Consider the following 232,275-nt stretch of genomic DNA (forward strand, 5'->3'; position numbering starts at 1 on the left):
TCATCCTAAGACCTACTTCTTTGGAGAAATACCTACAAATGACTCTACCCCCTTGAAAATATATGGGAGGAGCAACAACAACAACAACAACAACAACAACAACAACAACAACAACAACAACAACAGGGTATTTAGTTTCCAATGCCTTTGTGACATAACATCACCAGCCAATATGCCAGTGCATATGGGAAGACTGAGTGAGACCATACTGACAATACTAGCTCAGTATTGTTTCTCCTGATTGACAGAGGCGTTCCTGAGTTCTGGACAGGGGATTTTCTGAGCCTTATTCTGGATATGCTAGAGACTGATGCTGGAATCCTCTGTATGCAAAGCAAGTGCTCTGCAACTGAATTTTGGCCGTTCCTTATTCCTCTTTTAATCGTATTATTTCACCGTAACACTGAACAGTGACAAATATTCAACTCCTGCTGGTTCAAAAGATTGCCAAGCAACCAACAAGTTCTCTAAAGTGGCATTAGATGAGGCTAATTTTACATTTATCTTTCCTGTTCATGGTTTCCTGCCCATTTTGTCCTCACAACAATCCTGTGAAGGAGGTCAGGATTGGCCCAATGTCACCTGGCAAACTTCATGGCTAAGACGGTTGTTTTTTAATCCTGGTCTCCTAAAGTCCTAGTCCAATGCTAACCAGTGCATCAAGCTGGCTCTGAGGCAAAAGCTCACAGGGGAACAAAGCCAGGTTGTTAGCCTCCCTCCTCTGTGACTCTCATTATTCAAGCTTTCCTGAGGAATTCACTTGCCTGGTTGGTCTTTGGCCACTTTTGCATGAGTATGGGTCAACAGTGAGTTAGAAATAGGTGCTAATAAATAAATATGCTGGTAGGTGAGGAAGAACCAAACAAGGATACAAACATATGTGACTGAAGGGCTGTGGAGAGAAGACACAGAGTGCCATGTTTTGCTTGCTGGACCTGGAAAATTAGAGTCAGGACTTGTGGAAAGACAGTGGGGCAAATAAGCAGGAACCAGGACAACTGCTGCTTGGTCATGGACCAAAAGAAATAGTCCCAAGCAAACACCTCATTTAGTCAGGACAGGGCTAAAACAGTAATAATTTAAATAGCCTTCATGATTTCTAACTGCTTGATTTAGCAGGTTAATTGACTTTATCTTGTAAACAGAATCCACTAGGAATGCTTATGCTAAGTAATATCTAAAAGTACCTTTGATAACCCTGGTTTATGTAGCTAACTCATTGGTTGCTGCTTTTACCAGACTAACTGCACAATCCTAAACATGCTTATTACACAGAAGTAAGTCCCTTGGAGTTCAGTGGGACTTATCTCTGTCATTTGCAGTAACCTCGGCTTAACTGTGAAGTGAATGTGCCTTAGGTTTTCCCTTCATATTGAAGTTAGTTAAAGGGAAAACACATCAAACAATAGTATTTTTCCAGAAACTATTGGCCAGCTCTGTATTATGGATAACGTTGTGTGTACACAGATTCAAACGCCAGCATGCACCAGAGCCAGAGTAAATGGTAATATGTGCACAGTCTGAATGCATTTAAGATTGCAGTGAAGACTGAGTTTTTCCCTATATGATGCGGTGTGGTAGTTGCATCACTCCAAGCACTACCAGTGTGGCTAAGATCCACTTTCCTTTTATAACTTAGACATGTATAGATCATATAGATAACTAAGACCACTTGCGTATTAATATGCCAACACATGTGGAAAGGGCACAATTCGTTGCTGGATTGTGTGATACAGTATTTGCACCAAAATGTCTTGATTTTCCTTCCCCCCCAACTCCTCCTCCCACAAAACCTTTTTATCTTTTGACATTTTTAAAAAATCATAATCAATCATGATTCTGGAACCCAGCTGCTTTACAAAATTCTGTTTCAAATTCCTTATTTTTAAAAAATCAAATTAGGATTTGTGTATTGTGTTGTTGAATGTTGTGCAGGCTGAAATGAAAGAAAACGTGACAGGAGTGCTTGTCGGTACAAAAGAAGGCCATTTCCCACACAGACACAAAAGATCACAGAGAAATCCTGTGGGTGGGAAGTCAGTTCCCCGCTGTTTTATTTTGGAGGGGAGGCAGCCTAACCCGATACTGTATTATTGTCAGGCAAGGGGTTAAAAGTGTAGTGCCGATGATGTCAGTTCCTGTGCTTCTTTGGAGGGCTGGCTGTGCTATTTGAGCTAGGCTCTCCCGCTTGAAGGAAAAGAGGGAGAAAAAGAGGCAGAGAGCGGGGAAAGGCTGAATGGGACTCGAGTTGCGTGCATGACTTTCGTGAGATCCTCTCCCCCTCAGGGCAGCAGCCCTCGTTTGCCTCGCAGGCTGGAGGTGAGCGGCAGGAGGATGGCAACACTCTGTTCCTGAGAGCACAATATAACCTTGTTCTGACCAAGAACAATACAAGGTCACTCGCAACTTGGGGCGAGGTGGGGGGGGGAGGCTTCTGCTATCTTGGCTCTTTGCTTCCAGTGCCCGGCTTGCCTCAGCCCTCCCTGCCTGTGCAGCTGCTGCTGCTGCTGCTGCTAGAGCAGCCTGCCCAAGGTGAGAGACTGTGTGGGGGCTGGGGGTGTGCGAGGCGATCTTTGCTTTTTCTTGTTATTTCCAAAACTGATTTAAGCAGGGTTTAAAACTGTAGGGCAGAAAGGGATGATTGCTATAACATGTTTGTACTGTGTACTGGAAATCACTGCCTGTGGTGTTGTATTACTTCGATTCCTTCTTTCATTTAAAATTACTAGGAGAGAAGGGAGTAGGCAAATGTCCTCTTTTATGGAATGCGTTATCATGTTATTACAGATGACTTGGTGTGAACTGGTTATAACCGATGTAATGAATGGGTGGTGTAAACTAGCAGCCTTAACCATTGCCATCCCTGGCAAATAGTAAACAGTTGCTTCAGTTCTAAACACGTTCAGGTTAGAGAAACAAGCCCCATTCAGCTCTGGGGACTTACTTCTGCATAAACATGTTTAGGATTGTGCTGTGGGTCTTTTAAAAACAGCTGGCACAGAGAATTGGTACATTAACCAAGACTATCAAGGGTACTTTCATTTTACTGCCTAAGATGGGTATTGCCTAGTGGAAGGATGGAGTTTACAAGAGAAACGTAACTCTATGGTCGCTTTACCTGCTAAATTAAGCCGTTAAGATTCTCTGAGGACTATTTGTTTAAACTTTAAATGATTACCATGTTAGCCTTATCTTCAATAGCTGAAGTGTTGGCTTATGATTATTTATGTTCATATATTGAACAAAATTAGTTCTTCCAAAGCTCCAGGTGGCTTACAAAACTGATAAAATCAACATCAGAACATAAAATCGATTAAAGTAGAATAAAACATACACAAGTAGCATTAAAGCAGCAGAAAGATAAAACTACAGTAAAAAGAATCCCAGTTTTAAAAAGTACTTTGTGCTTTTACCTGAAATTTAAAATGAGGCGCTTTGATGATTCATCTCCATGGGAACCTCATTCCGTAACTGTGAGGCTACAACTGAAAAGGCCTTGTTCCTTCCCACAATTGATTTAGGTGCTTTTATAAATGGGATGCGAAGCACGGTGCATTTTACAAATCTTAAAAAGCAAAAGAACAACAAATGGGATGTATGATTAATTTAGTGAGTGGCTCTCTCTGAGATATGCAGATGCAAACCACAAGATGCAGCGCTTATACAATACTATTACAATGGAATGGTGATTGTGCCACCATCTTGCCTGCTTAGGCACACATGCACAATTGTTAAAGTGTTTCACCAACAAAACCTTTAGAGAAGCAGTTATCATATTAAATACCATGTCCATACTACTGTAGCTCCCATGGGGTGCATGGGGTGTCAGGATAGTACCTCTGGTGCGGAACACATCGTCTTCCATCTGGGGTAGTTTGTCCACCTTTGGTTCCCATGGATGCCGACAATAACTAGCTCCCAAAAGAGCCTGTACTGTACTAAACTCATTGGGTTATACCCAACTTTAGTCGTACACAGACTAAACCCATTGAAATCAATGGACAATTAGCTTCTGTCCATTAATTTTAATTGGTATGCTTTGAGTATGATGGATTAGTTGGATATCACCCCCTGAGACTAGGCAAGATTTAAAATTGGCAAAGCTCTCATTGAGCAGAACAATCTTAACAGGAGCTTGAAAGTGATCTCCTTGTGAATTTCCCACCTTTGCTTTCCTTCATAATTACAAATATATAATGCTATTTGCAATGGACTAACCCACGCAAAAGTGAGTAACAGTATGGTAGTGCTTTCCACCAGCTGCATACAGTTTGAGATGAAACCAGATAATATAAATATGAAACTTCTGAAGTGGTAAAGTGAAGCGCAGTCCTAAAATGTCTCTTATCTCAGGTAAATGTGTATAGCAATACAGCCTTAATTTGAGATAGCAAATGAGCACAAGTGGCAGGAACCGTCTTTAGTATTGTACCTTGGTGCAAGTACAGTGGTACCTCTGGCTGCGAACGGGATCCGTTCCGGAGGCCCATTCGCAACATGAAAAGAGCGCAACCTGAAGTGCCGGATCTGTGCATGTGCACGGCGTGATGTAGTGCTTCTGCGCATGCGCAAAGTGCCAAACCCGGAAGTAACCCGTTTCGGTACTTCCGGGTTCGGCACTTTCGTATCCTGTGACGAACGCAGCCCACAGTGAACACAACCAGAGGTATGACTGTATATATGAAACACCAGGATTGCAATATCTAATGAATTAGAAACATTTTAATTGACAAAAAGATACAGCAGTCCTGGTCAGGTCAGACTAAGACAGAATAATAATAATAATAATAATAAGGTAAAGGACCCCTGACAGTTAAGTCCAGTCTCAGACGACTCTGGGGTTGCAGCGCTCATCTCGCTTCACAGGCCGAGGGAGCTGGCGTTTGTCCGCAGACAGTTTTTCCGGGTCATGTGGCCAGCATGACTAGGCCGCTTCTGGTGAAACCAGAGCAGCGCACCGAAACACCGTTTACTTTCCCGCCTGAGCGATACCTATTTATCTACTTGCACTGGCGTGCTTTTGAATTGCTATGTTGGCAGGAGCTGGGACAGAGCAACGGGAGCTCACCCCGTCGCGGGGATTCAAACCGCCAACTTTCTGATCGGCAAGCCCAAGAGGCTCAGTAGTTTAGACCACAGCACCACTCGCATCCAGAATAGTGTGGTCTTGTGTACTTCTCTTGATCTGGACACTATATATCTGTTGTTGCAGCCTAGAATTGAAATTGGCTACCCCTAAAACTCATATGATTATTTGATTAAGATTTCTGTACTTGGATGGCAGCCCTATGTAGTGCATGTGTTTGTAAAGAAATGTAATTGCATTAATATGTATTTCACGTGACACATGTATATTAAAAATGCTATGTTGATTAGTTTGTATACCTTTGACATAATGAGAAGTGAAAAAAGAAAGGATAAATAGTTGGGTTCTGCTATGTAATGGTTATGTTAGATGCAAAATCAACATTTTTAGGTACCGGTAAATAAACTGTGTTTTTAAAAAGGCATATGCAAAATAGTATGGACATGTTTTCTCCAGAAAACTGCATGTACTATACTACCATTATGACCTCTAAGATCAAGCCTTAATGCTGAATCCTTGATTACATTTTTTGCATTCCTCTCTGGATAGATGCATTCATAGTGGATATCATAAGATTGTCTGCAAATGGCACAATACACCTACTAATCTAGTACTGCAAAGTGATTTATTATTGCAAAATAGGTGGTAGGCTTTTGATTATGATGAATACAATTTGTTCTGAGCTCTTGTAACTTTTTTAAAAAAACACAAGCAGATAAAAGAAAGAGGACAAATCCAATGGTTTTTTCCCCTAATCATTACAAGGATTTCTGTACAATTTTATCTCTTGATACAAGCAAGGACTCAGTTGGTTTTATGCTGTGTCTTTCACCTCAAGCCTGTTCTCCCACCAGGAAAGAAGGCTGTCCATGACTTCATTATAAATAATAGAGCCAATGTTGCTTTTCTGCAATAAGGCACCATGTTCTGCTTAACAAAAGGCCTTGGTAGCTGGGTAACTAGGGGCCAACTCTTTAGCTTTTTGGCCTTGATATGGAATTTTACTGCAACTATGCCTGTTAGGCTTTCCCCTATTGATATATATGTTATGACGCTTATTTTCGAGGACTGCATCTTTTATCATAGCATTTGATAAATAAAGCTCCTACTCACTCTGCCGAGGCTTGGTAGAGACTTGTCCTCATGCCATCTTTTCCTCTCCTATCGACTGCATAATCATAACAGAATCTTGCTCAGTAGTGGGTGGTGGGGTGGGCACTGGTGGAGGTGCAGAGGGAGCAGACCACACCGTCACCACTATTCCGGTAGGGTGCCATCGCGGCGCGCCCCCAGAACACGCGCCATGCCCCTGTGGGCGGCTTGCCATGCCCCCGCCTGCTCCCTGCCCCTGGTAGCAGAGCATGCCGCTTCACCACTGGGTGTGAGGTGCCACTGCTCACCTGACTGCTGGTTAGTTCTGTTGCTACGGCTTTTTAAGAAGTAGATGGGAAGGGAGGAGGCTGCAGCAAAGTTTGTGCGGTACAGATGCAGCTGCAGAACCAATTGAGTGCCTCCTGCCAGTTTGTTTCCACCCTGCCATCTTCTCTGCCACCTTGCCCTTCACCCTCTGCCACTCAGTGAACAGCAGTGATGTGACTGACCAGAGGCCATGTGAGCAGGGGTGCCCCTCCATACTGTCCAATACTAATCTTTCCATATTGCAGTGAAAGAAGTGATACCATTGTTGTTTTAACTTATTTTTGTCTTGGATGCCTGGACAGTACATTTTTCATTATGCTTTAGTGTTTAGTATGTGTGTTCCATTTCAATTGAAAGGTAATGGAGTGGCAGACCTGAAAATTAATTGGAGGTGGGGAGGGGCTCTCCCTTGCTGGAGTGTTTGCTGGACAGCAATCCATTGGCGATGTTTCTCTAGCTCTGGATGTCCTTCATTGAGCAGGGTTTGTACTAGGTAGCCTACAAGGCCCCCTTCAACTCTACAAATCTGTGATGATGCATATTATATAGGCAAGTTTCTTCCTCGCCATCTCCTATCCTTGGCATGTCAGGTTTGACAAGATGCGAGTGTAGAGAACCAAACTGGAAATGCATCATCAAGCCATTCTTCAAAATAGGCTACTCCATTCTGTGGCAAGTGGTCCATAGGATGCAGTATAAAAAAGCCTGCAACTCAATCCTAGACATGTTCTCTTGAAAGTAAGTCCCACTGAGATCACTTTCTGGTACACATGCTTAGGCAGCCCAGGTAATTAATGTAATAGGGACATGTGCTCAGTAAAACCTTTAAAGGAGTATTTCCTGTCTCTATATGTTCATTTTATATGGATGTTCTATCATTCTGGATTCATGTGATGCTATGGGCAGTTAATTCAGTGCCCCCACATCAGTTCAGTGCTCTGAAGATCACAACAGCTTGATGCAATTATGAATCAGCCACACCTGGTAGCGAAAGTGATCAGGAATGGATAGATTGGATAGACAGAGGGCAGCAGATGCATGTACTATGTGCATCAGTACAGCCCTCATTCCCACATCCAACAGGGTGGAATGGATTAACCCTCAATGGCAGATTTCCAATGAAAAACACATAAAACTGTGCCCACAAGCTTTTCTGCTCGTTAATTCATTCAGTTTTGTTTTTCAGCACTCTAGTAGTCATAGGTGACAAAAAATTATATGCAGGATGTGCCAATGAGAGATGGAGCATTCCATCACTTCTCTGTGGCCAACACAGAAACCAAGTGGGCTGCTGGAGGAGTGAAGTCCCCCTTCCCACACACAGCTTAGAAATGCTGCAGGAGGCTCTTGCTCTCTCCACTGGCAGCCCTCGGCAGGCTGGTAAAAAGTATATATTGGAGGCTGTCGCCTTTTGTGGGCTTATTCACAAGGCTGAATTACGGTAAATCATCAGAATAGTTCCAACGTTTTTAATTTCTGTGCTCACCCCTCCAGCTTTTCAGCATATCTTTCCATTTCCATTCATTAAATTTGGGGACAAGCAAAAGGGACTTCCAGAGGTGATTAAAATGGACAAAGGGCCTTAGCTAAATATTTTTCAGACTGCGGCAATGAAATATAATGAATGAGGCTTTATCTTTGTTCTCTCTTATTATCTGTTTCACTTGGATAATTCATAGCCAAAGCTTTGTCGTGGAAGGGCTTCTGTCATCCATGAGGACACTTGGTGCATTGTGTCTCCTGCTGCCCACTTCCAATTAGCTCATGGGCTTCTAATGAAAGGGGCATATTGGCTATGTGAATTTTAAGTGTTAGCTAAGCAACAGGCCTATCGTTCCTGCTCTTGTAGCTGAACCTACATACCAGGAGATTAAATACGCACTGACAGGCTACCAGAATGACCCTGGGAAACGTTAAGAGTTAGTGCAGCTTGGTGGTCCAAAAGATAGCTAAGCTGGGGGGGGGGGAGAGACCATATGGAAACCAAAGAAACTTTGATAATGTGATCTTTAGGAGCTGATAAGAAGATTCTGTTAACTCTTTCACTGCACAGTCTGGAACAACAGTGAGTTTATACCATCTAAGGACTTAGGCTGTTTGCGTTTGCCTAATCTTCTAATCAGGCTTGATTGAAGCTCTTGTCCCGGAAGTCTTAGTTGTTAAAAGTTTGTTTGCAGTTGGAATCTTCATTTTGGATTCTCCTAAACTTCCCCGAGTGTTTAAAATTTGAATGCAGAGTTGGTTTTGTGTAAACTGACATAGAATCATAGAATTCTAGAGTTGAAAGTGTCCCCGTGGGTCATCGAGCACAACCCCCTGCAATGCATAGTATAATGTTGCCATAGCTAGATTGGAGGAGGCGGCAATGATTTGCCATACATACAGGGGAAATTCTCCTGTTAGGGAACATCTACCCCATATGTTTAAGACATATCCAATGCATGTTTTAAACTCATTACTTGCCCCCAAAGAATCTCCAGATCTGTAGTTTGTTTAGGGTACTGAGAATTGTAACTGTGAGGGGGGAACTTCCATTCCCAGGGTTCTTTGAGGGAAGTCAAAGGAATGTGTTTTAAATGTGTATTGGATGTGCTTAAAAAAAATCTATAAAGACAATTCATGTAGCATTTTGGACATTCCTGTCTTTTTTTTCTTTCTCTTGCTCACTTAGGACATCTTGAGGTTGGTCTAGGGAGAAGAAGGCATTCAAAATGGCGGAGCTGGCTGTTGAGAATGGCAGCTGCATGGACTGGCAGAAACGATGTCTTGCGTTGGAGACACAGCTCTTCAAATTCCGCCTGCAAGCTAGCAGGATCCGGGAGCTTTTGGCTGAGAAGGTGAGGCAAAAGCTACATTTTGTAACCAGTCTTTGTTGCTGATTCTTAAACCTTTGGATGAGGTTAGCCAGTAAGAGAGATTGTGATCCCCCATGATGAGGCCAGGGACATATGTTTCAAAATCAAGTGTTTATCATGAAAAACCAAACAGTTTCAACTTAAATTTGATACAATACCCTATTAAGAAGGTCTAGAGAAATTGCCTGCCATGTTTTAATTTGCTTATTAATGGACTGATTTTTTTTTTAAATAATTCCTCAAAGTTAACAACATTCTGAAATATACACTATAATTAATTACAGTAACACCAACTGCAGTAGAATATCACAATAAAAACTGCCATTAAAACATACACGATCAATTTAATTTTAAATGTTAGCTTATACAAAAATGTATTTGGCTTAAGTTTCAGTTTGAGCAGCCTGAGGATGTGGACAAGAAATCGGATGGCTTTGAAATCATGATTTCAGAACCTGATTCCCACCCTATCCATGTGCTTGTTATTTAAACCACAAGCCCTCTTTCGTTCATTAGAAACCCTAAATTTAAATCTTCACCCAGTCAATGTTTTCGGAAAGAATTCCAACAGAATGGTGACAGCACAATAAACTTGTCTGATTACTCCTGCACTTTGCCGAGCACCTGACTGCTGGACACCCCTGTGGAAAGGGAAATGAAGACTCTGGAGTTAATCCAGCCCCAGGGGTGTGGGTGTGTCAAGCTACCCTTTGTTGAGATTAGGGAGCAGTTTGGTTCAGTGATCAGGTTACTCTGTAACTGGCTGTATGGTTTTGTGATGTGGTTTTTCCTCTGAAGGCCGAAGAGTAAGCAGTTAAAGGCTGTAATTCAACAAAGCCTTGTCAGAAGTGCAAGGGGAGGTTTTGTTCATCATTTTCAGGCTAACAGGATGGTTGAAAGGTATATATTTGCCCTAGTGCTGAAAATGAAAACTTACTAATTTATTTATTAGTAATTTAGTAAGTGATTCAGTAAGTCAGTCGGAACAATTTAAGAATTTAATCACACAATTCTAATACACAACTTAAGTTCCAGAATTTCAGTCTTAAGGGCTAGTTCACACATTTGTTTGCTAATTTCCCGCCCCTCAACAAATTCCTAGGGCAGTTTATAGTAACCTGTTTGATAACTGCAGCATCAAGTGGTGACTTGTATGTATGAATGAACAAACCACAGGATGCCCATGCATATCCCTGCATAGCTCTTCAAATTCAATGGTTTTTTTTGGAAGGATTTAGTTCACACTTTCAGCTTTGAACATTCACCTTTTGAATTGTCTAGGGATAACTTATCAAGTGACTGCACACACACACACATACAGGTGAACCTCCCCCAAGTCATTAATAAACATGTGAAGGGTTGTTAGAATGCTATCTTAATAAAAGTTCTTTGCACTGTGTTCTGCCATGCCTCTCTTGAGAAACTCAAAACAAATGCAATGCTAGCAATGATACTGTTCAAATGTTTTTTGGAAGCTTTCCATGGAAATTAAAGTATGCTGGAGTTTAGAACTGTATGGATTGTATGCCTTTGCTAACTGGCATTTACTTGCACTCAGGGTTTCTTTTTTTTCATGCAGTTGCACACACTGAGGAAAAAAGGGGTAATATTCTCTTGATGAGTGACATGGCAGGCTGTTGCCATGGCAGCATGATGACCCTGTTACAAATGAGCTGTGGGGCCTCTCAGAAGAGAGAGAAAAGGACTGGGGGGGGGAATGGAGAGAGAAAATGGAGCTGAATCTAATTAATGCAAAAGAGAGTAAAAATCCAAAGAAAAATACTTTGATTCTGGCAGGAATGCCTGACTGAGCTTAGAAGTGGAGATGTGTACACAGGATTTCCTGGGTACTTTTCTCATGGGCTCATTTGACATGTGTTCATACTGACTGTTAATGCATCTTCACCCAGTTAATCTAGAAATGCGTTCAAGAATCTCATGTCTTCAGTAACCGGCATTTACTTACACAGTTGTGCACACAACGGGAAAGAGGGGTAATATTCAGTTGATGAGTGACATAGCAAACTGTTGCCATGGCGGCATAATTGACCCTGTTAACAAATGAACTGTGGGCCATGAATCTTTGGCCGCTCTCCTCACCTTTGAGACATCAGTCTGTTCGATAATAGGGCTTTATCTTTCTGCAGCATGTGGGAGAGGACAGCTTGGTGGGCTAGTGATCAGAAGTGTAGGAACCAAATTTTGAACATCTCATTTCAATGTTTGTTTCACAGTTAATTAGCCGTGCAGTGCAGTTTTCTCATCAGTATTACAAAACATGATACATGGAAAGTGCAATCTGAATGCTCAGCTTATTGTTAGTTTGACCCTGGGGAACCTTGAATAACACATGAAACTCAAAAAGCACCATGAAATTAACACTCTTGTCTGATGTTAAACAGAGCAGCAGTTTTAACATCCCACAGCAAGACAATGAAGTGGTGAGAAGGAAGAGGAATACTAATTATTTTTAAACTGAGTCAGGCTACATGGATTTTTATTAGCTTATCTGAAGGTTTGGCAGGCTGTCAGGGGTTGCCATGAGATCTTTAATGAATGCAGACGGTTTCGGTATCCATTCAGCTGGGAGGTAAGTAGACTTCTTCTGTTCTCAAAGAACCCAGGTTTCTTGGGGAGATCACTCTCTAAAATGCTGGTCTCGTTCAGTTTACTCATGAGAGACAGTGAACCATGCCAAAAAGTGGTCAAGTGTCAGAGTGGTACAGTTGCCATTGTTCACAAGAGCAGAAATATCACCAATAATGTGCAAATGTTAATGTCTGTGCAGTGACCCATGGTATTGCAATGAAGTTGTTGAACTTTCAGTTTGGGACAAAAAGGATGTTATTTTCCAGGTATTATTCCAAATAGGGGTGTATGTGGTGTTGGAGGAGGGGCAGTCCCCCTCTGGTGGGGGACATGACGTGATCCTTCTGGGATAGCTTGTCCACCTTTGGTCCTCACCCTGCACTCAGCTCTCATCTGTGGCTCCTAGAAGCTGTCAGCATGTGACAGCAGCCACACCCCAGGAAAGTGCTTTGACCGGCCAGCTAAACCAGGTGAGGGTAGTCGATGAGTCTCAGACCCTTGGTGAGTTAGGGAGTTCTCCTGCAAGCGAAGACAGGATGCAGTGGATTGAGTGGACAAGAAAAATAGTGAGTCTAATGATCAAGAAGGCATCTGAAGAAGTGTGCATGCACACGAAAGCTCATACGAAGAACAAACTTAGTTGGTCTCTAAGGTGCTACTGGAAGGAATTTTTTTATTTTTTATTTTGGTCAAGAAGGTGGTTTCTGTGCGTGCTGTTGTACAGGGAAGTGAGGGGCAGATGGGGCTTGTTAACCTGGGAAGGTTGCCCATCTAGGAAAAGGAAAACTCTGGCCCTCAACCCCCTGAAACTCTGACTCTAAACCTTACAGGATATATTCTGGAGAATAAAAAGCTAAGGAATAAACCCTACACAAAACTGGAGTGGGGTCCATAAGACAGTTGGATGGTGCCTTGTACGCTTCCTTCTAGCAACTCCTGCAGCCAACTTATTGCTCTGCTTTCCTTTGGAGTATATCAGTGTGGCCAAGAGGGGGGGGGGTCTTGTCATCTGGGCAGCGCAGGGCTTCCATACACACAGCCCAGGCTTGTGCCCTGGGGAGCTCACTTTGGTGCTGCTAATGCAGTGGTTTGACTTCATCCCCAGAAGCGCACTCCATTCTCTTTCTCGAGACAATGGAGAAATCACATTGATCCCTCTTCCCTTCTGGGAATACTTACTCTACAAGGGGAGTTATTGCACTATTACCCAAATGGGATTGCTGCTCCCCATCCAAAAGCATTGGTTTTCCTCAAACAATCCTCCAAGGAAAAAGTTATGACAATTATTAAAATTAATGAGCTCTTGTACATAAGCTTGTGAGAACAAAGAACCTATGGGACACTGACCCATAGCCCTATTTTCCTCTCCAGCAGGGAAAGTCTGTGTGCAGATATTGTTTTCCCAAGAAGAATGTGAAAGGAGGGGAGGTAATTTAGAGGTCTTCATTAAGGCATGGGAGAAGCCAGTCCAAGCCAGGGCAGGAGGAAGGAGCGGCAGACACAGCTCTGAATTGACACAGAGAAAGCCAGACTCTTGGAGATCAGGTTTTGAGAAGAAGTGCAGGGGAAGTGACTTACATAAGATCAGGATGTTTTTAATTTAATTCCAGCTGATTTAATATCCATATACTGCAATGGTAGTAGATCATCAGCAAAACAAGGATCAAACAGAAGCTTGGGTATCAAATTTGAATGAAAAAAACAACAGCTTTCTAAAATCCTTTCATTTACTCTGTCGAAATTAATGCTGAGTCAGTGCTTCAGCATGGTATTACCGCAGCATGGCGCTGAGTATCTCTGCCAACCTGGAACACTATAATTAAGGGCGCTTCTGGAAAAAATGGAGCCATTCCTGGCAGTGCAGTTGAACCATTATTCAAGGGCATGTTCTGTAAAAGTGAATGTGGAGTGAGAGAATATAGGAGGACAATCAATCACTCAAGCCCATGAGGTGCGCACATGGGAGGTTGAAGTCTCCTGTGTAAATTGGGCCCCAAATGCCATTGAATTTTGCATAATATTTATGTCAATCTCGTACCTGTAAATAACATGACATGGGAAAGTGTGAGCATTGTTACTGATTTCCCAAAGGTTTGATAAAGTAAATAGCACTCTTTGAAACAGTTTCTAGATATTAAAAGATTGTGTGCATCATAGTGATTATATAGTGATGCAGAATCTATCGTAAGTCTTATCAAAGAGATATGGTGAGTTGAATGCTAATGGTGAGCTGGTGGCTTCTAAGTAAGCTGCTTATAGGAGTAGTGAACAGCATGTAAAATGTACCAGAAGGTATCCTTTTCAACCATATAATGAATGTCAAAATTCATTGTTCTGCCTCAAAGAGAAAATGGCGGGTAAGAAGAAGAAGAAGTATTACTAGCATTACTAGTACTACTAGTAGCACAGCATTTCCATGTGCTCTGGCACTCATCACAGTCCTCCATGCGCCAGTAGCGGTTTAGTCCTGCTGGCCACATGACCCGGAAAGCTGTGTGTGGACAAACGCCTGCTCCCATGGCCTGAAAGTGAGATGAGCTCCGCACCCCATAGTTGCTTTTGACTGGACTTAACCTGTCCAGGGGTCCTTTACCTTACCTTTACCTTTTACCTTAGTAGTAGTGGTAGTAAACCTTTTTTCCTGTCTTATTTTCTTCTGAAGATGCAAGAACTGGAGCAAAGAGTGGTTGAGGCAGAACAGAGAGCCCAAAATGCAGAGAAACAGGTAAGAGCTTCTCTGATATCACTAGTTCCATAACTTGTGAAAACTTTTACAGCTGGACTGGCACCCCGAGATTTCTAATTGTACAAAGGTTTTCAGTTTCAAGTTATACATTTACACCTTACAGTGCTTATAAGCTTTTAACCATGTTTCTAAACCTTGCTGTAGCAGCGAGAGAACTTTGTTCCGTGGGCAAAGCCTAAAAAGTATAGCCTTTGAGTCCTTCTCCAACTCATATCCATACCATACATTTAGAACCCATCTCTCTCCCCCCCCCCAAAAAAAATCATGTGAACTGTAGTTTGTTAAGAGTGCTGGGAATTTTAGCTCTGTGGGGAGTACAGTCCCCAGAATTCTTTGGGAGAGGTCATGACTATTAAAGTGGTATACATGTGCCTTAAAAGCATCGTGTGGATGTGATCACAGGGATTCTGTGGCCGATTATTCCTAGCATTTTTAGTTGTTAAGCAATTTTTGGGAACCACACAGAATCCAGTTAAGCTACCAAGGATACTATTCTTCAACATCCCTTTTTAAAGGGGGAGGGGAAACAGTGAGTGGAAAATTACAGTCCAGGTTGGACCGCCATATCCTGGCCAAACTTGGCGGAGTGAATCAGGCCCGGAGGCTTGGAGTTTGCTGCTGCCTGTTACCAATGGCACCACCCAGCTTGTTATCTAAGGGAAATGGAAAGGGCTTTCGAAATGCCTTAATTAAATCTGACAGGCTTAGGAAGTGGTTTAATACATCATGTGGAGCTGCCACCCCACAAACAGGTATATTGTGCAGGGAAGCAAAAGCCATCTAGGAAATGAAATGACTTGTGTGCTGAGTCCTACCTACAGCTGGGTGTTTTTTTCAGCCCTCGAGTTCAGGGTTTTGGATGGTGTCTTCAATGTGCTCTTATCTTCAGATAAGGAAAGCAAAATGGTTACTGTCCCAGCTTGGAGGTTTCAGTGTAGACTCACCACTCAGGCATCAGACAGCTGGGAGGGGCTCTTTCCTTAGACGGTAATTATTCCCAAGCTCTGATCCAAACACAGGCAGCTTGGCAGGCTAAGCTTTCTGGCTAGGGGTGCCACACGCCTGCCTTTCAGATTCAGCGTAGGGGAGAGACTGTTTGCCTCTCTCTGTCTAATGTAGACAGACAGGAGGACAAAACACAGCTTTCTGAAACTCGGGGGCCAGGAATGTCCGCTGGAGCATAACCAGCTTTCATGAAGAAATTGGTGCCAATCTCAATTTGGCATTGCCAATCTCAATTTGAGGCCTTTGAGGAGGAGGTCAGTAGGCTATGGCTCTGGCGCCGTCAGTATTTTTTTTTTTTTTTTTTTTTTTTTTATAAGATTTTATTATTTTCCAATAAAAAAAAGGAGAACAAAATACAACAACAACACATAACATAAACATCAATAAAAACACAATAAACATTAAACATAATCAACAATAAACATAATCAACATTCAGAACAATAACAACAATAAAAACATAAAAATAAACATATACAGACCTTAACCATTATCTTTCTTTATATATTTCTTGTTTCTAACTTCTCTGTTTGGGGACTTCCCCCGTTCCCTCCACTGTCTTCAAAAAACATATACTTCTTCAAGGTAGCTTTATATATTGTTCAATTCACTTTTACCCAAATTTTAATATACTTAGCTTTCTTTTGGTCAAATATCTCAATAGCTATGTATCTTATCTTAACGACCTATCTTAGCATATTTTGACACATACATCTTTCACATAACAACAATTCCTCTTACCATTCATATCTAATACATATCAACCAAAGCCGACATTCTGTTTAATTCTGCTCAAATATTCAGTTTAACTGATTTAACCAAATAGTCTTTGAATTTTTTCCACTCCTGCGACGCCTTCCCCTCCCTCTGGTCTCGGATTCTGACGGTCAGTTCAGCGAGTTCCATATATTCCATCATCTTCATCTGCCATTCCTCCACCGTTGGTATCTCTTCACCTTTCCATGTTCTTGCCAATAAAATTCTAGCTGCTGTTGTGGCATACATAAAAAACACTCTATCCTGACTGGGTATCTCTTCATTGGTTATGCTCAGGAGAAATGCCTCTGGTTTCTTACAAAAGGTAACTTTCATTACCTTCTTAAGCTCATTATAAATCTTGTCCCAGAAGGCACTTACCACTGGGCACAACCACCACATATGAAAAAAGGTACCTTTCGCATGTTTACATTTCCAACATACATCTGACATTTTGGTATTCATCTTAGCGATCTTAACTGGTGTCAAGTACCATCTATAAACCATTTTCATTATGTTTTCTCTTAAACCATGACAAGCAGTAAATTTAATACCTTTTTGCCACAATCTCTCCCAGTCATCCATCATGATATTATGTCCGACATCTTTTGCCCAATCTATCATTGAAGATTTAACCAATTCATCTTTTGTATGCCACTCTAGCAAAAGATTATACATTTTGGAAAGGTTTTTAAAGTTCGATTCTATCAGTTCTGTTTCCAGTTTTGATTTTTCTACTTGAAAACCGATTTTTTTATCCATTTTAAATGTTTCATAAACCTGATAATAGTGCAGCCAGTCGGGGACCTGACTTTTTACTTGATCATAGCTTTTTAGCTTTAAAGAGTCCCCTTCCTGCTGCAGTATGTCCATATATCTTAACCAGTTTGCAGACATATTCGGTCTCTTATATGCCTTGGCCTCCACTGGGGAGATCCATCTAGGGGTCTTTCTCTCAAACAAGTCTTTGTATCTAGTCCATACCTGATATAGGGATTTTCTCACAATATGAGACTTAAAAGTTCTGTGGATTTTAGCCTTGTCATACCAAAGGTATGCATGCCATCCGAACATATTATCGTGTCCCTCCAAGTCCAACACATCCACATTGTCTAGTTTAAACCAATCCTTTAACCAGCAAAAGGCCGCAGCTTCAAAGTAAAGCCTTAAGTCCGGCAGGGCAAAGCCTCCTCTGTCTTTAGAGTCTGTTAAAATCTTAAATTTTATTCTAGGCTTTTTGCCCTGCCATATAAATTTCGATAGGTCCTTTTGCCATTTTTTGAAACAATCTAATTTATCCAAAATTGGTATGGCTTGGAATAAAAACAGCATCCTTGGTAGGACATTCATTTTAACCACTGCTATTCTTCCCATTAACGACAGTTTGAGTCTTGTCCAAATCTCCATGTCTTTTTTTATCTCCATCCACAGTTTTTCATAATTGTCCTTATACAGGTTCAAGTTCTTACTTGTGAGATTGATACCTAGATATTTTACGGATTTAACAAAATTGAGGCCGGTGGCTTCTTGAATTCTTTGGATCTGTTCTGCACTCATATTTTTACCTAAAACTTTGGTTTTCTGCTTATTTAATTTGAAGCCAGCTACAAGTCCGAATTGTTCAATTAATTCCAAGGCTCTGGGGACACTGCCTTCTGGTTCTTGCAGGGATAGCATCAAATCATCCGCGAAGGCACGTAATTTGTATTCCTTCTCTCCCACTTTAATTCCTTTTGTCTGTTTATCTTTCCGAATCATATTCAGAAGGACTTCCAGGACCGTGATAAAAAGTAAAGGGGAGATAGGGCACCCTTGTCTTGTTCCTTTCTCTACTTCAATCTCCTCCGATATCACACTGTTTACAATAACTTTAGCTCTTTGTTCTGTATAAATGGCCTTTATGCCATTTAAAAATTTTTCTCCAACTCCCATCTTTTCCAAATTCTTTTTCATGAATGTCCAAGATACTTTATCAAAAGCTTTCTCTGCATCAACAAACAATAGTGCTGCATCTGTGTTTATGTCTCTCTCCAGTTTTTCTAGAATGTCCACAATAATCCTCGTATTATTACTTATTTGCCTTCCTGGCAAGAAACCTGCTTGGTCTCTATGTATATAATCTTTCAACACTCTTTTCAACCTTGTAGCCAAAACATTTGCAAAGATTTTATAATCCACATTCAAAAGGGATATTGGACGATAGTTTTTCATTAAAGTCTTATCAGTATCTGGTTTTAAGATCAGTGTGATAAAGGCTTCTTTCCACGTCTCTGGTGCCCTATCTCCTTCTAGTATTCTATTGCAAGTTTCTCTTAACGGCTGTGATAGCCAGTCTTTCAATGTCTTGTAATATTTTGCTGTTAATCCGTCCGGTCCTGGAGCCTTCCCCAGTTGCATGTTGTTTATTGCATCTTCTATTTCTTGTGTCGTTATTGGGTGGTTGAGAGTTGTTAGTTTTTCCTCTGGGACCTTTTGCAATCCATTCTTCTCCAGGAATCGGTCTATCTCTGCGTCATCTGTCTTCTCCTCCTTGTACAGTTGTTTATAGAATCTCTGAAAACACCATCTGATTTCCTCCGGTTTCTCTACATTTTTTCCATTTACTACCAATTTGCTGATGACATTTGCCTTTTGTCTTTTCTTTAATTGCCAAGCTAGTAGTTTTCCGCATTTGTTTGCAGATTCAAATGTTCTTTGTTTCATCATTTTCACTTTCCATTCGATATCTTGATTCATAATATTGGCATATTGGGATTGCAGATATTTGATTTCTTTTTGAATTTTAACACATCTAGGATGTCCTCTTAGTTCTTTTTCCTTTTCTTTGATTAATTTCAACAGTCTCTCCATCTCTGCACTTTGTTGTTTCTTCTTTTTTGCCTTTTCACTAATGAGGAATCCTCTCATTACCGCCTTACTTGCATCCCAGGCAGTCCTTTTCTCCACATCTGAGTTCCAATTGATTTGAAAATATTCTTTCATCTTTTTCGCCGCTCTTTCTACTAGCTTGGTATCTCTCATCAATGCATCATCCATTCTCCACCTAAAAGAGTCCTTGGAAATCATTTTTAGGTTTACCTGTACCGGATTGTGATCTGAAAGCGTTTTAGGACCGATTTCTGCTTTTTGTAATTTTGGAGCCAATTCATTCGAGATCCAGACGTAGTCTATCCTCGACCATGACTGCTGAGATTCACTAAAGTACGTTGCCTCTGTTTCTGTGGGATTTTTTAATCTCCAAGCATCTACCAGGTTCAAATTGTCCACCATTTCAAAAAAAGTCTTTGGGAGTTTCCCATCATTTGTTAATTTTGTTCTTTGAGATCTGTCCATTAATGTGGAAACTGCCCCATTAAAGTCTCCAAGGCAAACTACCTTATAGTCCAAATAATCCAACAGCAAGTCATGGATTTTTTTGTAAAAAATCGACTTTCCATCATTTGGTGCGTAGAGTCCCAGAATTAAAAATTTTTCGCCTTGTACGTTAATTTCAATTGCGATATATCTCCCTTCTTCATCTTTAAATAGCTGTCTTGGGCTATATTTCTCCTTTGCATAAATCACTACTCCTCTCTTCTTGACCTTGTCCGATGATATGAATTCTTGGCCTAATTTTTTGTTCTGTAACAATCTTCTGTGACGCCGAACTATGTGGGTTTCCTGTAGACATATTATATCCAAATTCTTCTTTTCTATGCTGTAAAACACTCTGCGTCTCTTTGGTCTCTGGTTCAATCCCCGGACATTCCATGTCATCAACTTGAGCGCCATTTTCCTTTCTCTAACCTTCTCCTCCAGTTGCTTCTCCTTTCTTGCCTTCCTCTGGATCCTTGCCTGGACTTGGTAGACTTGGTGGTGGTCCCGGCGGTGGTGGGAGTACCTCTGGGAACCTGTAGAATTGTGCTGGGTCGAGTGGTGTGCCTTTAAATTGTTCCAGGTGCTTGTCCAAAAACTTCTGTTTCTCCGCCAGGGACCTTATTCTTATCTTTTTTCCTTCAAACGTGAATGCCAGGCCTTCTGGGAATTCCCAACTGAAGGGGATTTTCCTTTTTCTAAGCTCAGTTGTCAAATCGTTGTAAGGAATTCTTTTATCGAGGAAAAATCTGGGGATGTCCTTATAAAAAATTACTTTATTCTGTTCTACCACCAGGTTATTTCTGTAATGGCAATCCAGAAAGAAATCTCTATCGTGTCGATCGTGACACACAATCAAACAGTCACTGACTGTTTTGTTACTTTTCTTTCCTCTGGAACCTCTTGGACCAAATCTGAAGGCCTTCACTATGCGCGCTGAGACGTTAATTTCTTCTATCTCCCAAAATCCTGAGAATAGCTTCACTATGTAGTCTTTTAAGTCTTCCCCTTCCACTTCTGGAAGATTTCTTAGGCGGATGTTGCCCTCTCTTTGATGTAGTTGCAGAAACGCAAGGGACTCTTCCACAGACCTCTGTCGTGTTCCAATATTCTCTATCTGTTCCAAATCTAAGTTATCTAGTTTTTCCTCCACCTTTTTTATTTTTTCCTTGACCACTTTAATTTCCTCTGAGTCCTTTTTCAGGGTGGCCACCTCTTGCCCAATCCTATTAATCTCTTCTCTGTTCTTCCTTACGTTCTCCTCAATTTGTCCAATAGATTTTTCTAGGGTCTGCGTAGAATTTTTAATATCAGCTTTTATATCAGCTTGTAATTTTTCAATTGCTGAATTCACTGCTGTATTTCCTGAAGAAACTTGGTCTTGTGTTTGCTTCAATCCATCAGTCACGCTTTTCAATCCTGCTGCAATTTCTGCAACGCTGGCAACTAGTTTCTCCATTTGTTCCTGTAGAGTAAGGGAAACAGAGCCTTTTCTTTTTTCAGAGCCAGTTCCTTTAGATCTAAGTTCCATTCCTTGTGGGCTCTGCAGCTGTAATCTCAAGGTCACTCCAGTTTCTGTAGTAACAACCTCAGACATTCACAGCAGAAGGCCAACAGTCCCAAAAATAAACACCAGGTGGCCAGCAGCTCAGTCCTGAGAACAAAGAGGCTGCTGAGCCAGGAGCCCACACCAGTCCTGAAAGTCCAACTTTTAGGCAAAGGGTTTTGATTTTCCAAAATATAAATTCCTTAAAGCCAAGAAGAGTCTATTTTCAAATAGCCCAAGCCAGTCACCGTTCCTAGCTTGCAGTGTTACCACCAAAGTCCACAAAGTAGCTTGTAACTGGTTACAAAAAAATCAAAATGTCTCCACTGGTAAACAGTCACTGAAACACCCACAAAGAAAAAATGGCAACAATGTATTACAGCCCGCTACTGACCCGGAATCCTAATCCAGAGGGTGAGGGGCATCTTCTTTTGCCATATCAACTGTTTTTAAGTCTTTAAGCATCCTTTAAATAACTTTTAATCAACTTTTAAAAAGTTCGCAAAACTTTTCCGTTAGTCGCGGCTTTGATCTTTTAGCGCTACCAGGCTCGCGCAAACAGTTCAAAGGGAACAGGCTTCCTTTTACAATTCCTCTGCAAGCAGTGCTCTTAAATCTTGTAAAAATGATCCAATTTTTAACTTACAGAGTTTCTTTGGAAGTCTCTATGCAGGAAGTGCCGGGTGCTCGTGTCTGGCGGGATCGCTGCTTTGATCCTCCGCAGGCAGACGCTTCTTCAGTCCCGTGCCGGCGCTCCGCTCGCCCGATTCTCCCCCTTACGAGGGTCAATCGGGAACGGAGACGGCACGTCTGGGACCCACGAAGCTCAGGTCCACGGGACGCTCTTCCCGTGGCTTTAAGGGACCCGTGGCGCAGGCACGGAAGTCCCTAAAGCCTGTCGGAGGACGGAGCCGTCGGACTCCCGTCCGCCATTGACCGGCACCTAACCGGAAGTCGCCGTCAGTATTTTAAAAGAGAAGAGCAAGGACTACATTTGAGAAGGTACTCTCAGGCACAACCAAAGTATTTATGACATCCCCATAAAGCTCCTGTGCAAAACCCTGGAAGGGGATGGATAAAATAGCTGCTGGGATGGAGAGAGGAAGAGACATGTTCATAAAAAAAGAAGGGGCAGGTGCAGAATGTACCTGCAAGACATGTTTGATGTCTTATTTCATCTTGTGTACTTGGGACCATCGTGCTGTCTGAAGATGGTAGGCTTTCCAGGCATTTCTTTTAATTTTTTTCAGAAAAAGATATTTTCCCTGAGCCTTTTGAATATTTATGTCCTCCCCCAAATAAGGGTCCATTAGTGAATAAGCAGTTTATTCCCACAAAGAGTCCAACGTGTTTCCTTCCCTTTCCCCACCCATTGTCATTACAATGAAAGTGTGAGGGAATCTTTCAGGTGGAAGTTATGGAAGAGAAGCTGAAACTTGCCCACATGAAAACAAGCGGTTCAAGTGTACACAAGAAATACCAGGAGCTGTTGGGCAGAGTGCAAGAAAAGGATGAACTGATCGAGAACCTGGAGACACAGCTGGAAAAACAGGTAATTAAGCTATTTTTAGCTGGGACACACATATTGCCTCCGCAGCCAGTAGGAAAGGTACCATCTGATATTATGGCTTCTCTTCCTGCTTCTAAAGTGCATTCATGTCTGTCTCCCCCTTCTCAGGTCAATATTTATTCAAAACAGTTATTGCTGCCCTTGAGTAGAGTTTGCAGAAACTATAACATACGTAGATAAAACAGGTGACACCCCAAATAAAATGGGCAAACTCATGCAATGGGACTTCATCTTGCTCCCCTTGCAGTGCCCCCATACGGCCCCCAAATCTGTTCTGGAGTGTTGTGGGTCCCTCTGAAGCCGATTCGAGAGAACACTGGCAGGGAATGGGAAGGAAGGAAAAGTCTCATCATGTCTGCTTACACAACACTGGATAACCCCCATAATAGTAATTAAAACGTTAGAAGAAGAACATTATTATTAATTCTTTAAGGCTGGAAGGGGGGGAATTATGCCTCGCACCTAAAGGATAATGCAGTTGGTGCCAGGCACACTTCTCAATGGCAGAGGGAATTCCACAAACACAATGCCAGCACTGAGAAGGCTTTCTTTTTTTCATTATAAATAAATAAATTTCACGAAGAGTCAGACACAACTAAACAACAGCAAAATAAATCTAATAACTACAAACAGGTTGCAGAAAGAGAAGAAAAGAAAAGAAAGATAAATTAGTTTAAAAAGAAAAAGTATGGGGCAGAAGAGTTAAGTTGTCACAACTGGCAATAAATAACCATAGGAAACAGCTATGTGATTTAAGACAATAATAAAATATATCAAGAGGGAAAAGATGCACTGAGAAGGCTCTCTCTGTTTGCCACCAGCTTTACTTTAGATGGTTGGAGCTCCAAATATGACCTCAGCACATAGGCAAGTTACTATGGGGAAAGGCGTTCCTTCTGGCACCTGAGTTCAATTGTCCAGTTCTGATTTGCAGGGCAAGTTTCCACAAAGTCTCCAGAATATTCCTTACTGCTATGCAAGATTTGTGTAAGAATCGTGAGCTGTTGCCCATGGCTACACCTGGAATTTCTTCAAGTCAAATGGATCTGCTGCTGTCTTACAACATTTGTCTTTTTCTCTTCTTCACAGAAGCAACTGAGAGCGGATGATGCTAAAATTGTCCAAGAAAAGGCTGCCAAAATTAAAGACTGGGTGACAGCTAAACTAAGAGAGGTGATGGCCAGTTTGTTTCTTCCACAGTCTATAGAATTGTACAACTGCATTGGCATGAAAAGGGTGCTTGCGGTGGGACCTCTGTAAGGACATTTTGCTCTGCAGTGACATGTAAACTTCTGCATTGCACTGTCGGAGAAGACACCGTGCACAGCTATGTGCCTTCTTTTGTGTGCCGATGGAGTGTAGAACTGGGCCAGCAGTGACGCTTCCAGTACAACCTATGTGCTTGTTCAGTAAATTAGTTACAGTAGTGAAGTCCAAGTTTATTGGTTAAGCAGATTGTCGTACTGTTTGGCTGTAAATATACAGGACAAAGAGAAATCTTCCTAGAGATAGGCCTTCCTTTCGAAGAAGGTAGGAATTTTCAATTAAATTTATCTTAATTTTCTTGAAATTTTATTAAAGCCAAAGTCTGGACAGAACTGTTTGTAAAAGAAATATACTTCAATTGATTTTTTTTTTTAAATAAAGTGTTTTCTTCTACTGTTTCACAGCTTGAGATGGAAAACCATTACCTCAAGGGTTATAACCTGAAGCTGACTGAGCAGATCAAAGTCCTTCAAACAGCGCTGCAAGGTAAATATGTAATTTTTAAAATAAATGTCTGGGAACCAGCAGGGAAAGTGAAAAGAAGTACCCTCAGATCTGCTGCTGGCTTTACTGTAATATTGTTCAGTGGCTTCGAAGAAATTCTCTGTGCAAGTTTCATTTTAGCCATTTGTGGTTTCCTTCTAGTGCACAGAGGCAGAATGAGCAGAATATATTTCCATTTTCCATCATATATCCGCTTTTAAATATATATATACTTTGAGGCAGGCTGTCTGTGAGATCTCTGTTTCTGTCTCCATACTAATGGCTGGTCTATTAATTCAGCTGTAAAGGCTATAACTAATGTCAGTGGCAGAAAATCCATTACCTTTATAGGTAGTGGGGCAATATCAAGCTTTAGATATTATCCTAGGGGTGAAGCTACTTTCTGAAAATCATAAGGAGATTTTTCTTTTTTTCTTTTTTTACTATACTACACACTCGGTCATTTCCTGACATGTTTTGATGCTCACTGGCAAAGTTCATGGGTCCACCTGGGTTGTAGATTTCCCATGGATGTTGCTTTGACACTGACGTTGTTCTTGTACATGCTAAGTACAAGAACTGCAAAATCTCATTAACTTCTCTGTCCCAAGTACGTTCTTGTACAACTAAGAATAGCTCCATCCTGGAGAGCCAGTGTGGTGTAGTGGTTAAGAGCGGTAGACTCGTAATCTGGGGAACCGGGTTCGTGTCTCCGCTCCTCCACTTGCAGCTGCTGGGTGACCTTGGGCTAGTCACACTTCTCTGAAGTCTCTCAGCCTCACTCACCTCACAGAGTGTTTGTTGTGGGGGAGGAAGGGAAAGGAGAATGTTAGCCACTTTAAGACTCCTTCGGGTAGTGCTACATCATTATTTCCTGCAGCTAGTACATAAATCCCAGATGGGGATCCTGTGGCCACCCTCCAGTTGTTGTTAAACTCCAAATTCCCATTGGCCTTAGCCAGCAAGCAGGGGCGTAGCAAGCCTCTGCACTGCCTGGGGTGGCGGCGGCGCAGAGGCACCCCCCTGGGGGAGGGGCACGACGCGTGCGTCGTGATGTCGTCGTGACGTCACGGTGCACGTGGATGCCGCTGAAAGGGGGGAAAGTGGAAGCTTCCCCTTTTCCCCCTTTCCGCGGCTTTTTTTCTGTGCGAGGGGTGGGCCAGCGAGGAGGGGGTGTCACGCTTGTCCCTGGCATGATGCCCCCTCCTCGCTGGCCCACCCCCAGCCAAAAAAAACCGCTGGGAGGGGGGGAAAGGGAAGCAGAGCAGGCGCATTCAAGCACCTGCTTTGCCTCCCCCTTTCCCCCTTCCAGTGGCTTTTTTTCTGTGCGAGGGGCGAGCCAGCGAGGAGGGGGTGTCATGCCAGCGACAAGTGTGACGCCCCCTCCTCGCTGGCCCGCCCCTTACACCGAAAAATAGCCGCTGGAAGGGGGTAAAGGCGACATGCCACCGTTCAGGGCCCACCTGGCAGGGCGGGGTGGGGGGGCTGGCCAAAGTGTCACCCCCCTCCCCTGGAACCCAGGGCGGACCGCCCCCCCGCCCCCCTTGCTACGCCCCTGCCAGCAAGGCCTATGGTTGGGGATTGTGGGAACTGTAGCCCAGTAAGATCTGATGGGCCACAGGTTCCCCATCCCTAACATAAAAGCATGGGTAATATTGCTGTGCCTTTTTAAACGTGTGACATGTATAATATGTCACCCAGCCCAATCATGCATTACATTTTCTATGGGCCTGTTCACATAGTGTACAATTCATACTGGGGCATGATGGTGAATATTGGGCTCCCATGCCTTTCTAGTGCACATAGATACATTGAGAGTTACTGGGGGAAGCCTACTTTGCATTTATAGTGTTTGTTCACCCTGTGTGCAACTAAAGATATGGGTTCTTTGTACTGGGTCCTGAAAACTTCATTCCTCACTACAATATAATTAACATTTCAAATTAAAGGGAATTGTCTTTTCCAAACTGCGCTCTCTCTCTCTCTCTCTCTCTCTGCAAATTAGGCATAGCCATGCTGCATAGGCAAGCAACCTGGAGCACAGGAGAATTGTATGTATGTGCATGGAGGTGTCAATCCTGTGCCAATATTACCTGACTGGCCTCAGTTCTCTCTGCAAGCACAAGCACCTTTCCAGTTGAAAGCTTTGCAAACAACTTCTCATCCATTTTGATTGCCTGCAGAATGTGATGGTTGCTATAATAACCTGGTATTAAGTGTTCCCAAAATGCCACCAATCAGACAGCTGTGAATGATACATTGACTCCTGCACATAATCGTACTGTCTCATTGTGTCTGATTCGATTCAGATTCTCCAACATAGGGGCTAATTTGAACCAGAGTTTAATCCCTTATCTTCCATGCTCAGCATGGCAATGTGACAAGTCATAATGCGTAAAACATTGCCTTTGAACATATGCAGAGTGGATTTTCTTCACTTTTAAATAGCCACAGTCTCTCCACTACACACCCAAGTGTGTTTGGGATTAACAGGCAGAACTTCCAAATAAGAGGTCCAGCCTCATGAGTCTCTCTAGCTCCATTTTTGTTTTGTTTTTTGGTAAATTTAACCACTGCTCTGGAAATAAAACCAGTCTCTTGCAGACATCTCTACTGATTAACAGATTTATCTACTGTTTTGTTTACCTGGAAAACTGCAGGTAAATTTACCATGTTTAATACAGATCATTTTTGACAGCATTATGCTGATTATTGATTTTGCTGGTTATAAAGGAATCTTTCTCCTTTAGTGTACAAATGAAGAATGCCATTTCATTAGTTGCTCAGAATAGACCTGTAAGAGCTGTTGGGGGTGTTTTGAGGGGTGTTATAATCTGAACTGTATTACCTGGCCATATTTGTCCTCTAATTACAGATCACCAGAACCATCAGCATGGATGGGTTGGAGGGGTTTCAAATGATTTGGGCTTAAAGATTATAAATTCCTGTTTTTAGAAGAGTGGTCTAATGGAACAAGTTTTCTACATATGATTATATAAGGATCTTGGCTACAAAGTGTAATAATATAATATTAATAAAATTATTATTTTTTTAAAAAAAGTTTACAGCATACATTGGATATTTTGATCCAGTATCCTGAGGGTATTTAATTAATGAAACTAAACTCTTCAGCTGAAATAGTGGCTTACAGATCAAATTTTGCAAAAGAGAGTCACTGCGCAGACTAGCCATCTAAAAGACATAACACCAAAGACAAAAGGAATGGAGATGGAGGAAGAAAACAAACAAACCGAGACAGACACTCCTAATTGTTTAGATATATACAGGGCACAATTATTGCTAAGATAAAGAAGTTTGTACAAAGTTTATTTATTTATAAAAAATATCTATATACCACTATATCACAAAAAATATCAAAGCAGTTTACAACAGTAAATACAAAGCAAAACTTTGTAATAAAAACATAAAAGTTAAAAACAGGTTACAGCACTTGGGTTTTTTAAGCTTGGAGAAAAGGCGGGTAAGGGGGGCATGATAAGAGGTGCATAAAATTATGGAGAAAGAGGAGAGGGAAAAGTTGTTCTCCTTCTGTCATAATGCTTGAACTTGGAGTCATTGAAAGTTGAATGTTGGAAGATTCCAAGACGGACAAAAGAAAGTACTTCTTCACATAGAACATGCTTAAAGTACAAAATTTCCTCCCAGAAGATGTAGTGACGGCCCCTATCTTGGCTGGCTTTAAAAGAGAAACAGCCAAATGCATACAGGATAAGGCGATTCAGGTCTATGAAACATCAGTTGTTGGGAATCGCAAGTGGAGAGAGTGGTGTTGCACTCAGGTCCTGCTTGAATCTGGTTGGTTGTGAGAACAGAATGCTGGACTAGACGGGCCTTCTTATGTTCTGACGTCTTTTCTCAATTGCAGATTTGATGACTGTGCCTTCTGAAGAATCTGTTTCCAACTGCAACATCCAGCTGTTTCGAGACCGATTGTCATGCCTCCTTGAGAACTCAGACCAGGATTCCAGGATTCTTGCAATGGACATCAAACAGGCATATCAGAGTGTATCCATGAAAGGGGTTCCTTATATAGCAAGTGTGGTATTTATGAATGATGCCTGTGTAGCGGGTGAGGTTAACAAATCGGTGCCTTCTCGGAGCTCACTGAGGCTTATCTCTGACTTCCCAGACTACCAGAACTCTTCGGTAAATGACCTGGTCCCCATGGCACACACCCAAATCTGCCCATCATCAAACCACCAAGATGAGACTGTGAAATTTCATGGAGCTTTAACTTTTCAGTCTCCCCTGGAGGAACTGCAGAATTCCATTGGGGATTCAGACAAGACATTATCTGACTTGTGCAAGCCAGCAGATGGGCTGAGTACTGACTTCAGAACTCATAGGTTGCACTCATCCTCATCTGGGGAAGTGAAAAATGTTCTTAATGGTTCTCTTTCAACGTCAACTCCAGCCCTGAAGTTGCCAAAATCCATTACTTCAACCTCCCACAATTTCCCAGGAAGGGAAGCTGGACTAGGTAACAGCATGACCCTCCCCAAAGTTCGGACTCCTAGCAATCCAAGGGACAGCATCCTGCTAGCCAAGCGGCATTATAGCCAACCACAGTCAGGTACAGATTCCTTCCATCATGTGGCGAACAATGATATCGGCACTTTTAAGCCTATAAGAGCTGCTTCACATTGCCGGGGACAAGTGGAAGAGACGGATATAGATGAAGAAGTAGCTGAGAACATGGAGATGGAAGACTGTCTGGGGGAGGAGGCAGGGATGAATGAAGAGATTCATCAGCAATCTTGCTGTAATAAGGAGACATGGACTTCTGAAACCAGAGTGATGGACCCAGGAGGCAAGCCACCCACTCCTCCACTGCACAGATTTCCATCTTGGGTAAGATATTCTGAATTCAGTACATGCCCAAGACTTTAATTCTTTGCATTTTTTATATAAAAAAAACACAACAACAACAACAAAATCATTGCAGCTTGGAAATAACTGTGCATATTGCAAAGGTGTTATTTTAATCTAATGTTATATATCCACATGTTATATATTAGGCACAAATTCTATTTGCCATCAGAGGAACTGGAACAAATAATAAGAACTAAAATAAATATACAAAAACTCCTAAACAATACTCCAACCCAAGTTGTAGCAACAGGAAGCCGAGATGCTTTTGTAAATAATTTTTTTCAATACCTCTGCAAGAATATTCATATCTCTGTTCTTCTTTCCTTTTTTTTAGATGTATGTAGGTATTGAGAATGAACATATATAATTTTGATATGAACTTATTTTCTCCTTCCTTTTCTAATTTCTTGTGTGTTTCACAGTTGCTTCAGGGTATATTTCAGAGACTGAAACTACACATTATCAAGCCAGTGCAACTATGACCACTGCTTCCCTCTTTCAAACAGAATTGGAGGTGCATTATTTGTAGGGGAGAAGCAGCTGTTCTTGCAGCTTCTCTTCCGCCATGCACCCCATCCTCTTCCCTCCCGGCGTATGTTTCCAAGAAGAGTCTATTTACAATTAAACTGTAGGTGGACCTTTTGTGTCTCCCTTTCTGTCCAAAAGACAGCTTATGAGTTTGTGCACCCGAGAGATCTGCTTGTAGCTCAGTTGCTAGTAACTCTCAGGTAAAGATGACAGGACCTGAAGAAGGGACAAAGCAGCCCAAGTTGCCTTAAGTTCACCAAAAGTTACATTTTTGCTTTGTCTTTCCCCCTTGATCTTTCCCCCTTGTTTTAGGAGAGTCGGATCTATGCAGTAGCCAAGTCTGGCATGAGGCTTTCAGAAGTTGCTCTTGGGAGTGACTCTTCTAGCCGCAGTAAGTACTTGCTAAAATTGTCCCAAAGACACTATACGTGACCAGATACCACTAGTGTTATCTGGTGGTATATTTTCAGAACATTTGTTCATGTAAACTCTTCTGGGATAAATGTACTACTGACTGAATTTATACCGCATTTGCTGGTATATATTTGGTGATGAAGAGCATTTAGTCACAGAAACAACAAGCAAACTTAGTGCTCCACTAAAGGACGCCTCCATCAATTATGCTTTCTTTGTGATGGAGATATGGGAGATGAAAGATGGGTAGTCTTTACCAACGCATAGTCTTTCAATGTGGTTTCTGATATCATGGTCATTTGTTAATCTTGGTCAGAGCCCCTGTTACCACATAAATGTTGATTATCCACATAGCCCCATCTAGCTAATTAAAACTCATCCATTAAACATGCTGTGGAGATGCTAATTGCAGCTTGTCATTTTTCTTTCTTTCCTTTACGTATCAAAATCTCAGCTTCAAATTCTTCAAGCTATTCACCCGCTGGAACGTTCACCTGCCTCATTTACAGAAATGTCACTGTGCCTGTGTACACCATGCTAAAAGGGGTAAGAATGATGACACTTGTGTTAGGAGCAATATGGGAAGGTGGACAACTCCATGAGAACAGATGTGGAAAGCAATAAATTGGCAGGAGAGCTCATAGCAGGGACGGAGGAGAATTTTTTTCAGTCAACATTTTAAAGAGAACTGATCTAACTCTCCAGTCCTGACCCATATGCAAATCTGAATGCAGGTATCAACTGAATTATGCACTTCTCTGAGTTTTGTGATGCAGTTTCAGTACAAAAAAATGCACACAGTAAGGTATATTTTATGTTAAGCATACATATAAGTGCATATTTTATGGGGAAATGCTATGAAAAGCATAAAAATGTATATTTTAGGGAAAGAATGTGTACAAAATGCATATAACAAGTATACCAATGTGTGCTCCAGTGTTAAGTGTGAACAATTTACACACAATTTTTGTTTGTGTTTTTCTTAAACCTGCCAAGAAACTAGATGGAACAGAGCATGTGCAAAGCAGACATGTGATGGAAATAGGTCCTTGGAAATCTAATTTCTTATTACTGGCAGAAAACCATAAGCAAAAGTAATTACATTTGTAATAAAGCTATTCAGTTTACTGAGGAAGGGTGTGTGGAATCAAGCGAACAATCAAACCAGGTAGATGACCATCATACATACATACATGTAATCTAACCCCCATGTAAATTTTGTGCAAGCAAATCAAGATGAAGGCTCAATCAATAGGTTGTCTGCAGGTCTATCATTCAGTCTTGGTCAGGCTCCTTGTATGCATGAAGATGTCTCATTCTATGGCTATACCTTAAATTGTCTAGATAGCCGTTAAGTGAATCTTGCCTGTGCTGTGCACACACACCACACACATGCTGCCTAGTCTCATCCTCTTCCCAGAAGTCAGAAAGACCTCAAGCTAGGCTCATATTTGCACCTGAAATTACAGGCAATGACCAAGTTAGATGCATCCGAATAATGCACAACCCAGAAGTAGGCCCAAAATTGCATAAAGACATCATGGGAAAAGGCAGAGCGGGCTTTTTGTTCCCCATGAGATACTTTTTCTGCCACAATCTGTTAAATACTAACTAAAATAAGACGATGTTGTTGCACGCCAACCAAGCAGTGCAGGATTCCAGGGGTTCTAGGTGCTTACAGTTTCCTGAGTTGGAGGGACAGCAGAGATTGTAGTGTCTTAAAAGATACACAGTTTATTTACAGACTGGAGGAGGGCAAATGTTGTCCCTATTTTCAAAAAGGGGGAAAGAGAGGACTCAAACAATTACCGCCCAGTCAGCCTGACATCAATACCAGGAAAGATTCTAGAGCAGATCATTAAGCAAACGGTCTGTGAGCACCTAGAAAGGAACGCTGTGATCACTAAAAGTCAGCATGGGTTTCTGAAAAATAAGTCATGTCAGACCAATCTGATCTCATTTTTTGACAGAATTACAAGCCTGGTAGATGAAGGGAATGCTGTGGATGTAGCCTATCTTGATTTCAGCAAGGCCTTTGACAAGGTGCCCCATGATATTCTCGTAAAGAAGCTGGTAAAATGCGGACTAGACAATGCTACCATTCAGTGGATTTGTAACTGGCTGACTGACCGAACCCAAAGGGTACTCATTAATGGCTCCTCTTCATCCTGGAGAGAAGTGACTAGTGGGGTGCCACAGGGTTCTGTCTTGGGCCCAGTCTTATTCAACATCTTCATCAATGACTTGGATGATAGGCTTGAGGGTATCCTGATCAAGTTTGCAGATGACACCAAATTAGGAGGGGTGGCTAATACCCCAGAGGACAGGATCACACTTCAAAATGACCTTAACAGACTAGAGAACTGGGCCAAAGCAAACAAGATGAATTTTAACAGGGAGAAATGTAAAGTACTACACTTGGGCAAAAAAAATGAAAGACACAAATACAGGATGGGTGACACCTGGCTTGAGAGCAGTACATGTGAAAAGGATCTAGGAGTCTTGGTAGACCATAAACTTGACATGAGTCAACAGTGTGATGCAGCAGCTAAAAAAGCCAATGCAATTCTGGGCTGCATCAATAGGAGTATAGCATCTAGATCAAGGGAAGTAATAGTACCACTATATTCTGCTCTGGTCAGACCTCACCTGGAATACTGTGTACAGTTCTGGGCACCACAGTTCAAGAAGGATACTGACAAGCTGGAACGTGTCCAGAGGAGGGCAACCAAAATGGTCAAAGGCCTGGAAACGATGCCTTATGAGGAACGGCTTAGGGAGCTGGGTATGTTTAGCCTGGAGAAGAGAAGGTTAAGGGGTGATATGATAGCCATGTTCAAATATATAAAAGGATGTCATATAGAGGAGGGCGAAAGGTTGTTTTCTGCTGCTCCAGAGAAGCGGACACGGGGCAATGGATTCAAACTACAAGAAAGAAGATTCCACCTAAACATTAGGAAGAACTTCCTGACAGTAAGAGCTGTTCGACAGTGGAATTTGCTGCCAAGGAGTGTGGTGGAGTCTCCTTCTTTGGAGGTCTTTAAGCAGAGGCTTGACAGCCATCTGTCAGGCATGCTTTGATGATGTTTCCTGCTTGGCAGGGGGTTGGACTGGATGGCCCTTGTGGTCTCTTCCAACTCTATGATTCTATGATTCTATATACAACCTGAGCCTACGATGGAGGGGCTCACGGCATTAACACTACAAGAAGGTCTTGCTTCTCCCATAGCCACAGCCTTGGATTCAAGCAGAAATCATGTGTATCTCTCCTTCCTAAGCTTCTGTCTTTTTTCCTAACCCTAATTGCCATTGGTAGTGGTGATGTGTTTCTCTAGGGCAGGCATAGGCAAACTCTGCCCTCCAGATGTTTTGGGACTACAACCAGTGGTCAGGGATGATGGGAATTGTAGTCTCAAAACGTCTGGAGGGCTGAGTTTGCCTATGCCTGCTCTAGGGCATGGAGAATGAAATGCACAACTATAGGGGCTTGCTTGTTTTGATCTGGGGCAGAGTGTAGAGACAATGTAACTGGTTTTCTTGTGCTAGCTCTCTTTTTATTATTATTTTGTAAATGTATATGCTGCTTGACTGTAAAAACAAAACAAAAAACCTCAAGGCAGTTTGCAAAAGGTTCTTGTGAACTGTGATGCCTACGTTCCCTTTCATCCTGACTTTGGAGGCTTGTTTTCCAGAAAGCTACCCAAATCAGCAACGTTCCTTTCTTAGACGAGTCCTCCGGCTCTGATGATGACTGCAGCTCTCATGTAAGCTTCAGAACCTCCAATGCAGGATCTGAATGCAGAAAAACAAGCATACCAGGCAGTCCTCGTGCAGTGAAGCGAGGTAAGAGGAAGGAAGTGCAGTATCGCTTTCTTAATTGCTGGGAAAAGAAGCTTTGAAATTATTTAAAAGCATCTACAGGTAGCAGACCAGAATCATCAGGGATTTTTGGTCTTCAACTGTAGTAGAACTATCAGCACACTTCTAGGCATGTCTGCTTCAGTGGAGCTTAATGCCAGGTAAATGTGTTTTTAAAAACCAGTCTAGAAATTATCTTTTATCTGCTATAAACTATAAGTCAGCTCCCCAGCATATGGTGAAAAGTTCATAAACTTCACTGAGATCCTTCTGTTAGTCCAGCTGAAATCTTACTGCTTCAGCTCTAAAAAATTGAACATCTCAAACAGGTTATACACTAGGGAAAAGACGTGTCAGTTTTGCCTTTGCAGTCAAGGCATTTTGCTAGTAATGTTAATTTTGGGTTACTAGATGACTGGTAATTAGGCTAGTAGATTATTGGTAATTTTGTGAGCCTGTTTCAATAGTTTTGGTTCTGCATGCGAGCTTGGTCTTACTGAACCAGGCAAGCATGCATGTTCTTGGGTTCTTTTATTTCTAGCAGGTGTCTCTATGTCTTCGCTAAGCTCGGAGAGTGACTACGCCATCCCCCCTGATGCCTACTCCCTGGATGAAGATTATTCTGAACCGGAGCTCAAATTGCAGAGGACATCATCCTATTCCACGGATGGTGGAGTGTGCAGTGTAAGCTATTCCTCCCATCACCAGCACCATCTGCACTTCGGGCAGTCTTAGCACTAACCTTTTCAAATAGAACAAATCCAGTGCCTGCCAGCTGGTGAGGGGTGTGGCCTAGGGAGAGAGATGTGACTGGGGAGGGGTTCTGAGCTTGGGGGAATCCCAAAGGAATCCAGCTAAAGAGGGCTGAGGGCCTGAGGTTCCCCAGCCCTGGTTTGCACCTTGAAGAGAATATATTTGTTTTCTTTCATCTAGGAGCCACTGGAGAAATCTGGCTATTTGCTGAAAATGGGCAACCAGGTGAAGGCATGGAAGAGGCGATGGTTTGTGTTGAGAAATGGACAGATCATGTATTATAAGTCCCCGGTGAGTTAGTAGCAAATCCTCATAGTCAATAGTTTTTAATAAACTACTCATCCTTTGGCCATATTTGATATGTTATTTTTTTATCCCCAATATCAGTAACAGAAACGAGATATTATTCCCTCCAAAGAACTCACACAGAAACCACCATCACTCACAGTCCTACCTACTAAATCTGGGGCTGTTCATTAATTTATTGATCAATGCGTGCTTTCAGTCCTAATTTTTAAAATATTTATTAGCAACATTATCATGTCATGGGTGCTTTCTCTGCTGTGAATATAGTAAACCAGCCACGTATGCAAAATGTTACTTGGAGGTTGTGCCCCACCTTTTCTCCATCCCTTATATCTTATTGTTCATTGTCTCTTGCATTTCCTTCCTCTCTCCAGAGTGATGTCATCTGCAAGCCCCAGGGGCAGGTGGAACTGAATTCTTCTTGCCAGATCATACGGGGTGAAGGATCTCAAACATTCCAAGTGAGCATTGCTTTTGACCTTTGTTTCTTATTTCTGAAGTCTGAAGGGCACTAACAGAGATTGGCAGGGAAATAAAATGTTTTAATTGAGACAACTTTCCCTGTCATGACAAACCTGAATTGAAGTTCTTGGTTTTCATATGGTTTTGCCCTGCAGAAAAGATCAGGCAGATTAAGTTCATATACTAGAAGACCTGAAACCTAATACTCAACGTAAACTTAACCTTTAATGTTTGAAGAAAGCTGTAAAAAGGTTTTGACACAGCCCACTTTCCTGTAAAGTCTCCCAAGTATTATTGCACTTCTGTCAATAATGCGGAAACGTCTAAATTACAGCACTTTGTTCTGTTTAGATTCATTACACATACTTTAAAAAAAACAATTGAATGTCTTTTATTCCATCATACATAAAATATAAACACAAATAAAAATAGAAAATGCAAAAATATCAGAAATGTCAACAGGGGCCACATATCCATTCTCTTAATTTGTCATCAAAATCAGAAAGATGTGAAGCTACAGATACATTCTCACATCACACGAAATTTCGTAACTATCAGCTATATTTGACAAAGGTTAAATCCTGCTTAGATCACTTATACTCATGATGACTATTTTCTACCTCCAGTATCTGAGGCAGTATGCCACTGAATACTGGATGTTGAAAATCCCAAGTGGGGAGAGAGTGCTGCTACACTTGGGTCCTTCCTATGGGCTTCAGCCACTGTGAGAACAGGATGTTAGACTTTGAGGAACCTTTGGCCTAACCCAGCAGGGATCTTGTTATGTTGTTATGTCCCCTTTATACAAAACTTGCAATAGTGCTCCTGCAATATTTGCAGAGCAGTGCTGCCACTGGAATTCTTCTGCTGCCACTTCTTCTCTGGATATTACCTAGCCTGATTTTTATATCTTCGAATGGCATTGAGGAGCAACTAAATTTTGAGGTGTGTGTCATAATAAACAACACACTGGCAATACATCTCACTGAGTGCATCACGGTTCTGCTTTTTCCCCCCTTTGGCAGCTCATCAGTGCCAATGGAAGAAATAGCTGAACAGCTTCCTAGCTTTGTGTATGTGTGTGCGCGTGAGTAACAAAATGGATGAAGAGTCACAGTGCCTCTACTATGTTCCTAAGGCACTTTTATCTTGCCTTGAAAGGTTCTAGTGAATGTGGCCAGAACATTAGAAAGCAACTCATTTACTGCAATAACAACATTAATATGGCAAAAGCCTTCATGTAACATTTCCTTCACCTTTAGCTCATCACTGAAAAACGAACCTATTTCCTGTCAGCTGACTCTCCTAACATTCTGGAAGAATGGATTTGTGTCCTTCAAAACATCCTGAAGGTGCAAGCGACCAGTCCTACGGAAGTCCCTCTCAGTGATGCCAAACCCACTGTGAAAGGCTGGCTCACCAAGGTACTGCATATCTGCACTAGAAACAGTGGCCTTTGCCAACCTGCTGCTCCTTAGGTGCTGTGGACTATAATTTCCATTGAGCTAATGGGAATTGTAGCCCAGAATACGGGGAGGGCACCAGGTTGGCAAAGGCTGAGATGCAACACAGCTGTGGGGACAGCACAGGTAGATGGATATGCACTACAATAAATACGCAAAAGAATTAAACCCAACATTGATAGACTGTAACAAACCTACTGTTGCAATACTTAATTGATAGGTTAGTTCACATAGACTTTGAACTCGGATTCACCATCTCGTCTTCTCAGGTGTGGGCTGAGCAGAAGAGCTTTGGCTGAAGCCGGGTCTGGCCCTTTCAAGAGCTACTTTTTCATTGCTTTGCTGAGTATACTGTAGCAGCCTGAAGAAAGTCAAAATAAAAAGCTCCTCAGAGCAAGGTTCTACTGTCTTGAGCGGACCAGGGCTTCTCCATGTAGCTGGTTGGGGACATTTTGACATATGATCCTCTTTCCTACATTACATGATGGCTGGACATTCCCTGCCCCCCCCCCCGACAAAGTTTGAAGCAGTGTTTTAGTTCTACGGGTTGGAATTTAAATCTTGACAGCCAAACCAAGTTGGTCTAAGTAGGAATATGATCAAACTCAACAGTGTCTTATACTAAACAAGGATTTAAATTGAAGAATGTTTAATAGAAAGCAGAATATCCTTTCCTTTGTAGATCTTCAGAACTATATTTCAAAACACAATAATCATTATGGTTTTTTTTATCAAAAAGGGAGAAAGATAGAAAAGTGTGTGTGTGTGTGTGTGTGTGTGCAATTCTAACTTTTCCAGAAAAATTAATGAACCCATGCAAACAAATTGAAAGAAAATCTTTTTATTCCCGGGCTGTTTCTGCAGGTGAAACATGGACACTCCAAGCTGGTTTGGTGTGCGCTGATTGGAAAAACATTTTACTATTATCGCAGTCAGGAAGATAAGGTATTTTTTTAATCCGCTTTTATATTCAGCATTTTTCTCATCAGTCCTAGCCAACAGCTCCTTACACAGCCTGTATCCTCCTGTTTTTATTACTATTTATTGATTTAATGCACACATGTATTTTCTACCATGCAGCTTAACCTGTTTGGCCTTCTTTTCTCAGTGCCCCCTTGGCCATTTGCACTTGCGGGAATCAAAGGTGGAAGAAGTGGATCGCTCCTGTGATTCTGATGAAGATTATGAGGCTAATGGAGGGCGGCTGCTTTCTTCACATTGCACCCTGGTTATTCACCCTCCAGAGCAGAGTCCCACCTACCTACTCATTCGTACCAAACAGGAGAAGGTATTTAGGAAAATAATAATTAACCGCCTTACAGAATAGATGCATTTTAAATAATAAACTCCGTTATTTTGAATTTATTATTTAAAATGTACCTATTCTATTACGTACTCATGGGAGGGCTCCAGGTTATCAGCAATGGAACTTTAAGTATGATGTGCTTTGCTGGGGAAATGTGACAATTGTATTTTCCCAGGTACAAAATCTTTGCAATTTTAGTATAACTTCCCTTCAGCTGTGAGGGAAGGAGTGTGTCCCTGTTATAGACTGAGAAACAAGCTGCACATGCTGGAGACTGAAGAAATTAGCCCTGTCTATCACTGGTGCCAGATGATACACCCAGACGGTATGCTATATGTTTAAAGTTCTTAGGTTGATCCTATGAGATTTTCAGCTCAGTCTTCTTTGCCCTTTTATTCCAAGGATACCTGGTTGTACCATCTGACAGTAGCAGCAGGAAGTAGCAGTGCAAAGGCCGGCACTGCCTATGAGCAGCTGATTGGGAAGCTACTAGATGCAGAAGGAGACCCAAGTAAGTAGAAAGGAAAATATTTTCCCCCAAGAGCTTGTTGAGTTGTTGCAGTTTGTCAACATGGTGGCTTCCCCTCCTCCTGATCCAATGTTGTAACAGACAATTTTGAAGCACAGGAATTGGAAATGTTCTGGCAGATAAGACACTGGCAGAGGAAGAAGAGTGCGGGGGGAGCTCACCACCCCTGGCAGCACTGTGCACCCCACCCCACAGGCGTCATGCCACGCCCCCAGGATGCGCGCCAGCCCAACCCCCACCCCCACCTGCTCTCCGCCCCCCGGTGCCAGAGCATGAAGCTCTACCACTGCAGATAGATACTCTTTTCCTCTTATGACATCTCCACAGTGGTGAGCAGGCACAATGAATGTGCAAAATCCAACTAAGTAGACTGTAAAGACAGTTCTGCTTCCATCCTTGCCCTGGCCAGACGTGGAGTAACAAACCCTTAATTAAACACAGTATATTTGGACTATAGAAGATAAAAAGACTAAATGGTGTTCGCCTCACAACTGAAACGAAACCTTTCTACAAGTGGCCTGTTTGTTGTTGTGTTGTGTTAATCTGAAAAGTTATGTTTGATCTACATGCTCAGAGTACATTGCTTGAGAATGCAGGTGAGTACCTAATGTTTAAAAGATAAAAGGGACCCCTGACTGTTAGGTCCACTCGCGGACGACTCTGGGGTTGCAACGCTCATCTCGCTCTAATAGGCCGAGGGACCCGGCGTTTGTCTGCAGACAGCTTCTAGGTCATGTGGCCAGCATGACTAAGCTGCTTTGAACCAGAGCAGCGCATGGAAACACCATTTACCTTCCCACTGGAGCAGTACCTATTTATCTACTTGCACTTTGACATGCTTTCAAACTGCTAGGTGGGCAGAAGCAGGGACCGAGCAACGGGAGCTCACCCTGCCACCTAGGCTCTGTGCTTTAGACCACAGCGCCACCCGCTGTGATGTTCTGTAACAAAACTCCCTGCATGTTGAAACCTAGCAAGTCTGGGAGAAGGATTGTACCCTGGCCTTCTCCCCAATGTCCTGCATTTCCATTAGTGCAGAGTTTTTTTAACATGGCAGAAAATTCAAGCACATAGTTCCTCACCTGCATTTTGAAATGGGATGGCCCCAGGAGGGCTGTACTTTGTGCTATTTTCTAACTGTGCTGAATGGCTCTAAGTCCAAATATGCTGATGAAGTAGTGTGGTGCTGTCAACTTCTCATTCATTCGCCAGAGTTTTAATATTCCTTTGCAATATCCCTTGCCCTGTGCAGTATCTAACTAGCTTTGTCCTTCCCACTAATTCAGATTCTCCCTTGTGGAAACATCCTATGCTGTGTTACAGCAAAGAGGGACTGCAGGCTTCCCTCACCACTCTGCCTTCAGAAGCACTGCAGACAGAGGCCCTCAAACTCTTCAAGGTATTTACAGAGATGGCTCTCCAAATATACTATTCAAGCATTTTATTTTATTTTTGAAGAAAGATGAAAGGGAGAGTCAAGTTTGCACAAGGCCCAAAAGCAACTTAAAACTGTTCCCTTTCTCTCTTGCTGCCCCGTAATCTTGGAACTGCCTTTTGGAACACCTACAATGCCCATTATCTTGCTTAATTAAAATCCGTCAATACCCTTTTCATGAGGCCTTTGACAAAGTCCCCTAGTTCCTACGCCCTACAATAACGCAGACTGTAACTTAGCATGTGCAACTGAAACAACCACATGCTGTTTCCCTGTTAAGCCCCGCCACTACTTCACTCCCTGTGCCATATACTGAATTGTAAGTTCCTTGCGGCAGGGACCTGTCATCTTGTAATCTCTTCTGTAAAATGCAGCGCATGCTGATGGCCCTATCTAAATGCAGTCAAACCTTGGTTATTGAATGTCTCGGCTGCCGAACGTTTCGGAAGCCGAACACCAAAAACCCGGAAGTGAATGCTTCTGTTTTCGAATGCGCCTCGGAAGTTAAACGGCTTCCAAGGTGCATTTTTCATTTTATCCCCCCATTGACTTTGCAACCAGCCCTTTGATCCTCGGTTTTCAAACATTTCGGAAGTCGAACGGGCTTCCGGAACGGATCACGTTCTGAAACCGAGGTTCCACTGTAGTCATCGTTGGCGTAGTACAGTGGTACCCCGCAAGACGAATGCCTCGCACAACGAAAAACTCGCAAAACGAAAGGGTTTTGCGAGTTTTTAGTTGACTCGCGAGACAAATTCGTCTATGGCTCTTTTTCGCAAGACAAAATTCATCTGGCGAGGTATCACTGTAAGCACCGGAGCCTCGCCGCGCCGCGTTTTAAAGCTGCAGGGAGCGATCCTTGCAGCTTTAAAACGCGGCGCGACGTGGCTCCGGTGGGGAGAGGCAGCGTGGGATCGCGCACGGCCATCCAAAATGGCGGCGCGATCCCACTCGCCCCCCCGCGCACCGGAGCCTCGCCCCGCCGTGTTTTAAAGCTGCAGTGAGCGATACATCTTGGATCGACTGTGCATGTCTGGAGATCGCAGACATGCACAGTCGATCCAAGATGGACACAATGGACAACACCCCTCCCGACCGGAGAAAAAGGTAAGCCTTTACAGCTCCCTGTATGGCGCGGCGCCATGTTTTAAAGCTCCCTGCAGCTTTAAAACACGGCGGGGCAAGGCTCCAGTGCGCGGGGGGGGGCCGAGTGGGATCGCGCCGCCATTTTGGATGGCCATGCGCGATCCGACGCCGCCTCTCCCCACCGGAGCCGCGCCGCGCCACGTTTTAAAGCTGCAAGGAGCGAACAGCAGTGCTGCTGTTCGCTCCCTGCAGCTTTAAAACGCGGCGCGGCGAGGCTCCGGTGCGCGGGGGGGCCGAGTGGGATCACGCCGCTATTTTGGATGGCCATGCGCGATCCCACGCTGCCTCTCCCCACCGGAGCCGCGTCGCGCTCCGTTTTAAAGCTGCAAGGAGCGAACAGCAGTGCTGCTGTTCGCTCCCTGCAGCTTTAAAACGCGGCGCGGCGAGGCTCCGGTGCCGGTCAGAAGGGGCCCCCGGACTTTTTCCCCATAGGAACGCATTAATTAAATTTTAATGCGTTCCTATAGGAAACTGTGCCTCGCAAGACGAAAATTCCGCAAGACGAAAAGTCTTGCGGAATGAATTAATTTCGTCTTGCGAGGCACCACTATAGTTGTAATAGAAATGATGATAAACTTCTTAATGGTTGTGAGGAAAATTTAATGATACTATCGCTTCCATCTCAGTTAATGTACTTCTGTTCTCCACCCCCCTTTATCAGTCTTGCCAGCTGTTTATCAACATTCCTGTGGAAGCTCCATCTATTGATTACCATGTGACCCTGGCTCAGACAGCACTCCAGGTCTGCCTGACTCACAGCGAGCTACAAAATGAAATCTATTGTCAGTTAGTCAAACAGACCAGCAGGGAAGCTCAGAATCACTCCGTCATCCAGGTGAGTGTTCCCTTGTTCAAGGTTTCAATTGCCACGTCTGAATTTAAATCACTTATTAACAGAGAACTTCTTAACATGTTTACATTTGCACTGGAGGCAATTGTATTTATTTCCACAGAAACCTTTTTCCTTTTTTCCTTTTTTGGTCATGCGCGATAAGCAGCTTGATTCCCTGCAGAAAGGTAACATGCAGACAAAGCCTGAGAAATTATAACTGGAAAGGTAAAGTCAGGACATACTCATTCAGCTCCACTGGGTATAGAATGGAAGCCTTCACAGTGACATTGAAAAGTGGTTGATCACTGCCTCAGAAAACCTGGCTACAGATCTACTCACCTAATGCCTAGCTTAGACCTTATACTGGTCTGATAGTGGCGGAATGAAGTCCTTGTAGTAAGGCTTCTTCATGTTTGATGGGAGCTGAAGCATATTTTTAAAGGTAAAGACACCCAGGCAAGCAACCTCAGTAAATTGCTGCTCCCCTGGTAGAGTTGTATCTATTTACACTAGTATAAACTGGCTCCCTCCCTCAAAACTATTGCTTCGGTAGCATTTGTGATGTGATGTGTGCATCAACCATCCATGAGAATTGGGTAGATGATATTTTTGTCTTGAGAATAAATGGCAAGGACAACAGAAATGGTGGCTTTATTCACTGTAACCCTGTTTTTCTTCACAGTGCTGGCAATTACTAGCTCTCTGCGCTCCTCTCTTCCTGCCTCAGCAACATTTCCTTTGGTATCTCAAGCATCACCTACAGCAGCATGCAGACCCCAGGTGAAGAGCTTGTCTTGTCTGGGTTAAACTGGAGTCAATTTTTATGAATGGCTCTAATAGGATGGGATTCAGCTTATTCTTGCTAGCGGAAGAAATGTTTAATTTTGAAACCATGGCTGCAGCTATGGGATAAACAATACCATTTGGGGGTGTTAATGCTGTGAGCCCCTCCATTGCAGGCTCAGGTTGCATATACAGTGGACGCTCGGGTTGCGAATGCAATCCGTGCGGGAGGTGCGTTCGCAACCCGCAGTGTCCGTAACCTGCAACGCCGTGCCTGCGCACGCACGGGTTGTGATTCGGTGCTTCTGCGCATGCGCAAAGCGCCGAAACCCGGAAGTAACCCATTCTAGTACTTTCGGGTTTGGCGCAGTGCGCAACTGGAAAACATGCAACCTGAAGCGGCCGTAACCCGAGGTATGACTGTATGTGTAAATAAATCATATATCATAAAAACAGCACAGTCTCTGCTGTGCCTCATTTCCAAAAGGAAACACTGACCCTGGGTGAGCACCTGGAACCCCTGGTGATGTGCAACAGCATGATAGTTATTGAAAAAGCAAGAATTGCAATAGTGCAATGGGTGTTTCTGAAACATATTTTACTCCCCCCCCCTCCTTCTGTGATTTAGAACCGAAATAGGCAAGTATGCCATCTACTGTCGAAGATCAATGGAGCGCACTTTGAAAGCTAGAGAGCGAGAAGCTAGACCTTCCCGAATGGAGGTCGTGTCCATTTTGCTGAGGAATCCCTACCACCACTCACTCCCCTTCAGCATCCCAGTACACTTCATGAATGGAACCTACCAGGTGAGACAAGAGGGCTGGGTGACTTTACACTGAGAAGATTTCAAGGCTGCGTGAAATGACTCATTATGTCCTCTTCCGCCGCAGTGCAGAATTTGCCATGGGTTATGCTTTCCGATGGATCTGTACAGCTAAACTATGTCCATGTGCTCACCCATCAGCAATGATTTTGTCTTCATGATTTGTTTCTCAACACTTTCATTTCAGGTGGTAGGCTTTGATGGCTCATCTACCGTGGATGAGTTCTTGCAGCGGCTGAACCAGGAGACAGGAATGAGGCTGTCGTCCAACTCGGGGTTTTACCTATTTACAGACGATCCTTCTGGTAGGGATCTAGAACACTGCCTACAAGGCCCTATGAAGGTGATTATGCATGATTACTCATCATCACCATCATCATCATTATTATTAATTACATTTCTATACCACCCTTCATCTGAGGTTCGCAGGGCGGTTTACAAATATAAAAACACAAAAATACATAGTACAGTAACAAACAAAAACAATAACCCTCCCACACACAGTTTAAAAGTCAATAGATTGTTTAATTAGCCAAAGGCCTTTGAGAAGGTGGATGTTTTTGCCTGGCACGCTAGGTGAGCCTCCCTGGGGAGAGCATTCCACAAGCGGGGAGTCACTGCAGAAAAGGCCTGTTCTTGTGTTGTGACCCTCTGGACATCTTGTGGAGGAGGCTCATGAAGAAGGGCCTCAGATGATGAGAACACAAAATACATAACCCCAAAAAACCAAAAATAAGCCAATAACCGCCCCTCCCACAAACACATTAACTGAGAATAAACTGAGTAAGTACATTATCATGTATTTAATTTAGTATTGTGTAAGGATTATTATATAACTAGAATAATGATATGGAATTATTTTTGATGGAAAGAAAGGTGAATATTTTGTACAGCATAAAAAGGTAAAGGACCCCTGACAGTTAAGTCCAGTTGCGAACGACTCTGGGGTTGCGGTGCTCATCTCGCTTTACTGGCCGAGGGAGCTGATGTTTGTCCGGGTCATGTGGCCAGCATGACTAAGCCGCTTCTGGTGAAACCAGAGCAGCGCACAGAAACACTGTTTATCTTCCCGCCGGAGTGGTACCTATTTATCTACTTGCACTTTGACGTGCTTTTGAACTGCTAGGTTAGCAGGAGCAGGGACCGAGCAACAGGAGCTCACTCCGTTGCAGGGATTTGAACCACCGACCTTCTGGACAGCAAGCCCAAGAGGCTCAGTGGTTTAGACGACAGCATACACATCTGTAAATATTTAATTGGAAATACGTTGGCACTGAATCTCTTGTTAATTTTTTTGTTTTGTTGTCCAAAGAAATAGTTTAAAGTTTTTCATGGCTTCTAAATAGTTCCTGTTCAAATATTATCACAGTGGGTGTGCTTATTTCTAAATCCTTTGCAAAGTTTGAATATTTTATATAAAGATTCATGTCTCACTGAAATGAGCCCAGGTTCGCAGTGCTGTCCTATGACCTGTGCAGTTTTTACACTTGTCTAGTGTGAAGGTACTATCTGTCTTCAGCTTCATTCAGTCTCCTTTATTGTTATCTTTTAAAGATCTGTGATGTCATTTCAAAGTGGGAACAAGCTTTGAAAGAGTTGAATCCTGGAAAATATGAAGGTGGCACGAGAATAGTGAAACTAACGTATAAAAACAGGTACTGCCCACTGCTGGCTTGTATTGGTATTGCATCCCTATGTCTTGTGGAGCTTAAGTTTTGATTTAGCTTTATATCTACTTCTGTTATTTAACTAGAACTGAAATTAATGTGGGGGAGGGTGGAATTCTTGAGGAAATTCTCCTAACTGAAGTTTGGATGCAGAAGTTCCAATTCAGGTTGCTTAACTGGGACTTTATCAACATGTTATATTAGAAATGCTTTTGGATGTGTTATATTGGGGTGGAGAAACAGATGTAAAAGGGCTGTTGTTTTTATTCAGCTCTTAAGTACCAGATGTGGCTTACTGGGTGGGGCGGAGCTGCCACTTTTTACTACCGGTAGGAGGAAGCTGGTGAGGTAGCTGGGAGGTTGGTGTGGTGCAAAAGCACTGACATTGTCTGGATTGGTTCTGCTGGTGCATTTGCACCACCCTTCCCCTTCTCCTTTCTAGTAAGCAACAGTGACCCACCACTTCTGTTAAGAGTGCTTCCTTATAGCCATAAAACAGAGAAGTCCCTGCCAAAATAATTCCCCTCCACATATTCCCTTGAAATTGACTGGAGATGTGCAGGTCTATGCAGGAGAACTTCCCTGGGGATTGCGTCCTGAGTAATCTCCCCAATATGACATTAGCTTTAAAAGTGTAAGTAAAGACTCATTGTACTTAGATTGAGCAAGGTCTAGATGCTGTGCTAAGGTGTGCCTGGCGTGTTTCTTTTTCCTCTGGCATTTTTCACCCATTTAGGTTGTATTTCCGAAGCCAAGCAAAAGGCGAGACTGACCGAGAACGGTTGCTGCTGGCTTTCCAGATTAGTGGGGAAATAGCCAGTGGGAGATTCCCTGTCAATAAGGAGCTGGCTCTGGAAATGGCAGCTTTGATGGCTCAGGTGAGTGGCCAAACCCTCGCGCTTGTGGGTGTCAAGGAGCAATAAGGTCACTGGTGGTTCCAAGGCAGTAAAAGCCACATGCCCTCCCTCAAGCTATAAGAGGAACCACAGATAGAGCTTGAATATTTTTATGTGACTGCTATAAAGTAGTGGTTCTAAGGCTTCTTGATGAAGTCAGTACGGCATAGGTTACAAGCTGGTAAAGCACAGCAGGGTACACTACAGGCACACGTGTGACCACTGGCACGTGTGCTGTTTTTGGCGCTGCAAGGGGACATAGGTGGGATGGGATAGGGCAAACTTCTGCACATCCCGTTGACGCATGTTGCAGCCAGGAACACAATGCCCACACAAGTGGGGAGTTGCCTGTAGTACGATACATGACTAGGCTTAGCTAAGATGTTGATCCAACACTTGTCACAAACTGAGTTTTTGAGGGAGTAGGAACAGAAAACCAGGGAGGGAGAATGGAATGAATTTTCCCAGAAGAAAGCATGACGGTAATGGAACCCCGAAAAAGAGCAGACCCCAGTTGTTAGTCTAAATTCTAGTCTACTGTTTAGAACAGGGGTCAGCAACCTTTTTCAGCTGTGGGCCAGTCCACCGCCACTCAGACCATATGGTGGGCCAGACTATATATATATATTTTTTTTTGGGGGGATGAACGAATTCCTATGCCCCACAAATAACCCAGAGATGTATTTTAAATAAAAGGACACATTCTACTCATGTAAAAACACGCTGATTCCTGGACCATCCGTGGGCTGGATTGAGAAGGCGATTGGGCTGCATCCAGCCCACGGGCCTTAGGTTGCCTACCCCTGGTTTAGAACCTTTATGTTACCTTCTTTATTTGTTATCCTTCTGATAGTTGCTTGCCTTCCACATTCACACACACACACACACACACACACACACACACACACAAGCACTCACACACTAATTGCTTGCACAAAACAATTGTTTGTTTTGATGTATCCCCCCCCCCAGGTGGAATATGGAGACTTAGATCGGCCAGTACCATCAAGTCCTGGAAGGTCATCCCACTCCAAAATGCAACATCTTCTCCAGCAGGTCCTGGACAAATTCTATCCCAAGCGCTACAAGCATAGCACTACTGCAGAGCAGCTAAGGTAAGAAGAGTAAGCATGCCTGCCTGCTTTTTGCCATATGGAGTTTTGAGCTAAAAATAAAATATTATCTAGTGCTCATCTTGCATTGTTATACACTGTTTTTCTTTTTAGTCTTTTGTTTTAAACTTTTTTAAAAAATAAAATTCTATATTTAAAAACAAGACACAAATACAAGGGTTGAGTTTAGCTAATTGTCATTAATCTGGGACGCGGATGGCGCTGTGGTCTAAACCACAGAGCTTAGGGCTTGCCAATCAGAAGGACGGCGGTTCGAATCCCCGCGACGGGGTGAGCTCCCATTGCTCAGTCCCAGCTCCTGCCAACCTAGCAGTTCGAAAGCACATCAAAGTGCAAGTAGATAAATAGGTACTGCACCGGTGGGAAGGTAAATGGCGTTTCCATGCGCTGCTCTGGTTCGCCAGAAGCAGCTTAGTCATGCTGGCCACATGACCCAGAAGTTGTCTGCGGACAAACGCCGGCTCCCTCAGCCTATAGAGCGAGATGAGCGCGCAACCCCAGAGTCGTCCGCGACTGCACCTGATGGTCAGGGGTACCTTTACCTTTAATTGTCATTGAATGCACACACACCTATCACTAAGCAATTCTGATTAGTAAGACAAAGCACACACTTGCATCCTATAAAGGAAGACAGACTCACAGCTTCAAATCATACCAACTTGACTATCTCAAACTGAGGGTGAGGATGAGGATTTTATTTATATCCCGCCAACCTGGCTGGGTTTTCGCAGCCACTCTGGGCAGCTTCCAGTACATATAAAAGCGTAATAAAATGTCAAACATTAAAAACTTCCCAATACTGTACAGGGCTGCCTTCAGATGTCTTCTAAAAGTTGTGTAGTTCTTTATCTCCTTGACATCTGACGGGAGGGCGTTCCACAGGGAGGGTGCCACTGCCGAGAAGGCCCTTTGCCTGGTTCCCTGTAGCTTCACTTCTCGCAGTGAGAGAACCGCCAGAAGGCCCTTGGCGCTGGACCTCAGTGTCTGGGCTGAATTATGGGGTGGAGACGCTCCTTCAGGTATGTATACATGTCTGAGACCACTTAGGGCTTTAAAGGTCAGTACCAACACTTTGAATTGTGCTCGAAAACCTACTGGGAGCCAGTGAAGATCCTTTAGGACCAGTGTTATATGGTCCCGGCGGCCACTCCCAGTCACCAGTCTAGCTGCCTCATTGTGTATTAATTGTAGTTTCCATGTCACCTTCAAAGGTAGCTCCACGTAGAAAGCATTGCATTAGTCCAAGCGGGAAATAACCAGGGCATGCACCATTCTGGCAAGACAGTCTGCAGGCGGGTAGGGTCTCAGCCTGTGTACCAGATGGAGCTGGTAGACAGCTGCCCTGGACACAGAACTGACTTCCATGGACAGCTTGAGTCCAAAATGACTCCCACCTTCAGGGGCACAGTTACCCCATTCAGGACCAGGTAGTCTCCCACCCTCACTCCTCTCCCTGTGGCAATACTCCTGTCTTGTCAGGATTCAGCCACCATCCATCCTCCAACCGCATCCAGACACCCACACAGGACATTCACTACCTTCACTGGTTCTGATTTAAACAAGAGGTAGATTCAAAGTTAAGTTCCTTTTGTTAAACCTCTTATACAGTGTTTTATATTCTGGGGGTACTCAAGGGCACGTAGTACTGGCACCTTTTTTTCCTAGAAGAAAAGCACTGCTTTTAGAATTTGACACTTATTTCTGTGTAGAAAAAAGCAGGCTCTTTGTTACAGTGTGCCCTTTGTTAAGGGTGCTTCCAGATGATCTGTTTAATGATCATTCATCCTGATTTGCTTGCTGAGAGATTGGATAACCTTGACTATTTGATGGGCATTTACTCTGAATTGTTTGCAGGGGAGGGTGGCTAGGCAATGTTGCATCAAAGCAAGTCCTCTCCCAAACTTCCTACTGCATTTCCCCCCTCACTTTTCTTACCTATTTTTTTTTTTTTTAATTATCCGATCTTTCTGGGAAGTGAGTTTGTTGTGCAAGAGCTCCAAATCAGCTTTCATTGTATTTGCTGCTATGTGACTGAATCCCACCTGAAAACAGTGACTGTGTGTGAGTGCCCCTGGTCAGCAGCACAGCATTCTGAAATGGGAACAGTTGCTGTCTCCAAAAGCAGATGAAGTGGAGCCTTGGGGCTCCTACACTCTTGTTGATTTGCAAACTTTGCATCCAAGCATATCCAAGTCTGACTCACTTTGAAAACTTCCAGAATCAGGTGTCAACTTGTGAAATCTTGCAATGTAAACAAGGTAATGTAGTTAAGGTAAAGGTTAAGGGACCCACAGAAGCGTACCGAGCCGCTTGGCTGCCGGGGGCGGCAAGCCAAGCTGCACCCCCTAGGGGCGGGACCTTGCTCCATAGCGTATGTGTCATGACGTCATAACGCATACGCTACGGAGTGCAGCCTGGGTGGACTCTGCATGTCTGCACATGCGCAGTCCTGCAGGCTGCTGTGGACATGCGCAGTCCGCCCGGACTCCCAAGCTGCCACCCGGCACCTCTTCTGTGCGGTGGCTGCTCATGCGGAAGGGCTGCCGGGTGGCGGCTTGGGAGTCACATTCGTGGGGGGGGTGGCGCAGAGTGTCACCCTCCCCAGGCTGGAACACGGGGTGCACCACCCCCAACGCCCTGCCCTCGCTATGCCACTGGGTACCACTGACCATTAGGTCCATTCGCAGACAACTCTGGGGTTGCGGCTCTCATCTCGCTCTATAGGCCAACGGAGCCGGCGTTTGGCCGCAGACAAGTTCTGGGTCATGTGGCTAGCATGACTAAGCCGCTTCTGGCGAACCAGAGCAGTGCACGGAAACGGCGTTTGCCTTCCCACCGGAGCGGTCCCTATTTATCTACTTGCACTTTGACGTGCTTTTGAACTGCTAGGTGGGCAGGAGCTGGGACCGAGCAACGGGAGCTCACACCGTTGTGGGAATTCGAACCACCAACCTTCTGATCGGAAAGCCCATCTAATGTTTTGAAAAGCATTACTTTGTGTCCTTTAGGTGACAGATACTATATTAATATATCTATTTTTATAAGCCCGTTGCTGAAAAAGATGACAAATGGATCTTATTCCTATAGGCGGCTGGCTGACCGACTGGCTACAAAGTGGATGGTGCTGCAGGGATGCTCCCCGCAAGAATGCATTCGGATCCATTTGACTGTGGCTCGGAAATGGCCTCTTTTTGGAGCCAAACTTTTTCCTGCTAAGGTAATGCTGTGTTTCTATGCACAAACACATTGTATCAAACTATATTCCACAGAAGATCATTTTGGGATAACATACTGGATTTTGTTTCATAGCTTGAGAAGACACTGGGTTTGTTTATTTATTTTAAATAGGGATATAGATAAGGGACAATGTTTTCAAGCTGTTAGTCTTCCTACCACTAGGGGTCGCTACATCATCACATAGCCTTTGGAAATTGCAATGAAAACTAGCTTTAGCAGACAAACGGAATAAATGATCCACATCTTACTTGTCAAGAGTTTTGCCTCTTTGAAACTTTCACACTTACATAATAAATGCAGTAAGATTTTCTGCCACTGACCCTTGCATTATTAATTACAACTTGAGCAAGTGGAGGGTGCCATTAATCATTCTGTCAGCACAAACATTTCTGCTTCCTGGTCTCCCCTCTCCTCCCCACAGCCTCTGTTCTGGGGGTTCTCATGACCCTCCAGAGTAGATATGGTGGACACAGAGGGCAAGGAAGCTTCATTGTGCTAGCAGGTGTCCTTCTGCTCATTTCCACTAGCTCATGGAGTTACTTCCATCCAGCCCTACGATGTATCTAAGGCAAGCCTGTGAAAATCCTTATTGAGCTAAAATGGAAACTTAGAAGTTTTCCAGACAATATGACATACCATTTTCTTCTCGCCTTGGTCTGAAATTCTGGAGAACTGCTGCCTTTCAGTGTACACAATACTGAGCTAGATAGACCAATGGTCTGTCCTGATATAAGACACCTGTTTTTCTCTCCTAATAATATTCCTGCAGCAGCTTGAAATAATTACAACATTTCATCACCATTCAGTGTTGGACCGGGAGATTTATTTGTATGGAGATACTGAATAGGTGTTTGATTAACAGAGTGCTACTAAAACTACAAAAAAAACCAAATCAGGGCAACAACATGCATTCCATTCACTTTCCGCAGTCAATGTAACTTCCCTTGAATTAGCAAAATGCTAGTTTACCACCAGTAATAAATCTAGGCCTCTCTTGTCCTAAAGATTCTTTAAAAAACTGAAACCAGCATACATCTTCTTAAAAACAGTAATGCGCACTGTGATATGGGCTTTCAACAGATATGATATAGTTAATAATGTGCACGAGATAATATGAACCCACAGACTTATCAGTTGTTATTATCCCTCCATGGTAGCATGGCATTATAACAGTATTACTGTGTCTTATTATTATCTTATTTCCCCAGCCCATCCTACCTTCTCCCTTGGAAGACTCTCCACTTTGGATAGCTGTGAATGAAGATGGAATCAGTATACTGGAATATAATACTTTGGTATGTTGAGAGACAGTGGCAGAGGAATTTGAGCTCTTTTCTCCAGAACCACATTTCAATAATCATGCAGGACAGAAACTGGGCATACATTCTGTCATTGACTCTGATTACAGAATAGGACAAAACAATTTATTTGGCTGAATCGGGTGTATTTATTAAATCAGGGAAAATAAACTGTTTCTTTAGGAAAGTTAGTGGCAAATAAAACCAGAGGCAATAAGAGAGAAATCAACTGATTTCAAGAAAAAGCTGCTTTCGATTTATGGACTTCCAGTTCATTAAAGTCACACTACTAACTGCTGCTTCAATGTGGCATGCAATTTTAAAAAAAACTGGATTATACACATTTTATGATTTAACCATTCGTGTGGCATTCTGTTATGCTTTACTGTCATTATTTCATTTGGAAAATTCAGACTGAGAGACTTTCTCAAAGCTGTTCATGAATGAGGCTTAGACAATTCCTAAAACTGTTTAGAGGAGGGTGTAGAAGACCAATGGTCTTACGCAGCAGTTTATTGTCCCTAATTATCTATCCTTTGCTTACATGAAGCACTTAAAGCTGGCTTACTCGTACTCTTCTGTACTGACCTTTGGAGGCTGTCACGATGACTTTATGGTTGTGGTCAGTCAAGTGAAGGACAGGTGCTCTGGCAAAACCACTCCTGAAAAACTACTTTTTACAATGGCAGCTGTAAAGGTGAGTACAAAGCAAAGTATGGGGAATTTCTTTTTTTATTGAGCATACATTGAATATAAAACCCCTGAAGGCAGCTGATTTTCCTTTCTCTGGATAGGGCCAGAAGAAAAAGGCATATATGTTTGTGTGCTTAGTGTATGAAGCATGCAGTGGTAGCCCTGAAGTGGTGGTTTTTCCAAGTATCTTCCAAGCCTGAACACGTTCCGTGTGGTGAAGACAGACCTTTTTAATTTGGAAATGTATATTTAGGAAGTTTCTTATTTATATATTATATTACTATTATTTTCTTCCTAGTGCATAAATTGCTTTCCCTGAGCTCTTGTGTGCAGTTTGACATCTAAATTACATTATTAAATGCATAATTAACACTGCAGTAACTTTGTCCTGGGTTTTAAGCCCTGTAAAATCTCAGAAGTGTGGCCCGAGTATACTCAGTCTGGGCATTAAATCAGAAACCTGATAGTTGCTTTTTTGCGTTTTCTTCTACAGAAAGGTGTAACTCGCCAAAGCATACATCCTTGCTAACTGGCCTACAGTTATAATAAGCACCTATTCTCTGTGGGAAATAAAATTTCTCTCAAAATGTTCAAATTATAAATCATACATGCATCATGTACGCACAGTGAGTTGAACAAAGAACGTTGGCAGATGCATGCCATCTCTGGTTAAAGAATTTTAGGTAGCTGAGTTTGAAAAGATCTTTGCCCAAGGCTGTGAAGTGCAGCTGCCAATCAGAAATGACAAAACTGAGCTTGATGGACCTGTTTATATAATAGCGCTATGTCCCCTTTTATAGCATGGGATGATTGTATCGAAAGGTCCGCTTACTAGTTGGTCCAAGAAAATGAATTTTATTAGAATACATTTTCTTCTTCCTTTCACCTTCCCAACAGATTGCTGAAGTAACTCTCCTTATGGCCAGCTATATTAACTACAGTGCATCGACGCCACACCTGTCTCCTACGCCTCCTCCTCAGAGCATCAGTTCACCATGGAGAACGTCATCTACTAAGAAGCTCATGGAACTTGAAAGCAGGTCTTTCTTTCCTTCTCTGCCCCGGACCACAAAGGGGCCTACACTGCTGTAAGCCCTGTTTCAAGTGCCTTTCGGAGTTGTCTTGCCACACTGTGAATTGAAAACTGCTGTGATTTCATTGCTTATGTGCCCTGCTAATCAGGCAGACTCCAGGTCTACCTCCTTGGTGAAGTGCAACTTTCCTAGAGGCTTGTTTAGAGCTATACACCTTTTTTCCCTTTAAGAACTAGAGCTGGGGGTAGGGTTACTTACCGGTATTTTGAATAGAAGGGGTATCCTTCACACTTTGTCCCTGCTAGAGTTCTAGCGTAACACGGCATTGCCTCAAACCACTTTTAAACCACACCCTTGATTTCACCTTTTTGGGTGGCTTCGCTGATTCCACGCACACGCAACTGTATCAAAGCTTTTTCTTTTGCAACTAGGATTTCTCTCAGACCTCACTCCCGACTGCAAGAGTTTTGACAGCATTCATCTTCTTACTAAACATGTGTTATGATTAGAAACTAATCATCAGTTTCTCAGCTGTTAATTAATTTCTTCCTGAATATGCATTCATCAGCTATTGACCTGCAAACTTCCCAGGACAGAAAGCTTGGTTTGGGGTCTTCACCTGATTGCCAACTTTTACTCTCTTGCCTTTCTCACTTTCCTCTGCAAAAATAGCACTATTTGTCTAAGACAGTGTTTTTCAACCACTGTTCCGCGGCACACTAGTGTGCCGCGAGATGTTGCCTGGTGTGCCGTGGGAAAAATTGTGTTTATTTGATTCCTATTCAAGAGAATTACTTTATATATAGTCAATATAGGCACAGAGTTAATTTTTTTAACATTTTCTAATGGTGGTGTGCCTCGTGATTTTTTTCATAAAACAAGTGTGCCCTTGCCCAAAAAAGGTTGAAAAACACTGGTCTAAGATCCTATTTCCCCCAAAACCTTTTGTTTCCCTACCTCATCTTCTGAAGTATTCTGGGTAAATGAATATGTACCATATTCCTTAAGACATTATTTCAAGTGCAAACATCCTGAGATGATAGACTGATGACAATGACATTGTCAAACACACTGGATCAGAGAATTCACATATGTAGGCAACTAGAATAATATATTGTTGCTTTGAAAAAGAGCCTGATGAGGGGAAATATGTGCTTTTCCCCAACTGCAAGGACTTTTGTACTGCATAAATGGTGTGTGTGTGTGTGTGTGTGTGTGTGTGTGTGGAGAGATGCCTGACTGGGGAGAACTATTGCTTGTAAAGAAAGGGCTTAGAAGAGGAAATAGCTACGTTGAAGGTTGTACCCTGGAGTCAATTACTTTTGTACCTATTTTTCACAAGCATACTATTTAGTACTCTAAAGATGGGAGGAACTGGCTGGGAGGGCTTGATATAGATTAACATAGGGACACCCAGGACCAAAAAGTAATACTGTCTGAACCCCAATAGTCCTACCAACTTTTGTGCAAGGTATGATAAACATTTGGTCCATACATTCACTCATGAGGAAAACGTATTTCCCCCCCCCCAAAAGTTGTGAGATACAGGGGTGTTCCACATTTTTTATGTTTACTCCTATTTGGTCTTGTACAATAATGCCTCAGTTATACACAAATGTGTATTAACTCTACAAATGTGGAATCCTTGCAGTTAGATGGTGCTGACCTTATCATTGACCCTGAGTGCCTGCAAGGATGTTGGGATGGTCTGAACCACAGTCTGGAGTGACCTAAAGAATACAGAGGTTGCCCATTCCTGCTTTAATGGATTAGCTAAATATGGGAAATGGTTTCATGCTGAAGTGTGAGGCAGTAAGTAAAAAAGAGAAAGTATGTGAACAAGTGCCTATGTTGCAAAGGGGAAAACACAAAATATAAGAAGGATAGGTGTATCTTAACTGGGCAGTTGGAGTATGTCCAAGATAAATCTAAAAGTTTCCAAGGGTACCAGTATAAACATAAGTCAACATTGTGGTATTGTGGCAGAAATGGCCAATGCCATTTGAAGGTGCCCACACTAGTGGCAGCCAATAATGTGGAGCAGTGGGGAAATTCACCATGTGGTGATTCACATGATGAATAGTATTACACATTACAGGAGACAATTTAATATGGGGATCCGCATTTGCAGGTACAGCTGCAGTTCCATTTCCCCTATAATATATAATTGAATTCTTAGCAAAAGACTTGTTTTTTGGCACTGGAAAGAACTTGGGTGGCATGCTGTGTTCAACACAGTGAATGCAAATCATGCTGACATACCAGAAACAAGAGTTACAAGGTCACAAGGATGATCACAGGGTCTGGGAAACAAATCCTGTAGAGGGAGGCTGAAGGTACTGGACATGTTTAACCAAAACAAAAGGCTAAGGCTGCAATTCAGTGCATACTTAATTGGGAATAAGCTCCATTAAACTGTGAAACTTACTTGCAAGTAAACATGCATAGGATCAGAACGCATGAGTATATTGAGAATTCTAAAATTATTTAAAGGATATCAAAAAAATATTTGTGAAATCAATTGAACATCCTGTGCATCAAGGATAGGAAATGATACCATGGGTCTGGTATAGGAAGATGGTATTGGATTAAATATTTGGAAACAGATTATAAGAGTATTAATGGTAAAATCAGTTCAGCAATAGAAAAAGTTGCTTGGACAATTTGCGGAATGACTTCTTTGTATATGCAGGGGGATACTTAAGGAATGGCTGTTTAGTATTAGAAGTTTCCTTTGATGATCCAAAGGATTTCCTTGTAACTGAACAATTGCACACATGGTAACTAGACTTTCTGAATATGGGGGGGGGGGAGAGAAACTACTTTGACTAAAACATTTTCAATCTATGGTTGATGAGTTTTCATACATGGTACAGCATTAGGGTGGAATAATTTAACATGTTTACTTTTGAACTATAGTAAAATGCAGGTAGTGTGCTTTTGGGGGAACTGGCAAAAACATGAATGATTGCAAGAAAATATCCCTCATATATTCTACTAGATAGATACTGTACCGTAGCATTACACAAGGACAATCCCTTGGTTCTTGCCATAGAGGTGCATTTTATGATGCATAATCTCAGGTGTATGCTTTGAAACGTTGGAACCACTATATTGTATTTATTTTTGGATGTGCTCACTACTGACATTTTTACTAGGACCACTTTGAAATGGGAAGGCATCTGATGTTGTTTTGCCTCCCTTATGGCTTTGTTTAACACAAAAAACCCTTATTTTTTTTAAGCAATACTTATCTTTGGAACTCCTGCTTCCTTCAAAGGGGAGTGGTTAGCAAACAAATACATTTCTAAATGCTGTCCATCTTGCCTTTAAAAATAAGTGTTCTCCTTCCAATAATCACTTGTGACAAAGCTGATAGATTGATTATAGGTATTGCTGTTCAGATTATTTTTCCTGTAAAAATGTATTACCTATGATTTGTACTGCATTCTTGAATAATCTACATTTCTATAACAAAAATAAGGATCTGCAGATCATTGTTATTTTATTTGATCTGTATGGCCATTCTCCAGCATCCATGGATAAGCCATATGGCACTTCTTGTGCGTAGCAAAACCTTACAAAGGAAACACTTAAGAACAAGAGCCCCACCCATGCAGATCCCCTTGCTGGATTATCTGCATATAAAGCTCAAATAATCTGTGCATCTGAGCCTGCAACATCAGCAAAGTGCACATCTAGAAGCAAAGCAGCAGCCTAAAACCATACATCAGGTTCCATCTGCATGGCTTGTCAACTGGCAGGAAAGTGTGTTCGCATCCTGTTACCTTTTTTAAAAAGACCATGCATATATTTGAACAGGATCCTTTTAAGCTTCCTCTTAAAAATAGGTGAGGGCTGGTGAAATTTTTTTTTTTAATTTTTTTTTTTAAAAAAAGCTCTCTTAGCTCCCAACAATCCTTTTAATGTTGGTTGGGGCCATTTTCCCCGATTGCTGTTACAGCTGTTGGTTGTCTGTCCTCAACAACTGTATTTTGGCTGGTTTTTTATATATTTGTGAAAAAAGTTGAGGCCACCCGAGGATATGAATTTTTCCTACTGTACTTGAAACTTACAGTGAGAGAAAGAACAGTAGTAGTCCACCACACTTGGACACTGTTTACTTCCAAACTATGTGGCAAAGGTTGGAATGTATGTTCCTTCTATTTCAACAGAACTTACTTGCTTCAAAGTAATGTGTTTAGGGTTAGGAGGTTGAGAACACTGTACAATCAAATCCAAACTGTCCACTGAAAATATACTTATCTTTGGCTTGTTTCCATGGATATCGTTAGGTATGCTCCTCCAATACTCTCGTTAATGCTTCTGGTTTTCATTTTACAGTAACAGCCCAACAGTACTCCCATGTTAGATGAGAGGCTGGAGCTGAAATTTAGCAGCTTATTAGTTGATCCCAGGGAGACCTGAATCCAGCTCTCTCTACTGATGCAGAGACTATGATGCTACTATATATTTATAGTTTATTGGCATTCAGAAAACTGTCTATTGAAACCATGACAGATGTGTAGGATTCCACTCTAGCAAAGTTTATAAAACTCAGTTGTGAACAGCCCTGTGCCCCTAGCTGGAAATCTGCTAAAGCACAACAGTGAAAAAGAAGACTTTGTTTTCACAGCTACTCTTTTGTACATAAAAAACTATGATGTACTGTAATACAATGATGGTGAAGCTAATAAACTTATGATTATCAATAAAGCAGGAGATTTTTCTTTCTTTCATTGTTCTATTTGTTACCTACCGTATTTTTCGCTCCATAGGACGCACCGGACCATAGGGCGCACCTCATTTTTAGAGGAGGAAACAAGGGAAAAAAAATTTTTTTCTGGTTTTCCTCCTCTAAAAGCCCTGGGTTTTTTTGTTGTTTTTTGAGGATCAGCTAAAAGTTTTGCAGCTGTTTTTGCAAAGGCAAAAGGCCTTTTTTAAGGATCAGCTAAAGGTTTTGCAGCTTTTTTGCAAAGGGAAAAGCCCTGGGTGGTTTTTTTTTTGGTTTTTTTTAGGATCAGCTAAAGGTTTTGCAGCTTTTTTGCAAAGAGGGAAAAGCAAAGCTCCTTTTGCAAAGGGGGAAAAGCAAAGAGGAAAAGCCCCATTTTTATGGGGTTTAACTTACATTTCTGAAAAAATCTTAAGGAAAGGGAGCCATTTCTACTGTTTGCAGACAGATAATCTAATCAGCCAGTCACATGTCCTGGGGAAACAAACAACCTCCCTCTGCAGCACATTCAACAAAGGAGGGCGGGGCTGAAAGGGAGCCGGGACTCTTATCTCTCTCCCGATCTCTTGCTGATCAGCTGCTGAGCGGGGTCCTTTCAACACTCCCTTTTCTCTTTGTAAAATAAAAAGCACACTCTGCTTTTGGCCCCTGGGCAATTCAGCTCCAGGGACCACCATTCGCTCCATAAGACGCACAGGTATTTCCCCTTACTTTTCAGGAGGAAAAAAGTGCGTCTTATGGAGCGAAAAATACGGTAGCTTTTGGGATGGTGTAAGCAGATACAGCAAACATTCTATGCCAAACACAGGGACCTATTTCCTCTCAGTTGAACACAAAAGATCCTACTGAAATAATGGGGGTTTCTGCTGGTGGAGCAGCTTAACAGTTGCAGCTGGATATCAAACCAGTCCTTCCACATTTTAACAAGAGAGCTGTAGTCTACAACACATTCCTTCAGTAAGAATGTACTTGTGTCTTCCTTGCCTAGAAATCAACAGGGGAAACTGAGCATGAGTTCCATCAGCGGCCTCTTCACGTGATGGCACTTCTTTGAAATCTGGCAGGCATTTGTGGAACTATTCAAGTAGCTCTTTTGACCCCATGCAGTCTGTGCACCAAACTTGTACCATGAAATTGTGATGAGGGATTATCTTGGAGGCTATTCCACAAACGTGCAACTCCCTTGATTGGAAGACTTGCCAAAGCCCATGCCTGAATATTATGTGGTATTTGGGGGGGGGGGGCAGATCTTCTTTAGCCTGGACAAAGCAGATTCGGGATAGTTTTAACTCAGGATTGTCTTATATGGTGGGTCTCTTAATTATCAGTGTTGTTACCTGCCTGAAGCACATGCAGTAGGACAAACTAAATAAGGGAATGGCATTTACTATTTGACAAATTTCCAACCACCAATTCAGGCAGCTAAGCTTAGGGATTGTGGGAGATCAGCATGACTTCTGACACTTTCCTTGGGAGGAAGCAGTTCTGTACCCTCTCCATGTCCTATGACCAAGTGCTTAGAAATTTCCCTAAATTTCAAAAGCAGTTGTCTGGCTGGATGATGAGAAGTCTGTTTTTATTTGAAGTTCGATGTGAGGTTCTCTAGACTGTGGCCAGATCTTCCATGTGTACTGGAAAATGTCCTGACAACATATGAACTTGGTAAACACAGGTTATCTTGTTACAACACAGGATACAGCAAAATGCTTCTAAAACAACTAGTGAAAGGATTTGTTTAGCAGACATTTGTATCAAATAATATCAATTGCTAATGACAAACCTGAGTGCATAAGTAAGAATATCATACAGACACTGAAGATATCACAATTGATTTTAGAAAATAATGTAATGGTGTTATCAGTTTCTCGTCTTCCATATACTTGTACTAAGGTGACAGTTTCCCTGTCCATCCCATTTCTGCTGAACCTTCCCTGTAGATTTCCATTCACATGGTGGAGTTAATTATTTACAGAAAGTTTATAATCATTCTTACGTCATGTTGAAAAAAGGAGGTGTGGGGCGCAGTTTAGCCATTTCTCCACCATAACATTTATTCAAGATTACATACTCAGTCCTTGCCCATGAAAGCACTAGCAGTTTTCAGTTCTCTGGTGCATTAGAATCCACTGCCATCTAGTTATCCACACGGTCAAGTCCATTAACATGCTTGCAACAAGTGCCTTCCCAACTACTGTGGTTGTGTTTTTTTTAAAGAAAAGCTTGGTATTTTAGCAAGTTTTCTACCCAGATAAAGACTTCACTTTAAAAAACTGGTGTCAATATGTCTTCCTCTGCTCCAGGATTTCTTGGCAGCTTTTGTACACTTGGACAAGGCAGTCTAGACGTGGCTTGGAGCTCTATATATAAAGGAGACAAGAGAGACTCAAATGGCTGAAGAACTGAAATTGCAGCTGAAAGATTAGGGAGGCTTCACCCAAAGCCAGCATGGCTACAGGAGGAGAAAAATAAAAAAAGAAGGGCTCATCTAGGGATGGGGGAGAAATTTGATTTTGTTTGCATTTAATCTGAACCTACTGAATTCCCACTTACTGAACAAAATACACAAACCAAAACAGCTATATTTTGAAATACACACTACTCTGAATTTTGCTATGCAATTCTTCAACCAATGTGTACAAAAATGCACATACTGGAAGAAAGTGTGCATAAAATGCACATATTAGTGAAAATGACATACAAAATTTATTAGGGGAGATTGCTCGCATAAATGTATACATCAACATTTAACCCAGGCACACACACCTGGTGCACACAAACACTCACCTGGCACTGGCACATAAACCTGACACACCCTCGCCTTTTTCTCTCATACATGCACCTAGACACACTGAACCCAGGCAAACACACCTGACACACACTCTAGATCTCTCTTACCTGACTTTGGCAGCACATGCTCATAGTCCCACCCTATAATTCTACAAGTTACTCTATGTAAATCCAAGTTCCCTGATTGGCTATACTGACAAAAGGAGAGAGCGAGGAAGGCACAACAGCCAGTTTGGAGGGACCAGCCACCCCACCAAAATGCTATGTCATATGTAAGGTTTATGTGCTTGTTTTGTTTCTTTGCTGGAGACAGTGCATATGTCCCTGGTTTGCTGCTGGCTAGGCGTTCAAAAGAGCAGATCGGCTGATTTGAGATGATGGACAAAAGCAAGCTGGAAAATGAATTCTCCATTCTCTGTAAGTAAAAATGTAAGGATATAAGCAGTATGGAGGGGGTGTGTGTGTGGAGAAACAGGATTGCCCTTTCTGAAGAACATCCACTGCTGCAGAGACTAGTCTGAATGATCAGAGCAGTGATGTTTCAAAAGGCCTAACTTCTTAAGTTTTATCCAAACTCTGTCTTCACTGATCTGGTCAGCCACAAAATAAATAGTAGCCTAACCCATGCTAACACAATAGAAAGGGCATAAAATTCTAACTTTCTACTACTACTGAGCTGGGCCAAAAACTAAGAAATATTTCTGTATTTTAACTTCTAACCTCTGCGGTAATTTCTCACTCCATCCCACCCACCCTTTGCTCTCTGAGTCCTAATGCCTTTTGAGCTGCTGAAAACAACTCTTAGTGTAAAGTCCATTTGGAAGCTCTCTTATTGAAGGTTGCCACTGAGAGTTTCATAGAAAAACAGGTTAATTTAGTACGTGATTATAGAAGTGTTAATTGGCTCAGTGAGATGGTAAATTGTATTCTTTAGAGCTGACATAACTGAGAAAAGCAAGGGCTTAAATGCACCAAAGGGTGACAAGGGTTACTGCCCCACCTACCTAGGCAAGATCAACTATCCAGAAAGTTCAGCAGTTAATCCATGCTCAATTGAGCATGTCACTGCTGCGTCTAAGGTGCACTGAATTACAAACTAAACAGCTGCTCTATGTTCTTGGACCCAGGATTGCTAGGAAGATCACGTAAAAAAGTGTTGTGTAGCACTGCAGAGTTCTCAAAATAGGAGGCCACAGTCAGAATCTACATGGCCTAACAAATATTTTCTACCATTTCTAACACTCCTGTGCACTTTGATGGACTCACCTGGAACAATGGTACTACCTCTGAAACAACATGAGGTTCCACGGGGTCTTGGAGAAGGATGCACAGGTAATAGATAACCTTTTGCTACAAAAACAAACAACACACAAATATAACAATGAGAAAGTTGTTCTGTGCTACCAATTATAAGATTACATCCCTGGTACAAGAAATCGCTACCCACATCATTATCAGGATGATCATTTCTTCACGAAAGGATAACGATATCCTAGAGTGGCCAGGTTTCCTTAGGTTAGAGCCACCTTAGAAATTCTATTTTAACTAACAGAGAAGAGAATCAAAGAAGTTTGCTGGCCCCACTACTCGTCTGCCCACTGAATTAAGAACTTAACCCCAACACACAGTTGGGCCAGGTCTGCAGCCATCCTTCTCCCACTAAGATCTGTTGGTGAAATTCCATTTAGAGTTCTCTCATTTCAAGGGGAAAGTTACAGTTTCAAAGGGAAAGATTAGCTGGTCCTGAAGAACAGAACAGAGCCCTTTCTGTTGTTGCTCCAACACCATAGAACACCTTGGCATCTGACATGGGAAAATCCTTTCCAGACAAAAAAAAAAAAAGGCCCTCTGGTTACTGAAGAAACGAGATAATCAGTAGCATAGTAAAAGAAGTGGCATATTAGGCTTACCATATAGATGGCTTCATTGATGACCACATCTTTTACCTGGCTTATCTCTATAAAGGTTGTACTTTCTTTGCCAGATGCATAAGATGAAGTCATCTGTATTCCAAGTGAGCCAACAATAAGCAGAGACTCCTGGTCAATTTTCACGAAGTGCAGGTACACAAGCAAGCCTATCAGTGTGACAAATATAGCAGCAGAGAGCACCCCACTGTTCTGTAATAGAAACCAAGTCAAGAGCATTAGGCCAAATCCTTTAACTGACCTGTTCTCTCAACTACTGATTTGAAGACATGATCATGACAAACTTCCAAAGGACTTGAAGCAGCCTAACATTCCAGCTATTGAACAATATGGAATGAGATCATAAATACACAGCAATTGAATTGTGCGTTATGCATGTGCCCTTCATGTCAAAAGGTTAAGTATAATCATCCTTATGCTTAAAGACAAAGAGGGAGAAACAAAATCAATCATAGATTAATCTTATGAAGTAGCATAATGAACAGAAAAGAGGCCTGGACATCTAATAGACTTTCCATAGATAAATATAAAAATAAAGAGAATGGACTTTCACCTCTCTCACCTGCACGGTTTATCTAATTGTATTTTAATGGTTCCTGTTCGTATATGTATTATTGGTAAATGAAGATAAATCAATTATGATTTAAAAAGCACATGTAAACTCTATTAGTATAATGTAAGAATATGGGGTACCAAAAATATAAAAAGGCACCAACTTTAACAACTATAGGGAGGAATGAGATATTTTAGAGAATATGCTGGCACAGAAGACCATTCATTGAACATATCATGCCACAGGACACTTTTTTCACTTTTTTATCTTTCCAAAAAGAACATATGGGTTTTTTATGTACTTCTTTGTTTCTGGAATACTCTTGTGTAATTTAATATCTTCCTGACATGTCCCTTTTTGTAAGCTACAGCACAGCCTTAGGATTGTTGACATTCCCAAAAATTTGTCCATCGGATTGCAGTCCTAGTTAATAATTCTGAACCGATCAATCCAGAGACATGGTGGGTAAACATAACTTACACAGCAAGTGCTATACTTCCCCCTGAATATGAATACTTGGGTAAAGCTCTACACAACCCAGAATTTATTTCCAGCATTTAAAAATATAATTTCGTTCAAAAAGTTACTGTCTCTGAGTAATTGACCTTCTTTTATAGAAGAGGTTGTTGAAGCTCAATACAACTTACTCCCAAGTAAATGTATACAGAATTGCAGTCTACCTTACCTGTTGTCTACTATTTTAAAACACACACATTCTTATACTGAGGATGTGCAGTAAATTTACAAGCTGCTACAATCAAACCATGCTAGATTTTCAAAAATCTTCTTTCTAAATCCAGGAATGAGAGAGCAGAGAAGGCAGGGCAAGACTGGATCCCACACTGAAACATACTTAACTTGGCCCAGAAAAGGCAATCAGATAAGGAATTATCAGGTATCCTGGCAGACAGGAGAGAAGCAACACACTCAAATTTCTGCTGGGGACCAACTCTGTGATGTATGTACGATGTTTTGGGGGGTGGTCTTGAGCTACAGGGTAGGCAATTTCAAAAGTCTATATAAGAGCTTGCACACCAATGTTCTGGGCCCCTCCTCCCTCCTGCGTTGGGGGGGGGGGTGAGCACCCTGTTGCAACAGTTTAATAAAGATCAGGCTTACTAGCTGCTTTGCTTCTCAATATTCTCTAGTTGGCCTCTGTTACAGTGGTACCTCTGGTTACGAACTTAATTCGTTCCGGAGGTCCGTTCTTAACCTGAAACCGTTCTTAACCTGAGGTACCACTTTAGCTAATGCGGCCTCCTGCTGCCGCTGCGCTGCCGCCATGCAATTTCTGTTCTCAGCCTGAGGTAAAGTTCTTAACCTGAGGTACTACTTCCGGGTCTGTAACCCGAAGTGTTTGTAACCCAAGGTACTACTGTATTTTTCTCCTACCAATAGAGAACCTACATAAGGACTCTATATGGGCTCTTGGATGCCCCATAAGGGAAAAGGAGTTTTTTCTTATAAACTTAACTTTGGAAAGATAGGGTCTCTCCTGTTGTTTTGCTGTGGTACTCTATTCTCTGCATGATTATCATAGGCGGCATGCTTCTAGGTACTTGGACTAATTTAGGAAATAAGTGTTACAAAGGTTGCACGCCACCCCCAATCTCTGCCGTAGCAGTGCATGAGATTCCAGTGGTTCCAGGTGCTCACCCAAGGTTGTGTTTCCGATGAGAATCAAAATACGGTGAAGCAGAAGCAGAGCAAGGGTACAGGGGGGCGGGCTGTTCGTGCGCTGCAGCCTTAAAACTTGCCGCGCCATCGCACGGTCGGGAGGGGTGCTGGCCGCTCGCGCCTGCCATCTTGGGTGGACATGCGCTATCCACTCAAGATGGCAGGCGTGAGCAGCCGGCACCCCTCCCGACCGTGCGACGGCGCAGCAAGTTTTAAGGCTGCAGTGCATGGTGCTGTTTGCACACTGCAGCCTCAAAACTTGCTGTGCCGCCGCACGGTCGGGAGGGGTGCTGGCCGCTTGTGTCTGCCACCCAAGATGGCGGGCGCGAGCGGCTGGCACCCCTCCCAACCGTGCAACAGCACGGCAAGGGTGCCGGCCACTCGCTCCCGCCATCTTGGGTAGCAACGGCACGGTAAGTTTTAAGGCTGCAGCGCGCGAACAGCAGCGCGCGCTGCGGCCTTAAAACTTGCCGTGCTGTCACATAGTCGGGAGGGGTGCCGGTTGTTCGCATCTGCCATCTTGGGTGGACTGTGCATGTCCGCACATGCGCAGTCCACCTGGGATGCTGGGTGTGCCGTGATGTCAGGGCGTGCGCGCTAGGGAGCGGCGCCCCAACCCCAGGGAGGTGCCCCCGCGTTTGCTGCCGCGGGCGGCAAAGTGGCTCCCTATGCCCCTGCGGTGAAGACTATAGTGTCTTTTAAGAAATATGGTTTAATTACACATATTTACAACTGCCAACAAAGGTCCATATAGTTAAAGCTTTGGTTTTCCCAGTAGTGATGTATGGAAGTGAGAGCTGGACCATAAAGGCTGATTGCCGAAGAATTGATGCTTTTGAATTATGGTGCTAGAGGAGACTCTTGAGAGTCCCATGGACTGCAAGAAGATCAAACCTATCCATTCTGAAGGAAATCAGCCCTGAGTGCTCACTGGAAGGACAGATCCTGAAGCTGAGGCTCCAGTACTTTGGCCACCTCATGAGAAGAGAAGACTCCCTGGAAAAGACCCTGATGCTGGGAAAGATTGAGGGCACAAGGAGAAGGGGACGACAGAGGATGAGATGGTTGGACAGTGTTCTCGAAGCTATCAACATGAGTCTGACCAAACTGCGGGAGGCAGTGAAAGACAGGCGTGCCTGGCGTGGTCTGGTCCATGGGGTCACGAAGAGTCGGACACGACTGAACAACACAACTGAGTTTATATGAAAGGGGTGTAGATCTTACAGCATTTTCATTTCAAGACATTTCAAGAGCAGCTTGTTCTTAATAGCAGCCCAGTATTGCAGCCAGAGCCATCCTAAGCACCATCCCTTTGTTCTTGCTTCCCAGTCAGCTCTCATAGCTGCCGTCCTTCAGCCCCCACGTGGTGTTCTCTCTACTTCCTTGTTTGATCCCAGGTGCCCCCTGCTCCAAGCAACACCTCTCCATCTGTCTGCTATTCCAAGCCTAGTTTTTAAAAGGCACATCTTTCCTGTGAGCACAGCCTGCCCCCTCCCCCGTTTTTTAATCCTAAACCTTTCTCTGCCCACAGTAAGCATCACAACTGTTTTGCACAGACAAGGATTTCTCTGGGATGGGCCATCAACACACCTTTCGTCATATTAACAGCCTCTATCTGAGGTGAGGCTTTAGCTTGGAAAGGGAGCTTAGCCTGTATTTTTCCATTGGCCTGGAATCCTCCCTTCAGTACACCAAATATTATCTGTTCATCTCTACCTTTTACTAACAGACTCCGGTTCCCTAGAGCTATGATATTTATGTGTCAGAGATAAATACTATTCTAGGAACAGGACTAGATCTTCCATAGACTCCCACAAAGTCAGAGGTTTCTAGTGCAATTTTCTAAGCCTATTGAGACTTTTTCCGAGTAAGCATCATGCACAGGTCTGCACTGTTAGGGATGGGGTTGCTGGCGAGCAGAAGGAACTTATTCATAGTTACTGTGGAGATTAATGTGCAAAAAGGGCCACACATCCCTTTTGAAATCTCCATGGGTTAACCGCATCTCAAAACTGGATAAACATAAAAGAACAGCGCTACTGGATCTAGTCAAGCATGCTGTTCTCTCGCCGCCTAACCAGATGCTCGTGGGAAGTCGACAGAGACTAAGAAGGACGTCTCCGCCTGGCGCCTTCTGAGCAATTGTGCACAAAGAGTTGCGCTGCATGGCTGCAACCCTTATGCACCGTGAATCGGAAGTGAGTCCCATTGGATAAAATGGAACTCACTGCCATACACAGGGGAAAGAGGGGGGGCGGAAGAGGCGCGGGGTTAAGTGGCTGCTCTAATACATGGGGGCGCCCCTCAAGAGGGACGTTTAGGAGTCCCCGTCCCTGAGCCACCGGCACGTGGCGGAGCCCGTAGGAAAAAGGCGGCCGAGGCCTCTTCCGTACCTGGCTGAGGACGAAGAGCCCGTAGGCCACCAGCCACACGGAGCACGTGACGGCGCTGAGCGAACGCAGCTGCAGCCTCGGGCAGCGCACCTGAAACTCCCGGCAGGAGGCGCTGTGGTGGAGGCGCTGCAGCGTGATGCGCTCCCCGGACAGGGCCAGGTACCCCTCTTCCTCCGCCATCCCCCACTCCAGGGAGCGACGAGAACGCCCCAGCAGGCGCGCAGAGCGACTACCACCGTCCTCCGGCCTGCCTTCCCCTCTAGTTTCCGACCAACTCGATGGTGGCGAAGCTCCTCCTCCTCCTCGGCGAGGAGCTGTCTCTTGTGCTGGCCGCCCGGCGAGCGCGGAGGGGATGTTTCTCTGCGAGCCTCGCCCATGATATCCGTCCGTGCCCGCGCTTTCCTTTTCATTCCCAGGCTACACCTAAGTCGGCCATTTGTCTGGTCCCGCTTCGGCAGGGCCCAGACCATGGCTGGGACGCAAAAAGACGCGCAAAATGTACATTCTAGTCCAATTCTTCTAGCTGATTCTCGGGCGAATACGGTGGCAAAGAATATCAAGTAGACTCTCGGAAGAAAAAGCAAATTCCCCGCGATTTTTTTTTTCCCGTATAAGCTAAACAAGCTATAGCTTAGGGCCCCACTCTCTTGCCCCCCCCCCAAATATACTTTTTAAAAATTGTATTTCACTATAATATTCTACATCTTAATTGTATTTCAGTTCAGCAATTACTTTTTATAAAATACATATTTTGTTATGTGCAAATGGCTTTAAGATACCTATTAGGTCCATAAATTACCATATAGCATATTAAAAAATAAAAAAAATGCTTCCAGTAGCACCTTAGAGACCAACTGAGTTTGTTCTTGGTATGAGCTTTCCTGTGCATGCACACTTCTTCAGATACACATCTGAAGTGTGCATGCACACCAAAGCTCATACCAAGAACAAACTCAGTTGGTCTCTAAGGTGCTACTGGAAGGAATTTTTTTATTATTATTTTGTTTTAACTATGGCAGACCAACACGGCTACCCACCTGTAACATATAGCATATATTCAACACACACAAAAAAGCCACAATTTGTTGTTGACAGAGGACAGCTGGACATATAAAGGGCCCCATTACCTTCAGTAAATTAGGGCCTCATCAAACCTAAATCCTGCCCTGAGCGGGGTAATAAAACACTGAAAGAGTAGGCTAGTGTCTCACAAAAAAAGTTAGAAGAATAATGCCTGGACACTTCCTCATGCCTCAGTTTCTGCAAAACTTGCTCTCCTTTTAAAACAAACAGGGAATCTAGGGGCTATGGTTCCTTTGGGGTGGGGTGGGGTAACTACCCCTTTCCTCCTGCACCCTGTGTGTCAGCCCCAGCTTAACTAAATCAGGAGCTCATTGGAGACGAAACATAAGTATTTTCTTGTGGGACAACTAGCGTGCAGATGTTCCTGGAAAGCTAGAGTTATGTGCAGAAATACTATATGTAAGAGTAAGACCTGCTGAATGCAGTTGGACTTACTTCCAGGTAAACATGGATTTCACTATTATTCATTGTAATCTTCTCCCGTGGACAAAACAAATAGAAGGGCTACCTTCATTGTTTAGAGTAGAATCAAACTTGCTATTTACACCAAACAGCAACCTCAGAGTTGCATTAGTACATCTATCAGTTTCTATATTAAGTGCATATAGACTTACGGAATTCATTATATTGCTCTGTTGTTTCAGGTTTTCTATTAATTGTGATTTTTTAAATGTGTGATATGATGTGATAGATGTTTTGCACTTATTATGCAATTTCTATCTTGTCTGTTTTATATACTTAACAAGTCTAGGTTGTTTCTTCACCAGAAAAAGAACATAAAATACATTCATGTTCTTGGAAATTTACATGAACAAAATAAAATAAAATATCCAATGTACAATTTAAACAAAATTCCTAGCACCCTTAACTAACTACAATTCTCAGGATTCTTTGGGGAAGATGTGCTCTAAATAAGCTTTAAATCTACACAGTGTACACAGCTAACATCTGGAGGGTGACAGCTTCCCAGACCCTGAGCTATAGCCTACACAGGGTAGGTTTGTTTAAATTATTCTGAATTATCCACTAGCAAATCATGATAATTATAGGATTGACTGGTGTTTTTCCATGTCCTGAATGGTAGGTTTCCATGAAGTGAGGAATCTAGTGCTGATTTGGAGAGTGCATTGTTCTGACTCAATATAAGGCAGTTTCATATATTCTTATCTAACTCAGAGGAACCTATGAATTACGAGTATGATATCATCTAGAGAAAACTAAGTTTGTGGAACTATACCAAGGCTGCAATGCTACACTATTTTTCTGGGAGTAAACCTGGTTGAGTAAACCAGTAGGACTTCCTTTTGAGTGACACATAGATAGATAGATAGATAGATAGATAGATGGGGTTTTTTCCTTGGGGGACGCAGGGGTATGCATACCCCTAAACATTTTGTGAATCTAAGTTTGGCCTCGTTGAGGGACAGTATTTCAATATGAGTAGGACAATGAGAGTACCCCTAAACATTTTTAAAGAAAAAAAGCACTGGATATATGATTGATAGATAGATAGCTCAGTTGGCAGAGCATAAGATTCTTAATCTCAGGGCCATGGGTTCTGGTCCAGCAGGTTAGACTAGATTACCCTTGTGATCCCTTCCAACTCCACAATTCTATGATATCCTGTTTATATGCCAACATGGCTAAGCTCTTTGGAGACGATCCAGAACGATCTCTTGTAGAACATAGGCTAATACACAGGAAAGCTCCGCTTTGTTATTAGTGATCGGTACTCCTTTAAGCCAGGAGAGCTGGGAGGGTGCTTCGAGTGCGCAAGGGAGAGTTCACAACTGGGGCAATGGCAGGGCCGGAATGCTGCGCGCTGCCGGTTCCAGGCCCTTTTGTGTGACTCAGGAGTGGCGCGCGCGTGTCAGAATGGGCGCGTGGCAGCCGGCAAGACCAAGTTGTTGCGGGGGGGGGGCGCTGCAGAATAGCGGCTTCTGCGCTTTTCACAGCAGAGTCTGTCTTAAGATGATCCACGTCAGTCGAGCCCTTTCATCGTTAGTTTCCCTAGGAGAAAAATTGTGAGGCGGTACTTTCTCTCTCTCTTGTGAACTAGGCAGTATGCTTTGATTAGACCGCGAAACTTTGAAAAGAGAAGGAGCCGGGTAGGAACTGGCTCGAGGACGTTTCAAGAGATGGCAATCGAGAGACAGGAAGTGGTCCCGGGCTCTTTATTGGAAGGCGGCCAATTTTGGTAATCGGAGAGCTGGCTGGCTCCGGCTGCCCTGTTCCCTATCTCGGGGACCTAGAGCTGGGGGGCGGGGGCGATAGAGGCGGGACTGCCAGGGCGGACCAGCGAGTGGCGACGCTTCGCACGTACGACGAGGTGCTGGGTTCATGCCCCGCGCCTGCAGTTCAAGCAGCAGATTGCAGGGCGGGAAGACTTCGACACCCTGCACGGCAATGGTGTCACTCCAGAAGGCAAAGGAAATCTCTTTAGAAACAGGAATAGCCCCTGTTCCTCAAACAAGGCGATAGATTTCCCTCCCACTGCAATCCTACGTCCTTAAACTGGAATTAAAGTATCCCATTGCTTTAATTCTTACCTTTATTTTGATGACTGATTTCAAACACTTGTACTGTATAACATCCTTCAATAGATTTCAGGACTGGGAACAACGGAAACCCCTAAAACATCCAAGCCATAGCATTGGCAATAATTAATAATGGAGCCAGCGTGGTGTAACAGTTGCAGTGTGGGTGTAGCGTTTCTTCCCTCTGTCTATGCTATATTTTTCAATCCTGAAACCTGTGTGGATTATGGTTTTGTGAGGGTCAGTGGTTAAGAGTGTTGGACTCGGGCCTGGTTAGAAACCTCAGCCATGAAGCTCACTGGGTGATCTTAGGCCAGCCACAGTCTCTCAGCTTAGCCTACCTCACAGGGGTGTTGTGAGGGTAAAATGGTGGTGGTGGAGAACCCTGTACAATACCTTGAGCTCCTGGAGGAAAAGGTGGTATATAAATGGTGTGTGTGTGTGTGTGTGTGTGTGTGTGTCCGAACGCACCTCTTCACTTGGAGATTGAGAGGTGATGCAATTCAGTGCGAACCGTCCAGGCTTCACAAATGGTCCTTGAAATGTCTTGCTTGACCCTTTGGACGGGCGTGGGGGGGGGAGTACAAATATATTTTTAAAAGAAACGTAGATGAGCATGGCGTGCATGGAATAACTCTGAAAGGGCAAGCGACCCGCAGCAGGAGAAGAGAGGGGTGTGTGCGGGAGGGGTGCGTGGGGAGAGGGGGACGTACGTCCCAAAGGAGAAGGCCAGCCAAGGCAGGTTGATCACGATTCTGCCCCGGGGTCTCGGCATCCCATGGGACGCTCGGAGGCACACCTCCGCGGAGCTGCGCGGCGATTGGCGGGATGGCGAGAGCAGCCCGGGGAGGCAGCCAGGGGGCGGGCGAAGAAGCATCGGGGCGGGGAAAGGGCCGGGCGTGTGCGCCGCTGCGTCGTCTGCTCAGCTAGCGGAGCCGGCTGCTTATAAGAAGCGAGCGATCCGGTTCCTCTTCCTCGGTGCTTTGCACATCATCACCTCCGTCATGTCCCTTCGCAGCAGCTTCGCGCGGCTCCTCAAGCAGCAGGCAGGCTCCACAATAAACGTCCAGAAGAGACCGGCGCACTCGGTGGCCCTCATCGGAGCCCCTTTCTCCAGGGGGCAGGTGAGTGAGCACCGCGGGGGAGACGAGACGAGACGAGACGAGGCGGTGTTTGGGGTGTTGGAGACAAAGGGATGGGGGGTTGGCTTCTCTCAAGGTAAAAGGCTGTAACCCTACTGCAGCTGGTAGGAGGAATAGAGCTGGGGGGGAGGGGAGGGGAGACAGAAAATGAAAGGTGCATTGTTAGAGTGCTGGACTAAGACTTGGGAGGCAGCGGGTCTGTTTCCCCCACCCCACCCCGAGAAGCTCCCTGGCCCTGGGTGGTCTTGGGCCAGACACTGCCTCTCAGACTCACCAGGGTTATTGTGGGATAAAATGGGGAGAAAAAGAACAATGGAAGAGCTCTTTGGGGAAAAGATAAATGTTGTTGTTGTTCAGTCGTTCAGTCGTGTCCGACTCTTCGTGACCCCATGGTAAATAAATAGTAAATAAATAAAAGAAAGCCATGTTAAGCCGCTGTTCTAAAAGGACAGCATCCTCCCTCCCGCCTGGGGGTGATCCATGAGGCCCAAGCTCTCCTTGGGGAGAGTACTGCTTCGCCATAATGCTGGAGGAGTACCGCACGTGCTTCCCCCTGTGTTCATTGGGGCAGGGATGGAATCCTTAAGATCCCCAGAGTGATATTTTTTTGGCTGTGGGTGGGGGTGGGGGGTGTTTTAAGATGCATAGATCTCTGAAGGGAAGGACGGTCGGAGCAATGTTAGCTGCGGGCGGGGGAGTGTTCCTGCGCGCACCGGGCAACCGGCTTCTCGAGCGTGGAAATTTCCACGCGCTTCCCTTTCAGCGCTGTGACTCAACGGCGTCCTCTTTTCCGCTTTCGCGGCGGCGCGCATAGCATCACCGCTCCTCTCCTGCTTTGTCTTCCTCCAGAAAAGAAGAGGAGTGGATCACGGTCCCGCAGCCATAAGAAATGCAGGGCTGGTGGGGAAGCTGACTGGCATGGGTAAGTATGAAGCTTTGTTTTGAAAGAAACCGCCTCTCCTATAGGAACATAGCAGGCTGCCTTAGACCCAGTCAGACCATTGATAGCTCCAGCTCAGTATTTGTCCACATAGTGACTCTCCAGGGTTTCAGGCAAGTCACACTTGGAGATGCTGGGGATTGAACCTTCAGTGTGTACCACAAAGCTACATCCCCAACAATTGTTTTTCATAGAGAAAGTGAGCCCCCCCCCCCATGATTAATTGCAAGAGTTAGCTGTTTGGAGAGATTTGGCACTCTTTGCAGAAATACAAACTTTATTTCTTTGAGAGGAAAGCCCTCTCAATTTGGAGCCTGATATACATATGAAAGGTAAAGGTAAAGGGACCCCTGACCATTAGGTCCAGTTGCTGACAACACTGGGGTTGCAGGCTTAATTGACTTATTGGACGAGGAAGCCGGCGTACAGCTTCTGGGTCATGTGGCAAACCAGAGCAGTGCAGGGAAATGCCGTTTACCTTCCCGCCAGAGTGGTACCTATTTATCTACTTGCACTTTGATGTGCTTTCGAACTGCTAGGTAGGCAGGAGCAGGGACCGAACAATGGGAGCTCACCCTGTCACAGCGCCAACCTTCTGATCGGCAAGTCCTAGGCTCTGTGGTTTAGACCACAGCATCACCCGCATCCCTATATGAAAGGTACCTTTACCTTTATACCTTTGAAAGAGGTGGCATGTGTCCTCTGGTGGGCTTCTCAATAAGGAGGCAAAGGAACTCGGAGGCTCCTAGAGTGATCTTTCGTTTCCTCCTCAGGAATTTTCTTCTTTGACTATGCAGAGAATGAAATGCTTGTGTAGCCAGAGGCAATGCCCTTATTTCACCTTAGATAAATTGTTTCTTTTGGCATTTGGGGTTCAAATAAAAGCAGAAGCTGTCCCAAGGCACAGCTGGCTTAAGCCATTTTGATGGGAGGCAAACAATAAAAGTTGCACCCCCTCCCATCAAGATACATACCGGTAATACCCTATTTTGGCAATTGAGGGGGGGGGAAATCCTACAAGTGCCTCTTCCTGGTAGTAAAAATATAATAACATAATAAATTAAATGATTTAACAAATTGCTGTCTTGTCATGATCCCCCCCCCCCCAAAAAAAAGCTGTCTGGCACAGCTACCTCATTCAACTCAGTGGTATGACTAGCCAAGGAATCAATATTTAATATTACTTTTATATTAAATTTGTGGTGTTGGAGAATCAACAATTTCCCCATGTTTGTTTCATCAGAAGTAATCTAACAGGGTGACTGAAGCAGTTTATTTACCAAAATCAGGCCTAAAAGCTCATAGTTTTGTGCATCCAGTAACTTGAATTCACTGGGTTGAGTTGGACTTCTTTCAATGCTAAGTCTTAGCATATTCCTTTTGTGGTTTTGGTGAATGAATGAATGAGAGAGGTATGTGCTAATGTCCCTTCTGAGTCTGCTACTGGCAGTGCCTGATTTCCAGAAAGTTATGTAATTGGCAGCATAGCTGTCATTTTAGCCAAACCCTTTTAAATCAGTGTGGTTATTTTTCTGTGACTCAGCATTAGTCACTATCTTACAGGTACCCTACCTGCAATTCACACAAAACTTGGATTTGTGCTATTATATCAGGAATGAAAAAAGTTGAATGATCGATCAGGCATCTCGATTTCCTGAAACATTGAACATCTTGAAACATTTGCCATCTGAACTGATCTTAATGTTAATTGTATGATCTGGATATGTTTGTTACAGCCATTTGACACATCCTCAAAAACAGTGTACAGTTTTTTCATATTGTGAGTTAAAAAAAATACAGTGTGAATTGTGAGAATACTTCAAATGATTGTCAAAGCATATACAGTGGTACCTTGGTTTAAGAACAGCTTAGTTTATGAACAACTTGGATTAAGAATGCTGCAAACCCAGAAGTAGGTGTTTTGGTTTGTGAACTTTGCCTTGGAAGCAGAACATGTTTCGCTTCCTGTTGAGTGTGTTCCATTTGTAAATTGAGTTCCCCGCTGCTATGGGAAAGAACACTTTGGTTTAAGAACGGACTTATGGAACGAATTAAGTTTGTAAACCAAGGTACCACTGTATAGATTAGGCCCTAACTATGCAGATCCATCAGATGTTCAAAAGCTGCTACAAAACTCCATGGGTGGTATTCAACTAAACAATTTCACTGTGCAGCTAAAAGCTGTTGCACTAGAGTCACTTCCCTGCCCTCTTCTCTCCCCACATACACCCTAAATCTGCTGCAGAGGGTTGGAGGATTCCCCAGAGCAGATTTAGCAGGGGGGCGGGGAGCATACAAGGAAAGGAGAGGGCATTGAAGTAACATTGCACAGCTAAAATCCATTGTGGTACAGTACCCTTTTAGTTGTGTACCAGCCCATTTATTTGGATAGCATTTAAAATCTAGCATGTGAAGAAAATGTGCTCATGGTACTTCAAACCAGTGGAAAATACCTGGTATAAAGTGAGGGACAGCAAACTTCCCCCAAAGGTGCCAAACCCCCCAAAACAGCATGTGAAAACTGACTAAAAATTGGCTGTTAAACATCTTGTAACTATTTGAGTAAAAGAAAGCGAGAGAGGCTAATTTAGTAGATGCTTATACAGTAGCATCTACAGGTGGAAGGGGGAATAAATGTGTTGTTCCTTAATTAAGAAACTGACACATTGCAATTGATTAGTACTGTTTCATTGGCATTGCTTTCAAATGCAGAAATGTGCCAGCCCTCTACACGACCAGTGAAATTGATTGTTGAATTGCCCCATCCATATGCTACTGCTTCTTAAATGTTTATAGCGATATCCACCAGTAGTTTACAATGTTTGCTTTAAAGCACCCTTGAAACAATCTCCTCTACACTGAATGAATGTACAGAGGTGAGTCACATATGATGGGGGCAGCTCACTGTCACTTTGGGGTTTAAATTATGATTTAATCTTCAAACTAGGACAGAAATCTGGCCATCATTCAATATTTTGCCTTCTTAGTATTGCACAAGGATCCGTATTTCACATTATATTGCCCGTTCCACGTATCCTTTCTTCCATTTCCTACTTCCACATGTGCCCATATGGTATAAAGCAGGAGTGGAGTATCCTCAGTCTGGAGCCAAATTTAATTTGCCCTCGGAGTCCTTTCCAGCTGTAATATGGTGAGGGAAAAGGGTTTTGATGTTGTACGAATGGTGCAACTACAGCTCCTTTCCAAGCAAGAAGATCAAAGCACAAGGGGAAATGTTTAGACCAACTCATGTTCCTTGCAAATACAGTTCTACCTTGGTTTTCGAAGAGCTTAGTTCTCAAATGTTTTGGCTCCCGAACGCCACATACCCAGAAGTGACTGTTCCAGTTTGAGAACTATTTTTGGAAGCCGAACATCTGACGGGGCTTCTGTGACTTCTGATTGGCTGCAGGTTTTCTAATGTTTTGGAAGTCGAACGGACTTCCAGAATTGATTCTGTTCAGCTTCCAAGGCATGGCTGTCTGCAAAAAATAGTCTATGCATTTGGCAACTGCCTGCCACTGCTTTAGATAGCTATATTAGGACTGGCATTTCAGCTGTACATTGGCCCTATTTGCATTCTACTGTTGGTATTTGGGGTGGATTTGGAACATCCAAAAGTGCATTGGAAAACACATCTAATTGCTTCAAAATTTACCAAATTCTGCTCTTTGTCATGTGTATTCTTCCACTCCTTTCAGAAGAGATGGATGCTGTTTATCTGTTCCCTGCTCTTTGAAAATAAAAAATGAACAAAAATAAGCTTTGTTATAAAGCAGCTGAAAAGTGAAGGGCAGTGGCTTCAAGTGCGTTTGGTAACTAAAAAATAAAAATTCCTGTAGCACCTTTGGATACGTTGCCTTTGCTGTAGATTGGTGCAGCTTTCTTCCTTCTGGTATAGAAGTACAGACAAGATTTAACAGCAGTAGTTTCATAACTGAAAGCTCTCAGTAGTTTAGAGAAGTAGAACTTGAAAAAGTGGCTATGACTTGTGAAGTAAGGTAAACGTGATGTCATCAACTGATGAAAGTATGCTTCTCTTGAGCAATCCTTGCAACCCAGACAAGTGCAGATTTAACCCCCGCTTCTTGTTAGGAAACAAGATTAATTCTGTCACATGATTCACTGACTAATCTTTTCAGCATGGTTATATTAGAGCAAACCTTGTAGTTACAAATTCCAGAGCCACAAGGTATTGTTACGTATCTCACAAATGAAAATTAGATCCATTCAAAAGAATGGAAGAGCAATTGTGACTCACTCCCAACTTATGATGAAGTGGCAAAGCAAGATGAATAGTGTATGTACACAAAAACGTAGAAGAAGAGACAATTGCTTTCTATAGTGTCATCTCAACTTCCTGTTCCTATTGAGCCTCCATCACATTGTTGTTATGTTTGCCAATGAATCAACTTATCAGTGCCACACTGGAGTTTTCTTTTGTAACATTTCTGTTGACATACATAAACGTTGGAGTCTGTTACATAATGTGCAATACACCCATTGGTGTCTCTGCATAGCTAGGAATTTTTGCCTTTGCTTAAATTGGCTTTAAAACCTAATTTACGTAGCTGTCAAGCACAGGCCATTTCAGTTTTGCTTTAACCAGACTTGATAATTTGGAAGCAAATGGAGCTATAAGGTTTACATACAATTGAGATCACCTACACACCAGGCGCGCAGAGCTGGGCCCAATATTGGGGTGAGTGGGCATTGCGCATGCATGACGTCACATGTGCAGCGCTCCCCCCCGGCCAGGACACACAGGTGCCCCATTGAGGATTGCCAGAGCGCCTTCCTGGAAGGTGCTCTGGCATTTGCGACAGGGAGTGTGAAGATTGCCCTCCACGCCTCCTGCACTCGCCGGAGGTGGGGGGGGGGGAATGGCAGCCCCCTAGAAATATTGAGGGGGCAGAAGGGGCTGGAGCCCCTGCTATACACCCTGCAGTATTGATTAAATCAAATATTAAAGCAAGTGCCAATTCCCCCCTTTTTGAACAATTGGCATATTGACACATCAGTATAATTTCTGCTCAGGAGAGAGCTCAGATTTCATAGGATAGATAAATGCTGATCATGGGAACATGGGCATTTCCCTGGTTTTCCATTTATTTGGTCTTGTTTAGGGGAGAGCTGCAAACAAAAGGCAGAAGGGAGGGAAAAAAACCATTAAAGGGATCAAGTAAGTGAAACTAGCTGAATATAAATGGCTTCATAATTACACTTTCTCTTTCTCCTGGCTTCATGCCAGAAGCTCCTTGTGCAGCCAACCTATAGAAGAGGCAGTCCTGGTGTCAGGTGACTGTGTCTCAAGGCTTCAGCACAGTAATACTATCTGCACATGATGACCTAGGACACTGCAATTGCATCAGGTTGTGATGCAACTTGGCAGGTTTGAAGTTTGTAGAAAGACTGATTTTGAATGCATAGTAATGCCAAATGATGTGGGTTTTAGCTGGCTGATCCTCCTTTTGAGATAAAGGGAGCACAGTGCCAAAAATATATGGTAGGTTGGTGACCAGTCTTCATTTTGTTAATCTTTAACTGTGTTTTGTGTTTCTGTGCTGTTATTCCCTTTGCACTTACGTAATAACCACACTAAATGTACTACATGGATTACCCCATCATTTTGGGGAGGTGGGTCTTGTTAACTGAAAATACTTATTTTATGGCTAACCCGAGAACACCGGAAGCTATAGCTTTACTGAAGCTAATGAGGTGCGGATCTGGTCAGCACTCTGGATGCGAGATCATGGAGAGCTCAATGTAAAAGAACGATGTGTATATAAGGAATGTTTTAAATACTGATCCTATTTTCCAGTATAAAGTAACAAGCTAAAGCAGGAAATATAAAGTTAGTTTAGGAGGATTAAGTTAACATTTAAATTTCACTTTAATATGTCTTTAATCTGTTTTTCTACTATAGCGAAGCTTTCATAGAATCATAGAATTGTAGCGTTGGAAGGGACCACGGGGGTCATCTAGTCCAACCCCCTGCAATGCAATAATCTTTCACCCAACGTGGGGCTTGAACCCATGACCCTGAGATTAAGAGTCTCGTGCTCTCCTAACTGAGCTATCCCAGGTTTCCTATAAATGACTATACTCCCATCTGATCAAATCTTTTTAAGTTTGTAGGTGGGCAGGAGTACCAAATAGTATGGGAAACAGCCTTACTAGAAAAATTAACCAATAAGCTGAAACTGACACGGGAACAAATAGAAGAAGACACCTTCACCCCGGTATGGCTCCCCTTTATCACACACACAGCCCAACAAGAAAATGGCAAAAATCTACCAACAGCATACAAATCAGTATGGCTAAGCTGATCCAAAACAACCAGCCACCCCACTCACACATGAAAACAAAGATGACCACCACAGCCAATCACAAATGAACAACCACACCGTAGGCCAACCCCAACCTCTCTCACCACCAAAGGAACACAAGCAAACAAAAGAGAATCTGCACAAGCAACGCTGACATCAATCCCTACATATATTAAGTAAAATACAAACATCGTCATCCGATCCCACCCCCACCCATCCTCCCACCCCTGTCCACCTTCCCCCCTTTTTCTTCCCAATGTCTCAACAAATAAAACTGATTTGTAAAAATGATACATGTAAAAAATACGAGAGACACTGCACATACTTTTGTAAATCAAGAAATCTTTAATAAAAATACTTCAAAAAAAGAAGATAGAAACAGTGGTAGTATTATCACTGGCGGAGGAAGAGGGGGCGGGGAAGCGTACCGCCCCTGGCAGCACGATCCCGGTGGGGTGCCATCGTGGCTGCCCCCCCCGGACGCATGCTAGCCACGCCCCTGCCTGCTCTCCGCCCCCTGGTGCCAGAGCATGAAGCTCCACCACTGGGTATTATGTCCTTGTTTTGGAAATCATTACTTAATCTTCAAACGTGTAGGCAGCCATAGAATGGGAGCAGGGGCTTGCAAACACTTCACACCATATAGATATTAGGCCTATAAATAGCAAAGGCTTAGGGTTTCCCAAAGTCTGAGGGAAGATGACATTCATCAGGGAATGATGAAAGAGAGGAGTGGTATTGCAAGTCCTGGACTGCTGAGGTCCAATTACCTTAACCTAAGGACAGGGTGTGTGTAGGAGCTGAAGCAGAGACTGGTTCAGGGGAATGCATGGACTGACTGTATTTCCAAAGCAGCAGCCATGGGTGTGACTTATGGAATGGAGGCAAAGCTGCTGTTCAGTGGCAGGCCCTATTGTTGAAAACAGTGACACATCTGCCCACAAAGTCTGGGCACCAGCAGCAAATTACATTAGCACAAACTTGCTCTACCCCTGCTTCTGAATAAAGTGTTTGGGTGCAGTGAAAATCCAGACATCGGTCTACATGTCTACTCTTCTCTTACAAATATGAAGGTGGAATTATTATGAAAGTCCTATGGGATCCTTAAATAATGAGCGACGTGGTTGCAAAGCAGCTGTTTACCTACCTCCATTAACCAAGTTAATACTAACCACCAGTATTTCCTGTCACCGGACTGGGCAGGTGCAATTATGTGCTTTCTTCTTTTTCTGCTTTTTCCCAGGTTGCCAGGTGTATGATCTAGGAGATTTAAATTTCACCCAGGTGCCCAACGATGATCTCTACAACAACCTAGTCATAAACCCACGCTCTGTGGGATCTGCTAGCCAAGTACTGGCGGACACAGTGAATGGAGCTGTTGCCGCTGGTCATAGCTGTGTAACCATTGGAGGAGATCACAGGTGGGTCGGGAGGGATCCGTGAGGAAGATGGTCTCTTGAACGAAATAAGCCTCAAAAAGCTTTGGGTAAAGTTCACTCCTCAACTGGATTCGTTAGTTCAAATTCCTGTTGACTGATTGAAAGTGACAGGCCAGAGTCAAGTGTTAAATTATTGTCCCCCAGTTGCAAATACGAACCAGTTTCGCCTGGTATAAAATAATGGTCAATAATAAGCATGCACAGTAGGCTTTCGTTAGGCTTGGAGAGCTGCCACATCTCAGGGATTTATCCCAGAATAATGGCACTATCTTCGGTCCCCTGTGAGAGCATCTCTGGGGCTACAGGAGATTGCAGAGCTCTCCTGAGGAAGCCCATCGCTGGATGTCTCTTATTTGCAGCCTTGTGATCCTCTCAAGCAGGGTTTCCCAAAACTTGAGAGTTTTCAGCTGTTTTTGGACTATAACTCCCATTATCTCATCTAGCATGCCCAGTGGTCAGGGATGATGGGAATAGTAGTCCAAGAACAGCTGGAAACCCAAGTTTGGGAAACTCTGCTCTAGAGCTATCGCTCTACCGTACCAGTTGCTGGAGAACAATAGTGGGAGGGGTCTATTGTCTTCATTTCCTGGTTGCGAGTTTTCCCAAAGGCATCTGATCTGATCCAGCAAAGCTGTCCTTATATTCTTATGAAGTGATGGGTACTGTTTATAAAAGGATGTGATTGCACACACACACAAACACAAATACACACAGTTCATTTAGTAAATGAACTTGTTTTATTTATAGTTCTCAGAGGAGGCACAGCAAGGTATCTATCAGTGCCTGCAAGGGCAAGATATGAGGCACAGGTAAACTGCTTTATCTTTGCCAGAAAGGCAACCTCCAACAGCTGCAAAAAGAACCTGAGCAACCCTTAGGTAGAATTTATTGTGCAGATCACATTTTTTAGTGTATCAGGAACCAGGTTATACTGTACAGTTATCACACATACAGCTGCCAAATTCCTTTGCAAAACTCACAACTTTCTCAGTGTATTAACCCAAACGTAAATTAATACAAGAAACTTTTGAAGTAAACTGGACTGACAAAAATCTGATTTTTTTTATTGCAGTTTAGCGCTTGGGTCAATCAGTGGTCACTCAAGGCAGTACCCACACTTATGTGTGATCTGGGTTGATGCACACGCAGACATTAACACTCCACTCACAACCCAATCAGGAAATCTCCATGGACAGCCAGTCTCATTCCTTTTAAGAGAACTTCAAGATAAAGTAAGTGGAGATTATGCTGGGCAGCTATAAAATATATTTTATGCAATCTGTTTTGTACCATGTTTGTAAGGCAGGCATTAAAGTCAAATCTTAACTTACCCTACAATCTTGAGCAATTTAATTTTAAATCCAGACCATTACAGTGATAACCCCCAGAAGGAGACAGGTAGTTCAGTTACTATTGGTGTCTGCATAGAACATAGCTGGGAACACCAGACCCTGCCCTTTGCTGGACATGATTTTAGCATGAAAGATGTGCTACTATTTCCTCACATGCAGCTCCCCATTTAGAAAACAGCATATTGCAGTCACAATAACTCCCTTTCAACTGCTAGATACTTTTTGTTCTTCTGGACTAAGATATAGGCAATCAGGGTTCAAATCTCAGCTCAGCCATGAAACTCACTGAGTAGCTGTAGGTTAGGAGAGAAGGTGACTTGCCCACCTCATGGAGTTGTGAGATCAGAATGAAGAGAGAAACACATATGCCAACTTGTGGCTAAAGACAGGTAGTTAACGCCACTCACCTGTCAAACACAGTCACAATCAGAGTCAGGCGACCCATTTTTGCCTGTGCTGTTTGAAATTGACTTGTGCAAGCAAAGCAATGTGCTGTGAGGTCAGGTGTAGGGCAGCTGGGCCCGTATTGGCCAAAACAGCTTCAAGGGCCAAATGTGTATGTATTGACACAGCTGAGTATGGTGTTCCTTATCCATAACCACCACACCATCATGTAAACAAGCCTGGTGTAAAATATCCAGGCCAATCCTTCCAGGACTATGTTAATTCTTCTATTCCTCTGTAGGTGCCGCTGCTTCCTGGATTTTCCTGGCTAAAGCCCTGCCTTTCACGATCAGATATTGTATATATTGGCCTCAGAGATGTTGACCCTGCTGAACAGTAAGTAAAGGATATCTGAATTGGGAGAACTTTCTTCTTATTTTTTAAAAAAATACGTACTCGGCCTACTGCCATCAGTAAGAGGTATGCTGCATAACATTATAGCTTTAAACAGTTATATGTTTTCTTTAAACAGCTATATTTTGAAGAACTATGGCATCCAGTATTTTTCAACAAGAGATATTGATCGTTTGGGAATCCACAAAGTGATGGAAAGAACATTTGACCACCTTCTGGGCAGGTAACACTTTTTTGAGAATGGACATTTTGGAAAGCGGCGTTAGGCAAAAAATACTTAACCTATTCACAGGTCAGCAAATGATCAGCTTGTCATATCCTACTGATCAGTCCCCAGTTACCATGATGTGATTTATTTCACATGGGTTATACCTGTATTATAAAGTGATTCTCCTTCACAGAGGACAAAGACCAATCCACCTGAGCTTTGACATTGATGCCTTTGACCCAACTCTGGCTCCAGCAACAGGGACTCCTGTCTTGGGTGGATTAACATATCGTGAAGGCATGTACATTTCAGAGGAAATACATAACACAGGTAAGAACCAGACAAGCACATTTTACTTTCAGCTTTAAATAACATAATACAAGTAAACAGTTGCATGGCAGCTGTGTTACCAAAGTATTAAGTGTTTGATTAAAATGTCGGAGTGTAAATGAGAAAGCAGCTCAGGTTCTCTTCCTTAATTGACCCCATGCTAAGGAAATTAACGAGGATAAATTGGAATGGACAGTAGTAAGGATAAGGAGAGTTCTCAGGCGTTCAGACATCAAAATTGCACTTCCTTGTTAGTACAAGACAAAAACCAACTTTACTCAAATGTTGTTAAAATTATTACAGCTAAAAGCTATGCCTAACAAACTCCCCATATGAAACGAGGCTTGCTTACAGGAGCAATAGTTTTAGCTTCTCTATCATCACGTTGCCTTCACTGAGGCTCCCTTGTAGCCTTCCATTATCAGGACCATGGCAGCTTCCATAGCAAGGGGAGGTGGGAACCTAATATCTCTCACTTGACTCTTTATCCAGTTTAATTATAGCTGTTAGGGAGTCTTAAAACACTAAGGATCCATGTAGCAGCATCATTTAAAACATTTAACTACTTATTTGCAGTATCTCTATAACAATGTTGCATGCTACTGGCAACAACATAACCTAGAAACAGGGCCAAACTGGCTAGTAGTTATCATTGCTTTTGGCCCGCAGTTTGAAAAGGCAATTCAAGACAAGATTATGCTAAATACTGCAGTACTTTTAAAACAGCAATAATTTATTTCAGTCCATGCATGGCCAGAGCCTTGGATTCATTCATACAAAACCCATATGCCGTTGCATATAGTGCAGACCACACCTGCCCTTTGGCTGAAGTGATGCTTCAAGAAAGTTCTGTGTCTTCCATGTAACTCAGTGTTTTTAATTTCCCAGGCCTGCTTTCAGCCATGGACCTTGTAGAAGTAAATCCACTGCTTGGAGATTCACAGGAGAAAGTGAATGCAACTGTTAACCTTGCAGTAGATGTGATTGCTACATGCTTTGGGCAGACAAGAGAAGGAGCACACATCATGTTTGATAATCTCCCAACACCCAGTTCACCAGATGAGTCTGACAGTGAAGAGCAAGTACGGATGTAGGACCCTCAAGGATCAACAGATGCTTCGAATGGGCATTATATACAGATCTGCTTATCTATTCAAACGGACTGGCTAAAAACCAACTATACCACACTCTGAAGTGTTCACCAGTTTTGGAGAGACAAGTTACTTTTTCCACTGCGTGACCAAACCGCTGTATTACAAGCTAGAAGACACAGCGGCTTAGGTGAATGTTTATTACTTTTCAATTATACAAAAACTTACCATCCCTTCGCTGCCCTCTCTTTCTTTACAGATACATTTCCTCTCAGTAGCCTTGCAGCATTCTCAAACGAACATGCTGTTAAGACTTAACAACACACCAGTATTGTCCTTCAACTGTAGTTAATATAATCCATTCCTTTCCATTGTTGCTGAAGAGCTGTTCCTTGGCAATGATTGTAATACAGCCCTTAAGATAGACCGAAGGACTGAAAACAGCTGTGTGCGCGTCAAGAAGATTCAGCTGAAGAATTTGTAGTATACGACACCTCCCAGAATGGCTAACTCCAAAATGATGATAAAGGAGAGCAACAATTTGTTTGTCATAACCCTAGAAGGAAAGATAAGACATGAGATTTATTTGGGTTTACAAAATATATTGTTTGCATTTAATGTTGCCCAATGAAGTCATTCTCACTTAGATGAGACAGATGCATCGTTTCATATTTAGACAGTGAAAACTATTGTGTATTTATGCATAAGAAAGTATGGGACTTAGTCCCAGGTGAGTGCATATAGGATTGTATCCCATGTTGAAGAAATAATAAAAGGGAAGACTAGCAAGAACTTGTATCTGACTTCACCAAAACCGGCATTGTTCCTGGGATTCCTTATAAAAAGCTAACTTAAAATCACATAAATGTATTAGTATCTGACTTAATATGTAAATATTCAGGAAAGCAGCAATTAAAATAAGTTAACACCTTGAAAAGCTGGAGACAATCCAGCTAGGTGACAGTTTCAAGAAAATATTGTCACAAAAGAAAGATACAGAAACAAATTTGTAGCAAGATAAAAGCTCAATTCTGATATCACAGCAAAACGTGATTCATTACAACTGTAGTTGAGTCTATACTGCATTTTTGTTTGCTTACACCATCTGAAAGTTCTGAGATACTACCCCAAACAGCTCTTCCCTGCTGTACTGCTGGGAAAGTAGCACCACATACTGCTTTGTTATCACCTGATGGCAATTCCAAGGCAGCAGTGTATCCAATGCCCACTCAGAAACTTTCAGGCTGCTTCTGTGCAATATGTTCTCTCCTCATTCAGCATTCTGCCAAAAAAGTTTGTCCTGAAATGAGCATAAAACATCCTTTGATTTTCAGGAACATTTCCCCATAACCTTCACCCTCTCTCCCTTTCTTATAAGCATGAAGTACTTATATGCAGTTATGTAGTTAGCCAAATAATGGGTCAGAAACTTCTGAAAATATCTGGAATATGCACCATAGAAAGGAATACGCATGCTTCACACCTAATTGTGGCTGTTAACAGACGTATCTTGTAGTTCAGCAAGAGAACACAACTGAGAGTCACTATCTTTTGGAATACTGTCTTGGATCTGTTTCCCTTTGTACAGTTAGCTCAATAAAAAAAGTTTTCTGAGTGCATTCATTCCCTTGCTTTCTTTTGCTTTCACACTGAGAATCAATTTAGCAACTGGGATATATAAGGGCTAGGATGTACTGGGTGGTTGGGGAGATTAAGGCTATAAACTGAAGAAGTCTAGAGAAAGGCACATTTAAAGGAACCACAGTAAGGGCTGCTTGAGTGCTTTCATTTTGATTGCTCAGAAATCTCTCTATAGCACAGAGATGGAGGAATCTTTTTGGTTCAGTGGACCAGATCTTTACTTCACCCCCACGGACCACCTTTGATAGGTTGGTGCCCCTGCTCACCTGTCAATCATATGACATGATGACTTCAGGTGACCAATCTGCCCACCTGTCAAAGTGGGCAAGGCAGCATCCAGAAGGACTGGATTCTGCTCACCAGCTGAAGAGTGGGTGTTTAGATCTGATGGCTGCAAGGGTCTGCTTCACAAGCATGTTTCCTACAGGGAACACCCTGGCAAAGCAGATAATTGTTTATGTTTTCACTTCAAGGCAGCATTCTTTTTGGGGAAATGCTACACAGGTTTTAGAAAATGCTGTTTGATCAACACTCAGGATCCATGCAAAGATGAGAAGGCAGTGTGTAGGAACTGGGGAACATTTTGGGACTGGCCAAATCCGTATAGACTTGATGGGCTGCATTTGAACCACAGTGGAATCAGACTGCTGGCACTTAGTACATTAAAAAAAAAATTCTATCCAAATCTCAAAATAACTGATTATTTTAAGTAGCATCTTACTTTCTTGACATCGCACGCAGTATCTTTCGACTTTTGCTTAAATTTTCACTCGTGTTCACCAGCTAAAAAGGAAAAAAAAATATTACTATTAGGTTGCAACTTGAATTTGTGCTCATGGATACCTGCACCTGAAGGTCAGCATCACAAATTAAGTACACAGAATGAGGCTCAAGCACATGCAAATTGAAGCATGTTTGCTTAAATGCTTATTCTTAAGGTGTAGTCAATAAGTGTGGCATCATAAGAATAGACTTACGATGCAAAGGCATGGTTAACCCTTGTTATAAATATCTGTACTGCTACCATGTTTGCACAGGCTAGTATGTCTCAAGAAGTCATTTTTAACCATGGCTATGTGTACTCTGTACTAAGAATGGTAAAATGCTGTGCCCAGGCAATTCAGATGGAATATCCCCAATGGGGCTTAAAGGTAAAGGTAAAGGACCCCTGACAGTTAAGTCCAGTTGCAGACGACTCTGGTGTTGAGGCGCTCATCTCGCTTTACAGGCCGAGGGAGCCGGCGTTTGTCCGTAGACAGTTTTTCTTAAGCACATGCAAATAGGTATGATGCAAGAGACATCTTACATCTTCAACCCATAACAGTTATGCTAACTGGGCAAATTTGCGTAATTCTTATTTTGTATAATTTGCCAATGTTTTTCCTCTCACGGGGGAGGGACAATGAGCTCTGAAGACCCCAAAGCCCCACCAGCAACCACTTGAAATTATTTACCAAATCTGCAGGCTTCTCAGATTTCAGCAGGCCTCAGCCACGCAATTTCAAACATCTATTCACAACCATAAGAGCTAAAACTTGTTTTTAGAAAAATGTAACCAGAGATTCAGTGTCACAAATATTTCTTGGGTTCCTGCAGAATCTCAGCATGTACATGCAACCCTGTTCTTCAGCCAGCATAGAAACAAAATTACGGAGTTTGTACTTGTTTTAGATATACTGGCCTACATCCGATACAACAGAAGGTTGTTTGCAGAAGCAGTCTTTTCCCTTCCCCTGCATCTCCTGCAAAGTCTCTCTGAAGGATCAGAGGCTCTCCTGAAACACTGGGGTTGTACTGCTGAAAGTGGACTGCTGAGCTGGGAAATCACCCAAAATAGGGAAGAGAGAAACCTTGCATGAAGGGAGCAAGGAGGCTTGAGGGAAATCAAGATGCATGGGCAGATCTAAAAAGGAAACCTGAGGTTTATCTTATTTTGGGGTGGATGTGAAGTTACGTGCTCATAACAAAAGTTTTCCCCAATATGTGTTTTAAGAAAGAATTCCCTAGCTCTTGCTTTTGAATTGGCATGTGTTTATTTTGAACATGTGAAACAACGAAGAAAGCTTTCCACTCACTCTGCCCTTGGTGCGGTCCAACTGCTCCCGCTGCTCCCCAAGTACTTCAATGATCTCTGTACCAACTTGATCTGTCTCTGCAGCAATCTGGTGCGAACGCTCTATGCTCTGAGTGGCTCGGTTCAAGCTTTCTGTTCCTTGAAGCAGCAGCACCCTCTGAGACTGGAGCTGGGTCTTAACAGAGACAATGAAAACACATTTTTAAAAGGTAGAGAAGATATTTTACCTTCTGATAAAGGTCTGTAAGAGATGACAGAGCCGAAATGGGTGACTAGCAATCTCTGCTTTATAAGAACATTTGACCATTTCCTTGCTTGTATAAGCTTTTGCCATCGTCAACCACATGTGCATTATGCCTGAGGGGAAAATAAATAAATGGACAAAGAGACGTATTTCCCAGATTAAAAAAAAACAAAAAACAGTGGCTCTTCCTGTCTCAATCATTTTTCTTTGATGAAAATGCAGGCAACTCATGAACAAATAAAACATAATGTTACTTTTATCACAATTACACCAAACCAAGCCCTACTATTGTGGCAGTTTCATCACCTAATGTAGAAGTAAGGAGAACATATCCCTTCCATACCTGAGCATCTCTCCCTGTTCCTTCACCTCAACAACTCAGGCCCTGGTTAGAGAGCTGGATGACCAGGGTTCAAATACTCACTTGGCCATGAAACACACTGGATAATCTTGGGCCAGTCACTATCTCTCAGCCTAAACTACCTCACAGGATTGTTGTGAGGATAAAATACAGGGGCAAAGAGCCGTGTGTGCTACTTTGAACTTCTCGGGGGGGATGGGATGGGATATAATGTAGTAAATAAATACAATAATCTGCCCTTCCTGCTTATAATTGTGCATTTAACAAAAAGAGTGACTATGGAAATCTATACGTATACATAACAGTAAAAGCAGACCCCCAAGTTGGCAGGAGGCAGGGATTGGAACATGTAAGAGGAGATCTCTACCATGGAGAAACCCCCTACTCCTGAAGGAAAATATGGGGGGCAGAGGAGATAATCCTATGATCTCTTGGCAAACCACCTCTCATTTGTATTCACACTGCTCTGCCATCAAAAAATGAATTGTTTTAACTGATTTTAATATTGCATTTTATATAGTTGTAATCCACCCTGCGCAGACAATTGCTGAGAGACAGGGATCTGATTTCAGTAGAGATGCTCTGGGAATGAAGGGACAGCTATTAGTGGAAGGGGTGTGGGCACTGTGGGGGGGCTCTTTAAGAAAGAGAAATGAGAGCAAAGGAATTCCTACCTCTGTTCCTTCCTTCCAGCTCTCTCAATGGTCCACATGTAATATTATTCAAGAATAAAATTAAATAAGCAGCAGATGGGCTGAACCATTCTTTCACACATAAACTAGTCCTAACCAATAAAAGATATACCATAAGAACAAGGAGAACAGAGAACTTTGAGAACTTTCCCCCAGGTAAGCTTTAAGAACCCCAGATCCTCAGTGTTGCCTCTGGCATCGCAAAAGAGGTTGATAGATAAAAGCTTTATTGGCATAGCCAACAGCCATAGCAACAACAGACACGCAATATACAAATAAAAACAACAATGGCTAAAAAGAACAAACGTATCTATGATATCAATCAGATATTGGCCCTTAATCTCATTACACCCTCGACGAATCTGGCAACTTTTGTTGTTATCAGTTCATTTTGATCTGATAAAAGAAAGAACAGCGTGGCCGCAGGTGGGTGGCCTGGGATAGTAAGTAAGAGTGGTGTAATAAATTCGGATCTCAAATCCTTATGGAAGGAGCATGACAAGAGGACATGAGCCACTGTTTCCAAGTTGCCATTTCCACAGGGGCAGAGTCGCTTTTCGATTGGGATCTTTTGAAATCTGCCCTCAAGTACGGCAGAGGGCAACACGTCCAATCTAGCTAGAGTGAAGGCACATCTAAATTTTGAGATGGTTAATTTGTACAAGTAAGGTGCCAAAGAGTCAAAGTGGGAAGAGGGAAAGAAGGCATACCAGGGGCAGCGTTTCTTTATAATGGCCAGATTGTTCTGTTGCTCTAAGTCCTTTAGGCAATGTCCAATTAGCCTTTTTGCTTTAATAGGGCCCATCATGAGTAGCTGATGTGGATGGAGACCGCAGAAGAGGAGTTTTTGGTGCACCAGTTTAGACCACGTGCTTTTGTGAGGATCTTGCATCACTAGAGGCAATAGGCCAGCAGGGTTTAAGTTTATACGGAGCCAATAATTAAAAGTTCTTTGCCAAGCTCGAGTTTCAACGGAGGGAAGACTTGCCTCCAGTCGTAGTGCAGCATTTGGGACACACAGTGGTACTGAGAAAATCTGTCTTAGAAATTTGGATTGGACAGTTTCAAGGATGCTACAATAATTGCCCGTCCAGATTTGGGCCCCGCAGAGTATCTGTGCAAGCGGCTTGGCTTGAAAAACTTCTAGGGCTGCTGGGATGAATTTGCGGCCCTTCGTGACGCAAAAGAGGTTGTCAAATGAAGTATGTTCCTTTCCTGACAGACATTAAAGAAAGAGGATCAATCCTCTTTCAGCTTTAACTGTTAAATCTGACCTGAGCAACACAGAAGTCTAAAATAACATATGGCACAACTCCAATCAGGTCACAATCACAAGCCTCCTACATAAGCAAGGGATATTTATGGCCAAGTTGATATGTGATATCTTAAATATATTTAATCCGTATACCCCTTTTTTATTTAATCTGTGAATATTTTATTGCAGATACCAAAGATGGATGTGCTCCACTAGAACTGGACAACGAAGCACAACACAAATTGCATTCTTTGCTATACCAGAGGTGCATGCAATATGGCAAATCTTATCTTTCTTTAAAACTAAAATTAAATCCATATGTTAAATCAGGAGCCATATGTATAAGTATAAATCACACATGCACCATTTTAAGTATCCCCTTCCTTACAAATATGATAAGTGCTGAATTTGTTTGTTTGCTTATGCATTTTTTAAAGTGTCTTTAAGTGGGTGCTGGTGGAAACCTGCCTTGCTCTTTTTAGCTGCCTCTTTCTGTTATTAATTGTACTTATTTTGCTGAATTTGAATTAGTATTTAATTGTTGTTTATGCATTAATTGAATATCATTTTATGTTGCATCCAGTTGTGGTACCAGTATTGATGAGCAAGCTACAAATGTTTTCAATAGTATTTGTGTTCTGTCCCATATTTATGTGAAACTAAAAATCATAAGAGGTCAAAACTGTAACTCTACCAAATCAGTGCAGCTGACAACAACTAGACTGTTCAGTTTTAACAGCTTAATGCTTTTTCTTTACAATAATAACCACAGAAAACTTGTTGACAGTACTTGAGTGAAATCAATATGCCTCAAATATGCACCTTCAACAATACTGATATGCATACAGAGATTTTGGAAGCCATAGTTCAGAGGTGCTTTTGAATATAGAATATTCTATATTCTCTCTAATCCAGAATTTGTTGAGAAAGAAAAATAACATTTTAAATATACAATTTCCTTCTAACAAGAAGCAGTGGTTTATTTTCTTCCACTTAAGAAAAACTGTGCCTTCCTATGAGGACTCTTAAAAAACATTTTTATTTATGTTTGTCAATATAAAAAATGTATTTAAATCAGAAGAAGAAAATAGTTAGCTCTACTAATTTTGCACTACTGAAATTACACTTTCTGAAGAACTTATGTATTTTTCCATATACTTGTATTCTTGCAATAACAACTCCTATATACATATTGGAAAGAATTTAAATCAGCAAGAACCATAAGATCTTTGTCACCAATACAAATAAACAAATCAATATAGTTAATTTATACCTAGTACTCACACTCTGCTCATTTTCTGTGGAGTAGATACCAAACTTTGGATCTCCATGTCCTCCTGGAACCACTCCCAAATCTGTACTTTTCATCTTCCTCTGAAACATGGCAAGTTCTCTTCTGTAAGTCCGAATTTTGGCCATCATTTGATTGTGGAAGGACATTGGAGCATATTTCAGTTCTTCTTCCATTTCCCGTAGCTTTAGTAAGTTTTAAAAAGCAGATACCAAAATCTTTGTTAAAAATGTCCTTGAAGTAAGTCAGCAAAGTCTGAGGATAGCTAATAAGCCAGGACCCTGTGTTATATTTTGTAAAAACATTATCCCCACCCAAATTTCTTAATAGGATATATAATTCTCTGTTTTTAAATCATGGTGTACAGAATATTCAGCAAGCTTCTTTATTTCTGCCCTCCTAAAAAACTGAAAACTCCAAAGACAAAAACAGAACTAAAAGTAAATAGAAGAAATTTGAAAAATATTATTGAAAAAACATAAAAGCAATAATCAGAAAATGGATGGCACACAAAAAGTTCTAAAAATATAGCAGAATCTGAAAAGATACTAAAAATTTTCATTTCGTACAATTTTAAAAGTATTATCTAATATTTGTTTCAGCACTCACTATTATGCTTAGATGAGTCAGTTAATGATTTTTAAGCATGCAACCTTACCTCTATTTTTTTATTAATTTCATAACATTTATACAGCACTTGATTGTAAAAAATCTCAAAGCTGATTACAAAAGATAAAACAGTAAAATGTATATTAAAACATACAAAAGTTAAAATACTAAAACATTAAAATTACCTCAGCTTTTTAAGCATCTGGGTAGGCTTGTCTAAACAAGAATGCTTTCAGCTTGATCTCAATAGGCAGGGTGTTCCAATTGTAGGCACTACCACACTAAACAATAGAGTTCTTACAAATGCAGAATAAGTATTATGTGGCACCTGTAGTAGTGCCAGTTCTACTGAATGAAGAGGTGATTGAGTGGGCATATGTGGGGTAAGGAGATCTTGTAGGTAAATTTGTCCCAAGTTAAGGGTTTTATATACCAATAGTAACACCTTGAACCTGCCCCAGTAGCAAATCGGCATCCCGTGTAGATCTCTGAGCACAGGTGTTATATGCTGGCAAGGCCTCACTCCTTTCAGCAATCGCGCTGCAGCATTCTGCACTAACTACTGTGACAAGGCTTTCCAGGTCCAGGAATGGCCATAGCTGTTCTAAAAGCCCTCTTCCTCCAATTACAATTCATATCCTTACCGTTTCATTTGCTTCCTTTTGTTTTTCATCAAATTCTCGAATCAACTTCTTCTTCTCTTCTAGAAGGCATAACAGAAAGCATGGAAAAAAATTAGCACAACAATCAGCAGTGCCAAAAGGAATTCTCAGTGCAAATCCACATAAGAGTATATACATTCTTTTGTGACGGCCTTTAACTATCTTATTGTTTCAGTGAAAATTGTTTTCATAGTCAAACTGTATTAACTGATCATGTAAAATCACTTTAGAAATAACTTCCAAAAGTTATGTTATCCTCCTAGTCCTCAACCAAGCCAGGGATCCTATCAGTTTGGTGACTAGATCTCACTCTTTCAAACAAGGTAGCATGGGAGATTCAGGGGAAGCCAACAAGGTGTCCTTCAGATGGTGGATTACAATTACCAACATCCCCAACAACTGGCAATGCTGACCAAAGCTGGTGAGAGCTGTAATACAACATGATATAGAGGGCACATTTGTAATGCGTAGGCCTCGTCCACACAATATTTCTGTCTCTTTTTAAAAAGGATTACACATCCAGATCTGCAAACAAAAGAGACACATGTCTGCTATTACTTATGAATGTTTCCAGAATATCTTATATTAACTATTTTGGATTTCATTACAGTAACGAAATGCATATAATCAGGCACTCCAAAACCTTGTACAAAACTACTGTCAAACATCAGTTCATTGGGAATAAACAACTATCTGACTTTTAGATGACATCTGAAGGCAGCCCTGTTTAGGATGTTTGACATTTTATTCCGTTTTTAGTATTCTGTTGGGAGCCGCCCAGAGTGGCTGGGGAAACCCAGTCAGATGGGTGGGGTATAAATAATAAAATTACTACTATTACTGGTTTTGCTAGAGCAAAATGTGACGTTTATAAGCATCCTGATTAAAATAGCCATTTGAACTCCACTGTGAAATGTCTAGGACCGGGCCGGTAGGAGGCAACCTTCTGGGGTTGTGATCTCTCTGGGTCGTTCTGAGCACCAGGTTTCTTTTTTAAACTGCATTAAATTCCACGCTGAACTTCGCCTTCCTTCCGCATTCCAACCACGCCTAGAATCGCTTCGAAGCGAGGGCGGAGTCACCCATTATTATTTTGAGTATTATGATTATTATGGGACCTCCTCCTTTGACAGCAACCTGACACGCAGAAATCAGCGAGGAAGTTTTCCCCGGGTCACTTCCGACTCCTTGCGAAGCAAAGCGGCCGGGTTTCTGCGTCTCGGTCAGGATGCTGCTCAGAGGCGGGTTCAGCAAAAATAAACCCAACGGCAACCCCTCTTGCAGCAACCGACGCCTAGCAGGACGGCAGCCCTGCGGCATCCGGGCTGGTGGCGATGGCGGAAGGGTCCGCGCACGGCTCGTCACGTATCCCCACCTCCTGGATCGCTCGGGCCCCGCTGCTACGTACCAACGGCCGAGCTTCCGCGCAGCCTCTCGGGGGCTCCTCGCAGCTCCCCGTGCAAGCCGCGGAAGATCTCGTGCAGCCGCTCCAAGTGCTCCGAAGAGCCGGCGCCGCGCTCCGCCATGACGCGAAGAGGGAGCGGGAGCAAAGCGGCGCCTTCCCGAATCTGAGGCCACCCCGGTCACCGCGGCCTGGCCGGTGCCACCGCCACCTCCTCGCAGGCGCTTCCGGGAGGAGGAGAGGCGGACGGGGGCCTTCCCTCTCTCTCTCTCTCTCCCTGAAACGAGCCCTGCTCCGCCATCCGGGGGCCTAAAGCCGCGTCGCCGCCAGGAAGTGTCGTTTGTACAGCGCCGCCCAGGCTCTGGGGGGGAAATCATTTCCATGGAGATAGAAAGAGGCCTTTAAATAAATATATATATATATATATATTTAAATAATCTATGGCAACTTTTTATAATGCAAGCCTTTTTTGTGTCCTCCTGTTCAGAGGAGAGAGGATTAAAGCAGCAGTCTTCACACTGCTGGAAGTTAGGCTCATTTGCTTGTACCACTCCCCCAAAATAATTTTTATTTGAGTTTACAAATGTATAATTATAACAATACAAAATACATACTGCATCCATATTGAGATTTCTCTGAATCTCTAGAGTTCCCACCCTCCTCTCCATGGGTCCAACTGTCAACCTTTTCAAATGCATAATATTTCATAATCCATATTTTATATATCTCTTTATTGTCCATGATATTTGCTAAATTACAAGTGTTATTAGAATTCTGCTACTGATTTCATCTGCATACAGTGGTCTCCTAGATAACATTTGCTTGTACTTTTTATTCTGTATTCATGCTGATTTGTGCTCGTAACAGCTTTCAACACAATTTGCACCTTTCAGAAGTTTCCTTTCCAGTCATTACACATCCCATAACTTTTTATACCACAAATGTTTTTGGAGGTTAGTTAGTTTGGTGTGCTGCAGCCCCTCTAGAAAGTGATAATGTAACACCAGAGAAGTACTGCAGAACAGCTAACCTAGCGGAACGTGTGGATGGTCTAGTACAGGGGTGTCCAACTCCCAAGAGACTGCGATCTATTCACAGAGCTAAAAACTGGCAGTGATCTCCCTTTTTTGGGGTTCGGGTCAAAGTTGTTGAGTTTTTTCAGGGAGGAGGTAAAATGTTGAGCTGTTTTTTAGGGGAGCCACAGTTGTTCAGCTTCTTTGGGGGGAGCCAATGATGTACCAGTGATCTACCGCAGACGTCCAGTGATCTACCAGTAGATCATGATCTACCTGTTGGACATGCCTGCCATATATCAATAAACTCACAGGATCTTTTTTTTAAAGGAGTGTGGTGTGCATTGAAAGGGGAGGGAGCAAATGAACTGAAATGTGTGCTACAGAGGACAAGCCCCTCGCGTGAATTCAGTTGGCAAGTGTCTGTGCTCATGGATGCATAGACACTTGCAAAGTGACTTCTACAAAAGTGCTTTTAGAAAACCTTGAATTGCAGCACTTCAGAGGGAGATGTGCATACACAGCCTGTATAGGTACATGAGAATTTCCTTGCTGGATCAGATGAAAAGCCCAGCTTCCCACTTCTGACAGCAGCCAGTCGGATACTTCTGGAGGTTTACAAGCAGAACATGAAAGAAACAACTCTCTCTCTCTCCACCCCTCCCCTCTATATGCTTCTCTCCTCTGTTGGTGGTGGCGTAGGAAGGGGTGTGTGGTGGGTGTGGTCCGCCCCGGGTGTCATCACTGAAGGGGGTGACCACGGGGCCTGGCCTGCAGCGCGCCCAAGCCACACATCTCTCCTGAGGAGCGACGCGGTGGCTCTGGCACCTGCAGGCTTCGAGCTGCCCGAAATGGCAACCTGGGGCTTGCAGACTCCGTGGAGGTTCCGCACAGCGTGCTCTGCCCCGGCTTGCCCTGCCTTGTGGGCAGCTTGCAAGGCATTTGTGCCAACCCAGGCACCCGAGCAGCTAGCTACGCCGCTGGCTGTTGGTTGTTCCTAGCAGCAGGTACTCTGTGGTAGATGGTGTCCACACACAGGGACCATTACTACAGCTACTGCAAGCAAACCTATTCCATGCAGGTCACCAAACAGTTACTCAGCAGCGACCATTTCAGCTGCTATGAACCCGTCTTTGAGCTGGTGAAATCAGCGTCTGGGAAGTTCAAGGGCCACTTCACACCTGACATTTTGCCACATTAGGTAGAGTCATTTCTCTGTGCCCATCTCTATGGCTGCTGTGTCTCAGAATCATGCCAGAATCTGGTTCACTGCCGTTACAAATTACAGGGAGCTGCTCCTTGCTGCTGTAATCCATGTAATCATGGCAAAAGAAATGCTTGTGTGATTTTCATGCATGACAGTGTGAAATTAATTTGGACAGGAAAGTTGTCATGTGTGAAGTGGCTGAAACTTTCCTTAATCAGTCCTTCACACCAAGCAGTCCTTCACACCCTTAATCAGTCCTTCACACCCTGTCCCTAGAAAATGAGCATTATCAGGGAGAATACTAAACTAGAAAACTCAGTGCTTGTGAAAAATGTGCAGGATTTAAAAAGGAAAATGCAATAGCATTCCATTACACAAACCACCACTTGTACTCTAAATTGGTGTAGCCTGGATGCAGGTTGACTAGCTCAGTAAGAACGAGAGGCTAAGAAATAGAAGCTTTTCCTACTACATGCTATCAGGCAACATTCTAGATCTGCCTTGGGGGGGTGGCCAACTCCCAAGAGACTGCGATCTAAAAGGTAAAGGTAAAGGGATCCCTGACCATCAGGTCCAGTTGTGTCCGACTCTGGGGTTGTGGCTCTCATCTCACGTTACTGGCCGAGGGAGCCGGTGTTTGTCCGCAGACAGTTTCCGGGTCATGTGGCCAGCATGACAAAGCCGCTTCTGGTGAACCAGAGCAGCGCACGGAAACGCTGCTGGAGCGGTCCCTATTTATCTACTTGCACTTTGACGTGCTTTTGAACTGCTAGGTGGGAAGGAGCTGGGACCGAGCAACGGGAGCTCACCCCGTGGCAGGGATTCGAACCACCGACCTTCTGATCAGCAAGCCCTAGACTCTGTGGTTTAACCCACAGCGCCACCTGGTACCTCTACTCACAGTTAAAAACTGGCAGTGATCTACCCCCTTTTGGAGGGTTCAGGTCAAAGTTATTGAGCTTTTTTTTTTTTAGGGAGGAGGAAGGAAGGCTCCGTTTTGGGGGGTGCAGGGCAAAAATGTTGAACTTTTTTAGGGGATCCAAACTTGTTGAGCTTTGTTGGGGGAGCCAGTGATCTACCACGGACGTCCAGTGATCTACCGGTAGATCACGATCTACCTGTTGGACATGCCTGGTCTAGTATAAATCTGCCGCTAATGCATTCTTGGTACATCAATGGCTTGTTGTTGAGTATACCCACAGAAAAAATCCTGGTCTGAAGGGGCCTTCCTCCTCCCCCCCAGGTTTATTCTGCACTGGTGCTGCCTTCAGGTACACCCTCCTGGCCTCTTCCCAAAGCTTAAAAAGGTAAAGGACCCTTGACAGTCAAGTCCAGTCGCGAACGACTCTGGGGTTGCGGCGTTCATCTTGCTTTACTGGCCGAGGGAGCCGATGTTTGTCCACAGACAGTTTTTCCTGGTCATGTGGCCAGCATGACTAAGCCGCTTCTGGCGAAACCAGAGCAGCGTATGGAAAAGCCGTTTACCTTCCCACCGGAGTGGTACCTATTTATCTACTTCCACTTTGACATGCTTTCGAACTGCTAGGTTGGCAGGATTCCCAAAGCTTACTAGTTGTCAAAATCTTGCTCTACAAATCAGTTCAACTCCTTATCCAAAGTAACATAAAAACACTGTTATGCCAAGTATTTCTATGCTTTCCCTAGTCTTTACAACTGCTTCCTGGTTTAAGGGTGCTTCTCCAAATCAGCACCAATCACTCAAACATTTTACAAGACGTGAATAAAATATTGTGGGGGCCCAGGTAAGCTCCACACCGCATAATCACATGACACAGCACACAAACACCATTTGAATGGGAATGCCCATCAGCTTTGTGGCGGCCAGGCCCCTTCAAATATTTTTTGTGGGGGCCAAAGCCCCCATGGCCCCTAGGAGTTGGCTCCTATGCCACAATATGGGAGCAACATTACAGATCCCAAATAAGAGTAGAGTTTGAAACAGTTCCAGACATGGAACGAGATGCTTAATTCATCTGATAATCCATCTCTAACTGAAACACAAAGGGAGCATAGCACCAAACAATGGTATAGAAATAGGAAATGACAATACACAGAGGAAAGCATACAAGAAGATCCCATAGCCACCACCTATTGAAACCAATTGAAACATATATCAACTGCCTTGCAGAAGGCAGCGTATTCTCTCTCTCTCTCTTTTGTTCTTAATAATCTCTTTTATTCCCAAATACCCCCTTCCTCCTAGCAAAGGCTACAGGGGCAATTCAGTGGAGTGTTAGCAGCGCTAAAACATCCATTACATACTGTGCTTTCACAAAAAGTTGAGCTTTACTTACTCAAGGGAGGCTAGTGGGGCTGAAAACCACCCCCTGGCTGTTATCTGGCTCTGCTGCTCATCATCCCTGGAGCCAGGGGGCCCTGAGTTAGGATTACTCCTTCTCTGCCCATCTTGCTTGGTCTTGTGCTGACTGGCAGCAGCAAGAGAAAAGGGGGCAGAGTGAATTTAGGACACTTATGATAAGGTATATTTAATTGTAAAGCACTTTTATTTATTTCTGAAAGTACAATGTTGGGACTTTATAACTAATACTCAAGATGCTTGTTGAGTACACAGGGGTTGCTGATACAACAGTAAAGTAAAAAAGGTAAAGGATCCCTGGACGGTTAAGTCCAGTCAAAGGCAACTATGGGGTTGCGGTGCTCATCTCGCTTTCAGGCTGAGGGAGCCAGTGTTTGTCCGCACACAGCTTTCCGGGTCATGTGGCCAGCATGACTAAACTGCTTCTGGCGCAACGGAACACCGTGATGGAAGCCAGAGCGCACAGAAACACCATTTACCTTCCCGCCACAGCGGTACCTGTTTATCTACTGGTACTGGTGTGCTTTCGAATGGCTAGGTTGGCAGGAGTTGGGACAGAGCAATGGGAGCTCACCCCATCGCAAGGGATTTGAACTGCCGACCTTCTGATTGGCAAGCCCAAGAGTCTCAGTGGTTTAGACCACAGCACCACCCGTGTATACATACATGTATCCATAAATGTACATACATGTATGTATGTATGTACATAAATACTCCATAGCAGTCCAGATCAGCCCCAACGAGCTTGCAGTCATAATAGCAGAGGTGCCAATTGCTATGCAACTTCAGGCAACATGACTGAGCCCAAGTGGACCAGACAGTGTGGTGCCATCACCATGACAACGGTGCAGTGCCAGGCTCCCAAATATATTTCATGGAACTGCCCTGAGCCCAGAAAAAGGAGCATGTGTGGCCTCTATTAGCCTATTCAAAGCCAGTGAGACCAGGAGCCAAGGAAGAGATGTCCAGGAGCACAGAGCTTGGCTCTAGGAGGGGAGAAGAGCAAAAGTTAATTATGGGTATCTTGTCACATAATTCCAAATAAATATGGGGTTACAAGATGGGCCATTACTACCTGCTGGTCATTATAGCTCCTTATTAGCTTTCATTGCTGGGTCACTTTTCAGAGTCCTTATGACAAAGACTGACATTTTGATTTATATCTCCACAGAGCAGTTCAGCTCCTGCAAGTCATTTCTTTTGGACGCATACTGGTACTTGACTTTTCAAGCACATGACAAGTTTGAAATGGGCAATAGAATTGCTTTCATGTTGGCTCAAACACCCTACTTTGACTCCCTAATGGGTGTTCTCCTTTTAGCCAGTGCATGAAAATATGACATTTCTGTTCAATTTATGAACAGGTGGCAATCTCTGAGCAGAGCTCATATTGAGTTTAAAGGGCTCTTTTAGAGGAATATGTCTTGCTTGCCCAACGTGTGATTTTTCTGAAGGTGCTGTTGTGTTCTAGGAAGTGGGTTGCAGGAGGAGTATGCAACTCAAACCCTATGCTGGGAATGGAAAGTGCCCCCATATCTGGAGGTGAGACAGATCATTGGCCACTGAGAAGCCTTTTCAGTTACAGTGCCCCGTTCACCTCTAGAATGGAGCACGTGGAAGATGGAGCAAGCTTCTTTCCCCCTGCTATTCAGGTTACAAGAAAGGAGATTCCGACTAAACATAGGGAAGAAATTTCTGACAATAAGAGCTGTTGGACAGTAGAACGGTCTCCCTTGGGAGGTTGTGGGCTTTTACGCAGAGATTGGATGGCCATCTATCATGGATGCTTTAGTTAAGATTCCTGCATTGCGGAGGATTAGACTTAATGACCCTATGAATACTCTTCCCAGTCAGGCTCACCTGGCATCTATTCTCATGGTTTTGTTGTTTTTTTAGTGCAAGGTGAAGCCCTTTTAATTTTCCCCAGATATCTAAAAGCTGTTTTAAATTGGCTTGATTCAGCTGGTATGCTTTTACTGCTTTGCTAATTATACTTCTTGGTGATTTTATTATTTTAATCTGTTTCAAATGATTTGCTAGCCATTCTGGAAATAGTAATATTGAAGTGCAAGGTAAGTAGAAGTGGAGGAGGAGTGATAGTCAAGTACCGGTACATTGCACAACTAGGCTTAAGCGGGGGAGTACAGTTTACAATACAATGGGATTTACACTGACACCTGAGATTAGATTGGAATCATTTTGTGGGTGATCTCAAAAGAGTCTGCAAGCTATGGTTTGGGTGGTATCTCATAATAGAAGTGGTGTGACACTTACCGGTACCTTGGTGAATCTAGGACTGAGGTGTTTTCTGTTGTTTCATATTTTATTTTCTGCATAAAAATAAATAAAACAATAATAAAAGAGTCTATTTGGGAAGAGTTTAAATAAGGAGGTTGTTGTGAGCAATCTTATGACTGATTTTGACGTGCTAAGGATAATCATAATAAAGTTTGTGTGCTAATCAGGGCCTGCCAGCTATGAGGCAAGGTGAGGCAACTGCTTCAGGTGGCAGGATCCACAGGGACAGTAGATTCTGAGAAGGATCTTTATTCCCCCCCTTGTTGCTGATGTAGATCTTCACTCACCCCTTCTTTCCTGGTGTGTGTGTGGCATTTTGTGGCATTCTTCTGGTGCCAAAAGTGTCTCAGGCCAGCCCTGGTGCTTAACAGCACTACATTGGTGTGGGTATTCTCAAGGCCAAACCAACAGCTGCTATGGACATCCTCCAGCAGAAGAGACACTATAAACATCTGCTGGCACGTAAGAAAAGGGAAGCCCTTAAGAACACCTGGACACGACTTATTCAAGCAGTTAACTCCAATGATTCAGCCACATTCTGGCATATCACATCTAGCCCACAAGGCAATGGCCCCACCATGGTGGACTGTCACATCCCCCCAAGGGACCTGGGAGGCACACTTTCAGGAACATTAGCCTACTCATACAGCTCTGCTGAAAATGGAAGATTATAGGGAATCTGTCTATGTGGGCTCCAGTGATGGTGACAAAGATTAAGAACTTTGTAGGTCAGCTAAGACTGGGGAAGGCCCCAGGGGAAGACCTAATCCCACCAGCAGCCATTAAAAACAATTTGGACTTCTGGGCCCCCACTCTGACTTCACTCTTCACCTGCATCAACACCCATGGTCGAGTCCCCAAGGACCGGGGGCTTGCAATCATTGCCCCCTATATATAAAAAGCTGTTAAGATAAAACAAGATATAGTCAATACCTATTTCTATGTGGAATGGTTGCATTTCAGTGAGAATACATACATTATACATTACCTGTAATCCAGAAACCCAGCTGGATGGACAGAACACTGTTTCTCCTCCAGCCGCAGATTGCATTGTCAGGCTGCACAGAGAGGAAGAGAAGCCTTTAAGTTACACTATTCATACTCTTTAAAAAGTGTGTTTAAGATAGCACCTTTTATTTTTAAAGAAAAGCAGAAACGTGGGGCTCCAATTTGCAATGCACATCTGGTTCAGAAAGCAGGACCAGGCCACTTTCCTGCTAAAAATCACCCTCTAGTTGCTGTTTGTGTCATAAACCCAATTGCTTTACTCTGATAGTGAGGCAGAAGTACATTAGCAAGTAGAGGCTATAGATCAAATCTATATAGTACACTTTATTTAGAACTTTTATGAAATAAAATAAATATACAGTAAATATCCATTCCCCCCCCCCCACAAAAAGCCTATTCAGTCTAGGGCAGGGGTCAGCAAACTTTTTCAACAGGGGGCCGGTCCACTGTCCCTCAGACCTTGTGGAGGGCCAGACTATTTTTTTTTGGGGGGGGGGGGAATGAACGAATTCCTATGCCCCACAAATAACCCAGAGATGCATTTTAAATAAAAGGACACATTCTACTCATGTTAAAACATGCTGATTCCTGGACCATCAGCGGGCCGCATTTAGAAGGCGATTGGGCTGCATCCGGCCCCCGGGCCTTAGTTTGGGGACCCCTGGTCTAGGGTCTAAAGTGACCTAGCTGCATCATTGTGTTTACCTCTGCAAGTATATGAAGTGATTCCAGGCTTTTTGGACTGGGATTCAGTCATGTACTGGCAACTTCAGGTTGTGCAATGAAAGGAGATTTGGATATCTTGTGTAACAAACCCACCTTCCCCCAAAGACTGTTTTTTTTTTTTTTGCAATAAGTATAGTGTTGGGGAATGCACTGGAAAGTGTGGGATAAAAATTGCTTGATGCAGCATTCAACAACCTCCCTACAGATAAATCAGGATGAGTGCTCAGTAAACAACCTGTCACTCTCTTGGTTTCTCCCAGCTATTAGCATGTGTTAACAGGTGGTGTCATAACTTTCAGTTCTTGTAATTCGTTATTTCTAATCATGTGGAACTCCTCCCACACCTCTCACTCTTTTATTTCTCTCCGTCAGTTGAGAAATTTCATTTGCAGAGGAGAAGTTTTCTACAATGCCATCTCTCAGGTTTGGGTTCCTTTATTTCACTAGCTATCCTGTAGGCTTTATTAACTTTTTCTCAGAACCGCAAGTAACATTTTGCATTGGCCACATGCATTTTTGCATGCAATACTGAAATACAAGAAGTGGACAAAACCAAGCAGCCCACTTACCTGGGTATAGGCTTACTTCTGAGTAGATAGGACTGTATTATGCGTAGATAATTTCTAACCTAATTTAATATTTGACTTTTTGCTGCACTTTTATTATGCTGGAAGCTGCCCAGAGTGGGTGAAGTATAAGTAAAAATTATTATTATTATTTAATATTAATTGAGGTTATGTTTATTAATATCTCCTTAGCACATAAATATCTGCAATTATTGCATGTATTGTGTGGCCCCCCCTCCCTTTCCCCCTCTCTCATTAATATGCTCAAGTGGGCTCTAGCACTTGCGGAGATTTGTTTCAGCCCCTCCCTAGTGACATTCTGAAGGCTAAACCAACAAAAGTTGCTAGGATCCTTTTGGTGAAGCCATGTATGGTGCAGATGTGACCTTAGGCTGCAATTGTGAGAGAAAGCCTTACTGAACTTAATGGGTATTACTTCTGTAATTGTGCTACTGAATTTTTTTCCTGGCTCCCTGTTGTTATGTATTATCTGCTATCTCTTTTGTCTGTATTGTCGCACACACCCCAATTTTGAGCAGCAATGCATTCCAGGGAGCCTGGTGCTTACCCAGGGTTTGGCTTTCTAGGAAGAAATGTTATGAATTGCCGTGGGGGGGGGAGCAGTCCCCTTCTGCAATCCTGTATCCAGGGCTGGTCATTAAGTGGCCGCCTAGGGCACAGACTTCAGAGGGGCAGTTTTATTATACATGTGAGTTTTTGTTATATCTTATAAATTTCTGATAATCTCCCCCTACACACACACACACAAGACACCTGCTTTTGAAAAGTGAAATTAGTGGTGTTATGTCGCAAGTGCAGTGTCTATACAATTTCAGCTCTTTGTGTAATCAGCTCTGGGCAGTGATTCAGCATGCTAGCAAGGATATGCTAGGAGTCAAGTCTAACAAGAACAATTTCCTTTATTGCAGTAGGAACTTGACTGACTGGAGGGAAAGGGTGAGCTCCTTTTATGTTCTCAGGAACAGGAGTTGGGGAAAGGATACATTTAGATTTTGGTGGGACCCAATCAGAGTAAGGATCCAAATTGTGCCAGCAAGTTAAGCAATAGCAACTGTCACCGCACCCGTTTGAACCACCCTGGAGCAGGAAAGGTAGTTACAGAAGGTACCACTGTATCCTAACAGCACCAACAGTCTCCATTGGCCTTCACTCCAAGGAAGTAAGCCCCTGGGAAGCACAGGTACCTCTGGAGTCTCTCACTGCTCAGAGTTTGGGGTGGTACATAACAGAAGGTTAATGGCTATTGAGCTGTAGGATATACTGTTTTCTTTATGCATATATACAACCTGAGCATAGGATGGAATGGCTCAAGGCATCAACACTCAAACAGATCTTGCCTTTCCATTAGGTTCTTAGCCCCCACCGCTCTGCTGCATATCTTTGGATTCAGCACAGCCTATGGAGTCAAGCCCAGATAAACCTCAGATACCAAAACTAACATCCCTGGCCTATTTGTTTTCCTTCCTAGCATAGCATGGCATCCAGCCCAATGAGGAGGATGTGGAAATACCTACCTGCTCTTTGAAGCATCTTCAGTGGTCATTATAGCAACACATCTATTTCTTAGCTAACTTTTTAACGTGTCAAAGCCATTCTTATTCTGATTGATTATTGTTGTTATCACTGTTGGAAGATTCATTCCCCTGTGTGCAGTCATGGGTTTATTGTATTCCACATGACTGGGTATGTGTTTTGTTTCCACAGAGTGGGAAGTGGGAAGTGACGCAAGACAGGATGTTGTGTCTTACTGTGTTCCTAAAGTGAGACTATTGTCCTTTGTTCTTTCTCTTTGCTGTCTGATGCTAGAGAGAGAGGGAGCCATGTTGAAGTGCTCTGACTGTATATATGTAATAAAGTAGGTTAGCCAACATGCCGAGTTGCTGTGGTCTGTTACGCAACTGTGCAAAACTCTGCGGATGTCTAAAAGTGTGTTGATGTACTCCCACATCAATCACTATGGTGTCCGGGGGCTGAAGAAGCCGAGAAGCTCCCGAACGGTCGTCCGGAAGAAGGTAACATGCCAGTTGGGCATATGTCTCTGCCAGGGTCCTACTCATGAGTAGGCCGTTTCCTGACAATCACTACTTATTATCTGCCCTACACCCTAAGGTCCCGGGGGTGGGGGTGGCTTCCGACATTTAAAATGCAATTGTTGCAAAATATAAAAAACAGACCAATAAACCAAGGAACCAGTTTGATTGGTTCAACAAGTTTCCTCACAGACAAAAAAAAATCACAGGCCTGCAAGCGATCCATAGATATCATCCAGACTCATCTCCCAAACCAGTAGCAATATTCTTTCTTCAGATTTTTGCTTAATCGGTGTTACATTTTTTTTATTTAAAGGGTTTTTAAATAATAATAATAATAATAATAATAATAATTAATATTATTATTTGTACCCCGCCCATCTGGCTGGATTTCCCCAGCCACTCTGGGTGGCTTCCAACAGAAATCAAATACAAAAATATCACACATTAAAAACTTCCCTAAAAAGGGCTGCCTTCAGGTATTTTCTGAATGTCAGGTAGTTGTTTATTTCCTTGACCTGTGATGGGAGGGCGTTCCACAGGGCGGGCGCCACTACCGGGAAGGCCTTCTGCCTGGTTCCCTGTAGCTTTGCTTCTTGCAGTGAGGGAACCGCCAGAAGGCCCTCGGTGCTGGATCTCAGTGTCCGGGCTGAATGATGGGGGTGGATGTCGGAATACGTTTCTCGGATCCGCCATGGATTCATATTTATTTGGTTATTTTATGAGTTTTTCGAGGTCTACTTTTGGTATAACTGCGCGTAAAAGCGAAAGTGAAAGCATGAATGAATAGTGTGGTTCACTTACAAGATTAATCCGCCTTTATTTTATAGATCCGGTCATGTTCAAAGTTGTTAATGAGCGTTAAACTTGCTTCCCGCCCTTTTGGAGGGCAGCAACAGTGATTTTATTGGTTAAGGCATTATTGATGATGTCACGTTTGTTCCCTAATAAAAGGCAGAGGCACCCCGCTTAGGCACGAGACCGCACGTTCTTCTTATGTTCTTTTAGTTGGGTTTTAGTTGAAGTCAAGTTTAGTTTAAGGGACTAGGAGCGGGCTGGATGGGTTGGATGGGTTTTTCTTTAGTTAGAGTTAGATCGCGGAAGATCATTCGGTTTTAGTTTAGATAGGTTCTTTTAGGTTAGCCTAGGGTTAGGCCCGCGGAAGATATTTCGGTTTTAGTTTATTTAGTTAGCCTCGCGGAAGATTGGGCGCGCAGGGACTTTAAGCTTAGGAGAACTTAGCTTAGGGGACGAGCCTATGCGGGTTCTGCCGAAGCCACTAAAGATACAACCGGTGTCTGTCTTCCTTTGGGGTTAAAGGGGGGAGTAAAGTAAAAATTTTAATTTCTTTAAACTGGTCCGTCTATTCAGAGTCAGGGTATATATTTTATTTCACGAGGCAACCGTTCATTAAAGAAGGCAATTAGGAACTCACACATCATCGGAGTCGTCAATTGGCTTACTCAACATCCTTCAGACTGTGAGGCTTGGCCGGCGACCGTGCTCAAAAGCACGCGGAACGCTGGCCGCTTTCCCCGCAACTGGTACCTCGTGCATAACCAGTCTAAGGCCGTGCACGAGGAGCTCCAGCACCCAAACCCCGACAGGTGGAGACGCTCCTTCAGGTATACAGGACCGAGGCCGTTTAGGGCTTTAAAGGTCAGCACCAACACTTTGAATTGTGCTCGGAAACGCACTGGGAGCCAATGTAGATCTCTCAGGACCGGTGTTATGTGGTCCCGGCGGCCACTCCCAGTCACCAGTCTAGCTGCCGCATTCTGGATTAATTGCAGTTTCTGGGTCACCTTCAAAGGTAGCCCCACATAGAGCGCATTGCAGTAGTCCATGCTCTTCAGTCAAAAAGGCTCACTGGATGTCTTAGAAAGGAAAGTCTCTGTTCTCTGGCATAGAGTCTGAGGGTGCCCCCAGATTATTTTGTGGGAAAGGAGTCAAGCGCACTCTGGAACTTTAGATTTATACAATTAAATCCAGCTGGCTCGTTGTTGTTATATTTTTAAACAGACTTTTTGTGGTTTGGAAAGTGATGTGGGAATGCATGAGCCAGAGGAGCAGGTTAAAGGATAGAATAATAGAATTGTAGAGTTGAGAGGGATCACGAGGGTCCTCTAGTCCAATCCCTCCAATGCAGGAATCTTTTGCCCAATGTGGGGTTCAAATCCACGACCCTGGCATTAATAGTCTCATGCTCCAGCATCTGAGCTACCCAGAGGAACAGTCCAAGAGAAAACCTCTTACACATACCAAAGTAACATTTACAGTTGCGCTCTCTTGTGTTTTAGGAAGTGGTTTGCAGGCGGAGTATGCACATCAACAGCTCGGCTGGATGGAAAGGTGGCCGTGATAACAGGGGCTAACACTGGTATAGGGAAGGAAACTGCCAAGGAACTCGCACGAAGAGGCAAGTTGTCTGTCCCATTCATCACCCACCACATGCCACTCAACCATACCAAATTGAGCGGGACATCTCTGAATTACAGAAGCCATCCTGTTTTTTTGGTCCGATACTCTGATGTGAGTCAGCTGGTTTGCACCAGACCAAAAGTCACTCTCTTTTTTGGTTTCATGCTCTCCTGCAAATCGGCTCTCTCACACCAGAGCGCTGGACCAAAAGACACTGGCTCCCATGAGAGCACCCCAATTTTCATCAGAGGGATGTTGCAGAGTATGCCACCAGCAGGATTTAAATGAATAAAGGCTCCCTTAACAATTTTTAAGTAAACAAGCAAATTTATAAGTGCCTTAACTCTTCCCTTAAACAGAGGGTTTCTGGTTTCTAGGATTTATTTTCATTTTTAAAAAGGAAATTCACTGAATTACATAAGCCCCCTGAAGGGGAGGAGGCATGTTTTTAAAAACAAAACAAAACAGAACAAAAAAACTCCACAAGGGCTCTGCAATAGCAGCTACCCTTTAATATGTAAGCTGCCATATCTGTTTTAACTACTGTATATATTTCCCCTTTGGCTCTAAAAGCATACTTGGCATACAATGTAGTTCTTAGCCACACTTCTCTGTATTCACTTTTTCTATACCATAAATAATTTTAGAAACCTCTATCATGCCACTTTCCTTAGGCTGCAACCTTACACACTTACCTGGAAGTAAGTCCAATTGAAGCAAATGGCCATTACTGCTGAGTAGACATGTCTAGGAGTACACAATTGTTGTTTTAAAAAGCCAAACAATGTGATCCACATGTAACTCTTTACCACAGGGATGAGGAGCCAGTAGCTGTCCAGATGTTGCTGGACTTCCACTACTCACCAACATGGCCAGTGGTCAGGGATGATGAGAGCTGTAGTCCAGCCCTTCTGAATGTGCCCTCATTGGTGGGATGAACATTTGACTGCGTCCCATTGGAACTGAAGTCTCTATTTATTTAATTAACCATGGTTTAGCGTTATATCTGAATATAGCCATTACATTTGGGGTAAGGGGGTGTACTTATTACTATGAATCTATGTATTATTTAATTCTGTCCCCTAAAATAACTTTAACCAAAAGGTCATTTCCATTTTTAGAAATACATTGAAGTGTATTTTTGTTGAACATAGAAATGGTTAATTAGACCAGGGCAACTACTTCAAATGCTTGAGCTGAGCTTAGAAAAGTTGAGTATTACTCCCCTCCCACAATGATTCACAATTTATTGCTGCCCATAAGATCTGCCGGCAAAAGGGCTTTTATATATATTTATATTTACATATTCATATTGTAGAGTTTTTATATTATTTTATATTTTGTTCCACAACAACAAAAGAAATTAGTCTAGAAAGACAGGACCAGGACCAAGTTTAGAAACTGCTTGTTTGCCTTATTCCTCTTTTCTATTAATTTCCCTTTTGAAGGTGGTCGTGTCATCCTTGCTTGCAGAGATACAGCAAAAGGGGAAGCAGCAGCCCATGAAATTATAACCGAAACAGGGAATCAGCAAGTTATTGTGAAAAAACTGGACCTGGCTGATAGCAAATCTATACGGGCATTTGCAGAAGATTTCCTAAGAGGTATGACTGACTAAAAGTTGGCACCTGTGTAGTCACTACATAGTTTAATTACTAGGTGGTCCCGGTCCTAGAGATATCTATGTGGAGTCAAGAGTTTCATAGGTTTTGTTTAAAATAGAGAGGTATTTTCTGGCTTCCCTATGTGTTCTTTAAACCAGGGATCAAAAACTATTTTAGATCAGGGGGCACATTTTGAATTTTGAGAGAGTGCTGACTGTTCCAGTCACAAAATTGCTGTAATGGGGGCCATGGCTTAACACAACATGGCTGCCATGGCATAACACAAAAGAAAAGAGAACAGTCATTGCTGATTTTCCACCCTTACCGCACCCTTGGACATCCTCATGCTTAGCACAGGAAATCATCTATGTCCTGCTGGTCCTGATTGTAGTGATACAGCGGTTAAAGGCAAAAGATTCCTGTTTTCTCCATTTCTAAACAAAGTGAAGGCTGACATTCTGTAGCTATTTACCTGGGAATAACGCCCATTGAACACAGAGACATCTGAAGTAGACATGTATCCCATTATACTGGAAATCAACAATGCAGTGAATTCTTAATAAGTGCTTGGACATTAGCTTCTGCACAGCAGGAGATATGCCTGAGCCTTTTTGCAAATTTCACATTTTGTATTTGCCATTTGGGGAGGGAATTATTTAACACCGACCTGCATTTATTGTGTAGTATTTACTGAAAATAACTTTTAGCAAGTACCTAATCTTGGATGAGCCCACTACAGAAATGACGCATCCTGGTTGCTAGGAAAAAAGAAGTGCGGCCTATGGAGATTCCAAGAACTACTAGAAAATAAGACAGAAGCAGGAAAAGTACAGTAAAGGGGAGGGGTAAACAGAAACTTTTAATGACCTTGGGGATTTCTATTGCCTGGTGCCCAAACAACTTACCGGTACTTTACAGTCACCACATTGACTTTACTAATTGGTGCAAAACACTGACAGGTGGGAGCAGCTAGCTGATTCATTTCACAGAAATCACTTAGAAGGGAGTCTGCACATTTTGCTTCATAGCTGTCTTTCTGAAAGGGCTAGAGACTTAATTTTTTTAATAGAAGTTTAGAGTTTAGGGAACCCGACTGAGGGCACCAAATGCGGCCTTGTGCCTGGTTGGCGATCTCCACTTTAAACCTTCCATGACACTGTTCTTGCATTTAAGAGGAGCTAACCTTTTGCTTGGAAGCTTTCCCTTGAACCTTTCTGGCATTTTGAAGCAGAGGATGGATCATTCCACAGCTTCCATTTGAATTTTGAGATGTCTTATATAAAACACATGGCAATGTTAACTGTCAGGGACAAGGTAGATAGACCTTAGGTATGACCCAGAATAGCTATTCTTATAATCTATTTCATTGCACTCTTACTCGTAAGTCTGATTAAAAGGATGATGTGCTTTTGAGTAAACATGTTTAATATGTATGCTACATTTTGCCTGAAAGGGTAATAATATATGTGTGTGTCTAGGAATGACTGTTCAGCTCCTTAGATATAATAAACTCTGCTAATGATACTGGTAGTAGTGCTCTATCCAAAACATGTGTCACTCAGAATGGACACAGGGTATATTATATATTTAGCTAATAATTAAGGTTTAGAGATAATTTTTAAATAAATAATAGTCCATGAAAGTGGACTATTACAATTGCTAAAACCCATTCAAAATGGATATATATATATATACACTCAGATAATTGCGTACTTGAGCAATGAGGATACATATAATATTCACTGGAAATTACTCTGAGGTAATAGGCAGTTCATATAATCCATTTCTTTCCCACTAGTGCTTCCACTTATTTATTTATCCTGTCACATGGTCCAACAGATGGTGGTATCTCACTATTTACCTAAACTAGTAGGAGATCTTGGCAAGAACCATCAACCTACTGTCTGATAGAAGTTTAAATTTCCTCCACCTGTCAGTCCCGTTGTAAAGTTTTTCTGTAGACTGAGTGACACAGTCTAATATTTCCTCACTTAGTATTTGCTAATTATTTTAATCAATTTACTATAATGTACTTCCTTGTTCCCAACATATATATTCACAATAACCTTAAATCATAGAATTGTAGAGTTCAAAGGGATCCTGGGAGTCATCTAGTCCAACCCCCTAGAAAGCATGAATGTCAAATAAAGCATCCATGATAGATAGATAGATGGCCATGTAACCAAATGCTAGTTATGATGACAGTTTAGTAAAAGCCTTGCTCCTTAAAACATCTCTTGGTTTTGTAGACCATGAGAGAATACAGTTGGTCACTGAAAATAACAAACACACAATCTTCTTATGTTTGGTATTTTCTGCTTAATACCCCAATCTTGACCATTATTTCCTGCAGAGGAGAAGAAACTCCATATCCTCATTAACAATGCAGGAGTGATGATGGTCCCCTATTCCAAGACTGCTGATGGTTTTGAGATGCATATTGGAGTCAATCACCTTGGTAAGATCATGAGACATTGCTGTGATAAATGGATATATTACCTGGCTCCTCTTTGCCTTTGCCTTTGCTTATCTTCTCTGTTCTTTCCCCCAAATTTCACAGATTATTCCTGTATTTGTAAACCCGAGTTTATACAGGAAAAGCATAGAGACAGGCGTTGTTGAGGGTAACACTGTGAGGACTACACAAATTAAATTTGAACGCAAAAAGTTATAGACACACTGTAAACTCCAGTATGGACAGGCGCCAAGTCACAGTCCCCTGGAGATTTAATTAAATCATTTATACTGCGCCCATCTTGGTTGAATTTCATATACACATTTGAACTAACCAGCCAGTTTTTTGGTTATCTATTTCTAGTTGATTTATAGTAAAATTAATGTCATTTTGTTTGATTTTTTTAAAAAATTCATAATGTGTTTACATTATTGTGAGTACTATTTTCATTCTAAAGGTTAGTTTTACATTATACATATGTGTGCCCATAAACTCTAGTAAAAGGTAAAGCTAAAGGACCCCTGACAGTTAAGTCCAGTCACAGACGACTCTGGGGTTGGGGTGCTCATCTCACTTTACAGGCTGAGGGAGCCGGCGTTTGTCTGCTCTGCAGACAGTTTTTCCGGGTCACGTGGCCAGTATGACTAAGCCACTTCTGGTGAAACCAGAGCAGCGCACGGAAATGCCATTTACCTTCCCGCTGGAGTGGTATCTATTTATCTACTTGCACTTTGACATGCTTTTGAACTGCTAGGTTGGCAGAAGCTGGGACCGAGCAACGGGAGCTCACCCCATTGCAGGGATTCAAAGTGCTGACCTTTCAATCAACAAGCCCAAGGCTCAGTGGTTTACACCATAGCACCACCTGCGTCCCTAAGCTCTAGTAAATAATCATAAATCTCCTCTCCCTTTAGGGCATTTTCTCTTAACATTCCTGCTGCTGGACCGTTTGAAAGAGTCAGCCCCAGCTCGGATAGTGAATGTAGCTTCGCACCTCCATGCTTTTTGGAGGATAAACTTCAAGAACCTGCATGGACAGAAATACTACAATGGGTTCCTGGCATACTGTCAAAGCAAACTGGCTAATGTTCTGTTTACCAAGGAGCTGGCTCGTAAATTGCAAGGTGAGCTTTAAGAATGAAATGCTAATGGTGCACAACCACTCATACGTACATATATAATAGGGTTGCCCATAGCCAAAGCCTGGATGTGAGAAGGGGGAAGTCACAGATTACTGAAAGGTTGCACGCATGAGAGACACCCCAATCTCCCAGCAGTGAGAAACTAGGGGTACCAGCACTTACCCAATGTTCACCTTTCTTGGAATGAGGTCAGTGGAGACTGTGGTGTCTTTAAGATATATGGTTTTATTTACACATACATACAATCTCAGCATATGATGGAGGGGCTCATTGTATTAGCACACCATAGATCTTGCTTCTGCATTTATTTGCCGGGAGCCCCAAAGTCCAGCACAGAGCTAAACATGTCTGTCTCCCAGGCGTTGCAGCATCTCCCCACTTCTCCTCTCACTCGCAAGCAACTTTCCAGCTCTCAGCTCCTTGTTGTCCTTTGGCTGCATCTAGGTGACAAAGAAGCAAATTTCAACCTAGCTCATTCCTTTGAAGTGAAGCAAACCACTTTGAATTCAAAGAGCTCGCCTGACTGGCTCCCAACCTCCCCCAATCTCAAAACCATAGCTGGGATGAAATTTAATGGAAGCATCAAAATGAAATGACTCTGCATTTAAAATTCATTGGGGAAAAGCTATTAAAAGTATGATTTGGAGCCGTGGGTAGGGAAAAGGTTAGGCATCCCAGCGGCGGAGGAAGCCTCTTCGCTGCCCGGGGACGGGGCATCACGGTGCGTGCGTCGTGACGCCGCATCGTGTCGGATGCACTGCACATGCCCAGAATTTACGGGCATGCATAGTGGATTCGGCTGGTGCTGCTGCAAGCCAGCCAGCGAGCGGCGAGTCGGGCAGCCCTGTCCGTAAAGAAGCACAGATGGGGTGCCGGGCGGCGAGGGAGGGGCTGGGGAGTGTCACCCCCCTCCCCTGGAACCGGGGGCAGAGCGCCCCCTACACCCTGCCCTTCCTACTCCACTGGGCATCACCACATCACTTCTATGTGCCCCCAATGAGGAATTTTAAATATTGCACATTGAAAGGAGTCATTGGGCTAACCTGACGTGCATTTTGTAGGCGTTGGATGTCTAAATTGTCCTAATATTGTTTCTTACCCATGCCATTGCAAGTGGCTTCTAATGTTATCTAAATCAAGGGTTTTCATTGATTTATGAATCCACTTTCCACTGGCCCAAATGCTTCTTTATTCCCAAGGATGCTTCATCCAAGCCAGCTCACAGCTGTCTTTCCTCTCAGTTCAAACTCAAACTGGTTCAAAAGTGCTTACTGTATTTGCTCCCTATGGATAAGTGTTGCTAGTTCCCAAACGATGCTGGGCATTACACTTCAAGACTGCAGGGAGAGAGGGAGATTCCCAACCATCAAGACAAATTAGCACCCTGTTCAATTTACTTTTTTCAAAATGTGTAAACCATTTGTTTAGTATGCTATAACAGATTTCAGTTTAAGCGATGTTAACATTTTGCTGTTTTATGTTTTGTTTTTAAATTTTATGTGTGTGTGGTTTTTTTAAATGGCTTTGTTAAACCCGATACTAATTGAGTGCTGCACAAGGTTGTGTGCATTGCAATGATATTGTGTGTATTGTAGTGAAAAAGGTGGTCAAATACTAGCTGCCTCATAGGGTACATGGGGACAATATTACTCCTTTCCTTTTGAACCGTTGGATTCTTGACCATTATTTCCTGTAGAGGAGAAGAAACTCCATATCTGCTTTGTTTCTGCTTTGTTTTTCTAGGCACTGGAGTTACTGTCAATGCCTTACATCCTGGTGTGGTTAATTCTGAATTGGGACGTTATTCATATATGTCAGGCATTTTAAAAGTGATGTTTGGCTTCACGTTTAAGACACCACAAGAAGGAGCCCAGACCAGTGTGCACTGTGCAGTGGCAAAGGAACTGGAGTCAGTGAGTGGGGAGTATTTCAGGTGGGTCTTGTGATTTGCAATTGGAATACAGACATCTGGATTCCGCACATCTGGATAAAGATTTCTGTGGTAATGCTCAGAGATGCCCGCATCAGACCCAGAAGGCAATATTAAAATGGCACATTGCACATTAAAAGAAAGAGATCATGTGTAACAGCTCTAACTTAAAAATAGCAATGTGGGCATGGGTTGTGAGAAGTCTTTGCCTCTGGTACAGCAGACACAGATCAATTGCTCATTCGAACTATTAAACTATACCTGAAAAAGCTATACAGAAATAACAAAGCTATTATCAGGAACACCCAGACAGAGCAAAAGCCCTTTTCATACATAGAGTCAATTGGGGGTGGTGGTCATATACCAAAATTTGCCCCTTACCTTTTGCAATGGTGGGCAGGACAGCTTCTTTATCTTGTGAACTGCCTTGAGTTCTTCGGATGAAGGGCAGTATATAAATTTAATAATAAACACCAAAAATAGCTCATTATTATTTTTTGTAACTTGAGAAATGACAAGCAGCTTTGCTGTCAGTGGGCTGGCCGCTATTTCCTTCACCCCCAAATGATTCGGATGCAGCTTCATTTTGGAGTGTGGGGGTGGGGGGGCAAGCTGCAACAAAGCCATAGTGTCTCCTTATTGGCAACCACCATGTTTTGTGGCAACTGTCTCAGCCACCAATGACTGCAAAAATTAGGCAAAGTGCAGTGGACAGTGCCCCATACAAAAACAATGAAAACACCCCCTTTGTTCAGGAGTTTGAATTTGCTCTGCTATGATCACTCAGTTAATAGGTTTGGCTATTCCTCGTCTTGTTTGTCAACCCTATTGAATTTTCTGAGACTTACTTCTCAGTAAACGCTTATAGGATTGGGTTGCATGGGGTAACCTTAGCCCTCTGTTGTCCATAAACCCAATTTGCTATCAAATTGATTTGGGAAAATACGTTCAATGTTTATTCAAAATTCTGATTCTTTGATGGTTTTGAATGGCTTTTTATACGATTAACAAAGTGCCTAATGAATATTTATTTTTTCTTTCTACAGTGACTGTAAACCAGCCTGGGTTGTTCCTCAGGCTTGTAACAAAGAGACTGCAAAAAGGCTCTGGCAGGTCAGCTGTGAGCTGATGGGTATCCAGTGGGAGTGAACTGGGGTGGGTCTGTGGCTGACATTTGTAGACAGAATGTGAAGGCAACCAGATGTGTAGATGTCAGTGTCTAGCAGGCACTTTATAAACAGACTGTATATTAATAAAATATGTTCTAATCAACACTGAGTTCTACTCTTTGGGTGACTTGAAGACAGTGATACTTAGCTGCAAACACACAACTGCTTCCCTGGGGGGGGGGGGGAGTGAATCTGCCCTAATTGGTTTGTCATATAACTTTCACGTATAAACCTGTTAGACTGGTTGGATTTTGAGAAATTCTCCCTACGTAGAGGAGGGCAAAAGTTTTTTTTTTTTCATGTGCTGAGTCAGAATCTTCTTCCTTCACATTGAAAACTCTTTTTTAAAAAACACCACAAAACACTGCACACTTTATCTGAAAATGAAAGTCTGTAATCACATCCACACCAAACATTTAAAGCACATTTGTACCATTTTGACCGTCATGTCTCTCCCCCCCCCAGCTACAATTCCCAACACCCTTAAAATTTCAGTTCCCAAGATTCTTTGAGGAAAGCCATGTTTAGGGTTGTCATGTATTATCTTTTTTCTAGGACACATTCTCTTTTTTGGGAGTAAATTTTCCGTCCCGGTGGATTTTTTAAATTTGCCAAAATGTCTCTGGCTATACTTTCTGAATGAGATACAGATATAACCGGTAGTTAAATACTTGCTTTCCTCCTCTCTTCTCCTGCCCTCCCCCTCCCCCTCCCCAGCAATATATCACAGCTTCTATAGCATACATATAGTAGAGGTATTTAAAATGAGAGTCATAGCGTCCTCTTTTTTTGCTCTTCAAAACATGGCAACCCTAACATGATGTGGATGCGATTACAATAAATAAGATGCAGGAAATGAATGAGGAAACACAAATAATCCACAATCCCAGTATATTTCATGACTATTTCATGTCTAGGAATAAAGTTGGGAAGCTGAGAAATTCCACAGTCTGGGAAGGACAATGACACAAACTGCATTTATGAGAGCAAAAAAAATAATAACCTCTTTCACCCAGTGTTCAGAAATTTAGTAAATGTAACCTTGAGATGAGCGCTGCAACCCCAGAGTCAGACACGACTGGACCTAATGGTCAGGGGTCCCTTTTAACCTCTCACACACTGCTCAGTTTATGGGTTTGTCTTTGCTCGCCCAATGCTTTTCTAAGAGTAAAAGCACAACACGCAGCTGCAAGGGAAGCCAATGGAATGCAATGCCGTCGAAAGCAACAAAGATGCCTCATCAGACAAGGAAAAGGACAGTCTTCACTTTTCTTCTGTCTATGGCTGCCCTGTTTTTTGTGTTGAATATATGCTGCTTGGTAATATTAGGTCCATAGACCTAATAGGTATCTAAAGCCATTTGCACATGTTGCCATGCAACCAGTGCATGCAGAATGTTGGCACTCTATATATAGAAATGGTAAACCAGTGATATTTTGGGAGCAAGCCTACACAACACAAAACACTGTTGCTGTATTTATTTATTTTTTTTATCTTATATTTTGGAAATGTATATCCAGGTTTTTTTCCTTTACATTTTTTGGGAGGCCCCTGGCCCTAAACCATAGCTTGTTTAAAGGTAAAGGGACCCCTGACCGTTAGGTCCAGTCACGAACGACTCTGGGGTTGTGTGCTCATCTCGCTTTACTAGCCGAGGGAGCCGGCGTTTGTCCGCAGACAGCTTCCGGGTCATGTGGCCAGCATGACTAAGCAGCTTCTGGCGAACCAGAGCAGCGCACGGAAGTGCCGTTTACCTTCCCGCCAGAGCGGTACCTATTTATCTACTTGCACTTGGACATGCAACGGGAGCTCACCCCGTTGTGGGGATTCGAACCACCAACCTTCTGATCGGCAACCCCTAGGCTCAGTGGTTTAGACCACCCGCGTCCCTATAGCTTGTTTATTTTTTTTAATAGATTTTATTAAGTTTTCAACAACATATCACAACAAAACAATAACAAAATAACAAAATTTATATAAAATACAAAAATACATTAAAAAACACAATACAAAAATACAAAAAAATCAACAACAAACACAACTACTGTATAACACTATAATCATTCTCTTCCTTAACATTGTTAATTGACTTCCCCTATAGCTTGTTTAGCTTATACGTAAATCTGGGACTGAGTGGGCACCAGCACTGAGAAGAAATGCTTGCAAATAAATAAAGACTACCAAAATAAAAAAAAATTCCTTCCAGTAGTACCTTAAAAAGGTAAAGGTAAAGGACCCCTGACAGTTAAGTCCAGTCACGAACGACTCTGGAGTTGCGGTGCTCATCCTTAGAGACCAACTAAGTTTGTTATTGCTACCAAAACTACCAAGTCGGCTTCCAATGCAAAACACACGGAGTTTTCACTGCTCAAGCGCCTTTAAAACGTGGCTTCAGCGACACGACGGGGAGAAAAATGGCCAACGGCGTGTTTGGACGCCTAGCGGAAGCTTGCGTGTCGTTCTATTCCTTTGCTATCTCTACGGCACACTAATGAATAGGTTCTCGCCCCGCCCTCTCTCTGCCCCGCCCCGCCCCGCCCCGTTCGCTCTCTCTGCCCCCCCGCCAATCTCCTCATTCTGCGCTCACGCTTATCCTTTCGGGCTGCTCCTGGGCGGCTTCGCGCGTCGCTGGGAGGTTCTTGCTACGAGAGCCGGCGGAGAGGCGATGATGCTCGGCTTCGTGGGGTCCGTGCTGGCGCTGTTCGCATCTGTCCCCCTCCTGGTATTTGTGGTTGCTCCTTTCTTCAGGTCTGTGATTGGTGGGCTTAGACTTGCAGCCTTTTCAGCTCCTGCCTCTGCAACTTCTTCCTTGTACTAAACGGGCTTCGACGTGATGAGGTTATATGGCAGGCAGATTTCAAAACTAAAAATCTCCTTTTGACACCGGTTTAGCTGTTAAATATTTCTGTTAACACCCGTTTCTTCCTTCACTTACTGTTTTGGCTGTTTTTTCCCTACTTTTTTCTAAATTCGTCTGTTTTTCACCTAATCCATTCATTTATTAAATGCTTTTGTCATAAACCCCTGTCTTTTCATTCCCCTGTTGACACTATTCAGTTTATTTTCTTATTTTTGTATTTCTCTGGTTTTCCTTTATCTTAGCCTTTAAATATGCTTTTTCCGGGATGGGATGGGACACAACTGCAAATCAAATAACTTGATTTTATGAAATTCAAGAAGCAGGGTGGGAAGGTGGGAACATGGCTACCATATTCTAACTAAAATTAAAGTTTAGCAGATGAGGGACAGGTGGAAATTAAGTGAATGCAGATCTTCCCATCTCTGAGGTTTACTGACAGGAAAAAGTGCTGCAATTTTAAAATGTATTGTGGAGAGGATTCTTAGTCACATCCTAAAGTACAAATGAAAGAGACAGGGTATCTTTGGGCACTACTTTATATAATTCCCTGAACCAGTTAACTGATTAGGAGGCTGTCAAAGCCCTTGGAAGAAAATGATCCTGTCTTTGTATTTTCCTTGGGTAACTGTTCCTAGTGTAAGATTCCCACAATCTTCTGTTAGAGAAAGTTTTTACAATCAATTTTAAAGGTTTAAAGATCCGTTTGGGGGGGGGTCTAAGAACTCGAGGGATAAAAACTGAATAAAACTGGAAAAACACTGCTAATACTAATTCTACCTTATAATAGTAATAATAATTTTATTGTTTCTATGTCGCCCATCTGACTGGGTTGCCCCAGCAACTCTGGGTGGCTCCCAACAAAATATTAAAAGCAATAAAACATCAAACATTACCCAAGAATGTTCTAAAACCAACTTAATTTACCTTTCACTTAGTTGTCTGTTATGTTTGCATAGTGTGTGTGTGTGAATCTTCTAACACTGTAAAAAACAAGGACATAGCCTTCTGGTAGCTGATAATAAGATTTTCTTTGATCAGGGGAGCCAATGGGGGGGGGGCTGTGAGGGCCTTCCAAATTTTCAAGGGTGGGGCCGAGCCCCCTCAAAATTTCATATGAAGGGCAGTGTAGTAGTTTAATTGACAACAACCTTATAAGGCAGTATTTTTTATTTTGTTTTATCTATTGTATATACTTTATTTTATTTATATTTATTTTTAAATTTCATATCCTGCCCTTCACCACAAGTGAATACAGTAAAATCAGTCAATAGAACTATCTCATTCCTAAATTCTGTAATCAAAACACAGGTGGTGCAATATCTTAATCCCTATGTTCATACCCACCAAAGACTAGAGGAAAAAAATGGATTTTCAGTTCATGCTGAAAGGTGAACTGTGTTGCACCAGGGAAGATCATTCCACAGCTGTGTGATATTTTATGTTGTGGTGATATAGAAATGCTTTTTAGAAATATAAAATCTGAATTTCCACTGTGAAAGCCAAAACACCTTGGACATTACTCAGTGACTGAACAGCTAGAAGGACTCCCCCAGCAGATCTTAAATGCTGGGCAGAAGAATACCAAAAGAGGGGCTCCTTCAGATAACTGAGTCATAATTTCAGGGCTCTGTACATAAGTACAGTGTAAGGACGTTCAGTGGTTGCTCATGAGAAATCAGCCGAACGCAGAACTTCTAAAACTAAGTTCTTTATTGTGCAAATATTTACAGTGCAGCAAAAGTTAAAACGTCCATCTCATCCCTCTGCAGTGTCCAGGAATGAACCCTTCCGGTTCTTTGTCCAGCAAAAGAGGTGTGGGATTCTGAACCCCGCCTCCCCCTTCCACGTCCTTCCTGTCTGCGAACTTGGGGTGTGGGAACCTGACCCCGTTCCCTGCTTTCTCCTTGGTGTTCTGGCTCTGCTATCCCTTCAGAGCCCCTGCGCTGACTTCCTGCCTCCAACTCCCCCTCCCCACTGGAGGAATGGTCGCTTCCTGCAGAGGAGGGGGAACTCGAACTGGTGAACAGCGGAGGCGGATCCCTATACTGCAAACGCTCCTGGGACGCTCCCATCCGTGGGGAGGGGGGTTTCCTGACATACAGTACTAAAACATTGAATTTGCACAGTAGCATATAGGCAGCCAGAACATACTCTTCAGAACTAGTGTTACATGATTCCAAGCAGCTATATCCAAACACTCTGTTCTCTGGCAGTTGCAACTGATGTAAAATACAATCTAAGCTGGAGGCAGGGTGGATAAAAATCAATGATTTAAAATATATATATAAAAAAATCAGATTTTTTTTATTTAAATCAGATTTTTTAAAATAAAATGCTTTTTGGGGAAAATATATTACCATCCAAAGGTTATTCAATCATGAAATAAAGATTATTTTTTTAATTATGTAGAATAAGGCTGTATATGTTTTGTTTTGTTTTTGGTAAATAAATTCCATTAATCCTTTCACAATGTCATTTATACTCTTCCATAGGTTTTTGTATGATTATTGGGCAGTTTCTCTGCCTACAAGATATTATCACAGATGCTTGGTTTACTTTTGCAGTTCTCAAAACTGAATTTGACTCAGCAGAGATCACATGCCTCTTCTTCACAGCAAAAATGTTATAACATGAACAGAGTTGAGAAAAAGACCTTAATCCTATTGTTCTACAAACCTATGAATACAGAATCAACCCCTTTAGTGTTAAGTTTCAAGAAGTTCAGTGAATAGAATAGAAACAATATTTTTCTGATTGTTTGGAGTGGAATGGATCTAATAAATCTATTTAAATTGTTATTATTAAGGTAATGATTATTTTTCTCCTTCCTAAGTACAACAGAAAAGTTGTCCAAATATGAATGATTAACCTATTAAACTGGGGATAAAAAAACTAATATGAAAAGTTGTTATTCTAAAAATCTTCATCTACTTGCATATTAAAGTGATACCAGCAAGAATTAGTCTTTATGTAGAAAACTGTGATTTAAATCAAGCCTTACTGACTATTGATTTAAATCGTGATTTAAATCAGTTTGATTGAAATCAAATCCACCCTGGCTGAAGGCTACCCAAGCATGGATTTCTGTGACCAGGCTGTCACTGTCCAGGCACAGCCATAGCTGGCAAACCACCTGAAGTTGGAAATGGGTGCTCTGTGCCGTTGATGCTACTTGGGCCTCCAGTGGTAACATCTGGATCAAAGAGTACCCCTAAGCTCATGGGGAGTATGACCCAGTCCAGAACAGGTCTCTTACAAGGCACTAGAACCAACCCATAGCATCTCTGTCTTGTTAGGATTCAGCTTCAGTCAAGAATCGTGAGGCAAGAATTGGTATAAACTTGTTGAATTGTTGGGCCGTTTCGCTGAGACACTGCTTTTCTGCAGTCAGAGGAAAGTGGAATCAAAATGGTGGTTCTATGTAACACTGAATATGATGCTATATTAGTTCCCATCCCATTGGCTGAGTTATTCTGAGTAGATGTTATAAAAAGAAGCCTTATTCACCAGATGCTCCCCAGCAGCTTTAGTTAAGTAAATTTCTCCTTAATGACTTCTTCCTTGAATAACTCCAGTTCAGTATAGGCTGGCATGGGAGCCATTTTCATATGATGTGATCTCACATCTCTAAGTGGAATATCACAACTATCTAAGCGAGGCTGATAAGGTGGGTCTTTCCACCCAACTGATACCTCCTCAAGGTGGCTATGATATGCCTTACATGGCTCCTGATGGTGTGGGATTGTGTCCCAAAGAAGTGACTTCCATGTGGCTGTGTATGTGTGTGTGTTTAGAATTGCTAATGTATATTGGTAACACACAAGTTAGAAAAATAAGTGACAGTCCGTCTACCCCATCATCAACAGTTAAAGTGTGGCCTGTAGGTGCAATCAGAGAAGTCTGATTAGAAAACGGGCCACTCAAAGCAAATCTGGAGAGAAATTGCGAAAAGTGTTTTCCTTACATTTGCATATGAGGGAAGGGTCTGTCATTCCAATAGGCACCTGCAAAGCTGTATAGTAAGCAATTAACTTCTCCTTTCTACTTCTGGGCCTTTCTACTTGAGATATAAAGGTTGTGGTCTTGCTTTACCGTTGTTGTTGTTGTTGTTGTTGTTGTTGTTTGTTTGTTTGTTTGTTTGTTTGTTTGTTAGAATTATGGAGGTGAACTTTCCCCTGAGTCATTTTCATATCATAGACCTGACTGTGCATATTTAACACGTAAATAAAGTAACAGTTTGACACATTCATTGAATCTGTGATTGACTGATGTGTCCTTATTTTTGTAGGAAGTTTGTTGCAGGAGGAGTGTGCAAGTCTGCCGCAAAGCTCAATGGGAAGGTTGTTGTGATCACAGGGGCCAACACCGGCATTGGGAAGGAAACTGCCCGAGACCTTGCAGGAAGAGGCAAGTTGCTTATCCCTACCCACCAGCAGTTTTCTCCTGTGACAAGTCTTTCAACAAGGCATGCAGGAGGGATCATAAAAAGGGCAATCCTAACCATGTGTGTTTTGAAGTATTAAATTCAATGGGTGAGTGCGATTAGGCTTGCAGCCTTGAGCACTATCTGTGCTGAAGATTTAACTTGGCCAGAACGCCTTGTTACCATGTTTGCTTGTGTGATGTGGGAAGCCTTGGGAGATAAACACAGCCTTCCAAATAAATGTATTTTAATGTTTGGTGGAAGCCTCCCAGAGTGGCTGGGGGGATCCAGCCAGATGGGCGGGGTACAAATAATAAATTATTATTATTATTCTCTAACTGGCCCTTGGGACTCTTTCCTATGCCCTTCCCCAGCCCTGTTGCACACACTCCTCAAGTGTGTTTGCCTGGGTGAAATGTGCCCTTCAACTTTGATAATGTCACTGTCTTGCCTAGTTGGAGGGTAGAGTGAAATTAGCCTACTGAAAGGTAGAACTTGCATTGTTACCATGCCCACTCAGCCCAGTCCACCACCGGAATGTGGCCCCCAAAATGTTGTCCGGAAGGGAGTTCGGCCCTCAGTCTCAGAACGGTTCCCGACTTCTGTTGTAAGCAGAGCATCGTGAGTAGATTGCAATTAGATTTAGGATGGCATTTATTTATTTTTTTGAAATAGAGAAATAGAGGAAAACAATAGAATGGGGAAAACCAGAGATCTGTTCAAGAAAATTGGAGATATGAAAGGAATATTTCGTGCAAAGATTACCCATAATAAAGGACAAAAGTGGTAAGGACCTAACACAGGGGTCCCCAGACTAAGGCCCACGGGCCGGATGCGGGCCGAGGGGCTCATTTATCCGGCCCCCGGTGACCCCTGCCACCCGCTGCCGCCACCCGCTCTTACCAGCATGGCGCAGCTGCCCACTTTCGGGTCAGCGGAGCGACGGAAATAGCTTGTGCGCATGCGTCATTTCTGGCACACTTACGGGTCTGCGGAGGCCTGTGCGCACACGCACAAGCTATTTCTGGCATTGCGCCGACCCGAAAGTGCGCTGAAAATGACACTTGTGCATCGCCCAAGCTATTTCTGCCGCTCCGTCGACCCAAAAGTGCGCCGGAAATAGTATGTGGGTGCACGCTCCCCCGCACTCTGGCCAGCCGCGCTGTCGGCGCTGGAGGAAGCGGCCCGAGGTCCAGTAAGTCTGGGGACACCTGATCTAACAGAAGCAGAAGACATCAAGAAGAGGTGTCAAAAATACACAGAGGAATTATAACAGAAAGATGTGGATGTCTCGTACACCCCAGGCAGTGTGGTTGCTGACCTTGAGCCAGACATCCTGGGGAATGAAGTCAAATGGGCCTTAGAAAGCATTGCTAATAGCAAGACCAGTGGAAGTGATGACATTCCAGCTGAACTATGTAAAATTTTAAAAGATGATGTTGTTAAGGTGCTACACTCACTATGCCAGCAAGTTTGGAAAACTCAGCAGTGGCCAGAGGATTGGAGAAGATCAGTCTACATCCCAATCCCAAAGAAGGGCAGTGCCAAAGAATGCTCCAACTACCGCACAATTGCACTCATTTCACACGCTAGCAAGGTTATGCTTAAAAATCTACAAGGCAGGCTTAAGCAGTATGTGGACCGAGAACTCCCAGAAGTGCAAGCTGGATTTCAAAGGGGCAGAGGAACCAGAGACCAAATTGCAAACATGCGCTGGATTATGGGGAAAGCTAGAGAGTTCCAGAAAAACATCTACTTCTGCTTCATTGACTGTGCAAAAGCCTTTCACTGTTTCAACCACAGCAAACTATGGCATGCTCTTAAAGAAATGGGAGTGCCACTCACACAGGAAACCAAAGATAACCACAGCCAACCACAAATGAACAATCACACCCTACGCCAACCCCGACCTCTCTCACCGCCAATTGAGCACAAGCGAACAACAGAGAACCCACACAAACAACGCTGACACCAAACGCTACTCATATTAAGTAAAATAGAAACATCGTCACCCCACCCCACCTATCTCCCCACCCACCTCTCTCCCCCTTTTCTTCCTAATGTCTCAACAACAAAAACTGATTTGTAAAAATGTTATACGGAAAAATATGAGAGAGACATTGCAATGCCTTTGTAAATCAAGAAATTCTTCAATAAAAATATTTTTAAAAAGAAAAGAAATGGGAGTGCCTGATCACCTCATCTGTCTCCTGAGAAATCTCTATGTTGGACAAGAATGTACAGTTAGAGCTGGATATGGAACAACTGATTGGTTCAAAATTGGGAAAGGAGTACGACAAGGCTGTATATTGTCTCCCTGCTTATTTAACTTATATGCAGAATTCATCATGCGAAAGGCTGGACTGGATGAATCCCAAGCTGCAATTAAGATTGCCAGAAGAAATACCAACAACCTCAGATATGCAAATGACACAACTTTGATGGCATCTCTGGATCACCAGCTCTTAAAATTCATTAAACAACGGTCTTTTGTAAGATGCAATCCTTGAGACACAGCACTTGAGACTCTGTGTATATTTTAGCTGTCCTTGATAGAAAATATTTTTACCCCTTCTCCATGAAGCACAACCAGTATTTAGATGAGATCCAGTGTGGGAAGAAATGGGACTTAACAGCGATTTTGTGCTTAGTTTAGTTTTGTAAAATGGTTGCTGTTTGGTTTTAGAGGCTGTTCTGCACAGGAGTGCCAAAGGTTTGGCCTTCAGATTTGGCAGTAAAGGAGAAATAGAAACATAACCAGGAATTAGCTCTTCCTCTGATTGACTAGATGTTAAAAAGTTAAGGGGGATAACCCAGAAACTGAACTGAGGTTACAAATGGCAAAGTATTGGCTTTGTGAGTGGGGGCACTAGAATAGGTATGGCTGTTCATTTTTATTTGCTCTTATAGGTAGGGCCCCCCCCCATTGTAGAACAAGGCTCCCCTCCTTATAATAGTTTCCACAAAAACTGTTTTCTTTGCCTTATTAAAGCTGTAAATTAATAGTTTGTTTTGGAACAAGTTGGTCTGAAGCCTTCTTACTCCCTTATAGTCTGCCTTTCTTAAGGCGACTCACAGCATAGATTTGAATAGATATAACAAAGAACATACAAGAAATATAACCATTAAAAAGCAAGTAAACAACCCTGTAAAACAACACTGAAAGCCATTAAACACACACAAAGTACAACACCCACCCTCAGAGGTGTGACTGGCTGGCTAGAGCCGTGAACAAATGGCATCATTTTATTGCTGGTCCTGTTCAACATAATATTCAAAATCTGTTGCAATTCTAAGGATGGGACCTGAGTCATTTACCTGGAACCTCTTTGTGAGCCACATAGTTTCTACCTTCTGTACCCCTTTGTGTTGTTCATTAATTCTCTGCTTTTCCTTTTTGCAGGTGCCAAAGTCATCCTTGCTTGCAGAGATATGGCAAAGGCAGAATCAGCAGCCTGTGATATCCGGACCAAGACAGGGAATCAGCAGGTTACGGCAAAGAAACTGGACTTGGCAGACACCAAGTCGATTCGAGAATTTGCTGAGAATTTCCTCAAAGGTATGTTTGAGACACCTTGGTCGTGTTTGCCTGTAATGCTAAGCCAAAGTATCGCTTGGCAAGAATGAACAAGCATGGAATAAAAAATGTGACCACTTTGCTCCTTCCTTGGTCCTCCTGTTGCTGTGCTAACTAGAGCTAAGCCATAATTTGGCTTTGTGTTATGTCCAAACCTGGTTTTGTGGTTTGTTGGCAGCTCTGACTTGTCAAAGCGGCTTTTTTTTTTTTTTGCTCAACATGGGGCTTGAATCCATGACCCTGAGATTAAGATTCTCACACTCTACTAACTGTTTCAACCCTTATTTGAAATCAGTTGCTTTTCTTCAAATATTTTGCTTCAATGTGTACAGTCGTACCTTGGGTTATGTCCGCTTCGGCTTACGTATTTTCGGGTTACGCACTCCGGTAACCCAGAAGTGTTTTTCGGTGTGTGCGCGATCTGCACATGCGCAGAAGCGCTCTGCACAGTTTGCACATTGCGCAAAGCGCAATTTTCAGGTTGTGTACTTTTTGGGTTACGAATGGCAACCTGGAACCAATTAAGTACATAACCTGAGGTACCACTGTATAATACATGAGCCCAGCATAGAAACATTTCTCTGGTTGGTTGTTCAGAGACTTCGATTCCAACAGCACAATCCTATGCATGTCTACCAAGAAGCAAGTTATGTTGAGTTCAGTGGGACTTAACACCCAGGTAAAAATGTACAGGATTTCAGTCTTACCATGACATCTGACACTGTAAAACAAGACTGTTCATAGAATCATAGAGTTGGAAGAGACCACAAGGGCCATCCAGTCCAACCCCCTGCCAAGCAGGAAACACCTAACACTGTTAGGTTTGAGGTAATCAGAAAATCAGTTTGCCTGTGGCTGGAAATAAAACTTACTATATTGCATCAGGCCACCATTCAAAGTTATTGCACAACCTGTCCTGGTACATGTAGTCATGTGCTCTGAGGCAGTCTGCAAGACTAATGAATCATGGGGGGAACTGCAAAACAGGAGTTGAGCTGACAGTCATGAGGCAGAACCTGTTATGCTAACACTAGGGTTTTATCTTGGGTTTCCTATTTCATAGTGTGGCCTGCATGTGCTTTCTTGCAGAGGAGGAAGAACTCCATATCCTCATTAACAATGCAGGGGTTATGATGTGCCCCTACTCCAAGACAGCCGATGGCTTTGAGATGCATCTAGGAGTCAACCACCTTGGTAAGGTCCTGAGTGTGGGTTGGGTGAATGGGTTTACCCTTTTTACATTAATAATGTTTTGGAATGTTTCTAGTTGGCTAACAGTACTGTCAAATTTCTCCAGGTCCCGGGCACTTGTTGTTGTTGTTCAGTCGTTCAGTCGTGTCCGACTCTTCGTGACCCCATGGACCAGAGCACGCCAGGCACGCCTATCCTTCACTGCCTCCCGCAGTTTGGCCAAACTCATGTTAGTAGCTTCGAGAACACTGTCCAACCATCTCATCCTCTGTCGTCCCCTTCTCCTTGTGCCCTCCATCTTTCCCAACATCAGGGTCTTTTCTAGGGAGTCTTCTCTTCTCATGAGGTGGCCAAAGTACTGGAGCCTCAACTTCAGGATCTGTCCTTCTAGTGAGCACTCAGGGCTGATTTCTTTGAGAATGGATAGGTTTGATCTTCTTGCAGTCCATGGGACTCTCAAGAGTCTCCTTCAGCACCATAATTCAAAAGCATCAATTCTTTGGCGATCAGCCTTCTTTATGGTCCAGCTCTCACTTCCGTACATTACTACTGGGAAAACCATAGCTTTAACTATACGGACCTTTGTCGGCAAGGTGATGTCTTTGCTTTTTAAGATGTTTTCTAGGTTTGTCATTGCTTTTCTCCCAAGAAGCAGGCGTCTTCTAATTTCGTGACTGCTGTCACCATCTGCAGTGATCATGGAACCCAAGAAAGTGAAATCTCTCACTGCCTCCATTTCTTCCCCTTCTATTTGCCAGGAGGTGATGGGACCAGTGGCCATGATCTTAGTTTTTTTGATGTTGAGCTTCAGACCATATTTAGCGCTCTCCTCTTTCACCCTCATTAAAAGGTTCTTTAATTCCTCCTCACTTTCTGCCATCAGGGTAGTATCATCAGCATATCTGAGGTTGTTGATATTTTTTCCGGCAATCTTAATTCCGGTTTGGGATTCATCCAGTCCAGCCTTTCGCATGATGAATTCTGCATATAAGTTAAATAAGCAGGGAGACAATATACAGCCTTGTCGTACTCCTTTCCCAATTTTGAACCAATCAGTTGTTCCATATCCAGTTCTAACTGTAGCTTCTTGTCCCACATAGAGATTTCTCAGGAGACAAATGAGGTGATCCGGCACTCCCATTTCTTTAAGAACTTGCCATAGTTTGCTGTGGTCGACACAGTCAAATGCTTTTGCGTAGTCAATGAAGCAGAAGTAGATGTTTTTCTGGAACTCTCTAGCTTTCTCCATAATCCAGCGCATGTTTGCAATTTGGTCTCTGGTTCCTCTGCCCCTTCGAAATCCAGCTTGCACTTCTGGGAGTTCTCGGTCCCAGAAGTGCAAGCTGGATTTCGAAGGGGCAGAGGAACCAGAGACCAAATTGCAAACATGCGCTGGATTATGGAGAAAGCTAGAGAGTCCATGGGGTCACGAAGAGTCGGACACGACTGAACGACTGAACAACAACAACAAGTGCCCGGGACCTGGGCACTATTAAAGATTAATTTAGGGTTTTATTTCCCTCCGGTTGGTTCCATCACCAACTGTTCCAGGACACACACACATTTAGGGTATCTAGAAATTTTACCTCTTTGTCTTGACTGGAACATGCATTTACCCATTGTGTGTGTGATGGGAGCTGAAATTGCCTGTTATAATTACTAAAATTCTTCGTCCCTGATTTCATACTCCCATCACCTTGAGCATTTTGGTTACACTGTTACATCCCCAGTCCTAAATAACTTTTGGCGCCTGGTACTGCCACCCACAGAACTTATCTGGAGGAATCTCCCTCTTTGGGGATTTTTACTTCATTTAGCTTTGTGACCTTGTCATACCGAGCGACAGTCCTGTAACATTAAAAAGAGTTTTTGCTGCATCCTGGGTAGAATTGCATCCAAAGCTTCATTCACCGTCTCTCTTCCAGGGCACTTCCTTTTAACATTCCTCTTGATAGACCGCCTGAAGCAGTCTGCACCAGCACGCATAGTCAATGTATCCTCACTGGCCCATCATGGTGGGAGGATTCGCTTCCATGACCTCCAGGGCGAGAAGTGCTACAATCGGGGCCTGGCATACTGTCATAGCAAACTGGCCAATATTCTCTTTACCCGGGAGTTGGCCAGACGACTGCAAGGTGAGCTGGAAGCATGTAGCGGCCTCTTGTTCATAATCTCATCTTAAAAAGAGCTTAGTGTGACTTTGTATGGTGAGAAACTGGTATTGTTTTTTGGAGGAGGGAGGTTTGAAAGAGCGCCCTTTGCAGACGATGTCTCAGTTTTCTTAAATATTTGTTCAAGGATCTGGACAGACAGTGCAGATTGTGAGCTGAAAAGCAAAGGGAAGACGTACTGCGGCAATCTATAGGTGCTCTATAGTTGCAGCCCTAAGTACACTTGAGTTTTATTTATGCACTTGTTTCTTTGTGCAAGTTGCACGGTGCCTTTCTGCTAAGGTGGTTTACAACTTTGAAACACTACAACAAATGCACCGTATAAAATTTAAGGTGACAGAGCCCTCCAAGGCCAACTGGGAGCTGATGTTACGTCTACTCCCTAGCCTGAGTCCTCTCACTTCTGCCTGCCTTCAGAGCACACAGGTATTCAACAGCCCCAGGGAAGGTGGGGGAGAAGCTGCCCAACATCTCTGTCTGGCTGTTGATGGTTGTGTCAGAAGCTGCTGCTGCGTGCTTCCTAGCCTGGCCACCCAGGGCTCTCATAGTTGGGATGGCAGTAGTATGGAGCACATTGGACTTAATCCCATTCAATGATTGGGATTGAACTGAACCTTCAAAAAGACTGCAGCACATTTTGCCCCCAGGGACTTTTTTGGCAAAGGCTCTACCTACCAAATAGTTCCAAGGAAGTATACCTTAGGGTTGTACCACAAGGTTTATGGCATCAGGTGTTTGTTTTACCTGGTGTGTGTTTTCCTGTGTGTGTGTGTGTGTTTTCAGGAGCAAGCGACAGCCAGCGGCAATAGATTTACAGGTGCAAACTAATCTTATTTGTTCTGTGGCAATTCAGACAAACAGGGACATCCATTTTGCTTTTTATGTTGGTTTATGTGCCTGCTTCCAAAATGCTTTTCTAAAGCATGTAGCATTCCTCCCTTGTAGGCACTGGCGTCACTGTAAATGCCCTGCATCCAGGAACAGTCGCTTCTGATTTATCCCGCCATTTAACTATATTAGATATTTTATGGAAATGGTTGCCTTTCTTCTTGAAGACACCGATGGAAGGAGCCCAAACCAGTGTGTATTGTGCAGTGGCAGAGGAGCTGGAATCAGTGAGTGGGAAGTATTTCAGGTGAGTTGAGGCTGTGGAAGAACTGGCATTGGGTTTCAGAGCAGGGAAACAATGGTTTAATCCAGATCTCAAGGATGTCTTCAATGCTAAGCAACCACACAAGGCTTGGGAGAACAATGTCAATAGAATGAGTCAGATTGCAACCAGAACAAGCTGGACTCCTCTTGAGCCACAGAAATAATGCAAAAAATTACCTATCAGGGACGGATTTTTCTAACGCCTACATCTCTTGTAGAGAAGGGAGGGCCCCAATCTAGCTGTGTGCATGATAGTAGACTGCTAGTAGTTAGCAGTATCATATGGGCAGCACCAACTTTCTCTTGGGAAGGGCTGGACGTCCAAAACTGGCACCCTTACCTAAATGAATGGTGATCTCAAAGCCATTGTTGACCATGTGTTCTGTACTACATCTGTGCTTAACCCAGCTTTGCCCAACCTGGTGCTCTTGAGTTGGTGTTAAGACTCCCAGTTTCCATCAGCCCCAGTCAGCATAGCGAATGGTCAGGGATGCAGGGAGTTGTAGTCTACTATCATTTGGAAGGCTGCAGGTTGGGAAAGACTGCTCTAACCAGTGATGCCGGTAGCAATCCATATTTGGGAGCTCCCTGCCCTGGGTTCTTAATGTAGCTGGGGATATGTAGCCCAAAGGCATTTGCTTCATGCTTGTTAAATCAGGCTGGCTGAGGAATTCCATCATAATATTGGCTATTAAGGTATGTGATGTCTTAGCCCTTCAAAAGGTAGAGGTAGGTTCTAATGCACCATGGAGATGCTAAGACACCACTGAGCTGAATACATAGCAGCTACACCAGCTGTTATGTTTTCAGGAAGTAGAGGCTGCATTTAGGGAAAGTGCAGACTGCTATAAACTTGTGCCAGCAGATAAGACTCAAGGGATGGAGACCTGAGCATGTATTTTCACATACCTGCTTCCCTAAACTGCTCCAATTCAGACTGTAGGTGAGAGCTGACTGTTTTGTTTCCACTCCTTATAAAATCACTCCGCACATAGGGAGATGAGAAGGGTTCTAACCTGATGGGTGTTTTTTTCATATTTGCTAACCCCAGCTTTCATTTATGCCATCCTGAATTCCTAATAGAAACTTTCCTTTATGTGACAGTGACTGCAAACCAGCATATGTATCTGCTCAAGGGCGCAATGAAGAAACAGCAAAGAAGCTCTGGGACGTCAGCTGCGAACTATTAGGCATCCATTGGGACTAAATGAGGCGTGATCTTTCCCTAGAGTTGTACATGCCTAGTGAGTTATTTCTTGGAAAAGGCAAACACTGTCAGAGCTGAAGGGTGCAGCTCCTTCATGGTCATTTGATACCCATGTTTTGAATTTTGTTTATTATAAAGAGAGCCATTCAAGGCGTTGATATACACAACACAGCTATCAGCATGCTCTGGTTTCCAACATGAGAACAGCCATCCTCTTCTTGGCTTAATGCATAAATATGGAAGGAGCAGTTGCCAAAATTCAAGCATGCATTATACCTAGTCTCTCACTCCTCAGTGATTTGTTTGATAAATTAATCACTATTACATTTATGTTCCTGATGGAGGTTAACCGAGATACTTGCCTGTACTGCTACTTTCTTTATCTTTTACAAGAAGCCAGCTTTTTGCTGGCCTCTGGAACACAAAATGTGATCAGAATGGTGCATTGAGAGGTTTAGACCTGCAAATGAAATATTGTTTCTGGAAGCATTGTATGATAGCTAGTTGGGGCCAGTTCAGTTCACTCATCATTCAGGGCAAGTTAAACACATAGGGTTTCGGGTCCAATTACACTTTTGTTGTGATGGTATCACAAAATGGCTGCTGTGGTGGATGCTAGCCATAAAACACACCACATAAGGCAAACTGCTGAGATGGAGATAGGAGTTGCTTGCTCCAATCAGTAACTCTTGCTTTAAGCCTCCCATTTTCTAGTCAACCAGCCAATTCCCACCAATGCAGAGAAGGCCAGCCTCTCTTTCTAAACCAGTTCTTGAAAATCTGTTTTGATTTCCTGCCCCATGGCCAAATTTCCTCTTGTACTGGGGTACATCATTTCTTGCTCCCTCTCTCTCCTTGGTGTCAACACAACTTCAGGCTGCTAGTGTATAATTATAACTATTTAATTGAATGTTGTCTGTTGGGAGAATAGTTCATTCTTCTTTTCAGGGTCCACTAGCCAATCAAAGTGGTAGGGGGGCCTAAACAGACAGCATGGGGGAAAGCATGAAGTAACTTTAATTCTATCTGGGTTAAAGAGCTTGGTGGGTGCCCTGGTAGATATCTTGGTATTACAGTAGGGAGCTTAGCTGTAAATTGATCATATCATTATTTTGTATAACGTAAGTACTTTGTTAGTAGTATCTAACAGCCCTTTGTCAGAACAATAGAGCCTTGGGGTGGGCATGGTATTCTTAATTATCTGAGGGAAAATGAGAAATAAGTCCAGCAGCATGCCTTTTGAGTATTTAGTTGTTGGACAGATAACTTTTACAAGGAGACAGATTCTGTATAAATGTTTGGTGCTGTGATCTTAAGTTGGCTTACAGAAAAAAAGTTCTGCTTGCCTCGAGGGGGCTTTCCTTAAACTATGTAAAGGAATGCAAAGTCTTTTATTTGGCTGGAAGTTTCAGTTTGGCATTCAGCACTGGACATTTCTCAGTACACTGACTAAATTAAACATTCAAACTTGCACTGTTCTTTTGTCTTTGCTTTTAAACATTGATCTCTATGATTTAATTTAATGTAATTTAATACAAAATCCCAACGTACGTCAAAGTTAAACTAAATGAAATAAATTGACAAAATATGCTTTATTCCTGTTCATTAAGGACAGAGGTTCATCTCTCATCAAGGGTCAACATTTGTTCATCAGAAGGTTTCATCTCATCAACACCAGTATTTATGAGGCAGGGCAATTTATAGGACAGGTTTTGCTGGTGGGGAAAAAAAATCCTTAGAGTGAGCCACTAAGGAATTTTGAGTTGCAAACAATGTAAAGTGCATAGAGTACAGTGCAAAAGGGAACACAGAATTAGTCTAGAATCTTCACCATAGCAGGGTCTATTGTTTCTCCTGTGAAGATGTATGTGAGAGACATGCAGAGGAATGAAAGATGTCTAGCAACTTAAAATACTGTATACAGAGTTAGTGCTCTACTCCCCCCACAAATGGTTTCCCATGAGAAAACTGATCAATACCGCATCCAGTCACATCACGTTCTTCTGAAGCCCAGTAAAAATTCAGCTCTGACAGATAGAAAAGCAGCTTTTGTAAGCCTTAAATTCCTAATAGGATAAGCTTCAAGACTGAGGAGGTGGAAGAACTTGAAAGCTAAATGTAGCCGTCCCTATAACTTAAGCTGCAAACTATTTCTGGACACCAAATCCCATGAGCTTATTGTTCCCAACGTTTGTGGCTATAATGTAAAGCCAAGACCCATAAAGAAAGGTCAACCATGCTCAGTTAAAGTTAGCAGGAAAGGACAATATTAACCTTAAAAACCCAGGTGTTTTAAGGTGTAAACAATTAAGTATGCTTATTTCCAAGGAAAGTGAAAAATATGGATTGATTGTGCATCATGGCACAGCAGTTACCTTGCCATCACTTTAGTGCAGCGACATCACCTACAATTCAATTCCCCCCCCTTGTAATCATTTAGGTTCCCTTTTCACAGAAACTGATGGGCCCCTTCAACTGAGTTGAAGGGTTTTAGCTGGATGCCCTGCCTTAATTAGATTTAAAGGGAATTTTAAAGCCCACTGCGAATTACACTTCCAATTGTAGTAACTGTAAAGACAGCAGGATAGACAGATAATTAGCGAATGGGATGACAAAAACCAGGTACTGGGCATTACATTTAGAATCAGTCCAGACTCCCGAAGCGTCTAGGCCATGCTCTAAGTGGCTGTAGGGGCAGCTTCCTCTCTGGATTCTATTTAACTTTATATGTTTAATGCATCACATGGCAATGTGCAGAATTATGCACAGCTCCATAACTACTCATACTTACAGCAAGACATTGTGGCTTTCATTGAGTGCTTTTTGGCTAAAGGCAGCTGCTTAAAGTTGCTGCTACAGAGGCAACTTTATTGAAAGATTTGTGGCAAACAGATTCCAAGTTTGCATGACTATCTCACCCCTATAATTGCTTGGCCTAGGCTGCAACTCTGCACTCTGCTCCAGTTAGTTCACATAAACACACAATAGTTATTTCACTCCATCTAAATACCACCCGCTGGAGGTATGTTTGCTACAACAGAGAGGACACTCTTTTACAATAATTTTCACGCTATGCACATGTCGTAAAAAGCTTTGCTAAGTCCACAGGTGGCAGTTTTAACAATTGGAACTTGTTTCCAAATTTCACATATCAAACCAGTTTACTTGTACCACTGGTCAGTTGTAAGATCCTTAAAGTTTGGCTCCAGGAATTAGGCTATCCTAGTTTATGTCAATTAGCAGCAGGACAAAGTGCATCTCAGCCAACTGGTGCATTTCTCAAAACAGGAAAGGAAGCTTCCTCAAAAGAATTTCCCATTGCTTTCCAATACCTACAGGAGAAACAGCACATACCTGTACAAAAGGAAATCCTAGAGATGTATCTGCTACATATTCCAAAATTCAAAACCCACATTACTAGCTCTTTATACAGATTTGCCTGTGATACAGTTTTGCGGTAGCAGACTCACAAGATAAGTTCCAAACTAGATTTAACCGATGTGGGTTTTAAATTAATATAACAATTATACATGTACTGATAGCAGCACAGGAGAATATGGTTGATGAAAGACTGAAACATTAACATTTTTAAGTTGTGCCGGGCGATTGGGGTGGGGGGGGGAGTGAGAAAGAGAGAGAGAGAGAACACCCTGAGGTAGAGATAGTTGGTTGTCATCAGGACATGATTGGCTTTTAGTCAGTAGTCCTTTCCTTTTCGGAAGAGGCATCTGAGCAGCTCCTTTCCAACCCGCTGCCATACATAGACTAAGCTGCTCTGAGCAACACAATGCAGAGCTTTCCCTTCTTTATAAGAAAAGCAAACCACCAACAATGATACACTTGCTGGAAGTCACTTCTTGGAGCCTTGAGTGAGCCAGCTTCTTGGTTTGGTGTGGTGCACTGAAAGCCACTGGCTGCAGATGGCTTGCACCACATCTTCCCCACTATCCTCAGCCAACTGCCGTACATGCAGGACCAACTGCACAGCTCGAGCGTTTTCTTGCCTCACTGAGACCAGGTAAGCGGAACGTAGCTTGTGGCATCTCAGATATGCTTGGATCTGAAATGGAGAGAGAAAAGGGTCCGGTTTTTCCGTCTGCAAGTGGATTTCTACTTAACAGGATGGGGCTCTCACCACCTTCCTGGTATAGCCCAGTACACTTCCACCCTCTCCCTTGCCAATCTGCTTGAGGGCTGGGGGAATCCTCCAGAAAAGCATGGGATGTGATGGAAAGGATTGCAGCTGGACGTGGGAATTGGTAAAAACAGGGAATATAGAGAAGAGTCAGACCACTGATCCACCTAATTCAGTGTCCTCAACACTGCCTAGCAGCAGCTCTTCAAGGTTTCAGACAGGAGAGCCCTACTTGAAGATGGTGAGGATTGGATCTTTTGAATGCAAAGCCTATGCTCTGCCACTGAGCCACAACCTTTCTCCAAGGGCGACAAACCTTATGTCAGTGGAAATGTGGGAACTTTTGAATCGGAGCCAAAAAGCATTTACTGGGTCCCTAGAACGACAGTATACACACAAGGTTGGGACGATTCCAAGTATTGGAACAGCTGGCATGGCTGCTCTGTTGATCAGGAACTGGAATGCATCAATTACCAAATTGATAAATCTCAATGCTGATCAGCCTGGGAAGTTTGCTAGGACAAATTCAATTTCTGCCTGGAGCTTTTAGAATTGACAAACCAGTGATCAGAATGGATATTGCTTTAGTCTCAAGTATACTACACATCTTCCCTGTTGTTTATTTAACAAAGGGTGGGGAATCTGAGGCCCTCCTGGTTGACTATACTGCCTTTGGCTGATGGAATTACAGCCCTATATCACCTGGAGGGTCCAAATTCCCCATCAGCCATTCAACCTACCATTTTTTCCATTGCATAAAAAGAATGAAGCTCATTTAAGAGAATTTTGGGTTTCAATATCCACTACTGGAGAAGCCCTATTTGAAAAAATAGCACAAGGCTATGCTGTTTCATTCATGAAAAGCACGTATTTTAGTTATGGCTTTCTCTGAGAGCAGCAGCCTTTTACAAAGAGAATTTACCAGAATTAGAAACACTACAATGGATGTGTTCACTAACAGGAGATAAAGAATAAAATTCTGGAATAACGAGCAGCTCAGGGTACACAAAGGATTCATTGATGGGTCACAGCTGTCTGCAGCCCCTGCAAAAGTTTGCTATGAAAAACAAAAGTGCAGGCTAAATAATTACCGTATTATTCCATGTACTGTATTAACACTATTTTTTCCTAAATTTTTGAAGTTTAAAATAAGGGGTTGTCTTATACATGGATAGTGCATTTTCTTAATTTTGGGTTTAAAAAATAGGGGTCATCTTATACATTGGGGCGTCTTATACATGGAAAAATATGGTATGCTCCAGATTCTGCAGGAGACTCTCCTGGTCTTTTGGCAAGGTTTTTTTCATTGACGGGACAGCTAGATGAGGAGCCTCATCTTCAATAGCTCATGAGCAAGGGCCAGAATTACTATAATAACCCATTCAAAGCAGCTTTCTTTTATTCTTTTGTGGCCACATCCTTGCAAGTATCACTGAATCTTTTGATACTTGCTGCTAAATCTAGAGAGCACAAGATAATGGAAGAAGCAGGAAAGACCACAAAAGTTGTGGGGTCTTCTCCAGGATCAATATATCCTATTCTTCACTTACCTTGTTTTCATCGCTGTCCATATCCTGGATCAGATCGTCCAGATCCTGTAACCCACAAAGAAAAAAACCAGTTGTAATATCGCCATGACGTGTGCAAAACACTTCATTGTTAAACATCCCTTGTATCTATTCCAAATTTGATGACACATTAAGAAGTACATGGATTTACAGGATGATGCCAAAGAGACAGCTAGTCACTTTTGCATGGATGGATTTCAGTTTGTTGCAATCTGTGGATATGGACATGGTGCTTTGAGAGGTGGGGCCCATCATGTGTTTGCTCCACATTTGTCCTCCTTAAGTGATAACAACTAGAAGGAGAAAGGCGATTGGTTGGGCCAGGAGGTGATAAACATCCTGGATTATGAGAGGAAAGGGTCTCAGCCAGCTTGAAAGAGGCCTCTCATACGAAGCTCCCCATGAAAGCATGACTAGCAAAATGAGAATAATTCAGTCTTGGAGATTACCAAAAGTTGTTATCTGCATTCCAAGCACACAATACTTATTTGCAGAATGTAAACAAAACAGGATTGTGGCTTTTCTTTCCAGAAAAAGAACAAGATTACCTCAGCAGGAATAGAATCAGAATCATCCAGACAGTTTAAGAGGACATTGTCCCCATCAATTTTATCTTCAGCACCAGATTCCTTGATGCACTTAAGGAGCTGCCTGATCTCACTGTACTTCTGCTGCTTCACCAGTTGTCTGGCCACTTTAATGTATACATCAGCAGCCTCCAGCTGGAAATCCTAAAGTGGAAGAACCAATATGATTTAAAAATACACAAATACTTCCCTACAACCAGAATTGAGCTTTACTGATAAAGGAGCAATAAGATCTGGGGAAACTGCCTTGTCATGCAGAAGTCCTGTGGTACTGTGTACTATCAAACCTTTCCATGCCTTTATAAACATTTGGCCACTGTGATGCCACAGAATCCTCCTTCAGTGGCCCCTACTCTGTATCTACCTTGCTCTGTCCCCATTTAAGATTAGTCCTCATTAGGGCTATAGCATCACTTAAACAAGTTCATGCAATTCAATCAGCTAAGATATATTTTAACTCGAGTGACAGCCATTCTCTCATATGCATCCCACTAAAATCAACACAGGCCAAGCTATCAAACAACTCTGCAATGACAAGAAGTCCCACTGAGCTCTGTGTGACTTAGTCCAACACTATTTACAGTATGCAAGCTTACTTAGGTAAAAAATTCTTTGGCCAAAGGTTATCTGTTCCTAGTTTAATCACATAAAATTCACCATCCCAGACCACTGGTCATTATGGCTAGGACTGATGGGAGTTCAGAGTCCAGCAACACCTGAGAGGACCACAGGTTAGCCTCCTCAGATTATAGCAGCAGCTTTCCAGAGGATCAGACAGGGGTCCTTTCCAGAAACAAGGACATAAAACCTTCTGTATGTGAAGCAGGTGCTCTAGCACTCAGCTACGCCTCTTCCACCTTATTTTTAAAAGACTGGAAAAATGCTTGAGCCATCTGAATATCAACAAATATCAGCTATGGTGGCATGACATCCCTCACAGTGTTATCTCAGCAAAGACCTGGCAATAATGCGGGAAGGGTGTGTGGAACTCACCATTCATGTCTACATACCTCTACAAGAGATACTGAATATTTGGTGAAGGGAACCTCTATAATGTTGGAATCGACTAAAGCTGCAACTCTTAAGTGCAGCATTTAGGTTCGTGAGACTCTTGGCAAGAATATGTTTGCTATGAGTATTGTGAACCCGATCAGGAGAGCTTTAAACTAAATCCAGAGGGGTAGGGAGACAAAATTACAGGCAGGGAAATACTTGCTACTGGGGAAAATAATGTAATAGATGCTCAGGAAGCAGAGGTGGTGCTACAGAAACGTGCTAAAGGGCAAGAAACTACAAGAAGGAAGCAGCTGGAGGGAATGACTCATGGTTTCAGTTGTCTCTATACTAATGCTATACTAAAAACATAACGCAATTATGAAAACAGAAGCTTCTAACTCAAGTTTTTATAGACACCTAAAAGATACATCATTGTAACTGCCAAAAATGCTGTGGTTTTCCTTATCTGCTTCAGTAAGAATTGCAAGGAATCAACAATATGTACATCATCATCTTAGGTTCACCATACCTGTAGAACTCTAAACGCAATCCCAAAGCCTTCTTCAATGTTTTTACCTTCCAGCATGACCTGAGAAGAAATAGCAGCAGCAGCAAAAAGGTTGAGTATAGTGCAAACAACCCACAATTAGTACCATCAGCTCCATAACACAAACAGGATTCTTATTCTCTCTTTCCAAGTTTAAGGACAGCATCCAGTTTCGGAAAAGTGATATTTATTATTTTCAGTTTATTTATTTAATATACTTATATCCTGCCTTTCTTCCAAGTTGGGATTCAAGGCAGCTTACAATTATAAAACACAGCATGATAGAAACAAACAAGTTGAAAACAATTAAATTGCAACATATCTAAAACCAGGAATTAAAAGATAATTTGCCCTGGGTCAGGGATCAGTATCTTCTGCACCTTAGTTTCCAAAGACCTATCCGAAGATGAAGGTCATAGCCCAGCAGTGAAAGAAAAAAGAAAAAGGAGGGAGCCCATCCAGCCTCTCTTCAGAATGAATTCTACAATATGAGAGCAGCCACGGGAAAAAAAATCTCTCTTGTATCCAGTCCTGCTGCTGCTGTGTGAGAAGCCGAAGTTTAGCTTAGCATTAGGTCCAAATCAGAGTTTATGCATTGTCTTGCTCCAGACAAACCACAAGTTGTAACTAAGGTTGGTTCTTGGGTTTACTCCTTTTGGTTTGTATGCAATGAGACAAACCTTGAGTCCAGGTTTGGACAACATGCTACACCAAACCATGGTTTAGTTAACAGAAGTGCAGAAGACATGATCTCTTCTCTGGGAACCTGTGCGTTTGCCCTAGTGTTAGATGCAAACCAGCTCTCTGTAGGCTACACTCAGTGCTGTTTATAGTATTCAGTTTTGATACCTATATGCCATGATTTTAAGAGGCACTCAGTACCTTGCAAGCTACTTCCATCTTCATTTGATTGTTTCCAAAGAGTGTAGGTACAGACGAGACAGTCAGAGATGAGGCTCCCAATTTTTCGCACCGATGAAGGAATCTTGTCACTTCCAGTTGAAGCTCAACTGTATTGATATGCCTGATTTAGGAGGAAATGCTTCATTACACAATACAGTCATACCTTGGATCTCACCACCTTGGTACTCGTCCGTTTTGGCTCCCGAATACCACAAACTCGTAAGTGAATGTTCTGGCTTACGAACATTTTTTTAGAAGCCAAACATCTGATGCTGCTTCCAATTGAGTGCAAGAAGCTCCTGCAGTCAATCAGAAGCCGCGCCTTGATTTTTGAATGTTTTCAGAAGTCGAACGGACTTCTGGAATGGATTCCATTCAAGAACCAAGGTATGACTGTACAGAAAAGTTTTTTTTTAAAGCATTGCCTTCACACATCACTGAGTCTAGTAATAATATTAAAAAATATTTACTTATTTTTCCTTTCCCAGAATAAACATCTTTAAACACTTTGTGGGCAAAAGGAAACAAAAAGCATGTCCTCATTAAATAAAAACACACAAGCATAACTCAAGTATATCATGGAAAACATTGCATGCTAGATTTACTCTGTAAGATAAGAGAGGGTGGACGTGTCAACACATAAGGCAGTATTCAACAAATGCCTGTCACCTTAAGAATTTCCACTTGTGCAATCGGGATTTCCTCCCTTTCTACTCCTCACCCCCACCCAAAATCTGCTCTGGAGATTTGGAGGAAACCCAAGAAAAGATATATGGGGGGAGGAGAGGTGGGAATGTTTTGTTGTTCAAGCAGAAATCATTATGCTGATAGGACACATTACTTAATGCTACTTAGACAAAACCCATACTCCAAAATATCCAGAGAGATATGCCTCGTTAAAATGGAGTTGAGCATGAGAAATTTAAGAGAAATGAATTCAGGACACTAGAGTCACAATACCTCAAAAATATTGAACTTAAGTCCACAGATTTTTAAGAACATGGATGATTATAGTAAAAGTCCTGAAGAATGCCTTATCACACTGTTCAGGAAAACTGTATGATCAATAAAATGAAGAATGAAAAATATGTCATCAAACATTAACATCTGCTGGTACCTTGAGACTTCAGGAGCAGACATTTTCTTACGGAAAGTACATGTAACCTTTTTTCTTCCTGAACTCCTTGAAACTTCCTGTAGGTAAACTTTGAGATGGTCCTTGACCTTCAACAGCCAGGTATGCCTTTCTCCCAATTCAGCATAAGACTTTGCATTGTGAGTGAAAAATCTAATACAGGTCATAGCAGCACGGACTTGATCCTGAAAGACAGGAGTGTTAAGATGGGTAAGCCTTCAAATTGTGTATCATTGGTGAAAACCACTTAGCAACTCTTCAGAACATATTTAACTATACAGAAGGGACTGGACATAAGCAATGATGGGATGGGTTTGCAAGCTCTATTATAGCAGACTTTCCTAAGTTAGGAACCCCAAAGAACCCCCCCCCTCACTGTGTACATGAACAAATGGCACATATTGGGGCTCTTTCCCAAAATACAGGAAATATTGTCCAACTTTCCTGACAAAAAGTTCAGAACATTTAAAACTGCAGCACGAGAAGTACATCACCCACCCTGTGGAACGCCCTTCCATCAGATATCAAAGAGAATAACAACTACGAGACTTTTAGAAGACATCTGAAGGCAGCCCTGTTTAGGGAAACTTTTAATGTTTGACGGACTACTGTATTTTAATATTTTGTTGGAAGCTGCCCAGAGTGGCTGGGGAAACCCAGCCAGATGGGCAGGGTATAAATAATAAATTTTTTTTTTATTATTATTATTATTATTATTATTATTATTATTATTATTATTATTATTATTATTATCATCATCATCATCATCATCATCATCATCATCAAACGCCCACTCTTACCTTCATAAATTGTTGCAATTCATATAAGATATGATAGTAATTCTTTTTCTGCAAGTGTTTGCAAGCTGCAATGAGATAAGTACCCCAGCTAGCCAGACCTGGGTCAATGGTTTCCAGTAAGTTTTCCAACATGTGAAGTTTTCCACTGGTATAGCTTGGGATTAATATCCCTTCAATAAATACTTCTTGTGGGCTCTCCTAAAACAGAAAAAAATTCAAGCTTTTAGATGGACTTGCCTCATCCATATCATTACTTTAGGAAGAAAAGCCTCCGTTATTGGGCTACAGTAGACTGCATGTTTTTCATAAAAGTTACATTTGTTCAGTTCTCAGATCAGGCTGAAAATTGTTTTTGTGCATTAAGGCAGAAACAGCAGAAGTTGAGTTGGGGGGGGGGGGTCTCAACAGGAGACTTCTCTTGAAAGCCTGTGAATACCTACCAAACATTATGCTGTTTTAACAGTCCCAAGACATCTTAAAACTGAAATATTTCCTGGCACCATTTACACTTGCCAAGAAATCTTGGAGGCACTTGAACAAGGCCTCAGCCATTTTATGAAGGGAGTCGTAACATGGAAAATAAAAGGGCTATTTTCAAAGCAGCAGAGAACACAGTACACATTGTTCAAGGGCGGCTAATCATAGCAATAAAATGGGCAAGATTTTCAAAACAGGACAACTTCAACAAAAGATTGAGACCAAGGTCCTCACAATATTGAGAAAACTAGTTCCATAACAAAGTAACATGTTCCCATAATATACCACCTGGAACCCATCCTAATTAAGAGACATGGAAACCTGGAACCTGCAACCCTCCAGCTGTTGTATTCCAGCTCTCATTGTCCACATGACCAATGGTCAAGGGTGATGGGAGTTGTAGTCCTGCAACACCTGGAGGACCACAGGTTCACCACCCCTTACTAAAAAGCCTCCAGGAGGAACAGGCTGTCTTACCTTATTTAACAAGTGCAGCAGTGCTTCTCGCATGCAGTCGTGCCTCATATAGAAACGAATGATTGCTAGATTGGTGCCATAGTTGTGCAAATAGAAGAGGCACTCTTGGTAGTAGCTGTTGTGTTGAATCTTCCCCTCAGGTATCAGCTCCAGGGATAGGCTTCGTGTCCTTAGTGTTGCTTCCAGTTCCTTCAAAGTGGCAAAGTAGTCGTCATCCTGCTACCAAAAAAAAAAAAAAAAAAAAAACAGAGAATCAAACATCACAAGTTCCTGTGAGGAGATGTCTGTTCACCATATGGTCCTGCTGGAGGAAGGAAGAGGGAAGCAATTTCTACCGATTCCTACATTCCTCGGCAATACCACCAACCGAAAAGCTGCTCCAAAGGATAGTGGGACCCTCCAGTACAGTGTGGAAGGTGATGCAGGAGGATTTTTTAAAAAAATGTTACCAATCACTCCCTGCTCCACAAATACCTTCCTCCAGAGGCCCTTCCATGTTTCTGTCCCCTCCGTGAGCAGAAGGACACTCTGATCCAAATCATACTCTAGAAATGAGCTGCAGAGTTATGCTATGTGGGCAATATTTAACATCCCGTTTCCTTTGTCTCTGGAAAACACAAGACTGGAAAACTGCTTTGCCTCTGCAAATAGGTAGGTTTCAATATGGTACCACATCTTCTATCTACACCATAGTAGCACATAACACAATGTGGCCACTATTATCAACAGCAGTTCACAAGCAGCAAGTTGCAAGCAGCATTCCTTTATCAATTCCAATTCCTCTCCAGCCCTTTCTCCAAGGTGGTCAAAGCAGCATGCATGGGCCTCACTTCTTCCTTTCATCCTCCAAATCACCTTGCAGACTGGCTCCCAGTCACCAAGCGACTTCTGTGCCTAAATTGGGTCAAGGATCTGGGTCTCCTCAGTCCCAAATCCAGCACTACATAAGAGTGGCTCTCTGGATGCTGTTGAACTGACCCAGCCAGCAAGGCCAGTGGCCAGGGATGATGGGAGTTGTAGTCACTCTCTTGCTTTACATGCTGTTGTCCATGTCAGCTTTTAGTAAGAATGGCAACAGGCCAGATGGTAATCCCAAATGTAAAACACCAGAATATTACATGCCTGGCATTTTGTCCCATGTCAGTAAACAGCCATAGATACCCTGATTTCACTTTCTTCTTCCCTAGTGTACAGTTTGAAGGCACAAAGAAAAGAATTCCAAACCAAGACAAGATGTTCTTGGTGCACACTTTGTTGGCATGGATTTAACTGTGTCTTCAATATTTTCTGCATCTAACCTTGACCTGGACATTCTACCACATGCCATTTTTAGCTGAAGCCTGCATACCATCCAAAAAGAATGTTCAGGTTACATTAAAAATAAAGCACATCTCTAGCGCTGTTAGCTGTGGAGATAAAAATAAAAGCACAGGACAATGTTCTAACTATATGCTCACTAAACGGTAAACTTGTCCTTGCAATGAGCACACAAAGAGACATAAATAGGCAATAAGCATTAGCTCTTTATTTTTAAGTATCTTTTAAAAGTACATTTAGGTACTTATACTGCACTTTTCAGAGCAAAAGGCTTTACAAAGTGGCTTACAATACTGAATGGGGAGGCATATAATTTAAAAGCAAGAACAATTCAATATAGCAGTTTTCTTCTAAATAGCATTTTATTGAATTGTTATGTTTAATTGTTTTTACTTTTAAATTGTACTCCTACCCATTCAGTATTGTTAAGTTCAACAAAGCGGGACAGTTTAAAGACTTTATAAAACAGGAAGTCCTTCAGAGCAAGCCCCAAAAGCATGGGGGAGGGAGATGCTGATGATTTATTATTTATACCTTGCCCATGATTGGGTTGCCCCAGCCACTCTGGACGGCATCCAAAATAATAATAACACAGCAAAACATCAAACATTAAAAACTTCCTGATACAGGGTTGCCTTCAGATCTCTTTGCAAAGTTGTGTAGTTGTTTATTTGTTTGACATCTGATGGGAGGGCGTTCCGAAGGGCGGGTGCCACAACCAAGAAGGCCCTCGGCCTGATTCCCTGTAACTTCACATCTCACAGTGAGGGAACTGCCAGAAGGCCCTCGGAACTGGACTTCAGTGTCCACGCTGAACAATGGGAGTGGAGCTGCTCCTTCAGGTATACTGGGCTTGGCAGAGTTCCACAGAACCAGCAGCAAAGCTAGCCGCTCGGGATTTTATCACCCCCCCCCCTCAGGGATGACATCCAGGACGGACTGCTCCCATTGCCCCCATTTCTACGCCCCTGCATAGAACAGCCTTCGCCAACCTGGTGTCCTACAGTGTTATAGACTACAACTACCAACAGTCCCAGCCAGCACATTTGGTAGTCCAAAAGCCCATCACTTGGATCTGAGTTATGGTGGGCAGCAGGTCTTTAGATGCCATAACTCAAGTTTGGGGAGAATAATGTGGACATAGGCAATCACAGAGATAACATGGTCCCAGATTAAATACACACAAGACTTTTTTTTTCAGCTGGAACTATCGAACTCAGTTCCAGCACCTCTCAGGGTGCCCAGCCATGGCCATTCTAAGAGAATGAGGGAGGAGTTCATGGTGAGTTCCAGCACCTCGTTTTCTAGAAAAATAGCACTGAATACAGATACCCTAGCATATTTAATATTCTGGCTGTAGCAGTATCTTAAATCTACCTCAGGAGACCTGCTGTTGAGGAAGGAGGAAGACTGGATTCTTACCACTGAGATAATGGGCTTCACTGTGGACTCCAGATACTGTATCACATCTTGGACCAGTCTTGAGCCTGAGTTTAGCTGGTTCATGTCAAGAGGTGGCTTTAGGCACCGGCTGAATTTCTCTCTGGCAGCAGAGAGGTTGCCAGCTTTAAGACATGCCATGCCCCAGGCGTGCCATGCCCCACCTGGATCCAGGCCAGTCTTCGTGGAAACCTAAAAGGAACAGGTTACTGAAAACAGTCATCAAAATATGAGACAAATAATCTCCCTCTCAGTCTTTCATGGTCATCTTTTGTTTTCTGAAGGTAAAAAAATGTATACATGTGCAACTGCAATGACTACCTGGTCACTTTTGTTGCTCTTTTCTAGCTCTGAAGATTTTCTAGCTCTACAGTATTCTTTTTGGGCTGTAGTAATCAGATATGAACACTACTGGCCTATTACTATTGTACACTATTGTGGTCACTATTGACAGTTTTATTAGAGTACATTTTTCAGATAGTGAGAAAGTACATTTTCAGAATTTAAGAAATATTAATATATACTCTTGGAAACAAAGACCATGCTTAATTGTTTTATTTCCTATTACAGCTACAATAGAACCAAATAGCCCCCAAATTAAGCATGTCTTCAAATCCCAGCCCCACCAATAAAAGCTGACCTGTATTAATCAACAAGTGCTTAGTTGATTAATCTACTAATTATATAGAGGTTTTTTTTAAAAAAAAAACCTGAGCATTGGTTTTCTATATTTTATAAAACACAGAACCAAGCCCAAAAGGCTAATAGGTGTCTTTGTGAGGGAAGAGATGATTCAAGCTGAAGTTCAAACACCCCAATATTTGTGTTCTCTAAATGAAGGCAATCTCTGTGCAAGAACAGAGCAATGATTTGAAGGAGCCCTGAGGCTGTACTCCCAGAGCTGCTTCTCTCCCCTTGCATTACCTCTACAGCTAGTTGATAGTATTCTGCTTCCAAAAGCTGATTTCTTAGCCTTGTAACTGCTGCAGGCTGTAATATCTGATCCAGACATGGAATACGACGATATGAAGCAGTGACTAAAATATGTAGCACGTCGACTTTGCTGATGTAGCTGTTGGTGGAGTTAAAATAAGATACAAAAGTTAGAGGCAGCACACACACTGGGACCCACCAATCTGTGAAAAATTCAGCACAGTCCTTATATAAATGTCTCAGTCTCTGCTACAGACCACTTTCTGCTGCATCCACCTCAACAAGAGCCAGGCATGTCTGACTATTTTGGGAAGGCATCTCAGGAGAACAGCAGACCACTTACCTGTCACAGAGAGCTAAATCTTGGCTCATCCCAGCTTTTACAAACATCATTTTGGCACTGAAGAGCAGTTGTTTCATGATATCTGTGAGGAGGCCAGCATCCACTTCGGGGTTTGTCAGCCCTCGAGAAAGCTTGCAGCAGTGATCTATCAACTGGTGACCACAGGCTACGCTGTCCGAATGGAGATTGAAGATAGCAATACACAAGGAAGCACTGGGTGCCTGAACATTAGGAGAGGCAAAGGAAAGGCAGAGATAATTGTGATTCCACCTGCAGGCTGCAGCTGAAGAGCTAAAGTGTACTTAGCCAAAAAGACAGGAGCAGAACAATATTCTTCACTATAAAACTCAAAGAGATAGGAGAGTCTGCTTAGCCCGGCTACATTGACCAGATGTATAGTAAGCTCATAGCAGTGGAAGTACAGCAGATTATCCTAAGAGCCCCAATAACCATGTCCCAAAAGGCAGGCAGCACAATATGGCCCCCTTCCCAGCACCACTACTGCCAGCACATAGTGCAATATCCAATTTATTAGCGTGACTGCAACCCTGTCCATAGGGGAGCTTACATCTGAACTGCATAGCTCTACACGTGCAACATACTAAGCTTTAACAGAAGATCTTCAGGCTGCTAAAATGCAAGCTTTAGCTTCTAATTAGAGAAGCAAATCATCTTACAAAGAAGTGCTATCATGTAAATTGCTATCATGAAGCAGGAACCCAGTCAAAGGAAGAGACAGAAGTGCCCAGGCCACTTATTTTCTTCATTCTCTGACTTCCTGTGTGCTAATCTGTCACAAATGAACTTGAAAGCCCCAACATCACCTCATTCACTTGCTCGAGCAAGGAATGTATATCAATTACCCCGGTGCTCCAGCAGATGATGCATTGGGGTGGAACGGGGAAAGAGACCTGCAGATGCCCTTCCTTGTGTTCCCTCACTACTATTTATGCAATATAACAGAACTGTTTCCCCAAAGCCCAGGAATGTCATCTGGATCTATTCTCCCTCCTTGGTGTTCTTGGGTTCCATTTCTTAATTTCTTTTTTATCTTCTTTCCCCACTGGTTTCCTAGTCTTCTTTTCTGCCCTGCTGCCAACTTCTCCTTGCTTGCCCTATCATGTGCCATATTGGAAGTCCATTTCCCCCTTTTAGGGCATACACTTACCTGCTCGTAATAAAACTCGGTGCGCACAATTTCGTTCTCCTCTTCTCTCAAAGAAAGAAGCCACTCGAGTTCTGTTATTTTGGGTATTTGCACCACTGCAGAGTAATCTGAGCATTCATTATCGGAGGACGCAACTACCGTTGACAGAACACACAAGAAATCAGGACAAGAAGTCAGATGTTACAATTTGGAATCAGGCATCTATTCCGACCCCTGCTCAGCAGAGGCTTTGTAAAGCAGGGAAGGGGAACGAACCCTGCTTCCAGGGGCTGCCAACCACCAGCTCTATAGCAGGTAAGGGAAAAGACTTGGATGTTGTGTACGAATTGCAGCTCCTTCCTTTGCAAGATGATTAAAGCAAAGGGGAAACTGGCTCAGTGCACTTCTGTCCCATCAAAATGGGGGGTACGGGGACAGTCCTTGCAAATTTGAAACTGCATGCATACAATTTTCAGAATGCAATACATTTTGAAGTTTAAGGCCTTGAATAGCTCTAAGCTTACACTTCTTCTGGGAATGACTGAGTTGTTTCTGCCTTCCGCACCGTAAGGGCAGATAAAGGATACTGAAAAGCTTTTCTAACCAACTTTGTAAAAGTCTATGAAGAAAACAAAGAGAAACTTGAATGATTTAGAATTAAATACAGGCACCTGTTTCCATGGAGAAAGGAAAGGGGGCATGTCTGACCCTGTTCACTACCAGTCCTCTATCCAGTCATGAAAAAAATATATTGTAGCTTCCAAATCTTGCCATGTTTTCCAGAAAGTAATTTGGCCGAGTTAGAACAAATCCCTGTTCTCTTAAAGAAAGTAGCTGAGTTAGCCATGCAGCCACTATGCATTTGTTAGCCTTTGAAGATGCTGCAGGACTTGCCCATGTTGCCCACAAGCAACGTTGACTGTGAAGTTGGTCCTGTAAAACATGCCAACAAAATGCGGATCTCCTCACCTTCTTCTTGGTCATGATCCTCCACTTTTGAACTATGAAAAGAGAAAAACGAAGATGCTTCATACCTATTCTAACATGTGTCAAAAAGTTAAATTCAGTAAAGCAAGTGTTCTCATAGCATTAAATCAAACTCTGAAGCCCTACCCACAGTCCCACTGTTGGAACTAGAAACAGGAACAGCAGGGACTAGAAACAGAGACTTTTCCTCCTTGTTGAAACTCTCAGGGGGGGAGACTAACAAGAAACACTAAAATGATTCACTAGTTGACATTGAAGGCTAGCATTCCAGATACAAAAAAATGGGGAAAGATTGTTTACACACATTTCTGCCTCAGGGGGAAAGTCCTCTGAGCCCCCCTTGTTGTAATAATTGTAGCACTGGTCACAAACACGAGCTGGGTTTTCTCTACACTCTTCCACCGTCATTTTCTTGGTTGAACATGAACTGCACACCAGCCTCCCGCAACGTCTGCAGTGATGTCGTCTATTAAACTGAGACACAAAGAGGAACCTTTAAGGGAGCAATAGCATTTCAGTGGTTACCATTTAACCCGTTCAAGACCCACAGCCATTTGGATCTTTGGGGCACAGTAGCAAATACGACTGACAGAAGTGCAGCAAGCTGCCCAAAGAGCCAATGGCAGACACACCCATTCAAGTGTTCCAGTGACATGTCAAGTATGGCCTTGGGGTTTCCTCACCATAGTAAAACGTTCCGTTTTGCAGACCATACACGTGACTTCAGTCTCATCGGGAATCCATTGCTGTTTTGGTGGGGGCTTCTCTGGTGGCACAAACTCCTCTGGGGACACAGTTTGCTGTAGGCTTCTCTCTCTCATGCTGGAAGAATGTGTTGCATCTTGATGATAAATAAGAAGCGAAACAAAAAAAACGGAGAACTGAATTATGATATTTATTTATTTCATAAAATGTATACACTACTCGATTGTAAGTCAAAGCCTCAAATCAACCACTGCTACCCTTCAGTGACAAGGCAATGCAAAGGATGTGCTAGTAGAAGTTCTTGCATGGGCTTTTGGTGGGGCTCATCCATTGAATCCCAACCAGAACGTGTTTTTTTAAAAAAACCAAAACTACTACAACAGAAAGCAGATTTAACAGAAAAGCACAAGTATGAACACAGCATCCAGCCATTAGACCTTCTCTCACCAGGAGAACTAACTGGAAACTGTTCTGTCGATGCTGATTTAGACAACGTATCAGACTCAGATCCCCGACACAAATTCTCCTGCATCTGAACCACAGAATCTAAAGGCAAAAGAGAAAACCATTTTTTATCTGCAGCAAAGAAGATTAGAATGATTCATCCAAAACTGGATCAGCACATGTGATTCAAGTGACTACAGTTTTTGTACAAAATGCAATTTACTAACCCACCGGCATGCACAAGAAGGTGTAAGGTTCAGATTTTTGCATCTAAGTGGTAGGAGAACAAGACAGATATTTAGAAACATAAGGGATACTAGGCCTTCTAATGTTCTTTTTCCTCAACTCTTTTGACTATGCCATCTTAAAAATATACAAAAATTTGAGCCGGAAGAAGTAAGGGGCTTGGTTCACTGCATTATGCCCTTTGAATGCAGGCTCTACTGACATGGTCAGTAAAAAATATTAGTAGTACTGCACTGTGTGGCAATAAGGGAAACAGGAGAAGAAATGGAGCAGCGCAGGGGCTTTTTAGTTAAGCCAAAACCATGGGGGTCACAGAACCCGAAGCGATAAGGTGGATTTGACTTGAATCCAATCTGCCTTACCAGCTGAGAATCTGTGATGTTTGGTTAAAGAGCACATGGAACATCTTCACTGATTAGAGATTTCCAAAAGCAAGTCACCTGATCTTTTCTCTTTTAATGAGAAAGGGAAGTCAAGGGCTTTCCCAGCATACTTGGAGAGCAAGGCATCAATGTCTTCTACCGTAAAGCCTATCTCTTGCCCAACCAAGAGCTGGTGCAGTGTCTGTACGGCCACAGCTACCCAATCCACCTTCATGTTCATCAAGAGCTGCTCCACCATGAGCAGTGGCTTGCAGGACAGGTGAGAGTAGTTAGCACGGTAAGGCTCAGGAAGAGTCAGTAAGACCTTGGATGTAGAAACAGAAGAGAAACAAAATTTATTTACGGTACTTCATAACATTTACATAATGCCTTATTATTATTATTTTTAAAAACCCAACCCTGAAACCTCTCTCATTACTTGAGAGAAGAACCCCAAAACCCAGCAATGCAGTTGCAAATTTCACATCTGCTTACCTTTGATCCCATATAAAGGGCCTGAATTTCATTATGGCGCATAATCGTTAAGTGTTTGTAGAAGTGTGTGGTGAGATAATCTGCAAGGAAATGAGAAGCTGCCAGGCTGGGATGTTTATCAAGACACTGTTCACTTATGACCAGCTGAATGTCTGGGTCTTCTATCCTTTGCAAGAGCTACAAAGAAAGTGAACAATGGCGAGTTAATTCAGATCATAAAATAATTTCACACTGCCAGCTGAAGACATTTGCAACCTAAAATTATCTGTTTAACACAGTTCTACACTGCACTTTATGAGGTTAGGTTTTCAGGGCAGCACCAAACAAATATATCAACAACAATACAGGAAATACAGATAATGAGGCAGAAAATACAATTAGAAACATTCCAAGAACATTGGGGCATAGCAAATTATTATGGCGGCTCATTTTATGCTGAAGGCTGCTGAGCAGGGCTACAAGAAGGAGGCCTTTCTGCTTGTACATCATATGACTCTACAACAAACAAGTGTCATGCGTGGAAGGGAGATGGATTTGTGTCCACAGGAACCATAATTTGCCAAAGGCTCCTGGGCACATGCTTTTCATTTGCTCAGACACAAGACACACAGCCACCCACTGGAGACACCCACTGAATACAGGAAACCATTTTCCTCCCTAATGTGCAAAGTGTCCCATTACTGACATCTTTAAGACTGGAAAATAATTGTGGAGGCAGATAAACCAGAAAAAAACAAAGCAATTACCTGCAAAGCCTTTTCTGTGTCTCCCATTTCCAACAAATGAAGGAGATGCTCTTGGTGAAGATTGATCAAATCATCTCTTGGAACAGGATACAAGTTTCCCCATTCTTCACATAATTCATGATCCTAGGATAAAGACAAACAGCTCTTTCTTGTATTGCCATCACTCTGATACTGGAAATCTGGAAAACCTTAGATGAGAAGAGCTTTCTGCAAGGCTAACCAATTTATTTGTAGAAAGTTGTTCCTCTGCTAGGCAAGGAAACAATGGATGTGAAAGGTGCAGTTCCTTTCTACAGCATGGCTAGGAAAGAAAACCCCAACTGTGGATTTCTCAGAAGTCACTAGTTAGCCATTGTGAGAAAATAGGATGTGGGACTAGATGGGACTCTGGGCTTGGGGGAGAATGTGGGGGAAATTACGTATTGTGCAGGATCAAGCTTCCAAGGGAGGAAACACACACACACAAAATAGCCTACCTTTGCCTCCAAAATCACTCCTACAACGGTTTGGGGGTCATCAGTGCAGGCTCTTTTCAGGTCCTGCCAGTCATGCCATAGTGTGACATCTTGTAGACTTAGAATCTGACAAAATAAAACGAATACAACTGAACCTTCAGCAATTTCTCTCTCTCCTTTTAAAAAGGACTTAAGGCAGACAACTGAAGGAGGAATTATTCTAAATTACCAGGAAGAGCTATCATTGCCTTTACAATAAATACCACCATCAACGTACTAAAGCACTTTAGATTACAAGCAAAAAGAAAGGGTGTGGGGTGGGGAGGCCACTTCCAGACCCAGCAGGCGAAAGATGCCTAAAAATCTGGGAGAAATATTCTACCCCCAAATAAAATGATTTGTTACCTTTTGATAAACCTGAAGCTCTCTCGTTTTGCTCTGCAACTCAGATCTGAGTTCTTCGGGCACCTCAGGGTCGCAGGCACAATAAGCCAAGATTTCTAGACAAGCCTCCAAGGGCCAGTTATCCAGACAGCGCAGGGCCAACCTGCTCCTCAGCAAGGCATCTCTCACTCGGAACAGGTATTGCCAACCATCCTTACCTGGAAAGGAAGAATACACCAGAGATTTGAAGTTCGGCTGTAGAGTACTGTATGCTTTAGCTGCACAGGATTAAGGTGACGCAAAGTAGGGTAGCTGCAATGACATTAGGAACATCAAAGGCTGCCTTATACTGAATCAGACGCTCTCTCCAGGGTTTCAGGCAGGAGTCTTTCCCAGCCTGATCTGGAGATGCCAATCACTGGATCTGGGACCTTCTGAATGCAAAGTATGTGCTCTGCCCACTGAGTTACAGCCTGCCTCTTCCCCCTTGTTAGAGAACCACAGTTGGGGGAATAACATGGGTATTGCTGCTTTTTCTATTTCTACTCTACCTCCACCCTGCCCTCAAGCAGGCCCACTTATCAGATGTTTCCAGCTTCAGAGCTACCAGAGCAATGGTTTCCAAATCTTTCCACACATGGACTACTTAAAAACTGCTGGTGGTCTTGGTGGAGCACCTAATGATTTTTACGTCTGCCACAGCAACTGTAGCGCATGGTGCTTTATGCTGTAATTACATTTATTACTTATTTTATTTCTGATATTGCATTTTATTGTATTGCAATCTGCATTCCATATAATTCCCGATGCAATAAAATATTTAAAAAATGAAAGAAGCAATACAAATACAATAAAAATAATATGCATATTTAACGCACGCATGCCACAGACAGAAGCCTGCACACCACTGAATGAAGCATGTATACCATTGTTGGTCCATGGACTGCAGTTTGGGAACCCCTGAACTAGAGGAAACATCATGGGCCAAAGTCGCAGACAGAGTGGCAAAATCAGGGTTTGGCATTGCATCCAAAGTGCCTCAACACATATTTCCATTTCCCTCCAGAACTACGGTATAGGACTGAGTCTTCAGTTCCTGGTCTGCAGCCCAAAGTGCCATTTATGCAAGAAAAATAATCCCTTCTTTACCATCAGCAGCAGCACAGCTAAGTACGACATCCTGCACTGTGATTAGCTCTTCCGTGTCCTGGCTGCAGAGATTCAAGACCTGGAGGGCTCTGGGCCAGTCCCCTGCGCTGAGAGCTTGCTCAAAGTTCTCCATCAACACCTCAACAGCCATAACAGAATGCAACCCCAGGAAGAGCAACGGCACGTAAGGCTTGCCACAAAGTGCACTAGCCAAGCTTTTTCCTTCATCCTGAGGGTCCTGAAGGGGCTCACACATGGCAAGAAGAAAGCTCTCCAGAAATGGAAACTCCTTTAATAGCGCTTCGCATTCCTTGGCTACGTGCTCTATAGACAAGGGAACTTCCCGTTTGCCTCGAAAGTCCATCCACAACAGGCCCTGCTTAGGGGTCTTCTGAGCCTTTGACACACTAAGACAAGCCACAGCAGCTGTCAGTTTTGACTGAGATTTCAAGAAGGTGAGGGTGGAAGATGTGAGCATGTGCTGGTTCTGGTTCTGGTCAGCCAGAGTGGGAGAGGGATGGGCAGAAAGGTCCTCAGACTCCATGCCGGGATTGTAGACTGGAACCTCCATGTCAGGCAGACAGTGATAGGCATGCAGGTGTGCCAGGCTACTAATGTTGGTCAAAAGGATCCTGGTCTGGTTGCTTTGCCTGGTACAGCACAGAGGCAATGCCTTACAGCAGCAGCTGATGATCACTTCTTGCACATTTAGGTTCAGTTCTTCTTTGGCCAGCAGCAAAGACAGCCTGCACGATTGAGGAACAGAAAGTACAATAAATTTAGCAGTACACTATGTGCTGCTTTAAAGAGAGTTGTATGCAACGTAAACCCAGGTTTGCTATTGATCGTACACAATACATCAGCCCAGCACCCATGTTTGAAGAAAGCCAGTACCTGTCAGGAGCAACCTGTCTCTCAAACAAAAGCTGGGACAGCAAATGGGGAGGACTCTGCTGAAGTAATAGGAAAGGGTTTGCCACTCTTAACTCTGTAGATTGATCTGGAATTAGAGAAAGGATATTGTAAAAGTGTCATGTCAACTTGATTCCATGCTATGCTCCTAAAATCAGCTCTTGGCATGCAGCAATGCTGCATGTTTTTGAAACAAACTTCTAGTGCTCCCGTTTCTTTAGAAAAAGGTTGTCATGGGCAGAGAATCAGTGACACAATCACAGGTAAGGCAACCCACAAATATAGATACAACTTGAGGTTGCTCATTAAGAAGCTAGTTCCCCCACCCATATTGATATTTCTTGAATTAAAACTTGGATTAGCTTGTTTCAATGGTGAGAGATCTCTCACCTAGCTCCGGAGTGAGGCTTCGGAGGAGAACGGCAGCCAGCCTGTTAATATAGTCAAAGAAGCTTTGCACGTAGAGGTTTTGCACAGGGCTCTCTTCAAGTGTCTGAGCATGTTGCTCCAAGGTTCTCAGCAAGAGTTTGAACTGATTAGAAATGGGATGTGCCTCCAATTCTGTGGGTTTCAAAGAAGCTTGTTCTGATAATGCGGCCAGCAGGTTCCCTTTGGAATCTATTAAAACCAAAAAAGAAAGAAAAAGATTAGAGGTGAAATGCTCTCTCTCACACACACAGTACACAGAATCACTCTGTATTTCTCCGTATCCAACATAACCCTTTCCATTCAAGTGAGAGCCAGTGTGGCTTGAGGATGAGAGTGTTGAACTAGGACCTGAGAGACTAGGGTTTAAATCCCCACTCAGCCATGAAGCTCACTGGGTGGCCTTGGACCAGTCACTGCCTCTCAGCCTAACCTACCTCACAGGGTTTTCCGAGGATTAAATTAGGAGGGCTGAACTGTGAATGCCACCCTGAGCTCCTTGGAGGAAAAAAAAAATGGGATAGAAATGCAATGCACAAATAAGAAATAAACAGCCTGTCTTGGTACAAACATTCTTTCCACCAGCAAGTGAAGTCTTGGGGAAATTTTACATCTAAGAATGTTAAATGGGAATAATTAATAAACACTTTTATCCATTATTTTGTAACAGATTATGAGATAGATATTTATGGCTTGATCAGCGGTAAATTTCTAAAAACCCAATATTTAACATTTTCCTAGAAATATATACTCATGTTGAATGATTTCAGAATTTTCCAAGTAATCTGAAATTGGGGGCTAAATTTAAAATTTAAACATGGAGAAACACATAGTTCAAATCAAGAAAAAAGTCTTTGTGGCTGACTTTAGGGTAGCCATTAAGATACTCACGGACTCATGCACACACTTACCTGAAGACTCTTCTACATGTGCCAGTCTTTGAAGGATTTGGTCAAAGTCTTGTGATAAAACAATCTGGCTGGTAATACAGTTCTCGGTCAGGACGGGGTAACAAGTCTGCATGAGGTCAGCAATGCTGCAGTGGAAGTGACTGCTTATTTTCTCATCTGAGATTTCTGTTGGGAAACAAGACGCAAGAGTCAATTAATGCCAAACCTGAATGTTGTTTCAAAAATGGAATAGATATGTGAAGGACACATGAAGGAGCCTAAGTGGCATAATTGAGGCTCACTGTTGAGCTGAGTCAATGCATCATGCAGACAGATGTCTTGCATTGAGTAAGACCATTGCTCCATTACCATTGAATGATTGGCAGCAGCTCTCTGAAGCATCAGCTCAGGATCACTAAAACTCCCAACTTAGGGACTTCCGGCGGCGACGCCATTGCGGGAGGTCGTGGGCTGCCTCGGCTGCGAGGCGACCCAGTCCGTCCCGGGGGGTTGGAGCCCCGCTACCGCAAAGCGGGGCTCCGGTGGGGTGCGGGAAGAGCGTCCCGCACCCTGGGCTCCCCGGCTGTGCCCATTGTGGCTCCGAACCCTTCCCTCACTCCCCCTGTAAAGGGGGAGTGGGGGTGAAGGGACGACGGAGCCGGGCTATAGGGGACATGCCCCAACCGGGATGCAAATGCGGCGACAAATCCCGTGATGAGCGTCTAAGTTCTACCTGTCTTTAATGGTGTTAAAGAACCCGGTGGTTGTGAGTATTTGACTGATTTTTACATCTTGGGAACGATCCGGGGGGAAGAGGAAAGGAAGCCTGCCTCCCTCCCTTCGGGAAAGGAAAAAAATAACCAGTTTAAGTGACTGCTGCTACAGTAATGGATACAAAGTGTTTGAAATTTGAAAACTGAGATTGCTGAGATTTCCCTTTCGGGATTAAGTGGGCAGAAAATATCTCCGTTTAAAGTTTTGGTCTTTACGCTCTGGCTTCAGAAAAATGGCGATGGAAAATTTGGACTGATGTGGGAAACAATTGAAACAAAGGGAGGAAGAGACAGGAACTGAAATTTGACACTCACCCCCTCCCCCAACATGCTGGACTTTGTGTTCGAACTTGTTTTGAACTCTGGATTAACGGATGAAGAAATGCTTACTGTCTTGAGGCTGGAACTGCTTAATCGGAAATTGAAAGTCTTGAGTGGGATAATAAATAAAAAAAATCTACTTTCCACAGAGGAGGCTTTTCAAAAGTTTTACACAATGGAAGGAAACCTTTGCAAAGAGTTAGAAGGGATGCTTGAAGGATGGTTTGAAATGTCTGGGCGACTCCGGTAAAAAGAACCGTTCTTTGGGGGTGGCAGTCCCGGAACGGTAAAATTTACAATATCCAGACCCCGAGGTGGGAGCTCGGGGGCAAGGGACAAGGAATTAAGATATTTACAAGAAGAAGAAGTATGGTACAAAGAAGCGGAGGAGCCCAGAAAAGAGATGATGTGTATCCTGAAGCTCGATGCAAAGTTTGTTGTGAATGCTGCCTGGATCTGTGGACATCTGGGAAAAGAAGATAACTGGAAGATTGGTCCCGGCGAAAGACAGAGAAAGACAATGGACAGAGGGGGTGTGGGGTGAAGTATTTAATGTAAAAGTTAAATGGTCCGTTATGGTACCTGAAATCGGAGGGTGAAGGTTGTTAATTGTAAGTTTATCTTGAATAAGTAAGGAGATATTGAGATTTTATGTTAATAGCAGCATGATAAAGGACAGAAGAAATAAGTTTAGATTTTATAAGAATATTTTGTTAAGATTTATGATAGAATATGAAGATTAAGATAATTTTGTTATCTTTAATTGAAGTTAAATTCTTTTTTTAGAGATAAGATGTTAAGAAAGTAGATTATGGATTTAAAACCGAAGGTGAAAAGGCAGGGGAAGTCAACCGTCAAGATTCGGAAATAGAAATTTTTTTTTTTATGTATATAAACAAGAAGAAGAATCCTGGCAATATATGTATTTGTATTTGTTTTATATTTGTAGGTGTGGGTTTGGGTGTGTATTGTGTTATGAAAATGCCAATAAATTCTTCATAAAAAAAAACTCCCAACTTAGATTCTCTCTAGTTTCCAAGGGCCAATTCACATATTCAATTTTGCTATCTGGAACTCATCTTCCATGAACACCAGGTGCGGGGAACCTGGGGCCCTCCAGACATTGCTGAACTACAACTCCCATCAGCCCCAGCAAGCATGGCCAACAGTCAGAGATGATGGGAGCAGTAGTTCAGCAACATCTGGAGAGTCAAAGGTTCCCCACACTTGATGTGCACCAACATTTGTAGCCACCAGTTGGGCAGTCAACAACAACTGTTGAAACAACACTCACAACAGAACAAAGACTCAATAAATAGTTTCTTAGCCGTAATCTAATAAGGATAGTCCTTTTGAAGAAAGTATGGGCAGTGGTAAAACTGCTCCCCCATGCCAAAATGGAGGAAGGGGGGAAAGCCCTGTTTTTTTGAGGCTCAGCTGAAAGTGGTGCAGCTTTTTTGCAAAGGGAAAAGCCCTGCTTTTTTGAGGATCAGCTGAAAGTGGTCCAGCTTTTTTTGCAAAGAGGAAAAGCCCCTTTTTATGGGGTCCAACTCACAGCTCTGCAGCTGCTAGTCCTACAGCCATTTCTACAGTTTCCAGACAGATAATCTAATCAGCCAGTCACATGTCCTGGGGAAACAAACAGCCTCCCTCTGCATTCAACAATGAAGGCCTGGGCAAGGGGGCGGGGCTGGAAAGGGAGCCTTCTCTCTCTCCGGATCACTTGCTGAACAGCTGTTAAGCAGCTTCCTTTCAACACCCCCTTCTCTCTTTGAAAAAAAAAAAAGAGCACAATCTGCTTTTGGCCCCTAAGCAATTCGGCTCCAGGGAACATGCATTCGGCCCATAAGACACACAGACATTTTCCCTTAGTTTTTAGGAGGAAAAAAGTCCGTCTTATAGAGTGAAAAATACGGTAAATACATTTATATCCACCATTCCTAATGGTTCACGGTGGCAAACAACAAGCACACACAATCGTAAGAAGAAATCATGCAAGCAAGCAAAAATATAAAAGCCACATAAAATACCCATTTTTAGAAAATGTTTAAAACCAGCAGCAGGAAATGCAAACATTAAATTCACAGAGCAAACAAAAATGAAGTCAGTGAACTGAGGTGCAGCAAAACAGACGGTCAAAGGCTGAAGGCCTCCCCAAAAGAGTAAAGCTGCCATCAGCAGAATGGAGAAGGAAGTGGTTTTCGGTTATTCCCCCTCGCCATCCAGCCTCAAGATGTCCCACACCTAAACTTACTCTAACGAGCAGGTGTAAGGTGTGAGAGGGGGCTGCAAAGAAGAGAGGGATTCACAAAAATGCTTCTCTCCCTTTTCCACTGACAGAAGCTTACTGTCAGCTGAGCAACGCCACAGGATGCAACCCAAAGTCTTCACCCTTCAGCCGATGTCCAACAGAGGGGAAAGCCAGATGAGTTTACCTCAGGAGGGAGATGTATAGCCCAGGGGTAACTCTCAAGATTCGGTCCTCGGGGTGTAAGTGAATGAATGACATGGAGAAACAAAGTTACCTGATTTAGGCTGCCCTTGTGATGTGTTGATAATTTTACTTATTTGTTGAAGAACTGCTGGGAAACCCTTCATGCCAAGATAGCCCTGGAGAACAGAATCAAGTCTTCGGCCTGTATCAGATGCAGAAGGCAAGGAAAAAAACACAGGAGAGAGGGGAAAAAACCTAATTATGCTGACAGGATTACATGCATGGTCTATGTTGGCCATAACTGTTGTAGTTACTTTTAGTGCTAAACATTTTGCTTTTCAAGGCCAGTGCACCTTAACAGAGGAGAGAAACTTACCCTTAGTTTCAAGGCTGTTGTGCAACTTCCTATCTGCCGTCTCCAAGAGCTGCTTGCAGGTTTTCCATAAGTGGCACTGAGTAGACGCCAAGTCAAAGAGAGCCATGGCGGAGGGGCAGAGGCCCTCCACAACATTTCTCATAGGGTCTGTATGCTCCAGCTGGAGACTGTTGGCCCAGAAGCTCTCTTGGAGCATAGGGACAAGGCCTTCTGAAGGGGCAAGGAGCTTGTTGGTAACATCCGAAATAGAGTAGAACACCATACCTTGGGAAACCAAGAGAGAAAGCTTCATTAATGATTTGGGGCCACAGTTAACAGGCAACATGGGTTTTCAGTCCTGAATATGTCAGACCCCTTCCTAGGTTCCACTCTCATTTTTATCCAAAACTGGGAGTGCACAGCTCCCTTTCATGCTTAGTATGGCTTTAGATGACAGAGCAGAGAACAGAGGCTGCTTATTCCCTCACTGTATCCAATACCAACATGGATTCCTTACTTGCATGTTTTAATTTGTCCCTCATCGCTCTTATGTAAGCATGCCCCTACTTCCTGTGTGTGTGTGTGTGTGTGTGTGTGTCCACACTCTCTATTACTTTTTTTTATTTTTTTTTACCTTTTCCCACCACCTATCAACACCCCACACCCCATACACTCTCTATTACTAAGATTAACAAAACGGAACATTTTTTATTTGTACTGCAAAACATTTTCATTTCTGAACTGCTGTGTGATGCTTTTATAGCACTCTCTTTATTTTACTGCAAACAGGAAAAAGTGAGGGACAGAAGACAATTGACAAAATGAGCTGCAGCTAAGGGTGCCTGATGCAAACCTAAGGAAAGTAATTTCTTGCTGAGCTACTCCTTGCAGCATTAGTTTTAGAGAACACCTGTGACAATCTTCATGTTTAGACACCCTTCAGGGGTGGGGGGGAGAGGAGGGGAGAGACACTGGATTTCCAGCAGGCCTGCACAGCTTTCGTTCCATCAAGCCAAATCCAGACCACCAGCTTTGGACTGCAGCCCATCAAGGGCTTTCTTGCACCCCCTCTATGTTTGCAGTCCCAGCAGGCAGAAAAATCGATAGGGGTTGGGGTTTATTTATTTTTAAGCCTGTATTTGTATAGAGCCTGTATTTAGTTTGGTGGGACACAAAGCAGATTACATAGCAAGATGCAGTTTAATTCCCTTGAAAATCATACCTGTGCTCTGTGTGTGTTTGTGTGTGTGTGTGTGTGTGTGTGTGTCTGTCTGTCTGTCTGTCTGTCTGTCTCCCCCACCCAGTTTCCAACTTTTAAAGCCAACAGCCAAGTCTGCACCTGCTGCTGCAGCACTTCCAATGGCCTGCAGTGTTGAACGGCCACTTCCAGACTGTTTGAAGTTTCCAGACCCCTCAGATGACTGGTGCTCAATCTTGTGTTCCACTTTTGCCAGCTCCTTGATCACTTCTTGGTAACGCTCCAAGAATATCAGCTCACCATAGGAAGAAGACGCCTCCAAACTAAACATAATCGCCACCTGTCATTGTAGAATTGAGAGAAACCACGTACGTACATATTAGGCGGGAGAAGTATTTTTAAATCAATGTTCCAGGTGTTCTCTTAGGGGGGGAAATGATACATTCTCCTCTACTGGCAAGCTCTTCTTTCCTTTTTCTGAAGTTCCTATCAAAACACAGCATATCCAGAGATTTTTCTAGAAAGATCAGTGAGGCAATTAAAGCTACTGCTGCCAGGTTTTCTACCCCTGACAGGCTGTGGGCGACCAACACATTTCCAGTATTTGTGTGTCTCCTGTCTCTCCCATCCCAAACTGAATTTCCTTTATTATGTAAACAAAATCATATTTTTTAAATTGAAGAAATTATTAACTTGCAATAATATCCTAGATATTAGGGGTTTACTAATCCTTCTATATCTTTCCTGGAAGATGTCTAGACTTAAAACAATCAATTTCCTGAACATAAAAAGACATCCCTACTAGATCTGGCAGGGGAGGAAGTAGACAGCTGAGAGAGGGCCATTTGTCACATCAAGACTGTAGATGCTGGGTCAGTATGCAGAATGTGCACAGAATACCTAGAAACCATGGGAGATTAATCCCATGGCTGCTCTGGACATATAATGGATGCACAACAACTTCCAGGAGAAACCAGCTACTTCCAAAACAAACTCCATGTAGTGGCTATTGAGTTACCTGATGAGCTTCTACGTAGTTACCCCTCAAGATACAGGCAACAAGAAGAGATTCCGGTGGGGAAAGCATCATTGGGATGAGGGAGTTCTGTTGAGGCTTTATCCTATATTCTACATCACTCCAGTCAGTTAGCGAACTCTCACTTCCATCTAAAAATCGAGGGAAGGTGGAGGGAGGGAGATGTAACAGTTATCAGGTAATCACTATTGAACCTGAACTGGGGAAGATGTACACAAAGTAAGCAGTCGGTGCCAACTCCTGCTGTTTCTAGGTAATTGCAGAACATTCAAAAGGTTTTTAATTAGTTAATTAAGTTAAATATGTTAATGCCCTTCAGCATTTTTAGCCAGGATGGCCAACAGTTGATAAAGAAATTAATAATAAAACTCTTAAAAATTATATCTCTGCAACAGAATAATATATAAACACTTCAGCACAATTTCAGAAGAGAAAATAAAGAATATCTTCTATTATTAATATACTGTGCTTCTTTTGAAGGTCATAGGGTGGTTTACAACACAAAGGTGAAAACACAAAATGCATATAATGACAACAAAGAATAATAATCCCATCCTACAAACACATTTGAAAGGCCATAGATTGTTTAATCAGCCAAAGGCTTGGTTATAGAGAAACAGTTTTTGCCTAGCGCCTAAAGATATGTAGTGAAGGTGCCAGGTGAGCCTCCCTGAGGAGAGCATTCCACAAATGGGGAGCCACTGCAGAAAAGGCCCATTCTCATGTTGCCACCCTCTTCTCCTGACTCCTGAAAGACATATGAGCAGGCAGTAGCCAAGTCACCATGGAGAGGGCATTTCATGGCAAGTGAGGCATGGCAATGCAACCAAGGAAGATGCCCTGTACCTGATGTGCTGGTGAGACTTAATTCACTGCTTGTGCTTGCCAGTGATGGGCCTGAGATTCCCTTCTTCTGACCTGAAGAAGAAAACAAGCAGTTTGCGAAATACACTTTGGCCACACAAAGCAATTGAGAACATTTTATTCCAGGCTCCATGGGAATGATGGAAAGAGAGAAGCCAGTAACATTGATATGATTGTTTGGCCATTAGTCATTGTTAAAAGAATAGCTTATCAAGCCTTGGGGGGGGGGAGCCTCAGAGGGGCTTCTCTCTCACCTAGAGAACACTGACTAGCATTTACAACATACTGATACTTGTTTTTCTATATATATATCCATAAAATTCACATAAACATTCCAATTAATGGATTTGACTGGTTTTTCTTTTTCAACAAAAGAAAAATCAGTCTGTTTTTAAAAAAATATAATAATGATATCTGATTCAGGGCACTAGTTGTAGACCAGGATGGGTCACAGCCCCACAAATCCTCACAATCACAGACATGAAGTTCTGAAAGAGAGAACACAAGGTTCTCCCACATTTTCTTCACCTCACCTGGCTTTGGCCTTTGAGACAGGCTGTGCCTCCTCTTTGAGTTGGACCCCCTGGTTAAGCTTCCACATGTTTTACTGGGAACACGTTGACCTCCTAGAAGAGCAACAGTCAGCTACTGCGTTGGGACTCCATTATTTATTTCAGTCACAGCACACATTCAACGCAAGCAACGCTAGCATAAAGTAACCATGCAAGTAGAAGGTAGAAACTGCCATCTTACACGTTCCTATCTTAATACACTGAATAAAACTCAAGTTCTCCTCAAAGTATAAAACCATTAAATGATGGAGTTTTAAGTTCTAGCCACAACATTGAAGCTATTGTGTAAACCAGGGGTAGTCAACCTTTTTATACCTACCACCCACTAATGCATCTTTCTTGATGGTAAAATTTCCTTACCGCCCACCAGTGCTTGATGGAAGGAGGATTCAGCTTGCGCTCACCTAGAATCCTGAAACATCCACTAGTGGGCGGTAGGGACCAGATTGACAACCCCGTGTAAACTGCCACATTTTACTTTTGGATGGGCATTAAGAGCTACGTTTTGCAGACCTTGGGGAATTTACGAAGGGACCTGAATGGTGAGGATTTGTGGCAGATAAGCTAAAAAGGGCACTGGGAAACACTGGAATGGGCTTACTGACAACAGAGAAGCACCTTCTAATGCAGTCTCACAGAAGGCTGCCGAGAATTAGGGAGAACCATCAAAAATAATGATGGTTACGTTTGACTTCGGCCGGCGAAACCATTTTGGGCAAACCACATCCACCTGTCCTAGCCCCAGTCTCATACATTAAGTCAGCTGTGGGGCAGGTAAAGTCTTTGCCAAAAGAGGTGTTGCAAGTGCTGCCATCTGAAACAGCTGCTATAACAAAGGCAGGGGTCTTCATTATAGGCATCTTGCTGCCTGTGAGATGCTGGCCCTGCCCACCTGTCAAACTGGCCCCACCCACCCCTCTCAAGGCACACCCTACTAAGGATCCGACCCATGGAGCCATGAACATGTGCTCTATTTCTTCCCTGGCTCCTTGACAGTATGAAGACTCTTGCTGCTTGCTTGGCCGTTTCAAAGCACCACTGAAGTAGTAAACCACTTGGAACCTCTTACCCGCATTTCTGTTGCTGAGCACTATTTTGTGCCGCCACTGAGCTTCGGAGAGGTACTTGGAGAGCAGCTGCACACGACAACTAAAGCCATCTCTGTTAGCAGAAACATTCAAGCAGTCCAGCAGTGCAAGCTCTTCCTGAGCCACATGCTTCGAGTCCCAGGGGGAAGAGCCCTCCATTTCTTTCAGATGGTCCTGGAGCATGTTGAGAATGATCTCCATTGCTACATCATCCGCTAAAAACCCAGAGGTGTCACGGATGAAATGCATCAAATCCAGATGACTCCAGCTGAAAGACTCATATTTGTTGCTATCTGACTGCAAATCTTGCAGCTTTGGGATGCTGAGATGCTCGTGAGATGTACCGTAGGCAGTGCATGTCCCAGGTCTCCTTCCGGGCTCTGCCGAGTGCTGTGGACTCGCCGAGGTGGAAGAGCCTTGGCTAGCACAACGCTCAAGCCTCCTGACGGCACAGTTCTTTTTCTCGAGGACAGACTCTTCTGTGTTGTCCTCCTCGTGGGGATCATCACTGCAGAGGTCGCTGTAGGAGACAAAGAGCAAGGAGAAGATGTTCTCCAGAAGTTCCAGGCGTAGAGGAACAGGGACAGTCCTTAAAAACTGCTGGCACTTGGCAAGATACTGAGCAAAGAGACCTGCATAATCTGCATTTGGGAAAACAAAACATTAGAAACAGATTTACTTTTCCCCCTGCTCTCCTCATTCAAGGACTAGACGCTCAAGATAAAGGTAACTACGGAACTATGGGAGTCATGCCCCCTGACCTCTCTAGCCCTGTCTTCTTCCACTTCTTCCTCCTCTAGCACTTTCTTCTACCCTTTCTACCTTCTCCCCCATCACATTTTATGACTTCCCTAGGAAACCCCTACACGTACCCCGCTTGTAAGTTCTTTGGGGTAGGGACCTATCATATCTGTTCTTTGCAAAGCAACATAGACACAAAGATGATGCAGAATATATAAAAACCTATTTAAATAACAAACCTCTGTAGGCATACCAATATCCAGTATAAATGTCATTTATTTCTAACTCCATATAAAAAGAATGTGTACTATAAACTTTTATATTGTTTACAAAAACAAAACTCAAGGGGGGGAAAAGCTTCTAACTTTAATGTTTGCCTGCTGAATACGCAGAAATATGAATGCGCCTGAAAATGAGGGAACATTCATATCCCAGCCGCCTGTCTTAAATGCCCCCAGCTTAAAAACTCTCCTGAGGGTTTGGATACAGCCACAGAATAAAGAAGGGATGGGTAGCATTTAGTTGGACATTCAACATCACGTAGGCAGCACTGGCCATTTCCAAAAACAGAATGCAGGCTGTGCCTTATACCAAGTCAGAGAGTCGATGCGTCTAAGTCAGTGACTGACAGCAGCTCTCCAGGGTTTTTAGGGAGAGGGTCCTTCCCAGCACTAGACTCCAGGGATTGAACCCAGTACCTTCTGCATGCAAGTCATGTGCTTTACCACTAAGCTACAGCTCTTGCCCTGACACATTAGCCCATCTCATCCAGATAATAGAAGCCGGGTGCAGAATTAGACTAGCAGCACTAGGACAAGGGAGTCAAAGAGAAGGAGTCTACGGATTCATGTCTAACTCAATCTATAAATATAACCCAAATGCTATCCTCAACAGTGAGCCCATATTAAATAATTCAATTCACTGCTTATCAAGAAAAAAGTTAACATTTTGACCTTGTGCAACACCTGTTGTGCTATTTTACACACTTGCAAAAATAAAAAAGCCGCAATTGCTCCTACAGTAAGGGTGAATTCTCAGCACAAGGCCTCCACAAATCAGCCCACGGGTACACCCAAACCTTCTACTTTGATTGCAACTGCCAATGTAAACTTTCCCTCAGCTTGAAAAGGATTTTTATTTAACTGTAAAGGGCTTTTTAAAAAGGGAAATATGCTGTAATACTTCCCTATACGTTGTGGTCCACCTATTCCAGTTTATGCACTCATAAAGTCTCCTTGTAGAAGCAATGAATGGTTTTAGGGAGGGTGGAAGAAAGAGGTGCATGTGGCACCTGCTCCTCCATAAAGGCTTACAGCTTAGTGGGCCAGAGTGTGGTACCCAAAGAGCTAAACCTCTGGAGCAATGCCTTGCTAATTTGGAGCAGCCTACACCAGTGGTGGCCAAACTTGGCCCTCCAGCTGTTTTGGGACTACAACTCCCATCATCCCTAGCTAACAGGACCATTGGTCAAGGATGGTGGGAATTGTAGTCCCAAAACAGCTGGAGGGCCAAGTTTGGCCATCACTGCCCTACACCTCTAGAAATCACTTACTGATCCTATGGACTGCTTTCTACACCTTTATCCATAAATTATTACTTGGCGATCCTCTCCTTCCATAAACCCCACCTTTCCCCTACAAAGTCTGGGCCAGTAGAGATATCATTGCCAAAAAAATTGATGGGGCAAAGGAACGAAAGCACACCATCCCATCCCATCATGGAACATGGTGAAATGATGGCAAAGCAGATTGCAATCTCTCTTGCTGCACCAGCATTACAGTTCGGGGGGGGGGGAACACACTCCTATTCAGGTGTGTCTTGTTCTGCAGAAAGAAGTAGATGAACACCGAATAAAAAGCAACAATGACTTTTGTTACAAGGTATGTGGAAGCTACCAGACCTGGGCAAAGGGGCTGATCTGAAGATTTGCATTCGCCAGGCATCTCCTCAGGGAGGCCATTGACAAAAAGGTTCCTGCAGTCTTTGCAATGTGAATCTTTGTGTGCATTGACACAGAGGGCGTATATGGCATATTTCATGGCACAAAATGCCTGGAAAAGAATGAGATTGCGACGCAGACTCAAATGACTGGAAGCTGCCATCGCCGTTGAATCTAAAAAAAGAAAGAGAAAGTAGGAAATGGGAAATGGAAAGGTGAGTTTGCTCAGCTGTAGGGAAGTTATTAACATTTCTGTCCTTTCCAGAGCCTGGAATCAGTGCTCCCACCCAATCCCAAACAAGGTTAGAGAAGCTGCAGGCCAACAACCGGTGTAGCACATGGGGTTGTGTGTGTGTCTGAGGGAGGGAAGGGAAAATAGAGAAACAGGTTGTGGCTGTATTGTGAGTGGATGTGGGCTTTAACCTTTTACCCTCATTGCAGCCCCAACAGGAATTGTCCCTGCCTATACCTTCATTTCACAATGAGAAGAGAGCTTTGAATTGTACCAATGGGAGATTCCGCACACACCCACACCTGGAAACAGTATACACACACACACACACACACACACACAATTCCAATTAGGACCACAGCAGGGACAAAGACTTGCAGTTCATCTCCCCACATGCCACAGTCCCCATCTGTCTCATCCCCATATACATTCTCCAAAAAAACATGAACACCAGTTCATGATTTGCTTTCAGTTTCAAAGAATCGTGGCTTAGCATTCTGTAGGAACCAGAGACTTTAAACAAGTTCGGGTTGGTTTCTAAACAAGCCAACATCGAACTATGTGCTATGAAGCTGGCTTCTTTAATTGACCATAGTTTTCTTTCAAACCAAGGTCTCTGGTTCGTAGGCAACACTAAGCCAAGATTCTTAGAAATGCAAAAGAAAATTCTAGCAAAGCCCTTCTTGCCATGACAAACAATAGTGTATCCAACAAACAGGTCAGATGGACATTTGGCCATATCTACAGCCGCCTCTCCCCCCCCGCCCCCCGCATTTACCTTGAGCTTCTTCTGTGTCCCTGGCTGGAATTGCCTGAAGAAGTTCAGTGACAGCTTCTTCGTTCAGGGCGACAAGATTAGTAAGATGGTGCAGAAAATAAAGGGATGAGTGGGACTCCAAACTGTGCAAGTGCTGCAGAAGAACCTTCTCTGGGATAATATTACTGCAAGAGAAAAAGAAGCCTAAGTTTCAATGGCAAAAAGATTAGCTTGTAACCTCACATTTTTTCAAGGGAAGGATTCACAATCCTCGGATTCAGATTTGTCTGCATGAGGTCTTTTATATACCTGTTAAGGGGAATGTAAGTTGAGTGCTTAATGTGTGTAGCAACTGGCCATTGCATACATTCCCCAGGCCTCATGGACATCAACATGACGTGCACATCCATCCTTGCAGAACATTTGTATATCAAATGTATTTTATGCTTTCTTCAGCCATTGTGCATAATTCTCAAAAGGTTTCCCCCACCACCACCATGCTGTTACCTATTCTGTTGAATACACCATTCAAGAACTTCCACTTGGGCACACAATCCATCACAGAAGTCTTTTAATACTGAGTCATTGTGGAGACCCTGTTAAAAAGAAATAGGTTTGCATCTAAAGCAAAAAAAGCCCTCCAATTCCTCTTCTTAATAAACTGACTGGAATCAAAGCAAGGAAAAACATTGTGCCTTCCCTCACAGGCTTGATGAGGCCTGACGTACCTGAGATTTGTGAAGAGTCCACAGCAGCATTTTTGCCGATTCTAAACTGTGACACTGAGTCCACCCTAGCAATATCAAGAGGCGACTGAGTTGGCTGAATTCTTGCCGTAGTAAACTGTTGAGGCTGGAGAAGTCTTCCCTTTTCAATAAAGTTAATGCTGTACCCTAGAGAAAAGAACCACTTGTTTGTTTTAAGATTGTGGAATGCCTGAGTGGGAAGGAGAGTTAAAATTGCAAAGTTAAATTTGCAAATGTTAAAAACAGAGATTTTTCATGTTCTGCTCCTCTGGCCTGTAGGGAAGCATTCCCTGGAAAATGTATGGATAAAATGTGCTATCACCACCCCTCTCTCTTAGTTCCAAATGACTCCTTCAGCATTTTGTGTAGACACAAATCATGCTAGAATAATGATGACTCAAAACCTGTACTGGGCATGGACCAGTTCAAAGGGACTACGGCTATGAAGAATGCACGCCTTGTATGCGTCAAGGTTCCATGTTCAATTGTGGGCATCTTGGGTACAAAGACCCTTTATTGAGATCTGAGAGCTAGCTATTGTCAATTGGGTTGGACAGTACTTGCAGTAGACATTCAGCCTGACTCCACAGAAGCAGATGCTAATATCTATATTAAGTGCTTCAACTCACTTAAATCCCATTCACCTTTATACACTATTTACACTCTTGTTTCAGACCTTTTCAGAGGCACCATTTCAAAACATTTGAAGGGTGTTATCCATAGCAAGCCCCTTGATTTAGATAGGTAAGCCCACCTTCAAAAATAAAAAAATTCCAAGAAAGAAATACCTATGTTACACCATGAATCAGAGTAAGCATCTACATGAAGAACATAGAGTTCTAGTTTGCAATTCACTGACCTAACTATTAAGCCACTAAAACTGCAGCACATTTGCCAGAGATCTTGATGATAACGCTGGTAGTGACTTCACAAAGTTCTTTGCCTAACTCAGAAACATTGGCAGCCACATGATCCATTACTCAACTCCTCCTATGGGAATGTCTCATAAGTGATTTACCAGAATTTGTTCCAAAAAGTGCTTGTTGCTGCTCAGGCAGTAGAAATAGGCAGCTTTCCAAGAATGAGCATGTTCACGATCCAAGAACAATGCCATCACTGCCCGCTCCACATCCAGCTGTTCAGATGTACCTGAAACACCCATAAGTTGGGTTAATTTCACATATAGTTAAGACACAGAATAGCACCAAGATGGGCAGGCTCTCTATACATTTTAGCTACAGTCACCAATTAACTCCTGGTTAAACTAAGCCAACAGTTATTATTGCATAGCAAAGAGAACATGCAATTTTAAACAAACCTTTGCCAGGTGGCTTCAGTCCCAGCAGCTTCTCTCTCATCTTCTCAATGAATACACTGCTGAACAGATTGAGCAAGGCATGGCAGTCTTTCCTGAGCAGACAGCCGAGCAGCCTCTCTTCTTTCAGTGGGCTCCGCTCAGCCCAACAGGCATCCAGAAGTTCTCGGCAGAGAAGCCGTAGCTCTCCAGTCTGATTCTCCACCTCCAAATTCAACATGCCAAGGGCACGATAAATTTCATCCACGGCCTCGCTCCCACCAGATTCCAATAACTCTGGATTTAGCTGGAGGCGCTTCAAATATTTTAGAGACTCCCAGAGAAAGTCAACAAAGATGCGTTGTGGAGAGCCACTGTGTGTGAGCGAAGAGCTCTGCTCGGCAGAGTCTTTCTGGAGAAGCTCCAAGATGGCTTGCAGCTTCCGAGGAGCCTGCAACAGCATCTTTCGGAGAGCAGAGAACACCTCAGCACTGAACAGCTGCACCGATCCATCTCTCGGCTTTCTGTCTGACCCATGCCTGTTTCCAAAAGCTTCATATAGTTCCTGGGGAAATAGCTGGATTAACAGAAGATTCTTTCCACAAATACAACTGAGAGACGTAAAGAGGTAAGCAGATATATAAAATATGGAGGAGCACTGGCCTAGTTTACACTGGGGGTCTAAGAGAGCCCCAAACATAGTTAAACATGTGCAGCTGGACAGCCCCATTCCAGCCCTATCTGCATAATGCAGCCACCTCCTACCTGCTTTCTCATCATCCATGGTACAAGGATTCTTCATGGAGCACCAGAGGAGAAATGATGTTGTTGGGTCCCTGAGACTTCCTTGCTCCTCTCTGGTGCTACAAGAAGTATCCCCTAAGCGGCAGAGAATGCATGAGCTGATGGTGATAGAACAGAGAGAAGACTGGAATTAGGTTCTCTAGATGACAGTAGAACCGATAGCTGCTATAGCAAAGCACAGATGTCTGGCCACAGCAAGGATCTTTTTAATTCTCTTGTGTGAACTGGGCCATTGTCTGCTATCTAGCCAAAGAACAAGAACTGCAAACACTATTAATGCTTATAGCTATTAAAAAGAAATCAGTAAGAAGATGCAAAATTAACAGAAACAAGAGGAGAAATAAATGATGGCATGGTGATGCTGTCCAGCAATTAGAGGGCCAAAGGTTCCCCACCCCTGCAGTGGAGAAACTCCCTTTCTCCCCATGCTGCTCCTACTGATAAAGGTGAATTATCAGGTTATAACAACCCCCACTCCCAATCAGAGACACCCTATCCCACTTGTCACACTCTGGTTAGATTTCCTTCATTTTTTTTGCCAGGAAATAGCTTCTTTGCAAGAAAACTTATGAACATGACTGTTAAACAACTAAAGGGCAGAATAAGCATCAAGCATTTCATTATCAAAATATTTTCACATGTGCTAGCCTTTCTTGTAAATTTATTCTACACCTAAAGAGTAGGCCAGGGAGCACTTTAAAATCAAAGCAATAGTTATCAGCTTTAAATCATAAAGTGAAGGTTTCAGAAAGCCATTTTCAAAGGGAAGCTAAATCAGCTGCATCTTGTACAGAAAGCACATGATTTTCTCTTCTTCTTTCAGTCCTATTTAAGGGGTTTCTCACCAACTGGTTACAGATGTCTGAGTCACATGAATTTCTGACTGCATTTTTAAAATCATGACACATGATCCTAGAGCACCTTTCTGTTCCACAAACATTCGTTTTCTTTAATTAAGTTTTTTACACAAGTAGAATGATGTGGTAATATAGGATGCAGTAATATCAATAATAAAGTGGTGAACTCTTAAAACAAGTAGAACTCTGTTTATACAGTGTTCCTGAAAAAAATTAAATCAGTTGAACCATTTGGTATTTGATCTCAGGTTGGTGATATCCAGTCCAGAAACCAAACCACTTACAGAAAAAACTGAGAAGCCTAAGAGTTTGGCACTAAGACTCAGAACTTTTCCTATCACCTAGACCTTTTGGACTAGAAGACAGGGCTATGCAGATCCACTAGCAGTCTGAACAATACTTCATTATGGACCTTAAAACTGAACAACTTTTCAGGAACTGAAGTGCGCCTAACAATTTTACTACATAAAGGCAGGCAGTTTCCCAACTGCTGTTTATGAGTTATGTTTGAAGATCCAGAATCCAACATCTAAGGCACAATATTAGGTTAAAAACAAACAAACAACCATCAACCTTCACAAGAGAGGTGACAAAGCGATAAGAAGATAAAATCGTAACATAGGAATATATTTTATACCAAGTCAGACCACTGGTCCATCGAGCTTGGTACAACCTACAGAGACTGGCATCAATTTTCCAGAGTTTCAAGCAGAATTCTTTCCCAACCCTTCCTAGATCTGCTGGCATTTGAACCTGGGGCCTTTTGCATGAAAAGCATGTGCTCTCCCACTCAGCTTGGCCCTTCCCCAAATTAATGCATCCAAAGTATGACTGTTCCCCTTGAAGGGATCAGTGACATTCCCAATAATCAGTCATCTTCAGAAGGCTGGAGATGACTGGCAATAAACTTAAGCATAAGGGGGAAACCTCGCTGGAAAACATCCATAGAGATGGCAATCAAAACTCTCAAGAAAACTAGGTTACATAGGTTATATTTTTTTAACAAGCCACACAAAGTTCACTAAAATATGTATGGATTCGGACCAACAACTGAAGTGGTGACTGCTCATCTGAATCACACCCAGCTAACTCCTGGATCACCCCATATTTCATATGAATTCCAGGAGTTGGAATTATCTCAGGGCTGTACTGCTCAGCTGAATTCGCTGTTCATGCATGAGCTTTGCACAAATAAGAGCAACATTAAATGTAACACCTTTTGAACCAAGTTCACCCTCAAGAAGCAATCACACCTTTAGAGCAGCGTGTGAGACATCCTTTTCTAGTTCTTCTAGGAGAAGCAAGAACTCAGTTTCTCTCTGGAGAGCTTCTGGAACTGTTTTCTGGAATGATTGGAGGAGAGAGAGAAAAGAAATTGGAATGATATGTATTAGAATAGGTATGCAAATAAAATACTGTATTTTTTCGTGTATAACACCCCCCTGTGTATAACACAACCCCTATTTTGGGGGACTCAAATTTATGAAAATGGGGGAAGACGACCCCCGTTTTTAACATTATTTTAGAGTAAAAAAAAACCTAGTCTTGTACATGGAAAAGTACGGTATATCTAGTGAGCGCTTCTTGGTAGATATTTTGTATGTTTTAAAGCTTTTAGGAGAGATTGTAACTTATTTCTCAGTCTACTTTGATACTTCCTGCTCAAACAGGCTAATTTCAAATAGACAGGCATTCAGCCAACAACTTTTACTTGCCAGTACTTATAAACCAAATATTTAGGTCAATTAGTTTTAAAAATGACAGCTACAATCTAAGGGAACAATTTATGGGATCCTTGCAGAAAGCTGGAGGGTGGTGCTTCTGGCGGGGGCGGGGGGCTGGCATTGCCAAATCTAAAAGAATGTTTTTGCCTCACTGGTTCAGTAAGACTGCCAACTTTCTTACTGAGTCAACTCCTATGACTATACCAACTGCTTAGCACACAGAAACGAAGCAGAGGATTTTCTTATCACTTTATTCCCATGACAGAATCTATATCTGTGTAAGTTCTGCATGTCAGTCTGCCTTTCAATGCACAAGGGCAGGAACATCAAAAACTTAGAACTGTCACTGGCGTTTTGCAAGAATTGGAAAGAAAGCATCATTATATGCATCATTTTGCTATTTGAACAGAAGTAGCTATTTTGCATTGTGGCCTATCCTTTCAAAATAACAACAGGACTTGCACTATCAAGCTAATTGAAGAAGAGCATAATGTTACAGTCATAGCCAGGCATAGGCAAACTCGGCCCTCCAGATGTTTTGAGACTACAATTCCCATCATCCCTGACCAATGGTCCTGTTAGCTAGGGATCATGGGAGTTGTAGTCCCAAAACATCTGGAGGACCGAGTTTGCCTATGCCTGGTCATAGCCAAAGCCTTCTTTAATAGCCTTCTGATATATATATATATATATATTGTAATTACTAAAACAGCAGCAATTCTCAAACTTCATTGGGTGCTACAAAATTTCTCAAATTGGGACAGAAGTATTTTCTTATCTGGAATGGAACAGATTTTTTTTACCTGCTCCCATGCGAGCCACGTCTGCAAAACAAGGAGCCAAAACCAAGCAAGTTTTTGAGGACTGTGGTTCGATCCACACCTACAACGAGATTTCCCCAAATTAGTCATTTTCCATACTAAATTCATTTATCTAGAAATCTCAGTAACTTTTGAACTGCTTTGAACTGCAGCCTTAGCAAGACAGCTCATAAGCCCCCAAAGCAACGGTGCTCAAAGCTCTACCACAATCAAATCCATCCTTGAACAAAGGAAATTCAAAGGGAGACTGCAAGATGAAAGCAGTAAATGGCAGTATATCAAGAGGTTCAGTACTATTGCTTGTCTATGTAATTGCCACAATCATTTGTCATCACATTACATGTGATATCTGACTTACAAATGTCAGAATACCTGTGTTTTCAAACATTGGTTTTTGTGAATTGTCCCTGTTATGTAATTCTTACCATCTGCACATTTCTGCATTCCACTTCCTTCTTTCCTCAAAGTTCACAATCACTCTTCCCCTCTGCAAATATCTATGTACCTGCTATTCAGGATAACACTACATGTATCCAATGGTGAACTGGAGTTGATAGAAGTCGGTATCATAATAAATTTGTTAGTCAATAATCTTTGTTATTTGTGTTGCAAAAGATTAACACTGCTGCCCTTTTGAAATTAATAAGGAACACACTCAAAACATACTTTAAGGCTGTATTCACTTACCTGGGAATAAGCCCCACTGAAAATAATGGGACTTTCTTTAGTGCATTGCACTGTAATATTTTACAACTTGCAACTTCAACACATTTTCAACTGTTAGTTACCAAAAGTCAATGTAGTGCTCACCTCAGATGAGACGGGCAGACTATTAGAGCATGAAGGATCCTTTCCACTTTTTCACAGCCATCTTCTTGCCACCGGTGTAACTGAGGAATGCAGGCCTGTGCAAGTTCCCAGTCTTCCCTCTTCACACAATCACAAAAAAACCAGAAGAGCCGTTCCAGGGATGCAGATTCCTCCTTACCAAATGGATGCATCTTCCTACTTCAAAATGCAAACAAAAGACTAGAACTCATCAGATCCTATTCTGAAATCATATCTGTCAAACATTCACTTACAGTGCAGTTCCTAAAATGAGAGGTGGAAATCTACAGAAAGATTCATGTCTAGATGTGGAACTTTAGTCTTTCCCTGCGCAAAGTTAGAATGTCTAGCAGGACAGACAACTAACCTAATACACTTGATCGTCCACATAAACAAACAAACAAACAAGCTTTTATAAAATAACAAGAATAGCAATTGTCTTGTTTGCCCATTGAAAATCTGTCAAAACATTTGCAGGTAAAGAGGTGAGAGTGAAAAAAGGAAAGTGGAAACTGCAGCTGTCTAGCCTTCCCTTAGGCCTAACAATAACAAGTTGAGAGACTAAGCTGATCTTGAGAGTGAAAATAGAGGGGACAGTATGGGTGCAAGGGAAGCTATAAAAAGGGGTTAAATCTTTGTGAGGCTATGGAAATCTCTGGGTGGAGTGGGGCTGAGCTAGAGCCAGAGCCAGGGAGGGTTAGCAAATTCTGCATTAAGATGAGCAAAACCTTTTAGCCCAGCAAGAATTATTCCTGCAGGTTAAAAAAACCCCTCAAAACTAAGTCATCTAGTGGACTCATTAATAAACCAGGGCTCAGTTATTATATCTGAACAGTTCTTATGGTGCCACATTCGACTTAACTGCTCTGTGGGAAACTTTCCACTGCCAAATAAATTTTGCCCAGCTAATCTATGATGAATCAAGCCCCCCTTGATCATGCAACTTGCTCCAATTCACATTTCAGTTTCTTAAAGAAGTACCTTGAGAGACACTACTATTCAAGTATCAAGCTTAAAAGTATCTGCTCTAGGTACCTTCACTCAGAATTACGTCCCACCAAACAAGCTCAGTAAAGCTTGACTCCAAAGAGGGCAACGGAATGTAGCACTGACGTTCCGTGGCTGCTTTTTATACTTGACAACTTTGCTAAAAGGTTACTCTCATCACGTGGGCAACTGTTAATTTAAAAGCCTGGGTATATTCAAATAACTACCCGCAACAATCTACTAGTGCCTTCCTTGCTCGTCTCGGCAAGCGAGCTGCCGTGCCCATCTCATCTGAACTTCTCCGCCTAAGTACCCCCGGCAGGAGGCTCTCCTGCGTCCTTCTCCGAGTCTCGTCTCACCCAGCGGAGTTTTCCCTTTCGCCCCCACCCTCTTCATATTTCCCCCCGGCATGTAAAGGCAGCGCAGGCAGGGAACCAGCAACTCGTGCCGCGCATGGAACCCACCTGGAAGAGTGGTCCAACCACCAGTAGAATATACACTCGGCTCGCCTCCGGAGCTTATCCTACTGTCATCGGCGCTACCTGCACTCCCAGACAGAATCAAGTCCAGTTGCCGCGGCCATGTTGAAAAGCTAATCAGGTGATCGAAACGACAGGCGGAACAACCGGCTTATTGGGCAAGGGGGACGCCATCTTTCTCTAGGGCAACGAAGCCCAACAGGTGCCATCTCTCAAGCGGGCAAAAATATCACGTGTCTGGAAAGAAAGGCGCTCGTGGTCCGCATAACGTACAATTTATTTACTGATTTTTTAAATTTTGTATTCATCCGAAGACCACGTTCTCCCTCATTCTCTCTAATTCGGTTGGCAGGGATTTACCCAGATCCTCCGTTATTTCACTAGCCGGCCGGATCCCTAGCTTTCGTTATAAAAAGGCAAAACGTGCAGGCCTTCCGAGCCATTCTATTTTTATTTTTTTTAAAGAAGCTACTGTAGCCTACTGTCCAATTTTAATGTTGCTATCCACTGAAGCAAGTACAGTACAGTAATAGCTGTGACTGACATTTAGGAAAGCAGAGCACACAGACTAAAATGTTAGACTGACACACCTACTGTCTGGAACTTCTTGATTCGTTTTGAAGTCTGGAGGCGACTTCAACGGAGAAATGTTTGTGGCACTATAGAAAACAATTCTGAAATTTAGGGTTATTGCATAGCTGTGATTGGGCCTGTGCACCCAAAAACAAAAGATAGTAAGTCTCTCCAAGTCATCTTTTACATCAAGAAAATGGGACACCCCAACCTTTGCAAACATATTAAACAGTTAACATGCCAATGCTTAATGCTAATAAAATTAATCATTAAGAGAATTTGTGGTATTTTATATGGCAAAGTGGTCTAAAATTGTTATACTCATATTGCTGAGAGGGTGGAAGAGAGTAGTTTACTACAACCCTGCAGTGCAGTTCAGAGAATCCAGGACTGGTTTATTTCAGGAAATACCTTTGTGGGACCTAAATTATATGTGAATGCATCTAGTCCCTTTGGAGGGAGGTGACTCTTTTATAGTGTTTATTATTAGAGCTTCTAATGGCAAATAACTCGTTAGGTCAATGAAGACTGCAATCTCTCTTACCTGGGAGTAAGTCCTGCAGAACTGAGTGTTACTTGCTTCTGACCACATGTATAGGATTGTGATGTGTAGGGTGAAAAAACTTGTTATATTTTCATTTCATTGGGTGCCGTTTACTTCACCATTCAGGTCTGATCGTGAACTAATTTACTTCAGCCTTATTGTCAGTCTTAGTGCTGTTCAACACAATGAATTTCATGTACTCCCAGGCATTATTTATTTATATGCCATTGTGTGTGACAAGGGTACAAGTACTGTATATCAATTATTAGTTGTGTATAAAAACAGTTGTTGTTTTTGCACCTCTGAAGACAGTCTTTGCAACTTACTGGTTGATCAATGGCAAAATGAACAAATTCCCCTATTCCCAAAGCATTATGTCAAATATTCTTCCCTTTTACTCTGTCTGGCATCCATCTGAAGATGTTGACTGTTGTGTGACTCAGCTATCTGCATGGGTGGTGTCTAACTGGTGTTTGCTAGAGATAGTGTTCCCCACAACATCCTCTATTCTGGCTCTTTTGTTTGTTTGCTTATAGGCAGGAAAAGAACAAAACTTTTTCCATAGACTTCGAAGAAGGCCTGAGTGTAACAGGCCAAAAAAAGATGACGGAAAATGACAGGTGCACAACTGTAAGTATCAAAAAACCTACTTTCTACTTTCTTGCAAGCCTATTTATTTGTGTAAGTATGTAAAGAGGAAGAGGCGAATGAGTTTTTATTTAACTTACTCATTTTAATGTTACATCTCTTTGAATCGGGAGGTAGGGGGTGGATGAGACATGGCATTTGCCTGCCAGTGCTAATCCTGTAAATGTCTTTGTTTGGCTGCAGCATCCACATTGTTCAGACAGAGTGCTATTAAATGCTTCTGATGCACTGAAATCAGAAGCAGAAAAAAGAAAAAGGAGGGCTCAGAGAGTGGGAGGCCAGACAAACTGAACCAGCCTGTTCCCGTCTGCGAGTACAGCAGCATACATTTCCCCCAGTTGTTGTTGTCGTTTAGTCGTGTCCGACTCTTCGTGACCCCATGGACCAGAGCATGCCAGGCACTCCTGTCTTCCACTGCCTCCTGCAGTTTGGTCAGACTCATGTTGGTAGCTTCGAGAACACTGTCCAACCATCTCCTCCTCTGCCGTCCCCTTCTCCTTGTGCCCTCAATCTTTCCCAACATCAGGGTCTTTTCCAGGGAGTCTTCTCTTCTCATGAGGTGGCCAAAGTATTGGAGCCTCAGCTTCAGGATCTGTCCTTCCAGTTTGTACTCAGGGCTGATTTCCTTCAGAATGGATAGATTTGATCTTCTTGCAGTCCATGGGACTCTCAAGAGTCTCCTCCAGCACCACAATTCAAAAGCATCAATTCTTCGGCAATCAGCCTTCTTTATGGTCCAGCTCTCACCTCCATACTTCACTACTGGGAAAAGCATAGCTTTAACTATATGGACGTTTGTCGGCAAGGTGATGTCTCTGCTTTTTAAGATGCTGTCTAGGTTTGTCATTGCTTTTCTCCCAAGAAGCAGGTGTCTTTTAATTTCGTGACTGCTGTCACCATCTGCAGTGATCATGGAACCCAAGAAAGTGAAATCTCTCACTGCCTCCATTTCTTCCCCTTCTATTTGCCAGGAGGTGATGGGACCAGTGGCCATGATCTTATTTTTTTTATGTTGAGCTTCAGACCATATTTTGCGCTCTCCTCTTTCACCCTCATTAAAAGGTTCTTTAATTCCTCCTCACTTTCTGCCCTCAAGGTTGTGTCATCAGCATATCAAGGTTGCAGTTCCTGTCAACCATGAAATTATTAGCTGTGAGATAACATGATTGTTTTAGATGTTTGAAACTGTTTTAAGTCCATTTTTATTTTTCGTTTTGGCACCTTGGCAGGAAGGGCAGGATATGAATTTAATAATAATAAATTCCCACGGAATGCAGTGAGACTTACTTCTGAGTAAACCCATTGAGAACCAGGCTGCACAAGAAAAGCTACTGCAAAGTACTTCTATGGATGGCATTTTAAGATTAAGATTCTATAGAAATAACTGGTTAAATTGAAAATGGGAAATGTTTTGCAACTGTGAGGGCTTTAGCATAACCAATGACGGTCATGAAAACTTTTTTCAAATGCATATCAAGTAACCACACCCATCCTTGTGGATGGCAGGGCTAGGAATCAATCTAGATTGAAAGCAGCATGCTAAGGACAAGCATGAACAATTCCGGACTGAGAAAACACTATATTTTTGTGCTACAAATCGCTTAGTGTTTGTGCAGCCATTGTAGTGCAGTGCAGAATCAATCTGCAAGGAGCTTTTTATTTTTGGAATGAAGCCATTTCCAAGAAGTACTTTTCAGAAGCAAATAGTAGATCTGGATTGTTTGTGTACTATGTAGAGAAAAACAAATAGTTTCCTTTGATTCTAGAATAAAATGTCATGTGTGCACAGCTTAAGAGTCATCCAGTACATTTTTGTACTAGCAGTTCATAATTGCTCAGGGAGGTGTTTGGACACACATTTCAAACATTCCAGATTACTTTCCATTCTGTGATCAGTGCTTTTTCATTGTCTAGCAAGTATTCATGCAATAGATCCCCTCACTCCGTCGCTCCACAAGACTGGAGGGAAAGAGGGAAAGAGTTCAAAGTTATGCCTGAATATGAGATGAGTGGTTTTGTCCTTGGAGTATTCAAGAAGGTTTCAATGAAGGATTGCTATGCCTGTAGTGAGCAAGGGATGTGGCACCTTTGACCCTCCAGATGTTGGACTCAGTGGTGTAGGAAGGGTGGGGCATAGGGGGCAGTCCGCCCTGGGTTCCAGGGGAGGGGGGGTGACACTCCCTGGCCCCTCCTGCCACTCCCCCGCCGCCTGGCACCCTGTCCGTGCTTCTTTACGGACGGACGGGGCAGCCCAACGAGTCGCCGCTCGCTTGCCGGCTCATGGAGCTGCCCCGTCCGTAAAGCAACATGGCCGGGGCAGCCCCACAAGCCGCCGCTCGCTCACCGGCTCACCGCGGGAGCAGCAGCGCCGGCCCGGATGCACTACGCATGCCTGGAAATTCTGGGCATGCGCAGTGCATCCGCCGTGCGCCGTGACACCCCGCCCCCAGGGGGGTGCCTCCGCTCTGCCGCCCTCCACCACTGGTTGGACTCAAGAGCTCCCATCAGCTGCAGCCAGCATAGCCAATTGTCATTTTAATACATCAACACCTGGAGGGTCGCAGGTGCATCATCCCTGCTGAGTAGCCATCTCTCTTAAACAGGATTTCACAGTGGGTGCGGGGTGGGAAGAGATTGTAATGTTTCAGAAACTGGCAAAGTATTTACAACTAGAGACAATGCTTTAGCATATGAATAAAAAACAATAGTTCTGAAACAAGAGGCATATTGTTATGTGCCACCCCAATGTCTGAGCGGTGAGAAATTCCAGGAGTTTCGTTGCTTACCTAGGGTTTGGCTTCCTTGAAATAAGTGTCAGTGGAGACTGCACTTTCTTTAGGATCAGGGGCAACATTTCCCGTTTCATCGCTTGAGTCTTGCCCTGCAATTTTATCCTCACGAAAACCCTTTGAGGTAGCTTAGGAAGAGAGAGATGGGTCACCTAGTGAGCTTCATAGCTGAGGATTTGACTCCGGGGCTGTGTATATACCATACGTTTGAAGCACTTAGCTTCCCTTCTTAAGAACACTGGGAACTGTAGTTTACCTCTCATAGAACCACAATTTCCAGCACCCGGGAAGTTATGTGCTTTAAATATATGTTGTGTGTACACAGCCACAGGTCTCCATTTCCAGTCCAGCACTGTAAGCATTGTATTAAACTGGCTGTTTGCGGCACATTTATTAAGTCTAGAGTTAGCCAAGTATGAAATGAGGGTATTCAACCTTTTCGGACCTGAGGGCACATTTGGAACTGTTGCAGGTACCATAAATACCCATTTCACAGAACAAAAAGAGATGATGTCCACCCACCCCCATAACATGCAAAACACCTAGCCACCGCCGCCACCCCAATAAAACTCAAACAAAAAAGCTGGCAATCTTTCTAAAAGCCAGCTCCCCAGCCAAACAGAAACAAAAAAAAACCCCTAATTAAAAAATTGAGAGGGGTCAGGGCCTTGACAAGCGACAAGGGGGCTATCTGAAAATAATGTAATGCCCACATTGTGGGCCCCAGGTGTAAAGAAAGGATTTCATGAGGCAGTGCAATCCTCAGCAAGACCTACAGTCCAAGGTGGTGATCTTGTGTACAGCTATCTGGGAGTAACCTTCAGTGAACTCCAGTTAAAAGGTTTGAGCTTCACATCCATTTTCCTTTCTCCTACAGGGTGGCTCTTTGGATGAAAGGCTGTAGCTCAGTTGTAGGTAGAGCACTTGCTCTACTGTACATGCATAAGGTCCCAGGGTCAAACCCCAGCATATCCAGAGAGGACTGGGAATGTCCCCTGTCTGAAACCCTGGAGAGCCACTGCCAGTCATATTATTCCAGTACTGAGCAAAATGAACCAATAGTCTGACTTGGTATAAGCTTTCTATTTTCTTGTTTTTAATGCAGAGCTTAAAAGACAGGTACACCTAGGAAGAAAACTCCTGTGTGCGTATACTATTTGCAACTACTCTATTCCGAACGTAAAAATGGAAAGCGTAATGCTGGTGGTCAACAAAAGAGATTTAAAGACTGTCTCAAGGCAAATTTTGAAAAATTTAGTATAAGCACCAGCCATTGGGAAACACTGGCCTACGAGTGCTCCAATTGGAGAACAGCCTTTACCAAAGGCGTCATGGGCATTGAAAACACTTGAACTCAGGACGCAAGGGAGAAACGTGCCAAGAGGAAGGCACGCTTGGCAAATCCACACCGTGATCAACTCCCACCCGGAAACCAAAGTACTGACGTGTGGATCCAGAATTGGCCTCCCCACAGTTACTTACGGACTCATTGTTAAAACCGTGTTTATGGAAAACAGTCTTACTCGGCTACAAGTGATCGCCAAAGAAGAAGAATAGATAAATTTGCAACTTTGTATTTTATTGTACAGATGTCATTTTCAAACACATATTCAAAATTATTGTTTCCCCCATTAGGTGGAGAAATATGTCGGTGAGATTAAAGGAGGACTAAGGCCAACCATGAAAATCACTATCATGGGGGTAATATGCCCTTCCCCCAAGAGGCAAGTGTGTCAGCTGGCATTCTAGCAGCTGCTTCATGGATGTATCTGTCGAAAATTGCTCATAGGTGCAGATCTATTGAGGAATAGCATTAGCTGGGCAAAAAGGGAGAGATAGTATTGTCAATATGGAGAACATCAGAGGAGCACTGAACATAATTCACTGTTCAAAAACAAGCTGCTTTGTACCAGAGCAACACAAAAGCTGAATTTAGAAGAAAATGTTATGTAACCATACATGTTCCCCATTTTTATATAATTTATAAAGAAAGATTAAAGCCATGATTATAATTCACTGTTTCTGAGCACTGTGGCTCTGCAGAGCATAACTGACAATTCTTAGCTCACACATCCAGACACTAGACCCTTCCAATTCTAATATTCTATGATTCCATAATTAAGTCTCTTGTGAACCCAAAGTAATCACTCAAAAAGGTGGCTTCACTGGGGATGGGTAATCCTGTTGACCCATCTCTCCTTCAGTTGTGGTTGGAGCACTGAATCATCCTGATTCATCACAGAATTGTCTCTACTGTCACCAAGGCTCCCTACTGCCCCTCCGCATGAGCCAGTGCTGTGTGCTTCCATCCTTCCCATTGGGAGGACAGGGGAAAGGGGTCGTAATTTTGCTATATTTGTTGGTTTGACTGGATCATTCCAACACTACTGATGCAAAGATGGAGGAGAAATAGCTGTTCCCAGATGAGGTATTCCCAGAATAATGCCCCATGCACAGGGCCAGCCCTACCAGTAGACAGAAAGCAGGAACCCAACTGTTCCTTCTGTATCCCCCAGCTGTTTCCTTCTGTTGCTGTTTTGTTCTGCCTTGTCCCTCTTAATCTGGCCTACTGCTTTATGTGCAGTGCAAGAAGCTATCCCATCACCCCTGGTGCTGAAGGAAAATTAATCTGCATGTCTGGTCAGGTGTTTAAAATTTGCTTGAGTAACCACACACAATGCATCATCGCCTCATATATCTATGCTGTTTCTTACAGAGCACTATAATGATGTCACACTATAAAGGAAGGCTCTGTGTCATATCTGATGTATGTTTCTGGACAGCTCGCATAATGCCTTTTCAGGGTCTAGGCCAGTTTAGCTACTTTTCTCCAATTGCAGCTGGAGGTAAGCATTTAATGCAGGGTTGGAGAACCTTTGGCCCCCCAGAGACATTGCTGAGCTCCCACCAACCTCAGTCTGCATGGCCCGTGGTGAAGGATGGTAGGAGCTGCAGTTCAACAGCATTTGGAGGGCCACAGGTTTCACATCCTTAGACTAGGCCAAACTTACCCTGGAAACAAATATGACATTATAATGCCACAGCATGTGATAAATGAGCTCACTATCATGTTAGATTGCTGAATCGTTACTTATCACATGTTCATTCCTTCAAGTTTTTCAGTGACTTTGCTCTGTGACCCCATGGATGCCAGTCTGGACATTGGGCTGTTGCTTGCAGTCAGCTTTCTTGAGAAATCCATTGTCCGGAATTCACGGATTGCTGGGAAATGGGGTAAAGAGGAAAAGACCATTCCCTACTTCCCATTTACAGCAGGGGAGTCGTTTAAGGTAATTTTACTTGATAGTATGGGAGATAGATATGTAGATAAACTGCCTAAGACCATCTGGCCCAGTATTGTCTCCTTTGACTGACAGCAGCTCTCCAAGGCCTCGGGCAGATTTTCTTTTTCAACTCTTCAGATCATCTAACTATAGGTGCTTGGAACTAAAGCTGCGGTCATGTTTGTAATAAACATGTCCTCTATTTGCTCCATCTGTATTTACAGGATCAAAAGGAAGACCATTTATTTATTTATAAAGATATTTCTAGGCTGTCAAGTCGTAATAAAATATGGTTGCCATCTTCCAGTGTAATATTTCCAATTCATTTTCAAAAGCATCTACGCATAATCAAGTCCCACTGAAATCAATAAGCTTGTGACTCATTATTTTGTGTGCGCCCAACTTTATTGGGATTGCTGTCAGGCTCTGCCCCTGCCACCCATGGATCTCCTTTGTTTTTGCAGATGGAGCTCTTGTGCGAGCATCAGCAGATTCGGGTCTTGCTTGATGGACGTCAACTCTGCAGTTTCACTCACCGCATACAGCCTATGCAAAGGGTGACAGCTTTACAAATCTCCGGAGACGTCAAGCTCACCAAGGTGGCTTGAAGAAAAGAATATATAATCCCATGTCTCCCCTTGGTTGCTGAAGAAATGTTCTCCCTATGCCATTGGATGTTGTTCTTTACTTTTGCTCTTATGTGTGCTTCTTGAGATTTTAAATGAAGGCCGAGCTCTATAAATAGCCCTGTTATACCTTGATATGTTGCAGCAATATATTTCAACGTACATTCTTTTACAGCTGCTGCAGCAGCACTTTTGTCTATGGCTGTTTACACATCACCGGCTTAAAACTCAGGTTCTTTTTCTCAATTCAGAAGCTGGTTTGAGGGGGAACGCATCAAAACACAGTACTATTTCATAAGAAATGACAGGATAGATATGAAGCGTAGCTATCATCATGTGTACACTGAATTTCCGAAACCAGCAATGGGAGGATGTAGAGTAAATGAGACTAAGTACACAGCCTATGATAAGCTACAATATGGTAAAACGCAGCACATACAGTGGTGCCCCGCTAGACAAATGCCTCGCTAGACGAAAAACTCGCTAGACGAAGGCATTCGTCTAGCAGAAGGCAGCCCCGCAAGATGAAAAAGTCTATGGGGCTGCCTCGCAAGACGAAAATTTTTCATCTTTTTTTTTCGTCTAGCGAAAACGCGACTTGCATTGCCGCTTCGCTAGACGAAAATTTTCGCAGGACGAATTATTTTCGTCTAGCGGGGCACCACTGTATGTAGTTGTACTTTTACCTAGCTGTACATTATCTGATCTGAAGCATTTCTGGTGTGGACAGTCATGCAATGACAACATGAAGAAAACAATGTGGTGAGAAAAAGAAGCATTCCTAATAAAGCAGTCCCTATTCCACATCGTGTGCATGCCCCCAACATAAGGGTGGATCAGACTAGGAAGACAAGACTTTACATGCAACTTTTGCCTAACAGTTGCATTTTAAGAAGCCAATATACAGAATTTGTATGAATTAGCCTCAAGGTGCAGCTCTCATCAAGCTTTCCTATGTGAAGGGGATGGTGAACATGGACTATAGCTCTCATCATACCTGACCATTGGTTATGACAGGCATAGGCAAACACGGCCCTCCAGATGTTTTGGGACTACAACTCCCATGATCCCTAGCTAACAGGACCAGTGGTCAGGGATGATGGGAGATGTAGTCCCAAAACATCTGGAGGGCCGTGTTTGCCTATGCCTGGGTTATGCTGACTGGGGCTGAAAGAAACGAGTCCCACAACATCTGGAGGGCAACAGATTCCCTCCCCATCCTTGCTATATGACTTCAGAGAAAACACACAGATTTGGGATCTCGGCAAATGTTTTGGTATGGAAGGTTGGATGCACAGAAAATAGTAATTTTCAAAACTGAATGGGAGGGTTTCATATTATAGTGTTTGAAAATATATGCACAGGCTTGAACCAGCAGCCAAACACAGCAACTCTGCACACCATCTTTCCCTCTAGTTGTGACTGTTGAGTATTATCATATAAAGTTGTTTCCCACAAACAACCAAATCCATAGGCCAAATTTAGGCTTGTCGGCAAGTCTATTGTGTTTTTGAAATTATTAGCATTTAAAGGCATACTATAAGTGGCTCATCACTATTTTTTTTTTAAAAAACCAACCAAAACATTATTTTTTTTGCAATTTTACAGCTACAGAATAAATAAACAAATCGGAAATCCAAACAAATCATAGAAAAGATCATACAAAAATAAAATATGGAAGATCATTAAAACATACCCCAAATATAACTTTTAAATTATTGCCTTCTGTGAAACATCAGTGTCAGAGCTTCTTAAGCGTTTCACAGGACATTTTTATTTAAAAAAAGAAAAGAAAATACTATATTTGGCATGCAGTTCAAACTGCAGCAATTACCCATCTTGAGACATCTAGCCTCATTATCCTCTACAGAAATTAATTTCCCACATGTAAAACAACATTAAAAATATTGGATCTTCCATTTCCCCCTTTCCTGTCGCTTCTGGCACAAGGCACCCAGTGAACTGTTCTCAGGAACTCAACTGGCCAGTGGGCGCTATACATGAACTTTCATATGGTCACACACAAATAGGCCGGCTTAAAAATGTACAATACGCTATTAAAAAAAAAAAAACAGAACTGAAGCTTAAAACCATCTAAAAGCTGGCAATGAAATTATATTGATGTAAATCAGTAACACTATGGGAGGAATTCAATGTTGCGCAATGATGAACCTTCCGTTTGTACAAGTATTTCATCTTGACAGGAAGAACAGTTTCCCCTCCTCTTCTCCCCCTGTATGCTGTTCTGGGTGATCTCTTGACACACACACCCTAGGCAACTTCAGGGGGAATGGGAGGAGGAAAGGGGAGAAAGACCCATTGCACAAGCGGGAATCCTTATGCAGGGCTTCTTCTGATGGGGCTTGTTAGGCGAATCCCACCCTACATCCTTCTGGGCTGCAAAGGTGAATGGAAACAGATGGCAGAGGTACAATTCAATTTCCAAGCTTGATGTCTCCATTCTAGGTTTGTCCAACTCTGTGTCATGTGATTTAGCTTTACTCAGGTGAATGTACCTGGTTAAATATTCAGAATTCCCAGAATGGTTCTAGGAAAATGATGCATAAGTATTGTGGACCACATACAGGAACTGACTTTTTAAAAAATCTGAATGTACAAGTCTTCAGATAAGGAAAGTGTGGTAAAGGCCCAAGTAGATTTGTTGGATGCAGGCTTTATGTTTGGCTGAAACAACTCACTCATGCACCTCAAAAACCAAACATTATATTACCGCCAAAGCAATGATTCAAGTCAATGGTTTTGTCCACATACGAAATTTGCAAAAGTCTATGTTAGCTGTTTGATGGCTTCAATCCAGCTTGCCCTCTCTGCCTTGGAACTGGCCTGTATAAAGTAGTGAATGTCATTCTTTGTTATGATTTTGAAGAGGTTGCCCTGCACATTCCCTTTCACTCCTGCAACAAAAAGGAAAGGGAAAGGACCGTTAGCAAGGCACAGGGACAATACAATTGCTGCAGTAACAGCAAAATCTCACAAGGGAGAGAGTTTGAATATGATAACGCAGTCTTGCTTTTGTTGATGAGTGAGTGTCTTCTTTGGCGATCACTCAGAGCCGAGTAAGATTGTCTTCCATTAACACAGTTTTAACAGTGAGTCCGTAAGTGACTGTGGAGGCCAATTCTGGATTCACAGGTCCTTCCACAGTGAGGACATAGGTTTTCATGTGGGAGCTGATCATGGTGAGGGTTTCCAAGTGTGCCTTCCTCTTGGCACATTTCTCCCTTTCGTCCTGAGTTTGAGCGTATGCCACCTTTGTTAAAGGCTGCTCTCCAATTTGAGCGCTTGCAGGCCAGTGTTTCCCAGTTGTCAGTGTTTATACTACATTTTAATACTACATTTTTAAAGATTTGCCCACTGCAGTGATACAAATACAGGCTTGGATCTGGTGTGCTAGTGGAAGCTAGTGCAAGGGCTCCCGCTAACACAGTGGGTTTCTTCCCCCTCTTGTCTGCCTGAACACCCACACACCTTGTCCAAATCCACTTTGGAGGGTTGGGAGAATTTCTAGAACAGCAGAAAGTGAAAGGGCATACCACTTCATCTGGAAAGCAGAAATGCTTGCACTGATCACAAGAGTGTGAAGTATGATGTGATGTTGAATTCTTCTCTTTATCTTTACATGACTTCCCACCCACCCAAGTGCCATGAAAGACCAAAAAAGCAACACTTATTTTCTCCATGCTATACTGTCCTTAATCTAGCAACATGGCTGCTTGAGCCAGCTATTTATAACCAAGAGAGCTACAGCCATTCCTATTGTCACAGACAGTTGCCCTTTTTCAAGGCGCCCTAATTGGTGCTCAGACTGGAGAAGGGGCAAACAGGGCCTGGCCACCTGGCCTTTATGACAATTTCCCAAACTACTGTTTTTAGAAACCTACAGGGGAGGTGTGATTTGGCTAAAATAGGAGGGTGTGGAATTCGTGGATTTCATTATGCTCACTACCATTACCACTCAATCTCCCATAACTGGGAGCCCAGGCCCTAATATCTGAAATGGCTTTAGCTTTTCCAGTGTAAGCAGTTGATTCACACTAAGTTTTATTCATAAACAAGAAAGGAACATGTGAAGAGCTCCACAACTGAAGGAACTGTTATGTTCATACTTGCCTGTTGGGACTCCATTATCTTCCAATGCTGAGACAAGGCAACCACGGAGAGAGAATCCCCCAACTGGCCGGTTATCTTCCTATGGTGGGTAGAAAGAGTCCAAAGGAAGAAGTAAGGAATATGAATTATATGTTCTATGCAACACATTTTACTTTGGCAAGGCATGCAGTAGTTGGCCACATCAGCACAACATGAAACTTGTCCCAGCCTGTTCCTCTTTAGATAGGCCTCTGCAATCCCTTTCCTGCTGTGTTGCCCTCGCTGGAGGTTCTAGGTGTTAATTATGTAAAGAGGCAGTATCTTAATTTTAAAAAATTATACTTGTCTTCCTCCAAAGTGTTTTAATAACAGAGTTGAATTCTACAGACAAGGGGGGAATTATAGGAACCTAGGAAGCTGTCTTATACTGCACCAGACAGTTTGCCCATCTATTATTTATTACTAGTGCATTAAACCCGTTAAATTAATGGGCGCTAGAACATATGTGGTGAAATATTTTTAAAAACAGACTGCTCGCCCGCCGCCACTTGTAACGGCCACTGCCGCTTAGAAGTAAGTCCACGCGAGCGCGCACCCGCCGCGTGCCCGCGCACACCCGCCGCTTCAACAGTTTCGCCCGGCCACCCGAAGCCTCTGCGCTCCAAGTCCCAACGGCTGTCCGTGGGGCACATGCGCAGTAGCGCAATCCCACGGACACAGGGACTGGACGCAGAGACACTTGCACTTTATTAGTATAGATTATTAATTGATTCCATTTATGAATTGCCTTAATAAAAAATTATCTAGGCAACATACACAGCAAGATCAACAAAACCAACACATGTTATATAATTCAATGAAATCATAAATAAATTGATAAAATCAACCCAGCAGTGTCATAAATCCAATCTAGATCGACACAGGCTGTGAATTATATCTTTGAAGCAGATTCTTTCCTTCAAATAATTCTGGGCACTGTAGTTTCTTAAGGGTTGCTGGAAATTATAAATATGTGAGGAGTAAACTGCAGTGCCCAAAATTCTTTGAAGGAAATAATGTGCTCTGAATGTGCTTTAAATATATGGTGTGCGCACAGCCACAGACCAAACTCCAGCAACCAACCCAATTAGCGTAACAACAAAACACAGCGCCACATGTGCCGCCTTGCCCCTGCAACTGAGGGAGCCGGGGCACAACATGCGCACACAACCCAGGATGCCACATTTGTTGAGCACAAAAGGTTTAGTTTCAGCCTCACATGATTCTAACTTAAGCACAAAAAATTCAGATCTATTTTAGCAAAAAGTTACACACAAGACATGACATAGTTTATGTATTGGGAGTCCACCATCTCACCTTTGTGGGGTCATAATAGTGTAGGAAAGCAGGGTCAGCCCTCAGGACAAAGCGCCTCACCTTCCAGTTTTTCCTCTTGTGTCCCTAAAAGTTGAAAAGATTAATAGATCCATTTCACCTTCCATTTCTCAGTTCGTCCTTCTGAAATGGCCTGTAGATCTGCATACACTGAGACATTTCTCGTTATCTGTTTTACCACATTTTATCTTCACAACAGCCCTGTGAAACAGGTTTGGCCGAGAGGAATATTGTCATAGCCAAGCAAGTTAGACAAAGAAACTTTTTCAGAGGCAGAATTTAAGTCATTGTGCATTTTGCCAAGTCACTACATCAACTTCCTTTCCTAGCTCAAACAATTAGAGACAGAAGTGTCTGAATAGCAATTGTAGGCTAGATTCGAATGCGTGTCTTTGAGAACCAAATTTGCTTCAGAATCAGAATATAATAATGCACACAGTGGGACTGCTGTTTCATAGAAGAGAAGATCTGGTTTTAGTGCAAATTATTTTGGAATTCTGCTGAGAATGACAATTCAAAAGGATCACTTGGCGCACAAATCCTTGTGGGGGATTCTGACCTCACTATTCACCAAGGCACTTCACAATGGTCTCTTAATTCCATTTCAACTTTCAGTGCACCGAAGTGTGTGGGGAACAACCCGATTTACAAAACTATTTGAAATCAGTATAGATAGTTCTGTGTCAGGGGGGTGGAAATCAAAGGCTTTCCTGGTCAGAAAATTGTTTTTGCGGATTATGATTTGAACAGCATTTCTTAAGTCACACAGAAAGCTAAACCAGGGGTCAACAAACTTTTTCAGCAGGGGGCCGGTCCACTCTCCTCAGACCTTGTGGGGGGCCAGACTATATTTTGAAAAAAAAATGAACGAATTCCTATGCCCCACAAATCCAGGGATGCATTTTAAATAAAAGGACACATTCTACTCATGTAAAAACATGCTGATTCCCAGGCCGTCCGCGGGCCGCATTTAGAAGGCAACTGGGCCACATCCGGCCCCTGGGCCTTGGTTTGGGGACCCCTGAGCTAAACCATACATTCAGAAATATCACAAGGTCCAGTGCTTTTTGTGTTGTACCACATCAGGTGAAAGATTGTGTTTCTCAATTATTCTCCACCTCAAACATTATTTGCTAAAGGAAAGGTAGCATATCTGCAAGAAGGATTCCAGTTAGTTTTCTAAAGGCAAATATATTTCCTATTGAAGTATTGGGCATAGAACACCACATTTTTTTCTATACATTTGGTCCTATGTGCACTCTTTTGCAACACTGTTCATGTGATTGTGATCTTTGGGTTGTATTCAACAGTACGTCAGCAGACTTCACCCTCTCTTCTCCTCTCCTCTCCTCATGTGCCCTCCTCAAATCTGCTCCAGAGCCTCCCCCCAATGCACTGGAGCAGTTTTCGAGGGTGGACATGAGCAGAAGAGGAGAGAGAAGTCCCACTGGACAAGTGGAAGTTTATTGTACAAGCAGATACAACCCATATTGTTTAATTTTATTACCCAACTTTCTTTTTTTTAAAGAGCTTAAGAAGACACTAAATACAGCATTGCCCAGCCTCCCATTCTCCACTTGCCAACATGATTCAGAAGTCATGGTCACCTGTTTTATTAAAAATCCTTGTTTTAAAATGGTGCCACTCAGTTCAATAATGTTAAGATGAATATTTTCTTTGGAGGTGGTTCTCTTCTTATAGTTTTCCGCCTGCAATAAAAATTAAAGATATTGGGGAAATTGGGGGTAGTAGTAGCAAAACTAGTACAAAATACAGAAGCATTCCTTTCCTCCTTTAACATGGAAATTTCATTCCTCAGTCTTAGAAACTTCCATCTTCAAAGCAGTTTTTTTTTGCCAGACACGACAAACAGCAGGGCTGGTCTCAGCACCCAGTATCCTCAGGCAGTTGCCAGGATCCTAATGCTCTTAAAGGGCCCACCACTACTGGTGTCACCCCTAGGCAGGTGGCTCACAACCACCCATTGAAGGTCTCAGCACTGCTGCTACCACTCCAGTAAATAATGCTGCTGGAAAGGCCCAGAGGGCCTTTTGCTGCCCCCTCACTAATAAACAGACAGAGAAGCGCATAAATTAAGTTTCATTATGGTAGGTACAACAAGCTGTTCCCATATTGCACCCAGATAAACTGTTCCTGTTGCATGTCCACACCCAACCCAAAGTCCAACTACTGGTACTGTATTAGTCAGATATAACTTGGAAAGCATTAGAAAGATTTTGCCCAAGTTATCTTTTGGCCTGATTTGCATTTGCCTGATTTGCATTTGCCTGCAAATCTTTCCTATTGGCCTCCCCAATGCATATGCAGACTGCCCCCATTGTTTTTTTTTATTGTCCTCATATGCAGAAAGGAGACTTACAGAAATTACATCACTTACAAATGTGTACACAGCTGTAGAGTCATCCAAAACCTGCTCAGTTAAATCACCATTCCTCATGGCTTCAACACTGCGGGCTCCCACAGGTTTAATGAAATTTTCATCCACCAGCACAGAGGCCAGGGTGACAGCCTCTAGACGGGAGGCTGCAAAACTATTGGAAATCAGCCAGTCAACCAGCATAGAGCCTGAAAAGAATAAAGGCGGCTGTTAAGGTGAGCAAAAACAGCACGCAGCCAGTCAATTCCCAATGAAGGTAGAGGTTTTCAGTACTCGTCCTCTAATATAGAAATGAGTCTAAAATTGTAATATAACCTGACTGAAGAGCAGACATTTGCATGCACATTTTCATAAACTTGGCAGGTAGCACTGTGTCTCTGGATAACCTTATTCTCATTCTGGGCCAGCCCAATACATTTTGCAGACCCTTTCAACTCTACAATTCTATGATTCTGTGAAGCACACACACACACAAAATTCATAAATGATACCTAAAATTAGAGGTGTTTGGGCTCCAGACTGTATTTTCCCCTTACATTTTAATCTTGCCTTTCCTTTTAAGGAGCAGTGTAGATGGGTCTCCCTCTTTCATTTCATCCTCATCACTGCCCAGGGAGGTAGATTAGGCTGAGAGGCCATGATTGGCTCAAAGTCACCCAGTGAACTTCATGGCCAAGTAGAGAATTGAAACCAAATCCCCTGGTCCTAAAGCAATTCATTAATTCAGGGGTAGCCAATGTGGTGCCCTCCAATTGCAGTTGGACCAACTGCAATCACCTCTAGACATTTGTTTAGCTGGCTGGGGCTGATGGAAGTTGTAGTTCAATACCATATGAAGGGCACCATGTTAGCTACCCACCCCACACTCCAAACACTACCCAAATACTAGGTTTGAAAGCCACTCCCACTAATGTGTAAGTACCTCCATCTAATCACCAGCATTTGAGGTCTGGTTGTAGCTACTAGTGGGAGAGAAATCACTGAAGATGTGCTCTTATTGTTCATGTCCCAGGGCTGTGCCCTAATAATGAAAACAAGGTTCTGAAGCTGCACCATGGTGGGCCCTGAGAGAAAACAACATTCCTTTGCATCAGATTATATTGAAGTACTAGGAGGTTAGTAACATGAGGTTTGCCTACCTGTAAAACTTTCTTTATATGTGCTGCCTTGTTCTGTGTTGGGTGTGAGCTTAATTCCACTGCTGTTGTCATGCATTTTGTCCACAACGTGACTGGGGAAAAACCAGCAAAAGGGTTAGTTAAGAAAACTGAGAATCCGGTTTTGTGAGGGGACTCAAATCCCTCTGTCTCATTTCATACAGCCAATAAAGAGCACAGTTTCGATCTAAAGTACCTCAGGCATGAGTGGAAGGCAATTCCAGTTACACACAGGAGAGTACCATCGATTTCTGTCCCTTCTTTCCTTGATTCAATCAAGTAGTGGTGTAGTGGGGGGGGCCCTGGGGCCATTGCTCTGGATGCACAATTGGGGGTGGGGTGGGCAAACCAGGCTGGGGAATGCGGGGGGTGATCTTGACCCTCCACATGTCCCTCCCCTGCCTGGCATGTGAGTGCCTGCCTGGTGGCAGTGGCAAGGGCCAGATGAGCGCACTCTACACCCGCCCCAGGTGCTGGCAAACAGCACTATGCCCTTGCTTGACTGCATCTCATTCTATGTTGCTGTCAAGTAAGCTCAGTCTTGGGACTTAATTATATTCCAGCGGGGTCCCTCTTTAGATGGTAAGGCATATTACTTCACTTCAAAATGCGGTAAAGCAGCCTTGCTGCGTTTGGGGGTCCTCCTGGTCATTCTATGAAGTGGGGCTCTGAGCTTCTGCCCCAAAGTCCTGCCCTGATGGCACCACTGTCCAGAGAGTCCCCTGAGCCTCAGGTCTATAAAAACATAAGAGCAGCCCTGCAGAATCAGACCAAAGGTCAACCTAGTCCAGCATTTATTCTCCTGCAGTAGCCAAGCAGATGGCCATGCTTCTCCTCCTTAATAAACCATGAGTAGTTAGCCAAAACAAACCTTGGCTACAACTTATGGTTTGTCCGAATTGAGACAAACCACAATCTTGGATTCAGTCGTAATGTTAAACTAAACCATGGCTTAGCTTCAGGTAGCACAGCAGCAGAATTGGGGGAGAAGTGACGCAGCCATGACATTTGCTATGAGCATGTTGACATTTAGCCACAGTCTGGCTTAGTGTTATGTACAAACTGGGCTACACACACCCCACAAACTGCAGGAAAGCAGATGGAGGCATTATTTAACACTTACTTCAAGCTGATATTTGAAGGCAGTTTGAAGGAATTTTTCATGCGGTGAAGTTGCTGGACTTGCACTGGGTTGCCAGCATGAATAGCACCAGTTATATCCAACGCCCAGGCATCACGCTCTTCTCGAGAGCAGAAATCGAGGAAATACTCTGTGTTTGTTTTTGTCTTCAGTTTAATGACCAACTACAAATAAACCCACAAGAAACAACATTACATTATTTGCTAGAAATTATTAGCGCGTCAAATACTTACTGAAATTTGAGAGACCTTGAACAGCTTTACCTTTCTGGTCATAAACAGATGTGATCAAACATTTTCACAGGTAAAACTACATGATAAATCTACCTGTGTTTTATTTGTCACATCTACAGTATCTATCTATCTATCTATCTATCTATCTATCTATAGGATAAGTGTGGGTTTCAGGTGTGCTGCTTTGATGTGTGAGTACTATAATATGTTCAATTTTTAAAAATACAGTATGAGAAAGTTGTATATCTATCACTTGCCTTCCCTAGCTAAACTAAAGAAAATGTGTAAGATTTGTGATAGGATCTCACAACATTTTTCCAGAGCTTAGAAGTAGCTAGTTTCAACATTGCTCTTCACCCCTAGCTAAAGGGAGAATGTCCTAGCTAATATTACCCACAAATTCCTGGTACCAGCACTGCCCCCTTCTAATATGTTCCATTTTCTAGAGCCCACACAGCAACAGTAATTTATACCAAATGGGAAGAGAATTGGACATACCGGCCTGTTATACTCCAAACATGGACAAGTCATTGTGCAGCCATCCAAAATAATCCTGCCCTTTGGAGAAGACTCTTTCTTCCCTCCCACAACTTTATAATAGAGCAGTCTGTCCTGGAGAAGAACAAACCATCTTGCTTTCCAGTTGTGGACAACATGTCCCTGCAAACAAAAAGTGTCAATCTGAGGTGCAGTTTATAAACAACATTTATTACCTACTTTGGTTTTGCATACCCATGAACTTCTTACTTATTGCACTCAATTGATAATTTATATAGCCTCTAATGCGCTCTCATCTGGTAGGACTTTAAACAGAGTTCTTACCTTCTTTCCACATATCCAAGGTTTTCCCAGATGTATTTTAGTGATTCCACAAGTGAGTTTTTTGCAACGATAGCACAGTTTCCCAGGCAGTCGTTACAGTTATGAGCACAATAACCTGGTGCCAGTACTGAGTACCCTTGAGTACCCCGGGAAAGCACTACTGTAACTACTACCGGTATTATACAGTGCGAAAGATGCTGATTCACCCCAACTAATCCATGGCAGAAAAGAAATAGATTTGTCTCACTCAGATCCAAATTCAGTTTTACAGTCACTAGACATGAGTGGTTTTCAAAAGGTCCTACCCTACCATGCTGCAAGGTAGGGCAATAGATTTTTATTTATTTTTTGCAATAGATTTTTTTTTTGGGGGGGGGGAAGAATCCAATACTTTCTGAAGTGGTGGGCCCTAGCATGGGGGAGGCATCATTTGGTACTCTGCCTCAGGCAGAGACATGTTTTTGGTGTTCCTCAGCTTTGACTTTTACAACAGAGAGGATTCAAACCATACATAGCATGGGGTGGGGTTCTAGCTTTAAAAACCCAGATTTCAGACAATGCTCTCAAGTTCCATACAGCAGTTCTCATCTGTTTTTAGTTTACCCAACATATTGCTACCTCAACAACATGACAGGACATTTCACTGTTGGAAGCAGTTTGCCTCTGAATATCAGGTGTTGGGAAGCACAATGGACAGAACTGTCCCGCTTGCAGGCTTCCCATAGGCATCTGGCTGGCCACTGAAAGCAGGATGTTGGACTAGCTGGGCCTTTGGCCTGATCCAGGAGTTCTTTGCTTATGTTCTTCACTTTACCCCCAAGCAGACGGCTCTGTCAGCCAACTGCAGTACTACCTAGTTTCTGTTCTGTTTTCCCTGTTTTCCCCTAGTGGGGCTAATGGAAACCTCTGGGGGCAACTTAGACCAGGGAAAGAGCATGGTGGGGAGGAGAAAGAACAAATGCCCAATCAAATTGGGAACTCTGTGGCTTCTCTGAAGTAGACAAAAGAAATCCAGCCATTAATCTCCTGCATCATGTGCAATTTGGCCCTTAGACATGAGCACAGAGAAAGCACATTGGACTGGATAAGTTGTTAGAAATTAGGGCCCTTCTGAAGATCTGATAAAGACAAGGACATATTATTAACCCTCTCTTAATATGTCATTGTCTTTATCAGATCTTCAAAAGGGCCCTAATTTCTAACAACTTATCCAGTCCAATGTGCTTTCTCTATGTTTCAGATATGTTTCAGATATTGCAAAATGATAATTTGAATAACTTGGGCTACATTTCGAACCTAGAGCCCTCCTAACATAAATTGAGTGTGCACAATAAAAGGCAAAAAGGTCAAGATGAGCAGACAGGTAGAGCATGAAGAACTAGATTGTTGCTCTAACCTGTTGTACCCTAGGTCAGAAGGGCAGGACATAGAGAGAGCTGCTTGAAAAGCAAGACAAGAATAAAAGATGACAGCAGCGGTGGATCTTGAGGAGATCTGTATGCATGCAAGACAGGACCTGACAGTGAATAAGATGCTGCAGGTCAGAGCAAGAGAGGAATGTTAGCAGAATGTTAGCACAGCACTCTAGAGCAGTATCTAAACCTTATACATCCTTTGCCCAGCTATGGAAGACATTCACATTGGAAAAGCAATAACCTGGCAAGATTCTGACATTTATAGCTCACTCTCTTTCCCAAACGAGGGCAAACACATTTTTAAAGAGGAGGTTGCAAGTCTGAAATCAGCTAGAGATAAAACTGTGGCTGCACATTACAACCATGGCTGTGTGTGCTCTCCCATTCATTTACTCTGCCCCCGGGACTCTCACACCACTGATTTGGGAAGTGGTGTATACATGCCATTAGCCACAATCCATATCTATCTTGCCGTTCCTTATGAAACATTGCTTATTGATGCATATCCCCGCAAACCAGCAAGAGAAGCTGAGAAAAAGAACAACCTAGTTGTGTTTTAAACTGGTAATGTATTCATCACCTGTGACCGCACACCTTACCTTTTTAACAAGAAAGCCTTCCTTCAGAATTCCACTCCCTTCCTCCATGCTGATCCAGTAGGAGGTGAATGTGCCTTCCAAGACGTCTCCGAGCCACTGCAAGCCGATCCCTCTGCATGAGGAGTTTTAAAACAGTGACTGTTTTCTTAACCACCTCCTCCTCTGCTGTGACGTCTACTCCCCTCCCTACCCAGGAGACAATAGGCAAATAGTGAGCTGGCACTGGGAGATCACCTGTCCTTAAGGGAATACAAAACAGGGAAAGTTTAACAAGGTAATTGTACCATAGCAGTACTTCCCCTAGAACTGTGAATGGATCAAGCTCACTGAATGACTCAGAAGATATTAGTCAGCCATCCGGATTATACAACACAGGAAGGAGACAGACCTTCTGTAGATAGAAGTCAAGGACTGGAGGTTCCCATGTTTTGTTCACTGGGCATTTCCATTTTTAATATATTGTTTATTGTTATCTCCATGTACTACAACATACCAGGGACAAACACTGTGGCTACTACAGGACTTGGACTCAGCCCAGTATACCTGAAAGAGTGTCTCCACCCTCATCGTTCAGCCCGGACACTGAGGTCCAGCTCCGAGGGACTTCTGGCGGTTCCCTCACTGTGATAAGTAAGGTTACAGGTAACCAGGCAGAGGGCCTTCTCGGCAGTGGCGCCCACCCTGTGGAATGCCCTCCCATCAGATGTCAAGGAAATAAACAACTATCTGACTTTTAGAAGACATCTGAAGGCAGCCCTGTTTAGGGAAGTTTTTAATGTTTGGTGTTTTATTGTGCTTTTAATATTCTGTTGGGAGCCACCTGGAGTTGTTGCTGTTATTGTTGTTGTTGTTGTTGTTGTTGTAGTTGTTACATAGCAAAAAGGTCATCTGAAAGGAATTTTCCTTAGCTGCAGGGAAAAGGAGCAATGTAATTGAACTGAATTTAAGAAAGGAAAAATGAAAAACTTGGGGAATCAAAATACAAATATTTCTCCATTCTATGAAAGTATTTTCAATACCAATGAATTTACTATGCAATGGCTGTGACCCTTACCCAGCACATGTGTGCACCAAATCAACATGTATGTTAGGGTTCTTAAGCTACATTAGTCCCATCAGTATACACAAACACATTCCAGTCTCCTACTTAGTCATGAACTTGTTTTTTTTAAAAAAAAAAAACGCCAAAACAAAAAGCAGGTTTATAGTTTGACATAGGGTCAGCTCCTGTGATAAAAATGGATGAAAATGCAAAAACACATTATTGCGCTTGCATAATCTCTTACACATGCATTTGTCATTGTTTTGATTTGTAGATAAGAGTAGAATCTAATGCCTATAATGCACATGGGTTTGTATAAAGGGAAGTTCTAGCATACAGAAATCACCTGTGCATACATGGAGTATGTACACAAATGTTGTTGTTGTTGTTGGCATCTGTTCGTCTCAAGAGACAATGGAGTGTGTCTCCAGAGGCAAAGTTTGCATTAGCAGCACCAAAGTGATGTCCCTGAGGTGCATGCCTGGGCAGTGTGCATGGAGGTCCAAGGACATATTGGAGCTGCTGGCTCATGCTCCACAGTTCCAATCCAGTAGATCCAATGGACACACATGGGCTCCCAAAACGCACAGAGGGCTTCTGTTTGCACAGGGACTTTTCTCATAACCTCAGTCCCAGGTTTACGTCACTGCTTCCGACATTGACATGAATGAGAAAGTCCTAAATTGTACAGAGTTATGTATTTTTTGTTGTTTTGCATTTACTGACATGTTCTGTATTTTGTATATTTGTGTATTAATTGTTCTCTATTTCAATGTTTGCTGTAAGCTGCTCTGGACCCAGCTTGTTATGGAAAAACGGCACATATAAACAGTCACTCAATATGTGCATTGGAGCCTTATGGATCCAATAGATAAGGGCGAAAGTCTTTACAAAATGGCTAACATGTGGGCCTCCAGATGTTGCCTTCCTGCTTTAGAAACACCTTTAGGCTCAAGGCTAGCAACATTTTTTGTGCTATTGTGAGGCTTACCAGTCTCCTAGATCACTGTCTGGCAGAAAGCAGGCTTTGTTGGTCAAAACATATGACTTAAAGTAGGATCATAGAGATAAGAATTCAGTAAGGGCAAAATTCATGCCATGCTTGTAATACTTCTGAAATACTTGCTGTTGTCCCACTTGAGATAACAATCTGAACTCTAACAGCGTGAGTCACAGGATAGGAAACATTAGTCACTACATCATTGCCCCACATAGTATCCAGGCTATGGGCACACAGATGATTGTGGACTGGGTGGGAGGGAAATAAAAAGGCATTTGTTTTCCCCTTTATAGAGCACTGATAGAATGATCTGGTATAAGAAATCAACCCAACAACTTGCTTCCTTATTCTCTTGGCCAAGGGTAGCCAACATCTGTATTCCAAGAGACACTTTTCAAACACTGACTTTAGGGCTGGAACTATCTGTGCTCCACTGGCTGCCTGTTCCCTTCCAAGCCCACCTACCCACCATGTGAACCTGCCTGAGCCCTGGGTTCAGCTACAGCAGTCCTGCTTATATGCTGGGAGTAGGGGTAGTTTAATTTATTTTTATTTCAAGCTCTTTTATTACTAAGATAATAGGTTGCTGATTTTGCTATCTTGGCAATTTTGTTATTATGTACAGGGAGAGAGGAGAGGGAGAAGTTCCATTGTGATAAAATAATAACTTTTGTGGATATCATTCTATGGTTTTCAGTGCCAATGAGCAGTGTGCTGGCGCATACTGAAAATGTGGCTGCTTTGCTTCTACCCTGCTGTTTGTTACATAGCCAGGAAACAAGTGATGGTGTAGCTTGTCATGCTGTCTGAAAACAGCCTTGTGGTATATTTCTTTCTAAATAAGCCAATGACAAACCTTGGTTACCCACTCATAATTTGTTTGGAAAGAAACAAACCACAGGGTTTGATGTAACAAGTCAGTCTATGGCTTGTTTCCTGGTAGCGGTTGGAACAAAATGCCCACTGCCTCAGCACCAGCATGCTCTTAATTCACATGAAACCGTTTTAACTATGGCTGTGATGTGCAGTCAGGTCAGCGATTGTGGAATAGGGTTTGTATAGTTTAATCTTTCTTGAAATGAAATGGTTTTACTGCTCTATTTATATTTTGATTTTCTTGTTAATTTTAAAGCGTTTTTATTGTGCATTGTGTACCACTTTGGGAAGATATTTGTAGCTTGAAAGGTGACTAAGAAGTTTATGAAATAAAATAAAGCAGACTCTAATGGATAAGGCTCTAAAAGTTATCACCGAGCGGCAAGGACTTAAAAAAATGCAAGTACTGGATAGTGGGAAGTCATAAGGGCGTGCGTATCAGGGAAAAGGGTAACTCAGGAATGAATGTGCTTCCTGAAAGATCCCTCACAGATCCTTTCTAGCGTACTTCCGAAAAAGCAATTCAGCAAAATGTACTTTCAATGAACGTGGAAAGCCAACATTACTTTTCCTAGAAGAGAAATGGGGTTCAAAATCTTTTACCACACGTATGTTAAACTTAAAGGTCACCAAGAACCAGATTTTTTAAAAAATAAAAAACCCCACTACTTGGGGTTTCTTTTCTAAAATCAAGAAGTATATAAAGTTTATGAAATAAAATAAGTAAATAAAATAACCTTGTATTCCTGCTCTCAATACAGCAAAACAATCATGGGGGGGGGAGGTTCAAAGTCCTGAAAGTTTTCTGTAAGGAACAGATCTTCACAGCCAAGATTAAAAGAAGTGGCTAGATAGGTTTGTTTTGAATGCCAGGGATTCAGAAGGGGTGTTGTGGTGGTGCAAGGAGTCTAGACACCCTCTTAAGGTTATGCCAGAGAGCTCTCAGCCCTCCCTAGCCATAGGAGGCTGTTGTTACAGCCAAGGGCCAATTGATAATGGAAAATACCATTTAGAATCTCATTTCTAGTCTCTGCTGTGTAGTTTTTAATTAGGTAGTTCTAACTTTGGTATTGTTTTGACCGCTTTCAGATTTTAGTATTGAACTTTACTGTACTATTGTGCTTTTTAATCTTTTTATATTGACTTACTGTATGCAACCTGGAGTTTCAAGTAACCAATATAAAACACACACATTACCATGTACATTATAGCATTCCACACACAAACAAGGTGGAGGCTGAATATTTGAGTGTAGGTAAGAGTTCAAAGCAGAGATCTGAATTTCAGCATTGCTCAACTTGTCATCACAAGCAGCTCCAAATTTAGTAGTAAACATAACCTCATGTCATAGAAGACAGGTAGAAGCCTGTATGCATGTAAGACTCAACACAGACAGTGATGTCAGGCTCATAAAAGCAGACATAGCTGCAGGATCTAATCAGAACCAGGTGTTTGCTCTTTGTCCTGTAGACCACCCACATCAAGAGAGGGAGAAGTGAGAAGTCACCTGTCTGAGATTTCTGTCAGAACTTTTCTGAGGTCCTCAAGATTTCCTTTGGTAGGAAAAAGTCTGCAGCCATATTTGTAGTGTGCCATAGGCCTAAGCGTTAAATTTAACAGCTACAGGTCTTAATGGTCATCAACACTGGAATACAACCATTTTTGTTTTCTACCCTGGGAGCAGAGGCTACTTTTCCCTGTAACATTCCTTCCAATTGGGATTACTGGGAAATACACAATTATACGTAAAGGTTCTCAAGATTTATCTGTTCCACCCAAAGCTGCTGTGAAAATGACAAACTACGCAAAGTATCACAGTGGTGATAACAATGTAACCATAAACCAAACCAAATCACCACAAACTGGCTAATAGATATAAAAGGGGATTTACTAGAAAATAACTGAATAAAGATTGACTCATAACCATTCAAACAAGCAAAAACATATTACAAGGCCATGTGCAAAACAACATTAGTACTGTCAAGACCATGGAATAAATTATATGCACAGGGAACCTATCAATGTCTGAATAACTGAACCATTCAACACGTGGCTAAGTATGGAACAATATTCTGGTGCCAACAAGGTGCAAAACAGTTTGTAAAAGAGGAACCAAGTGGGGAGTTCTTCAGTGGGTCTGAGGTAAACACCACCCTGGTGAAATGAACGTGGATGGAAAAAGGACGGAATAAGATGGACTGCTCTCCAGTAGGTCCTTATGTAGCCACCCTCATGACAGAATAAACACAGGTGGGCAAATAACCGAAGACCTGTCCTCCGGATTTGCAACAGGTTTTGCCACAAAGCTTCATCAGTTCAAGGCTAATCAGACAGAAGTTAACACAAAATAAGAAACTATTCACAGGCACAGCTGATGGTGTTTTTGCTTGTTTGAATGGTTATGAGTCGATCTTTATTTAGTTATTTTCTAGTAAATCCCCTTTTATATCTATTAGCAGGTTGTGGTGATTTGGTTTGGTTTATTGCTGTGAAAATGAAACATGCGATTGTAATCTCTGTAGAATTTTTAGGTGTACTGTAGCATGTGTGCACTTCTCAATGCTTCCTAAATTGTTCCTATAATACTGAATCTATAATACTGTTGAATCTGCATGTTCACTATCTACATTTCCCCTCTCATGAAACAAGGGAACCACAACATGAGAAATTGGCCTCAAACCTTCACTTAAACATCAAATGATTAACTTAAAATGATGGCAGGATTCCTACCACCTCATTCAAATGTTGTAAGTTAAGATACCTTCTTTCTGTAGCAACACTTAAACCCAACAGCCGTAAACAGAGTATCTGGATTTTCTGATGCACGACAATGAACACAGAAGCTTAAACTTGTAGAGTTGGGTCACATAGTTTAACCACCTGCAATACAGGAATCACATCACTGATGTTTCTTGAGGCAGTTGTGAGCTAGCCCAATACATTTTGCTGCACCAGGCAAAGGACAAGATGGTGCCCTCTGCACCTCCCTTCCCCAATTCCACATTCGGAGGCTGACTGGACTGGCAGTTAAATTGACTTGATTTCCATTGCCTTTAGCAGTAAGACCTTTCCCCTATGTGCATTAAAATTCTCTTAAGAATGTGAAAAGAGGAAGAAGAAAAGCCTAGATAAATACAGGTATCCAAGAAATTTATTGAATATTTGCAAGAGTACAGTCTGTGGAGGAATTCTGGTTTAATTTCCAGAAACCTCACTACCAGACATACTGAATGGTTGCCCATCTTGATTTGTTAGATATGAAGATAGTAAATACAACCTTTAGACAATGCCTGGTTTATTGTGGGGAAGGGAATTACATCTTCAGAGAGAAGCATCTTCCCTTTGAGGAAGTTAAGCAGCACTTTTGAAGCAGATAGCAGATGGTTTCTTGTCTCTTCAAAATTTGGTCTCATTAAAATTTGAAAATATTTAAGTCTTTTCTTGCGGAGTTTTCAATATCAGACACCTTATCACTCAAAGGTACCGTCACTGGCTGGTGTTTGTTTGTATAATTGCAACCCTTTCCTTTAATCCCATGCAATTTAGTCTTCAGTTTTTGCTTCCATCTCCTCGGCATCATCATCTCCATCCACTTCAGCATTCTCACGCTCTAATCTTTCCAGCTGTCTTGCAAGCTCAGTCTCATCAGTATCAGTAACCACTTTGGGCTGAAACGTCACAAATATGATAAACATTTAAGTTATCTTTCAGTGTGACCCAGAAACCAGTTAAATAGATGTGTTTGCATCAAAAAGGCTCCACGCAACTAGAGCGACTGCAGCTTGCTTGTCCAAATGTTAAAAACAATGATGTATCAATCTGCTAGACACATTGCCAAAAGGCTGCAAGACCAATGAACAGCACTACTTTGTAATAATGTCCTGCAAATGGTGCTGTGCAGGCCTGAGTCCTCAAGGAGGTTTCACTACAGCTCAGTTTGCAGCATGCTGCCTGGTTTGTGATTGTAGGCTTAAGATCACCACCCATTTCCCTGCAGTACCTTTTCCAACTGTTGCCGCTACTAAATAGCTTTTATGTGTTGTATTTTATTCTGTCAAATTTCTATGAGACAGTTTATAATAATAAATAAAAATATTCATGTTTTATACTGGCTGAGCAAGTTAAACCTGGAGATAGTATATGAGATATTACCCAACAACTTAATCAAGTGGATTTCTCTCACAAGACATAAAAGTGCTCTAATTCAAATCCAAATTGTACCTGTGATGGAGCATTGTGCTCTGAGAGTATAGTTTCCCCTGGAATCAGCCTTTGGGCTGAATTCCCAATAGCAGCCAGTTGTGGGTTTTAATGTTTGCAGAAGGCAAGCAGAATTTACTTGTAGGCATTCTACATATACAGTTTCCAGTATCTCTCTACTTGGCATAAGAAGTGACATTTCTAATAAATGGAAGGATCAGTATCAATTGTGTGCTGAAAATATGGCTAGTATTTAATAATCCCTTTAGCATATTTTCTATTAAGGTGTCAGCTTCTGCTGGTATGCTATAGTTAGGAACAAAGGCAACTGCGGTGAAGAAAGCACACAATACCCCCTGCTGGACAAAATGAGCAACCTGAAAACCTGTCAGCAGCAGAGCCGGTGACTTTACCTTCACATAACCTTTCTTTGCAAACTATTCCCCAGTCCTTACAGACCCATTTTAGCCACTTTTCAGGTCAAGGGAAGGAAAGTGGAAAGAGGGTAGAGAAGGATGCTGTAGTGTTCTGACTAATGTATGGCTGACCAAGGTTAAATGAGAGTCCCTAAAGAAAGACACCTCCCCTCAGCACCAAAGTACAGGGTACACAAAAAGATGGTGTTCAGATACGGTATAAGGATATTAACAGTATGGCCCAAGTACTAAAAATAATGGACAAGTAAATTTTTTTGGAAGCTCAAACTACCACAACACACCTTGACCCTGGCCTGGTATGGTATGGTAACCAGTGCAGATCTGTGGGGTGCTATATGCTGAAATGGTCTCTCTCCTGTCCATAACTATGCTACAGCATTCTGCACAAACTGGATCAAGGGCAAGGGAAGCCACACAGAGTACACTGCAGTACTCTAATCTTGAAGTCACCCTGAACTACTGTGGAATATTTGTTGTTAAGTTATAATTAGTGTTTGGTCGCTTTTAATGTCTTGCTATTCTGGTTTTAAAATGTGTATTTTGTTTTGAATCATTATTCTAGTTCAAATGTATTTTAGTTTTATTTCTTAAAGCCTATAAGCCATTTGGAGGCTTTTTTGTGAAAAGTGACAAGTGAAATAAGCACAAGATAGTGGATTGGATGGGAGTATCTTTCTTTCTCCAAAGTTGGGGCCCACAATCTTTAAAATTTGAAGGAGCATGAAGGTGGTCTTCAGGTTAGCAACCAACACTGGTTAGGAGAAGAGCCTACAGTATACTTACTTCCATCTGCACATTGAAGACTCCCCTCTTCTCTTCAATCTTTTCTTTGATAACAGCCATGGCTTGGCTAAGGACAGAAAGGCCTTCAGTCCTCTCCAGTGTTGTTGTGGTCATCACGTATCGAGGAGGAGCTATCAGATTAATCTACAAGAGGTGTGCAAAAACAAGCCTACATGTCTGGAAAAACTATTGAACCACCACAGAGAAAAATGGGATTTCCAGGATGTGTGGAAAATGCTACTTTAATATTACAGTAATGAGTAATGAGCAAAAGAGAACATAACTGTCTTGTTTTCTCTTGCAACGATTTTCGCCCCAGTAACGGAAAACAGTTCATATTAAAAATGCAACAATGTGAAATAAATACAGGCAACAGCTATTTTGCATGTGTTCAAGGTACATGTGCGCTGTTCTCAGACCCGGAAGAGGGCGTAACAGGGTGAGCTTACATGCGCCCTGCTGTCGCAAGTGACGATCCGGAATACAACCTCTGCACAAATTGGGAGTTATCTGTAACATAATACCCCCAGTAAAACTGGGACATTCCCAAAGTCATAACTAGATTTCCTCTCAAGTGGACTACCCAGAGAGGATTTCTCTCACTTCACCACCCTTCTCCATCACACACAGAATTTACATGAGGTCCATCATGGATGTGTGTGTTAAAACCACAAGCAGGTATCATCCAATGTCCCAAATGATGCAGGACGCTGCAAATTTCTCATATTCATAGTTTTCTAGAACACACATCTTGGCTGTCACTTACTTTGATAGGCATGCTTTCTGTAGAACAGCACAGGCCAGCTCTGAGAGCTTCTTTCACTGCATCAATACCCTCGTAGCCGTAACAGGCAACTTCAATATCTAAATGGGCCATAATGACAGATTATGTTAAAACACAGATAAAATATTATCAAAGAAAGACGGCAGAGATTAAAACCTGTCATTTATTCTATTTACAGGTAGGTAGCTGTGTTGGTCTGCCATAGTCGAAGCAAAGTAAAAAATAAAAAAAATCCTTCCAGTAGCACCTTTGAGACCAACTAAGTTTTTCTTGGTATGAGCTTTCGTGTGCATGCACACTTCTTCAGATACCTTTATTCTATTATTACTCAGCCCTCTGTATTTTAATAACCCTCTGATAAATTTATCTCTAATCAGGACAAGTGCACTGAAACTTTGTAGCTAAGACATGGCTTGTCTGACAGATCAATAGAACACTGTGCACACAGTCCATACAGACTCCTGCAAAGCAATCTTGTTAACAAGATGGCAAACTATGGGCATGACAATACTTCAGCTAGACGGTTCCACAGCTGGCTGAACATCTAAGCTTAATGAGAATGACTTCATGTCAAACTGGGTGCCACAGGGCTCTGTCCTAGTTCCTGCACTGATCAACATGGTCATAAAAGGGATGCAAAAAAGATCCCATGCTTCCCATTTTAACTTGTTTTATTCTTCAGACAGAATTTCTGTGTAGCACTAGTTTATGAGCTAGCAGACATGTCAGGATTAGCCTCACCAATCCTGCAACCACTCCCCAGTGATTCATAACATGCAACTAGTATTGCTGTGGTCAAGCCTGATCTTGCATAATAACATAATTAGCTCTGAGATTGTAATATTCCTTCAAGAAGCTTTAGGGAAGTCTTAAGTTAAAAACATGAAAAGTTAAATGACTGGTTAGATTGCTCAAGTAACTCACAACTATTAACTCTAATGGCAAAGAATGACAAGCTTCATGTAGTTTTACAGGAATCCAGTCAAACAGCTTATTTGTGTGATCTCATTCACAACATTTTGTACAACATATGTGCAGAAAACTTGTTGCCAAAGTAAACTCACCAAGCATATCTTTATTCATCCATGTAGGATATTCTTCCATAAGACTGCAGTGAGGAGCTCAGTCTAAATTAACAAGCCTTGTTTCTTTAATCAATTCTGTTCTGGGGACTTACCTGCTCGAATTTTGACTGCTTGTGGTGTCAGGCGCCTATTGATATTATCAATTAGCACACGCTTCTCATCTTCTGTCAGGTCCAGTCCATCAAGGATTGCAGGATCCCTAGTAAAAGACCCATAAATGTAAGCCTGCCAGCATTTCTTAAAATGCATTTTAACAGGAGAGAAAGGACCAACATTGAGGCATTTCTCAACACCGATAATGGAAAGCAGGAGGGATTTGCATGAACGTGTTCTCCAGTCTTTCTCCTGCCTATGGTTAACAAATAGGTACTGGCCTAAATCATTCAATCCGTCATTTATTTATAAACACAATTTACAATACAATACTGTCCAAGCAGCATTACAAAATGTAACTTTTTAATATAACTTTAAATATTGTAAACAAAAAGTATGTCTACATTCTCTAGAGAAAAAATTATAAAAAACCAAAAATTACTACTTTATAATAATTGTTCTATCAACATAAATTTAAACTGTTACATCCTTTAAAATTATATTTTTATAATATTCTTAATAAGGGTATCATTGTGTACATGTACTTATTATTCTAGTTCTCTGACTCTGATGTTGCATAACTAGTTATATTTGCTGTTTAATTGATTATAGAAAAGTAGTATGTTCTTTATTTCAGAGCGTGACCAGAACATATAAAATACATCTGAGCTATGCAGTGCTTCCCCCCCTAAAATAACGTTTAGGGGTACTCTCATTTTCTTACTCAGCCAAACTTAGATTCACAAAATCTTTAGGGGTATGCGTACCCTTGCGCCCCCCGCCCCGAAAAAAAGCACTGCAGCTATGTCAATTTCATTTTCAACAATTGTTAATATGCCCTGTATACATTTTATTAAGGCTAATAGGGAGTTAGATACCATAAAAACAGAATTTTTACAAAAAAAACCTGCTTGTACTATAAGACATTTTGAATTTTATACGTTTCCAAATATAATTCCATACATATGATAACAGCTTGCTATCACATATATAAGCAGTTAAAAATCTAACACAAACCTATTCCTGAGTAAACTACTTGCTATTTAAACATACTAATCTCATGGAAGCAGACCTTGTGCATCATTAATCTTAACTTCATCTGCACATTCTGCTATGGCTGTTAAGTTTGTAGTGCTCCATAGTAAGGCTGCATCTCAACTGCCTTAATTCAGTTTGCAGGTAGGGGCTCATGTGACCACATGAATTTGATACAAAACAAATCCATTTCAAATAGACCAGTGAAATGAAGGATTCTTGGAAAGCCTTCTCAGGAACGTGTTTTAATATGAAGAAACATTCCATCAATAGCAATAAGCATGAACAAGAAATGGATGTGGAAAGGTACTCCTGCAGGCTATTCTGTAGTCTTTAATATTTATTTTCCCTTAAACCTTATTAAAATCTAAACATAACCAAAAGTAGCTGTATCTGAATTGACATTTGGTGATCAGTCAGGCAAAGAAGGCTCGTTTGCGTATGACATTTTATAACAAACTAAACCCACTGAAACGTTTGTGATTAGGGGTAATACAAGCTGAAAAAGTAGTGTACTTACGAAACTGCATGCTTGAAAGCATCATATGCACCATATCCAGGCCTTTTATACTTGTCATCAAAAACCCAAGCAGTTCTCTGGAACAGGCTCTCCAGCTGTTCATCCTTTGTGTATTCCAAAACCTCAGCAACATGGCGAAGGATGCTGTAAACCTACATACAACAAGGAAAATGTTCAAAAATGCATACAATTACTTCCAATGCTGGTAGTAATTCATATGAAAAAATACAAAAGGGTGACAATTGCTTGTGCATTTTGCACATTAAGATACCCTTTCTGAAAGAAACATTGACCACCTTCACACCTAATGCTAAGTCAAACCATGGCTTAACACAAAAATGCTGGCCCCTGGTAAGGCAAACACAAGCCAGTTTGCTCCGCCCCAGTTCTTTTAGCTCTGCATAGCAGCTAACCATGGCTAAGGAGGAATCATAGTATTGTAGAGTTGGAAGGTACCCCAAGGGTCATCTAGTCCAACCCTTTACAATGTAGGAATCTCAATTAAAGCACACATGACAGGTGAATATCAAACCATTGCTTAAAAACATCCACAAAAGTAGAGTCCCCATAGGGAATGTGTTCCATTGTCAAGCAGGTCTTACTGTCAAAAAGATCTTCCTGATGTTGAGTCGGAATCTCCTTTCTTGTAACTTGAATCCATTGGTTTGTGTCCTACCCTCTGGAGCAGGAGTAAACAAGCTTGCTCCATCTTTCATGTGACAGCCCTTTAGATATTTGAAGATGGCTATACAGTGGTGCCCCGCTAGATGAATGCCTCGCTAGATGAAAAACTCGCTAGACGAAAGGCATTCGCTAGCAGAAGGCTGCCCCGCAAGACGAAAATGTCAATGGGGCTGCCTCGCAAGACGAATTTTTTTTTTTTGCGTGAAAACCTTCACGCTCCATTGCCACTTCGCTAGACGAAAAATTCGCTCTACGAAGACACTCGTAGAATGAATTATTTTCATCTAGCGGAGCACCACTGTATTATCTCCTCTTTTCCAGTCTAAACATACCCAACATCATCAACCATTCCTCATAAGGCTTGGTTTCAGGATGCTTGGTCATCTTGGTTGCCCTCCTCTACACATGTTCCAGCTTGGGCAAAGTACTATTATCACACTACACTGAAATTTTGCCAGCTTCTTTAATATTCTTCATGAAATTCTGAAATGGAGTCAATACTCTCTTACTTTTATAGTCATGCTGTATATTGCACATTGAACTGCAACTTGCCTTTGTATACAATATAAAAACAAATGTGTCCAACAAATATCAGTGTTGTTTGTGCAAATTAACACATCAAGTTTATGGCTCTCCCTTCTATTTCTTTATATATCAAATTCTGGGTTGAGGTGTCCCCAGTATGTTGATGCCATGCAGTTCTATTTCTCCATTAACATCTGAATCAGGAGAGGCTGTGAAAGTTTTGGACTGGTGCCTGGATGCAGTGGTGGACTGGATGAGAGTCAATGGACTCTGTTTGAATCCTGGGAAGATGGAGGCTTTTTGGGTGGGTGACTCCCATATTCAGGAAATTGGCAAGTTACCTGTTCTAAATTATTATTCTTTATTAATTTTGTATACTGATCTCCATCCGAATTTCGCTGGGCAGTTCCCAACATAAAAATACAAAATGAGAACACAAAAAACATAACAATAAAGCAAGTCAAAAACTCGCTGCCCACAAACACATCTAAAAATCCATGGAATGATTAATCAACCAACAGCCTGGTTATAGAGAAATGCTTTCACCTGGTGCCTGACAAGAATGAGAAACCGAGCCTTTAGCGTCAGTCCGGTGGAATGTCTTACCAATGGAGATTCAACAGGCACCTTCTGGCCAACTTCTAAATGCCTATCTATTCCACCAGGCCTATGAAGACAATTAAGAGTACATCCCACACAAAGGTCTATGGATGTTTGTTTTCAATTTCTTTTTGCTTTTAACTTTTTCTGATGTCACTGTCAGGTTATTTATTTTATATTGTAAACTGCTGTAGTATATTTTTATGATACAATGGTATATAACTTTATAAATAATTAAGATGAAAAAGACAAAAATTAACACAAAATCACTTTCATGCTGCTAAATTCAGAGGCATTTTCAGTGATATAGAACAATATATATCACATTTCTTCTCAATGCTCTTGTTCATTTAAATCAGGCTTAGAAAAGTTATTGCAAGTCCTAAACACTCTAAACAATTATTAACTGACAATGCATAAACTGCCATTGCAGGTGTGGGGAACCTGTGACCCCGCAGATCAGGGTTGGCAACATGGTGCCCACACAGTATAGCAGACTACAACTCCCATCACCATTGGCAATACTAGCTGTGGCTGATGGGAGTTCAGCAACATCTGGAAGATAAACACTGGCTACTCCTGCTCCAGATGACAGATTCCTAACTCCTCATCTGCATGGTCAATGACTAGGGATGATGAGAGCTGCACTCCAACATCTGCAGGGCCACAGGTTCCCCACCTGCATTATGAAGCAAAATAACTCAAGGTACATTTTTTCAAACATGTACACAGTTACCAGTAGAATTTACACCCACTCCATTCTGCAAATTACTAGAATAACCAATAATATGGCAACTTACTGTTTTTGATTTGGTGAATTTGTCTTCACATTTTATTGCCTCTTCTGGAGAGACTCTTCTTTTTGACAAGTCAATATAACCTAATTAATACAAAATGAAATATGTCAAAACAGTGAGGATTCAACAAAATTTCTAAACTCATAAAAATGCTACTTCTATCTACTTAAGGCAGTAGAAAACACTTCTTTTTTCAGGAGGAAAAGTTTTAGAAATCCACTTTACTTTTCTATATTGAAGCCAGCTACAGGTAGGCTATGACAGAATGCATTAGACTGCATCCTTAGAATTTGAAATAACACTCTAGAATTCTAACTTACCTTTCTCTTTATCCACCCTTATGACAACAACACATTCATTTCTTCCAATTCGGATGAGTTTGTTTATAGAACGGATACGTCTTCTGGACAACTCACTGAGCAGAATCATGCCCTCGATATTGTTATATTCCAGTAGGCTAACATAGGCTCCCATTTCTGCAATGGAGCGGACGTTGACCATGACCACATCTTCAACTTCTGGAAATTTATGCTGGTAAAACCTACAGCTTAGTCCAGGCATCCTGCAAAATTGTATCGAGAGGCAATTTATTCATTTGTAACAGCCCAAACTGAATCATGATTTAAAATACGGCAAAAAGTAGTATCTATATAGGCTGTTCTGGTACTGGAAAACTTCCCATTTTCCTGCAACTGGCAGAAAAAATGGAAAACATACCAGACACGCATGTTTGCAGAACGCTGCTTAGAAACCTCCTTGTCACTCTCTGTGTTCTGGGCCGACATTATGGTCGCCACAACAACTACATCGCTATGAAACCCTCTCGTTTTTCTCCGTCCAGTTTTTCCCCGGACGGTTATTGACTAGTTCTTCCCCCGAGACACAAAACGTGGGGGCTGTGTGACAAAGCGCAACTTAAAGAGAAGCGTCGCGGCCGTGTGAGGAGGGGACGGGTGTCCTTTTGTGACATAATCCGCACCTCACCCAGGGAGGCCTGCGTCCCAAGAGAAACGCAGTCGGGAAGCCGATGCCTCACGTCGGAAGAGGCCTGCCGGGCGCGCCCCGCGAGTATCCCGCATGGTGGAGGCCACCCAACCCCTCGCTCCTTCGCCGCGGCCGGGCGTCGGTCACAGAGCGGCCCTCCTCCCGCTCGTAGGCCGCCCCGGAGCGGCCAGCCCTCCTGCCGCTTGCTTACCTGTCTCTTCCACAGGCCGCGCTCTCTGCGCTCCGGGCTGGGGTCTCGGCCGACTGCTCGTATCCGCCTCTGGTCACAGCATGTACCCCGCCTCAAAATGCGCAGCCGCCATCCCGCCTCTTCCGGAAGCATTTTCGGGAAAAGTAGCCGGAAGCATTTCTACCCAGCTGCTCCCATAAGTCTTTGGTGCCCTGATAGACGGGAGGGCGGGAAGGAAAGGCTCGCGCGACACGACCGCCAAGCCTTATTGGCGCCTCCCGCCCACAGCGGAATTGGTTTTCTGCACAGAGATAGAAAAGTGTAGAGTGGTCACAACGGGTATTTGTATTGGGAAGCGGAGGCACAATGCAAGGATTTCTCAGGTTGTAGTCAGAATTGTACATTTACCATAGTTACCGTAGTAAGAGGTGGAGCTGAGGTTCGTTTGGCTTTCCAACCCCCCCCCCCGCAACCGCCAAAAAAAGAAATCGCATCACAAAACAGGTTATAGATTTCAGAATATCTTAAAGGTGCTATCCCATTCCCATAACGTGCATGCACATATTTAGCGCCGTTGCACGTAGAAAGCTTTGTGCTGCACTGATTTGCATGCAAGGGTGCTGCGTATTTAAATATTTCAAAACTTAAAAGAAAACAAATACATCTCTTTTTACTCAAGCTCTCCCTGCTGACCCATAATATTGGACCCTGTTTTATTTTAATCCTCTGAATCGTTTGCTTTTATACTGTTGCTCTAATGGTTTCAAGTTGTACTCTTGTTTTAATGGATCTTGGCTTGTGTCCAATGCCTTAAAAAAAATACTTAAAAGCGGCGCGGGGGGGGGGGGGCAGCGTATCGAATTTTTGCGCACGAAATAAGATCCGGTTGTGAAACTGCAGCAACTCCTGTTTCTGCTGATATCGCAGTGGCTGATGTGCAGTGGCACACTGTGCAGACACAGTTAATCTCAGCTCGTGGAGGTCTCCGCACAGCTCTCTCTTCTGCCCCAGAATACCAAATAAATAAACAAATAAGGAACGTAGGATTTGTACCGCCTGTGTGAGCCTAACGTACAACAACAAAGCCTATCCAAGGGATGGAGCAGCGCCACAATGGGGAATTAGAGCATGTGGCGGATTTCCACTTTCGCTGGAAGTTCTGTACGGCGACTCTCTAAAAACGATCTGTTTCTCTGCAACATACAGTCGGCGGATCCTCGGCAGTTGCACTTACCTCGGAAGTCAGGGCTTTGGACCATAGAGTTTTTGCCAAAGCTCTCCTGTCTAGCATTCTGGCTCTATGCCTTTTGACGCGGCGCCCGCCGGGCTAAGCGCCCAGTCGAGCCGAGGAGGAGGAGGCGCTTCCACGGTGGAGGGCGGGGCTTCGTGGTTGGAAGCGGAACTGGAGGCCGCGGTGCCCTTGGTAACCAAGAGGAGTCACGTGATAGGAGCTGGAGCCCAGCTGAGAGAAGGAAGCGAAGGATCCTGCGGCGTCTCCCGAGCAATCTCCGCCGACCACCCCGGGCAAGATGTCAGGCAAAGACAGGATCGAGGTTTTCCCTTCGCGAATGTGAGTGGCGCTTCTCTCCTGGTCCTTTCGGGCCTCCCTTGGGCGGTGGGGGGGGGGAGTTCCTTCCCTGCGGCCCCACAGCCGGACACTGTGCGCTGGGGGGGGGGGTGTCTTGCTCTCAAATTCAAGCTGCCACGGATCAGCTACAAACACCCTTTAGCCGCCGTCACGGGGGTGCATTTTCTCACCCTTGTAATTCGCAAAGGGAGGGTGCGATCCGTTTTCAGCGGTCTTAAGTGCCCAATAGAATGGTAGTTATTTTGGATTGCTTCAATTCTCGTTGAATTTGGAGAGCGCTTTGGGGTGCAGAATTTGATACTCAGCAAATTCTGGTTTGAATCCCAGAACTATCACCGATGTATTGATTGGCGTTGGTTAAGATTACAAGGGGTTGTGGGAGGAATGCGTTGGAATATAAATGTCCTCCCCCCCTCCATTCAGACAAGTCATACTTGTAGGCTTTAAAAATGGGGAAGTGAAATGTGAGTTGTTTCCAGGTCAAAATGACAAGTGCTTTGTCATATGGTCAGGTGTCTTTGACAGTTATGGAACAGGGTTGTCATTTTATCTGACTATGCAATGCTTGAAGTCTCCTATTATTAATAATATGTTTGTATTAGATACACTTTTTTATAGTCAGAGGATGGTAGGAAGGGGCAGTACTAAAAAAGAGAGGAAAGTGAAGCCTCAAAATGATGCTCAAAAGTAGAAAGCTTATTCTAGTACATAAGATTGCAACCTTAGGTGATTTCAAAATAGAAATTTCTTAATAACAAACAACTGTGTTCAGCTTTCAAACTGAATATTGGGAGGGAGAACTGAGTTTCCTCATGAGCACTCTTATTTTGAAGGCTGTAAGTCTTCTAGTTCTTTTAAGTGCCATAAAATTAATTGTACTTCTAGTGCGTAGCTTGGCAGTTTCTCATTTTCACACATTGCCATCCTGTTGTGTTAACTTGGAAGTCCCATTGATTTCAGTGGAATTTTCACTAGGCAGGTATGCTTTGAATTTCACCCTTGCAGTACAATCATATGCAGAGTTTTTCTTATGAGTATAGATTCCTGCTCCTTACATAGATCAGCCATTTTTCCAGTATGTTTGCTGAATCTGGCATGGGATTCTTGATAGTAAACAGAGCCATGTTTAGTGTCCACACACAGTTTTGCTGAATCTTGTTCCAACTAGTAAATGAGTTAGTCTGCGATAGGGAGGCAGCGGTGCAAGCCAGTCAGTGCAGGAATACGGACACCAGACATTCCCTTCATTTAAAGAAGTTCCAGTTCTCTTCCTCAAGTTGTTATCCAGCTTAGGCAGTTCCTGGGAGACATGTTATAACTCTCTAGGGAATTGCCGTGAAATCTCCTTATTCAATATTTCTAGTACTGCCCAAAATTGTTTTGTTGTTATGTTTCCAATTACTTTTCCTTGGAGATCATGGGAATCATGGGTGGGCACAGCAATTACTGAACAGGCAAAAACCATTGAATTCAGGCAAATTCATAGTGAGCACAGCCCGTTATTTACTGTGTGCCAGCTGCTTGTTACCATTCTTTGAGATAATTGCAAGCATGTAGAAAGGAAGTTGTGTCTAGCCATTAGGTGAAGCCAATGTTATTGCTTCTTGCTACGATTATAAAAGGGAGGCCGGGGCCTGCAGTGGTTGTCTCATTTTCAAATACCCACCATTTGTCATTGGATTGCCTTTGTCCATGCTGCTGCTCATATGTCCATGCTGCTGCTCATATGTTACCAGGTTACCCTTTTCTAACCTGGAACTATTGGGAAAAGTAGTATGTGATGTGATTTGGTTTGGTTTGTGTTGAATGGTAGAAGAGACAGTTCATAATGCAAAACAAATTATTGAGTTTCCAGTAAGGAACTTAGCTTATGATAGGGTTGCCATATTTCTAAAAGTGAAAATTTGGACAGAAAGGTTGCTGAGCTTCCTTTGGCATAGTGAAAGTTCTCTTTCAGCACTTCCATAGCAGCCTCTCCATAAAACTGGAGTTTGTCATCTTTGCTTATTTGGTATGGGGATTGCAAGCGTGTTTAGAATTGCAGCCTAAAGGTTATAAGCTTGTGTCTTCTTCTTCTTCTTCTTCTTCTTCTTCTTCTTCTTCTTCTTCTTCTTCTATCACTCATAGCCAAGTAAGATTGTCTTCCATGAACACAGTCTTAACAGTGAGTCCATAAGTGACTGTGGAGGACAGTTCTGGATCCACATGTCCTTCCACAGTGGGGACATAGGTTTCTGAGTGGGAGTTGATCATGGTGAGGGTTTGCCCTACGTGCCTTCTTCTTAGCTCGTTTCTCCCTTTCGTCCTGAGTTTGAGCATCTTCAAAGTCCATGACACCTTTGGTAAAGGCTGTTTTCCAAAATTGGACACTTGTAGGCCAGTGTTTCCCAGTTGTTGGTGTTTATACTACATTTTTTAAGATTTGCCTTGAGAAATTCTTTAAACCTCTTTTATGATATACCCTTCAGTGCACAGTAGGTATTATTAGAGTAAACAGGCATAGGATTGGACTGTCATGTGTTGTAAGTGTATGTTCAAGTTCTGTGAGCCAAATATTATTTCCTCTTGTTTTTAGAAATGTGCCTTTTCAGGAACATTCTTCTCTTTTCCCCAGATCATCTCCAGTGACAAGATCAAAAGTATTTATCACTTTTTTATATTTGACAGGGCTCAGACCATCATGAAGGCCCGTTTGAAAGGAGCCCAGACAGGTCGCAACCTCTTGAAGAAGAAATCTGATGCTCTGACTATGAGATTCCGGCAGATTCTTAAAAAAATTATTGAGGTAGTGTGTTTTAATGTACTGAATTTACCTGTGAAATAAAGCTAAAGAATTTCCAATGTACAAACCATTATAATAGCAGGAACGAGTTTTGCTGTTTTTAAAACATAAACAAAACAGGCCCACTCCAGACTTAACTCTCATTATCAGTTGTAACCTGTATATTGGCTTCAGAAAATGTCCTTTTTTGGGTTGTATTTGCAGACAAAGATGTTGATGGGTGAGGTGATGAGAGAAGCAGCCTTTTCTCTTGCTGAGGCAAAGTTCACAGCTGGAGACTTCAGGTAAAGCTCACAAATGGGTGAAGTTGAGGGAACTTCTGTGTGAGACATTTGGCCTCTCTGAAGAGGTGAACCATTCCTTTCTGTTTGTGGAGGAGACTGGGAGGAAAATGAAAATTCTGCAGCAGATCCTATAAGAGGAAAAGGTAGAACGCAAACCCCATAGGAAATTAAATATATTTCCAGAGTGTCTGCAAAGATAAACGAGCAGAAGAAAAATATGAGGGCAGGGAATAACACTAAAGTTGTGATAGACTCCACAGTGTTCTAAATATTACTACCTACCTTCATATTTTAGCTTCTTCTAGTTGACAAATGACTCTTTGAGTTTCTGTGACTGTGTTCCAGTAGCAGTCATCGATTACTCTTTAAAATAAATTACCACTGCATTGCCCACAGCGCATCAGAGCATGTTTTGAAGACTGATCAGCATGGTTTGCTGTGGTCACTGCTTTGAACATTATAAAAATGGCAGTTCACTAATCATGATTTCAGAAACATTTTAGGAATATATTGTAGGAACATTTTAAAATGCAACGTCCCATTTCACAGGTGTAAAGCATCTTAGTTATCACAATTATGAATAAGTAAAACAGCAGTGCATTTTTATTGGTTCAAGAGCTGGAACCTTTAATTCAGCTTAGTACTGTATTTGAAAAAAAAAGAACAGAATCTCTAGTACCTTTCTGCTTTATAGGATACCATGATGTTGTGTTATGTATACACTGTCCTGGGATTAAGTCTCACAAGTGAGACTTGCTCTGAGAAAACATACATGGAATTGTGCAGCAGTGCTAGGACCAGATTTTACATTTCTATGTATGCTGCTGTGTTCGCATTAAACATACTTCATGAAAACTAAGAAAATATACTGGCAATTGCTTTCTCAAATCTGTTGAATATGTACTGATACATATTTGTTTCTGCAGTACAACTGTGATTCAGAATGTGAACAAAGCTCAGGTCAAGATCAGAGCTAAGAAAGACAATGTAGCAGGTGTGTATCTTTATGCTACGCTTGATATAATTATTTTAAATTTTATTTATTTAATTATTTAAGTCACACAGAAACTACCACATTGTTCAGTGCGGCTTATAGTAGAATCAAATAGTTGGCGTGGACTTTGAAGTTTATCTAGGTCCAATTCCTGTTCAATGCAGAATCTGATAAATTGCTACCCAGCCACTCTTTAAATACCTCCAGCACTGAAGAGCCCGCCACTTCCCCAGGCTGTCTGTGATGCTGTTGAAACAGTAGGAAGCTTCTAAAGTTTATCCAAAACCTGCTTCCCTGCCATTTTCACTTATTTATTCTAGACCTGGAGCAACAGATAATAACTGTTCTATATTCTGTAACAGTCTTTCATATTTTTGAAGCCTGTCATGTCTCCCCTTAACTACTTCTTAAGCCTAAATATGTCCACCTCTTTCAGCTGTTGCTCATAGGATGGTTTCCAGACTTTCCACGCTACTGCTGACCCTGCTCTGGGCACACTTCAGCCTGTCAGTGTTTTTATTAAAATGTGGCTCATTTTATAAACCGAGCTTCAGAGGATGTCTTCTGGTTCATTTAAGCCATCATTTCTCATGACATCTGAACTTGGAAACACTGATTTAAGTGCTCCCTATAAACCAGAATCAAACTGGCTTTAGGTCCCAAAGGGTGTGGTCATGAGCGTTATAAGAACAAGATGGCGGCCAGAATAGAAATTAGGAAGTGGAATTCATTAGTTACACAAACTGCTGTGTATCTTTTACAGGTGTGACCCTGCCAGTTTTTGAACATTACCAAGAAGGAGGAGACAGTAAGAAGTGATTTCTCTTTTCTTTTCCTTATCTCAAGAGGTTTTGATGTGGTCTTAGCTTTAATATGCCATAACAAAATAAAAAATAAAAATAAAAAAATCCTTCCAGTAGCACTGGAAGGATTTTTTTATTTTGTTTTGACTATGGCAGACCAACACGGCTACCTACCTGTAACTTTAATATGCCATGTTTGAGAGCCTTGAAAACTGTATCTTCTGTAACTGGCCTGTGGTATAATATAATAATCAATGGTTATGTGGACTATTTACAGCTACTCTATAAATGTTTAGGGAAGAGTTTAACATTGCCCTCTTCTGATCATTCTGTCAAGTGCAAGTGTTTCTGCTTGCCTGATGAAACGATCCCTACTTTCTGGCCCTGTATGCTGCTCTGAGGGTTCTCCCTGCCTTCCATGGCAGATTTTTTTTGGGGGTGGGGAAGCCCCTTTACACTAGCAGGAGCCCTTGCACCGACTTTTGCTAGCACTCAGGGACTAGCCCTCATTTTTTAAAAAAACATGGGTTGCTTTTATATACTGGAGGAGAGGTTAACACGTGAAAGACCTCATGGTGCCTTTTAAAATATAATCCTGAGCTTTGGGAAGTTATGGAAACTCGTGCTATTTACTTTAGTAGGGTGAAGATTGCATTCTTTGGCCGATATCACTTGTGCAATGGCACTTCCCCTTCCTTTTGTAGTCCTACCTCCACCCCAGTCCAGGAGGATTCTTTAACCCTCTGGATCAGACTTTGAGGGTACAGGGATTGGAGAGGAAGGGGAAATTCTATCACACTGTTGGAAACCCATTCTGCAAGCGCCCTGACACCGTCGGATATATCCCTTTACAACTATATGCATTTTCCATATTAGAAGTGGAAGCTGAGATGAGTGGCTTTGCAGCTGTCTCATGCTTGGAACCATCCTCCACCCTATAGTAAATATTCTGATGGTTTAGTTTTCTGTTTGGTGGTTGATTTTTTATGAGGCTGCTAACTGTACTGGATGAATTCTTTCAGGTTATGAGCTGACTGGTTTAGCCAGAGGTGGGGAGCAGCTGGCCAAACTGAAAAGGAACTATGCCAAAGCAGTAGAACTCCTCGTGGAATTGGCCTCTTTGCAGGTAGGTGGAGAAAGAAAGCTATTAAAAGGACCTCTGGTATGGCTGTATATATAATAATTCTTTGTGAGGTCTTTTTAAAGTATCTGCTTCCTTTTCTAATTGATCACATGTAGTTGTTTCTAAGATATACCGGTACTTTGAGGACAAGACGAACTGCATATTGTGCTCTGACCAGAAGTCGGGGGTGCATGGTGGTGCCAGGGAGTGGTTTGGGGGTAGGTGTAGCTATATGGCTTTCGTCTCAGGGGAAATTAGATTACAGCCTTTGGACTTGGCTTCCAAAACACTGATGAGCTGACAATTGGGGAGAATCCCACCTTGTTGCACTAAGTTTGTGCTATGCGCTCAACTTCTTTGAAAGGGATGCACAGCTGGGTCTTTTTGTTGAGTTGCTGAATCTGAATAATCAGCCCGGTAGAATGTGCCTGGCGTGCTCTGGTCCATGGGGTCACGAAGAGTCAGACACGACTAAACAACAACATGGATGTACACATTCTACAATAGGCCCTCCCTTCTGCCACTAACAGTATATAGGCTACAGTATCCTGTGCAAGAATTAGAAACACACCCTGCTTTACACCTTACAAATTAACACTAGAATGTGGGTAAATCAGCACTGGGAGTGCGGGCAGCCTGTTTTTATTTTGCCATCCCCTAATAGTAGGCTGGTGCAAAAAAGCTGTGCTAGTAAGTTTGGAAGACTGAGCTGTTAATAAATACTCTATTTAGGGAAACTTCCGTGTGAAATTCCAAGTGAGTGACCAAGCATGCATGATGTCAGATCAATTGATCTTTCTTAGCAATAAAAGTCCCATATATTTGCGGACATGTCTCTGCTCAGGGCTGAGGTACAAAGAGCTAGTGCATCATGCTTCTTTCGCACAAATATCTAATTTTCTGCTCATTCTTTTCCCTTTCTATAGACTTCCTTTGTTACACTAGATGAAGCCATCAAGATAACCAATAGGCGTGTGAATGCTATTGAACATGGTGAGTCAAAGGAGATAATCCTTAAGTTAGTCTTGCCCAGCCTGATACCTTCCAGATGTTTTGGACTACAACTGTTGGGGATGATGGGAGTTGTAGTCCAAAACATTTGGAGAGTATCAGGCTGCGTGAGTTTGCCTTAGGTGCTCTTGAACACAGAAAGGACAGTGTGTTCTAACTATGGTGAATGAGCTGGTTTGTATAACAGGGTGAGCAATATGTGGGCTCTCAGATTGCAGCTGCTTTGCTCCTCAGTCCATTTGGCTTAGGGTGTCATCTGAACCTGGTCCAAATGCAGAGCATACCCACCATAAATTGGGTAGTAAATGAAGCTTCCTAATATGCATCCTAATACCATGTGATTCAGAGCTGTGCTGATGGATGGCTTTTCTATGGCCCCATTTCATAGTACTATCTTGGAAGAGGTCAAAATCTAGAAGAACCATCTCCCTAAGATGACCCTTTCCCCCCACAACCACTATGTTTGTGTCCCCTGGAACACCACATCACTGTGAAGCATTTTTCATTTTGCTCTGTCACACTCTGGCCATCCTGTGTAGTGCTTAAATTACTGTGTCGTACAATGAACTATGCATCTAACTCAGGGGTTGACAACCTGGGCACCCCTTGGCAGGAGATCAGACTATACACATATCTATGTATGTTCAAAAACATAGATGGCAATCACCAGAATAACTAATTTTTGCATGGCTGCCCTCCTTGTATTTATAGAACCTTACTTACTAATAGCAATTTCTTTTTATAGTGATTATTCCCAGGATTGAACGTACACTCTCTTATATCATAACTGAGTTGGATGAGCGAGAGCGAGAGGAGTTTTACAGGTGAGTGACTTGGCAATCCAAAAATAGGAATCTGGAAAATATTGTTGGTGTGCAGATGTTAAGAAAAATAGGTCTAAGACCTTCAGCCTAGGTCATTATGCCAGTCTGGTTATTCAGAGCTTGGAGTTGCTTCAGGAAAGTTTGCTTTAGCAGGAGGCTCTGCTGATTATTTTTGTTGTAGACCACTTCAAAAACACTTGTTGGGAAGAGGTTTATAAATCCTTAAATGTGGAACATTTGTATATTTGTTTAAAGTACATATTTGTTCACGTAATATATTGACAGCATTTTTTCTCCCAAGTGATTCCTTTTGAGTATCCTCAGGCACAGAATCATGTGGAGAAATAAAAATGTAAACTGGGTTGCATATGGGTATAGCCAATGGCTACTGACACCATTTTCCATAATCACAGTTGCACTTTTCTTGCCCTCTGTGACCTTGGGAATCGCTGCTAAGCACTGTGAGTGGAATCAAATAGCTGCCCTGGGATGGAGTCTTTTGAGCCCACAAATGTCTCTGTTAACCAAAGAGGAGGGAATTTTTGCACACTCAACGTTTTTCCTGCAGCTCCACCACCAGTTTTCATCCTCTTTTTGCAAGGTCTCCCAACTCTGTGGAGTCTATTGGGGTGGGAACCTGCAGTGAGGTGGAGTTAGCAAAAATGGCCTCCCCCTTCTTAGATTCCACTCCGTATGAGTGTGCAACCTAGTGCATACTGATTCCCCAACAGTCCTTGCTAACCTGATGTCCTCCAGATGTTTTAGACTACATCCCCCATCAACCCACAGGCAGGTTGGCTGGGACTAATGGAAGTTGTACTCCAAAAGATCTGGAGGACACCATCTAAGGGTGGCACACTGGGACTGCGACACCCACGCATAACAACAAAGTTGAGTTTCATCTCCTTCTGGTGCGTGGGAAAGCACTCAGTGCACTAAGCCATTGCAGGGAATGAGAAGCCCTAGCTTTCCCCCAAACTTTGTGAAATTGGAAATAAAATCCAAATAATGGCTGTGTCACATTTTGGGGTGGGGTGTGGTTGGGCACATGTAGGAATGACCTGCTATCTGCACGCCAGCTTTACAATAATTTGCACTATTTTTCTCTGTAGATTAAAGAAGATCCAGGAGAAGAAGAAGATACTGAAAGAAAAGAATGAAAAACTGCAAGAGTTGCATAGGGCTGCTGGACAGCTGCGCGAGCCTGCTAATTTGCTTGCAGAGGAAAAGGATGAGGATCTTCTCTTTGAATAGCTGTGGACATCTGTTACAATGCAGGACTCAGAACAGTGAGTTTGAGATACAGTTCTGGACACATTGTGATGCTTTTGTGGCTCTTCATTTGGTGTATTAGCCTGTGCTATCCAGCCTGGATTTATTCCAGGATTTTTTTCTGTTGTGGAAAATAGCTGGTTTGTCCATTGAACATATGCATGAAGCAGAAACATTTCCAGTTCTACTTATCTCCATTTAATTTAGTTGGCAGAGAAGTATTGACACTTCTGCTTCTGCCGTTCTCTCAGCTGTACTTAACTTCATCCACCACCCCCCCCCCCATACTGCCAAATTCTTGTGAGCAAAGTTCCTTATTTTGACCTGCTTTGTGTTCACAAGTGACAGCAACTGTAATAATTTATTAAATGAACAGGCTTTTTTCTTAAAAACCCAATTACAAAAAAAATAATCTGTGATCTCATTGTATCTTTTTGTTTCTAAAAGAAGGAATGGTTTCCATTGTATGTTGTATTTGCCAACTCATCTGTGCTGTAAAATCAGTAAAGGAACCTGTGTCTAAACTTGTGTCATTTTTGTAAAACATCTATGAAATCTTCAAAATAGGTAGGTGGGAACTAGTTGAGTGAACAGGATTTCTCCTTTGCATCTGAACAACTATTCTATAGCTACTTGAACTCTGAAGCAGCTGAAAAAGGCATCCTCTTGTCAATGAGTAGAATATCCCTTATACAGTGCATGCTTACTTGTCCTGCAATTTGACAGAAAGCTGGCCTTAACAAGCAGGCTGAAAAACATGTTATAAAATCATGCCATATGGTAAGTAATCCTATACAGTACAAGACTATTGTTCTTAATGGAACAGGAGTTGAACATAATGTTTTTGCCCTTGGGCTGTTATCAGAAAAGGAGCAACCATTTCCCTATGCAACTGAAGGTGTGTTTATATGGGCTGCCATAGGTGGCACCAGCCTCTCTCTACACATTAGGGGTTCACTGCCTACCTAACACAGCTATGGTTGTGTCCTGTGCTGCATGCATTTAGCAATCGTAGTTTTACTAAATTAAGAATGTGGGAAGTTCTTGGCAGTAGATGTGTTCTACACTGTCTTAAGCATGTTGTGGTTTAGCTCCTTGAGATAGTGCAGCAGCTGAAGGATGTCTGGATAGGGATTCCCCAAAAGAGGCAACCAAACTTTTAACTTGATTCTAGCAAGTGTCTGGAAGCACCTAATGATTTGAGACAGACATGACTACTCATGAAGTTCCACACCAGCAAAGAATTGATCCACTTAGTGAACAGTTAAGGAAATCACTATCACAGCACTTAAAGCAGCAACTGATGGTGACCTAACGGAACTTAGAACAGTTCCAGTCTTGAAATAAGCTTGTAATAATGCTTAAACTGGTAAGTCTACAATTTCAGAAGTGTAAGGCAACATTAGTATTGGTTTACTGAAGCAAGAATGAGTCACTGGAGTTATACTTTCAATTTACCTTGCACACCATATTTCTCTTCACCTTCAAACATATCAAACCAGCACCCAGCAGGACTGAAACCCCCCCCCCCAATCAGCTTGATAAGACACTAGGCATGGGTTGGGAGAAATGGTGTTACGTTCCACTTTGGAACATCTGGTGGTTTGGCTTGTGGTCTGGAGATTCACTAACCCTGCTCTACATGCAGAAGTAGGAGGGGTGATTCTAAATAATAAGGCATTTAAAATGAGTTGTGAATTAAAAAAAAAGATGCATACATGTTCTCCCCTCCCCTCATTGCACCAAGTTCACATAAGGTGCTGGTTTATTTAAAGAATACACTTTGTGTGCAATATAAGTAATAAGTGACCTTTATTTTTGGTAAGCAAATAATGATGCAAGATATGCTAATTCCTTTCCAAAGGACAGAGTAAAATCTCCACAATTAAACATATGCTTATTCAAGTTTCATTTTTCAGTCAAGTACCTTATTTTCCATCATGATGTTACAAACTTGTGCTGAAGTTTTAAGCCATGTTAAAGATATGCTGAAACTTTTATAAAGCAGGGTTGTTTTTAATCTCAGGCCCACTCTGGCTTATTGGGACCATACTGGCTCCTAGAACCACTTTGCTCCTCCATGGTCTTTTTTTAGTCTTGTGCCAACTGCAGCTAAGAATACATTGACTATATACTTTGTTAGTGAGGGGAGAGCTTAACCAAGAGCTCAGCTCTGTGTAATTGGGGGAGTAAAAACTTGGTAGGAACAAAGATTTTTTTTGTTTTGTTTTTTTAAAAGAGGAGGCTGCAAACTCTGGGAACCCACACATTTCCACAGGCCATTCTGGTTGTGCCTTTAGGAATCAAATGACACAGCCAACTCTCTGCAACAAAAGTTATTGCCTGTGAAGCTGTGCCTATGCACTTCTGGGGAACATATTCTACCAAGATGGCGCGCACAAAGGGTCTTAGGTACCATGCCCAAGTAGGCTTTGGAACACACCCAACACTACAAATAAGTGACTGCACTGACTGAGCTACAAGGGCAGTATTTGCTTGACAGCTCAATACAAAACATTAGGTGCACAAGATTGCACTGATGAAGCTGTACGCCAATGAGCTGGCTTTTGTTTCCCTGCCTTTTGTTAGCATATACCGTAGTGGCTGTAGGCTGTACCACCATACCACCCCTGGCACTGGCAGCCAGCACAGCAGCATGGATACAACTTGGAGCAATCTTGGTACTGCTTTCCATAACACTAGTCTGCACGCAAGCTGCAGCCGTTTTATACAACCCTCTATATTTATTTCCTGGCACAGTAACCTGTAGTACTAAGCCACTAGGAAGTGAAATATATTACCTCATGGTTACATTTACAATAGTATACTTGAAGGCTAGGAATATTATTTTACATGTTTACATTAATGTGCAGTTTATAATAGCTCAAAATAGAGTGCAAGTAGATGTCAAGCTTCAACCTGGGCATTGTGTAGAGATATACTGTATTACCTAAAAAAAATTATTTTGTTATCCCTTCACCCTTTCTCTTTCCATTTTTAAAGAAATATCATTACAGTCATGGTTTGTTTACAAGGCATATCTTTCACTTGGTTAATCAAATATTTTCCCCTATTTAACTAGCCTAGAATAGAACAGCACTTGTTGCAAAGCTCATTTTAATACACAATATTGTATCCTCTGAAAGAAGTTTAGGATTTTCTTCCCTCATCCAAACAAATACGCCCATTTTTCTGTAATTACAATATTGTGGAAAATCCTTTTCCAAACGTCAGTAGTGGAGTAATTGACAGATATCAATTTAGTTATACTGGATTATTTCTGAAAGCCATCTTAATTGTTACTGTTTGCCAGAGTTGCATTTCTATAGCCAGAGCTTAGTGTGGATTTTTAGGCCACCACTCTTATCTCATAAAGGAGAGCAGGTGGCAGGCACATTTAATATATATAGTAATTTCTGCATTTAGAAGACTATGTCCAATTAATTTCTTAATCATCTTAGAAATTCAGAAGGGGGATAGGAGAAACAAATAAGGTTTTACTGTTAATACATCACTCTTAACCAGTATAGTATGCCAAAACCAGTATTTCATATACTGTCCTAGAATGCATCACGGATTACATCAGCATTTTCTCAACATTTAAACCTAAGATACTGACAGTTGTAGAATTATTTCACATGGCTGTAAAAGTAATTAAATTTAGACCTCATGGACATCAGCACCATAACTCTTAAGAGGATGAAAAATACATACATTTGGGTAATGCACAGACTATACAATGCAGATAAAACACTTTCCATTCCTTAACCATAGTTAAAGAAGTGGGAGCAGGCCATAGCATTGTGAGCTCTCTCCCTAGCCTTCTCTTTGTGTGCAGATTCTACCATCCTTAGCCATGAACCTTCATCTCTGCACAATCCTGAACATTTGTTATGTTTTGTAAGATAGGATTTGTAAACCACTTCAAATACTGATTCTGAATGCCCGTGATCAAGCTACACCATGGTTTAACAGTAGTGTAGACATAGCAAAGCATGTTAAGACAAGGGAGGGAAGGGGATTTGTGTGAGAAAAAGGAAGGGGAAAGGACTGAATAATCCCATAGTCCAGGGGTAGGCAACCTAAGGCCTGTGGGCTGGATGCAGCCCAATCGCCTTCTCAATCCAGCCTGCAGACGGTCTGGGAATCAGCGTGTTTTTACATGAGT

The 232,275-nt window shown here is 42.6% G+C and overlaps 11 protein-coding genes across 24 annotated transcripts; 6 read left to right on the top strand and 5 right to left on the bottom strand.

Moving 5' to 3' along the window:
- Window positions 1-2,140: 2,140 nt before the first annotated feature.
- Window positions 2,141-54,845, top strand: PLEKHH1 (pleckstrin homology, MyTH4 and FERM domain containing H1). 4 transcript variants are annotated; one of them, XM_033147264.1, is made up of 29 exons: window positions 2,141-2,395; window positions 9,177-9,342; window positions 14,612-14,674; window positions 22,746-22,907; window positions 24,015-24,098; window positions 24,596-24,677; window positions 28,561-29,546; window positions 30,408-30,486; window positions 30,964-31,055; window positions 34,202-34,352; window positions 34,909-35,051; window positions 35,301-35,411; window positions 35,801-35,887; window positions 37,151-37,312; window positions 38,216-38,296; window positions 38,460-38,639; window positions 39,060-39,168; window positions 40,473-40,585; window positions 42,429-42,602; window positions 43,282-43,379; window positions 44,011-44,188; window positions 44,393-44,548; window positions 45,760-45,860; window positions 46,609-46,750; window positions 47,741-47,883; window positions 50,989-51,118; window positions 52,347-52,433; window positions 52,987-53,133; window positions 54,027-54,845. In XM_033147264.1, the coding sequence occupies exons 2-29, from the start codon at window positions 9,217-9,219 to the stop codon at window positions 54,219-54,221; spliced, it is 4,362 nt and encodes a 1,453-aa protein (XP_033003155.1). In that variant the 5' UTR covers window positions 2,141-2,395; window positions 9,177-9,216; the 3' UTR covers window positions 54,222-54,845. The 4 variants fall into 4 exon arrangements, with proteins under 4 accessions (XP_033003155.1, XP_033003164.1, XP_033003182.1 ...); XM_033147273.1 differs by having other exon boundaries at window positions 34,912-35,051; XM_033147291.1 differs by having other exon boundaries at window positions 22,764-22,907; window positions 34,912-35,051.
- A 5,420-nt stretch (window positions 54,846-60,265) lies between these two features.
- Window positions 60,266-68,496, bottom strand: PIGH (phosphatidylinositol glycan anchor biosynthesis class H). Of its 2 annotated transcripts, XR_004426484.1 has the most exons (5): window positions 68,234-68,496; window positions 63,593-63,802; window positions 62,949-63,032; window positions 62,687-62,858; window positions 61,152-61,252 (listed from the first exon to the last, which is right to left on the bottom strand). XR_004426484.1 is itself a non-coding variant. In XM_033147311.1 (4 exons), the coding sequence occupies exons 1-4, from the start codon at window positions 68,411-68,413 to the stop codon at window positions 61,172-61,174; spliced, it is 555 nt and encodes a 184-aa protein (XP_033003202.1). In that variant the 5' UTR covers window positions 68,414-68,493; the 3' UTR covers window positions 60,266-61,171. The 2 variants fall into 2 exon arrangements, 1 of the variants encoding a protein (XP_033003202.1); XM_033147311.1 differs by lacking the exon at window positions 62,687-62,858 and having other exon boundaries at window positions 60,266-61,252; window positions 68,234-68,493.
- Window positions 68,497-72,767: 4,271 nt separating this feature from the next.
- On the top strand, window positions 72,768-85,716 carry ARG2 (arginase 2). The gene is made up of 8 exons (XM_033147324.1): window positions 72,768-72,977; window positions 73,845-73,917; window positions 81,508-81,685; window positions 82,776-82,935; window positions 83,741-83,835; window positions 83,972-84,076; window positions 84,255-84,391; window positions 85,280-85,716. Exons 1-8 carry the CDS (start codon window positions 72,858-72,860, stop codon window positions 85,483-85,485), a joined length of 1,074 nt encoding a protein of 357 aa, XP_033003215.1. The 5' UTR covers window positions 72,768-72,857; the 3' UTR covers window positions 85,486-85,716.
- On the bottom strand, window positions 85,665-95,959 carry VTI1B (vesicle transport through interaction with t-SNAREs 1B). The gene is made up of 6 exons (XM_033147337.1): window positions 95,720-95,959; window positions 94,294-94,352; window positions 93,034-93,225; window positions 89,199-89,372; window positions 87,845-87,906; window positions 85,665-86,038 (listed from the first exon to the last, which is right to left on the bottom strand). The coding sequence occupies exons 1-6, from the start codon at window positions 95,835-95,837 to the stop codon at window positions 85,948-85,950; spliced, it is 696 nt and encodes a 231-aa protein (XP_033003228.1). The 5' UTR covers window positions 95,838-95,959; the 3' UTR covers window positions 85,665-85,947.
- An 8,687-nt stretch (window positions 95,960-104,646) lies between these two features.
- Window positions 104,647-117,674, top strand: LOC117045856 (retinol dehydrogenase 12-like). The gene is made up of 7 exons (XM_033147352.1): window positions 104,647-104,726; window positions 109,221-109,339; window positions 110,790-110,945; window positions 113,299-113,403; window positions 114,315-114,524; window positions 116,286-116,475; window positions 117,519-117,674. The coding sequence occupies exons 1-7, from the start codon at window positions 104,713-104,715 to the stop codon at window positions 117,619-117,621; spliced, it is 897 nt and encodes a 298-aa protein (XP_033003243.1). The 5' UTR covers window positions 104,647-104,712; the 3' UTR covers window positions 117,622-117,674.
- A 2,578-nt stretch (window positions 117,675-120,252) lies between these two features.
- On the top strand, window positions 120,253-135,812 carry LOC117045877 (retinol dehydrogenase 12-like). 3 transcript variants are annotated; one of them, XM_033147395.1, is made up of 7 exons: window positions 120,253-120,389; window positions 124,790-124,908; window positions 128,328-128,483; window positions 129,591-129,695; window positions 131,618-131,827; window positions 132,809-132,998; window positions 134,120-135,812. In XM_033147395.1, exons 1-7 carry the CDS (start codon window positions 120,307-120,309, stop codon window positions 134,220-134,222), a joined length of 966 nt encoding a protein of 321 aa, XP_033003286.1. In that variant the 5' UTR covers window positions 120,253-120,306; the 3' UTR covers window positions 134,223-135,812. The 3 variants fall into 3 exon arrangements, with proteins under 3 accessions (XP_033003286.1, XP_033003294.1, XP_033003303.1); XM_033147403.1 differs by having other exon boundaries at window positions 120,272-120,326; XM_033147412.1 differs by having other exon boundaries at window positions 120,296-120,479.
- ZFYVE26 (zinc finger FYVE-type containing 26) lies at window positions 135,796-180,147 on the bottom strand. 3 transcript variants are annotated; one of them, XM_033147381.1, is made up of 42 exons: window positions 180,064-180,147; window positions 178,595-178,792; window positions 177,767-177,845; window positions 176,493-176,582; window positions 173,603-174,143; window positions 173,303-173,433; window positions 172,267-172,431; window positions 172,046-172,134; window positions 171,560-171,723; window positions 170,511-170,723; window positions 167,851-168,510; window positions 166,743-166,835; window positions 166,192-166,263; window positions 165,328-165,476; window positions 164,451-164,649; window positions 163,133-163,396; window positions 162,848-162,958; window positions 159,250-159,414; window positions 158,303-158,530; window positions 157,895-158,000; window positions 157,001-157,746; window positions 155,873-156,069; window positions 155,489-155,593; window positions 155,013-155,135; window positions 154,267-154,443; window positions 153,850-154,096; window positions 153,167-153,265; window positions 152,698-152,855; window positions 152,319-152,488; window positions 151,997-152,028; window positions 151,049-151,182; window positions 149,881-150,101; window positions 149,529-149,676; window positions 148,587-148,796; window positions 145,848-146,063; window positions 144,894-145,091; window positions 144,076-144,278; window positions 142,938-143,079; window positions 142,038-142,097; window positions 140,474-140,656; window positions 139,908-139,952; window positions 135,796-138,282 (listed from the first exon to the last, which is right to left on the bottom strand). In XM_033147381.1, the coding sequence occupies exons 2-42, from the start codon at window positions 178,783-178,785 to the stop codon at window positions 138,073-138,075; spliced, it is 7,734 nt and encodes a 2,577-aa protein (XP_033003272.1). In that variant the 5' UTR covers window positions 178,786-178,792; window positions 180,064-180,147; the 3' UTR covers window positions 135,796-138,072. The 3 variants fall into 3 exon arrangements, with proteins under 3 accessions (XP_033003272.1, XP_033003263.1, XP_033003254.1); XM_033147372.1 differs by having other exon boundaries at window positions 145,848-146,066; XM_033147363.1 differs by having other exon boundaries at window positions 138,073-138,282; window positions 145,848-146,066; window positions 178,595-178,789; window positions 180,064-180,145.
- Window positions 180,119-188,692, top strand: LOC117045893 (galectin-related protein A-like). 5 transcript variants are annotated; one of them, XM_033147465.1, is made up of 5 exons: window positions 180,119-180,199; window positions 181,732-181,825; window positions 186,268-186,356; window positions 187,748-187,922; window positions 188,381-188,692. In XM_033147465.1, exons 2-5 carry the CDS (start codon window positions 181,799-181,801, stop codon window positions 188,522-188,524), a joined length of 435 nt encoding a protein of 144 aa, XP_033003356.1. In that variant the 5' UTR covers window positions 180,119-180,199; window positions 181,732-181,798; the 3' UTR covers window positions 188,525-188,692. The 5 variants fall into 5 exon arrangements, with proteins under 5 accessions (XP_033003356.1, XP_033003327.1, XP_033003346.1 ...); XM_033147436.1 differs by lacking the exon at window positions 180,119-180,199 and adding an exon at window positions 180,234-180,336; XM_033147455.1 differs by lacking the exon at window positions 180,119-180,199 and adding an exon at window positions 180,325-180,347.
- Window positions 188,693-190,139: 1,447 nt separating this feature from the next.
- PLEK2 (pleckstrin 2) lies at window positions 190,140-202,183 on the bottom strand. Its single transcript, XM_033147479.1, has 9 exons — window positions 201,792-202,183; window positions 199,454-199,615; window positions 198,705-198,886; window positions 197,564-197,655; window positions 196,425-196,612; window positions 195,634-195,735; window positions 194,009-194,092; window positions 192,674-192,752; window positions 190,140-191,457 (listed from the first exon to the last, which is right to left on the bottom strand). Exons 1-9 carry the CDS (start codon window positions 201,837-201,839, stop codon window positions 191,330-191,332), a joined length of 1,065 nt encoding a protein of 354 aa, XP_033003370.1. The 5' UTR covers window positions 201,840-202,183; the 3' UTR covers window positions 190,140-191,329.
- A 5,804-nt stretch (window positions 202,184-207,987) lies between these two features.
- On the bottom strand, window positions 207,988-217,630 carry EIF2S1 (eukaryotic translation initiation factor 2 subunit alpha). Of its 2 annotated transcripts, none has more exons than XM_033147499.1 (8): window positions 217,448-217,630; window positions 216,573-216,814; window positions 216,256-216,335; window positions 213,647-213,798; window positions 212,091-212,197; window positions 210,896-210,993; window positions 210,130-210,273; window positions 207,988-208,377 (listed from the first exon to the last, which is right to left on the bottom strand). In XM_033147499.1, exons 2-8 carry the CDS (start codon window positions 216,811-216,813, stop codon window positions 208,252-208,254), a joined length of 948 nt encoding a protein of 315 aa, XP_033003390.1. In that variant the 5' UTR covers window position 216,814; window positions 217,448-217,630; the 3' UTR covers window positions 207,988-208,251. The 2 variants fall into 2 exon arrangements, with proteins under 2 accessions (XP_033003390.1, XP_033003381.1); XM_033147490.1 differs by lacking the exon at window positions 217,448-217,630 and adding an exon at window positions 216,970-217,081.
- Window positions 217,631-218,819: 1,189 nt separating this feature from the next.
- ATP6V1D (ATPase H+ transporting V1 subunit D) lies at window positions 218,820-228,631 on the top strand. The gene is made up of 9 exons (XM_033147512.1): window positions 218,820-218,996; window positions 221,682-221,799; window positions 222,001-222,080; window positions 223,007-223,074; window positions 223,838-223,882; window positions 224,900-225,003; window positions 225,927-225,993; window positions 226,757-226,835; window positions 227,948-228,631. Exons 1-9 carry the CDS (start codon window positions 218,956-218,958, stop codon window positions 228,087-228,089), a joined length of 744 nt encoding a protein of 247 aa, XP_033003403.1. The 5' UTR covers window positions 218,820-218,955; the 3' UTR covers window positions 228,090-228,631.
- The last annotated feature ends 3,644 nt before the right edge of the window (window positions 228,632-232,275 follow it).

Source organism: Lacerta agilis, chromosome 1, assembly GCF_009819535.1.
Source record: "Lacerta agilis isolate rLacAgi1 chromosome 1, rLacAgi1.pri, whole genome shotgun sequence".
In the NCBI taxonomy this organism is placed as follows: Eukaryota; Metazoa; Chordata; class Lepidosauria; order Squamata; family Lacertidae; genus Lacerta; species Lacerta agilis.

Excerpts from the sequence above, each read along its gene's own strand:
- PLEKHH1 (XM_033147264.1), top strand. The coding sequence starts at position 9,217 with ATGGCGGAGCTGGCTGTTGAGAATGGCAGCTGCATGGACTGGCAGAAA. Across the intron at positions 43,380-44,010 it reads CAGCAGCATGCAGACCCCAG|AACCGAAATAGGCAAGTATG; the intron begins GTGAAGAGCTTG and ends TCTGTGATTTAG. Across the intron at positions 51,119-52,346 it reads CCAAACTTTTTCCTGCTAAG|CCCATCCTACCTTCTCCCTT; the intron begins GTAATGCTGTGT and ends TTATTTCCCCAG.
- PIGH (XM_033147311.1), bottom strand. The coding sequence starts at position 68,413 with ATGGCGGAGGAAGAGGGGTACCTGGCCCTGTCCGGGGAGCGCATCACG. Across the intron at positions 63,803-68,233 it reads GGCTCTTCGTCCTCAGCCAG|AACAGTGGGGTGCTCTCTGC; the intron begins GTACGGAAGAGG and ends TTTCTATTACAG. Across the intron at positions 61,253-62,948 it reads AGGTAGTACCATTGTTCCAG|AGCTCCAAGCCACGTCTAGA; the intron begins GTGAGTCCATCA and ends CTTTATATATAG.
- ARG2 (XM_033147324.1), top strand. The coding sequence starts at position 72,858 with ATGTCCCTTCGCAGCAGCTTCGCGCGGCTCCTCAAGCAGCAGGCAGGC. Across the intron at positions 81,686-82,775 it reads ACCATTGGAGGAGATCACAG|TTTAGCGCTTGGGTCAATCA; the intron begins GTGGGTCGGGAG and ends TTTTTATTGCAG. Across the intron at positions 83,836-83,971 it reads GATGTTGACCCTGCTGAACA|CTATATTTTGAAGAACTATG; the intron begins GTAAGTAAAGGA and ends TTCTTTAAACAG.
- VTI1B (XM_033147337.1), bottom strand. The coding sequence starts at position 95,837 with ATGGCGGAGCGCGGCGCCGGCTCTTCGGAGCACTTGGAGCGGCTGCAC. Across the intron at positions 94,353-95,719 it reads GCGCGGAAGCTCGGCCGTTG|AAGAGAAGAAGAAGTTGATT; the intron begins GTACGTAGCAGC and ends TATGCCTTCTAG. Across the intron at positions 93,226-94,293 it reads AAAAGGAAGCAAATGAAACG|CTACGGGAAATGGAAGAAGA; the intron begins GTAAGGATATGA and ends AACTTACTAAAG.
- LOC117045856 (XM_033147352.1), top strand. Across the intron at positions 110,946-113,298 it reads TGCAGAAGATTTCCTAAGAG|AGGAGAAGAAACTCCATATC; the intron begins GTATGACTGACT and ends TATTTCCTGCAG. Across the intron at positions 113,404-114,314 it reads TATTGGAGTCAATCACCTTG|GGCATTTTCTCTTAACATTC; the intron begins GTAAGATCATGA and ends CTCTCCCTTTAG.
- LOC117045877 (XM_033147395.1), top strand. The coding sequence starts at position 120,307 with ATGATGCTCGGCTTCGTGGGGTCCGTGCTGGCGCTGTTCGCATCTGTC. Across the intron at positions 124,909-128,327 it reads CCGAGACCTTGCAGGAAGAG|GTGCCAAAGTCATCCTTGCT; the intron begins GCAAGTTGCTTA and ends TCCTTTTTGCAG. Across the intron at positions 128,484-129,590 it reads TGCTGAGAATTTCCTCAAAG|AGGAGGAAGAACTCCATATC; the intron begins GTATGTTTGAGA and ends GCTTTCTTGCAG.
- ZFYVE26 (XM_033147372.1), bottom strand. The coding sequence starts at position 178,785 with ATGCATCCATTTGGTAAGGAGGAATCTGCATCCCTGGAACGGCTCTTC. Across the intron at positions 173,434-173,602 it reads ACTGAAGCCACCTGGCAAAG|GTACATCTGAACAGCTGGAT; the intron begins GTTTGTTTAAAA and ends TGGGTGTTTCAG. Across the intron at positions 154,097-154,266 it reads CCCTTTATATGGGATCAAAG|GTCTTACTGACTCTTCCTGA; the intron begins GTAAGCAGATGT and ends TCTACATCCAAG.
- LOC117045893 (XM_033147465.1), top strand. The coding sequence starts at position 181,799 with ATGACGGAAAATGACAGGTGCACAACT. Across the intron at positions 181,826-186,267 it reads AAAATGACAGGTGCACAACT|GTGGAGAAATATGTCGGTGA; the intron begins GTAAGTATCAAA and ends TTCCCCCATTAG. Across the intron at positions 186,357-187,747 it reads ATATGCCCTTCCCCCAAGAG|TTTTTCAGTGACTTTGCTCT; the intron begins GCAAGTGTGTCA and ends CATTCCTTCAAG.
- PLEK2 (XM_033147479.1), bottom strand. The coding sequence starts at position 201,839 with ATGGAGGAAGGGAGTGGAATTCTGAAGGAAGGCTTTCTTGTTAAAAAG. Across the intron at positions 198,887-199,453 it reads GTTTGGAGTATAACAGGCCG|TTGGTCATTAAACTGAAGAC; the intron begins GTATGTCCAATT and ends GTTTATTTGTAG. Across the intron at positions 197,656-198,704 it reads CCTTCAAATATCAGCTTGAA|TCACGTTGTGGACAAAATGC; the intron begins GTAAGTGTTAAA and ends GTTTTTCCCCAG.
- EIF2S1 (XM_033147490.1), bottom strand. The coding sequence starts at position 217,037 with ATGTCGGCCCAGAACACAGAGAGTGACAAGGAGGTTTCTAAGCAGCGT. Across the intron at positions 216,815-216,969 it reads TCTGCAAACATGCGTGTCTG|GATGCCTGGACTAAGCTGTA; the intron begins GTATGTTTTCCA and ends ACAATTTTGCAG. Across the intron at positions 212,198-213,646 it reads GCTTTCAAGCATGCAGTTTC|GGATCCTGCAATCCTTGATG; the intron begins GTAAGTACACTA and ends GTCTTTTACTAG.
- ATP6V1D (XM_033147512.1), top strand. The coding sequence starts at position 218,956 with ATGTCAGGCAAAGACAGGATCGAGGTTTTCCCTTCGCGAAT. Across the intron at positions 223,075-223,837 it reads TAAGAAAGACAATGTAGCAG|GTGTGACCCTGCCAGTTTTT; the intron begins GTGTGTATCTTT and ends TATCTTTTACAG. Across the intron at positions 223,883-224,899 it reads TTACCAAGAAGGAGGAGACA|GTTATGAGCTGACTGGTTTA; the intron begins GTAAGAAGTGAT and ends GAATTCTTTCAG.